Source organism: Schistocerca americana, chromosome 5 (genome assembly GCF_021461395.2).
Source record: "Schistocerca americana isolate TAMUIC-IGC-003095 chromosome 5, iqSchAmer2.1, whole genome shotgun sequence".
Classification (NCBI taxonomy): Eukaryota; Metazoa; Arthropoda; class Insecta; order Orthoptera; family Acrididae; genus Schistocerca; species Schistocerca americana.
This window is the reverse complement of record NC_060123.1, coordinates 712,269,924-712,558,281: the sequence shown is the minus strand read 5'-3', so window position 1 is coordinate 712,558,281 and position 288,358 is coordinate 712,269,924. Positions and strand designations below refer to the sequence as shown.

Sequence of the window (288,358 nt, the reverse complement as noted above, 5' to 3'; positions counted from 1 at the left end):
CCTTTAGCCGGCTTTTTCGTCGTTACAATGGTGTCACGCTCGTTTTCCATCTCTTGGGCGAGGTTACGTCCCTGGGTGCGATTACCACGCTGCACTCTGCAGTGTTGCTTTTAACTGTGACGACGACCTTGGACATTTTTGCACCAAAGATCCAGCACGGTAGCCAGTCCATTGTGGTGGGGCCTCCATGTACCCTGTTGGTTGTAGCCCCCTGACAACTCAGGGATCGCTCTACTGATGCCTTCGCCGTTAACTCCCCACGTATGCCAAGGAGTAGATGCCCATCTCCCTGGGGCATCGGGACTCCCAGCAATGGCCATCCTGCCAGGTGGCTATTGCTGTGGCTGGGTGGCGCCCATGGGGAGGGCCCTTGGTCGGAGTAGGTGGCATCAGGGTGGATGACCCGCAATTAAGCGTGGTACATCATCTCTCGCTAGCGGCCAGCCACCAGCAGTCTCTAAGCGTTCGAGGCCTCATTTTAAAGCTAACGTTTATGACCCCAAATCGTTCCCATCCCTGGCCACACCATGGGAGGAACGACAAGCAATGAATGACAGTGACGTGTATTCGCCAAGGTGTCTCGACTGTACCAGAGCTGATGGTGACTCGTTTCTATCCGTGAAGCCTCAGTTCTTTGTAGAGCATTTAGAGGAGAAGTTTGGGGAGGTGGAGGGCTTGTCCGAAATGCGCTCTGGGTCAGTTCTGATCAAAACGGCGTCCTCTGCCCAGTCACGCAGGTTACTTGCTTGTGACAAGTTGGGGAATGTTAACGTTACCATCACCCCACGTAAGATGGTTGGTTGTTTGAGGAAGGAGACCAGACAGCGCGGTCATCAGTCCCATCGGATTGGGGAAGGATGGGGAAGGAAGTCGGCCGTGCCCTTTCAGGGGAACCATCCCGGCATTTGCCTGGAATGATTTAGGGAAATCACGGAAAACCTAAATCAGGATGGCCGGAAGCGGGATTGAACCGTCGTCCTCCCCACATAAGAGTTTAAATATGGTCCAGGGTATTATTTTCCATCGGGACCTACTTTTGCAGTCTGATGACGAGCTGCACGCCAATTTAGAGCGCCGAGGTGTACATTTCGTCTGGCGCGTTCATTGGGGTCCGAGGGACAATCAGGTTGCTACCGGTGCCTTCATCTTGGCCTTCGAGGGTGATACATTACCAGAGAATGTCAAGGTGATGGTCTACCGATGTGACGTCAAACCCTATATCCCTCCCCCGATGCGGTGCTTTAAGTGCTGGAAGTTCGGTCACATGTCCTCTCGCTGTACTTCCAGCCTCACATGTCGAGATTGTGGACGCCCATCTCATCCCGATACTCCACGTGCTCCGCCTACCGTCTGTGTCAACTGTGGAGGGCCTCATTCCCCTTGCTCGCCGGACTGCAGTATCTTACAGAAAGAACGCAAAATCATGGAATATAAGACCCTGGACCGACTGACCTACACTGAGGCTAAGCGAAATTTTGAACGGCTACATCCAGTGCGCATGATATAATCTTATGCCTCCACTGTCACTCCTGCTCCAGCTCCTTCAGCTGCAAGACATACAGTCAGCTCTCAGAGTCAGAGGACCTCACCTGCCCCCTTGATGATGGGGGCCCCGTCTTTCGCTGTTGCTCCCACACCATCTACCTCGAGAGCAGCACCCACTAAACCACTGGGGACACCAGTCCCCACTTCTAAGCCAGAGAAGCGTAAGTCTTCTTCGGCTTCTCTCGCTCAGAAGGGATCCCTTGGGTCACTCCCTTCCCAGGTTCCTACCAGCGGCACAGCAGACACCAACCAGTGGCTGAAGAAGCCACAGGTCGCTGGTCGACGGGCTTCGCGATCCTCTTCGGTCCCAGAGACTGACTCCAATAAGCCCTCTCAACAACGGCAACCAAAGGCACAGGGAGAGAAAACGACTTTGAAGACCCGTAAGACCAAGACACCTGCGGTGGCACCTACTCCACCGCCACCTAAAAGCTCTGCGTCTGACGATGAGGTGGAGATCCTTGCGCCCGCTGAGGACCTCGATCTCGCTGGTCCCTCAGATGCAATGGATAGCACTTGCACGGGTGCTCCATTGGAGGCAGCCGGTGACCCAGCGGCGTAATCTGCCTTCCCAGTCCCGTCACGCCTTTCTCCGCCATGGACAATACCATCCTACAGTGGAACTGCAGCGGTTTCTTCCACCATCTGGCCGAGCACCGCTAACTTATCAGCCTTCACCCTTTCTTCTGCATTGCTCTTCAGAAAACTTGGTTTCCAGCAATGCGAACCCCCACCCTCCATGGATATTGGGGTTATTATAAGAACTGGGCAGCATATGAAAGGGTGTCTGGTGGAGTCTGCATCTATGTCCTTCACACTCTGCACAGCGAGTCTTTCCCTCTCCAAACACCTTTAGAGGCTGTCGCTGTTCGAGTGTGGACGCCACAGGCTATTACCGTCTGCAGTCTTTACCTTCCACCGGATGGTGATGTCTCGCAGCATGTCCTGGCTGCGCTGATAGCCCAATTCCCGCCAACTTTCTTGCTATTGGGCGACTTCAAAGCCCATAACCCTCTGTGGGGTGGGTCAGTGGCAACAGGTCGAGGCGCCACCATTGAGCATTTATTGTCGCAGCTCGATCTCTCGATTTTAAATGATGGTGCCTTCACACACTTCAGTGTGGCGCATGGCACATACTCCGCTATTGACCTTTCAATCTGTAGCCCTAGCCTCTTACCGTCTGTCCAATGGAGTGTGTATGACGACCTGTGTGGTAGTGACCACTTTCCGATCTTTCTGTCACTACCGCAGCGTCACTCTTCTGGGCGCCCTAGCAGATGGGCTATGAATAAGGCTGACTGGGACTTGTTCTCCTCCACTGTCGCTATTGAGCCTCTCTCTAATGATGACATTGATGTGGTGGTTCAATCTGTCACCACCGGCATCGTTCCTGCCGCCGAATATGCCATTCCCCGTTCCTCTGGGTCCCTTCGGCGGAGGGCTGTGCCTTGGTGGTCGCCTGAGATCGCTGAAGCGATTAAAGATCTCCGGCAGGCGCTCCAGCGTCACAAGCGACATCCCTCCATAGACCACCTTATCACCTTCAAACGCGCGGGCCCGCCTCCTTATCCGCCAAGGCAAGATGGAGTGCTGGGAGTGGTATGTGTCCACCATTGGCATCCATGTCACTCCATCGCAGGTCTGGGCCAAGATTCGACGCGTCTACGGCTATCGGACTCCTGTCAGCGTCCCTGCCCTCTCACTGAATGGAGCAGTGTGTACTGACTCCGACGTCATTGCAAACCGCTTAGCAGAGCATTTTGCTATGAGTTCCGCTTCTGCGAATTACCCCCACGCCTTCCGCTCCATTAAAGAGCGGATGGAACGTCGGAGCTTTTCTTTTCGCACACACACTTCTGAATCCTACAATGCTCCATTCAGTGAGTGGGAATTTCGCAGTGCCCTAGCCGCTTGCCCTGATACCGCTCCTGGGCCAGATGGCGTCCACTGTCAGATGCTGAAACACCTTTCAGTGGACTGCCAGCGGCGCCTCCTCGACTTTTACAACCGTCTCTGGGTCGAGGGTGAGTTTCCGTAGCAATGGCGGGAAAGCGTTGTCATCCCCGTTTTGAAACCTGGAAAGAGCCCGCTGGAGGTGGACAGCTACCGTCCCATTAGCCTCACCAACGTTCTTTGCAAGTTACTTGAACGGATGGTGAGCCAGCGCTTGAATTGGGTACTGGAGCCTCGGGGCCTTCTGGCTCTGTCTCAGGGTGGGTTCCGTAAAGGCCGCTCCGCCGCCGACAATCTAGTGAGCCTGGAGTCGGCCATCCGTACTGCCTTTGCCCGCCGTCAGCACCTGGTCGCTGTCTTTTTCGACATGCGGAAGGCGTACGATACGACATGGCGTCATCACATCCTTTCTACGCTTCATGGATGGGGTCTTCGGGGTCCTCTGCCGATCTTTATCAGAAATTTTCTGTCGTATCGTACCTTCCGCGTGCAAGTCGCGGCCTCATATAGTTCCTCCCACGTCCAGGAGACCGGTGTGCCACAGGGTTCTGTTTTAAGTGTCTGCCTGTTTTTAATAGCCATTAACGGGCTCGCTGCGGCCGTGGGCAATTCTGTCTCCGCTTCCCTGTATGCTGACGACTTCTGCCTTTACTACAGCTCTACTGGCATTGCAGCTGTTGAACGTCAGATACAGGGCACCATCCGCAAGGCGCAGTCTTGGGCTGTAGCTCATGGGTTCCAGTTTTCGGCAGCCAAGACCTGCGTTATGCATTTCTGCCGGCGATGTACTGTCCACCCAGAGCCGCGGCTTTATCTTGCCGGCGAACTTCTTTCAGTGGTGGAATCACACAGGTTTTTGGGGGTGGTTTCCGATGCCCGGTTGACTTGGCTGCCTCATATCCGGCAGCTTAAACAGGCGTGTTGGCGGCATCTAAACGCTCTGAGATGCTTGAGCCACACTCGCTGGGGCGCCGACTGATCTACCCTGTTGCGGCTCTACCAGGCGTTTATCCAGTCCCGTATGGATTATGGCAGCCTGGCTTATGGCTCAGCATCCCCATCTGCGTTGCGGGTGCTGGACCCAGTTTTCCACAGCAGGATACGACTTGCCACTGGTGCATTCCGCACCAGCCCTGTGGACAGCATACTAGTGGAGGCAGCTGTCCCTCCACTGCGGTTACGACGCTAAAATTACTGGCTGCTTACGCTGCCCATGTTTTTAGCTTGCCCGGGCATCCAAATTACCGTGTCCTGTTCCCACAGTCAGTCGTCCATCTGCCAGAACGTCGGCCCCGGTCGGGTAGTCCGATCGCCTCTCTGGGCTTGGGTTTTTCCCAGTTCCACCTCCTTTCCCGGCACCTCTGTGCACGCCCCCATGGTGTGTGCCTCGCCCTTGCCTTCGGCTCGATTTGGCACAGAGCCTGAAGGACTCAGTCCCTCTGGAGGCCTTCCGATGCCACTTTTATTTCATCCTGGCCACGTATCAGGGCTCTGGAGTTGTTTACACCGACGGCTCGATAGTCGCTGGTCGAGTCGGTTATGCACTAACTCTAGGGGACCATTCCGAACAACGTTCCTTGCTGGCTGACTCCAGTGTTTACATTGCTGAGCTGGTTGCCATCTTTCGTGCCCTAGAGTATATCCGCTCCTGCTCAGGTGAGTCCTTCGTTATCTGTAGCGTTTCCCTGAGCGGTTTCCGAGATCTCGACCAGTGTTTCCCTTGTTCTCGTCTGGTGATGGCTATCCATGAGTCCCTGCATGCTCTTGCCCGTTGAGGTCGTTCAGTGGTCTTTGTGTGGACCGCCGGTCATGTCGGTATCCTGGGCAATGAAGATGTTGACTGGCTGGCCAAACAGGCCACTGGTGAACCCATCCTGGACATTAGTCTCCCGGAGACTGATTTGCGGGCAGTCTTATGCCGCGAAGTTCTCTCGCTTTGGGACACTGAATGGCGCGATCGGATCACGCCCAATAAACTCCGTGCCATTAAGGAGACGACGACTGTGTGGCGGTCATTCATGCGAGCCAACCGCAGGGACTCAGTCGTCCTTTGTCGGCTCCGCATTGGCCACTCCCGGCTGACACACAGTTACTTACTGCGTCGGGAGGACCCTCCTCTGTGTCGCTGCGGGGTGGCTTTGACAGTGGCCCACTTTTTGTTGGCTTGCCCCCTTTTAGCTGTGGTCAGGCAGACATTTGCGCTGCCTGATACGCTCCCTGCCCTTTTATCTGATGACGCTGTTATGGTTGGTTTAGTTTTACGTTTTATTCGGGCAGGGGGTTTTTATCGTTTACTCTGAGTGTTTTTTATATTCTTTTGTGTTGATTCTGGCCATTGGCCTACGATTTTAATCTGAGTTTTTAATGCGTTTCTCGGTGGTTTGCTTTTCCTTTTTTGTTTCTATGGTCGGCCAACCACTGTCACACTCTGTGTGATTTTATTTTTTCTGGTCTGGTCTTTGTCTAAGTCTCTCTTGTTCTGTGTTGTCTGTGATCTATTCTGTTACTCGTTTTTATTCTCTGTGGGTGTTTTTAGTCTTTGGAAAAAGGGACCGATGACCATCGCAGTCTGGTCCCTTTAATCACACAAACCAACCAACCAACAAACCGTCGTTTTTTCGGATGTATCCAGGTTCTGTTTACAGCATCATGATGGTCGCATCCGTGTTTGGCGACATCGCGGTGAACGCACATTGGAAGCGTGCATTCATCATCGCCATACTGGCGTATCAACTGGCGTGATGGTATAGGGTGCCATTGGTTACACGTTTTGGTCACCTCTTGTTCGCATTGACGGCACTTTCAACGGTTGACGTTACATTTCAGTTGTGTTGCGAACCGTGGCTCTACCCCTCATTCATCCCTGCGAAGCCCCACATTTCAGCAGGATAATGCACGACCACATGTTGCAGGTCCTGTACGGGCCTTTCTGAATACAGAATATATTAGACTACTGCCCTGGCCACCACATTCTCCAGATCTCTCACCAATTGGAAACGTCTGGTCAATGGTGGCCGAGCCACTGGCTCGTCACAATACGCCAGTCACTACTCTTGATGAACTGTGGTATCGTGTTGAAGCTGCATGGGCAGCTGTACCTGTACACGCCATCCAAGCTCTGTTTGAGTCAATGCCCAGGCGTATCAGGGCCGTTATTACGGTCAGAGGTTGTTGTTCTGGGTACTGATTTCTCAGGATCTATGCACCCAAATTGCGTGGAAATGTAATCACATGTCACTTCTAGTATAATATATTTGTCCAATGAATACCCGTTTATCATCTGCATTTCTTCTTGGTGTAGCAATTTTAATGGGCAGTAGTGTACGAGGAAATTTATAGTGATAGAACCTGTTGGAGACAAATGTTGGACGCTGGTACATCACCTGATTTCCGTATTTAATATTTTTCTTTTAATCCAAGACAATGTTAACCACCATTACTTGGTCAAAGCACGAGGCGTACGTAATACGCCATAAATGCAACTAATGGAATAAGAGATCAAAAGTATGTGAGAGGAAGGTAGTGATGGTAATGTATACAAATAAAAAGACATTATAGCGACATGGTCTAGACTACTACCATGAACCCACGACCGGTTTAAGGCAAAAGCGTGACTAGTGGCCGTTTGGGGCGCCAAACTGAGAAGGGCGTTTGAGGAGTGCAAGTGTAGTTGTCGCACGCAGGGCGTATAATGAAAGCAGCGAAAACCGACCCGCGTGAATGTATACGGCAATAGAAGCAAAACATGAGCCCAAAGGAATCTCCTCATTATTCAGTCTTTATGGACTATCCTAGGAATTACGTACGGAAAACAACGGAAGTGACACATGGAAGACCCCAACACCACTGTTACGTTACCTTTCCTGAATCGTAATACGACTGACCAAATCGCTCCACAGGAATTTGGATCCCAATTCTGTCGTCAGCGAAATTTTGTTGTATGTAATTCTGGCGACCCGTCCCAACTTCACGTGGCTTGCACTAAGTATCGACGGCGAGACGACTTATTTATAGTGTGTACTAAAATATATAAACCATTCTCGTGGATAAGTCTGTTAGTGAAAACCGTATCCAAATTTCCATAGTAGTTCCTGAGGTTGGGATTCACATATAGACTGCAAAACGCGGCGGTGACCTTTAATTTAGAGTATTTTAGATAGATAGTTCAATTAGCCTACCAACGAGAGACACGCAGGTGGTGCCTTACTAATCGTAAGTGTGTGGAAAATTATTTTGGATAACCTCAAAGAGCTGTAGATTAATTGATTGTTTATTAGCAACAAGGTTATTAACAACATGCTACACTATGTAATGAAAAGTGTCCGAACGCCTGGCTGAAGTTCGTGGCACCCTCCATAGGTAATTCTGGAATTCAATACGATGTTGGCCCACCTTTAGCCTCGATGGCAGCTTCCGCTCTCTCAGGCATACGTTCAATCAGGTGCTGGAAGGTTTCTTGGGGAACGGCAGCACATTCTTTACGGAGTGCTGCACTGAGGAGAGGTGTCGATGTCGGTCGGTGAGGCCTGCCACGAAGTCAGCGTTCCAAAACATCTCAGAGGTGTTGTATAGGATTCAGGTCAGGACTCCGTGCACGCCAGTCCATTACAGGGATGTTACTGTCATGTCACCACTCCGCCACAGGCCATGCATTATGAACAGGTGCTCGATAGTGTTGAAACATGCCATTGTCATCCCCGAATTGCTGTTAAACAGTGGGAAACAAGAGGGTGCTTAAGACATCTACGTAGACAAGTGCTGTGATAGTGCCACGCAAAACAACAAGGCGTGTAAGCCCCTTCCATGAAAAACACGGCCACACCATAACACCACCGCCTCCGAATTTTACTGTTTGCACAACACACGCTGGCAAATGACGTTCACTGGGCATTCGCCATACCAACACCCTGACGTCGGGTCACCACATTGTGTACCGTGATTTCTCACTCCACTCAACGTTTCTCCACTGTTCAGTCGCCCAATGTTTACGCTCCTTTCTGTGCTTTTGTGCTGTACGTGCCCATTCACGTTTCAACTTCACGTCCATTCCGGAAAAAGTATACCTAGGGATGTTTAGGAGTGTGGAAACCTCGCGTATGACACAAGTGACACCCAATCACCTGTCGACGTTCTGAGCGCCCCATTCTACTCTTTCACTATGTCTAATGACTACTGAGGTCACTGATATGGAGTACCTCGCAACAGGTAGCAGCACAATGCACATAATATGAAAAACGTATGTTTTTGGGGCTGTCCGGATACTTTTGATCACATAGTGAATGTGTTATATACATTGAGTTCCTTACGACCTAGAAAGCCTGAGGAGTTATTCTACTGTTGTCAGAACGGTGCACCGTCACCATACCAAGCAGTTCCGGGTTTGAACAGCTATCATGGAGGACAAGACGCCGAAAAGTGAGGGCAACTCTGTATTAACCATAGGGCTTCAGTTACATTGTCGGAGGTGGGTAGGCGCCCCACGCCGTGAGGCCGGCCGGGTGTCGAGATGTCGCCGTGACTTGCAGCAGCGCGAGCGTCCGCAGTTGCGACCGTAGACCATGTTGCTGGCTTCAGAGATGAGACGGGGCTTGCAGGGCGCCGCCACAACCTGGACCAAGACGTGGGAGTGGCGGCTGGTGGAGAACTGTGGCCGCACAGGCGGGCGCAGGATCCAGGCACGTGCCTACAGTGCCTACAGTGGCCGCAGCCTCGATGCCCTGACAGATAAAAGGGCTGTGCTCCATGGTATGGCTGACGGAAAAGCGGCACGCCCTGAGGCGCCGAAGTTCTTATCAGAACACAGATTTTGTTAACCATAGAATCACCAAGAAAATTTCAGAGACATCATAAAATCTTCTAATAAAACGGCGGAAAAACTGTAAATAATAAGAAATGGATATAACAAATTGTTATTGAGAGAAACATGTGTCTAAGATAGAAGAACAGCGTACACTGGTGGGCCAAAACATTATGACACTGTCCGATGCTAGATTAAATGCTTTCTCGTAGTGTTACGGTCACGTGACGCTGTAAGGAAACAATATAAGCGGAAAAGAGACGAATAGGTAGTCGTTATAGCGAAAATACGAACAGAAAATGCGAAAACCCTCTGATATAAGCGACTTTGATAACCTGAGAAAGAGAATCTCTGAAACAGCGAAGCTAGTCTGCTGTCGGCATAGTAATGTCGTGAGCACCTATGGTATTTGAAGTACACGTCTCATCACAAAGCGTGGAGACTGGATAGCCAGCGATATGTGGTATGTTTGACGGCAGAGTACAATGCCGGTGCGCCGCCCGCGGTGGCCGAGCGATTCTAGGCACTTCAGTCTGGAACCGCGCGACTGCTACGGTCGCAGGTTCGAATCCTGCCTCGGGCACGGATGTGTGTGATGTCCTTAGGTTAGTTAGGTTTAAGTAATTCTAAGATCTAGGGGACTGATGACCCCAGATGTTAAGTCCCATAGTGCTCAGAGCCATTTTTGAACAATGCCGGTGCAGGCACAAGCCTTTCGGAGTTCACCGTTCAAAGGCCGTTGTTGAACATGGAACTCCATAGCAGATGACCCCTACTGGCTCCCGTGTTGACCCAATCACATCGTCAATTACGACTGCAAAATGGCTCTGAGCACTATGGAACTTAACATCTGTGGTCGTTAGTCCCCAAGAACTTAGAACTACTTAAACCTAACTAACCTAAGGATATCACACACATCCATGCCCGAGGCAGCATTCGAACCTGCGACCGTAGCAGTCGCGCGATACCGGACTGAGCGCCTAGATTTACGACTGCAATGGGGCAGGGCGTCACTGTGCTTTCGCCGTGCTTCTGCAGACACCGGTCACCTGATCAAACGAAACGTATTTATTTTTACAACAGGTCGATGTTTTTGTCTTACACGCCGTCATCCAGGCGAATGGCTGCTTGAACCGTGCACTGCGACACAGGTGCAGGCCGGTGAGAGCGGTGTTATGAGGCACCAAGACAGATGTGGACTACGTAAAGATTAGTGATCACCAACTGCATCGCTTCACGCTTGATGTCTTCCCCTACAGCGATGACATCTTCGAGCACGATAACGAGGTCAGAATCGTGCTGCGGTGTTTCAGGAGCATTATAGTGAGCTCAATTTGATGTCTTGGCCAGCAGACGCACCTGATCTGTACAGTGTAGAAGACATACCGGGCGTCAACTGAGCACACACAAAACATCGATCTGTAATTTACGGGAATTTCCTGATCAAAGCGGTGACGTATGGTGTCGCATACCTCCAGAAACCTACGAAGGACTTGTCGTATCCATGACAAGCAGAATCGCTGCTGTATTCTGTTTGAGAGGTGGACCAACACGCCACTAAACAAGCAGTCATAAACGTTTTGAGTCATCAGTGTATAGGGCTGACTGAATAAATGGAGAATAACTACGAGGGCGTGCTGGAAAGTAGCGCCTCAGAATTTTTTACTTGAAAACTCTTAACTCTTTTTATATTAAAAAAATTGTCCTTATTCTGCTTTTTTTTCATGTCTGCTATTTGCAGCACTCTACCGCTATAGGGCTTCAAATTATAGCATGTAACATACCGGTGTGTAACATAGCTATGTTGGTGTGTGAGAAACAGGGTGCTGTAACCAAGTTTCGAATTCGAACAGTTCGTCCGCATTTGGAGCACGGTCTCCTTCTGTATGACAGTGCGGCAGCACACACTAGCGTTGCGACACCTGCAATAATCCGAAGCATTAGGTTCTCTTTTGTCAGTCATCCTCCATAGAGTCCCGAGTTGGCTCCATCCAGTTTTCATGTGTTTAAAATCACGCCATTCCATGATTACCACAGTGGCGCTGGTACAGCAACCGTAATACACCTTTAGAACAGGAAATACTGTCTTAGTTACACAACACAGGTATACTTAATTTTCACGTGTGACTCGTTTCGGCCTGTTCTAGGCATCATCAGACAATCGATAAAATTCTTGCTAATCGTGACCAAGGAGTCGAACGTAATTAAGAGTCCAATATAACTGGGAGGTAACAGTCATATAGCCACTGTCAATGTTTCATAACATCACTGATAAAATTCTTCCCACTCGCAACCGAGGCGTCATATGTGATTAGAATCGCAAAGCACTGGGAGGTAACAGCCACTGCAAAGGAACAGAAAGTAGCAGAACAGCATTCAGGTACTGATGGATGTGAGGAGGATGAGGAGGAAAATGAGTTGTAATAATGATGCAGGAATACGAGAACACTGACATGCTCTGCGTTCACGAAAGGAACGAGTTGATATCGCGTTCGCCTGTTGAGTCAATATATCCAACACCGACACTGAGTTTACTGATGGACTATGACGATATAGAGGAATTTTTGGTACAGGAGGCAGAAGAGGAGGAGAGATGTGATCTCTGCCCGGTCGTGCAAATAACGACAGGAAAGGACAACAATTAGAAGGCAATATCTTTATCGTGCTAAATATGTCAATATGGGTGATCACAAACTCGGCTTTCCTAACCGAAAGAAAGACAATGATGGACATGGGTAGAGGACATGTAACGTTCGGTGACGTCTGCATTAAATTTGATGACGAAGCCATCAAAGCACAAATTCCTGGCAACTGCTTAAACGTGGAAAGATATGATGGATGAGAGGAGGTTCGAAATGAACATCCGAGGTATAGTAGAGAGCAACAGGGTGGTTAGCATTATAGAGAGACACTGGGAGAGGCTCAAGAACCTGTCACCTGCTGGGAGAGGTTCAAGAAGCTGTCACCTGCTGGGAGAGGTTCAAGAAGCTATCGCCCGCGGGTTAACGGAGTAGCAGACGTCCCTCAACAGGACAAGGGAATCTCGAAAACATACTGCGGGAAAATGCAGAAATGTTTTTGCCCAAAACAGAATAGATTTGTAGGTTGCAATACCAATTCTGGGTAAAATCCCATAAACCCTTTGTCTTATCGAGAAAATATCAGGATGGAGCTCAAGGAAATGTTCAACAAATGCGTTATAGAGCATGCACCTCCAACCTACAACAGTCCGTTAAGACTTGTGGAGAAGCGCGACGGCAGCATTCGCGTGATGCTTGATTCACAGCAGATTAACACGATTATTGACTAGGAGACAGGTTGCTCAGTAAAGCTCGATGAATTAATATAGAAATATCGAAGTGTCTCTGAAATCGCCTGAATTGACCTGAGGTCGATTTTCTGACAGGTCGAACTCGCGTGGAATGCCGCAAGTACATCGCTTTCGTAGCATTCGGTCGCTGTTATCAGATCAGAAGGCTGCCTTTCGGACTGAATATTTCACGCACAGCCTTTGTTCGCGGCTTAGGCACAATCCCAGACGAAGAATTAAAGGCTGGGCTCACGTGTTATGTTGATAATATATTGACAGGAGAAAGAATGTGGAGTGAGCACAACGGAGTACTAAATAAACTATTAAGAAAATTGAGAGACCATGCAGTAACTGTGAACCTAAAGAAATCTTGAGTGGGAACCAGACAGGTTCGTTTCCTAGGCCATGTCATTTCTGGAGAAGGCGTAAGTCCCGATGCTGGGAAACTTGAAGCTGTAGGAAATTCTCCGGTTCTTCAGTCACCAACAGAACTGATAGGATTTCTAGGACTCATAAATTTCTGTAAGCGTTTTTTGTATTTAAAGTATGTATCAGCGCCACGGTTGCGTGCTCCAACTGGGAAGAAGATACCATTTGTCTGGGATGCAGTAGCAGACCAAGAATTTACAGCGCTCAAGGAAGCCCTGTTGTCTGCACCCATCTTGTCACATCCGACAAGACTGGGCTGGAAACCATGATCTACCAAAAATGGGAAGAAAACGGACAAACCGAACACAAGACACATTGCACTTTCAAGTCGCGTTTTAACAAAAAGCAAACAAATATTATTCAGTGACGGTATTGGAAGATCTCGCACTTGTGTGGGGCTTTCAAACATTCAAGTATTTCCTGTTTGGACGCAGAACCCGTGTCCATACTGACCACAAGGCGCTAGAGTTCATAATGACGTCTTGAGAGCTGGAACTCTACAGGGTGAAAAGTATTTAAACCGACAAACTCTAGGAGGTTGTAGGGGGACATCAAAACAAATATTTTTCCCTAATGCCATTTTTTCCTATGAGGATCATTTAAACCGGTGGAGGCCGTATTACGCTCTTCAGTCGTAGAAAACTGCTCTCCACCAGTGTAGTAGTGCATTGTCTCTGTTTACTAATGGAGCGATAGACCTGGAGTGAGTACACTGATATAGTTGGTGCACACTACGTAGCGCATCACAACGGACGAGCTGCACAGCGGGTTTATCAACAACAATATCCTAATCGCCGTATTTCGCATTATACGACCTTTGCTGCTGTGTACCAACATCTGCGTGATACCGGGTCATTTAGCAGATTACCTGGACAGGAACGCCGTCGCACGGTAGGAAAGCTGCAAGTCTTGTAGCATGTGGAGCGGGATCCTTCAATCAGCACTCGTGCAATTGCACGTAACATGGGGACGAATCAGACGAATGTAAGAACAGTCCTTCGAGAGCAATTGTTACGTCCATTTCACATACAGCGTGTCCACAACCTGGAACCAGTTGATTATCCACCCAGAGCACAGTTTTCGCAGTGATACCTGGAACAGCGTGAAATGCATCCTACATTTCCATCCTCTGTGTTGTTTACCGAGGAAGCAACGTTCGTGCGTGATGGAGTATTCAACATGCACATTTCGCATGTTTGGAATGAAGGTAACCCACATGTCACAGTTACTAGCGCTCATCAAGTGTGGTTCTTCGTTAATGTGTGGGCCGGGGTTGTTGGGGAGTGTTTAATTGGGCCATATCTGCTACATAGGCCGTTAAATGGAAGGCACTATGGGAATTTTCTCGTCAGAGCATTGCCAAAATTGCTGGAAAACGTCCCGCTCCCTACAAGACAACGCGTGTGGTTCCAACACGACGGGGCGCCGGTACATTTCACTCATCGTGTGCGTCGATTCCTGCGCCGACGGTTCCCAAAAACGTGGATTGGCAGAGGCAGAGTGTTTGTTGGTTTAATTAATTTGCCACCAGAGAAATCTTCCTCTGCCGGTTTAAATACTCCTCATAGGAAAAAATGACATTAGGGAAAAATATTTGTTTTGATGTCCCCTACAACCTCCCAGAGTTTGTCGGTTTAAATACTTTTACCCCTGTATACTGCAGGAATACAGCTTCACCACTGTCTGTGTGCCAGGACCCACCAATATAATAACAGATGCATTGTCGCGATCTCCAGCGGGACTAGACAATGCGGGAAACGAGACAGATGAAGATGAACCTTTCTCGAATTACTACTCGTAAACAGTAGCTTTTGAAAATGTCATTATCGTGTCAATCAAAAACAGAACAAGATAAGGATAAGCACCTACAAAAGATAAAGGCAGAATGGAGGGAGGTCACAGAAGCTCAGATTAGAGTGCACTATGTAATAAGAAGGGAATTGCTGTTCTTTCGGTGACACGCAGTCAGTACGCTGTGGATTGTGTGTAGGCCGGAAGAGATGGTTAACAAATTATTATGGTACACACCTCTACTGCACGCACTTCGGCCACGAAAATGCTTCCTGCGATAGGAGATAACTTCTCGCTTCCGTTATATGAAATGTGGAAGAGTAAGGTTCTTTCAATCTCCAATAATTGTCAAAAGGTAAAGGCGTGCACAGTAAAAACACAGCCGCTGCTCCATCCAGTTGTCCCAAGAAACTGAGAGAGGCTGCGGCATCCGATTTAATGGGACCCTTCCCGAAACCACCACGTGGATTTAACTACGTCTTCATAGTAGTCGAACTAACATCTAAATTCGCAACACTGACGCCGTGAAGAAAGCGACTTGATTGACAGTGCTCAAGGCTCTCTGTAAAGATTTCCTGACACGGGTAGAAAGTGTCGAAAAAATATTAAAGGACAGTGGTCCGTAGTACAGATCGAATAGCTGAAAGGACACTTTGAAGGACAGGGACTTCAAAGTTCATAAGCAGGTACCATCCGAGCTCCAACACGAGTGAGCGCGTAATAAAGGTTCTCGGAATTATGTGTAGGTTATGGTATGCGAAGAGACATGAAACATGGGACGGGTATTTGTGAGACCTGCAAGACATCCTCAATGATCTTCTGCATGGGACCAGCGGATTATCGCCTTTCTCGGTACTCACGAAAATAGATCCGCCTCATCTTGTAAAGGGAACTGCTGATTTTCCGCCTGGAAGCGACTCAGCCACAGAGAGGTTATACAGCAAGCATTGTAGGATATAGCAATAGCAGGAGAGAAACGAAAAATCAATGCAGACAAACACGTGGTGAAGAGAGACTTTATGACTGGCGAGAAAGTCTTGGTGAAGCGGCTTTGACTCCCGAACAAGCAGAGAAATTTCTGGCACAAGTTATTTCCCACGCATTTCAGACTGGTGCGCATGCGTCGCGTGATTCACTCGAATGCCTTGGAATCGGAAAGCTTACTTACGTACAGGGATGTCGAGTGGCGTGCACCACATAAGCCATATAAAGAAATTCATAAAGTACATTATTTGTCAGTCCTCGGTGTAGGTTAATTTGTTTGTCCATCAAGTGCGTAAGTGTTATTTATTTTTGGTTTCAATTGAATGCTTCTGAAAGCTGCAAAAGAATAAGAAAGCGAAAACAAGGTTTGCGTAAGATATGGTGCGGAAGAATTTCTAGTGTTTAATGTTTAGGTAAAATCAGTGTTTGTGAACACGAGTACTGGCAATCACAAACTAACAAGACTGTTATGAGCGATGAAGTGTTCATTTGTAGTATCAATACCAACATAGAATATAGTTAGAAATCTCGATTAGTTATGGAGAGGAAGCAATGTAGCTCCTTGCAGATAACCGTGTGTCCTTTATTTTTCTACTGAGATTCAAGTCATTGCGTTTTATTCTCTTTCCCTGGTGTGTCTTTCTCACCGTCGAGGGCGACAAAGCTCATTTTTGGAGTTATGGTAGGCCAACTACGAATGTGGTGGCGATTTTATGTTAAATAGATGGACCTACTGCACTACGCGGTAGCGTTTTTTTATGGGAATTATGGGAGCTCCATTCAGGATACGTGAGCGTCATGAAGGATATCAGGACGAATTGGATCTCTCAATTATTTTAATGACTTTTAACCGTGGCGGACTGGCGCCAGCACCGGGTACTCTCGTTATATCGTTGCGATCGATGTTGGAGGTTATATCTGATATTTGGATGTCGTGTGGCTTTCTTCTGGGTTGGCCGTCAGCTTTCGAAAAGAAAAGATTGAGAGACTTTTGACGTCTCCGGAGAAAGGAGTGTCGACTGCGTGATACGCCGCGGAGTTGTATTGGTCGGTAAGTCTGTGTTTTGGAGAAGCTCAGAGATCCAAGTTTCGTGATTTCTATCAAGGGAAAGGTTCCTGAAGTAAAGTGGTTAAGCTGCTTGAGCCGCTGAGTTATGCAGTGTGCAAACATCAAGTAAATTGTCCTTTATTGTATGTGGCTGAGCGAAGTGTAAGAGGCGTTTCACTCGCTAGAAGATTGTGGGACTTACACAGCCGTTAATCGAAAAGTATGTGGATGAGCTCCGTGTGAGCTGGTTACATGTTGGCTTCGCAGTAAAGTCTTGGTTATAACTGTACCGGTTGTTCTCTAATTCACCATTAAGGGTATTAAGTAATTGAAAACTGCACCTAAGTGATATCACTATTATCGGTGAACCGTCCTTAAATGGTTTCAATTTAAAGGTCAGTGATTGCTGCTGTGGACGGAACATTTTGTAGACTGATGCACGTATGTATGGTGCAAGGATTCCGCCCTGTATTTTTGTGTGTGTTTCAGAGAGTTGCAATTGTCCTGTGTTTGTCGAAAGCTGCTGTAAGTGCGAACGCCTTGGCGGGGAGTGAGGTGTAAGCCGCAGCCGAGATCCTGCTGTGTTTACGTAACCCTTCCACGGCTGGATTCCTTTGGGCGAAGACGTCATACCAAAAGTTTAGTGTGTCTTTTCTTTCCGCCAAGTCGGGTAAAACGCGTTTTGTAATTTTATTATGATTTTGTGATGTTTAAACAAATGTTTTTTGGGTTACGTAAAGATAGACCTGGAACTAGGTGAAGGTTAGCAAATAGAGCAGGTGTAAGGTAATTAAATTCTCTCTCTCGATTGTCATGTAATTTTGGGCTAATTGCAGTGATCTGTCTCTGTAGTAATAGACAGTCCACAGTGATTGTTGAGTCGATGTCACAACTCTATGTAAGTACATTGTGTAAACACGTAAAGTGTAATCCGAGTTTGTTTCATGGCAATCTTTCTTGCTTCTGTTACATATCCATGTTCTAGTGAATTGTGGTTAACCATGCGAGTTTTACGTGTTGTTTGGGCTGTGTAGTAATGAAATGCAATTAAGTAGCTGGCTCACTCTGATAGGAACTGTACTGCCAGTTATAAGCTTTTGTTAAGTGTGGCGAGGCCACGGCAATACTGTGTTTGCTAGTTGTTTCTTAACTGATTTGATATACATTTTACGGTTATACTTGTTGGGTTCTGATAATTGTTTGAATAAGAACTTATACTAAGTAGCTGCTGCATTGTACTGAAGATTTTGGGGAAGGAACCTTACATTAATAAATTACGTATGTGTAAATCAAAGTATGACTACCAGCCATGATTCGCCATCCCATTTTCCGTCCTGATTATAGTGGTGGTATGGATTGTGCAAGGTCGTATTAAAGGGGCCACGTACCAGATTTTACAATACATGCTTGATTGTTTCTTTACATTTGGCAAGAAGATATGAACCGAAAGTAAACAGGAACGTATAATAACACTGCAGTGTAACCAACGTGACGAAAGGAAGAAGGGGAGAAAGAAAAGGAAAAAGCAGTATTATTGGTGAAACATCCCCATAATTGAACCCACCGTTACATACTAGTGGATTATAGCCTAACGGTTTAGAATAGTTTGACCGTGTGCAACTGATAAAGGCTGCAGGGTTGGTATTTGCACGGGAGTTGTTTCGTATCAAATCCAACTAAGATAATTAAGATGTCAGGTAGCAATAATCGGCACATACTTGTTGCTAATGTTCTTTATCTACTGTCTAAACAGCACGAATGAGGCACTTAGTCCCTTCGTCTGGCAAATTAATATCAGTTACCTCATCACAGGTCGCCTATTAATGTCGTGACACGCCAACATCCTTCATGTGGCACTGAATGTACAATCCTCATTGCAGTGCAAATCGTGGGTGTCCGGCGCGGTTGTCGTGTAATCACGGTACACAAAGGAACACTTAAACACATCAACAAATCACGCAGTTAATGCCATTTACGTATTTGTACAGCCCCATGGCGTTGGGTGAGACACGGAACTGTTTAGGAAATGTAAACGCGATTGGCCGTCCTGCCGAAAATCCGCCCTGCTCGCTAAGCAGCCCACAGTTTACTTACTCGGAGTCCCAAACTCACTACTCTGTGGCGCGCTGGGCGCTCGACTATCGGTAGTAGCCACTGCGACCTGCGTGAGACAAAGATATATTGTTCTCAATAAGCAAGGGGCGGTCGACACCTCACACTGGTAAAGGTACGACTGCAGGCGCGCTGTCGTAAGTCACTATGGATGAGTCAGAAATAAGTAATATAACTAACGGGCCCAACTAGCAGTACACAGCAGAACGGGCAAGCAGACGCGGAATGAGGACATTCATAAGACCCAAAAACAGAACTAACCAGTAGTTCAAAACCTACTAACTGCATAAGAATTAGGTGCAACATTTCAGCTCATGTATCTTAATCATGTTGCAGCTCTGGTCCTTAATCCCGTTTCCTTGCCATAGCATAATGGATGCAAGAATCAGTGAAAGGATGCTTTATTATACAATAATGATAGAATTATGATTCTTTTGATAACTTCTAATTTAGCGTAAGTTTATAAACGTAAGATTTTATAAAGTGGTATCTTGATGTGGACACTTGTCGGTTTAAGACGAGATTATCAGTTTGCACAGGGAGTGTGAAAGGGAGATGGACGCATAGAGGGGAGGGGAAGGTACCACTGTGCGGCGGGCTGCCGGAAGGAGGGAGTGACGAGAAGCGGGCGGCTCACAGCGGTCGGCGTGCGAGCTGAGAACGCGTACGCCTGGAGGCGAGGAAGGGCCTCGGACACCTGCCGGCGCACTTCCCTCTGTGAGCAGAGTCACCAGGGGATAGGGCAAAGCGGTTTGGGAAACGGGGGCGTACGTGCCTTGAAAACACTTGTAACGTGTTAGCGGACACACGTAACACACCAGGAACACGCAGGAAAAAGAAGTCGTCAAAGTCCCGCACGTTGACACACAGAAACTCCGTAACTACTTTCTCATCAATGCCTACACTTTGCAAGCACGAACAGACCCACTATCAGTTATGAATAGGAGCAGGATACATCCACTCTACCCTCACATCCGTAGGTGTCACTATGACACACTCGACAGAGATGAAACTCAGGAGGCAAGGGAGAAGAAAATAAAGGGCGGAAGAAGGGAAGTAGAGGATAGAAACCAGAAAAGACAGTAGGTGCGATACAACTTGGGCACAGAAACATAAACACAGAGATCACCCACCTACTTGAATGAAATCCACATTAGTCTGCAGACAGAATCAGTCCAATAGACAGGTATCTCAGAGACACACCGCTTACCGAGCTCCGTCCACTCTAAATCACCCTGACCAGTGCGTCGCGACGGCAGCCGCAGCCGAGCTGCTGAGCCGCGAGAGGCCGGAGCACCTGCCTGCCACGCACTGTACTCGCGGCCGGGCTGCTGACGCAGCGATGCCCCGCCGATGCCGAGAACGCGGCTTGGGGCTGCCGGCAGGCGGGCCAGCCCACGCACCGCCAGTGCTCACGACCGTCACACGCCGAGCACCACAAAGTGCCGCGGCTCCTCGTGTGAGGCGAGTGACGGCAGCGGCCACCGCCAGTCTGTCATATTCCTGGCTGTGACCGCCAGTATTTTATTCTGCTAGAAGCTCACCTTGATGCAAATTGATACACGTGAAGTAACACATAGTACAAAAGTGGAGTGAGGTACAAGTGACAGATCTTACAGTATGTACCAGTCCTGTGGGAGAGTCCTACATTGTTACTGAACTTATTCCTGATTGGTCGGCACGTTCCGGTACCAGGCGCCAAAATTTCTAAATTCTCTTATTAATCATTTATATATTTGTTCATAGTACGAGGGTTATTCCAAAAGTAAGGTCCGATCGGTCGCGAAATGGAAACGACTATGAAAATCCGATAAAGCTTTGCACAGATGTGTTGGGTAGTGTCTCTAGTATAACCCCAGTTAGCATCACGTCGCTCTTCTCATTTCTGAGCTCGCAGTGAGTGCGTAAAGATGTCTAGAAAATAGTGTCTGCCGCCAAGTACGAGGGCCTGGTGAGAAATTTCGCCTGAAGCTATGCAGCCAACATTACATAACTGTCGTGCTGTTTCGTCTTCACGACAATTCTCAGCCGCATTCTGCAGGGGCAATGAAGATGCTCCTGCATCGTTTTCAAATGGAAATGTGAGATTACCCACAATACAGTCCGCAATTGTCTCCCCCTGAGTTTCATCTCTGGTCACATGAACCGCTGTCTTTGAAGACAACATTTTGACACAGACAACGAGGTGTAGGCCAGCGTGGAGAATTGGCGGAAAGCACTGGCGGCTGCCTTCTATGATGAGGCTATTGAAAAGTTGGTACAACGCTATGACAAAAGTCTAAGTCAGAACGGCGACTACGTAGAGAAGTAGCTGAAAGGTGTAGCTAATTGTTACAAGTAAAACATTTCTGATGTTCACTGTGGTTTCAATTTGGCAATCAATCGGACCTTACTTTTGGAATAACCCTCGTATTTTACCCAGTTTTCAGTACGACAGTCTCTCTCGGTTACCCTCCGAGTCTACCGTTCTTGTTTATTAAATTTCACCCGTTTTGAGAAACATAAGAGTAACGATAATGTAACCTTCGCCTCGTCTTGGCGCCCCTAGGAGATGAAGTAATTCGGCTGGGCTAGTCAGACTGTTTCGGGCGTTCTACAAAGCCGGACGCGTAACTCCGTTTAGCGCATTCTGGAGGGACGGACATGTAACTATGCTTCGGGCGTCCTGGAGCGGCAGACCCGTAACTATGTTTCGGTCGTTCCGGAGGGCGGGCCATGTCGTACTCTACATCGGAAGTTGTCATGTAAGCTGCCACACAATTAAGAAAGCTGTGTCGAGTGGTACAAAAGACAGTATAAACTGTGTGAGTATTTAAAATATAACAAAACAGGATGGAGTAATGTGAAGTGCCGCCTACCGTCATTGTCAGTACCACAGATCTTGCCCTCTGTAGATACGGAGATAACCTGGGCAAGTGGCATCTCATAAAGAGCATAACCACAGGTACAAGTTGACAGCATAGCAGCTTCCGCCGAAGAAGATCCCACGACCGACGCGCTGCCTTCTGCTCTCGAAACACAACTTTAGAAGACGACAGGTTGGTGCAAAGAAGGGTTAGGGACTCTTACTCAATCTCTCCAGCTCCCAGATCTGACTTCCGAAGGACACACATAGTTTATAAGTCTCCAAGTGAAAGGGGTAACGTGAACTAATTTGGTTTGTCCTCCCAAAACTGCCCGCAGATACACATAACAGTCCGTCTCAAAAGACAGTAAAAGTACAACTGATGATAATGAAAGCCTTCTACTTATGTTTCAAGTCTAGAATTTAATAAGAAAATGGGAAGGTACTGTTACTCAAAACTCAGGGAGAAGTTGTGCTCCAAATGACAATAGATTCATTCATCCTTAACATCACAAGACAACAAAAATGACTAAAGAAACGTCACACAAATATTTTATTTGACAAACGCTTTCATTAACATGGGGTCTATGGTGGACAAAATGATCTGCTGGGGATCGACACACGACACTAAGCGGAACAATAATCGCTTTATCTGACTTCATACACACGAATCCGGGTTATGGCACAAAAACTACGCCACCATCAAACATCTACATTCCAAAAAGAAAAATCTGGTTCGAAAGAACAGGGTGCTGAGGAACATATATTGGAGCCCTATGCCATAGCAGCGAATACTTTACCCTCCTGCTGGTTAGAGGGGCACACTATGATGCGTTCGGCGACTGAAGTCATGGACGGCCGCGATCTGTTATTAACGGTGCGCGCCCGAAAAATGCAAGTACACGGATTCGCATTCAGTCAATTCAGAACGCAGGTACTTTCCTATGAGCCTCTGAAACCCCAGTGGACCCGTTTGCTGGTCTACCAAATCAATTTGACTCCGTGCCACGACTATGCATGACGGATTATGTCAATTGTTTAGACGGCCGACGCAAGACAAATAAGTACACCCATGCATCACTTGTTGCGTGCGTGTTGCCAGAAGCAGTACCTCTGATGGTTCAGAAGGTGACTGGCACAGACTCTAAGTGGCACACTATCAAAGGACACAAGTCTCACTGTTTAGGTAGAGACCTGCAGTTCTTTACTAGCAAAGCGCCAGTAGAAGAGTGAGATCTCATCTCTTTCTGTCCGCTTCCTCCTCAGTTCGGTAGCAAAGCACATTTATATCTTAGACCTCCCCCACTTTAGCATAAGCCAATCACGAGCTGGAGCCTGGCATTAGAAGCTATGCGTACACCGATTTGACCAAGCACAGACTTTCCAGTTAACTGGGAGAAAAGGAAAAACAGATTCAGCTTCGCGGTATGTTTTCCACACGTTTGCGCCATGTCTTTTGCTAACAACATGACCAGGATGCAACCACACCACTCCATAAAAAGCTTGTTATCTCTCGTGTCGCATCCATTTCAAAGTTTCCAAAGAACAGCCATAAACTGACTAAAAGCCTCATGCTTTCACAGTTATGTTTTGTAACAGAGTCTGGACGTCTGGGCGCCAGTGACCCGTCCCATGGAAATTCGCACAACACTGACAGTTGTCTTGTCGGCTTCCTGCCTAACAAGGGCCCATCCTCTATTGCCAGTCTACAATGCGCTGGCCATTGCAGCGGTGATTTCTCGGCGCCAGTCAGTCTACCTGGACGCGGCTGGCTCCCAACTGGCGCCAACCAATGTGCCTGCACAATGAGACCGCGGAATTCGGCTGTCCGGAAATGGTTCCACCCAGGTCCGTAGAAAAAACGCGCTTCCCTCAGCCCACCGTCGCTGTGCTCTTTTACTGCAGTCATTTAAATCGGCACCCTATTCCTTTGAACACACGTAAAGCTTACCGTTATTCCTTCCCTAGAGCAAGCAAGCAAGAGCATTAACTACTGCCCACCATTTAATCATGAGGTATGAAGTCAAATTTTAATGAATATCATCGTTCCTGAGAACATGAAGTGGCAAAACTCCACATTAGAAGTGATAGTGCCCTGCAATCTCTCAATATGTGTATAAATTTTCTAATGTTTTCATTTCAGTTTGGTGTATCTATCATTACGATCATTGCTTTGTGTTCATTTCAATTTGATGTTACTGGCAATACTCTTAATATAAACATACAGGTACACCAGCAAACTAAATATATGCCACCAGTTAAACTAATGTGACATTAATTTTAAATAAGCAGACCCTCAGTAAGAATAATCGATAATGCTTTGCTTTAATTACGAAATGAATGATGTAATGCAAACGTAAATAGCAGTGCACCTTAACTTTGCATTAAGAGATGTCCTGCTCTCGCTATTTCGTCTAACGAAATTAATCGTGATTGAGAAATTATCCTATGTGTGTTTTTGCTTAATTACATAAATTTGCTGTGGTGGTCGTGCTTGATACTGCTCCCAACACGTACACAATAATAAAATGTTTGTTTAGAATAAATTCTTTAAATTTTGATTTGGAAATGCAAAAGTGTAGGAAATTGCAGTATGACGTTAACTTCTTACATCTGTTTGGATATGAAATTATGTCACTGTTTTGTAATGAAGAAGTGTGCAGAACCATTGTCCACAAGATGATGCAAATGGCAAACAGAGAGGCCAGTTCCCACCAGAAGTTGTGAGAATCTGGTTGATATCGGCTGTTACATTTTTTTGGAAATTTCTGGTAAGTAGCTATGGGACCAAACTGCTTAGATCATCGGTCACTATTCTTACACACTACTTGTTGTTGTTGTGGTCTTCAGGCCTGAGACTGGTTTGATGCAGCTCTCCATGCTACTCTATCCTGTGCAAACTTCTTCATCTCCCAGTACCTTCTTCAACCTACATCCTTCTGAATCTGCTTAGTGTATTCATCTCTTGGTCTCCCTCTACGATTTTTACCCTCCACGCTGCCCTCCAATACTAAATTGGTGATCCCTTGATGCCTCAGAACATGTCCTACCAACCGATCTCTTCTTCTAGTCAAGTTGTGCCACGAACTCCTCCCCAATTCTATCCAATACCTTCTCATTAGTTATGTGATCTACCCATCTAATCTTCAGCATTATTCTGTAGCACCGCATTTCGAACACACTACTTAATCTAACTTACACTAACTTACACTAAGGACAACGCACACTCCCATGCTCGAGGGACGACTTGAACCTCCAATGGGGGCAGCCGCCCGAACCGTGGCAAGGCGCCACAGACTACGCGTTGCCAAGAAGGAGTTGTGAGACATAAACGACACTTGATAGGTATGTTTCTACATCTGAAAGAAGACGTCTACTCAAATTTTTCTGTCACTCGCGTTAGCATAGCCACTATGAGAATGCAAATCTGCGTTTTCTTCAAATACTCGTTATAGCGATTGTGAGCCCTTTAGTTATCATTGATATTGCTCGTGGTGAGTTGATGTTATTCAAGGCACGAAGACACCATTGTCATCACCTCGTCTAGTTTGAATGGGGTCGTGTAATAGGACTACGAAGAAGCTGGAGGTTCCTTCTGCGTTACTGCAGAAAGCCTTGGTAGGAATATAGCGACTGTACGTGACTGTAGACAGCGGTGGTCACGAGTACTTACTGTCGTAAGAAGCTTGGTCTCTGGACGGTCACGTGACATGATTGAGAGGGAAGGCCATCGTGTTGGGCTTATGGCTCTGGCGCAACCTACAGCATGTGCAACAGCAATCTGAGCAGCAGTTGGCATAACAAAGGACAGCTGCGAGCCAGACGCATTCCACTGACCCTAGTCACCGCCATTCGCGACTCAGTGGTGTCAAGCGAGAGCTCAGTGGAGGGCCCTGCCTCGGCGTCAGTGATGGCCGCGTGTTGGTTAGGAGGAGGCTAGCTGAGGGCTTGCAACCAACCTTTGTGATGAAGTTGGACCTCTACCTGGAATTATTATGTGGAGTGCGATTTCGTATGACAACAGAAGCATTCTCGTGCTATCCGGCGTCCCCTGACGGCAAACATAATTTCACTCTGGTGATTCGACCGGTTGTGCTGCCATTCATGAAAAGGGAAAGCTTTCCAACAGGATAAGCCCGTGCACATATCGCTGTTGCAATCCAATATGCCGAACAGAATGTCGACATGTTCCCTTGATCTGCTTGCTCACCAGAGCACGTATGGGAGATCAGTGCACAACAACTCCAGAGAAATCCAAAACCAGCGTTAACCGTGCCTGTATTGACTGTCCAAGAGCAACAACCGCAGAACCTATCTCACAAACTGACATCCTGCACCTGTACAACATAACGCGTGCATGTTTGCCTGCTTGCATTCAACATTCAGGCGGTTACAACGGTTATTAATGTGCAAGGACTTCACATTTGTAATGGGTTTGTCACGCTTAATTTACCTGCGGTTATGCAACGTTAATCTCTTAAATATGTTACTTAGCCATACGTATCCCCGAAACTTCAGACTCCTTGTCAATTGTTTTTATCTTCTTACTCTCTCTCGGTCGGGTGGTTCTGTTTCACCTCATCTTTGCGAAGTTCTCGGCACTTCACTCTTGGCTTGAGCACATAGAGGTAACTATTGACTCATTTCATTTGTATCCAAAGTATGTAAAGTTACGCACTAGCAAGTATAGTGATACATTCAGTAAGAAAAGTATTATAAGAGATGATAATGGCCCAGGGTATTCCTGCGAATGGATGTACAATGTCTGTTAACATTTTTTGAAGGATGACACTTGACACATTACTAGAAAATGTTCAGTTGTAGCAAGACGCAACGCCGCAGGTCATTAGGAAAGGAATTTAGTTGGGAACGTCTTGTTTGCGTTTGAATTACATAACTGATTCGTTTATCGTATCCGAAGCATTGACACCCGCATCACTGAATAATATGCAAAGTTCCTTCGTTTCCGAATGAAACTACTGTTCTGATGTCGCCACCTGCAGCTCGCAACAACCAAAACGCCAAACATTTCCTCACCTGTCTCATTCTGGCACCTCCAACACATCACGTGGCTGCTTCTGAAGTAACCGACATGCAAACATAACGGTTTGGTATACGTCAACGTGTTGCATATTTTGAGTGGCAGAGCGCAACTAAAAATTCATTTAAATTTATTGCATTTTCTAAACTCGTGTAGCATGTGTATGCGTTACAAGACTCAGCCTCAGTTTTCTTTCGTTCTGTTTTCATGTACTACTCTTAAAGGAACAGTGGTAACGTGATGGCAAGATATCTGCATTAATGGTTGTTTTACAAGCCATCACCGAAATACTCCCCTCCCCCCTCCCGATAAAAAGTTGATACTTCCCCAGGTACTGTTGATTGGATACGAGCTTTTTCTTTTGTTTAATTGACTTATGACCGTACTGGTTCTGTTGCTGGATGAGGAGGTATTTCTTGTCGATTACTCACACGATTTTCAAGTAACTTGATGACGATGATCGTGTGTGCTGTTTCATGTTCGTTCATTTGATTGCTCAACTTTATTACGAGATTTTCTTCTTGCCCACTATTAGCTGCACTGTGTTCCATGCTATTCACTTGTTTTCCTTGTTGTCTGCCTTTACTGTATGCCAAGAGTGTGTGTAGTATAACAGCTATGGATCAAGGAAATATAGCTCAATTTTTTACAAACAAAAAATGAACTGCGGAAATAAACCTGTTCATCAAGGAATAACCATGCCAATGCTGTCACTTTAGATCAGGTGCCTACTACCTGCATAATTCGGAACATTTAGGCTATAGCTTATATCAAGCCTGTGGACACATCTTTTGTGTCAGATAAGAAGCTTTCAAATATGCTCGAGCGTTTTCAGTATTCAGTTTGTAGCTGTTGGTAGTACTGGCAGGTAACACAAGAAAAATGTTCGTGAATTAAGCATAGAATCCAGAGCGAATCAGAATTTCTAGTTGCGAAGATAAAAACGATAAAGGGCGCCATCATTTCTCAATTTTTCAGGACGGGTGGCTCTGGGTGCACTTGTTGCTAGTCGGTATCCATTAAATATTGTGATTTTCTTCAAAGCTTATAGGCCGGTGTGGAGGAGCAGGTTGAGCTGTCAGTTTCAGAAGGTAATAACCTTCTTGTTGGTACTAGGGAGGGTGTAAGGAGCGCCTAGGGCACGTGATCTGTGTGGGTGGGCAACTGCGAGGTCGATCTCCGATCATAATTTCTAGGAAAGCGGAGAGAGGAAATGGCGATGCAGCGGCCTGCCCCCAGGATACTTGGAAGACAGGTTCGCTATTGTTCGACGTGTTTAATCTAGGTAGGAAGTACCTAAGTGTGCGTTCGTGTATAAGTTAGGGTGGTTTGACGTCTGGTGTAATGTTACATAACTTGTAGTGGGTTTGTGGTGTAAGTCAAATACTTTTTGAGTAGCATGAACCTGCACGACAATATCTATAACATTTTACTCTCTGTCTTCCCCATTGTAGGTTTAATATCCATATGTCTGTTTACATTGAATTGGTCGTTTTTCTGTCTCTTTCTTTTCTTAGGCGTATGATGTAATCTGTACATTAATTCAGTACAAGACTTGCATCAGTTCGACCCTTTTATGTCAAATATGAATTCTTCGTGAGGTTCATAAAAATACTTCCAAATATGAGGGGCCTCACTGGAATCCTTCACTCTGTAACAGAAGAAGATATATACTGTTAAAAATGGTTGCAACTTGACTGTTTCTGTGGTCTGTTGCTGTTAAAACGCACTGTGTGATTTTAAACTTTATTCTATCATGTGTATTCTTCCTTTTAGTTGTACATTCGAAATACTTGGTTCGCAAGTTAAATGAAACGAGGGAAATTGTTTGTATTCTGAAAATAACATAACATCTAGTTTTATATCAAAATATTCAAATATGCGCCTTTCAAGTGGATTGATGGTTCCTGGAATTCACTGGGACGTCTTATTTGTGAATCATGGTCCGCATCAGGGGAGGATGCGCTGGGATTTGTTCCCAACATTTTCTGTTCTTTTATCTTCCACTATGAATTCATAATTTTTCAGAGGCTATGTCTGGTGTTTATTAGGTGGAACTCAATCGACCATCTTCTTTTCTTGTTGCAAATTCTTGTGAATTGTTTTCGTTTATCTATGACTTACAAAGTGTTCCCTCTATACGCTTTTGAAATAATGATGTTCTTCTCCTGTAGTTACTATCAGATTCTTTTTAATGGTATGAAATCTGTTTCAACTGCGATATTACATTTTTATTTTTCTGTAAACTAGCTTCCATGTTATAACAAAATTTCCTTTTTTGATGTGTTCGCCAGTCAAGTATATTTTCTGACCTGATTATGATGTTTCTCGCTTAGACTTCCTCTATTTGTATATTTGTATTTTGGTTCTCTCTTTTTTCTAGGAATTTTAATTCTTCCTTATGTAATACAGCATGTATGATGCTTATCAGTCTTGGGTAATATAATGTGTCCCATACAATGAACGTTATTTTTGACTTTATATACTGTATACAGTGTTTGTTACGTTTTACTATATGTGTTTTTGCGGTTTCCCTTAATTCCTATTACGACGAAAAATGTGTGACTTACAGACTTTGTACTTCGGCAACTAGATAGTTAGTTCTGGGAACTCTCTGCACAAGTACCAGACGTGACACCCCCTATCGCCTCTCACTTCCAAACAGTTTTTATAATTCAGAAATTTTTGACTGCAATGAAGAGGCTATTAAGGACGAGAAGGATATTTTGAAAATCTTATGAGATCACAGTATATTTTGTCGATATGAGACATGTGTATGATTCACGATATGTACATTCATGTTATAAAGGATAATAATGTCACGAGCCTGAATGATATTTAATATTACCACTTACCTCTACCTTTTTCAGTGTTGTATAATCTCTGCCATATTTTCAATGTTATCAGAGCCTACAATAAATAAAAAAGTAAATGAATGAATATATGGCTACTACAATTAAACATTGAGTGTGAAAAGAGTGTGAGTACAATATAATTTGTGTGTACATAAGTTATCTGAAAGTTTATGAAATTAAAGTGAAGTACTGAATAACTAAATGAACTTAAACGGAAACGGAAAAAACGGAGCGTTACCAGCTGAAAGAGGCGAGTAGTGATAGTGAATTCGTGTTTTCGTTAATTTCATTCTCTGCTGTTAACCAGAGAAAAAGACAGTTGCCTTCCCACCAGGAAAAGACACTGTTACACACCGTAAATAAAGTGTTCAGTACATCAAAATCAGAAGCAAACATGTTTTTACCCTGTGGAACATAACTGCCAAAAAATTACAAATGTAAAATGTTCATCAACTGGCGATACTTTAATATAAATCCAAACTCCATGGAGGAAACTTTTTTAATTATCAGTACCGATAAATCAGAACAGCTAGTAGTTGTTAATTTGGATTCATATTCGTCCCATATTTTGCCCGCGATACAAAGTATGGCGCCCACATTTGAAACTATCAAGGTTCCTTGTTTCATTCGAGTACGATATATCGATATTGTTAATAACATGCTGGATCGTCTGGACAGTGTGTGTTCTGGAGCAAGTGCAGTCAAACCAATGGCGAATGGCAATTTCGATTATAAAGTATTCCAGGGGCAGTATCCTTCACTGTTGTGATTTTTCAATTAGAATGATCGAAACCTATCAAATTTCAGGTCTCGAATAACCGTCAGCCAAATATTCTGCCAGTAAACAGTTTTCCAAAATCGATCTTATTCATGTATTTCCGCAAATCCTGTTAGGGGAATAGCCAACCTAGAACGCAATGATTGACACTCCATTTGGACTCACTAAGGATGATGGCTGTTTGAGGGTTTCCTATGTTGTAACATTCATTTAACAACAGGGTCTACGGTGATCCACTCGTTCGTGTGTTACTCATCTAGGCCAGGGGTGGCGAAGATGAGTGTCAAAGCGTTCAGCCTCACTTCACATTTCCCCCTCCACCACGCCATGCTGTCTGAGTGTGAGGAGGTGAAGAGGGGAAAAGTGCGAACGCGCAGCATTTAAATGGCAGCGCGGACGCACTGCATAGGACTTGGTTTTATATTTCACATTTCTCAACAACGTAGGGCACAAACAAAACAAATTTTCAGTATGATTTAATTATTTCTGGCGCGCTGAAGGGACAATATAATTCTTATGTGGAGTAAAATGGCGGTATACGGACAGACGCAGACATTTTCGCGGAGATTCCAATTCAAATGGTCACGTAATCGTGACTTATTTAGTTTCATAATCGAAAAAAAGTCCTTCACACAAACATGTCGATCGAAATATTGTAGCATTTTTGCAGCCTCATTATATAGACTTGGGAACTCTATCTGAGGAAAGCAGTGAAGCCCTCCTGGGCAGTTTTAACGTGTCAGGATTTGTCGTTAAAACAAAATTATCTTGCAGGTCAATCAGTTATATCTGCAGATGCACGGTCTCGAAAACAGCGCGGAAACAGATGTAAGATTCACAGGGTCCCAAAACCTTTGTAAAGCCACCCTTGTAATTCTTTCAAGGCCCCAATGATTTCTTGTCTTCGTAGTTTTTTTAACGCCAGTGAGGTTTGGGCACTGGACTGTCTTTTTCACAGTGTCTCTCTCTTAAGATGCGATTTTCTTTTTAAATGCATTCCTGTAAATCAGGATGGAGTTACGTTGCATTGTCTTACTGTGGGCAGCGTGCAGTCAAGTCCACTTAAAATGCACTGCATCCCGGATATTCTAATTTTCATTCTTGCACTTCTTTTTCCTTCGCAAACTCAACAATAGCGAGTTTTAAATCGAAAAATCGTTCCGGACATGTTAGGTGACCTCTACGCACTTTGCAGTAACGTACGAATTCTCCATACCCTTCGTTCAGTTCCACCTAAAAGTGTTGCAACTAATAATGGAATAATGCGTGCGACTTCAGAAATTGTACTATTAATACAAGAAATTTCTTCACGTGCTCCAGGTCTACAAATTCAGAACAAAGTGCTTTTAGATGTACAGAACAATGAATCGCGTCGTTCGATCGATGTAATTTTTTTCTCTTTCATTGTCAACTAAATCTTAAAATTCTTTTTGCATGGTATTTGATGTTGTTTTATAGCAAATATGTGGTACCTGTCACCTATGCGAACTGAGAATTCTCGTGCCGTCTTCTGTCACTGCCAAACATTTTAAAGGATTGCGACGATAGATCGCTTGAGTGCCTTTTCTTGTGCAATCAGCCGGTGGAACAAACAGCGAAGGTTAAACAGCGCTGACAGCACGATTTGCTGACCGGAAGAGAGTTGGGCCGACCGAAAAATGTCACACCGCTATGCTAAATGAAATGTCTCGCTGTTTCGTGTGCTTAAGGACCGAGCACAGCCGATTCACACACCGGATCTTGACTGGCAAGCGCACCGCACATACTGAAGGCGTTAAGACTGGCGCGAAATGGCGGCCCTGATCTAGACGGTAAAATGAAAAGAGCGTTTGGCATCGTTTGCCGGGAGGCCCATATTCGGGCAAGTTCGGGCGCCAAGTGCAAGTCATTTCATTCGACGCCACCTTGGGCGACTTGCGCGCTGGTGATTAGGATGAAATGATGATGAGGACAACACAACACCCAGTCCCTGAGCGGAGAAGATGTCCAAACCAGCCGGGAATCAAACCTGGGCCCGCTTGCAAGGGAGGACGCACGTTACCACCCAGCTAAGTAGGAGGACCTTCTAGATGGTATCTTAATTGACACAGGAAAACAGGAACATCTAGTTAACCTGAAAGGATAAGTACAGTAACTCAAACCAGAAGCAATACATTGCAACCACAACAAAATCGAGGTCTTTGATCTGAAAACACTGTAGTCGGTTGTATACTAAACGACCTGGTCAAGTCTGGGTAGCTACGCCGCAGGATTGGTCAGATTAATGACTAGGAAGAGGACAGATGTACGCCGGGGCGTACAGTGGAACAGTGGTACTACTGACAGGTGTTTATTCAAGCGCCCTTATGCCGCAACCCGGTCATTCTCACGGACGCAGTGTGCTCCTGAAAACACAGCCGATCGCAGAGTGTTCTGGTGTTCAAAAATGGTTCAAATGGCTCTGAGCACTATGGGACTCAACTGCTGAGGTCATAAGTGCCCTAGAACTTAGAACTACATAAACCTAACTAACCTAAGGACAACACACACATCCATGCCCGAGGCAGGATTCGAACCTGCGACCGTAGCGGTCGCGCGGTTCCAGCCTGTAGCGCCAGAACCGCTCGGCCACCAGCGGCCGGCTGTTCTGGTGTCCAGGACCACAGATGACGTACGTCGTCGTGGGTCGCGCAGGGAACGCCGTGCTTGCCGCCAGTGGTGTCAAACGAGCGTGGCCCACGCAGGTACGCTGAAGTCTTGCTGGCTACACACTCCTGCAGTTGGTCGTGGTCCCCAAGTAATGCGCTTGGGTGCAGTAACAGACACTAGATGTCCGTTGAAGAGCAGCAGTGCCCTGGTGTACCCCGCCCCAGGGATCGAACCGGACGGTGCCGATGACACCCAGGTAGGTAGATGCCTGCAAGGGCGTGCCTTCCCCTTCCGCATCGTAGAAAGCTTGCAGTCTGTCGACTGCAGTCCCTGGCTCGGTGGGTGCTGGCCGCACACCGGCTACCCACATCCGTGAACGTTCCCGCGGCCGCTGCAGTAGAAGGAGGCGCGTCTCGCTGGAACTCGACGAGTCAATCAGCGGCAGGTAGTCAGCCGATCTTTATCATCAAGGGTGGGTGACAGTTTCCCTTATTCTCTGAAACCCATCACCCTTTCCAGTTCAACAAGCTGACGCCCATTGAATACTTGGAGCCCCTAAACTCGATTACGCTTCTGGTCTAGTCCTACTGGAGGGACGAGCATGTTTGTTTCCTGTTACTTGTGCTGTCGGCTTTTCCCAGCTCGCTCTGCCCTGAGCACGGGTTGCTAGGCCCAGCTAAATCTGCAGCGATGGCGTTTGGCGGCAGCGTACCAGTGCTACGTCGCTCTCGGTCACAATGTGTTAGCTGTCCCGTGCGCTCGATCGTTGACAGGTCTCAGAAACCTCCGTCTCGCTAGAGTACTTTGTTGTAATGTTAACAATATCGCCCAGTGGCTTACTTGATCAGCACATCCGGCGGCCAAGCCTTTACTACCCGACCGAAATAGCAGTTAAGCTTTAAGAACTCAAAATTCGCCGGCAGAATTTTTCCGGGGCGCAGTAATTCTACGAAAGATCTATTCCGAATGCATCTTTTATTGTTCACCCCTTGAACCAGCATTGACAGAAAGGCTTATGTGGACTACAACGCGTGGCAATAGCCGACTGAAAAACCATTTTGTGCAACACTCTTTCTGCATCACGTAATTGTCACCCAATTGGGACGCATAATTTTCAAATTGCGCTCAACGATGCCTGCAGCCTACCTCCGTAACGGTGGAAAAGTATGGCGCCCTCGACCGACACCCCCGGGGGTGTCGCCTCGACCTCACTCTCGGACTCGACTACGCTTCAAACAACAAGTTGTCGACACACGAGGAAAAACATCCAAAGCTCGGAAATTCATGTGAGGTGCAAGGTGGGTTAATAATATTGCATTAACACCAAATTTCACCACTGTTCTGCTCAAAGCCACTGTGGACGTGTCATACGATCGGGGGATCGTCACTCCCCCTTTTATCCACATTTAATATCTTCCTTCGACGGCTCTACGATGGAGGTCAGGACCATGAGACGCAGGGTTTAAATCACGCGGTCCTCTTATGGTTGACTGAGCAAAACATTTCAGACACGCTGCTGCTCAGAGCTGACACGTAAAGGCCTCAGAAGGTGTCAAAATGGCGGCAGTGGTACCACACATTCTCTCGGGGCACTGATTCCCACAGATTTTGAGCTTCAAAATGACAGTTCACAGTGTGACGACCAACAGAAAGTTCTCGTCAATGATCGCCACTGCCTACGTCCCCCAACGATTCAGTACATTATCGGGATACAAACATGTAGAATGTTGCGTAACAGCTTTAGAGTGTCGAGAGATCGCAATTTTTGCCCGTGTATACAGGTTCCGTTGAAAATCATTCGCCGAAATTCGAACTTAATCCGATGGCAGTATCCCCTCCGATTCCTCTGATATTCTGTAGGCCAGCAAGCAGTCCATGGAGCAGCAGCGGGGAACCACTTACCTGAATGGGTGTGAAGGTCTTTGTTCAACAATGTTGTTGATTTGGCCAACGAGGACGTGAGGTTGCAATAAAGGTATGTAAAACTGTTGGGGTGGGGGGCGAGGAATCTTAGGAATTTTTCTTGTCTTATTCACGCACTTGTCAAAGTTGCACCCCTCCCCCATCCCCACATCGCGCCACCATCATCACCCCCCCCCCCCCCGCCTGTGATGAGGATACAGAACAAAGGACTACTCGAGACAGTGGGATGTTTCATTTAGCACAGCTCGGGGCAACGATCGGGTCTCATCGAATAGTTGTAAAAGGTACCTAGTGGCTCCAGTCTGTAAATACTGCAATCGCACTACATTCCAAATGATTCAGATAACGTTCCATCCGTTGTAGCCCCCCTCCCCCCCCCCCTCCAAAAAAAAAGCCTCTGAACACTATGGGGCTTAACATCTGGGGTCATCAGGCCCCTAGAACTTAGAACTACTTAAACCTAACTAACGTAAGGACATCACACACATACATGCCCGAGGCAAAATTCGAACCTGCGACCGTAGCGGTCGCGCGGTTCCAGACTGAGGCGCCTAGAACCGCTCGGACACACCGGCCGGCGCTGAGAAATCAGTCGGGCTTCCATCCACTGCATGTAATGTATTGCGAATACATAGAAAGAAGGATCCTTTATTGTATGATTATATGATAGCGGAACAAACACTGGTAGCAGTTACTTCTGTAAAATATCTGGGAGTATGCGTACGGAACGATTTGAAGTGGAATGATCATATAAAACTAATTGTTGGTAAGGCGGGTACCAGGTTGAGATTCATTGGGAGAGTGCTTAGAAAATGTAGTCCATCAACAAAGGAGGTGGCTTACAAAACACTCGTTCGACCTATACTTGAGTATTGCTCATCAGTGTGGGATCCGTACCAGGTCGGGTTGACGGAGGAGATAGAGAAGATCCAAAGAAGAGCGGCGCGTTTCGTCACTGGGTTATTTGGTAACCGTGATAGCGTTACGGAGATGTTTAATAAACTCAAGTGGCAGACTCTGCAAGAGACGCGCTCTGCATCGCGGTGTAGCTTGCTCGCCAGGTTTCGAGAGGGTGCGTTTCTGGATGAGGTATCGAATATATTGCTTCTCCCTACTTATACTTCCCGAGGAGATCACGAATGTAAAATTAGAGAGATTAGAGCGCGCACGGCGGCTTTCAGACAGTCGTTCTTCCCGCGAACCATACGCGACTGGAACAGGAAAGGGAGGTAATGACAGTGGCACGTAAAGTGCCCTCCGCCACACACTGTTGGGTGGCTTGCGGAGTATCAATGTAGATGTAGATGCAGATGTAGATGACGGTCAGGAAGGGGTTTAGTTGGTGTGCAGACATGGCAGCCGCCATGGTGCCTTGCACGAGCTCCGCTGCACCCATGGTTGCCCTAGTGATTATTACCCAGAGCGTAATGGAGCCGAAGCGGGCTTGTCTCCATCCTGCAGTACACGTGTGAAGGACCTGTTGCCCTGAAGGGCGACGGCTTCTTACCCTCCCATCGGGATGATGCGGAAGGTATCGAGATTCAGACGATGCAACGCTCTGCCACTGTGCCAACGTCCATGTGCCCATTTCAGTTGTAGTTGCCGATGTCGTGGCGTAAACAACGGCACAGGCTTGGGTCGTCGGCTGTGGAGGCCCATCTTTAGGAGTGTTCCGTGTACTGTGTGTTCAGGCACACTGTAATTTGCCAGCATTAAAGTGTGATGTTGGTTCCGCCACAGTTCGCTGCGTGTCCCGTTTCAGCAGTCTGTCGAACCTGTGTCGTCCAACACCTGTAATGAGGGATGGCCGCCCCACCCCAAGACGTCTGGACATTGTTTCAACTTGGTTTCGCCACTTGTTGAAGACGGACACCACAGCACTCCTCAAACATCCGACAGGTCGTGCAGTTAACCAAATGCTCTGCCCGAGTCGGAGCCTTTACAATCTTCCGTCGGAGAAGCAGGCTGATCGCCCGCCTTCCCCATAATACACACAGAACATACGCTCACTGATATTACATGCCACATGCATGTGTCTGACTAGCGGTCATTCCTCGCCAGGTGACGCTGCTAACGTATATATATATAGAAGTTCCACACACAACAGAACATGGAGCGCATAATGAACGATATCAGGCTGTGGTAGCAGACCTGACTATCATGAGCGCTTGGACGTACACCACTTCACTGCCAAGGTTCTTAGCAGTTTCCTTCAGGGCAATAACATTCAGCGCTCTCTGTGAACGAGCTATTGAACGAGGATACAAAAAGTTGCCTGTCTGGTAACGATAAGTGGTCTCAGTTCAAAGCGCTCATATGCATCACATAATTAATTTTTGCATTTGAATTTGTACCTTTTTCATCTGCAGCAATGCAATATTCTAGCATCTTATTGAAACTTTTGCGCCTACAATTTCTAGATCTAGTGGTAACATATCCACAACAATAACAATGTATGGTTATATTAGTAGAACAGAAGCTGAAACGAGCCTAGGCAGTCTACAACTCCTACTGGCTACCCACAACAGCACACTGCATTTGGAGCAGCATATAGGATGACTAGTAGCAGTCCTGTTGACATGTTGTGCATTTACTACTACAACGTCGTCACATAGCGAAAGCCTCACATAACGTCGCAACTTATGTTGATTACAGTGAGTGAGAAAGATACATAAATGGTACAGTGTTTGTTGTAGCCTTGTGTTTCTGATACTTTACGTGATATTTTTCACTATCATTAACTGAAATTGTCCGATTACTGATGTAGTGACTGTACTCTACTCATTACTCGGTATAGTGATTGCATACGAAATTGAAATTTTAATGTACATTACAGATTGTGTTAGTGAAACTTTACAAATCTCACTATGCTATGATTTCATATTCTGCCCGTCTAATATACTAAGGTGCAACCTCTCCTACTGCAGTAATCAATAGAATCCATAATTTCGCATGGGGACATTGCAGCATTTGAAATCTTGGGGAAGCAGAGGAGTTGTTGAAGCTTCAGCCCTGCATCCTCACAGAATTAAGAGATTTTCCGGTCTTGCTCACAGGCTGTAAAATGGTTGCAAAGAACTGCAGATCGCACATTTACTTATCTGTGTATTACTGACACCAGAGGTGCATTAGACAATGGTGTATATCTCCCTTTGAACATCCATAACAGATTCTTACATAATTTGCTTTTCAGCTGCTCTGATGCCATATTCCAGCTGTCCCTGCCGTTTCATATGACCGTAACTGTTGCACCCTATCTAAGACTCCAGAGGCACGTACACTGATTCCCGTAATACTAACACCACCGACCTACAATCCATACAAACCCGCCCATGCGATAGCAGCATCAACTGACGAGGAATAACAGCCAGTCAGACCGTTACGTCTGCCACAGAAGGCCCCTGCCAGGCAGACTACACTCAAGACACCCCTGTGTACCATATAACATACACAAGCACTTGGAGGAGCAACCAAGAGGAAAACAATTCTTCCAAACCAACAGAACTTGCTAGAGACTAATGCGAACCTTTTTCTGCAGAGGTCGCCTCACAGACACTGGGAAAGTTGGAGTATTCCGCCGGCTTTATAAGGCCAGCGCAGCAGCAGTACAGTCAGTTCCTCGCCGAGCTAGGACGAGCTCTAACGGAACTCACCGATACTCTTGAGGAATGGTTGTCTAGAAGTTATTTGTTTTTGTGTGTATGTCGTGATTGTTCGAGAAGTGTAGTTCAGTTTCAATAAACGACATTATTCTGAATGTTCTACAGTACTGAGTATTCGCTACAGACAGACACACGGTGCACACAAGGAGTGGGATACAGCCAACATCACCCCACTCTGACGTATCTGGCCATCCAGATTTAGTTTTTCCGTAATTTCCCTAAATCGCTGCAGGCAAATGCTAGGATGGTTCCTCTGCAAGGGCACAGCTGATTTCCTTCCCCATTCTTCCCTCATCCGATGAGACCAATGAACTAGCTGTTTGGTCCCCCACCACAAATCAACCAACAAATAAATCCAGTCTGCATTGCTGCCAAATTTGTTCAAGATGGCGGATTCCAGATGGCGGCCATAGATGTGGCAACGTTCCAATGACGTCATCGTTGGCAGAGAAATAGGTCAATGGCTAACTCCACGAAACTAACTCCACCCACACACACACACACACACACACAACTGGAAATGGCAGGTAAATAAAAAAAAGGCAGGATATACGGTTTTATTGGTGGGCATATTATAGTTTATGTGCTCACCTTGAGATTCAGATACAGACTGACCTAGTTCTCAACACCACCAATGGAGGACGCTGTTGGTCCTCCCCCCAATCCGGTCAGAATGTGTCGAGCAGCTGCACTGGATGGAAATTGATTCTGGCCCCTCAACAGATCTGAACCCAATCGAACACTAGTGGTATGTGACTGAAAGTCGCTACGGATCTTATGGCCCCACACTAGAGAATTAACGGGAACAGGCGACTCCCGTGTGCACACGTGGTGCCAGTTCCCTCCGGTGACCTACCAAAGCCTCATTGATCCCAGGCCATGATGCGTCGGCGCTGTTATCCGTGCTAAACTCGACATACAGGCTATTAGGGAGGTGGTCGTAATGTCTGGCTGATTAGTGTAGACCACATACGTCCCTACCTCTGCCATATAAATGGAGGAAGATTAATTCTTAATATCCTGTCGATAGCTAGGCTATTATAGACGTGGGACAAGCTCGGATCGTTTTGAGGCCGGAGACAGAAATCGATCTTTCCGTTTCCACGGAACAAACCCGACATTTACCTGCAGCTATTCAGAGAAATTACGGAAAGCCTAAATCCGGATGGTCACAGATTAAACTGTCGTCCTCCAGAATGCGAGTCCACTGCGTTTACCTCTGCACCACCTCCTCCGGTCTGATTTAAAGTTTGAAACCAAAATATCAGTCATGTGACAGAGGGGAAAATGTTGAATTTTTCTCATTACAAACTGTGCGTAGTGGCTTCGGGACACACAGTTATTCTCATTTGTAGCTGAAATCAACATTAATTTTAACAGTTGAACATCTTCTTCTACTATTATTGCACATGTCATAGTACAGTTAATTTAATTTCTCCGGAGTTCATAATATTAATACAATGCTTTGAAAGATGGCGTTGCCTTCCTGGCAGGCCACTGCTATGGTAACACCCACCAGGCACGTCACCTTTCATTTTGTTTCGGTGATTATCATACAGATTCATTCACATTTGGTGTATCGAAAATTTTCCTGGTTGATAATGTGATGGACTATTAGGGTTAGTGTAAACCACTAACTGATCTCACAGTAATTGACTTGAGTAGCAGCAGTAGAACTAAACTCGTCTATAGAGACAGGCTTTTGGACTTTGGAGGTGGCCATTGCGTTAGGAGCAGCTTTAGAACTTTCCTCGAGCAACAAACCAGTTCACAGATTCCTTTGGAGCCAGTGAAACGGGCCCGTGGCCTGGCAGGGCAGTGGTTTATGGGCCACCAATCTGGCGTTCGGCCTTGTTCCACTAGCGGCCAAGCAAGAGGGTGGGAACACTGTGTCTGAATGCGAAATGACACTTCTTTAGAGACTGATGGCGCCGGGCATTCTTGCGCGGGCCTAGCTGCTTTCTTAGTGAGTGGACGTGGTGTGGGAGTCTGGTCCTTATTCCGTGTGCAGGTCCAGGCCGGCTAATGTGTTTATTACAAGGGCAGCGTACCTTCGGATGAAGAATGTCTCCGGATGTCGCGTTTCTCAGATGCCGCCATGCCCCTCCAAAACGGCGCCCACTGAGTCGTTTTATGGACGAGACAGAGCTTGTTTTCACCAGGAACCTTCCCTTGTCTTGTGAAATGCGGTGAGAGTTCGGCTGCAGGGCCTCCAGCCATTGTGTGCTGTTTTCTCGGAGACCGGAATGTGTACCGCACTGCAGTATTTGATTGAGGAAGACCGGATCTCCTCGCTATAAAATATGATTGGCATGGTAACCACTGATGGGCCATGGTAGGTTTATTCGAGAACATTGTGGGAACATCTGTTTTTCCGAAGGTTTTGAGCAAAACGGAGAAGAGGACTTACTTATCGACGGTCGCGGGGTGCAGTCGCTAGAGCTATTCCGTTTATATGGACAGAGCAGTTAGTTGTAAAGTCGTTCCAACACCCGGGCGAAACTTCAGATTTTTGCGGACGTGAGACAATCACTAGTGGACGTGAAGTCATCTCTCGGTGTACGACGTTTCAGCAGTGCCCGCTCGCAGACGACAGCATCTCGTCTTTCACCGGTTATATCGGTAACGTTGCACAGCTTCGGCAAATTCAGAAGCCTATGAATTGCTTTTATGGCCATCTTTCTTCATACCAGCCTTGTACTCACAGTATTCGCTCCCAGTGTCCCTTGCATGCTTAACTGTATCTTTTTAATTTCATCCGTATTATGTATCTTAACGTGAGAGACCAATCAGTGGAACGATGCAGCAGAACGTGCTTCCCTAGACTGGCATCCTTCCAGTCGCAGTAGCCAATCTCGTAGATTCCTGTGAGGTTCCACAAGTTATTGCCAACAACCTGAGTTCGTGTTAATGAAATGTTGCACAGTTAAAGTTACTGCTTATATGTTTTTTACCTCTCGATCTTAGTGATAGTTAATAAATCTCTTTATGATACCACAGGTCCTCGTTATTAATTTTTCAACGAGACCCATTCTCATTCCATACGATGTCATTTATTTTGTTGTGGATTTGAAGTAATTAAATTAATATTTTGTTCAGTTATCCAACTCAGGGGTGATCCATACATGGGGCAAGTCAGGTTTGCTTGCGATATTGATAAACGTGGCACCTCTTGGGTGTGGTGATCACGACTTGTCAGTCGTTTGGCAGACGGAGAATTGCCGCCACCATAGGCTACCTTGCAGCCTGTCGTTTTTACATTTATCACGGGAAAATAATGAGGAAAAGTTGAAATATTATTGTGACAGTTCTCCATTTTTACAAACGAGATCATCACAGTTCAGTAAATTCTTGTTTTTGTTGTATTGTGACTCACGTAGTTAACTGCGTCCATCAGAACAGGGGAAGAAATATCGGTTTGGTTTGGAGCGTTTAGTTTTCTCAGCATTCCCTCAAAAATGTAGGTAAAATTTTTTATCATGTTTCTACAAGAAACGACATCCATAATGTCCAGTTTTCACACAAAATAAGTGTTTACGTTTTGATATTTTCATTTAATCGACTGCAAATAATGAAATGCTATCAACGTAAGAAACATAACATATTATAAAACGTTTGTTACAGAGAACACTCGTGCGTAATGAGTATGATATCAACCCTCTGACCTTGCAAATCTTTCTCACTCATCGACTTTTAGATGTGAGAACGAACATACATGTTAATTTTCAGCTCATGGAAATATCTCTGCAAGGATTTTGAAAAACGTTTGCTGCATAGCTTTACGTAGTCTTTTGTTTTAAAACTCTCCCTTTTGTGAACAAGGAACCAGAAGTTCCATTGTACCTCCTCAATGGAACGTACGTAACTAGTTTTAATATCACGTAGAAACAAGTCATGAGGAAAAAAGAAAAAACACACACACACACACACACACACACACACACACACACAGAGAGAGAGAGAGAGAGAGAGAGAGAGAGAGAGTGAGAAGTGAATGGCCCTGTAATTAATATTTCGTAGATATCGCAGTATTATCGTAGGACAGATAGAGAATGGACATTACCAGTTACATCGTAGTATATAGACACATGTAATTATTCTCAAATAAGCCGCTAGGCGCGATATGACTCCCTAGCGTTGGCCTACACATGAATCGAAAAATGTGTTCGCAAATTCTTCGTATTTTTAATATGACTATCCGTGGAGTGAAGTATTATTTCTTTTCAGATTGATTTTCGTGCACCCAAACGCTGCACAAGAGTTCATTATTTTATTAGAAAGTCTTCACTAAAACCACCACAGTTAAGCTGAAATGCTGGGCTATATTCTAGAAGCGGCCTGCAAAGAATGCCGCCACTAGCCAGGTGATCAGGTCGTTCCTTCGACTACAATGCAGTCATGCGCGGCCCGTACCTTCTTTGGTCTCGGACGCCCAGCATCCTGGACTTTTCTCTAGTCTCTGTCTGCCCCTGCTGTTTTCACTGACTATTGCTCCTTCCAAGGTTGAGGTCTGACACCATTTTGTACCATCACGTGGTTAGTATATTCCATAGACTTACATCCCTCCCTATTTCCATCAGTACTTCTTCATCCGTGACTCAATTCCTTATTTTCTGCGTTAACTCCATATATTAGATGATACCACGTTCTTCTACTCTTCATTTACGATAGTCCAAGCTTCACTTCCGGGTCTATAATTTCAGGAGGTTTCACAGTTTCACTCCCTTGCAGTACCTTATTGTACTAAAGCTTTTATACTACAGAAAGCTCTCTTCGCCTCTACTATCCTATTACTAACGTCCTTGAATCTTCCAATAGTGGTATTCTTTCTTCTTGGATAGGATAATTCTGTCGCTCTTTCGCCTGGTGTATCGCTACTGATATCAATATCATATTCAGTTATACTTCCTTCTGTTTGAACTAAATTCATATTCACTTCTAAGTTCACTTTCAAACAAAAGAAGTGCGTAAGGAACGGTACGACCAAACGAATGGAAACATAACTTGGTTGAGAGGGTATGCCATGTTATTTCAATTATTCGAAATCGATCAAATTAACAAAGGACTTGGTTGTATGAGCCCACTTTTCAGTATGACTTTCCACCCTTCTGGCCTTGATGCACACATTTATTCGGTTGGGAAATGTATCATCAAGGCGTTGTCCCCTCATCTGAGGCAAGCTGGTTCGCAACCGTTATAGCTGGTCCTTGATATCCCGGATATCACTGGGAGTTGACGCCCTACTTGGAGCCAGACGAATATCGGGCTCTTGATGGCCAGGGGAGTACCTCACGAACAGTACATACAGACACACGCCATGTGTGGGAGAAATAGGGCACCACAATGTTGTCCCGTTCCAGGTGAAACGTGACGACGCAGGCTGTCAGTGACGTACAGTTGTGCCATTAGAGTTCCCACATACACTACCAGTCGTGAGCTGAAGTCACCCTCGATGCCACCCTGCACCGAGAGGCCTTTCCAAATAACTGGAAGACTTCCCCCAAGTTACCGCCATTCTCGCCAACGACGTTCACCCGGTGTAGCGCTAAACTGCCATTGACCACTGAAGACAGTGCGACGCCATTCATCAGCAAACTACGTTTCCCGAAGGTGGCACTGAACACACGCAGCAGGCTCTGCTGTGGTGTTAGCGGCAGCCTGCGCAGGGGACGGTAGTTACCTAGACCACCTGCTCCTCGTAAGCGACCGCTGGTGCAGTATGACACAGAGTATACGAGGCTTGGAATTTTAATAGCGGCAACTAGATAGGTCCATATTTCAAAGAAGTCACCAGCACAGAGTAGAACCCGTGAACATCAGAGAATTAGGTCCAGAATACGTTTACCAGCGAAAGTTGTGTTGAAAGTTCGACTAGAGTGGTCTATTGGCCGACGAATCCCTGTAACAGTTCTGAAGCGAATGCCGTGAAGCGCTTCCTTCATCTAAGGGAACGAGTTGAAGTCACACGGGCCTAAATCTGGGGAGTGTGGTGGGTGGTACAGCACTTCAGAGTCCCACGGACTGAACAAATCACTTACAACTTGCGCTATCTGGGCTAGCACATTGTCCTGCAGAATGATGGACGGGTCCTACAGGAAGTCTCGCCGCTTCTCGCTCGAAACTTGTCTTGCGCTGTGTTCCAAAACTGAACAGCTTAGGCGCGCGGCTAGAGGCACCATGTCAGGGATTGCGCGGCCCCTCCCGCCGGAGGTTCGAGTCCTCCCTCGGACATGGGTGTGTGTAATACTCGGACGCACATGGCTCAAGTAGTGACCGATTTTATCAGTCGATGGGGCTTGCTACAGCACCTACCGCACTTCCCAGTTTTGGGCCTTATTTCAATTAGATTCCTAAAGTGAAGGAAACACTTCATGGAAATCGCTTCAGAACTTTTACAAAAATTCGTTGGATAATAAATCACTCCACTAGAACTATCAAAACAACTCGCGGTGTTGTTAGGGTATCCTACGACTTCCTCATCGCTGCTAACGAGCTGTACACAATGCTGGTGACTACTTTCAAGGACGGTGAAGCTTTGAATCATACATCTACTTCGTACAAGTTGTAAATAAATAGTTGCCGCTCTTAGAGTTACAAATCTCATAATGGAGTCAAGTATTCTTTCTCATGTGTCAGGCGCATATATGAACGACTTATGATGGACTTGTTGCACTGTACTGCGAACCTCCACTGTCGTCGTCAGCGGTGGTCCATTGGAAGTTCACGATGAGTCTGCCTTGCCCTCACGTTTCCTAGCACCCCAGCATCGGTTTACTGTCATAGAAAATGGAGACCCCCAACGAGCTGCCTTTCAGAATGTCAGGGTCTGATAATGCTGTATCACATTAGTACGTTGCCTCTACGTGTCGTCATCTGAAGTCCGCTACGCTAACAGCCAGGCAACAACACTAAAGAGGAGTGATAGTACAGCTATCTGGTAGCCGTTCTACTTGTCACAGAAAATGGCATCTCTGATCGCTTACGTACCCGCAGATGGTGAGTGCGTGTACGAAGTTACGCTGCCATCCAACCGTGTCTTGCAGATACTTCACTCTATTTCACAGACTATGTCCATTTCTCTCAAATCTCCTCAAAAGCCTTCCTTACAATAGTCCGCAATGGCTGTTTCCTCTGCGAACCTGAGCACTGATACCTGTGTTTGTTGTAACTGCGACCAGGACGGTCGCTGTGTAGCAGTGACGGAAGGCGCGGCGAGATCCGCGGAGAGGCCCGCGAACAACAACACAACGGAAAAGGACGGACACGACCAACGGAGGACAGAACGAATACGACACGACAGAACAATAGTCACAAGGAAACAAACACGTCCACTCGTACACAGAACAAAGGAGAAAGCAGTCTACCGCAAGCGAGGTGTAAACCGACGTAAGCGACATAAGACTGACTGGATGAGCTTTTTTTTTTTTTTCTTTATTGATTGTCAATTCCTCCCGAAGGCGGCGGGCTGGCAGCAGCTTAGTACGCTGCTCTACAGCCTACAGACTTTGTTTTGAAAAACGGAAGAAGAAAAGAAAAAGAAAAACAGGCGTTAAAACGGTGACTTAAAGTGTAAAATGGCGGAAAAATGCGGAAAGTTGAAACAGAAAGCAAAAGGGGTTGGCAATGTTAATATAAGACACAGGAATCATACAAGTAACATAGTACACACACAATTAAAAAACATGGCGACAGTCTGGTTTCTGTTCGCAAGAGATAAAAAGCACACCCAGCGACAGTATGATGGCCGTTCGCAACACTTCTCAAAAAACACAACAAGGAACACTCACTGTAAACACTCACTGTAAAACACTGCACGAAAATGGCGGCACAAAGGCCGATGGGGGGGGGGGAGTTCTGGAGGAGGGGGAAGAACAAGGAGAGAGGGAGGAAAAAACAAAAAGGGTGGGGGGAACCTAGGAGGGAGAGGACTCATAAAGGGGGAGAGGGGCAGGGCAGACGCGAGAGGGAATGAGAGGAGGCAGAGGAGGGAAATGCAAAAGGACTCGGGGAGAGAAGGGGGCAGAGACAGGGGAGGTGGGGAAAAAAGAGGACGGTAGGAGGGGAGAGGGAGCCCGGGAAAAGGACAGAGGAAAGGAGGGAGAGTGAGGATCAGAGTTGATAGGAGGGATAAATGGAGGGAGAGAGGGCATCATCCGGGAGGGGGAGTTGATGGAAGCCACCTTGGGAAAGGAGATGAAGGGTGTAGAGATGGAGGGTAGGGGGGACGCAACAGTGAAGATGTGGCAGGGGGCGGGGATGGGAGAGGAGAGGAGCAACCAGGGGGTGAGGGGGCCCAAGGCGGCGGGAGGTGTAGAGGATGCGGATATGTTCGAGGAGTAGGAGCATATGGGGGAAAGGAATGAGATCGTAGAGGATCTGCGTGGGGGACGGGAGGTATATGCGGAAGGCGAGGCGGAGTGCATGACGCTCAACGATCTGGAGGGACTTATAGAATTTACGGGGGGGGGGGGGGGGGGGGGCGGCAGATATCCAGGCAGGACTGGCATAACAGAGGATGGGACGGATTAAAGATTTGTAGGTGTGGAGGATGGTAGAGGGGTGCAACCCCCATGTCCGGTCAGAGAGGAGTTTGAGGAGTCGGAGGCGGTTGTGGGCTTTGGATTGGATGGAGCTGAGGGATCCAGGTGAGGTGACGGTCAATGGTGAGGACTGGCTGAGCGAGTGGCCGGCGCTTAAGTACGCTATCGGGGGCGCCGCTATTGGCCGCTGGGACCACATGTTCCACTGTGGCGCCCTCACACTAAAAGCGGGCCAGGAGGCGCGCGCCGCCACAGCTTGCGGCGCGATGGTGCACAGACCTGTAGGGCTCTTCGACGTCCATGGCGTCTGGTGTGGATTCAAATTCCGCAGCGCGAGGTACCGGAGTGTTGACATATTCCGAAATTTTATTTCAAGTGTTTTATCTCTTCTTCTACGTACCTTCGAAGAACAGTGACACCAGGGATTTGTGGATGTTGTAGTTTATTCCCCTGTCTCTTTATTTTAGCTTCAGCGTTCTGAGAGTTGTGAACCGTTATTGAATTTTACGTTATCGAAAGCTGTTTCAAAGTTGCCAAGTGCTAAGGACGTGTCGTGATATTTTTTTTTTTTCATTTCCTAACCCGTTTCAGTACCATAACTCCTTGTGTAATACACTTTCCCTTGGGAAGCTGAACTAAACCTCCACTAGTACGACTTCATTTTTTAAACTTGCTCTGTAGGTTATTGCAGCCACCATCTTACAAGTGTTGCTGCACACACTAGTCGTCCATCGCCTTCACATTCAAGGTTTCTGTCGCTTGACATCATAACGGTCTCACTCGGAAACACGAAAACACAAGATTTGTATTTCTGTTGTATCGCCAGTGAAACTGAAGACGAATACCGGCGAAAGGGTTACAGAAATATTCAGCTCTTTATTTTCTACGTTCATTAAAATTAACAATGATACATTTATTTACAAAGCCATGTGTAATTCAAATAACTTCTCTTCGTCCCCAAAGTCACGTCTCCCACTTTCCGTTAAATGTAATTCCACGTATCACACTTTGATAGATCTGTACAGAAGGCTTCTCTTTCATTGGAGAGAACACCTCATTCACACAGTTCCAGTCTTTCCTGGCGTCCACTTGTCGAAGAACTACGTCCTCGGCTGCATCCTGGAGCAAATGCAGAACGCCTTGAAACAAGCTGTTCACTTCTCTGCAGGCAGCCCGTTGACACACCTGGAACAGAGCGGTTGCGTTACACTTTGTAATTTTCTAGGACATAGCGAGCGACGAGGAATTGAGGATTTGTACGAGCTATATGGGTATTTATTTAGAATACCAAATTGTTTATTTCTGGAGCGATAAAATCTCTGCGTTTAAATTCCGATAGTTTAAATCCCTCAGTTTTTGGTACAGTCTATACATTACTCTTCGCTGAAGTCACTTGCAAATGAGAAATTTCGACAATTTTAGCTACGTTGGAGGATTCCTCAACGCAACATAGCTGTAACAAAATTATTTTCTACATTATACCTCCTCGTCAACAGTTACTGACGAAAAGGAACAGTATGTCTCTCATGTCCAGTTAACACGTGTTCATCTATCGCTGTCTGCCCACAGTCTGAAGTATATTTACATAAAGCTACGTCGGATCAGTAATCATGGCCACTGCGACTATGCAGGGTGAGCTCGTATGTCTCCTTCCCAAATAATGCTTTATTTTAGAACAGGAATAATTTTTACCTCTCGCATACGCTCAGCCTAAGGGAAAACAAGTTCCCCTAAAGTTCCATACAGCCACACAGCTGTTCGTTATCCTACATTACTCACTTAAATCACGGAAAAGAGTTTCGCAATATAATTGCCAGCAGAAGAGATTGGTGTTTAATCTGAGTGTATCAGACGACAAATTAGTGGAGGTGATGATGCTGATTTTATCTAGAGTTAAATTTTCTCTCTGCAACTGAATTTGAGCTGATATGAACCTTCCTGGTGGGTGAAGTTGTGCGCCAGACCGATACCCGAAATTAGGACTTTGCCTCTCGCGAGCATGGGGCCTACCGACTAACGTACTCAAGGTACTATGATGCTCATAAATTAAGGATAATTGAAGAATGGGGTGCCAAACAACGTGGCACTACACAAAACTAGCGCTAACAGCATAGGCACATAGGGAACACACACGACGCAGATCTCTAAGTCCACATTATTGGTGATAAGTTGAGAAAACCGTCCCGAAACACATGTGCTACAAAACGACACTGTTTCCTGCGCATGTAGCCCCTCATTAATATGGGATATGATCACCATGCACACATAGACAGGCCGCACAACGGGTTTGCATACTCTGGATCAGGTGGTCGAGCAGCTGCAGGGATATAGGCTCCCATTCTTGAACCAGTGCCTGTCGGAGCTCCTGAAGTGTCCTAGAGGTTTGAAGACGTGTTGCGAAACGTCGACCGAGAGCATTCCAGACGTGATCGATTGGATTTAGGTCTGGAGAACAGGCTGGCCACTCCATTCGCCTGATATCTTCTGTTTCGAGGTACTCCTCCACGATGGCAGCTCCGTGGGGCCGTGCGTTATCATCCATCAAGAGGTAGGTGGGACCCACTGCACCTCTGAAAAGGCGGACATACTGGTGCAAAATGACGCCCAGATACACGTGACCTGTGACAGTGCCTCTGTGAAAGGCATGCAGGGGTGTACGTGGACCAATCATAATCCGACCGCGCACCATCAAACCACGACCTCCATACAGGTCCCTTTCAAGGACATTAAGGCGTTGGTAGTACCTGGTTCATGGTTCACGCCGGATGAAAACCCGGCGAGAATCACTGTTCAGACTATACCTCGACTCGTCCGTGAACATAACCTGGGACCACTGTTCCATAAACCATGTCTGTTCAGTCGTCGGTAGACTGTGTGTCTGGAGACAACTCTTCCAGTGGTTGCGGTAAGGCCCCGAGCAAGGCTACTTTCAGTACTCAGTACCCGTCTGCGGGCACTGGCAGTGAGATATCGGTCTTCTTGTGGTGCTGTAGACTGTGGACGTCCTGTACTGCAGCGCCTGGAAACGTTTCCTGTCTGCTGGAATCGTTGCCATAAATTTGAGATCACACTTTGTGGCACACGGAGGGCCCGTGCTACGACCTGCTGTGTTTGACCAGCCCCCAATCGCCTTAGTATTCTACCCCTCATAACGTCATCAATATGTCTTCTTTGAGCCATACTCAACACACAGTCACCATTAGCACGTCTGAAAACGTGTGCACACTTACTCGCTGCACCGTACTCTGACATGTACCAACACACCTCTGCGTATGTGGACTGCTGCCAGCGCCACCGTGCGACGACCACAAGTTAAATGCACCGCATGGTCATACCCCGCGGTGATTTAAAGCCGCAAACCGCCCACCAGTGCGTTGTTTCACCATGTATCAGCATTATCCTTAATTTATGAGCGTGAGTGTAGATTCAGAACCCGTCCTCACAGCTTTGCATCCGCCATTACCTCATCTCCTACCTTCCAAACTTCAAAGAAATTCTCATGCGAAACTTGCGGGACAAGCGCTGTTGAAAGAAAAAATACTGCGGAGTCATGTCTTGGCTGCGGACTGGGGAATTTTTCCAGAATGAACTTTTCACTCCACAGTGAAGTGTGAGCAGATATGAAATTTACTGGCAGATTAAAACTGTGTGCCGGACCGAACCACGATCTCGGGAGCCGAGGCAACGTTTCCGAGTTCAACTCTCCGTCCGGCACACAGCTTTAATTTGCCAGCAAACTTCTTGATTTTATCTCTTCATCGAGACTAGATATTGCACTGAAGTTAGCTGAGGAGGGTGGAAAAGTAATACAAAGACCCTGGCCACTTCAAGATACCGGGAGATCTGACTTGTGGACCACTACAGCTTGACCGATAAAGAACTCCTGTGAATGATAAGAAGTCCCGTTAGATTCGTAGTTTATAACATTATTTTAATTTTGATGTCATTTAAGGAGATCAGAATCCAATTCGAATACCTGTCTTTCCATTGGGTCGTCCAAGCAGCTTCGCAGAGAAGCTCAATATTTCAGTTTGCAACTCCGGAATTGCTCAGAACCCCACGAGGCTCGTGTTGCTAATGGGACAATCAGTTCTAGGGGTATAGTTAGGAGACCCTGACTAGTGTCCGTCACAGTAACTTATTCTGGCTAGAGATTAATCCACTGTTACATTTATCTGACAACTGAGAAATATGTAATCTCTTTGTTCCTTCTAAAATGAGATTTTGGGATAAACGCAGCGCTAGTCGCATTCTCTTCACTACGTCTGCCTCTGAACCAGAAAGCAGGAGCACCCACAGTGCGACGGGGGGACAGAAGACCGACCGTTATTAATCAGCAAAACATATGGAGGCGAATATCGTTTCGCTATGTACTGATTTCTCTCACCGCTGTCAGAAAAACGTCGGAAATGAGCAGAGTTTATTAACGTGTCACTACAAGCGGAAAAAGTTCTCATATCTAAGACTAATAAACGTTGCTATAGAGAAAGATAATGAGAACTTCGCGTTAAGAAAGTCTTCTTAATTCTTCAAGTAATAAATCTGCCTCTAAATTAATGTTACACAATGAGAGTCGCCATGCTGCGAGTTTTCTGTTGCTGACTGGGCTGGGAGACTGGAGGATGACGCTTAATCACGGCCGAGGTAGGTAGTGGCCAACACAGCAACCAGATGCGAGGGGAAGGCATGATCATATCGGCCGCTTTCATTTCTAAGGAACCTGCCCAGAACATGTCTTCAGAGTCTTACAAAAACCATAGCAAACCAATATCTGAATAGACGAGATTTCAATCGCAGTCGCTCCAAAAGTGAATCCAGTGTCATGGGACCACATTACCACTGTATTCCCCGGAAGACTTACTTCAGTTAGTTTGCACATAATTCGCAACCTTTTATCGCGTAATTTTGTGTTACACCTTCAGTGAACGCTCTTTCCCAAATGTTACCATTCTTGTTAGAGATAATTTTATCTTTCACTCCTCAGTATCGAACGTTTCCAGATTTTTCACATAGTATAGTCTTGCATTCTTCTTGATGTCATTCTAAAATTCCATCAGGAATTATTTTGCGTATATTTTTGATACTAGGATCCCGAAATCATTATCTTGAGTCATTTTCTCATCACTTTGTCATGTAATTTCTTTCACTCATGCCCGCATTAATTGTATAATTCTTTGTAAAATCTTTGAGTTCAATCTTTCTTTATAGCCATTAATTACATCTCTCATCTTCTATAGATATTCTCTATGTTACACCTCTCATTTCACATTGCGCAACCCAATTTCTCATTGATTTGCAGTTTTCAAAAGATAACTCTGTTTATCGGAACTGGGAACTGATATGGAATTTGCAATTTCCTTGACACATATGACTCTCAACTTTATCTTTGACAGTGAGAAAAGCTGAAGAAATGAATTGAAATTTGTGATACAGCCAGGATTCGAATCCACGTTTCGTGCTTACTAGGCAGATATGCTAACCATTACACCACCATAGCAGTGTAACTAACACACCCGCATAGACTATTGTACTCCAAAGCCCGCTCTAACAGAAATTTCAATTAATACCTTCAGCCGTTTTCCACCTTCTTAAATCATCACTACTGCCGAGTCTCTCCAGCGCTGGAATACGACCCCAGTTTGGCACGTGATGGGGAAACGCTCCCTGTACATCAGGACTATGTGATCTATTGATAAGATTGAATTACAATTTCCTTGACACATATGAATCTCAACTTTACTTTTAATAATGGCAGAAGCTGAAGAAATGAAGTAAATTTCGTGCCAAGGCCGGGACTTGAACTCGGCTCTCCTGCTTACTATGCAGATGTGCTAAGGATTAAATCATCGTAGCAATATAGCTAACACTGTTGCATGAATTACTCTCCTTTAATGCTGTGCCTAACAAAAATTTAAATGCATGCTGCCAGCCCATTTTCCCCTACTTATCGAAGATAAAGTTGAGAGTCATACGCCTCAGGGAAATTGTAATTCCATCATATCAATTGATCATCTACACCTGAGGTAGAGGCAGGGTTTCCCCATTTCGTACAAAGCTGTGGTGCTATTCCAATACCGGAGAATCTCGGCAGTACTAACGATTCGAGTAGGGAAAAATAGGCTGAAGGCGTGAATTGAAGTCTGTGTTATGGGTGGCACTGAAAGGGGGTAGTCTGTGTACCTATGTTAGCCATACTGCTATAGTCATGTAATGGACAGCATGTATTTCTAGCAAGCAAGATACCTGGGTTCAAGTCCCAGCAATGGCACAAATTTTGATTCATATCTTCAGCTTCTGTCACTATCGAAGAAGCTGTGTATATTTAATGGTTCCACACAGTCTTTTTTACTCACGTTTGGAATTTTCGTTTTATTAAGGGGTTATATTCCCTAAGTGTTCATATTGGTATTTTGTTTGATGGCCTCAGCATCCACATGATCAGCAGTTTCAGTTACCCACAAAGGATCCAACATAACTCATAACTTTCAAAGTCTTGCATTCACAAACGAAATAAACATAATTTTCTTCTCATTCGAGCTAATTTTCCGATGTAGTCAGAATTTTATTCTGTGGAATTCCTTCGTTTTTTGATAATGTTTACTTGCATTAGAAGCTAACTGGTAAATGACTCCATGCACAGGAGATGATCTGGCGCCATCCAGTGACGTGTACCGTGCCTTCATTTGGAATGTGTGACTTAAAAATAACTTCCAGATTGTCAGGCATACATTTTAGTCGAATGATCCTATTCTCTGCAAGCATTTTTCAATTTTAATTTCACACTTTTCTATTCAGTATAGTATCTCTTGCACTGTTTCGGGATGGCTACTCCGTTTATGGCCACAGCCAGATTCTTTGTGTTTCATCTGCACTGACTTTGGGATACCAGTTCAAAAAATGTCTTTGAATCAGTAGGCCTAATCTTCTGATTTAGAAGCATTTTCCTTCTGTAAACCCATTTATAGTTTCATACGGTCCATCATGAAATACTGACCTCTGACTGGGCTATCCCGACGCCTAGTTCAAACTGAGATTTGTTTGTTTGTTATCATTTAGTGAGAATATTTGTAATGAAGACTGTTATCTCCTCTGACAAACATACAGTTTTATGTCTTCCCTGTTGCTTTTCTGGTACACTGATGATTGCGTTGTTTCAAATTTTGTGAATAATTCTAAAAGTGGCTCCTCTCATATTTCAAATGTTAAGAATATCTTGTCGTTTCCTGTTCCTTTTTACCGTTTTCGTATCACCGTTGCAGAAAGCGTTATTTAATTCCTTTGTCATCAAACAAGGAACGCATTCGTCCTAGAAATTTCCTGTGTTCGTTCGAGTGAAGTGTATAAACATAGGAGAAACTTTCTAAAACCCTTAGCGCGGTATCCTTATGACTGTTATCGTAGCACCTGGGCTCTCGCAGGAGAGCTTCTGTAAAGTTTGGAAGGTAGGAGACGAGATACTGGCAGAAGTACAGCTGTGAGTAGCGGCCGTGAGTCGTGCTTCGGTAGCTCAGATGGTAGAGCACTTGCCCGCGAAAAGCAAATGTCCCGAGTTCGAGTCTCGGTCGGGCACACAGTTTTAATCTGCCAGGATGTTTCATATCAGCGCACACTCCGCTGCAGAGTGGAAATCTCATTCTGGACTTTATTTTCTGTTTGGAGCTATACAATACGTGTAGTTATTATTTACATTCGAAGCGTCATAATTTATTTCTATGTACCGATTTTCTTCGCAGTACACAGTCAAGATGTATACTTCCTTATAATCTGGAATAACACAGTAACTACCTACCAGTATATTAAATCCAAAATTCCTACCTCATTGTCGGTTTCCTACTCTATTCGCACTTTGTTCTTCGTCTTAATTACTCATATACTGATGTAATCCAATCAAACCTGGACACAGAATTCGAATACTCTGGAAAATAAAACTTTCAGTCTATCTCATCTATAGGAAAAATTAAAACATACCTGTTCCGGGAGGTGAGAGATATTAATATTGTTGATACTTTTCCAAGAGCAATGAAACAACTGGCGACAATAAATAAAAGCAGGAAAGTCATCTATCCCCACATTCGCCTTCACAGTGAGAAAAATAAGCAATTTCAATCACTAGTTGCTGAAAAATCCAGCACCTTGGTTCTTGTCAGGAACATTTTGAGTCACACGAGCAAGCTGTGACAGCCTATACGTGTAGTTTGCGCATCATCCACGATCTCGCTTCTGAGACACTGGATTGTGAAGGACACCAGTACTGCGCGGGCAGTCGGAGAGCTTTTCACGTTGTCCACTAGAGTGGGCACTTTTTTATTACTGCTGCAGAGGAGTGTCTGGGCCGCCACGGTAGTGTGAGCCCGCTTCCCTGGCCGAGGGGCGTCGGAGGCAGCCCGATGGAAGCCTGGAGCTGCAGGTGTCTGGGCAGCAAGAGGACTGCAGGTGGTGGCGTAAGATTCGTGATGACCAAACACTCCGTCACAGTCGTGGACTAAAGTGGGTAATGTGACAGCGTTATGGATGGCCTGTTCCTCACACGGGCATGTTAAGCTCAGGGTTGCTCCTCGATGCTATTCGACAACGGAGAGCTATATGCCAGAAACAGAATTCACGGTCTTTCATAGTTCAAGTGCCACAGATGGAACACCGCACTACACGCACAATGAGGCTTGTTAGCTACACATCTCTCAGTCATCGCGAAAGATAGGTGTCGTTTTGCGGGTAGGAACGAATCCCTTTCTGCTGTAGATCTCGAACTAACCGTTCGGTGTGCCCAACCTCCAATGTGAACAAAGAGGAACTATACATTGAGCTGACAAAAGTCATAGAATAGCGATATGCGCAAATACAGATGGCGGATGTATTATGGACACAAGGTATAAAAGGGCAGTGCATCGGCTGAACTGTCATCTGTACCCAGGTGATCCATGTGAAAAGGTTCAGGACGTCATTATGGCCGCGTGACGGGAATGGACAGACTTTGAACGCGAAAGGCTAGTTGGAGGTAGATACTTGCAACATACCATTTCTGAAATCGCTGGACAGTTCAGTGTCCCTAGATACACAGTGTCAAGAGTGTGCAGCGAATACCATACTCCCTCCAGAGACAACCCGATGACCGACGGCCTCCACTTAACTACCGAAAACAGTAGCGTTTGCGTGGAGTTGTCAACGCTAACGGATAAGCAACACTCAATGAAATAACCAAAGAAATAAGTGTGAAACGTACTACGAACTTAAGCATTAGGACGGATGGCGAAATTTTGCTTTAGTTGTCTGGCAGCAGACGACCGACGCGAGTGGCTCTCCTGGGCAGTTGGACCCTCGACTGCTGGAAAATTGGGGAATGTCAGACGAGTCGCGATTTCAGTTGGTAAGACCTGATGGTAGGGTTTGAGTATAGCACAGACCCCACGAAGACATGGACCCCAGTCGTGAAGGCATTGTGCAAGCTGGTGGTAGTTCTGTAATGGTGTCAACTGTGTTTACATGGAATGGTCCGGATCCTCTGTTCCAAATCAACCGATCATCGACCGAAAATGCTTATGGTTATGTTCGGCTACCCAGAGATGATCCTGATCCACGCATGGAGCTCATTTTATGGATCACAGTGCGCCATGTCACGGGGCTGCAATTGTTCTTGATTGGTGTGAAGAACATTCAGGACAATTCGAGCGAATGATGTGGGCACTCAGATCGCCTGTTTGAAACCTTTATCGGACATAGTCGAGAGGTCAATTCGTTCACAAAATTGTACACTGGTAACACTTTCGCAATTATGAACGGCTACGGAGGCAGTTGGCTGAATATTTCTGCAGGGGACTTCAGACGACTTCTTTAGTTTCGCCAGCTGCTACATAGTCGTGAATATGAACAGTGATCCAATACTATCAAATGTTTTTTATTGGAGTCTTATGACCGATTTCAGACAGTAATGACCATCTTCAGATCTGTTGTACACCATGTGCTAACGTGATGAGGCCGTAGTGGCATCGTCAAAACATATAAATATACTCAGCACAAAATCGTCACATAGATATAAAATAAGGTGTAGAATGGGCCACATCGTCCACACAGTCATTTTTGGAACTCACATTAGGACATGGTGCAGAACAGATGTGAAGACGGTCATTACTGGCTGAAACCGGTCATCCTCAAAGGAACTGATATTGTGATCAAAGACTGGAATAAAAAACATTTGACTTCTTTAGTCCATGCCACGCCTGACAATAGAAGATCCGACACTATATTAGGAGGGGTCTGGTGACTTTTGGCACCTTGGTGTACTTTAAGGTACGCCTACGAACAAGAACTGTATTTACGAATATAATGATAGTAGGTGAAGGTAAGTGCAGATACGCCATATGGAAAAGATTACCCGTCTGATGAAGCGAGCAGGTGACTGCGAGGCCCAAGCGAGCGGCCGGCGGCCGGCGGCGCCATCAGCTGCGTACGCGCGCCCGACCGGAGGCGGCAGCCGCGATGGCGAGGGCCGCCCCCAGCAGAGGGGCGGGGGGCGGCGGCCGGGGGGCGGACGCCGCCTGCCGCTGGATGGCCGCCGTGTTGTCCCCTGCAGCACACCGCGTCTCAGCGTCTGCCCACGCCTGCCGGGGCTCACCGCGAGCTGCAGCAACACGGCTCGCAGGTCCTTCCAAGTACATCCACAGTTTGCAAAACCACTGTGAGGTGCATGCGAGAGGCTACGTCCCATTATTCCAGATATTAGGTTTATTCTCGTTCATGTGCAGAGTGCACTAAGATGATTGTTTGAATGCCTCTGTGCATGTAGAAATTATTCTAATCCTTTCCTCACGATCCCTATGTGAGAGATATCTAACGTGTAGTAGCATATTCCTAGAGTCATCATTTAAAGCTGATCCTTGTTTGTTAACGAACTTACTTGGGATACTTTACGTTTATCTTCATGAGTCTTGCAATTCACTTTCTTCAGTATCTCTGTGACACCCTCCCAAACATTAGAGAAGCATGTGACTAATCCCGTTCCCCTTCTCTTTATACGATCAATATGTCCTGTTAGCTCTATTTGATGCAGTAAGGATCCCACTCACTTGAGCACTGGTCGCACGGATGCTTTGTAAACATCTCCGTTGTAGAATGGTTGCACTTCACCAGTATTCTACCAATAAACCGAAGTGTACGACGTGCTTTACGCACAGCTGAGCCTATGTGATCACTCCATTTCATGTCCCTACACAGCGTTACACCGAGTATTTGCATGAGTTGCCCAACAGACACTCATTGATATTATAGTCATAGGATACGACGTTTTCTTTGTTTGGTGGAGTGCATAGTTTTACATTTCTGAACATTTAAAGAAGGTTGCCAAACTTTGCACTACTTTGGAATCTTATCAACGTTTGACTGAATATTTATGTAGCTTCTTTCAGGCAGTACTTCATCATAGACAACTGCATCTCCTGCAAAAACTCTCGGGTTAATATCTATATTGTACGGAACGTTTTCACTATGCAACAACAATAGCAACAGCCCTAAAACACTTTCCTGCGGCACACCTGAAGTTACTCCTACATCTGATGATGACTCTCGATGAAAGATAACTTGCTGCGTCCGCCCTACCTAAAAGTCCTCAATGCAATCACAAATATCACTTCATACCCCTACGATCGAACTTTTGTCAATAAGCGTAGGTGTGGTACTGAGATAAATCCTTTTCGTAAATCAAGAAATACCACATTTACCTGACTGCCTTGATCCAAAGCTTTCAGTGTGTCATGTGAGAAACGTGCGACTTGGGTTTTACGCGATCGGTGCTTTCGGAATCCATGCTGGTTGCCATGGACATGGTCATTCTGTTAAAGATACGTCATTATGTTTGAGTTCAGAACATGTTCTAAGCTTTTACAGCGAATCTGTGCCAGAGATATGGGACGGTAGTTTTGTGGATCATTTCTACTACCCTTCCTGAAGGCGGTAGTGGCATTTGCTTTTTTCCTATAACTAGGAACAGTTTTTAGTTCGAGGGATGCACGATAGATTATAGAAGAGGGTCTAAATCAGCCGAAAATTCGGTATAGATAGAGAACTCCATTGGTCCTGATGCTTTGTTTAGATTTAACCATTTCATGTCTCTCAATAAACGGTCATTTAAAACTTTGGGGTCATACTACATATTTTCAGATGTGGATCTAATGACCCTAAATGAGTACTCAGATCATTAGACCTTATAGCAGCAAGTGCAGCTCATACCCTCTGTTCAAATTATAAAATTTAATCACACCGTCACAAGTGCTCTTTTGGACAATTAGACAGGTAGCTAAGATACCTATCAACCAATAGCACCTCAGGTTACACTGCGGTTTCGTGCATCAACTACTTCATGTTGCATTCTAGCGACAATTTAAATGAGTGCACATTCCTTTGCGTTCGGGCGCTACATTACACTTGTGCTACTTCATATAACGAGTAATGATTTGGCAGCCAGTATTGAAAGATAAACAGTGGTAAACTCTAGAGCACTGCATCAGCCTGGCTAAGGTGAGTGAGAATTAGTCGTTCCCCGTTGCTCGCTGTTCCCATAGTCCATCCTGACTCGCCATGACGCGGGCGCTTACTGGCCGACCGCGACTCAGCAGATGCGTGTCCTTCATTGGGGACATGTTGAAAATGTGTGCCCCGACCGGGACTCGAACCCGGGATCTCCTGCTTACATGGCAGACGCTCTATCCATCTGAGCGACCGAGGGCACAGAGGATAGTGCGTCTGCAGGGACTTACCCCTTGACGACCTCCAGTGAGACCCACAATCCCAATATGTCCACACCACTACATTCGTAGTGCGCCTAATAGATGTTTGCCATCATACTCATTACTCGTGGCAGATTAATCTACCAAGTCCCGTACGAGTTCGGGCATAGTGTGTGCGTTCGCACAAGGTCATGGCCTGGAAGCCATACTTTATCTATATATGACGGTAGCATCTGTTCCCGAAAGAACAGTTACCGTTGGTGAGCATGCAACATTGCTAGAATGAAATGATAATTAAAAGGGATAAGTCCCTGCAGGCGCACTATCCTCTGTGCCCTCTGTGGCTCACATGGATAGAGCATCTGCCATGTCAGCAGGCGATCCCGGGTTCGAGTCCCGCTCGGGGCACACATTTTCAACATGTCCCCAGTGAAGTATATCATCGCCTGGTTGCAGCTAGGGTGCCCATTTAATTATCATTTCATTCTAGCAAAGCTGCATGGTCATCAACGGTAACTGTTGTTTCGGGAACAGATACTACCGTCATATATAGATGCGTATCCACTTGGAAGCCGGCTGCCAGCCACGTCATAATGTAGAGGCCGCCTGAGATCCGGGCCGGCGTGGTTTCGGAGCCGCGTCGGCGGCCTCAGGCTGCCTGAGGAGGCTAACGTCGGTCGTCCGCAACAACTTCTGCTCAGATACACCAGGACTGTTCGTCCTGTCCCCCGCACACCGTAGGCGAATTGAGGCGTCGCCCATCTTCCCAGTTCCTGCAATAATCTTGTAGCAGCCACCGTTCACGCATCACAGACCACTCCGTACTGTTTCACAATGTAGCAGCACGTGTGTCGCTGTTGCCTGTTATGGAACGTGAGTGGTTTGCAAGCACGCAGCTACCTCGAGTTGTTAACAGAAGACTTGTACCACTGCAAATAATAATCTCCTAAAGGTGACTCCTAATATTAAGATACTCAATCTCTGATCGTGTATAATCCGTACGATTTAGGGCCTAGGGATTTGTGAATTGTGCGTACAGTGTACTTCACTTACCGCTCGACGAGGTGTTCCACAGTACCTGCTAAATAGATGTTGCAGAGGACAGACTGTCCCACGAACATTATTACCAGAGTTTATAATTTTAAATGTGAAAGCAAAGATAGTTAATAGGTTGTTCTCTGAGAAATGGCAGATGAAACGTCAAGTCGCTGTAGACTTAATGTTTACAAATAAAGAAATAATAGGGCACCAGAAACAACATTCCGCACCAAAGAATAAAATTGTACAGTATGTTACGCAAGGAGATTAATCAGATTATTGGCGAAAATGGATTTAAAAATGAAAATAGTAAGTGTCTCTCGAGTAAAACATTCTATGCTGCAAATGATTAGTCAGATAAGTAATGGATCTGTTAAGAAATGTAGCGCCAGAAAATAATAATGAAACAACTTACTTGAAAGAGAGCAAATATCATAAATGGAGAATACTGATACCGTACCATCTTACTGTGGTCCACGTAGCACTCGTTATGAAGAAATGTGACATTTTTCATGCAATTTACTGGGAAATTGTGATATACGAAATGGAAATCATGTTTCGTGCTTATGTCAGCTGAGAGTGTGTGCAGTGTTATGTTATGAGACAGTGTTTGTTACAGGCAGTCCCCAGCGTCCTGTGATCGCTACTGAGAGGTGAACTGACAGTGCAGCCCTGTCCTTTGACAGTACTAAATAACTTCCTTGCCACACTGTATACACACGAGATTATTATACACCAGGATAAGCTGAATATGGTTACGTTCTTTTTTTAAGAATATGCTCTCGTTTTTGGTAGGATTTAAGTTGCAGTTTCCATCTAGCCACGCTGATTTAGGTTTTCGATGGTTTCCCTCAATTTATTCACGCAAATACGATTCCTATTACAAGGTCACGGCCGAGAAACTGCTCCGGCTTCCTCAGAGTTTACCAGTAAGTGTAAAAATCCCTGAAAATATGAGTTATGCGTTTCTTCATTCATAAACTGTGACACCACAGCACGTTGAGTCTCGTTGTGAAATTGATCCACGCATAAGTAAAGCTGTCACCGCTGCTATAGAACCGATATGCAACTGTAACCCTCACTGTACAGGAGCATTGCCTTATTGCAACGCAGCGAATGTCTTCCAATATTTTTTACTCTCGATTTCAACTTCAGGGAATGACACCATTTTGGGGATCTAGAGCTGAAACGTATATACAGACCCTGAATTTCGACCCACACCAAACATGAAATCTGTAGCCGTACCCGAAGGCTAAAAAACAACAGGACTTTGGAAGAGGAGGGCATTACTACTAAATAATTGCAGGGTATAGGGAGAAAACACCCTCGAAGAGCTTGTACAAATCATCACAGATACTTGGCAGGCGGAACAACTGCCTGTCATGGGAAGTGCATAATCATTCAGCAACTCCGCAAGAGTGGATGTCGAGCTTTCGCGTCACGTACAAGACATACTCAGAATGTTTATCTCAAATGACACAAGCACAGCATACACATAACATCTGGCAAGGTCAAGTGGACTTCTGACAAGGGCAGTCAGGCGAAGAGCTGATCCTGAACCTGAAAAGAACGCTGAAACATAAGGCGAACCACAGCAACCAATCGTCCGCATCTTCACCCAATTCAAGGAGGAATATCTCTCTGTTGGCTGATACTCTCTTTTTGGCCACCTAGAAGGTACTTCATTAACAAAACACTGACGGAAATAAAGTCCTAATTGCAACTTAAGGGGTGAACATCAAAGCTGTTTGCAATTAAAACTCCTATTCGCCCAGAAGGTGGACTGTCGTCACATGTCTTCAACCTCACTCTAGATAAATTCATCAGAAAAAGTGAAAGGGGATTAAAAACCCAATAACTCTGAAAGCATCTTCAGCTTGGACGAAGGAAAACGACATTGCGATATGCTGCTTAGTTTTTGTAGACAGTGAATTTGCTTCAATCAAATAGAAAAGGTCAACAGAGCATGCACTGTTCTGATGTGAGTTAACCTGCATTGAATTTAACATTTAGAGATCGAACGTGAAGTACGGCCAAATGGAAAAGATTAGACGCTTCAAGTATTTTGGCGAGATCGTATAACTAACTTAGCTAGAAATGGAAGCACAGACACTTTGATTATGCAAGAGAGCGTACGGAATGAAGCATGACATCCGCTGCAAAAGCGCACGTCTTGGCACACAGAGGTTAGACACTACAACCTGGCAATAAAATCTCAAGCCCTGTACGCCAGCGAAACTGTTTTTGTAAACAACAGGGGAGAAATGTTATCAGGAAAATAGCCAGAACGAAGAAAAACTAGGAAAGTTCTTGGCGCAGAAAGAACTAAAAACTTATGCAGACCGAAATCATGCAAAGCAACAGACGAAGAATAAATTTTATAGTCATGTTCAGAGACTCCAACAATGAGGCTTACTGTGAAGAATACGACACGTATAGGAAATGACGAATAAGCGGTGTAAACAGTAACTGGTCACGACGTACCATGGAATGTAGTGAACGTAGAGACGAGAAATTTTATGTAAGATCCTTGTAGTTTATCAGGCCGAAAAAATCCTCAAACTAAAATCAAAAAAGCAACAGCGCATGTGCGAAGCGCAAAACTTTGTCTGAAATCTTCCTTGAATTCAAAATGCCGTGTTCTTTCACAAAATGAAAAGTAACACTTGTGTAAATTTTGAGTCAAAGTATTGTGATTTTAACAGCATGAAATTGACAGTTAAATCCTTTTATTTGTCTGGCCTCCTCCTACGAATCAGGCCAAGTAACTGTTCCTCCTCGACCAATCCATCTGGCAGGATACCTTCGGTTCAGAACACGACGTCCAGGCAAGGCATTATGTGAAACGGAGAATTCTACACGTAATTAGTTTTTGCATAACGTTTACAAAGTCTTTTTTCCTTTCATAATCCTCACGCTTTCGCTTAAATTAATGATGTTAGCAGAATAGCCTTCTAAGTCGATGTCATGCGTGAGCTACAAGGTATTGAAAATCTCCGCGACGAACATACGCTGCAGTTGCTGTGGCATTTATAGGCCAATTTGAGGCTGATTCCTGGATTGATAGGCCGCAAGTGATCAATTAAAAATTATTCGTATCTATGGCCCGTACTCTACTGACGTATGTTGTAAACGGTTGCTGTTTACGCTCTGTGTAATGGTCGACAGTATGGACCAAACAGGAATGTGTTTAATGACTACGACAGTTAGTGAACTAAGATGAGTGCAGGAAGAACACAGAACAAATTTAAAAATTGTAGTTTTTAGATATCAGCAACACTAAGGAAGAAAAGTTCGATGACACAAACAAAAGGGAATTAGAATACGTCAGATACACGTGTATAGAAAAAGAGATCGATGTAAAGGTAGAAAAATCACAAACGTAGGGAGATTTTAATATGTAACAGTGGCATTGTGAAGTTATGAGGAAAGAATGGCAGGAAACTTTGCAGAAGAGAGAAGGATGAAGTAACGAAACTTAAATGGTATCTTATAAGAAAAAAAAATACGATGTACATTACGAATTAGCTTAAAATGGAGAAAACTGGCAAGGAAAAAGGAGGCATCATAAAAAGGAGAAATCACTACCCGAAAAATTAACAAAGATTTAGGAAGAAATCCTAGTTCCGTGGAACAATACATTAAAGAACCATGAGGATAGTATCAAGTGGGTACAAGACCAAACTCCATAATAAGACTTGGTGACTAGAAGCATAAAGACAGGGTTAAACTACTGGCAAATTTAAGCATCGTAGAAAAGCGGTTAACAGTAATTCAAAAATAGAATATTCACCTCAGTAAATGGTTTCGAATGCGAAGAGAGCAGCTTCAAATGGAAGACATTAAGATGAAGGGAGCTAGCGAGGACGCTGTAGTATGTGTGAGTAAGTTTAACGAAGAAATTGGTGAGCCAAAAGTCGATGGGAAAGCAGATATTTGCATAGTGCGCTGGATGAAACTCTTATACAGCGTGTTCAGTTTATCATTACCACTATAAATAACTATTCGTCCAGATGCAAACTACAAAATTTTTCAAGCAAATGTTCTTTAGCAGTCAAGGGGACATCAATCAGTATGTAGCTCTGTTTTTTACAAAGATATGAACAGCGGTATGACTTTTTTAAATAGAACCCTGTATTTTTTGTCCAGTAATTCATTTCCTCTCCTAAAGACCGATTCAAAAATGTATCACAGTGTACCATTCACTGAAACGCAACGTTATTAGTTACATAACACAACACTGATTTTGAGCTCGGGATCACAAACTCGTCCACTTGTTGTAGTTGTCAGAAAACAAATGAAAATCAAGTAAAAACGTAACTCAAAATTGACTTTGACTCTCCTGTACCACTGCCCAGGAGCAGAACACTCAAAGGCGCTCAGAGTGGTGACCCTGGACACCGATACACTGCTGCTCTCGCTGAATGAAATAAGTATCTACTGCCTCCAGTGTTGCCTGCTGAAGAGAATTACAAGCAAGCACGATACGCTGCTGCATGACCTCTTCCGTTGTTGGAATATCACGATAGGCAACGTCTTAATGCATCCCCAAAGAAAAAAGTCCAGAGTATTTACATCAGGAGACCTAGCAGGCCAAGTAACTGTTCCTCCTCGACCAATCCATCTGGCAGGATACCTTCGGTTCAGAACACGACGTCCCGGCAAGGCATTATGTGCTGGACATCCATCGTGTTGACCATATTAGCATTCTGGTTCTCAGCGGCACAGAAAATAATTGGTCTGAGGAAGTTGGCATACACTGTGCCGTTTAGACTACCATTGATGAAATAAGGGCCAATAATTGTAGTACCAAGCATCCCACACCAGACGTTAACTCTCCATTGACACTGATGTTCCACCTGTCTAAGACATTGTGGATTGTCGCTGGACCAATGATGCACGTTCCTTGTATTTTCCTGGCCTTTGTTTGAGAAGGAACATTCATCGGTAAATAGAACATTGGAGAAGAAGTTCGCGTTAGAGAGGATTTGATGCTGTGCCCTCTGACAGAACTGTACACGATTCTGGAAATCAATCCCATGCAATTCTTGATGTAGGTGTACATGGTAAGGATGGAACCGGTGCAGTGTAAGAACACGATGTACACTGGTTTTAGGACTGCAAATCTCGTGTTCAAGCTGTCGTGTGGTCACGTCTGCATTCATGGCAACGGAGGTGAGAACAGTAACGTCAGCAGCTTCCTCGGTGCGAGTGCTACGATGATTTCGATGTCGTTGGTTGAAAGTTCCCGTTTCCTGAAGCGTCGCAACAAGACGAGAAAACACGCGTCGGGAAGGCGGGTCCTTGTCGGGATATCACTCTCTGTACAGTCCCGCTGCCTGCGTACCATTCCGCATTCCTTCAACAACAACAACAATAAAAGAAACGTTATGTCAATGCAGTTTGTTAGAAGGACAGCCTTTAATGTATGCTTACTGTACACAACAGTATTTAAAAGTACTAAACTACTGTACTAAACGTACCCGTACATAAGAAAACATAATTGCAATTATTGTTCTGCTAACTTACATTCCCCATTCGTTAGTGTACATTCTACTCACACAACTCTTCAACTGAAGATATATGAATCTCAAGTGTGCATTCTACTAATGTTTAGATTTGTCCTCTGTCAACGTCAGTCCGTCGATGTGTTCCATTACCACCAAGACCTGCACTATGCGCTGGGAGTGTCAACGTCAATGTTGTGCTATAATTAACAATAGTGTGTTTCAGTGAATGACTCCGATACGTTTTTGAACAGGTCTTTAGGAGAGGAAATAAATTAGTGAATAAAAAATACAGGGTGTCATTTAAAAAATCATACCGCTGTTCATATCTCCGTAAAAAGAAATCACACTGATTGATGTCCCCTGACGGCTAAAGAACATTTGCTTGAAACATTTTGTAATTTGCATGTGGGCAAACAGTTGTTTAGGGTGGTCAAAATAAATGGGACACCCTGTATAGTACGATAGTATATGAGGTGTGATTAAAAAAAGTGGTTCAAATGGCTCTGAGCACTATGGGACTTAATATCTGAGGTCATCAGCCCCTAGAACTTAGAACAACTAAACCTAACTAACCTAAGAACATCACACATCCATACCGGAGGCAGGATTCAAACCTGCGATCGTAGCGGTCGCGCGGATCCACACTGAAGCGCCTAGAACCGCTCAGTGACACCAGTCGGCGTGTGATTAAAGATGTTGTAAACATAGAAAAGTGAGACAGCACGACTGCTAGTAATTAGAACAGGCTGTATTTAAAGAAATCAATGTCACGTGGTCTGTAGGAAACGGACAGGTGTAAATGAAAGTTAATCGGCATTTAATGTTAACGGTATGAACAGTGAAACAAGTGAAATAACAGGTAACAGTTGATCTCAACAATGGATGTATTGTGAACACCACCTGTACAAGAAAATTTGAAAAGATACACTATGAATCCGAGAAGGACATCGTTGAATCCTAGTACAAGCAGTGGGAGTACTAGACAGAGATTCGTTCAGTCAAAAGGCAAACTGTTTGGTACGAGAGCCAGAAAAAATTGTTGAGTAAAACTCTGTTAAAACTGCTCAAAATAACCAGTTTCTGAAGTAACCGACTTTCGGTATTTTATTTCTGTTATTTCCTGTAATAAACTTAGAACAAAAATTGAAAAATTTTTACTCTCAGTTTCAAGATACTCAGCACCAAACTATTAAGTTAAATAGGCAAATAAAAGAAAACAGCCCGTCCACCGTTACCTGCTTTCCTCGAAAATTGATAAGTATTTGAATACAACAAAAAAATCACCAGCTTACTGCCATTGATTATAGTCTTTTGGAACTCTGCTCAAAAATCACGTAACTGGGAATCTTACAACTATTTGGGCATTACAAACAGTCAGTGTTAAAGGGTGAAAACGACGTCGAAGAACTCTGTTCTTCGTGTTAATTTGTCTGCTGTGAAGGCTACAAGGAGGTAAAGGCAAATTATGTAGACAAAGGCACCAGATCAGCTGCTTTCAATTTTTATTGTATAGTATTAATGAATTGTTGTTATCATAATTTCCTTCCTTTTTATTTCATAGAAACGACAGACAAACCTTTAATCTTTAAAAGCAAATAAAGCATTGTACTTCACTGCTACGTCACTTTGTAAAAACATTTCCAGACTAGTGTTGATGCCATTCTACAATACAACGGATGTCCGGCGACGACAGCAAGAGACTAACTTAAACTTGTACACTGCAGGTACACGCTATCCTAAGCTACGACACAGGGTGAGATGGACATTACCGTCTCAGCAATGTTGCACCAATTCCTTCGCCATGTGTTTGTTGCTCGTTTGTGTCGGCATTGTTACTAAAACAGCACTGATCGCTATTTCCCATAATAATGCAGTATTCCAAACCAACGCAAATTTTACATACATGAATTACTGCTCGTTAAAAAAAGGTGTATTTAAAAACGAAAAATTTTAGCACTGCTGCTATGACTAATTGATATTTCGGTTTTTTTAGTCGGTTATTAGTAAAGAAATATGAACATGTGTTATCATCGAGACCAAACTAATACCGAATAATATCAGTTATTTAGAACTAAAAAACCGTTATCGATTTTAACCGGTCGATTTTCCGAACGCTCTTAGGAATCAGGGAAAAACAATGAACTGAGAGAGAAAGGGAGTGATACAGAACGTCAGGAGAACGAATAGAGAAACAATGAGTAATTCATCAGGTTTCATGCACAGGTAAGTCTAATAATAATTTTTAGGGACTAAACTCGCCCGTTTGACAAAGAGCACAGTCCCTGATCACTCGTTGGAAAGCTAAGCCAATGAAGTAGGTGCTACACAGGGTGTTATCCCTATTTTTAAACAGTTATAATTTTTTTAAATTTATGAACCTACTTCTTTAGAACTACTTTTGTTAGATACAGCACTCCATGAGGTTGTGTTTGACATTATTTTTTTGTTTTGTTTGAATGGGAGACTGCCGCCTGTGTTGACTTTAGAAGAACGGGCAAAAATAGCAGCTCGTTGTGAGGTCTGGGGATCTGCGGCGCGAGTACAAGTGTGGTGTAGGACTGAACCAGGAATCCATGCACACCGGATGCAAAAACAGCTGAAAACTGCCATTCCAAATTACTAAGAACAGGGAGCGTCGCCAGTGCAAGTAGATCAGGAAGATCATCGACTTCGATGATACCAAAGGATGTTGACAGATTCGTGAAATGTTCACGAGGAACCCTAAAAAACCACTGCGTCAAGGATCTCGTGAAAGTAGTCTTTTAAGTTACGCAGTTGCAACGATTCTTAATAAAGATCTCACTTTAGCATCGTTGAAGCCACATTGACGACTGTGTTAGAAAAATGGAGTTTGGAGAAATTTTCTTGGGTTGGAATGATGATTGATCTGAACTTTTTGAGGACGTTCTGTGGACTGATGAAGCAGGTTTCCATATTGGAGGATTTGTAAGCAGATGTAACTTCCACTACTGAGCACCCGAAAAACGACCAAACGAATGTGTTAGAAAAGCACAGGGGCGTCCAGTTTAACAATGCAACAACCCACAGCTGCATTCATGCAGCACGGAGCACCTGCACATTTTGCAAATGATGTCCGCGAATGGCCGGACGATCATTTCCCAGGTCGTAAGATTGTGACACATGGCGCACACGAACGGCCTGCCTGCAGCACTGATTTAACCGCTTGAGATTTTTTTTTTTCTATGGTTGGCCTAAGGAGGTGGTTTTCAAGTGAAAGTCACGGAACTTGGATGAATTGGGAGCAGTAATACGTCATATTTGTTCTATATAGAATGAAGCGGCGAATGAAGATTTGTACCAAGGCCGGGAATCGAACCTGGGTCTTCTGTTTACTAGGCAGGGGCGCTAGCTACTTTTTTTTCTTTTTCTTTTTTTTCCTTTTTTTTTTTAGGCGTTGATATAAGTCAACGGGGACAGTTGAAAATGTGTGCTCCGACTGGTACCCGAACCCAGAATCTCCATCTGCTGCTTATAAAGCAGACGCTCTATCCATCGTCTTTTTTTTTTTTATGGAGTAAAGGTGGTTTGAAGCTCAGACTGAGACTTCAACGCTACTCTTTTATCTTATTTTTTTTTTTTTTTTTTTTTTTTTTTTAATGTCAGACTTACAACCTTTGCTGACACACATTTTGTTATACTACCGCGTAAATGTCCAAATATTGACAAATAGCGGCTAATTAGAAAATTAATTAAGTAAGTAAATGAATAAAACTGAAAATGTCCAAATGAAAAAGACATGAAGACATCGCGGATAGTACAAATACAAAAGAAACATGCTCCTCCAGCAATGAAATGAAATTCGTGTCGGGGCGACACGTGCTCACGATAGAGCAAGAGAGCCATCTATCGGCCCGTTCTCCAGACGATGGTGTAAGACTGGGTCGTCTTCTCGAAATTAACTAAGGGTCCGTAAGTGAGATCGCTGTCTGTCTCCGCTTCTTCGTCTATCTCATCTCCACCCACACCCCAACTGTCCGGCGCATCGGTAAATGTGTCGCAGGTAATTTGCGAAGTGTTGCCCATATTTCATATGCTGTTGCAGCTTCGTGTGTCCATCCAGGAGAAAATGTCAAAAATCAATTTTGTCCTTTTCCGATTCGTTAGAAACGTAGCCCAGAACCATTCCCCGTACCCATGTCACTGAATTGGTTTTTTGGACCGGAAAATAAGATTCTTGGGGGAAAAAAGGGTGTCTGAAGAAATTGTGTGAGGGGCGGAGCGTAACAGGAACGCCAATATCTGTTGTGCCAAGTGCCACACTGGAGCCGTCCCACTACATGCTAAACGATGTTCATCAGTGTCCACTGTTGCGCAGCCGAAACACAGTGGAGTGTCTGCCAAATGAATCGCGCGCCGCCGTTGATTCGTTGGGAGGTAAACGTTCCATATAACGCGCCATATCTGTCGCCAGTTCTTGTCTGGGTTCTTCTTCTCCAGGGTATTCCTGGGGCACCGGGGCAGTAAGAGTTGGTATACATCTCGCGTCGTCGGTAGTCGTGTTGTTGGGAAGGCTTCTCTGACATAGCTAAGCTCCAAAAAAAAAGAAATGTGATATCTTCGGTGAAATATGGCCCACATTGACTGGGGGCAGCATTGAAGTGAGCGCTAGTACATCGACCAACGCACCCGAGATGTTATGAAATTGACCGCGCCACTGTCGTAAAATCGTACTGACGAATAACGCCAGTGCCTTTTCATATACGTTCACCAGATCAAGTCCACCGTCTCCAGGTCGTAGCGTAAGCGTTGTGTGTTGGATCTTAAACAGGTGTCCCACACTCACGTAAGCGCCGAACGTTGCTTGTATCCGTGATGCCATTGTGCGCGTTAAAGGCAGGACATGCGTTACGTGAGTGAGTCTCGAGGCTAGGTATACGTTAACATAGGTCACCCTCTGAATCATATCCAACGCTTTTAATTTTTGTAACAGCACCATTGTCCGCATCAGCTTCAATATGCGTCGGTAGTTTTCCGCTGCTGTCCGCTGCACATCCGTGTGGAACGTAACACCTAGACATTTTATGGTGTTAACTAACATGAGCGGGCCTTCCTCCCCCGGTTGTAATCCTCGACCGACATTCATGCAGCGTGACTTCTGTAGATTAAGCACGCTTCCCGCCCCCATCCCGTATCGCTGTATCCATGCCAACGCCGTACGTACTTCGTCGCCTGTTATTGACATCAGCATCACATCGTCAGCATAAGCGCGGCAATGAAAGGTCAGTTGTGGCAACGGCACTCCCTCCAGCCGTCTTCGGAGGCCATATAGACAGGGTTCCAAAGCCATTGCATACAAAAATATCGAAAGGGGGCAACCTTGACGAACTGACCTTGAAATAACAATGTAGTCAGTGTCCCGCCCATTCACAGAGACCTTTGATCGCAAGCCGTGTGGCAGTCGCATGATCACTAGAATGAAGGCCTGTGGGATTCCCAATCTGCCCATCACTGTCGAACGCATGATCAAAGTCAATAGCGACTAGTGCCCCACGCACTCGGCATGCCGCTGCTAATGCGATGATATCCTGGTAGTCACCGAGCGCCGTATGTACGTTACTGTTACCACCGAGGCATGTTTGATCAATGAGAAGTCTATCAGTTAAAGAGAGTGTCTATAATCTCCTGGCCTTCTGCCACCGCGTGGTTTGGGTATTGGGATGATGATACCCTCCGTGAATTCGACAGGTATCTCAGTCTGCGGTGACAGGAGTTCGTCGTACACCTGAATCCAGGTCCGTCCCATGAGGTATGGAAAGGCGCGGTAAAATTCAATTGGGAAGCACTCCTGTCCTGGGGACTTGTTCGGAGCCCCCCTGGCGATTGCATCTGCCAGCTCGGCCTCCGTTATCGCTGTGATGAAAGTCTCTACATCCAGTGGTGGTCCTTTATTGGCATTTCCGATATGACATCATATAGTGTCTCGTGGTTCACTTGTACAGGTCCATATAACTGGCGCAAATAGTAAACACATACGCAATATCCCCGATCAATGTCCTTCCTCGTCGTTGGCGTTCACGTACTACGTGATGCATGGTGCATCGGCAGCAACTGTGTCCGCCAATCTAGCCCGGACCATTATCCTTTCTATTCTTAGTCTCGTCAGCTGTAATACTTTGTCTTTTATCCTGCGCATGGCCGCGTGCGTTTCCGGTGATGGTTGTTGTGTCATCAGCTCCCTCAGGGATGTAAAATAAAAATCAGCCGTCGTGCGGTTCCACTGCGGTTTATTCTGCCCGTATCGTATCAACGTTCTCCGTAACGTTGGTTTTGCGCATTTGATCCACCACTGGAGAACCGAGGTGTATGCTCGTTGGCTGCGAACGCAGTTCTCCCAGACCACCTCTATCGACCGGCGACATGCAGTGTCACGTAAAAGGGCACTATTCATTTTCCAGTGACCCTTACTCCGCCATATATTCTGACGCGTTAGTTTAAATCGTACAGACGTACGCCATATGATCCGTAAAAGCCGCTGGCCAGATTTCGGCATCCAGTATCGCCGTCCGTAGAGCTCGCGTCACATTCACTCTATGAAGTCTACTCGACGAATTTCCCGTTGCATACGTATAATCCGTTCTGTCGCCATGCTGCAGTTCCCAGGTGTACGGAAGCGCCATTTCGGTAATCAAACCACGCAATTCCATGCATGGCACATAATGAGGTACATGGTCCTTTTGGTCGACGACACAATTAATGTCGCCGCCTACTACATATTTATCATAGCGTCCAGCTATCTCTTCGGTGTAAAAGGTCTCCCTTTCTCTTCGTTTTGAGGAGCCAGATGGCGCGTATAAATTGATGAAACGAACGCCGTCGACAGTGATCGCTGTTCCACGAGCCGAAGGGAGAGACATGACTTCCTCCAATCCTAGTCCTTCCCTGGTGAGGATCGCCACACCGCATCCACTCTCATCGTGCACTGAATAATGTGCTTCGTAGCCGTAGAACTCCGGCGGCGATGTGAAACGCACTTCTTGTAGGAGTACAATATCCACGTCCGCAGCGTCTAACATATCTTTCAGCATTTGAATTTTAAGCGGTGTCCGAATGCCATTAATGTTCGTCGTTGCAGTGCGGTACGCCTGGCGTTTGTTCATCAGTTGTAAGGGGGTGTCATCAAGCGACGGTGTTGAAAACCGGACTGCTGTCGTCTATCTGCACACTCGGCGCTCCTCACCACACTAAGTTGTTCAACATTCCCCGGCCCCTCCCGGCGTCTGACAAGGACTATCCTCAATCATAGCGTTCGTATTTTCATTCTGTTCCTGTTGGTCCATTTCTTGCGCCCAGTCCCCCAACATATTTCCGGAACTGGCCGAAGGATGGTAGGCAACGTTGTCACCGCTCTGATGTTGGACAATTGTCATCTCCACTTCTGCCTTCCGGTCACCAGGATGAGAATTCAAGTTAACGTCGCTGTGCAATTCCTGCATCATCATCTCGGTATTCGTTGAATCGACTGGTCTCAGGTCGATACTGTCGCTGTCGTCCACTGTCCCCTCGGGCCTGTGGCAATCGTCAGCAGAAGTCAGTCGACGCTTCTTCCTTCTCTTCAGTGAACGCTGTTTCCGTTGCCTTGCTTCCGCTTCAGCTGTTTGGATTCCTTACCCTCCGTCTTGGGCCTGGCCTATCACGCTCTCGGTGGAAGCACTGGCAGCCACCACGGTTGAGCCTGGAGCGACCGTCAGCTGCATCTCTTGTGTGGTGTCCTGTGTCTGCTGTGGTGAAACCGGTGTGTACATGTTCTCTATAGGGCGCAGCTGCTGGTGCCCATTGGAAATCTCCCTCACGTCTCCACTCAGGGCTTTCACAAAGGTCAACGGTAATACAATCATCTGTTGTGGCGCCTGAACATCATCCCGTAGGGTTTGCACTAAACGTCGCTGGAGGCATTCCGAGCGGACGTGACCTTCTTTCCCGCGCCCCGAGCAAGTGCGAGGTGGTACATCATAGATTATAATCGCTCGACAACCTTCTATGTACAAATAGGAGGGGACGTGCTTTCGCAGTTCTATCCGTATTTGTCTCATCCCATGTAGGACGGGGTATGTGGTAAAACTCGTCCATTTTTCGGCCACATGGGATAGAACTGTACGGTATGGTCGAAAGGCGTCGGTCACAAGTTCAGACGGGGCCTCAAACGGAAGTTCGAAGAAGCATATAGTGCGTATCCCCATTCCCGCGTGATCGACCGTAACCGCACCAATATTCCCGTCGGCATAACAGAAACTGTACCCGTTCGGTGATCGTTGTAGAAGTCTTTCGCAAGTAGCCTCGTCAATAAGCCTAACATAGACGACGCTTGAAACGATCGATAAATGGATTCCCACGATATCCTGTGGATCGATTTTTACTTCTTCTCTTAAAAAACGTTCAATCTCGTGTGCCTTTGGTCATGTATAGTCGTTCGCAGAACTGAACTTCAAAGTGGTTTTTCTGTACGAGTGTGCCATCTCGTTCTAGACTCGTAACACCGCACACGCGAAGCTGCTCCGGCGTAAACAGGCGTGCGCACCACAGCGCGGCCGGCGGGCAACACGGTCCGCACGGTATCACTGCCGAAGGCAGACTGCACTGGTGTACCTGGCACACCTCGTTTCCCAATCCGGGTTCTCACTGCTGCTCCAATCCACCTTAAATTCCCCTTACACACGAAAGGATTGTCGAGGCTCTCCATGTTCTGAGGTGCTATTCCAGAACACGGGGAGCCTCGGCAATTCTGTTCGTGTGTAAGGGGGAATTTGAAGTAAACTGAGGCGGCAGTGAAAATTTTGATGGGGGTGGGAAACATACCAGGTAAATCAGTGCAGCTGCGCGAACAGCTGTGCCAAGGTGCGTTAGTGGCTAGCGCCCCTGCCTAGTAAACAGAAGACCCAGGCTCCATTCCCGGCCTTGGTACAAATTTTCGTTTTCCGAATCAGGCAGTATGCAAAAATCATATGTGTATGAGACCAGTAACGTCCCTGGAATTGTGTCATTTGTATAAATATCCGATGTGCAACCCAATGTTGCACCTATCATTTTGCAGACAGCAGTATCGCACGTATCAGTTAATTTGAAAAAAAAAAGAATAAATAAAAATAAAAGAATCGCGTACAGAAGACTAGAGCTTATGCGGAGGTTTAAAATGACGGTAAACCCAACTTCAAGGAGTCCTGTTTCTATCAAAAGTATTTTTAAGAAAAGTGGTTCAAAATACAGAAATTTTGTCTGTTTAAAAATAGGGAGTGAGTTATGTGAGACCGTGTACTTGTAGAAGTCCAACAGTGACGAGAAGCCATATAGAACGGATCGGGGAGTGTTGTGCTGGGCACGCAGGGTGTTGCAGAGGGCGGGAGCGCAGGCGGCAGCGACTCACCCTGCGAGACGTAGACGTTGATGGTGTCGGGCTGCGTGTCGGGCGCGCTGCACGTGTAGTTCCCCGAGTCGCGGCGCGTGGCGCGCGGGATGAGGAGGCGCGAGTGCGTGCGCGGGCCCGGCTCCGTGCTGACGGCGACGGCGCGCGACCCCTCGTAGTTGACGACGCGCTCGTTGTGGAACCAGAACACGTACTGCGGCGGCGTCGGGCTCTGCGGGCAAACACCGCCGCCAGCTGGCTGCGTGGCCCGCATCGCAAAGCGCTCCCACTCTGGCTGCCCGCCACTTGTCGCAGTCTCAGGCCACCTGCGGCTCTCTACATAATTCACGGTCCTTCGTATAGGAGAAAACATCACAGACAGGGGCAAACTGAAGCGCTGATACAGTGGTATTCGACAGAAAAGGAGCGTCCCGTCTACAACTTTCACCCACACATCGAGAAACGAAGGAGGCCAAAACACACAGATACCGCACGTGGCACTGTCCATTTCCTCAGGGACCATGGTCCATATCCAGAACAACTTCCTTACTTTGCTATCAGGCGAACACCCATGGGCACTTGCGGAGAACTTGGAACGCTTGAGCATATGACTTTACACTATGACAGAGACAGAGAGAGAGAGAGAGAGACAAGGAGGGAGAGATGCACACACACACACACACACACACACACACACACACACACATACGACCACGAACGGAATATGACAACATAGGGCAAATTTTAGGACACCCGGACGGTTGGAGCATACAGCATGACATAACCGAGAATGTCTTACCCTAGTTATAAAAGCAAGAAGAAACGCGTACACAAATAAGGGCAAACACACAATTAGGAAAACGGGACACTTGCAATGACACAGAAACAGACTGTGATGCTGAAACAGATGCAAACAGGGAGGTTAATAAACAGACCTAGATGTAAGGTACGACTAAATTAAGGAACGCAGGAATGGATCAACTGTAATTTCTCGCTTGCCGGGATACCGAGCCTGTTCGCTGACCTACAGTAACACCAGAAACACGATCCCGAGCTCAGGCTTATTAAAGGTCCTCTAAAATCTGGTTGTGATGTACCAGGGTATCAACTAATTCAGGGCAGCCTTTGTTTGTGAACTAAAAAGGACGGGCAGTTAAAAATTAGGCTGCAAGGGCGCTGGTCCCATTTATGTTCCGGTACTGTCGTGAGTCGGTTTTAGGGGGACTCTTAGGTATTCATAAAACAATACATAAGATCAAGAAACCATTAACGTGGCGGCCTCTCTATAAGGACGTGCAGAATATAGTGGGTTAGTGCCGGCGTTGTAAGACTGCTAAACCTAATTGTGACTGACAAATGGGGCTGGTCTGGTCTACCACAGCAGAGCAGCAGCCAAATGAGCGTTTATTTATTGCCCCGGACGCAAGCAGGTAACAGATACATATTTGTCGTAGTAGGTGCCTTGTCCCGATTTGTGTGGTTTCTGCCAGGTAGAGGAGTCATGGCGTCCTTATTAAGAACGTGTAAAACATATTTTCACTGCTTACTCCTTCCAAGGTTCAGGTGACCGATAATACTCCAGCATGTGTACTTTCAGGGACTTTCGGAAGTATTGTTTTCAACAAGGCATTAGCCATGCTACGACAAAACCTTACTGTCCCCAGACATTCTTTACAGAAGATGCTGAATATAAACCATGCTGAAGTCCATACTAAATGTAACAACGCCTTGCAATGGCTTATTTTGGCGTTCAATACAGCAAAACAAGAAACTCATCAAGCAACCCCAAGGTCGCCCATGTTCACGTATTCTTTGAACTCCTCTTTATCCAACCTGTTGCTAATTTCAGATTTGTTCCTGGAAGAAGTATCTCCAGAGTCTATCAAGGATAAGTGGCGCAGGGCTAGGAATAAAATACAAAGGGCCCATAAAAGGGAACCGGTGTGGTACAGCCGTCGTCGGTTGCCTGGAAAGCAATGTGGGAGATGTGGTTTTCATCACGAACTTTGGGAACCGACACGTTGAAAGCAAGGCTACAGGCAAGCTTGTGCCTCGTTTTACACGTCCATGACACGTCTGAGAGATGTCAATCAAGGTCTTTGCCAGGGGGTACACCTCATCCAAGTGAAGGCAATGACAATGATTAGTTTTGGTTTTGTGCATTTTGTAATCCCCAGGGATTGTGTTTATGGGGAAGAGGCTGATACGTGCTGTGAATCGATCTATTGTGCCAGACTGTTGTGTGCGCTTATCTTTGCCTAGAGGGCGTACCCGGACAGCTTCTAAGAGGTCTCTGGTTAGCTTACTTTCTCTCAGACAGTCAGATGTGGAAGCACGTTGTTCTTAGGTGGAAAAACTATGGGGTGTGCAGAGCACTGGGCGGTCCGGGGTTGTTAGCTACCCTTCCGACAGCGGCGGTGTGGGCCTCATTCTGCCGTAATTAGTGGTATTGCGGAAAGAGGAGCCTTTTCCACGGTGGTCTGAGGACTGGTGCTGCAGACCGTCATCTGCGCAAGAGTTCTACTCCGTGTGCCACCACACATCTCTCCATCAATACCCGGTGAGCAGCTTCGAGTTGTCGCTTGCAATTAGCGATGCAGCAGCGCTATTGTAGCTGCAATCAGTCCGGGCGTCTTGCAAGCTGCACTAATTTCTGTAATATTAACGGGCCTGAACTACGACAGAAGCTGATAACGGCTAATTATCATATTGTTGTTTAAATCATTTGATTTCTTTGATAAGATTCTGCCTCCTGTGGCAAAACGTCCTTTTGATTACGCACCTACTATTTATTGCTTGCTTTTTGTTGCGTTGGTGCTTTGTTAAAACAAACGAACATATTATGACATTCATTGAATTTCGCCGTTGTCAATAAAGTTTGGTGTGACTTCTAACGTTCAGCCATATGGAGTTGCCCTGGCTTTGCAATCAGAACAATTCTGTTTCTTCTAAATGAAGAAAAATTATACTAATCATTGTAGTACTCTGTTAAAATATCTGGTACGAGGAATTTATTTTGACTTGTTCTATCTTATATTGTAAAACAGAGTGGTACTGTAGCAAGAGGTGCATGTAATCCACAAATCTAATCCCCAGAGTGTGAGATTCAGCTATTAATTGCCAAGTATATATATTGCACATGTTACTTTTATAGTGTTTGTAATAACAGTCTTCTCTATGTTTTAGAGCCAGTTAATTTGAGCTACTGGGGCGCAATCTTGTTGAGTACCATCAGTTCTACTGCCCAGTGCGAACCGTTTCCAGTAGTTTACTGTGAACATTTTGTAAACATTTCACCTTCAAAGTTCTTATTACAGTTGATGTATAGCCAAGGTTTCACCTTCAAGTTTCTTATTACCATTGTTTCATACGTAAAAGTTTCACATTCAAATACTTTTATTGCGAGTGATTTATAAGTCTTTTCTTAAAACATTATTTAACCTGATTTATGTGTCTTCGGTTTGTTGCTTTGAGTCTGTGCATTTTATTTCAGGTAGTGCTATAACTTTTAAGAGTTGTTTGATTGTATTTAAAGATTGTACTGTTACGATAATACAATTTCACTCTCAAATGCTCATTGATGTAGAGAATATTTGGTGAATATCATCAAATCTATATTTTTGCCTTATGGTGTTCTTAATTTAGAAATTTATAACCGTGCGCTTTGGTTTTTGGGGCCATCATTTTGACTTTGCTGGTTTATGTGGAATTGTGTAATATTAATAAATTCTTATTCTAATGAGCACTAACGAATGATGTTCAGTACCTGTTTGTCCAGGCTTTGCTTTTCCTTCCCTGTAGATGCGTCTTGAGACATTGCACTTGCTACGCCATTAGCCAATGCTCTATAATAAACCAGCTTCTCAGTTCTCCAAACCAGCAGAACAACCTTTTTCATCTCTGTGTTTCTCTCACTCCTGGCTGCATAGACTACACTTCCAAAACATCTTTCCCTCCCCGTAGACTTCACGATTTGTACATACGCCCTCAGCAACTTGCGATTTGGCAACTTCCAAAACTACCACACGATCTGTATTAACACTCAAGCTTTTCAGCAAATCAACCTCAGTAGCACAATTCATGTACTTTCATTGGCAACTTCTTGTTCTCACGGAAAGCAGTTTTTGGAATAGATGTTGGTCCCGGCCTGGAGCCCTCTCACCACCATGGAAAAGCCGCTGGCCCTCCAGCACCCTCCATACACATACCGAGACTGAAGCTGAATTCAATCCACAACAGCAAAATGATGGACTAGGCCGCTGTCAGGGACAACATATGACATTATCAGACGAAGTTTGAGCTATACACGGAAACAGTGTCTGACGACTCACAGGAAGATGCTATGTATAGCGCGGACACCGTTGTACCGTCTGCGTACTCTTTCCTCGTATCGAGCAGCGACACTAGAAAGTTCCCTCCACATTTCTCCGTTATATAAAATCAAGTTGCGTCGCCGTTAACTGACATGTGAATAAGTGGAGAACAATTTTCTGTTCGTAACTTAAGTTTGTGACACTATCCTCGGATATTTTTCCTCAGATACTGCTGTCCCTGTATTTGGTAACATTCCGATGAGCACTTAAATGTCCTGTGCTGAAACCAGAGGTAATTTTCAGAAAAAAATTTTCCTGAATATTTCGGTTTGTGCTAAGGTTCAGTCCACATCGAACATATACGAGCCAAGTATGGAGTGAGTACATCTTTTACACACAGTAGTACAACACACTTTCGCTTTCGCTTTTAGGGGATTTTCAGAGTGATGTGCTTCATTTGGACGATGGAGGGTGGGCAGTTTTATATACTTTACTTAAATTTCAATTTATATAAAAATAATGACAGCTCCCTAAGTCTTGGCCTTCGTTAGACGGATGTTAAGCTTTTCGAGTCTTTTCAGCATTACCTTTAAATTACAGGGTTTTGGTCCACGCGAAAAATCAGCCGATATATGTAAGAAAAGGATCACTGAACAAATTACAGTGGAACACATAATTATGAATTTAAAGAACGTGAATGGACGCAATCCCCATACATAGTCAGAATTAAAGACATAAGAAGTATCTGAGGCCATGAGCTGATGAAATGTGGGTCGGTCACATTGGAAGATAAGCACGACCAGCACAGATGTGGATCCCAGAAAGCCACAGTGAGTGTGATAGTCGACATGCGTCTGTCTATAGGTAGCAGTTTATCTAAAACCGCGTTCTAGAATCTTTTGGTATCGCGTGCTAACCTGTTCATGTCTATGTATCTGCTACAACAAGATACTCAGTAATAAAGACATAATTCAGTTCAACTGGAAGGTTTGGTTGCTCACCGACTGAGCAGTTCAAGTTATGGACTCCATTCCTCATTTTAGACTACCTGGAAAACTGATTTTAACAGTTTTCGACAGCATCACATTTCAAATGCTTCCAGGTACTTCATCTTCGGATGTTCGCTGGTCTACAGCTACATTAGTCTCGATAACATACTGCAGCGAAGACTATATTGTCTGGCGTATCTTCCTCACTTCTGCATCAGAATCCATCCTATTTTTACTTAGGCTGTCGGACCTGAACGCTTCATGAGTATACAAGACGGAAACCTGACCCTGCATAGCGAGACGCAGACGGATCTGTGTTAGGATTTGCAAGAAAAATCAGGAGACATCAGCACAATTCCGGCGTGAAAGACGTCATCACGAGAAAAGCCACTATCAAATGTTAATGGACCTGCCATGTTGTCAGAAGAAATGATGGATGATCGAAGGACGAAGGTGGTGCCGGAATGAAGATCAAGAGATAGAAGCAGACAACGGAGATGACAGATAGAACGATGGGACAAAGGTCCCCGCAACATCGCTGCTGTCAGCTTCCTGGATACCGTCAAGTCCTTCCTTATGGAAGAAGATCTCGCAGATGTAACACAGCTGAGTGATTGGGTAGGCCACTTCATTTAATGACAGAAATGATTGATGATGATGATCTGATACCAGTAGAGTTCTTTTAATAACTAAAGGTCTTTTCGCTTACGCCAATGTACTGGTGACATCTACATACTTCGGTCGTGTGACACGTTTAGAGAAGAGACTGCCTGCGACGGTAACTTCCCGACGCACACTGAGTCGTAGCTGACAGTCTGTCGAGCGACTCCCTGGTTCTGCATGGGCGGTGCACGGCGCATGCGCGCGCCACGTTCTCTCGACGACTCTCACCGAGCAGCTCTGCCAGCCGAGACCAGAGCAGCTACGGTGTCCACCAAGTTGCGGCCGCCATTTGCTTGGACGGCTATTGAAACTTTTCGTGCATCTTGCGGTTAAAATGTTACCTCAGACGAAGCAACTCCACGAAATATCAGTAATTAGATCATTTAACAGATAAATAATCTAGTTTAATGTTCTCAAAATCTGTCGTTTCTGAGCTAAAGAAAAAGTAGTTCCAGCTGCGTAAATACTGATTTGGATGACGAATGGCAGAATTTTTTGTTCTGTTAAGTATTATTTCCACGTCATTTGTTTTTCTGTGTACGTGGAAAAGTCATCCCACACATGACGCAAGTCCCGACTTTCGCACTCAAACATCAGTAATTCACTATGGGACGCGCCACTCTTCTATTACAAACAATTTGTTATATTTGTGTACGGCGCAACGTTTGCAACACGATTTACGACGAAGGATGTGGTATGGGATCGCTGCAACTTGTAAAGTCAGGACGTACTGCGAAGGCAAATCGTTCAAAAAATTTGAACAAGTTCAATTAACCTTTATGTGTAGCACAAGGGTGCATTTTTAGCCTTATCAGTGCTTTTGAGGATAGGACATTGACCAGTCAGACACTGTGCTTGAGCAAGTATTAGTACGTATCAAGCTTGAAGGGATATTTAGTGGTACATGATAACCTGGGCAGGTCGATATTCGAATACAGATCTTATGGCCACCGCAAACGGTCGACTTAACTGTTTAGATCATCCAAGAACGATGCCTCCATGGAAGGCTACAGTTTTTGTTCCAGTCACGGTGACCAGAGGATCGCTCATATGGTGTTCGTGGACATCACCACCGGTGTGGCGGATTTGTCGAAGGACCGTGGCCCACCCTATCGTCGGAATATATGATACACCGACGAGTCAAAAGATGAACGGAGGATGCTTCTAGCCGACTACACAAGTCCAAAATGGGAAAATGCATTGACATAGGCGAGAGACTGTGACAGTGGACAGATTCGTTTCGCCAGGTGCCTGGAAACGGCTGTGGCGTAGAGCGCCATAAAATCGATATTTGTTCTGTGCGTAAGTGTGCTATCTTTAAGGAGAGGGCTTTGGAGAGCATGTTGGACGCTAACGGCAGTTAGCCTCCGGACTTGTATCTGTGTAGACGCTAAGTGTGAATAAATCTGTATATGAGAGAATTCCAGTTGTTTACCTACAACTGTACCATATTCCCTCACTGGTGACCCCGTTTTTGTGTAATACGCGTCCGAGTTACCGCCTGAAGGTTATTTACGCGCCTACCGCGTCGGGTTTCTCCGCGATCGCGAGGGCCTTTGTTCAGCTCCAAACAATGGCCTTTCAGCATTCACCGCCGCCCGGATTCCAGCAACATCTCTCCAGCACTCCTGCCGTCGTAGTGGACATGCCGCAAGAATCTTCGGAATCCTTCAGCCAGAACATGCGGTGGAATTCATCGAGTGCCGCCAGTTTCTTCCAACCACCAATGGTCGTGGACTCTGGCTTTGTTTGCCTGGACCTTCCCACGTGTTCTTCACAGAGTGTTGGTCGGAACATTTCTACTCCTGTGTCGAACACACAATTCAATATAGTTCGTGGCGTCGAGCGAGGTTTTGCTACTTTGGAAAATCCAGTAGTAAATTCAAACTCGAATCAGTTCCCGCCACGTGTGTATCCTTCCGCGCCGGCTAGTCAACAGGTGTTCAATGCTCGCCAAACAGCAAATATCACACCGAGTGTGCATCCTAGTGGACGTGTGTGGGATCCTTGTGTTGCTTCTAATCAGGTCAACAATTCTGTGCATGCTCTACTTCCATCCGAAGAAATAGGCGCACCTCCGCAGTGACTGCAGTGCCGAATCTGCCGAAATTATCAGACTTCAAACCCGCTAACCCGGAGTTCTGGTTTAACCTGGTTGATCAAACATTCAATGTCTGTGCTTTGGACGACGACGCACGCTTCGCCTGCCTCATGAACCATCTTCACGACCGTGTCGATTTAATTTATGATCTGGTCAAAGCACCCCCCCCTCCCCCCCCCCTAGCGGGGAAGTATGGTGTGGCGAAACAAACGATACTGGAGCGCGTCTCTAAAACCAGGAGAGAAAATGTGCGACAGCTCGTCTACGAAGAGCGTCTCGGCGACAGGTCTCTGTCCCAGCTGTGGCGGTGCATCCGTCTTCTCGTTGATGAGCAAGTTATGCCTGATGACACGCTCGCAGAAATCTGGACTGAAAAGCTGCCTTTGCCTGTCCAGACTGCAATCTCTGCGTATGAAGATAGGCCAGTAAATGAACGTTTACGCGCCGTCGACAGAGCATAAACCGCCAGGAAACGTGAGCTCCGTGCACTGCATTCTGGACGTGACCGCACTAAGACGCTTTCTGACGCCACGCCCTTGTCTAGTGCTGCTGATAACAAGTTTTTTAAACTAGCCGCCCTGCCTGCACCTTCAACTCCTCGCAACGACAGAAGACTCTGGGGCACATAGTCCGTCACCTAGCAACTACCCACAAGGGCACAGGCCCGCCCAACCTTACTGTTTCTTCCACCCGAGATTCGGGGAACAAGCTCGCAAATGCCAGTCACCGTGTTCTTACCCAAACTCCAACCGCAGGTAGGCTACGGTGCCACCTCCTGCGATGTAAACAACGGGCACCATCCCACGTTGCACTCCGTTTCGGACAATAACAGTAAGTGTGGTCGAGTCTATGTTCGCGATTTACGATCAGGTGTATGTTTTCTGGTAGACACTGGCGCAGACGTCTCTTTGCTGCCGGTTCGCCTAGCAACCAATAAAGTGCAACCACACAAAACAGTACTTCGTGCAGTGAACTTGTCTACCCTACAGTGTTCGGGTTCCACTTTGTATACAGCGAAACTTTCGCCCGAGTGCAAGCTGGAGTGGACGTTTCTAGTGTCAACAATTGAAGAACCTATTCTCGGAATTGATTTCCTCAAGCACTATCAGTTGTCACTAGATTTTGTGCAAAATACCCCTCCCTTAACAAACATATTCCTTTCGCTTCGCCGAGTGACAGTTCGGCTAACACCAAACATGTGTGCTGTGCTAAGAAGTGTGTAAACCTTTCCTTGGAGCTGCAATCTTGGACATACAAGTGGCTAGTGGAGTGCGCCAAGTCTTCTAAGCTGCGGACGGAACGTATGGAAATGCTGCTGCGTCTCCGTGACATACACCACGAGTTGGCCTCCACACAACAACGCCTCGCGGCACTACAAGCAGACGACTCGTCGGCTACAGACAAGGTCAGTCAGTGCCACTCTGGTGTTCCCGTGCCCGCGCACGTTAACGACAACTCTGTAAACTGTGTCAGCACCCCCTTTTGTAATGATAGGGTATGCCCGAGTGCTCATGCTCCTTGCGTTCCGAATGGAATATTAACTTTCCAAGCTTGTGGCAATGAACTACGGCCATCTGCTGTCTGGCCACGCCCACTCGTGCCTACAGCGCTCGTAGTGGCACGGCCCGCCACCAAGAACCAGTGTACCAACCTCGCCCATGTTAACATGTGTGAGGCCTTTACGCAGTCTACGAGTTGGTGGCACACCTGTACTTCCGTGCCCTCAGCGCCACAGCTTGGCCCGTCCGCCACAGCCTGCTCCGCTTCATGGACATCTGACTATCGTGCCGCGCCACGTATTGCAGTAGTCACTAATGGCACAGTTCATCGGTTACATCTAACCGATGGGCCGCCCATATCGCAACGTCCACGCCGCCTCAAGCCGGAATTTATGAAAATTGCAAAAGAACAATTGGACGATCTGTTACAAAAGGGAATAATTGAACCTTCTTCCGGTTGCTGGGCTAGTCCTATCCTGTTTGACCAAAAGAAAGACGGTACTTGGCGTATGGTTGGAGACTATAGGCGTTTAAATGCCTGCACCATCATTGATAAATATCCGGTCCCACACATCGCAGACTTCAATCATGCGCTCGCAGGTGCAAAGTACTTCTCTGTTTTCGACTGTAAGCACGCGTTTCATCAGATTCCTATGGCTCCGGAGGACATTGAAAAGACTGCCATAACCACTCCCTTCGGGCTGTTCCAATACAAATTTATGCCGTTTGGGTTGAAAAATGCACCCCAAACATGGCAGCGTTTCATCAATCAAACTTTATCCCATATAGACTTTTGTTTCCTATATATATGGACGACATATTGGTTTTTGCTTCTACTTTAGAACAGAGTGAGGAGCGTGTTCAAGTCGCGACAGATATTTTAGCAGCCGCTGGTATTGAACTGAACAATAAAAAGACTCAATTGCACCAGTCATCCATCACGTTCCTAAGTTATGTTGTGTCATCGGACGGTCTGACACCACCACAGGACAAGATCAAGCCTGTTCTCGAGATGCTACGCCCTCAGACCTACAGGGAATTACGCAGGTTCATCGGAACAGTTAATTATTACCGGAAACATTTGCCAGCCGCTTCTGCTGTGAAGGCTCCTCTCACAGATGCTCTCGCTGGCCCACAAACTTCTGGCAGCCCCCAGGTACCATGGACACCAGACATGGACAAGGCATTTAATGAACTCAAACAGCTGTTGGCCTCCGCTGTCACTATTGCTCATCCACGGGCGGACGCCACAATGTTTATCACTACTGACGCTGGTGACAATGCCATCGGCGCAGTACTGAGTCAGACATACAACGATGTTACGACCCCCCTTGCAGTTTTTCTCAAAAAAGCTAAACAACGCGCAGAAGAAATACCCAGCATTCGACAGAGAACTACTTGCAGTTTATGAGGCCATAAGGCACTTCAGAACTGATGTTGAGGGACAAGATTTCTATGTGCTCACTGATCACAAGCCGTTGGTTCCTGCCATAAAAAACCCTGCGGCTGATCCGCCCCCATGACGCTTTCGTCACATCAATTACATCTTGCAATTTACAAATGACATTCGCTACATCCGAGGAGCGGACAATGTGGTCGCTGATTTTCTCTCACGTGTTGGTGCTGTCACAACCTTCATTGACTTAACGGACCTACCTCGGTTGCAATCGGCAGACCCCGATACCATGCAGTTAATTTCAGACCACAGCTCCTCTCTCCAACCGGTACGCTCTACTTTCCCTGGCATATCTGACTTAGTGTGGTGTGACGAATCGACTGGTACGTTGCAGCCATTCATTCCTAAGCCCCTTCAACGCCAGGTCTCTGACAAACTACACACATTAGCACACCCCGGTGTCAAAGCCTCCACCCGTGCCCGCATCTCGTGGTCGTGCGGTAGCGTTCTTGCTTCCCACGCCCGGGTTCGATTCCCGGTGGGGTCTGGGATTTTCTCTGCCTCGTGATGGCCGGGTGTTGTGTGTTGTCCTTAGGTTAGTTAGGTTTAAGTGGTTCTAAGTTCTAGGGGACTGATGACCATAGATGTTAAGTCCCATAGTGCTCAGAGCCATTTGAGCCTCCATCCATCTGGTAGCTGAACGGTTTGTCTGGAGAAACATGCGCCGTGACTGTCAGTCTTGGGCAAGGGCATGCATGGTGTGTCAACAGAACAAAGTTTCCAGGCACACTTCTCCACCCCTTGGCTGTTTTGGCCAACCTCCAGGCCGGTTTCACCATGTTCATGTCGACCTCGTAGGCCCTGTGCCCCCCTCTGAGGCTTTCCGTTACTTGTTTACAGCTATTGACAGGATGACTCGGTGGGCTGAGGCTGTGCCTATTCCGAACATTACCTCTGAGACAGTAAGTCGAGCATTCTTAGATTTGTGGAACTCTAGATTTGGCTCACTTGTTTACCTCACCACTGACCAGGGGCGACAATTCGAGTCTTCAGTTTTCTCTGAATTATGTAAAATGTGTGGTATTGTCAAAATTCATACTTCTGCATACCACCCCCAAAGCAATGGGCTTGTCAAGCGATGGCATCGCACCCTGAAGTCTGCCCTGCATTGCCATGACTCACTATGGACAGAGGCACTGCCCTTCGTGCTTCTTGGCCTTCGTGCGACTTTCAAGGAAGACCTCAAGGGGTCCGTAGCCGAGTTTGTATATGGCCAACCTCTGGTTTTGCCTGGAGAATTAGTCATTCCGACCCCACTTCCACGGCCCTCTGAACTCTCTTCACTTTTCGAGAGGGTGCACTTGCACTGCAGCAAAATTCAGCCGCCACCTCCAGCTGCTCATACACCTCCACGCATGTACGTACTGCGCACGCTAGACTCTTGTGAGTACGTCTTTCTCAGAGACGACTCAGTCAAAGCCCCGCTTCAGTCGCCCTACACAGGTCCTCACAAGGTCGTCAAACGCTCTGAGAATAACATGGATCTCCTCATAAAAGGCTCTGTGACCACGGTCTCACTCAACCGAGTGAAACCAGCTTTCATTGAGCTTCAGGTGAACCTCCCTGATTCTGCTCCTATATCTCCCACTCCTGCTTCGAGTGGCCATCCATCTCCCACACCATGCATTTGGGTATTGATTTTCCACAGAGTGTTTCTCCGCTGAGCACTGCTCCTTCTCCGCGTTCATCTAATTCGAGTGGCCAATCTTTTCGGGGCTTCACTCCTCACAGCCCTCGCAGTCGAACTGCCAACCACTTGGATTCTACCATTGTGTTACCATCTTCGTGTGGCAGTTCTTTGTCACGCCGTTCAACCCACGCTGGCTCCTCGTTGCCTTCGGTCACGCTCCCTCGTCTGTCAGCTGATTGCCCGAGGTTGTCTCCTGCACAGTCTAGTGCACCTGCCACCCCCCTCTTAGCAGATGCTTCGCCCTGCCATGGCTTTCCCACACCTCCCTGCCTCCCTACCATTGCTCGTACAGGTCCCATCCAAGAATTCACAACATGTGTGCACCCTGATGACGTACATAAATCATCTGTTGTCGTAGATGGCGATACAGTGTGTGTGGTACTCGCATGTGACAATATTGAGGGAGGAAGTGCAGAATCTCGTGTGGTGCACCACTTTAAATTGAGCAGAAGTGCTGCGTGTGGCAATTTCCGAACCTTTGTTAGGCCTTCTGGCAAGGTGATTCTCTGCCTGCCGGCTGACGAAGTGCTACACCTTCACTCCAGGACGGGACGTCGTCTTCAGCCGCCGGCGTCGCTTGCTGACTTCACCGTCGATGTACCGGGCTTCACCCCCCAGTCTCCTACCAGTCGACCGCTTCCGCCTGACGCAGAAGAACTGTGCGTTACCTTCCTAACTTTTCACCTCCCCCCATTCACAGGGACGTACTCCATACTGCGCGGGGGGGGGGGGGGGAGGGGGGCTATGTGGCAGAGAGCGCCATAAAAATCGATATTTGTTCTGTGTGTAAGTGTGCTATCTTTGAGGAGAGAGCTTTGGAGAGCATGTTGGACGCTAACGGCAGTTAGCCTCCAGACTTGTATCTGTGTAGACGCTAAGTGTGAATAAATCTGTATATGAGAGAATTTTAGTTGTTTACCTACAACTATGCCATATGCCCTCACGGCCATCTTGGAAACGGCCATCTTGGAAACGGCGAAGTTCGTCGGCTGTTGAGCAGGCAACAAATTGTGGGACACCGAGATCATGAAGGACAGAGGATTGCGTGCTCTCTGAAGCAGGCCAGACGACGGTCTCTGGCAGACGGATAGTTCAATACTAATACAGGGTGGTTTTTTCGTGGCATGCTGTTCAATGCACGTTGTTCAACATGGGGCTCCACAGCAGACGAACCCCACATATTCTCACGTTATCGCAGTGACGTAGGCAATTGTGAGTGAAATAGGTACAGGATCTTCGATATTGGACCTTGGATCAGTGAAATGTGGCACCTCGCCGACTGAAGCCTGAATTACATTCCTTGCACACCAGGTCGATGGTCGTGTCCAGATACACCGTCATCCATGCGGATGGCTGGACTGCGCCACAGTTATAGGTTGATAGGGGCAGCAGTATCGTGTGTGGATGGGGGGGTGGGGGGGGGTCGGCATTGAACTTGACCTCGATACGACTTGGGCTGGTAACTGAACCGACCGTTGTGCGGCTAGTCACGGAGGAGGTTCGGAGGAGGTTCGGGCATAGGTGTATGTGTGTTTGTCCTTAGGATAACTTAGGTTAAGTAGTGTGTAAGCTTAGGGACTGATGATCTTAGCAGTCCCATCAGATTTCACACACATTTTTTTGAACAGGCCAAACGGCTGTAGGCTACATCAGCACAGGAGCCTGTTGCATCCCTTCATGCGAGATGTCTTCTTCCCCAACAGCGATAGCATCTTCCAGCAAAATAACTGTGTGACAAGGTCAGAATGGTGCCACAGCATTTTGAGGATCATGATAGTGGATTCACGATGATGTCATTTGCTACAAAATTTGCCTGATCTGAACCCAATGGAACAGTATTGGGCAGAGGCTCTGCATCCACAAATCATTGGACACAAATTCACCGGAATTGCGTAGCCTGTGGACACACATCTGGTGCCATATAGCTCTGGCGACTTACAGAGGACTTGCGCAAGCCACGACACGCCGAATGGCTGTTGTGTTGCGTTGCACAAGTGAATCACAACATTATTAAGTATGTGACAATAATACCCTGATGGGGAAAGAACCGCAACACCAAGAAGGAGTTGTACAACATAAACAAAAGTTGGTAGGCGTGTTTCTACATCTAAAAGATAACGTGTATTAAAATTTCGCGCCAATCTCATAAGAGTGGTGTTGGTAGCGCCACTATGGGGATGCAAATCAGATTTGCTTTAAGTACACTCTGTGACGGTCGTGATCTATAGCTAGCTTTGAGATTTGGTGTAGTGAGTTGATGTTACTGAAGAACGCTTCATTGAATGTGAACTAGGACGTGTAATAGGGCTGCGAGAAGCTGGATTCCTTCTGCGATATTGCAGGAAGATTACACAGGAAGTAGCTACTGTACATGACTGCTAGCAGCGGTGGTCATGGGAATGAATGGTTGCAAGAAGACAGGGCTCTGCACGGCAACGTGACACAATCGAGAGTGAAAATCATCATGTTCAGCGTATGACTCTGGCGTATCGTACTGCATCTGTAGCAGTTAGCATCACAGTTACACAACGAACTATTACAAATCCATTAGTTCAACGACAGCTCCGAGACGGACGCCATGTTGTGTCCATGCCACTGACCCCAAATCACCGCCATTTGCAACTTTAGTGGTGTCAAGTGAGAGTTCAGGGAATGCAGCAGGAAGGAGTTCTGTTGGGTTTTCTGATGAAATACGGTTGTGCGTCGGTGCCAGTGATGGCCGTGTCTTGTTTAGAAGGAAGCCAGCAACCAAACTATATGTGGCGTACTAGACACACTGGACCTACACCTCGAGCTATGCTCTGAGGTGCGATTTCGGTTGACAGCAGGAGCAATCTCGTGTTTATAATACACACTCTGACTGAAAATTTGTACGTGAATCTGGCGATTCGACCTGTTGTGCTACCAATCACGAACGGCATTCCTGGTGGTGTTTTCCAACAGGATAACGCTAGACCACGTACCGCTGTTGAAAGCCAACATACTCTACAAAGTGTTGACATGTTTCCTTTTCCTGGGCAGTGTTCTCCATTCGAACACATATGTTCCATCATCGCACGAAAACGACTGCGTCGTCCACAAACAGCATTAGTCGTTACTATATTGACCGACGAAGTGCAACAGGCATGAAACGCCATCCCACAAACTGACATGGGACACCTGTACAACAAAGTGCATGCACATTTGCATGCTTTCATTCAACATTCTGATGGCTAGACCAATTATTAATGTACCAGCATTTCACAAGCTTATCGCCGACCGGAGTGGCCGAGCGGTTAAAGGCGCTACAGTCTGGAACCGCACGACCGCTACGGTCGCAGGTTCGAATCCTGCCTCGGGCATGGATGTGTGTGATGTCCTCAGGTTAGTTACGTTTAAGTAGTTCTAAGTTCTAGGGGACTTATGACCACAGCAGTTGAGTCCCATAGTGCTCAGAGCCATTTGAACCTTAGCTTATCTCGTCCTTGCATTAACTTGCGATCTTGCAATGTTAATGACTTACATACGTTACCTAGAAAAATGTATTCCTGGAATTTCATTAATCTACATTCGTTAGTTTTTCGCGCTGCTATTTTTTTTTCTGTGAGTACATATTGTTTCATCGGTGTGCATACACTAAGTTACGTTTAGCAGCAAGAAACGAAGGGAACTATCCTGAACATACTCAATGATTTGGGAATAACGCGAGATGGTACACGCAGTGTAATGAATTTTGTGTTGTTCCGGATTTACGAATGGAATTTCTTGACAACATATCAGTTTATGTGAGTTTCGTTAGTTCCATTGGAAGTCCGCCCACCATTGCATTTCAATGAATTTCTTGTTGTTGTTGTATCCGGCTTTATTTTTTTTTTTTACGAGCTTTCCATTAACTATCTGGCCGAGTCAATAGACGAGTTACGTTGATCTTTGTTTTTGGAGTACGCATTACTTTCAAGCAACTCGGCGTTTGGAAGAGGTATGCTGACTGATAGGCCTAAAGTAAGTAAACCTTCAGACTCAAAACTCATGTTCATTGAAAGGGCATACAGTGACAGCTGTGCCCGTCTAGGGGAGAAACTGTGTGTATTTACTTGTGTGTCGTAGCTTACAGCATTTCGCAAAGGATGCCCGCCGTTGAACTTGTACTCACCATTGGTGGCGATTTACCCGTCTGGTATCAACTACCTTCTCTGTCTATGGTCGAGTTTTAAGTTTAAGGATTTGGTCGGACGTATTCAGAGCAGATTTTTAAGAAAGTTCGCATGATGCTTTGCGTCCTTTGCGACGAGCTCCACGAGCTCACATCCATTTATTTATTTTTTTATTTTTAATGCGCCACTGTGGTAGGAGCTGTTCAGCTACAGTTCAGCCATGTTCCAGAACTTAATTATGTTGCGCCACTTAGTTGATAACACAACATGTTCAGTCGTGTAAGTGGACATATATGAAAGTACGTAAGTCCAGTGAACATATGGGAAGGAACTACACTGCGCAACAGAATTAAACGATCACTTTTCGAAACACTGCAATTCCCACCCATTGCGACGCATAAGTTTGAAATTTGAGTGAAAGGTGTGCACAACCTTTGTCTGTAATGGTGCGACAGCGACGCCCCATGCGACATCACCCTCCGACTAGACGGCGCTTCAAACAACAAGCGAAAAGAAGACCGCAGCTCAGAAGTTCACGTGACGCCTAAAGACGGGTTGATGGCGTCACACTGGCACCGAACTCCACCACCGTTCTCTTTTGACGCCTTTGTGACGGAGGTTAGAAACCGCCCAGCGTTCAAATCACGCGGTTTTCTTATGAGCTGCCGTGGGGAACATTCGAGGCACAGGACCGCTCGGCACGGAAACGACGGTTCGCAGTGCAGTGGTCAACAGGAAAACTTCCTTGACAATCTTCGACGTTGCTGACACCATTGGACGTTTCCGCCTTTCTCTAAAGACATTTTGGGGCTGGATCTCCATTAAACGTGAAATGAACCTTTCGAAGCTCAGCGCGACTACGATTTTTGATCTCTTTTACAGGTTGGAACCGCTAGGGACCGGTCAGAATTTTTCGACGAAATTTGAGCGTGATTCAAAGCAGAGAAGGGCTCTTGTACATTTTCATCCCTCCCATTTCGCGTCATCCTACGGCGTTGTAAAGGGGGAGTGAAGGGGAGCGGTGCGACACTGACTCACACGTGAATAAAATGGCAAAGGGTCTCTCTAAGACTCATCCGTCCCATTTCCCGCCCTCCTATGGCGTGATAGAGGGGAGTGGTGCGACATAAACTCACACGTGAATAAAACGGATAAAGGTCCCTCTAAGACCAATAAGTTGCAAAACCCTGGAGGGTACCCGTCCGCCTTCATTGAGAATTTTAAAAAAGATCGCGTACAAAATAACATGTAAAATATTCCCAGGCGCCTACAGGTAGGCATCTCATTGACACTCCTGAAAACTCTGTTACTTGCCCGCAGGCACATCGGACTGCTTTACAAATTATTTCTTTACATGATAATTTCTGAAATTCTCAATAAAGGCCGGCCGATGACCTAGGGGGTTTTGCCGAATTCGGACGGATCTTTGCTATTCATTCACGGATGTGTCAACGCCCCCCCCCCCCCCCCCCCCTGTGATCACGCCAGAGGAGGAGGTGAAATAGAAGAGATGAAAACGCCTAAGAGTCCATTACTGCTTTCGATAACGTTCACATATCGTGCAGTGGTTTTGAACGGTCTCTAGTCGGTCTGTACACGGAATCAAAAATTGCTGTCGTGGTGCGCTGCAAAGGGGTCAGATCACGATTAAGGGACACGCAGCCACAAAAAGGTCGTTAGAGAAGGACGGAAATGTCCAAGGGTCCGAGCAGTGTCCAGGTTTGTCAAGAAGGTCTTACTGTAACTCACTCAACTGCGAACAATCGTTTCTGACCACGAAATGTGTGTGGATCAACGCCCCAGCGAAAGCGGTAGTTCCATTGACGCCCTTTATGCCACCCTCTGAGGACTTTTAGTGCGGTGGTGTGTCTGAAATGTTTTCCTGGGCCATTCATACGAAAACCGCGTCGCGGTCTTAACCTCCATCGCAAAGGTGTTAAAAGAAGGGTTGACATGTTGGTGAAAAGGCTGTGACGACCTTGCTATCATGTCACACGTCAAAGGCGACGAGGGGCAGAATTTTGGTGACATTTGGTGCAATGTAACATCATTAACCGACCTTACACGTCGTATGAACTTCTGACCTGTGGCTATTTTTTTTTTTTTTTTTTCGCATGCATTGACACATTGCATTTTGAAGCACTGTCGAGGCAAATAGTGACATCGGAGGGCGTCTAGCTTTATCGCCGTTAGAGAGGAAGGTTGTGCTTACCTTTGAGCCAAGTTTCAAACTTAACAGCGGGAGACAGTTACGGGGTTTGGAAAAAGTGAGCATTTAATTCTGTTGCTCTTTGTACTTTTCGAGACGCAGTTCCCTCGCTGTCCTCGTTACCTCAGACCCTCCCGCTCCCGGTGTCGCGCCGTGCCTCCACGTAGCTCTCAGAATCAGACGCTGTGTCGTAGCCACTGCTCCTTCTGCTTCCCGCAGACTCTTGCAGCTGAAACTGCAACAACGAGACCGCCTGATTATCCAGAGCTAAGGAGTATCCAGAGGCGCGGCGAGTCCTTTGCAGCCGCTCGCTTCGAATTATTCGAGAACAAAGCGGCTAACTAGGGAGGCAGCCGGAGAACGGCGCCGCTACTCACTTAATTGCTCGCTTGTTCCTGCCGGCCGGCGCTCTTTGTATTCCAGCGAACTCAAGAACCGTGTCCCTCGCCGAGTCGCTCTGCCTCGCTCTTTGATAAAATCGTCAAATCTCGTCACGGCTGCAGTACAAAGACGCAGACACTTTAGAACTGCAGAAGCGTGGAATTTTGTTCCGTTTGCTTAGGGCGACAAATATTGTTATTACCGCCATCCTTCAAATCAATTTATGAGTTGAAATACATAAAATGATTATATATGCTCTGTCTCAGTCTTTCACACATTGCCACAAAAAATCAATATCAAGCGTAGTATACAGAGTACTATTATTAACGTTGGCTACGTCTTAAGATGTACTGTCGAAATATGAATACAGGAATGGGAAAGATACAAAAGAGTGAGTCTGGAATTTCGGTTGGTTGTTCGCTTACGTAATAACGAGGTATCCCTACATATATCTTTGTGTAGAAAGTTGAGACACATTATTCTAAAACGTGCATCCCACCACTGACTAACCATAGACCAATCACAACGTTGTGTGATTCCAAAAATCCCAACAGGTTCATGGAAATTGTGTTCCAATAAACGAAAGTCAGTCGTGAAGGTCACTTTAATTTCCGCGAATATCCCACCTCTGCTGGTAGATCTCTGTAGGAGAATCCACAACAGAGTGTCACACAGGTGGAAGTACTAACTGCAGTGTCGGTAGACTTGCCAACACTACGCACACTAATTGAAAGAGGCGGCCAAGATGCACGCGCTAACTCACGAAGGATGGAGTGAGGTCTGAAACAGGATACGTAATGAATGCTATAAAGAAAAGTACGTAGCTTCTGGAATACTTAACTTTAATCCATCCTTGTGGTACATCTGGAGATCGTGGCGATAAAAGTGAGACTCTTTAGATACAAGCTATCTAAGGCTAATGGCGCCTTGCTAGGTCGTAGCGATGGACTTAGCTGAAGGCTATTCTAACTATCTGCTCTGCAAATGAGCGAGGCTTCGTCAGTGTGCATCGCTAGCTACGTCGTCCGTACAACTGGGGCGAGTGCTAGTACGTCTCTCTAGACCTGCCGTGTGGTGGCGCTCGGTCTGCTACCACTGAAAGTGGCGACACGCGGGTCCGACATGTACTAATGGACCGCGGCCGATATAAAGCTACCACCTAGCAAGTGTGGTGTCTGGCGGTGACACCACACTAACACCATGTATTTAGGTGGTGCTAGTTTTACTCTATGTAATCCAGTAGCCTCTAGCAGTTCGTCGCGCCCTATTTCACCCATACAGTTTCCTACATAAAGTTCCTACATGAATCCACTAGCCATTTTTTTCTCTCATGGACAGTTGGAGTTGTCTGTCTCTTATCTCTGAAATCACTCTGAAATCACTCAACAGAGGAAAGTCCACTGGACCTGACGGGATACCAATTCGATTATACACAGAGTACGCGAAAGAACTTGCCCCCTTCTAACAGCCGTGTACCGCAAGTCTCTAGAGGAACGGAAGGTTCCAAATGATTGGCAAGGAGCACAGGTAGTTCCAGTTTTCAAGATGGGTCGTCGAGCAGATGCGCAAAACTATAGGTCTATATCTCCGACATTGATCTGTGCAGACTTTCAGAACATGTTTTTTGCTCGCGTATCATGTCATTTCTGGAAACCCAGAATCTAATCTGTAGGAATAAACATGGATTCCGGAAACAGCGATCTTGTGAGATCCAACTCGCTTTATTTGTTCATGAGACCCAGAAAATATTAGATACAGGCTCCCCCAGGTAGATGCCATTTTCCTTGACTTCCGGAAAGCGTTCGATACAGTTCCGCACTGTCGCCTGATAAACAAACTAAGAGCCTACGGAATATCAGACCAGCTGTGTGGCTGGACTGAAGAGTTTTTAGCAAACAGAACACAGTATGTTGTTCTCAATGGAGAGACGTCTACAGACGGTAAAGTAACCTCTGGCGTGCCACAGGGGCTTGTTATGGGATCATTGCTTTTCACAATATATATAAATAACCTGGTGGATAGTGTCGGAAGTTCCATGCGACTTTTCGCGGATGATGCTGTAGTATACGGAGAAGTTGCAGCATTAGAATATTGCAGCGAAATGCAGCGGATAGGCACTTGGTGCAGGGAGTGGCAACTGACCCTTAACATAGACAAATGTAATGTATTGCGAATACACAGAAAGAAGGATCCTTTATTGTATGATTATATGATAGCGGAACAAACACTGGTAGCAGTTACTTCTGTTAAATATCTGGGAGTATGCGTACGGAACGATTTGAAGTGGAATGATCATATAAAATGAATTTTTTGTAAGGCGGGTGCCACGTTGAGATTCATTGGGAGAGTCCTCAGAAAATGTAGTCCATCAACAAAGGAGGTGGCTTACAAAACACTCGTTCGACCTATACCTGAGTATTGCTCATCAGTGTGGGATCCGTACCAGGTCGGGTTGACAGAGGAGGTAGAGAAGATCCAAAGAAGAGCGGCGCGTTTCGTCACAGGGTTATTTGGTAAGCGTGATAGCGTTACGGAGATGTTTAGCGAACTCAAGTGGCAGACTCTGCAAGAGAGGCGCTCTGCAAAGCGGTCTAGCTTGCTATCCAGGTTTCGAGAGGGTGCGTTTCTGGATGAGGTATCGAATATATTGCTTCCTCCTTATACCTCCCGAGGAGATCACGAATGTAAAATTAGAGAGATTCGAGAGCGCACGGAGGCTTTCCGCAGTCGTTCTTCCCGTGAACCACACGCGACTGGAACAGGAAAGGGAGGTAATGTCATTGGCACGCAAAGTGCCCTCCGCTACACATCGTTGGGTGGCTTGCGGAGTATAAATGTAGATGTAGATGTATACGCATAAACTTGTCACACACGAACTACAAGACACGACAGCTCATTACGAAACCCGTCAGCTGCAGCGAATGTCGGATACTGAAATAATCGTAGAAGTTCACGAAACAGCTGTCACATCGATACTGCGTAGTAGTAGTAGTAGAGGTGTTTTTTTTGGGCGCACGACAGCAAGGTCTTCAGCGCCCGTTCAGTAACATAGGGAGACAGGTGTCAAGAAAAATCCCAGAACAGGAATATAAAACGGAACATAAAACACGGGTAACAATAGTTGAAAAATATATGCTCATCCACACCGAAGCGTGGGATGAAGCAGGGTGTCAACAGTAAAACATGGACAACACAGGAAGAAAATGATAGAGGGAGCTAAAACAATGTAGCAGATGGAAGTGGCTGGCTGACCACAAGGAAAAAAGAGGAGGAGTCAGTCACACTGCAATACACTAAAACCTCCAGCCTAAAAGTTTAGGCCAGAGTCCAGACACGTCACAAAACTTAAAAACCCTAGACACACACGTCTCATCATTAGCTAAAACAGAAGGCAGATCCCCATCAACTTGTGCTTCTGCCCGTGCATCACGGTATAAAATGCAGTCTTTTAAAATGTGCCGGACAGAGATGTGCACATCACAAGCATCACAAAACGAAGGATCCTCCCGCCGTAATTAAAAAGCTATGTGTGAGAGGACAGTGCCCGATCCGAAGACGTGTGAGGGCCACCTCTTCCCGCCTGAGCAACCGGCAGGAGGAACGCCACGGCCGAGTGGTTGACTTTACCAATCGCAGTTTATTGGCCGTCACCGCCAGCCATTCGTCCTCCCACAACTCCATGCACTTCCTGTGGAGTGCAGCGATGACTGACTGCAAGGGGATAGGACACTGGACCACATCCCGCTCTCTGCAGGCCTCCTTGGCAGCCCGATCGGCCTGTTTATTGCCCCATATGCCGACATGACCAGGCACCCAGCAGAAGGATACCGCTGTACCCCGCTGTTGGAGCAAGTACAGTTGGTCATGTACCAGCTGGACCAACTCCTCAGTCGGGTATAGATTCTTCAGCGATTGTAAGGCACTAAGAGAATCGGAGCAGAGAAGAAATCGATCGCCCCGAACACGATGCATCTGCTCCAGTGCCTTCAGGATCGCGTGGAGCTCCGCTGCGAAAACGGTATATTCAGCAGGGAGGCGAATCCGGGTGACACGATCAGGGAACACCACAGAACAGCCAAGGAAAGTCTCCTGTTTCGAGCCATCAGTGTAAACGACAATGAAACCGTGATGCACATCTAAAATGTTAAAAAACAGAGATTGGAACGTAAAATGTGGTGTGCCATCTTTCTTAAAACGAGTCAAATCTAAAATAAGTTTGGGACGCCGGAGGAGCCAAGGTGGAGATCTGCTCCAACCGCGACGTAAAACACGAAGACCAGCCATAGACATCGCATCGAGGCAATCCTGTGCGCGAATCCCATAGGGCTGCGTCGCACGTTGCCGGTTATGAAATAACCGTGCCAGAGGAGGCTGAGCAACTGTATGGTACGCAGGTGTGTATGGCGTGGACAAAGTTTTATACGCCTGGCGTACCGTAAGTAGCCGTCGCCGCATATGAAGTGGCGGTTCACCTGCCTCTGCACAGAGGCTTGGTATGGGGCTAGTTCGGAATGCCCCAGTGGCCAACCGAAGCCCTTCATGGTTTACAACGTCCAACATCTTTAAGTAAGAAGGCCTCGCAGATCCATACACCGTGCACCCATAATCGAGCCGAGATCGCACAAACGCCCTGTAAAACTGGAGCAGACAAGTCCTGTCAGCTCCCCATGTACTGTGGCTAAGACATTTTAAAATACATAAAGCCTGAAGCAACCGCCGTTTCAGGTCTTTAAGATGAGGTAACCACGTGAGCCTCGAGTCAAAAATGAGCCCCAGAAATCTCACCGTGTTTTTGAAAGCAAGAATAGTGTCCCTCAACCGCAACTCAGGAAAGGTTAAAATCGAACGAGAACGGTTAAAAAGAACACATACAGACTTCTCGGTGGAAAACTTAAAACCACACTTCTGCGCCCAGCCATCCAAACGCCGAATCGTAAGTTGCAACTGGACAGGACTTTTCACTATGGTCGTAATGCTATTAATAGTGATGGCAAAGAGAGTCACACTTTAAACGCTACCCTGAGGGACACCATTCTCCTGCTCAAAGCGATCAGACAGGACGTCACCAATTCGGTATCTAAAATATCGTGGCGAGAGTAAAGACTGAATAAAAAGAGGAAGACAACCACGAAAACCCCATTCGTGAAGCTGCTCCAGGATGAGACGCCTCCAAGTGGTATCGTAGGCCTTCTCGATGTCGAAAAATACGCCTAGAAGGTGATGACGGCGGAGGAAAGCTTGTTGTATAGCCGCCTCCAGGAGGGCAAGGTTATCGAAGGTGGAACGAAACCTCCTGAACCCACACTGAAAGCGACTAAGGAGTTGCCGGGATTCTAACATCCAGACAAGGCGGCGGTTGACCATCCGCTCCAAGGTCTTCCCTATGCAACTAGTGTGGGCAATACTATGGTAGCTACTTGGGCTCGTGCGGTCTTTCCCAGGTTTTAAAAAAGGGATTAAAACTGCCTCACGCCACGAGTCAGGAAAGTGACCCGACGCCCAAATCTCATTAAAAAGTGCGAGGAGGAGTTCTCTGTTGCGCATTGTGAGGTGCCATAGCATACTGTAATGGATCCTGTCGTGACCAGGGGATGTGTCACGAGCTCCAGACAATGCAGAATCCAGCTCTCACATAGAAAATGGGCAGTTGTAAACTTCATGAGAGGTGGACTGGAAGTTCAGACTACATCTCTCAGCAACCGCTCTATTGTGCTGGAAACCTGGATCCTGACTGGTTGTTGCAGTAACTGTGGCAAAATACGCTGCCATAGTCTGGGCAATGTCTCGCGGTTCCGTGTGGAGAGTGCCGTTAGTCATTACAGCAGCTATGGGGCACCTCCCTCCTCTGCCAGAAATTCTCCTGATGGTCTCCCACACAATGGAACTTTTGGTGGAACGATTAATGGTGTTCAGGAACGTTTGCCACGACCTCTTCTTGCTCTCACGAATAATGCGGCGACATCTTGCCCTCGCCACCCGAAAGGCTGCAAGATTCTCAGCAGTCGGCCGACACTTGAACCGACGCAGAGCCGCACGCCTGGTCCTGATTGCAGAGCGGCATTCGGCACTCCACCAAGGCACAGGTGGCCTCTTCCGGTGGCCTGTGGACTGTGGAATGGATGCTGCAGCGGCGTGGTGGACCGTTTTGGTAATATGATCCACCCACACCTCAACATTCGCACAGTGTTCGAATTGGGCCAACTTGCTATAAAGTGTCCAGTCAGCTCCACTGAGCACCCATTGTGGTGGTCTCCCTTCGGGCCCCACGCCATCTGGCAGGTGAATCCAGATTTGGAAATGATCACTGCCGTGCAAGTCAGCAACCACTTCCCAGTGAGCACTGGCGGCAAGAGCTGGAGAGCAAAGCGAGAGATCAATGGCAGAGAACGACCCAGTCGCCATGCAGAAATGAGTACTCTGTCCTCCACTGAGCAAGTAGGCACAGGATGACAGGAGAAGCCTCTCAATCGCTCTACCCCTGGGGCAGGTAATTGCAAAGCACATTGTGGGCATTAAAATCACCACAAATAATGAAAGGCTGGGGGAGCTGTGTAAGAAGGTCGGTGAGGGCCGCTTCATCAAGAGGATCATGTGGGGGCAAGTAAAGTGAACATACAGTCAATGGATGACGCACGTGCACGGAAGCAGCGTAAGTGAGAGAGGCGAGGAGTGGTAGTCCGTCCTGACGAAAACACCTACGCCTCCTCTAGCTCTCTCTCCACGCAGGTCGTCCTTTTTGTGGAGTGTATAGCCTCGTATCTCAGGGGAGTATGATGGATGGAAATACGTCTCCTGGAGACAGAGATACAGTGGTGTACCCTGAGAGAGTAGACGAAGTTGCTCCACATGCGTCCTGAACTCTTGCAAGTTCCACTGGAATATGGGAGCCATCTATGTTGGGGGTAGCACCTTCATCCTGTCTCTCCGACGGAGCGGTGAGACCGCAGCAGGTGGAGGGGCAGGCGTGGGACGAGGTGATTGCCCCACACATGCATCGTACTCCATCAACTCTGGGGAAGAGTCAGATGAAGCCTCACGTAAAACAACATCCGCATGGTCAGATGGTTTACCACGGGATTTGACCCGCTGTTGCTGCTGTACAGTAGCTTTCTGTGGTTTGGTGGACTTTGGGGGAGCTGATGTGGGAGTGTTAATTGGCGCACTGGGCTTGGGAACAACCTCAGCTGTTGGAGGCGCGAGGGGCAGGACCAAGTTCGCCACTGTACCTTTGTCTGCCGTTCGAGTAGGGGCCACTGTCTCTGAAACACTATCTGCGTTGCAAGAGCACTGACAGCTGCAGGTGTTAGTGCCAGCACTCACCACCTCAGTCTGCGTTGAGGCATCGACTTTTGGAGTAGGCTTCTGTACCAGGGATGCAAAAGATGTAGCAAATGTGGGAGGTTGCATCGACTTATAAACAACCTTGGCCTCACCATAGGGGATACGCTTGGTTGTTTTTATTTCCTGGACCTTGCGTTCCTCTAAAAATATGCGGCAGTCCCTACTCCAAACAGGGTGCTTCCCAAAGCAATTAATACATTTAGCCGGAGACGAGCAACCAACACCTTCATGAGCAGCCTGACCACAGTTTCCACAAGTCGCTTCGCCTTTACAGCCTAAGGTGGTATGCCCAAAACGCTGGGATTTAAAACAGCGCATTGGGGTCGGGAAATAAGGCCTCACACTAAGGCGAAGGAAGCCAGCTTTAACATGTTCAGGAAGTTTTGTGCTACTGAAGGTCAGAATAAAGGAGTCGAATTTGACAAGAGTGCCATCAACCCTCTTCATGATGTGTTGGACATCAACGATACCTTCTGGAGCCCACTCACGTTGCAGTTCTTCCTTGGGAAGATCAACTAGATCCCGGCATGTCACAACACCTCTGCTGTAGTTCAAGGTGCTGTGCAGTTGAGTGTCTATGGCATACTCTCCAAGGCATTTAGCAGATTGGAGATTAGTTGCTTGCTGGGAAGTGAAAGTTTCCACTAGCAAGGTCCCATTACGTAAGCGCTTCACCGATTTTAAGGAGCCACACATTCCCTCCAATCCCTTTTGTATATAGAAGGGCGAAACATTCTCAAAACTACCCTCCTTCCGTTTCACAATGAGAAACACATTCGGATTACCAAAATGCATTCTGTTACCTAAGACTGGACTTTTTAAAGAAGCGCCGGAAGCAGGGGGACTGACTGCACGGGCCCTCTTAAGAGACTGGGTGTTAGAACCTTCCAGCGGCCCACCCTTTCCGCTGGGAGGAAGAAAAGAGGATTTCGACGGATCCATCTCGGTCCCACGAGCAGCTAGGGAACTACAAGTCCACCTAGACAGAGCCCCACGTGCCTAGGTAAGCCTTATACAACTCAGGTGCGGCAGGTTCCCCAGAGGTTGCCCGCTATCAACTGTTCCACCTCAACGACCATGCATCTCATCAGCGCGCAGCACACCTTGAGATTGAGGTTTTTTTTTTATAGAGGTTTATTCCATCCTCGCGATCCGGGCGGTCAAGCCAAGATCCCCATTCCCTGAGACACACAACGTTCCACGGCCGCGCCGCACGGTGGTCGCTGAAGTATGCCCAGAGGCTACGGTGACAGGGGACGGGCGGCGCTTACCAGTCCCCAGCTCAGGAACCCCTGGGTCGCCAAGCCCGTACCCAGCAAATGAATGCTGAGCCCCTGGGGGCACATCGATACTGAGCTGAATGTAAAACGTAATTTGCTATGGGGAAAAGTTCACCGCAGGTCAAATGCGGCAGTCTCTATCTTACAATTACGTGCCAATGGGTAGCAGGGTAATGCAGGCTGTGATAACTAAATACTCTGTGTTGGACTACCATTGAGAAGTTCTCATCTCTAACAAACATAAAAACAGCTGTGACTTAAAAATTATTTTGTTAAAAATTTATTACGATAGTTGTAGTCCCATTGATTGTTGTCACAGCTCCCAGAGGTTTGCTCTTAAACTGCTGTTTAAGTTGTGCAGAACAGTCGATGAAACGACAGGACTTTACAGCAGACTCTAAGCTGAGCACCGTTTCCTGATATATTAGTACTCACATATTTATTTTGTAACTCAGCGTATTTCTGTCAACGTGAAATTTAAGTGACTAACACAACCTCGGCCTTTTAAGATTTTATAAAAAGCAATGAAACAAACACAATTTGTTACAAATAGTTTCATTATTCCTCAGACTAACTGTCTTGACAATATATCCCCCTCTCCATGCCCCCAAACCAGCTGTGGAAACATTTTCTCCACTGTGCTGTTGGTTTAAACACATCACTTTGGCAGCGGTCCTCAGCTCCTGGACAGTACCAAAAGCTCACTTCACCCATCTAGGGTACTAAAATGCTGCCACGTTACCAGCCCGCGCCTGCCAGTCTAACTTTTCTCCTGGCAGTGTCAATATTTCCGTCGCACTGGTCCTTATGACAACCAAATTTTCAAATCTTGTGACGAAGTTTGTGTGGCTAATCATTATGGTTACACAATCTCAGCGACACGATATGTTTAGAATACTGCATGTACTAAGGTGTGGAAATGTTTCCATGGTGCATAAATTGATTTCTGATTCTGTGTTGTAAAATGGAAATATCTGTATATCAAGCAACCTCTGTACGCATACTTTAAGGTTTGCAGATGTTCATCATTGACTGAAAGGAACTATATTAAAATCGATGTTTCCTGGATCGCTGGAAAACTAAACGCTGTGACTGTGTCATGACTCATGACATTAAGTCTTTCAACATGTAGCAGAGACTTCTGCTTTTTTCTGAAGCTCAGATATACTCCATTGTTCTATGTGGGTTTGATTACGCTCCTCCATCCAAGGGGCGCCGCGTCTGCTTTTTGCTCGCTGGTCTTGCTCTAGCCCGCTGGCCACTGTCTTCTTCTGGAAGATGTGCCTATCACATGCTTTTTAAGGTTTTGATTTTTACGAGTCCGAAGCTTTCTTTGGTATTTCTTAACGTGGACATTGTAGTTTTAAGGTTAGAATTAAAGAAAGTGCAAGGTCTTTTAGGTCACACTGTTTCCATGCATTCATTTGAGGAGATCGTACACATCTTTTACGAATGAAGTCTGTAATTTTTTCCTGTTTCGTCACAGACATCCTTGGTGGATGCCATTCTGGTAATTGGATCCCCTGATTGCCCTAACACAGAGGCGGCAAGATTCCGGCTCATGGACCACGTCCGGGCACAAGTGCAGATGCGCTCTGCCTCACTGCACATTTCCCCCACCGCCACGTCACGCCGACTGAGAACGAGGAGGGGAGGGGAAAGAGGGAGAAACTGCGAACGCGCCGCATTTAACTTGCAGTGTAGACGCACTGCGTAAGATTTGGGTTTATATTTCACATTTTTCAACAACACAGTTTAAAAACGAAACAAATTTTCAGTATCATTTAATTATTTTTGGAGCACTGAAGACATAATATAAATTTTTTCTTGTATAAACTTTTACATACAGACAGGCGCAGACAATTTCACACAGTTCGGCCTCAAGTCACCCTGTAATAGTGACATTTAGTTGTATAATCGAAAAATGATCTTTCACAGCATTCTGTCGATCGAAATACAGTAACGCATTTACAACCCCATTATGGAGCGTTGGCAACTACCTGAGGAAAGCAATACAGATATTCTGGACAGTTTTAAAGTAAAAATATTTCTCATTACAGCTGGGATTACTGTGCAGGTGAATCAAATGCGTCTGTACGTGCACAGGATGCTTTCAAGTGAAACGGAAACGGTCTTCTAAAACAGATGTAAGATCGACAGTGTCCTCAAAACCTTTAAAAACTATCCTTTTAATTCTTTCAACGCCACAGTGAGTTCTTCAAACCTCACGTTTCTTTTAACGGCAGTGAGCTTACGGAATTGGACTGTCTTTGTCAGAATGTGTCCCTTCTACAACCCAAGTTTTCTAAATGCACCCCCCTCAAATTAGGAAGAAATTATTTTGCAATGACTTCTTGTCAGCAGTGTGTAGTGCAGTCCATTTACAATGCGGAACCTGTAATCCATTCCAAATATTCTCATTTTCGTTCCTGTACTCCTTTTTCCTTCATCAATTTGACGTCAGTGAAGTTTAAATCGAAAAATCGTTGCTACTTCAGAGATTTTACCATGCATACCACCAATTTCTTCACGTGCTCCAGCCCTGAATATTTAGCGCTAAGTATTTCTCGATTTATAGAACAATCAATCCGGTCTTCGACCTTTGTCATCTTTTTGTGTTTCATTGTTAATAAAATCTTTAAATACTTTCTGTATGGTACTGTAATGTTGTCCCATAGTAAATATGCAGTACCCGTAACATATGCGAACTGATAATTCTCATCCTTCTCTTCTGTCATACACATCGATTTTAAAGAATTCGATAGATCATTAGACTGCCCCTTCCTGTGCAAACAGATACTGGAGCTAAGAAGGTAATTCAGATCACAAAAAGGTGAAGAATGAATAGCGCTGACTCCACGATTCTGCTGAACAGAGAGAGTTGTCCCGGCCGGAAAATGAGGTGTTCCAGGTACTTCCGTGAGGGACCAAGGAAGCCGAGCGACAGGCCGGGCACTGGCCAGCACGCGGCCCACACTCGGTGCACGTGCGAAGTTTGGCACGCTGAGGCTGGCTCTGCTCTAATGCGTCTGAGCCCTCTTTCCTCAGTTCTTCGTACAGGCCTTTATTTGCATTGAATAATAGGGTTTCGCCTGCTACATGACAGCTGGCTTCAGAACCGGTTCGTGGTGATGTACACTGATGACTCAAAACGTAATGACAACCAACCACCGCGACGTTGGATACCGCCTCGTAGCGTTGCTGGCACGTAACGCGGTAGCAAAAGTACGTAAGCGGACCAGCTGCTGACGGGGGATCGTACAAGGTAAGATATGGGCTGCAGATGGGGGATTCCATTGGCATAAGTTTCACTGACATATGGCAGGTTATTATTACATAGAGCTTGTGTACGAGTTTCCCGGAAATGGCGAAGCTGGTCGAATGTTTCGTGCTACTGTCGTGAGGATCTATGGAAAGAGATACAAGCACAGTGTGACTACCACTAGGGGATAATGGTTGGACATCCACGACTCTTCACAGAAAGTGGGGTTCGGAGGCTTGTCTGCCCAGGCAGGACAGGTGGCATCTTTTCCGAAAGGGCACAGCGCTGGTGCACACACCAGTGTTCCAGAGCACACCGTTCATCGTACGTTGTAGAACATGTAGCTCCACAGCAGATCATCCTTCCGTGTTCACATGTTGACCCAACGACGTGGTGAAAGGCGGCTCTAAATGTGCAGCGCGCTACGGACGCAGAAGTATTATTCTGATGGGAGAAGTATCACGCTGTGGTAGACGTTAACCTGCGCTTGCGTCGGAGAAATCGAAGAAACGCTGATAACTGCGAATCACCTGCATTCCTTCACGCTTGATGGATTTCCCGTGGGCGACGTCATCTTTCACCAGGAAAACTGTACGTGATTGGGAGCCAGAACTTTGATTCAGTAATCTGTAGAGTAATATAGTGAACTCACGTTGATGTCTCGGCGACCAAAGCCCTCTGTGTCACTATTGCTGCTATCACCGCGCACGCGAATCAGCGGCCCGTTATTTACGCGAGTTACATGACCTGTGCGTAGACATCTAATGCCAAACTCTCCCACAAACCTACCAACAAATTGTCGGATGCCTTACACGCAGAATGAGGGATGCACTTCGTTCTAAACATGGATAAACAAGCTATTAAGCAGGTGATCATAATGTTTTGACTCATCAGTGTATCTTCGTTAGTCTTTAGGTAAGTTACTTTTTGCTATAGATCATGCGCGACGTTTGCTACGCTGTTTCAAGCTTAGGGGTACGTTCCTTATGTGTTTCCCTTTCCAGTCCATTTTACATAATGATCACACCATGCTGCTTAAATTTTCTGTGCGGCCTTTTTCCGGGTCGCTAGATATTTCTTTCTGTTTTCTCAAATGGTATATGGAGCCACATTGGTTGGCGGTTTCGTTTAACATCTCAATTTCAATCCCAGCCGTTTGAACGCTGTTTGACGGAATGGCAAAATCACTGGCGAAAGCTAAATAGTCTACCACGGTTCACTTGGATAAATTCCGATTTTTATCGGGCTATAGTCGGTTCAAGAACACGGTTGAAAAGCATCGGAGAAAGTCCACGACTTTCCCTGACTCCTACTTTGATCTCCAAAGAGTCTACGAGTGATAACAGGAACTTCGCCTTGCGATCTATATACGTCGTGGTGGCTGCAATTTCTGCGAGAAGTTAATGACCTATGCGGAATTCATTAGAGATCTTTATCAGGAATCTTTCCTACTGAATCGTATTCTTTCTTCAAGGCGACAAAGACTGACACATACTGCTTAGACCTTAGAGTATAATATCTGATGATTCTTTTAAGGCTGCGGGTCTGTTAGATAAGATGTCCGCCTGCTTAGCAGGGTGGTAACGTGTCCGCCTCCCATGGAATGACGTAAGACTCGCACTTGGCGGCCCAACTTCCCCGGGTGGGGCCTCCAGGCCAACGATTCCATACGCTCATTTCCATTTTTGTTAGATTAGATTATATCAGGTTCAGTTTTCATTCCACAGACCCACAATATCATCTATGTGGACTTTCCAATTTAAGTTGCTCGTAATTGTAATTCCTAGGTATTTAGTCGAATTGACAGCCCTTAGATTTGTGCGATTTATCGTATACCCAAAATTTTTCGGTTTTCTTTTAGTAACCATGGGGATGATCTCGCACGTTTCTTTGTTCAGTACCAATTGCCACTTTTCGCACCATACAGAAATTCTCCCTAGATCGTTTTGTAATTGGAATTGATTGTCTGATGATTTTGTTAGATGGTAAATTACTGCATCATCTGCAAAGAATCTCAAGGGGCTGCTCAGATTATCACCTATATCATTTATGTAAATCAGGAACAGCAGAGGGCCTATGACACTACCTTGCGGAACGCCAGATATCACTTCTACTCGTTGATTTACCGTCCATCACTACGAACTGTGACCTCTCCGAGAGGAAATCACGAATCTAGTCACACATCTGAGACGATGATCCATATGCACGCAATTTGGTTAATAGTCGCTTGTGAGGAACAGTATCGAAAGTCTTCTGCAAATCTAGGAATATGGAATCGATCTGAGATCCCTTGCCGACAGCACTCATTACTTCATGGGAATAAAGAGCACAAGAAGGATATTTTCTGAATCCGTGTTGGTTGTATATCAATAAGTCATTTTCTTCGAGGTGATTCATAACGTTACAGTACATGCTCCAGAATCCTACTGGAAATTGAGGTCAGTGTTATGCGTCTGTAATTCAATGGGTTACTAGTATTTCCTTTCTTGAATATTGGTGTGAACTGCGCTACTTTCCAGTCTTTAGGAACAGACCTTTCGTCAAGTCAGCGGTTGTATATGATTGCTAAGAAAGGTGCTATTGTGTCTGCATACAAGGTGCCTGGTTGGTATACCATCTGCACCGGAAGACTTGCCTTTCTTAAGCGATTTGAGTTGTTTCGCAACACCTAAGATACCTACTTTTATGTCACTCATGCTAATAACTGTTCTGGTTTCGAATTCTGAAATATTTACTTCGTCTTCTTTCGAGAAGGAATTACGGAAAAATGTATTTAGTAACTCCGCTTTAGTGGCACCATCAGCGGTAACATTTTTTTTTCTTTTTTTTTGCCACAGGTGTATTTTTAATACGACCAGAATCTCTTTGGGTCTACCATATTTTTGAGACAATATTACTTTGTGGGAACTATTAAAAGCATCTCGCATTGACCTCCGCATTAAATTTCGAGCTTCCCTGAAACTTAGCCAGTCTTGGGGATTTTGCGTTCATCTGAATTTGGCATGCTTTTTTTGTTGCTTCTGCAACAGTGCTCTGACGTGTTTTGTGTACCACTGTGGATCATTCCCGTCTCTTATTAACTTATGCGTTATGAATGTGTCTATTGCTGTCGAGACTGTATCTTTGAATTTGAGTCATATCTGGTCTACACTTACATAATTATCTTGGAAGCAAAGGAGACTCTCTCTTAGGAAGGCATCAAGCGGATTTTTATCTGCTGTTTTAAGTAGATATATTTTGCGTTTATTTTTGGTGGTTTTAGTTGATATGGTTTTGACCCTCGCTACAATGACCATGTGTTCACTAATCCCTGTATCCGTCATGACGCTCTCTATTAGATCAGGAGAGCTACCCAAACACGACACACTTCCACCAGTTTCCGAAGACACAAGCTCTCCATCGAAACTTGCAGGAATAGCACTCCAGGAAGGAAGGCTACTGCGGAGATCTGGCTTAGGCACAACCTTGTGGATACTTCGAGAGTGAAAGTTTCTGTCTGCAGCGGAGTGTACACTGATATGAAATTCCCTGGCGGATTAAAACTGTGTGCCAGACCACGACTCGAAGTCGGAACCTACACTTTTCTCGCGCAAGTCTTTTACCGACCTTTTGTTTCCGACTTTTTTCCGGTCGGTCGCCTTAGCATTTCGTTTTTCGAGTTTATTAAAATCCTTTATTAACAACTACACCAATTGTAACACAAAAACACTTCTAGAGCTCACCACATGCGACGTCGATACTTCATGAGCGCCGCAGCCTACTAATATTTTTTATTTTTTTATTTTTATTATTATTATTATTATTATTTCTGTGTGTGTGGAGGAGCACAGGCAGTGACAGGCTGGAGGTGCAAGGCGGGCAGGGGTCGAGTTCCGAGGCCTGGCGCGATGTGTTCCCCTCCCACCATCAGGATGGACCGTCACAATGTTTTCCATTTTTATTATTATTTATTATTTTTTAAAATATGAATTAAGGATCAGCGATACAATGGAGCCATATGCCAAAAATTATGACACCATGTGAACTAAAAAGTGCCATCTTGCCCGCTGGGAACACCTTATCGAAGCGGGGGAGAGTAAGACGCAGACGTCATTTCAACAGTCGTCAACAGGCGTCAACCGTCGGGGTGTCCGGGGATGCTGCACACAGTCAGAGACTGTTTCCGTTACCCAATGTGGATCGTGGAAACATCACGACTGCAAGTCAACTTCTTCTCACAGCCAGCACACCCCAGCTGGGCGGTGGGTCCACGAACAACGACCCCGAATTGTTAGCAAAAAGTTTCGAATATTTCGTTCTGCTTGTTAAGACCATGAACTCGTCCATCATGTATTGCCATAAATCGAAGACTTCCTTTTCGCCGTCGCGGTACATGTAATGTATCGCCATTCCCTTCACCCAATTGTACGCATTGATCCGGGTTATCGAGAAATAGACAGCCTCAAGATGAAAGAAGTCCATGGGCACAATAGAGAGAAAGGGATGTCGAGGCAGAAAAGCCACTGAAACTTCCTGGCAGATTAAAATTGTGTGCCGGACCGAGACTCGAACTCAGGACCTTTGCCTTTCACGGGAAAGTGCTCTACCAACCTTTTTTTATGTGGCTCGAACCCTGGATCTCCAGCTTACATTGCAGACACTCTATCCATCTTTTTTTAATTTTTTTTTACATAGTCCACGAGAGGAAAAAAAATCTCCAAACCGAGCTGGGAATCGAACCCAGGCCTGCTACATAGTAGGCAAACACGTTACCACTTTTTTTAGTAAAGTGCTCTACCAACTTTTTGTTTTTTGTGTTGTTATTTGTTTTTTATTTTTTGTTTTCTTTATTTTTTTAATTGTAAATTATTTCCTCTACCAATCTTTTTTTTATATATGGAAAAAGGCGCCTTTCAGTTACAACAAACAAAATTAGAATGTACATCCGTAGAAACAACAGAACAAGAGTTCCTTCTAAACTATGAAATAGAATTTGAAACCAATAGTGTGATGATAGATAATAAAGAAAGGAAAATGTAACCAAATCCGGCACGCCATTCCATGTGCATGGCCCATCTGCATACAGATTCCATGTTCCAAACTGGTACAACATTTCGCAGCGTGTGGAGCCCCATGAAGGCGGTCATCCTCTGCCCGGTACTCCCCAACTGTGACGGGGGTTATCGAAGACACTGCGCAAGTAGTTCGCAAACAGTTGTCGGTATCGGGGTGTACACTCGAGTGTGCTATGACTGTCCAGGAGAAATTGCCAGTATTCAAGCACCATCTTCTCATCATCTCGAAAGAGGTAGTATATGGACATTCCTTTAAACCATGTGAGAGCGTGAGTCTTTGCAGGTGGGAAATAAGTATCCTCTGGACAAAGGAGGAGCCGTGGCTCAGTTGTGCGAGGCGAGATACGTAGGTAGCAGGCGATGATCTTCTGCACCAGCAGCCATACCTCTAACGCCGATCCACATGTTAAGCGGTGTTCGTCAGTATCCACGAGGTGGCAACGCGGGCAAAGGGGAGAATCCGCCATCCCAATAGCGTGAAGCCTTTGTCGTGTTACAACCTTCCCGTTCACCACCTGGTACCACGCGGCTCGTACCCGCGTGGGGAGGAACGGCTTCTGGACCGCTCTCCACACTGCAGGCCATAGGGTCGTAGGGCTCTTCCTCTCGATCACATTGCGAGGGATGGACCTTAGCAGCAGTCTGTAAACGTCTCTCGCCTTGGGAGTGCGAGTGTTGGGAAGGTCTGGGTGCACGTAACTGTACTCAAGAATAAATGCCGAGAGGTGCGAGAGTGAGGGTGTAATGTGCGCAACCGTGACAGGTGGCAGAAGAGACGCCCGTAAGGGAAGCATCATTGTGGGTCCACAATTTCATCATTGTGCACAAGTATAACGCTGTAGCCCTCGCTCGTACATTTATAAGTCCCAATCCGCCATCAAGCGGAGGGACGGTGAGTGTTTCGTAGCGGACTTTGAATAGGTGTCCGGCGGTAAGGTAATATCCAAACGCTGCTTGCAGTCTGTGTGCCATCGCTGTCGATATCGGTAGGACGTGGGCCATGTGGATCATCTTAGTCGCAACGTGAAGGGTGAGGTATTCCACACGCTGTAGGAGGTCCATCCGTCGAAGTAAGTTATGGCGAACTTCTGTGCGTATTGCCTGTAGTAATCGTGCATAGTTCATGGCAGCCGTGCGGCGCACATCCTGTGTAAATGTTATGCACAAGAACCGCATCTTGTTAACTAGTGGGAGTGGGGCTAAAGCGTCCTCCTGTAGACCACTCCCAATGGGCATCGCTGCCGACTTGGCCACATTCATGAGGCTGCCCGCTGCCAATCCATAGCGATTGATCCATTGTATCACCGAGCGTACATCGTCACCAGAGCGGACAAGTAATAGAAGGTCATCTGCATATATCCTGCAGTGAAAGGTGTGATCCCTCAATGACATGCCTGAGAGCCTGTTTGTCAACCCTCCGACAAGTAGTTCGAGCGCGATCGCGTAAAGCTTCATGGAGGGTGGACACCCTTGGCGAACTGACCGTCGGATCGGAAAGGGACCCGCAATCCATCCATTCACCAGTACACGGGATGCAGCTCCACGGAAAAGGCGCTGAAAGATGTCGAGAAAGGCAGGTGGGAAGCCCATGTGGGCCATAACGGACAGAAGGAACTTGTGGTGACCTCTGTCGAATGCGTGGTCGAAATCAATTGAGATCAGAGCAGCTCGAAGGTGACAGGATGCGGGCTGCGATGGCGGGTCCGCGTCAGCCGGCGGCAGTTGAGTGATTTGACGTTACATTCTGATCTGAGGTGTCCCTCCTTCCCACAACCAGAGCAGGTCTTCGGTTGCCCATCGTAGATGACGATGGCACGGCAGCCACCGATATTCAGATATGACGGTACATGTCTTTTAAGTTCTATTCGGACCTGGCGGACTCCGTTTAGCATAGGATATGTCTGGAATTGCGTCCATTTTTCCGCAAGATGATCATGGACCATGCCGTAGGGGCGCAGCGCTGTCACGACGTCCTCGGCCGGTAGTTCGAAAGGAAGTTCGAAAATTCCGATCGTGCGAAGTCCCATGCCAGAATAATCGACGTGCACAGTCCCCACATTGCCATCAGGATGGCAGAAACGGAGCCCGTGTTTCGTGTCCCGAAGGATCCGTTCACATGTTGCGTCGTTGATGATCTTGACATACACGATACTACTCACAATGGGCAAGTGAATGCCGAGAATGTCGGTCGCCGGGATTTTAACTTTTTCTCGTAGAAATCGTTTGACTTCGAGTGCTTTGGGCCGTGAAAATTCGTTTCGGAACGTAAATTTGCGCGTCGATTTTCTGTATTGGTGCGCCATAGTGATCTATATGCTAGGTACGGCAAGCGCGAAACGGCCGAGTACGATGTAAACAACAGGAGCGCTCGTTCCGCGGCAGGAACACAAACAGCGCGTCCTCACCGCAGCACAGCCAAAGGCCAACTGCCAACTGAGCTACCGAAGCACGACTCACACCCCGTCCTCACAGCATTACTTCTGCCAGTACCTCGTCTCCTACCTTCCAAACTTTAGAGAAGCTCTCCTGCGAACCTTGCAGAACTAGCACCCCTGAAAGAAAGGATACTGAGGAGACATGGCTAACCCACAGCCTGGGGGATGTTTACAGAATGAGAATTTCTCTCTGCAGCGGAGTGTGCGCTGATATGAAACTTCCTGGCAGATTAAAACTGTATGCCGGACCGAGACTCGAACTCGGGACCTTTGCCTTTCGCGGGCAAGTGCTCTACCATCTGAGCTACCCAAGCACGACTCCCGCCTCGTCCTCATTCAGTAAAGCCACTATCTGGAGGAACAGTTTCCAGCACTCGCGTGAGGGCCTACAGTTCAATCTGTATTCGTTCATGTCTATCGTCGAGCACCGGGTTTACATGGGATGGTCAGCAAGGTGAACGACATGTAGACTTCGTCGCGTCGGAAATTTCTCGTTAGTGACCACATACGACGTCGACCGCACTAAAGTGGACAAGAAGGGCGCGTTGATGGCTCGCCAAACCCGCGTCCAGTCGACCGTGAGGTGGCGTCGTACAGTGTCATTAGCCGGACTCCAGCGTTGGAGGGCACAATAACGAATCTTTGCTGCCGGTTTCTGTGTCTCCGGTGTAACTCCCAATGAGAAAACGTCCTAATGTGAGACAACGGTGGCGAGAAATGTTCAACAGGTACCAGTGGGCACAAAGTGTTGTTAACACTTCTGCCATCAGGGTGCCAGCAAAATTGTCTGTTGGTGAAAGCCAGAGTGCTGCACTGGGCGAAGGTACAGTGCCAGATCTCTGTGCTTGACGTAACGAGTCCAACACGTTCTTTGTGTGTGTGTGTGTGTGTGTGTGTGTGTGTGTGTGGGTGGGTGGGTGGGTGGGAGGCCGGGAGGGGGGGAGGGGGGTATAGGGTAAGAGGAACAAAGCGGATTGTAGAAACTGCACCAGCATTTACCACATGTCAGAACACCGCCTGTATCCTGGAAGCCACCATGTCTGTCATGGGTAATACTTGGGTGTAATGTTTAAACTGAGAAGCCATGCACACATTGACATACCGAGCTAGTTGCAAAATACCCAACGATTCAAATTTGCTGAGGCGAGCCTGAGTGCGGGGTTGTCTAAGACCTGACGACACGTAGAGGCCGCCGTACGTTATATTTGTTGATGGAACTGTATCCCGGTACATTTTAGCAATGGGACCATGTCAGGGGTTCACGCAGTTCTGTCGGCGTGCCTCGTCTCACCTCCATGTAGCGTGATTTCCGTAAGTTGGTCACACTGCCTGCTATCGCCCCATGCTGCTGCAGCCAGGAAACCGCTGTCCGTATTTCGTCACCAGCCCGTGCCAAGAACATCACATTATGGGCAAACGCGCCACATCGAAAGGTCATGGAGCGCAGGTTAAGTCCTTCAAAGCGTCGCCGCAGTCCGTGAAGGGTGGGTTCGAGGGCAATGGCGAATAACACGGCCGAAAGAGGACAGGCCTGTCTCACGGAGCTGTTGACATGGAAGGGGGGTAACCGACAGCCATTTACCGCAATCCTCGCGACCGCCTGATGGATCAAACGAAGCACAACAGATGTCACTACGTGCGGATGCCGATATGTTCCGTAACTGCACGCAGGAATCCATAACCGACGCGATCGAAAGCACGGTCAAAATCCAGGGCAATAAGATCACCTCGCAGACGCCATGTTTGCATCAACGCCACTACGTCTCTATAGGTGCTCAAAGCCGTAAACGCATTAGTATTGCCTCCGAGGCAGGTCTGATCAGTGTGAATGGCCGCTATTACCGTAGATATTAGCCTCTCACAGAGGATGTTTGTCAACAGTTTTCAGTCTGTGTTTAGCACTGTCAGTGGGCGAAAATCAAGCGGGCGACGACATCTGCCGGGTTTGGGCACCAGAATGAAGATGACCTCACTGAATTCAGTTGATAGTTGGAAAGCGGGGTTCAGGAGTTATCTGTACATCCCGAAAGACGTTGGCCCCATAAGATGAAAAAACCGTTTGTAAAATTCAAGATGGAGCTTGTGAGGGGCTGGCGTCTTGTTAGTATCACCAGTAAATATAACCTCTCGTAGTTTTTCCAAAGTCACCTTCAACAAGGGCGCAGCATCATCTTGTGGATTCAGAGAGATTGGTAGGTTGGATAGGACCGCTCTGACTCCAAAATCCATGTTGTGAGAGGTTGTGGCATGTCAACATAGTATGTGTCTGCTCGTGTAACAACCGCTATGTGGTAGCTGACCACGTGATACTTGGCGAATATTTATATCCAAGTGACCTAGCAGACAACGTCGGAAGTTCAAATGTTGAAATGTGTGTGAAATCCTATGGGGATTAACTACTAAGGTCATCAGTCCCTAAGCTTACGCACTACTTAACCTAAAGTATCCTAAGGACAAACACGCACACCCATGCCCGAGGGAGGACTGGAACCTCCGCCGGGACCAGCCGCACAGTCCATGACTGCAGCGCCTCAGACTGCTCGGCTATTCAGTGAGGTTTTTCGCTGTTGTGTACAGAGAGGTCGCAACGGGAAATGTAGGAAGACTTGCAGAGGATCGACGCATCGTGGAAGGAGTGGTAATTTACCCTCAAAATAAACAAATATAACGTGCTGTATACGAGTAGACACAAAGACTCATTATTGTATGATTATACTATTGCAGAACCATCACTGGTAGCAGTGGATTAGTAGAGGAAGTAGAGAAAATGTAAAGCAGAGTAGCACGGATCGTTACGGATTCACTTAGTAAGGACGAAGCCCTCTCGGATACCCTGAGTCAACTCCAGTCGAAGATGCTGCAAGAGAGGCATTCTCCATCACAATGTAGTTTACTGTTAAAATTGCAAAAGCTGAAGTGCATCCTGGTATATCTCGCGACGAGAGCATGAATATAAAATTAGACTCGAGCCCCTGCGGGTGCTTACCAGCACCCGTTCCTCCCACCATCCATTCGCAGGTTGAACAGGAAAAGGGAGAGTGGTTCTGAAAGTACCCTCTGTCACACACCGCTAGGTAGCCTGCGGAGTATCGAACGTAGATCTAAAGTTAGCTATGGTCCATCACCTTAGTTGCAAATACAGGCTACAGGTCAAGACATGGCGAAGTATCATCCACTTGCTTCACGTATTGAAACGCTTCACTTCATTAACCGTGTCATTCGTCTCTTTGATCACACTTACAAAACGTTACTACAGAAGACAGTGCAAAAAAAAGAGATACGTGTGCAACGTTTAACAAGCGCTCTTCGTCTAGACCACTGCGAGTGAGGGTGGCCCGCGCTCGCCGCCGGCCGGACTTACGTTCTCGATGATGCAGACGAGCGAGATGGTGCTGCCCTCGCCGATGTGGTACTCGCCGCTGCCCAGGATGAAGGCGGCCGGCGCCACCACGTGCAGGTTGAAGTAGTGCGACATCGTGCCGCCCCCGGTCGCCACCTGCAGCACAGCACAGCAGAGCAGTGAACTAGTGCGTCGCTGCTGGGCCACCCGGGAGGACACACATCCATCACGGCCACTAAACGCAAAGACAATCCCGAATCCCTTGCCGGAAAAAATCAATACCGCCCCGCACGAATAATAGAAGGCAGATTTCAGGCTACCTAACAGATCAAAACGAAAATTTCTGTTCCAACACTGACAATGTTGAGTGTTTATGGACAAAGTTCAAGGCAATCGTAAAATGCGTTTTAGACAGGTACGTGCCGAGTAAAACTGTGAGGACGGGAAAAACCCGCCGTCAGGAAACTACTGCGAAAGCAAAGCGAGCTTCACTCCAAGTTTAAACGCAGCCAAAACCTCTCAGACAAACAGAAGCTAAACAATGTCAAAGTTAGCTAAGGAGGGCTATGCGTGAAGCGTTCAGTGAATTCGAAAGCAAAATTCTATGTACCGACTTGACAGAAAATCCTCGCAAGTTCTGGTGTTACGTTAAATCAGTAAGTGGCTCGAAACAGCATAGCCAGACACTCTGCGATGATGATGGCATTGAAACAGAGGATGACACGCGCAAAGATGAAATACTAAATACTTCTTTCCAAAGCTGTTTCGCAGAGGAAGACCGCACTGCAGCTCCGTCTCTAAATCCTTGCACAAACGAAAAAATGGCTGACATCGAAATACGTGTCGAAGAAATAGGAAAGCAACTGAAATCGCTCAACAGAGGAAAGTCCACTGGACCTGACGGGATACAAATTCGATTGTACACAGAGTACGCGAAAGAACTGGCCGCCCTTCTAACAGCCGTGTACCGCAAGTCTCTAGAGGAACGGAAGGATCCAAATGATTGGAAAAGAGCACAGGTACTCCCAGGTTACAAGAAGGGTCGTCGAGCAGATGCGCAAAACTGCAGGCCTGTATCTCTGACGTCGATCTGTTGTAGAATTTTAAAACTTGTTTCTTTGCTCGAGTATCATGTCATCTTTGGAAACCCAGAACTCTGTAGGAATCAACATGGATTCCGGAAACAGCGATCGTGTGAGACCCAACTCGCTTTATTTGTTCATGAGACCCAGAAAATATTAGATACAGGCTCCGAGGTAGATGCCATTTTCCTTGACTTCCGGAAGGCGTTCGATACAGTTTCGCAGCGTCGCCTGATAAACAAAGTAGGCGCCTACGGAATATCAGACCAGCTGTATGGCTCGATTGAAGAGTTTTTAGCAAACAGAACACAGCATGTTGTTCTCAATGGAGAGACGTCTACAGACGTTAAAGTAACCTCTAGCGTGCCACAGGGCAGTGTTATGGAACCACTGCTTTTCACAATATAAATAAATGACCTAGTAGATAGTGTCGGAAGTTCCATGCGGATTTTCGCGGATGATGCTGTAGTATACAGAGAAATTGCAGCACTATAAAACTGCAGCGAAATGCAGGAAGGTCGGCCGGCCGCGGTGGTCGTGCGGTTCTAGGCGCTCCAGTCCGGAGCCGCGCTGCTGCTACGGTCGCAGGTTCGAATCCTGCCTCGGGCATGGATGTCTGTGATGTCCTTAGGTTAGTTAGGTTTAATTAGTTCTAAGTTCTAGGGGACTGATGACCACAGAAGTTGAGTCCCATAGTGCTCAGAGCCATTTGCACCATTTTTTGCAGGAAGGTCTGCAGCGGATAGGCACTTGGTGCAGGGAGTGGCAACTGACCCTTAACATAGATAAATGTAATGTTTTGCGAGTACATAGAAAGGAGGATCCTTTATTGTATGATATATGATAGCGGAACAAACACTGGTAGCAGTTACTTCTGTTAAATATCTGGGAGTATGCGATCGGAACGATTTGAAGTGGAATGATCGTATAAAATTAATTGTGGGTAAAGTTGGTGCCCGGTTGAGATTCATTGGAAGAGTCCTTAGAAAATGTAGTCCATCAACAAAGGAGGTGGCTTACAAAACACTCGTTCGACCTATACCTGAATATTGCTCATCAGTGTGGGATCCGTATCAAGTCGGGTTGACGGAGGAGATAGAGAAGATCGAAAGAAGAGCGGCGCGTTTCGTCACAGGGTTATTTGGTAAGCGTGATAGCGTTACGGAGATGTTTAGCAAACTGAAGTGGCAGACTCCGCAAGAGAGGCGCTCTGCATCGCGGTGTAGCTTGCTGTCCAGGTTTCGAGAGGGTGCGTTTCCGGATGAGGTATCTAATATATTGCTTCCCCCTACTTATACCTCCAGAGGAGATCACGAATGTAAAATTAGAGATATTCGAGCGCGCACGGAGGCTTTCCGGGAGTCTTTCTTCCCGCGAACCATACGCGACTGGAATAGGAAAGGTAGGTAATGACAGTGGCACGTAAAGTGCCCTCCGCCACACACCGTTGTGTGTCTTGCGGAGTATAAATGTAGATGTAGATGTAGATGTGAATGTGGGACAAAATCTGCGCACACTAAACGTGAAAAATATTCACCATTCGCAGTGACGATGTACCACTGCAACAAAACAATCCCCTACGCTTGCCAACACCTGTAACATACACTTATGAGTCAAAACATGATGACTACCTCCTTAATACATCCTTTCTCCATATTTGGAACGAAATACGTAAATGATTCTGTAGGTTGGTAGGTTTGAGGAGTTGTGTGGCATAGGTTACGTAATTTGCGTAAATAACGAGCCGCTGATTTGTGTGCCTAGTTGTTTCGCACACGAGAAATCAACGTGAGTTCACTATGAAGCTTCTCAAACCACTGTAGCACGGTTCTGGCTCCGAGACACGAAGAATTATACTGCTGAAAGACGACATCGCCATCGGGGAAGACATCAAGCTTGAAGGGATGCAGGTGGTCCGCAGCTTTCAGCGTGTATTCGATTCCTACCACGTCTGCAATCCAAACGCAGGAGAATGTCTGCCGCATCGTAATACTGCTTCCACCACGCTGCGTCCGTGGCGTACTGCACGTTTGGAGCCGCCTTTCACCTCGATGACGGCATTTGCGCAGACGACCGTGGACCTTGCGTAGTAAAAATATGACTCACCCGAAAATGTGACACGTTTCTACTAATCGACGGTCGAATCCCGATTGTCCCTTGCCCACTGCAATCGCAATTGACTATGTTGCTGGCTCGACATGTAAACACATGGGGGTGGCCTGCTGTGGAGCTCCATGTTCAACAATGTACAATGAATGGTGTGCTCCGAAACACTTGTGCGGGCAGCAGCATGTGCTCTTTCGACAGAGATGCCATAGATCACCAGCTGTTGTACCTTACGAAGTAGACAAGCCTCCGCACCCCTCATTCTCTGAAGAGTCGTGGACGTAGATCCACTTTACGCCTAGTGGTAGTTCCACCGTACTCTCCCGTAGGCGCTCACGAGAGTAGCATGTGAATATTCGACCAGCTTCACCGTTTTCGAAATGCTCGTGAACAGGCTCTGCGTAATAGCAATCAGTCAAGGTCCCTTATCTCAATAGGTTTCTCCATTTCCACCCACATCTTCGCTTGTGTGATCCCCCGTCCGTGTCAGCTCCTCTTAGATCTTTTTGTTACTGCGTCACGTGTAAGCAGTGGTACCACGCGGCATCCGACGTTGGGGTGGACAGTGGTCATTCTGTTTTGGCTCATCAGCATATAAACCTCGATGTGCTCTCTGCTATTTCAACATTCACGTATCTCCTCATTCCATCTTCGATTCGAATGCCACCCCACAATTCCCAAAACCAATCCGCCTGGTCTAGTTCCCAGCCTGAACGCCTCCGTTCCTATGACACCCCAGTACAGCTCGAGCGCTGCCACAACTTCAGCCAATACCCACCGGTTATACGGCAAACCCCTCCGGCAACCAACACTGACTGCACACATCCACCTCATGTCCACCCTCCGAGCCACAATACCGTTCCGCCCTGCTGTTTTCCATATCTGGCTAGACAGTGTAAGCCACTCTGTTTCCAACAATAACATAGCAGCTCTGATACCCTCTGCAGCACATCAAGATCACAGTCGCCATCCGAATCGTTCACACGCTCCTCAAAATTACGGCTTTTAATTACTTACAAAATTACCAGTTTTGGCTTTTATATAAGTCAAAAGCAACGCTGGAGTGAAGCCTTTAAGAAAACTGTTCCCAGCCAGTCCCGACAAGGGAATGAAAAATCGTAATAAGGAAAAGGGTCGAAGAGTCTTAAAAGCACTAATAACACGATGAGTACCCCAGCTCTAACTGTTACGAAAACCGAATGGAGTTATGTCGGTCCTACCACTCACCAACATAATTAATTTTTACAACTCTGCATTTGTGTGTCTGTAAAGGTTAACGAAAGTAAGGCATCAGAAACACAATTCGCTGAACTAAGATCACCGCTGACCACACCGTTATGACCAACATCTTCACAAGAGTCACAAAATGGATATTGTTTGGCAAAGTATGCAATGTTTACGGAGCTATAATTGCAGAACTGTAATTTTCTGTGTCGTTATACGTTCTTCCCTTATTCGTCATAGAAACGCAAAGCTAGAGCGTAAGTGAAGTACATCAGAGAAAACGTACACGTATCCACGAACGTGGAGAGCTATCACTTGTATACTGGAATGACGACGATGAAAATTGGTTCCGGATCGGGACTCGATCCCGGATATCCCGCTTACCGCAAGTGGTGGACTGGCCTTTGGACTGTGCGAGCACACATGTCCGAAGGAACGAGGCATCGTAATTCTGAACAACACAGGAACTTCTGTATCGTATTTAAATGAAGTGATTAAAACACAGCAAAAAGAGCAGAATGGAAAGTCTGTGGCAAACGTCTGGATAGTGTCTTCACATTGATTTTTGATATTTGACTTGTTCAGTGGGGATACCGACAGTAGTGCTGCATGTTCACATGTTGGTCTTGTTTTGTGTGCATTCTGTCCTGTCCTGCAGTCTTTTAATTGCCTCATAAAACCGCCATTTGCACTTCAATGATGGTTGAGGGAAGGACGTACAACACAGCGACTTCTCTTTTTTGGAAATATGACTGTAATTTGCAAATATCGTTACTACAAATGGATACTTATGAAGAGAAATTGATTCAGAAAAACGGATGTATCCCCGCATTTACAGTCTGTTTTACTCTGGTTTTGTCGTTCGAACACTTCCCTTGTGACCTGTAAACCAATCAAATTCAGCTGAAATTATAACTTGAGACCCCTCGAACCTCTGTACTTTTCGACGAATATGTTACAAAACGCCAAAACGCCGCGCATAATAATATGATTATTCCTTGGATCATTTCTCCGGTTCTATTGGTGACAGCAAGTTGGGGTCACCTGTTTTGGGTGGCCATTGGGCTAGGAACCGTTTGCATACACAACACAAGGGTCGTATTACTCTAGCCCACAGTAAAGGGTAAAAGTTAGTGTATTACACACTTCCTCCAGCTTAGGCAAATGGAGCAAATTGGTTGGTTCTTTTGGCATCAGATGTGCACTATTGTGGTCCTCAAGGGGCTCATGGGCGTTTTCTCAGAAAACCCTAAAAAAGCTTTTTCATTATTTTTTCACGGTAAGAAGCCGATATATAAAGAACAAGGACAGCACATTATGCCATCTTCCCATCATCAAATAATTTTTACCCGTTATAGAGAAACAGCCCAAAAACATTTCTTTTCGGTACCAAAACCAAGTCGACGAGTCCAACACGGCTATGCACAGCGAACGCCTGTAATTTTTACGATATGCCCTTAAGATTCAGATTTAGGACAAATTTGAAAAGTTCTTTGATATCTTTATCTGGTTCAGAGGTATACTGGTTCAAAGTTACCCTACTTGTACACTTATAATACGAACGTAAAACACAGTATGAAGCGAAATCGTAGTTTAGAAAGAGACGTAGCACGGAGAAATATGCTGTGAAGTGTCTCCCTTATCACAATAATGGTTCTGGAAACTTCATGTTCTGGTAACCAAGCACACTGTCTGAGGTCCCAAATTAGTTTCGTGTTATTTCATTTTCGTATAAGTAAACTTTCAAATCTTTACTGATCCATAGAGTTTTTTCGTACGGGTGAGATGCTCTCCTGCAGCAGGCAAAGAAAGAGAAGCAGAGGAAAAATGCTGCTATGGTAGCACAAAAAGCGAATATGCTCCTGTTCTAAAGGCTCTGACTGAAAAGTGGGATACCAGTTTCCTTATTCTACTTTTCTCACTTTTCTCAGCACCGTTAAAAAAAAAAAATTCCCAATAATTCCAATATGCGAACGTATTCGCGTTTTAATGATGTGAGACAAGGAGACAGTGGAAATGCGAAAGAGACGGAAATGTAGTAAGTACAAGAAGATAGAAAGAGCGAAGAAGACAAGTGAACCGTATCATCTTCATCTTTGCCTAGGTGTGGTGTGTCGTCTTCCGGAGCCTTGGCTTTGCTCTGCCGCGATTGGTCCGTTTGCTTTTAAATTTCGGAGGCGCTGCGTTGTGTAGGGAGAGATTTGCCGGAGTGAGACGGGGAGTTTAGTTTCCGGTTGGGCGGCAGCGCAATGTTGCGGGAAAGGTGCTATAACTTTCTGTGAACGCACGTCATCGCTACGAGCGTGTGTACTCGGGACGGCGGCAGTCGTTCTGGATGGGATGTGTGATAAGGAAGCTCGGCGTGGCAACTGTTGACGCGGCGTGTCCGCGTTGCTATGGCGGAATTGGGGCGATTGACATAACTCGAGTTGGTGCTGGTTGCAACCTGTCGCCGAATGCTTGTCTGCCTTCTGGACTAACGGTGAGACTTTCTTGACTTGATGTGTCTCACTCAATTTCTGCCCGTGACGTCGGGTGTGTTTTGCTCTAAGGTCGTGTGCCATGGTGTTTCGCAATTTTAGTAGGCTCAGGCGTGCCCGAAATCCCGATTCAATGATCTGTTGTTATATTGTCAAGTGTAACTATCACTAGAAAAGATTGTTTACTCTCTGTGCCTTAATAACTGAACCTATACATTATCTGTGGTTGAAATTTTATTCTGACCCAAGTGCAATAACGATCTTATATTTTACAATTTGTGGAGTTGTATTATTATTGAGTACTGGCCGTCATATTTACTAAGTCGAAGATTTACGAAGGCCAGTGGGCGTCGTTAACAGTTCCCGCCTACATAGGCGTTATATTTTGAACCATGTGCTTCAACGTTTAATAATTTTTGTTTTATGTGTTATAGAGAGTTGCTGTCATGCCCTATGTGGACGATTGGTGAAGTTGGTGAAGTTTCTAGTTGTTCTGCTGGTTTGTGTCATATTGCTAAAGCAAGCAGTCTTAGCACAGCTCATTGTAAATTTTTCCTAGTGGTGAGGAGCACGGGCTGGTTTTAAGTGCTAACTCATTAACTTCAACCATTCTCAAATATTTATTACTACCGATATTCAGGCCCTTCGGGCCGAGTGGCGACGTCACTATCACTTTTTGGTTATTAATGTTACCTTGTTAGCCTGTTTCATTAAAAAACAACTTTGGTATATGAGTTTGTCTTTTGGTCTGTACTGCTCTTTTGGACGAAGTAAATTAACTGCTGGTTTTGAATTCTTGTAGCATTATCAAAACAGCATTTGTGGTTATATTTGATTGGCCCTTCTGGCCGAATGATTAAAGTCATTCCTTTCAGTAACTTATTGTATTGGTCAATAATTAATCAAAAGTGTTGGATCCTTCAGACCGTGATTATCTCCTTACGTAGAATCTTAAGAATGTCAGGCTGACATTACAGTTGTGAATGTTCAGCGGCCCTTCAGGGCTGGAGATAAAAAATTTTATTGTGTTTTGTAATACACTCCTGGAAATTGAAATAAGAACACCGTGAATTCATTGTCCCAGGAAGGGGAAACTTTATTGACACATTCCTGGGGTCAGATACATCACATGATCACACTGACAGAACCACAGGCACATAGACACAGGCAACAGAGCATGCACAATGTCGGCACTAGTACAGTGTATATCCACCTTTCGCAGCAATGCAGGCTGCTATTCTCCCATGCAGACGATCGTAGAGATGCTGGATGTAGTCCTGTGAAACGGCTTGCCATGCCATTTCCACCTGGCGCCTCAGTTGGACCAGCGTTCGTGCTGGACGTGCAGACCGCGTGAGACGACGCTTCATCCAGTCCCAAACATGCTCAATGGGGGACAGATCCGGAGATCTTGCTGGCCAGGGTAGTTGACTTACACCTTCTAGAGCACGTTGGGTGGCACGGGATACATGCGGACGTGCATTGTCCTGTTGGAACAGCAAGTTCCCTTGCCGGTCTAGGAATGGTAGAACGATGGGTTCGATGACGGTTTGGATGTACCGTGCACTATTCAGTGTCCCCTCGACGATCACCAGTGGTGTACGGCCAGTGTAGGAGATCGATCCCCACACCTTGATGCCGGGTGTTGGCGTTGTATGCCTCGGTCGTATGCAGTCCTGATTGTGGCGCTCACCTGCACGGCGCCAAACACGCATACGACCATCATTGGCACCAAGGCAGAAGCGACTCTCATCGCTGAAGACGACACGTCTCCATTCGTCCCTCCATTCACGCCTGTCGCGACACCACTGGAGGCGGGCTGCACGATGTTGGGGCGTGAGCGGAAGACGGCCTAACGGTGTGCGGGACCGTAGCCCAGCTTCATGGAGACGGTTGTGAATGGTCCTCGCCGATACCCCAGGAGCTGGGAAGTGGCGGTGCGGTCCACTACGGCACTGCGTAGGATCCTACGGTCTTGGCGTGCATCCGTGCGTCGCTGCGGTCCGGTCCCAGGTCGACGGGCACGTGCACCTTCCGCTGACCACTGGCGACAACATCGATGTAATGTGGAGACCTCACGCCCCACGTGTTGAGCAATTCGGCGATACGTCCACCCGGCCTTCCGCATGCCCACTATACGCCCTAGCTCAAAGTCCGTCAACTGCACATACGGTTTACGTCCACGCTGTCGCGGTGTGCTACCAGTGTTAAAGACTGCGATGGAGCTCCGTATGCAACGGCGAACTGGCTGACACTGACGGCGGCGGTGCACAAATGCTGCGCAGCTAGCGCCATTCGACGGCCAACACCGCGGTTCCTGGTGTGTCCGCTGTGCCGTGCGTGTGATCATTGCTTGTACAGCCCTCTCGCAGTGTCCGGAGCAAGTATGGTGGGTCTGACACACCGGTGTCAATGTGTTCTTTTTTCCATTTCCAGGAGTGTATGTGGCTAAGTAATAATTTGAGTAAAACGCATATGGAGTGGGGATGATAAAACAAAATTCTACTTGACACTGAAGTAGCATCCCAGTGAGTATGACGAAGCTGGATAGGCCTGTACCAGTCATCCCAACAAGAAAGACAACTGTCAACAACAGGAATATAACTGGAGTCCTCAGGATGATCATCAGACAAGGTGGCCACTCAGATACAGAGAACATTATTATGGCCAGAAATAATAGTATTGCTTAATGAATCTTGCAAACAGCGCAATTAATTGTAAAAATGATTTTATCATTTGCATGTTTTTCAGTATTAATGCAACAGTTCTCTACAGATTGTGTCAACAAATTAGGGGAAGGTATTCGGGTAAATTTTGAAATAAATTGACGAAAAGCAACGCAATAGCGTGAGATTTAATAATCATATGAATAAAACATCTTTAGAGTGAGGATAACAGCACAAGAAATTGTTTAATATTTTGGCTGTAAACCACTGAAAGAATCCAAGTCATGAATGTTTGGCTGCATTCTCACCTGACATTCGTAGGTGCCGTTGTCACGCTTCTGGACGTACTTGATCTGGAGGCTCCAGTCCTCGTCAGTGGAGTGGGCCACCTGGAACCGCTCGTCGTTGGTGTAGGTGAAGAGGCCCGAGGTGAGGATGTGCCAGTCGCGGCGTCGCACCCACGACACCTGCAGCCGGGGATGCCCCTCACACACACAGGCACACAGTACAGACAGAGTTAATAACAGACGCCTGAGGGCGGCTAGATCGCGTCTACACGAGTAATTCAGGTAGATGAATCTGGTGGCTGTGATCTATTTTGTCTGTGGCAAGCAAAAAGCAGTCAGCGTACCTGTAAGACGTATCTTTTAATACACAGAAGCGACAAAGAAACTGGTATAAGCATGCGTATTCAGATACAGAGGTATGTAAACAGGCTGTATACGGCGCTGCGGTCGGCAACGCCTATATGAAACCAAAAGGGTCTGTCGCAGTTGTTGGATCAGTTACTGCTGCTACAAAAAAATTGCTCTGAGCACTATGGGACTTAACTGCTGAGGTCATCAGTCCCCTAGAACTTAGAACTACTTAAACCTAACTAACCTAAGGACATAACACACATCCATGCCCAAGGTAGGATTCGAACCTGCGACCTTAGAGGTCGCGCAGTTCCAGACTGTAGCGCCTAGAACCGCTCGGCCACCCCGGCCGGCACTGCTGCTGCAGTGACAGGTTGTCAACATTTAAGTGAGTTTGAATGTGGTGTTATAATCGGCGCACGAGCGGTGGGACACAGAATCTCCGAGGTAGCGATGAAGTGGGGATTTTCCCGTATGACCATTTCACGAGTGTACCGTGAATATCATGAATCCGGTAAAACATCAGATCTCCGACACTGCTGTGGCCGTAAAAAGATCCAGCAAGATCGGGACCAACAACGACTGAAGAGAATCATTGAATATGACAGAACTGCAACTCTTCTGCAAATTGCTGCAGATCTGAATGCTGGGCCATCAACAAGCGTCAGCATGCGAACCGTTCAACGAAACATCATCTATATGGGTTTTCGGTACAGAAGGCCAGTCGTGTACCCTTGCTGACTGCACAACACAAACCTTTACGCCTCACCTGGGCCCGTCAAACCCGAAATTGGACTGCTGATGACTGGAAGCATGTTGCCTGGTCGGACGAGTCCCGTTTCAAATTGTATCGAGTGGATGGACGTGTACCGGTGTGGAGACAACGTCATGAATCCATGGACACTGCATGTCAGCGGCAGACTCTTAAAGGTGGTGGAGGCTCTGTAGTGGTGTGGGATGTATGCAGTTGGAGTGATATGGGACCCCTGATACGTCTAGATACGTCTCTGACAGGTGAAACGTACGTAGACATCCTGTCTGATCACCTGCATGCATTCATGTCCATTGTGCATTTCGACGGCAATTCCAGCATGACAATGCGACACCCCAAACGTCCAGAATTGCTACAGAGTGGCGCTAGAAACACTCTTCTGAGTTCTGCTGTTCAGAAGACATTTCCAACGCCTCATATCCCCATGGATTTATGGATAGTCCTGCAGGATTCATGGTGTGAATTCCGTACAGCACTACTTCAGATATCATTTGAGTCCATGCCACGTCGTATTGTGGTACTTCTGCTCGTTCGTGGTGGCTCTACACGATATTTGGCAGGTGTATCAGTTTATCAGTTTCTTTGGCTTTTCAGTGTATATTCATAATGTATTTTACACCAGAAATGCTCAATGTTTGTGCGGAAATCACGTGACAACACAAACAAAGCAGTGTATCGACAATTTGTGAACGACACATGTTCCTTGTTGTTGACGACTTAGCTTCTTTTTAAATTTTATCTTAGGTCTGTACTCATCACAGATCACACTTTTCAATGCTTTGGAAGGACAGCTTTAAAAGACACATCAGTATTCACCTGCTGGTTAAAACTTAAATGTGCTAATTGTGTCTTGAGACTAGCAGTTGGCCATACTTCACTGGACGCCTCAGTGAAGCAGTGATTGGGCGGTTGGCGTTCTCCTCCACGCCGCTATGAGGTCGGGGTGGTTCAGTCTATGGCAGACGATGAAGGTTCTTAAGTATTCCGCGATAGGGTAAGGCGGCACACTGTCACGAGAAACTGCCTGTGAGTCACAGATTACCGTTACTGTGAAATGTTTGGCACAGTTTCGCGTGGTGTCGTCCGTTACACTTATAAGAGAGACGCAGTCTGCTGTTAGAGATGTCTATGGTTTGCCGCAGCACATGCTGGATCAGAACAACATTTATTGGTCGTAGAGCACACAGTCCCCTTTGCAGGAGTGTCCTACAACTCCCCAGTGGGCCCTCAACCACAGGGGAGACTGTTACTGTGCAGTGACGACAGAATCACGTGTCCTCCTTAGAGCTCGATGCAAGCACGAAAGTCGACAGCGGTCGACAAATGAAGAACTTTGTAGACGCCATATTGGATTCACGTATTACGTTGTTGCCATATCATAAATTCTGTGTTACGACAGTATTCCGTTTTAAGGCGACAGCGCATTGCAGATCTGACACAGACCTGTCACTCTTGGTACGATTTTTTTATAATCAAATGACAATTAATCACACAAAGGCAGTGTTAGCCTTCAAAACAAAGTAAGGAAAATGGAAATTCTTCCAATCTGTATGTGGCATACAACAAACCAATACTAAGGAAAGTGCCAGTGTCCCCTTTAGTTTGTGTTCACCGTCAGTCCGTGTTTGGACGGCGTGGAGACCAGACGCAGACCGTGGCTGCGTGCAGCAGAGCGCCTCACCACTTCTGAGTGTCTTCTGTGGTGTAGGGAAACGTCAATATGTCTTCCTCAACGACAGAGACCTTGAAATTTAGTTTACAATAGAGCACCGGAAGGCCTACCGCTCTCGCTGTTCGGAAATACATGACTGATGACGTCCAGTTGTTGGTGAGGAAGTGGTTAAGTATTCTAGTTAACAGTGCAGTGAATAGTCTACATACAAAATACGTACATTACGAAGTATTTGAGCAAAAATTTTAATTAAAAGGAGGCAAAACGACTGACAACATAAAATTGTAAGAGAACAAAGCTGTAATATCGCACTTTGTTTTTGCCTTTATATACACGTAACCATCACTGTTAATCTATTACTATTGCGATTCCTGGTCCGGTTTCTGTTATTAAAGTTGTTGTGATTGCTTCTATTGCATGTTGTTTAGAGAGAAAACTGAAAATATACCAAATTATTGTTAAAGGTGTACCACTCATTTTACAAAAGTCATCATTTAAAGACATAGTTTCAGAGATTTGAATTTATTTAAAACAGAAATTACAACTGAAAATTTGTGATGTTTGACGTTAATGAGAAGTAAAAGGTGAAATTAACTGCATTCTAGAGTGAACATTCGCAAAGATTAACAGTATCGATATCGACAATCAAGTGTTAGTAGAAAGTTTCAATACTGTAGACAGAATGACTGGTCGAACCTAAACTTTGAACTAGCTGGAATATTTTGATAAATTGTTAGTGAATATTTATTGGCCTACCTAAAGAACAAAAAAGGAAAGATTGTAAACTTTGCTCACCCGTAATTAAAAATCAGAATCCGTAGTGCAGGGCAGATAACTACGTCGACCCAGCATGTTCTGAAGCGTGTGTGATAAACAGATCTAGTATCACACGCAGTGACTATAAACTACACACATCAAAAAAAGTTTTGCATCACCCCGGTTACCAGAACTCCTGTAGGCAGACGTTTACTGCGGATGTTGTATCACAGACACAGTTCCTTTGACCAGAGACGTCACCAAACCCGCCCAATGATGTAAACAACCATGCATGAGCAGCGCCTATTAGACTGAGGGGGTCCGAGAGCTGACCAGTTCCAGTCATTCCACCAGGAAGGAGGTACACGGCTCGTGTTGTCTGTAGTTCAACCGTACCTAGACGGTCAATACCGCGGTTCGATCGCGTCCGCATCGTTACTTTGTGCCAGGAACGGCTCTGAACAAGAGAGGTGTCCAGGCGTGTCGAAGTGAACCACACCAACGTTGTTCGGACATGGAGGAGATACAGAGAGAGACAGGAACTGTCGATGACATACCTCGCTAGGCCGCCCAAGGCCTACTTCTGCAGTGGATGACCGCTACCTACGGATTATGGCTCGGAGGAACCCTGACAGCAACGCCACCATATTGAATAATGTTTTTCGCGAAGCCACAGGATGTCGTGTCACGACTCAAACAGTGCGCAATAGGCTGCATGATGCGCAACTTCACTCCCGACATTAATGATGCGGTCCATCTTTGCAACCACAACACCATGCAGCGCGATACAGATGGGTCCAACAACATGCCGAATGGGCCGCTCAGAACTGGCATCACGTTCTGTTCAGCGATGAGTATGCCTTCAACCAGATAATCGTCGGACACTTGTTTGGAGGCAGCCCGGTCAGGCTGTCCAGTGAGTGTAGCAGTTTTGGAGTGGCATTATGTGGGGCCGACGTATGCCGCTGGTAGTCATAGAAGAAGTCGTAACGGCTGTACCATACGTGAATGCCATCCTCCGACCCATAGTGCAACCATATCGGCAGCATATTGGCGGGACATTCGTCTTCATGGACGACAATTCGCGCCCCCTTCGTGCACATCTTGTCAATGACGTCCTTCAGGATAACGACATCGCTCGACTAGAGCGACCAGCATGTTCTCCAGACATGAACCCTATCGCACAGGATTGGGATAGATTGAAAAGGGCTGCATATGGACGACGTGACCCACCAAACACTCTGAGGGATCTACGCAGAATCGTCGATGAGGAGTCGGACAATCTGGACCAATAGTGCCTTGATGAACTTGTGGAGAGTGTGCCACTACGAATACAGACATGCATCAATGCGGGAGGACATGGTTCAAATGGTTCAAATGGTTCTGAGCACTATGGAACTTAACAGCTGTGGTCATCAGTCCCCTAGAACTTAGAACTACTTAAACCTAACTAACCTAAGGACATCACACACATCCATGCCCGAGGCAGGATTCGAACCTGCGACCGTAGCAGTCGCGCGGTTCCGGACTGCGCGCCTAGAACCGCGAGACCACCGCGGCCAGCCGGGAGGACATGCTATTGGGTATTAGAGGTATCGGACTGTACAGCAATCTGGACTGCCACCTCTTAAGGTCTCGCTGAGTGGTGCTACAACATGTAATGTGTTGATTTCATAAGTAGTGAAAAGGTCGAAACTGATTTTTGTGTTGATCTCTGCTCCAATTTTCTGTACAATTGTTGGAACTCTGGGAACCGAGGTGATGAAAAACTTTTTTTGATGTGTGTATTGAAATCAGATTTAAACGAGCTGTGTCTGTTTAAAGCGAGGTGTTGGTTCTTAATATGTGTTCTTATAAGTTAACAGAGTATAATAACTGAATTGAAGCTTCGTCGCCCTGTAATTCGAGTAAAACAAAATAATTGCTAGTATACTCCGGCAACACTACGTACGGTTTAGGTCGAGAGCTGTACACACGACGACGCCACAGCCCAAGAGAACCACAAATTAAAATGTCTACGATCAGGAGAAGACCACGATAACCCTGCACCAGCTTCAACACACGATAGTTTACAGTATCAGAAAATTATGGGTGTTATGGCAAGTTCAACTGCGATCGAACTGCTAAAGTAAAACTACGAAAGCACACATCCTTTTATGTGACTGTACGCAGTCTTGGGCGTATGTCGTGTATGACAAGTAACCTCGCTCACGCTCCATATGCAATTCAACTGGATATCTGGGGGGGAATTGTGGCCGTAGATGCCCTGCATGGAAGCCAATTGAAAAACTTGAGCCATGAGTAGTGGCATACGCAGCTGTACTGTTAGGCCGGATTGACTCAAGTATGGGTACAACAGGGCCTGGAAGAAATGTGGATGAGGAATTCTCAGATTCCGTCCCCTAATGGAGAACAGTGAAACTGACAATAAAAGTAAACCAAACGACGACGATTCTATCTGCATGCCTGATGGCACACTTAACTAGGAACATCAAAATGTTTCTATGGAAGAGTTAGAGCATAAGGAGAAAGTAGCAAGAGTTAGTGAAAGGTAATAGAAATGAGTGAGTCATTGCAAACAATAAAAGTTGGTCAAGCGACTAGTGCCCTGTCAGTGACACGGGCAAGTCACAAAAGGAAGATAAAAGGAGTGACCGGTGACATTACTCCCTTTTTTCCTGAAAACTCTTACTTACTGTCTAAGAAACTCTCATAATGGACTGATACTAGGAGGTGACTTTAACTGTGCACTTCGTGTCACGGATATGAAGATTAACCTTTCCGATGCGTGGGCCACTGCGAGATGTAACAAATGTTGTCAGTGCAAAAGATAAGTCGAAAACCCTAACACCCAGAAGACTCGTTACGATAACGTAAGTTAAACTAAGGCATTCCGACTGGACAGGTTTTATGTTTCGGAATATATCAACGTAGAAGGACGCGAAGTTATACCACTCAGCATGAACGATCACCACGCGGTTTGTATTGAAGTCAGAGAATCCCCGAGACCTGTTCCGCGTGACAAGAGCCACTGGAAACCAAACAATAGTTTCCTTGATGACAAACATGCTCGAGAAAACTTCACCGTTGAACTGACTAACTGGGAAATAAGAAACGATGTTATAGAAATCACAGTGAATAGTGTAAGGAGACAGCTGAACTACTTCTTTTTAAAAATGTTCTCCATCAGGTGTACAGACAAGGACAACAGAACGTGTAACTTTGTTACAGCTACTTACCTGAGATTTATTACATTGGCCGGAGGAGTCACTTATCATTTACAGTTTCCTTCCTTTATAACCTATTCATCACTGGCACTACTATGGCTATCAAATCCAGCTCATCGAGAATGCATCAATTTTACATTTTGTTTCCTGTAAAAATTTTTTCGGATTAATGAGACGTCATTTGTCAAAAAAAAAAAAATGTTGAAATTTGTGTGCAATGTTATTGGACTTAACTGATAAGGCCGTCAGTCCCTAAACTTACACACTATTTAACCTAAATAACACACACACCCATGCCCGAGGGAGGACTCGAACCTCCGCCGGGACCATTCGCACAGTCCATGACTGCAGCGCCTAAGACCGCTCGGTTAATCTCGCGCGGCGGTCGTTTGCCCTGGTGGAAGATAAAATCGCATGATTTATGCGCTTACGAAGAAGTAATCCTTGTCTTAAAAAATTATGATGGCACAGTATTAACGGAGTATAACGTTTTTTTTTTTTTTTTTTTTTTTTTTTTTTTTTTTTTTTTTTTTTTTTTTTTTTTTTTTTAGTATAGCAGACGTGGTCGCCATTGGAGGTTTGGTCTGTATTCCAATATGAAGTGACGAAATACGTCAGTACATTCAACTTGTAACTAGGACCTGTCCAGGGAAGACGGAGAAAGCGATGGTGCAATCGGTTATTCAAACAGCGACAGGGCGTCGACGGCGGTGCACATGGAGACAGTACGGTCAGCCAGCCCGAGACCCAGGTCCTGTACATCAGCGCGTCACAGTGACGTAAGTGCCTCACGAGTTGCCCAAATACGCTAATGTACACTACCTTGCCGGCGATGTGAGTCAGAGGGAATGTTCCAGAAACTTGCTGAGCGCTATAAGGAGGGGACTCACACCTGACGAAAGGACATCACAGTAGGCAGCCGTCTGGGCCGCTGCCCTCGTGACGGGCGGCGTCAGGCTGAGGTCTTACGATATTCAGAGCCGTGTCGGGAACGAGACGGTACTGAGAAGATAGTCACAGGACCGCGAGATAGGAAGCAGCTGATTGTTACAGCTAAGTGAGCAGCATGCAGTGGTGTCGTGCACTGAACACGTGAGTTAACGTCAGAAGAACCAGAAGTGAACTCTCATTGAACTTTGCTATCCGGAGTTTAATTCAACCTGAGGTTCCCTGGGATTTACACAGAGTTCTGTGTCTCTGAACACCCCCTTAGCTTATATGTTCTTTAAAGGGTGGAGTCCAACCAGCTGCCCACGTAAAACTCGCCATAGATCGAGGTAAGCCCTTGTAATTAAAACGTGTCCCTCTCGGGACACAACACTTTGTGGCAAGCTATAGGAATTTCTTCTGAATTTAATAACAGTATGTACTGCTACATGGACATAACAGCGTCCTCTGTCACGAAAGAGTTTCTTCGCTTCTGTGACACCAGTCTAATTAAAAGAACACAGTTAAATTTCCGCGAGTGAAACGAGCAGCAATTATATTAATATTATAGCTTGTCAGAATTTTTTTAATATTTTACAATTTCAGAGGGTGTAACTGGGGAGGAACCTGAGATTATGCATTAAAATGCTTGCTGTACTGTTGCTTTTTAGAAATAATACCACGGGGATTTATCCGAATCTCGATGTGACATACGACCACGAAGCTTGATAGCAGGCGAGAAATTTGCACCGGTTTTCTGACGTCGCTGAGCACCAAAAGTCGAGTAGAGCGGACGTCTCCCTTAAAATTCACAACAACGTTACTTTTAGCACGAAATTATAACTCCGCCGATTACACATATGACTTGTGCCCTCTGCAGCGGCCCTTTACGTTTACTCACAAATAGATGAGTCATGCATCATGCGATGGGTTTATTTTGTCTAAGTTAACATGTCCGGCATTGTCACTCCCACTTCAAGTTTGTGCAGTGAATTTTCTCACTTTGAGAGATGGTTCATCTTGCTAAAAGTACTGGTGTTGCCCGCTTTGATACAGAACATCTTCGTCTGTAGCTGAAAATAACTATCAGAGAGACACGATGGCCGATAGTCGTTTAGAGGTGGAAGAATAACTCCAAATGTGTCGTGAATCACTGCAGCCCAGACATTTAGGCCGGTTTTGGAAGTTACAAACAACCATAGCTCTAAGATTTTGTTGAATTCATGCAGTGTTGTTGAAAAGAATCCAATTAAATGAGAGCAAGGGTCAATGACAATTAATTGATAGCCTTGACGATTTAATACAGCACATTTGCTACAAGCAGAAATAGAATTTGGCAGAAATCCGGAGAACTCAGTTTGTAAGAATGAGGATTACTATCGTGGGCCGTTCTCGATTTACCAGTGCGAATAGCAGTAAGATATTAAAAGCACTTGTTGGCGACTCTTTCTACTTCGTTGCAATGAAAATAACTTCCGGCATAAGAGTTTCGTATGTCGATAACGTAATAAAGGGCGGCTTCCACGGTTCCCCTATCTGTCACCGTGCGCGAATATTTCTTATCATATTTTCACTGAACGAGAAACTCTATATAGTTCCTACTAGAAGGTTGAGGGTATATGTTTGCAAGAATCACTTCTCTTAGTCTTCACATGAACAAATTAGTTATCCGGGAGGTTAGGCAAAGAGCATCCGCTAAAACAACCATTAAAAATGGTTGAAATGGCTCTGAGCACTATGGGACTCAACAGCTGTGGTCATAAGTCCCCTAGAACTTAGAACTACTTAAACCTAACTAACCTAAGGACATCACACACATCCATGCCCGAGGCAGGATTCGAACCTGCGACCGTAGCAGTCGCGCGGTTCCTGACTGAGCGCCTAGAACCGCTAGACCACCGCGGCCGGCAAAACAACCATTAAAAAAAATCGTTGGGCCTATTAACTGTACGAGCTGGATTACATAGTTGGAGCGCAGCATGACCACAGAAAGGAGTGACACAGTTAAGGATGAAGAGCGGATCTTTATATGAACGTAATGGCAAAGGCAAACGACTGTCTGGTAATATTGCATGCATAGTTTACTTATCTGGAGTCATCTTACTCACGACGCTGTATGTGGATGGCGCTTTTCGGCCAGTACAGGTGTTTGCAGAAATCTGATTGCAGCTGCCTCTTCAGGATGTAGAGTCTTCGATCCCATGTTCGAAGTTACACAGTACTCCAATGAGGCAGCTGCTACTCACCTTCATATACGAGTTATTCACACAACTTCTAGGGACCGATAAAGCGATACAGTTGCGCCTTCTCTGCTGTTATTCAGCAGTTACTTACACGACCTCAGTTTCCACCACATCTAATCTACCATTGTTGACTCGCATGTTTGTAGGGAAGCGCATTTATTTTTTCGTTTTAGCAACATATGTCGTCTTCTGGTCTCGGGATATACGGTTACCATGGACTTCATTATATGACAAATGACTTTGAAGCATGTGTTTAATAATATTTGCATCTTAACACTCTCATTTGTCGGAAACATTCTTCTGACTCTGGACTGTGTGTAGCTTGCATTATTGATATAACTTCTTAGCAAAATCCATTTCATTTTCATTTCTGACAGTAAAAGGTGTTTTCGTTTCCTCAGTTATTTCCTTTCGTTTCGCTTGTGCCACGCGTTATTTAAATCACGAAGCAGTATGTCACATATATACGAGAGTAATTTAGGCTAAACCCATGTGCGGTAGGCAGGTTTATATGTGTCAGTACAGGTGAAATATGTGATCCGAAGCGGATTCGCTGCGTCTACAAAGATTTACTGACGAGATTCTGGGTGCCGAGCTAGTAAAAACTGGCTGAGGCAGGTTTAATCGAGTACGTTAATCGATTTAGACGGTTTCATCAGACTTTGGCTATCTCTTCTACAGCCGCAGCAGTGGTACGCATAGCTGGGGCTAAAGGCGAAACTGATCGAGACGGGATCAGGGGGGGGGGGGGGGGGGGAGATTGTATTGAGTTCCTGACTCCGCCGCAGCCACTGCTGGAAACTTGAGCCGGGCGCGACTCGCCGTGTGTGTGGACTTGCCGGGGTCACGTGACTCTGCGGAAAGTTGCCTGGAGCGGCCGCAGCCCCGAGCTCCTTTGCGAAATACATTCACCGCTCCCCCAAGTTAGGCTCCATTTCATCGCCACTTTCCGACCCAGCAGGCCGTGTTCGGTGGTCGCTTTGCGTGTCAGGCTCCGTGTATCTCCAGTCTCCGTTACTTGTACCAACCACCGAACAGCGGCTGTGCAGTGTTTGTGTTCGGGGGTATTCGTAGAAAAATGTTGATGGACTCTTTCGTTACTGCTTTGTTGAACTATTGCATATTGATTGATCAAAATTACTGCTTGCAAAATATTTATTTTTCTCATTATCATACTAACAGTGTCTAAGTTTATCGTCGCCCAGCAACTAGTCACTTCCGCAGAAGGCCTCGTTGTTTTACATGACATCCCCCATCCTGTCAAATGCCAGATCGAATCCTAGTTTCTCGAGATCATTTCGCCACCATAAATAACTATCTAGGGGGTGGGAGTAACGGTGAACGGTAGCCATCGTCCTACCTAGCACCAACGTTGGAGGTTAAGTCCCACACCTCCTTCATTTACGACATGAAGTGGAGCTGTTGGACACTGATGATAGAGTCTGGCGCATCAAATGAGGTCATCGAGCTCGGCGGTCCACGATGCGCTGAGTGAGCTATTCCGTGATACTACCCTTCAACAACAGAAATACATCATCTATTCGCGTTCCACACAGTCACGTCCAGTTGACCACCCAGCAGTTGAAGCAACACTGACGATTCACAGTGCTGCGGTGTCCAACGAGTGCTACTCAAAGAAATCGCTGAAATCCTAAAATGCACGTCAGTCAACCAAATCATTGCATCATGAAACTAGAAATACATTGACTGAAAGCGTGTTGATCCGCATTTCGAATGAAATACAAGACCGGCAACCCGTGTCAGGAATTCGACAAGCCCCCGGCACAGTTCTAGGGGTCTGCAGCTCACGTTCGTGCACGGGTCACGCAATTCCCCCGAATTACAAAAAAATGGTTCAAATGGCTCTGAGCACTATGGGACTCAACTGCTGAGGTCATCAGTCCCCTAGAACTTAGAACTAGTTAAACCTAACTAACCTAAGGACATCACAAACATCCATGCCCGAGGCAGGATTCGAACCTGCGACCGTAACGGTCCTGCGGTTCCAGACTGCAGCGCCTTTAACCGCACGGCCACTTCGGCCGGCCCCCGAATTACATCCCGCTGATTTATTAGGGAGGACCTACAGCCAGACAGTGCCCCAAACGTGTTCTACATCTACATTTATACTCCGCAAGCCACCCAACGGTGTGTGGCGGAGGGCACTTTACGTGCCACTGTCATTACCTCCCTTTCCTGTTCCAGTCGCGTATGGTTCGCGGGAGGAACGACTGTCTGAAAGCCTCCGTACGCGCTCTAATCTCTCTAATTATACATTCGTGATCTCCTCGGGAGGTATAAGTAGGGGGAAGCAATATATTCGATACCTCATCCAGAAACGCACCCTCTCGAAACCTGGCGAGCAAGCTACACCGCGATGCAGAGCGCCTCTCTTGCAGAGTCTGCCACTTAAGTATGTTAAACATCTCCGTAACGCTATCACGGTTACCAAATAACCCTGTGAAGAAACGCGCCGCTCTTCTTTGGATCTTCTCTATCTCCTCCGTCAACCCGATCTGGTACGGATCCCACACTGATGAGCAATACTCAAGTATTGGTCGAACGAGTGTTTTGTAATCCACCTCCTTTGTTGATGGACTACATTTTCTAAGGACTCTCCCAATGAATCTCAACCTGGTACCCGCCTTACCAACAATTAATTTTATATGATCATTCCACTTCAAATCGTTCCGCACGCATACTCCCAGATATTTTACAGAAGTAACTGCTACCAGTGTTTGTTCCACTATCATATAATCATACAATAAAGGATCCATGTATTCGCAATACATTACATTTGTCTATGCTAAGGGTCAGTTGCCACTCCCTGCACCAAGTGCCTATCCGCTGCAGATCTTCCTGCATTTCGCTACAATTTTCTAATGCTGCAACTTCTCTGTATACTACAGCATCATCCGCGAAAAGCCGCATGGGACTTCCGACACTATCTACGCGGTCATTTATATACATTGTGAAAAGCAATGGTCCCATAACACTCCCCTGTGGCACGCCAGAGGTTACTTTAACGTCTGTAGACGTCTCTCCATTGATAACAACATGCTGTGTTCTGTTTGCTAAAAACTCTTCAATCCAGCCACACAGCTGGTCTGATATTCCGTAGGCTCTTACTTTGTTTATCAGGCGACAGTGCGGAACTGTATCGCACGCCTTCCGGAAGTCAAGAAAAATAGCATCTACCTGGGAGCCTGTATCTAATATTTTCTGGGTCTCATGAACAAATAAAGCGAGTTGGGTCTCACACGATCGCTGTTTCCGGAATCCATGTTGATTCCTACATAGTAGATTCTGGGTTTCCAAAAACGACATGATACTAGAGCAAAAAACATGTTCTAAAATTCTATCGGCTTCAGAACAGGCAAACTTTGTATCAAGACATAACTTGTTTACTACCATGCTCCTCAACACACTGCAGCTAGTTTTCTCGTGACACGATCAATTATACAGTTGGGATAGGCCATCACCGACGTGAAGGACATATGGCATGAGGGGATTAAGATGGCGCGTATTAATATGCACGTAATCAATATTTATCACTATGTCTTCGATTGCTTCCTTAGGTCCCATGGGAACACAGTTGAAGGTCTTCCATTACACAATAATCCTCCAGCGGCCTGTGTCTTGGTACGGTGCATACATTGAGCAGTCATTCGCCTGGATGACGGCGTCTTCGGATACGACCATCGACCTAATGTAGCAATAAATTTGATTCGTCCAACCAGGAGATACGATGTCGCCGGGTCAACAGGCGAAAACGTAGAGATCGTCTGTTGCGGAACCACGCGTTCAGCAAGGTGCGCTGAACGGTGTGTTCCGACACTGTTGTGCTTCCAGCACTGTCCCGCTCTGTCACCAGCTTTGCGGCAGCTCGCAGCTTAATATGCTTCAGAGTGTGGTCAATCCTCCGACTTATACGCTATGTGATGAGACGTGGACATCAGTCACTTGATTTCGTATTCAACCAGTTCCCACAAACTGTTTCCACAGCAGCACGCGAGCAGGAGACGAAATTAGTCGTTTCCGAGATGCTCGTTTCCAGGTGACGGGTGATGTCAGTCTGACCTTTGCGGAAGTCACTTGTTGTCACTGTATTTACCCATTTGTGCCTCCTGTCATCTATGGAAGGACTCTTGTTTTCTCTACGCACATACACCGTTGTCACCGTGTCAGGTATTGTTTTAGCGCGTTAGTGTAAGTACAGCAGAACAACTGTCAACAACTTTCGAATATACGCTTATTGTATTCGAAAAGTATGTAGCAACGTACACCGATGAGCGGAAACATCGTGATAACCTGATTAGTAACACGTTTGTCCGTCTTTGGAACGAAATACATCACTGGTTGTGTGTATCACGGGTCGGACAGTTAGTTGGTAGGTTTGTGGACGTGTGTGGCATTAGATGCATACCAACATGTCATGTAACTCGGGTAAATGACGGGACACTGATTTGCGACTCTGATCGGATCCATGGGATTTACATCAGGCGAATCTGGCCGCCGAGACCAACGTGAGTTCGCTTCAATGCTCCTCAGACCACTGTAGCACGATTCTGCCTGCGAAACACGGACGCTTATACTGCCGAAAGATGGCATCGCAACGCTAAAGAGATCAAGCATGAAGAGATGCAGGTGGTTCGCTCCAGTAAGCGGCTCCTTGATTACTACCACAGGCCCCATGAAAGCGCAGGAAAATTTCTCCCACTGGATGACATTGCTCCCACCAGCCTGCGTCCGTGGCGAGCCACACGTTTCGAGTCGCCGTTAACCTCGATGACAGCGTTTGTGCAGACGACCATCGCCCTAGTTCGGTAAAAATGTATTTCAACCAAAGAGCCGACACGTTTCCATTGATCGACGGTTAAATCCTGATGGCCCAAAGCCCGCTGCGATCGTAATTGATGATATTGCGTCAACATTTGACCACGTAGGGTTCGTCGGCTCCGGAGCTCCCCGTTCAACTATGTATGACAAATGGTGTGCTCCAAAATACTTCTTCTTGCCCCATCATTGTGCTCTTTCCACAGTTCTGCCAGCGATCACCATCTACCCTACTTTACAGAGGAAACAAGCCTCCAAACTCCACTTTCTGTAGAGAGTCTTGGACATCTAACACTTAGCACCTAGCAGTAGTTTTACTGTCCCTCCACCTCTCTCCGTCGATGCCTATGGTAGTACGTTAAAACCTGTTCTGGAACACTTTTGACATCAAATTAAATAGATTACTTAATTAAATACCCCACCCCATGGCCGGCCGAAGTGGCCGTGCGGTTAAAGGCGCTGCAGTCTGGAACCGCAAGACCGCTACGGTCGCAGGTTCGAATCCTGCCTCGGGCATGGATGTTTGTGATGTCCTTAGGTTAGTTAGGTTTAACTAGTTCTTAGTTCTAGGGGACTAATGACCTCAGCAGTTGAGTCCCATAGTGCTCAGACCCATTTTGTCCTCCACACGGGAATCTGTACGAGACTCAAACGGCGGTATATTTGTACGATCCTCCTGCGTGAAAGATTTCTCAAATGCTAAATTTAAAATTTCAGCTTTCGTTTTGCTGTGTTCCGTTGCCAGGCCAGACTGATCAGTGAGTGACTGGATGGAAGCCTTCGACCCGCTTACCGATTTTACGTAAGACCAGAATTTCCTTGGGTTTTCAGCAAGATCTTTCGCTAAGGTATGACGGTTGTAGTGGTTGAATGCTTCGCGCATCGCCCTTTTTACAGCAGTACGAATCTCTACTAACTTTTGCCTGTCCTCATTCTCCCGATCTTTCTTGTACCGCGAGTGCAACTGTCTTTGCTTCCTGAGCATTCTCCGAATTGCGCTGTTAAACGACGGTGGGTCTTTTCTGTAGGTAAGCCACTTTTTCGGCACATACTTGTCCAATGAGTGATTTACAATGTGTTTAAAATTTGCCCATAATTCTTCCACGTCCATCGTACCGGAAGTAAATGAAGTCGATTCATTTACTAAGTGGGATGCTAACAACTTCTTATCTGCTCTTTCTAATAAGAATACCCTCCTAGCCTTCTTGACCGACTTTTTAACTTTCGTAACCATAGTCGTAATGACAACATCGTGATCACTAATCCCTGTCTCAACACTGACACCGTCGATGAGGTCTGGTCTGTTCGTGGCTACCAGGTTTAAAATATTTCCATTACGCGTTGGCTGTCGATTTAGCTGCTCAAGACAGTTTTCGCTTAATGTGTTCAAAAGTAATTCACACGACGGCTTGTCTGTACCGCCTGTAATGAATCCATAGACATCCCAGTCTATACTAGGTAGATTGAAGTCGCCTCCGGCTAATATAGCATAATACTGGTACTTCTACGATACAGAATGTAGACTCTCTTTGAATGATTCTAGAACTGTCACGGTGGAACCTGGTGGCCGGTAATAACACCCCACAATTAACTTTATTTCCCCTAGCCCTGTTAAATGTGTCCAGATAACTTTACAATCACACTCTACTTCGACCTCAGTGGACAAAATATTTTTGTCAACTGCAATGAAGACACCACCTCCTACGGCGTATAATCTGTCTTTCCGATACACGTTCCAACCCTCGCTGAATATTTCAGAGCTTCCTACCTCAGGGTTCAGCCAGGTCTCAGTCCCGAGAATAATTTGCGCGCCAAACGTTCCTGAAGGCAGTAAATTCAGGAACTTTATTCCGATCACTCTGAAAATTTACTGCTAATATCTTGATAGCTGAAGCGTCTTTATACTGAGCGCGTCCTGATTTCCCTGCCTGCACGTCGACTGGTGAGTGTTCATCAGGACACCTCGCACTACTGCCTAGCCTAAAAAAACCCCATGTGCACGCCACAAGGACTCTGCTACCCGAGTAGCCGCTTCCTTTGTGTAGTGCACCCCTGACTTATCTAGGGGCGTCCTACAATTCCCCACCCAATAGCGCAAGTCTAGAAATCTGCAACCAAGACCGTCACAGAGACGACGAAGCCTCTGATTGAGACCCTCCACTTCAAACAAAAGGACCCCGATCCACTCTGGGAACGATGCTGCAAATAGAGAGCTCTGCTTGCACACCGCGTGTGAGGCCAGCGGTCTTTACTAAATCCGCTAGCCGCCTGTACGAATTGAGGATCGCCTCAGAACTCAAGCGACAGGCGTAATTGGTGCCGACGTGAGCAACTACCTACAGACGACTGCACCCCGTACGCTCGATAGCCGCAGGCAAGGCCGCCTCCACATCTCGGATGAGGCCCCCCGAGTGCACGTTGGATTTCTTTCCAGCCCTGTACGCTATTTCCCTAAGGAGGTCCCAAAAACCAGCAAGCCTTTGCCCCCGTATGGCTGCTCGGGCCGTGCTGAAGAAGTGGCCACCTGCCCACTGACAGGATGAACGGGCGAGGCCAGCCGGCCAGCCTCCACATTGGCTCTCCGCCTCGAGCGACGCGAACGCGTTGCAGTCCGCCACTCACCCTGAGGTGAGGGCGGCCCCAACGCGCCGGGTACACTAGAAGTTGCCTCGGCGGCTGAGTCAGCGGACGCAGCAAGCGACACCTGGGGTGTCCCAAGCGACGCGCCAGACCCTCCGCCGCCGCTGCACCTCGAGGCAGCAGCCTGAAGGCGGCTGACCGTGGCCAACAGCACGCTCAGCTACTCGCGAACCGCGTCCAGTTCCTACTGCGCCCGCACACAACAAGCACACACCCTATCCATCCTACTGCTAATAGCTAACGACTCCGCGAATTTATACTCTACGGCTATCAATAAGCAATATTACTCCTCTCAAATACGAGAATACGCAAGGATTTTATGTAATTAAATATGCAAGCGCACAAACACTCGGAAAGAAATTAAGAATCAAACTACAAAACAAATATGAAAGCTAAATATGCGACTCGCTACTGCACTGCTGCTGCACCAATTTTGAGAGAATTAGCATGAGTCTGTGACTTGACTTGAGGTATCAGTTCTCCCTGCTCTGGCAAACGCCAGCTATCACGCAAGAACGTAGGTAACATAAAAGTAGCGAGGGCTTTTTGATTGTAACTATGCCCTTTGTTCCTCTTCATATATGTGATAACGACGATGTAGCAGGAGGGTTTTGGTATTGGGAAGCTCGGGTAGGCCGTGAGAAACGACACCCAGCTGGTGTGGGTGTGGACCTAGTATATTTTTTCGGACGCTCTACATTATAAGTGATAATCACGCTGCTTGTCAGGAATGTTATGCTGCTGGAACTTAATATTACTGTGATCAGTGTTCCAGCAAGAGGAAAGAAAGGAGATTAGATTTGATGTGAGAAAATACGATTAAATTGCGTCGAAACCTGTAAGGGGCATGAAAGATTTATGTGCAAAATTATGTCCAGTCATTAGGACGATACAGATTTTTGTGGGAAATTGGTATTTCCAGAGCCACAATCGTCAGGGGGAGGTATTTCCGATACTTGGCCAATGTCGAATATCACCAGATTGGCGCTACGATCGTAATATTTAACTCTGTAACTGGTTAATATGTGGTTGGTTTCCATAGACAACTGTGCCTGGCGTGTGGGTTTATGGCGAAAGTACCCAGTGACCGTAACGAATGGGCATTTCTGCTTAAGGCACGAGTCCTGCTGAGCGTTCAGACTTGGACAGGCAGGGCACAAGCAAGCAGCTGACCTAACAGTGTCATCCTCTTGGTGGGTGAATAGCGAACTAATACTAAGTATGTGTTGGGCAGCCTTTGCAATCGCATGTGTTGCAAGCTTCTCTGATTTTTATGTTGAAATTTGGGAATATTGAATGTGGCGAATGTTTGCACTGACAAATTATTCTCCCCCCCCCCTCCCCCAACTATAACGGCCAGGTTGACGGCTTAGACTGCCGTTCTCCACATTTCCCCACATTATTCGCTTGAGACAACTTCGGCTGTGATGTGTTTTTTGCATCTAGTTGGAAGAGTCACTTTCCCCCGCCCCCCTCCCCCACCCTATGTAAATGGAAAGGTTGGCGGCTTAGACTGCTATTCTGCACGTTTCACTGTGTGTCTTTGGTTAAGAGAACATCGATTGTGATTTGTAGTTTGCAGGTAGATGGTGAAAAACTGGGGAAAGAGAAACCTTCTGGCTCTCTAGACATGAGAAACACATATGATTGTGAGTATTAAAAACCTTAGGAGACTTTGTAAAGTACAAAGGGTGATATAAAATCTGTTATATCATTGATATCATTATTTGTTAAAAAGTATAAATGTAACTCCTAGGTTCCTCTATTTCTGGGTTATCATGTAAGAATCCTCGCAGATGGGATTCGTTTCAGGTTATTCGTCGGTTTCCACCACGTTCCACAAAATATCTCTGTAAAGTCTCGGCTCTCTAGAGATATAATTTCTACTCTTTATCTCCAGAATTATACTGTGCAAGTGATCAGTAACATACAGCTGTGTGTTTAATATCAAGAAAAGTTGCGTAAATCGTATGGTATTCTAGCAAACAATGTGAAAATGCAGTAAAATTTTGAAATTTTCATCTGATACTCGTGATTTCAGGATAAAGGTGTATCTAAATGCAGTTTTTTAGTGTGTATTATCGGATAATGCATTGATATCGATTTCGACATTAATGAATTAATTCAGAAAGTAAATGTTCTTGTAATCGCAGAGACTCTAGATGGACGCTACTTGTTGCAGAAACCATGTAAAAAGATTCTTAGATAGAAACTTGAAAACAGAGGAAACGGGTAGTTCTATTCATATTTTATAAAGAATAATGATATCAGTACAGAAGAATGCTGAAGATAAGGTGGGTAGATCACGTAACTAATGAAGAGGTATTGAATAGTATTGGGGGGAAGAGAAGTTTGTAGCACAACTTGACTAGAAGAAGGGATCGGTTGGTAGGACATGTTTTGAGGCATCAAGGGATCACAAATTTAGCATTGGAGGGCAGCGTGGAGGGTAAAAATCGTAGAGGGAGACCAAGAGATCAATACGCTAAGCAGATTCAGAAGGATGTAGGTTGCAGTAGGTACTGGGAGATGAAGAAGTTTGCACAGGATAGAGAAACATGGAGAGCTGCATCAAACCAGTCTTAGGACTGAAGACCACAACAACAACAACAACAACAATCATATCAGTGACGTAACAGACAGGAGTCAGCACAGCTAGCGGACGCCTTTGTGCTGGGTTAACCAGGCCAGCCTTTGTACACCCATCAGGAGAGTGGGCAGCGTCCACAGAGGAAGCTCTGAACGCGCATCAGGCCAGTGTGTATGGTGGCAGTTGCCTCGTAAGCCTTGGCTGCAGTGCATGACTAAACGATCTCATGGGGAATATCTAGTGTTGTGACTATATACAGTGCATGTGATTATGTTATTGTATGGATTTGCGGTGTATGTGTGAGTGTCTGGTGGTCGATAGCTATATGCAGGATGCAGAAGTGATGATTTTATATGGTGCACGTTATGAACTGTGTCTACTACAATGATATGGCATGGTGGTGGAACCACTTGTGGTGATATAGGACCGTTGGAGATCGGTTTCACGCCGAAAATGTCAATATTTCGTCGACAGTAGCAGAGAAGTCTGACGAAATGTTTGATAGTTTCCGTATTTAACTGTCAGTGCAATATTACTACTGTGCGTTTTTTTTTATGAGTACAAAATGGTTTTCCATTGAGAGTACTGTGCTTTGTCCTTCTGTAGAAATTTGCTTGCACAGCAGCAATAGCAATTTGGAGGGTACATTGAGTAAGAAACAATGAGAATGCTCCACTCACAGGAAGTTCCATGACGTCATACAGTCCCAAGACATCCTTTGTGGGGGCGGGAGGGGGTGGGGGCATAGGAGTCTCTGCAGACTGGTGAGAAAAAGACAGGGGCAGAACAGGGTATCTACGGAAAGTTCCGTGACGTCACAGAGTCACATGATGTCTTCTTTGTTTGAGTGTTCAGGCAAATCAGTTTCTTCTGGTTCGGGCAGGGGGATTCTATCCGCCAGCTGCCACTGTGGCTTTAGAGCACCTCCATACCAGCAGCTGTAGGACATCGAAAGTCCATCCAGTTGTCTCGTCTGTTGGACAGTGCTTCGAATTCTAGGACAATCTTTTAGGCATCCAATTCTGCTATGTGCGCGTGCGTATTTTTCTTTTTTTTACGAGCTGTTGTGGCTTTCGAAACATGCCATGTACTTTTAGACGTGTAATTGACCTCATTTTCCCATCTGCACTTAGACACCAGTGTGTTTCGAAAAGTGAGGAAAATAAGGAATAAGAGCCTGATCGTCCCATACACCAGCAGCAAATATAAACTAAGCCTACTCAGCGTTTCACTAAAGCGATGAACACCACAGCAGCAGTGCTACATAGAAATTTTTCTCTCTGACAGTGGCTTCACACAAGCAGCTGAAACTCCAAAAAGTAGTGCGCGTCCTACTTAGAGTTACACAGATATGTATCTATTTCTTCGCAGTTGTAGTTGAAGGGAGCGCTCTAAGAAGAGTTGGAGTCTATCTGTTACTAGTTTCGAGTGGTACTGTGAATTTTTTTCAGCAGGATAACAACTGTGGTGTAACACCGTCAGTTTCGGCCTATATTGTGAATTTGGAAATAAATAAACTGCATGAAATTCATACTCGCATATTGTTTAAATTAATTATATTCTGCACTGCTTTGGCTCCCACAGATTGTTTAAGTAAACAGTAATCCTGAAAATTGTATAAACAATATTCCAATGTAATAATTGTTTAATGCTACGTGATTGACGATGTAGTAGAGATCTTGAGGTCCTCCCAGCCCAGCAGCTTGAGTGACCGATTTTTCAACCAATTTCCAGAGGTGGGAGGGTGGTGGTGGGTGGGTAAAGTCATTAGAGTGAGGGGGGGGGCTACGTTAATGGAGGCAACACAACTGCCTTATTTTCTCCCTAAAATTTGAATTTCCTGCCACTTTTTGTGGGTGGTGGTGAAGGGGCAGGGGTTAGGTAAACGGTGGGGCAGGGAAGGTATTTCTCAGTGAGGTGGTGGAGGAAGGGCGAATATGGCAAATGGAGAAAACCCTAGACGTGCGTTCGTTAATTGATCAGTTTAGTTAATTTGATATCAAAGTGTCCCAGTATGCCCTACTACTGCTCATGGCAGTAGCACGTGTACATTGAACCAGCTTCGCTGTTTTCGAGATAATCGTTCACAGCCTCAGCGTAATAATAATCTGCCCTGTGTCAAAGTCGCTTATATCAACAGTTCGCCATTCACAGCCAGTATCTTTGCTGGGTTCATACTCTGTCCGTGTTTGCTCCGCTTACGTACGTGTGCTGCTCTGTACGTGTTTGCTCCTCTTGCATATTACTACTACCGCGTCACTTGCCCGCAACGCCACCAGGCAGAGCATCCAAAGTCGCGGTGGGCAGTGATCATAATATTTTGGTTTATCACTGTACTTTATGTAGTGGGTAAGCTGTGTGAATTTGTGTTTGAGCTTATAAAATGCGTGAAGAGTATGCGCAAACAGTGCTTTCAATTTCAACGACTTTCACCAGGTCGAGGCTCCATCCTACATCTACATCTACATCTACATTTATGTTCCACAAGCCACCCAACGATGTGTGGCGGAGGGCACTTTACGTGCCACTGTCATTACATCCCTTTCCTGTTCCAGTCGCGTATGGTTCGCGGGAACAACGACTGCCGGAAAGCCTCCGTGCGCGCTCGAATCTCTCTAATTTTACATTCGTGATCTCCTCTCGAAAACTGGACAGCAAGCTACACCGCGATGCAGAGCGCCTCTCTTGCAGAGTATGCCACTTGAGTATGCCAAACATCTCCGTAACGCTATCACGCTTACCAAATAACAGTGTGACGAAACGCGCCGCTCTTCTTTGGATCTTCTCTATCTCCTCTGTCAACCCGACTTGATACGGATCCCACACTGATGAGCAATACTCAAGTATAGGTCGAACGAGTGTTTTGTAAGCCACCTCCTTTGTTGATGGCTACATTTTTTAAGGACTCACCCAATGAATCTCAACCTGGCAGCCACTTTACCAACAATTAATTTCATATGATCATTCCACTTCAAATCGTTCCGCACGCATACTCGCAGATATTTTACAGAAGTAACTGCTACCAGTGTTTGTTCCGCTATCATATACTCATACAATAAATGATCCTTCTTTCTATGTATTTGCAATACATTACATTTGTATATGTTAAGGGTCAGTTGCCACTCCCTGCACCAAGTGCCTATCCGCTGCATTTCGCTGAGATTTTCTAATGCTGTAACTTCTCTGTATACTACAGCATCATCCGCAAAAAGCCGCATGGAACTTCCGACACTATCTACTAGGTCATTTATATATATTGTGAAAAACAATAGTCCCATAACACTCCCCTGTGGCACGCCAGAGGTTACTTTAACGTCTGTAGACGTCTCTCCATTGAGAACAACATGCTGCGTTGTATTTGCTAAAAACTCTTCAATCCAGTCACACAGCTGGTCTGATATTCTGTAGGCTCTTACTCTGTTTATCAGGTGACAGTGCGCAACTGTATCGAGCGCCTTCCGAAAGTGAAGGAAAATGGCATCTACCTGGGAGCCTGTATCTAATATTTTCTCGGTCTCTTGAACAAATAAAGCGAGTTGGGCCTCACACGATCGCTGTTCCCGGAATCCATGCTGATTCCTACAGAGTAGATTCTGGGTTTCCAGAAACATGTTCTAAAATTCTAGAACAGATCGATGTCAGAGATATAGGTCTGTAGTTTTGAGCATTTGCTGGACGACTACCTGTGCTCTTTTCCAATCATTTGGAACGTTCCGTTCCTCTAGAGGCTTGCGGTAAACGGCTGTTAGAAGGGATGCAAGTTCTTTCGCCTACTCTGCGTAAAATCGAATTGGTATCCCGTCAGGTCCAGTGGACTTTTGTTGATTTCAGTTGCTTTCTATTCCTTGGACACTTATTTCGATGGCAGCCATTTTTTTGTTCTTGTGAGGATTTAGAGAAGGAACTGCAGTGCAGTGTGCAGTGTGAAACAGCTTTGGAGAAAGGTGTTTAGTATTTCAGCTTTACGAGTGTCATCCTCTGTTTCAGTGCCATCATCATCCCGGAGTGTCTGGATATGCTGTTTCGAGCCACTTACTGATTTAACGTAAGACCAGAACTTGCTAGGATTTTCTGTCAAGTCGGTACAGAGAATTTTACTTTCGAATTCACTGAACGCTTCACGCATAGCCCTCCTAACGCTAACTTTGACATCCTATGTCTGCTAAGGACAAGGGACTCTGAGAGTGAGTGCGATGATACCAGAGGCCGATGTCTGGCCCTGCTGCTGAACACCAGCGTTCTAAACTCGGGGGCCGGACCCGCGACGCGCTGGCCGCCAGCCAGGCCCCGCCAGCTCGCGCACACAACGCTGCAGCTTCTCTGCGTCCGCCGCGTTCACAGTGTCCGCTGGCTTGTGTTATTCATTGCTCTGTGAGGATAACTCGTATGAATGAAACAACTTTCTGGTGTATTCTTCCCATGTGTTCCGAAAACTACGTACCCTGTTCCGCAGACACATTTCACTCTGAAACCCCAGATATTGCGAGGGAGTCCGTGTTTCTAATACTTTGATATTATTCCGACTCTTCTAATGTCATTGCACTGATTCGAACAGTTACTTGGCCACAGCACGTCGTACATGGACCGCTGCAGCCTCACTGGCTTCGTGCAGTGCAGCCTCAGCTGTCAGTACCGGATCTCACCACCTGCCCTGGTGTTCGTGCTTGACTCGTGACGTGCAGTTCACGCAGCGTCCACGCTGAAGCGTCTTGACCACTTCATCCACTCCAATAGAGATCTCGTGGTTTCTCATACTTTCAGAATTTGAAGCTTGACAAGTCCGTCTGCTATCAGACCCCGGTGCCCGCATTTACTGTATTATATACTGTATGTGCTCTGCGCACAATAGCCTCACCGCTTTAACTCCTCACGCTGCAGGAAGGATGCTGTCGATGTCGGAGCGACACTGCACACGGCTCATGGTCCCAAATGCAATGGGGGCCTTCATTCAATATTTTTTTATCTGCAGTTGCTTCCGATCAGTACAGTTACCATGCTTACACTTTTTAAATGCGTACTGAAGTAATACGATGACGGTAAGATATCCGGCAGAGAATTAAAAAATGTATATTATATCAGTATAAAATTTATGTATTTTCTCAATTCTATATTGTGAAAGAAAATGCTGACGAGGAGAACATGGGAAGTGCCATAAACCGATTTCCCAGAAACTTCGCTCAGTGGAAGAGGAACCAAAATAAGCCAACAAGTGTCTCGGCTTCTTCGCAGACACTCGCCCATTTCCCACAAAAAGACGGTCAACTGCTTCAGTGCTTAATGTGCGCCATTTATCGCAAGATGAGCTCAGCACTAGTGACGAGTGTCGCCTTGTGCGTCGAGCGAGCAGGTCGTAGTCAACTTCCGCCTGTGCCGCGGCGCCGCTTGTGTCGAAGCTACTCAGCCTTGTTGGTGTATCGGCCGGAGTCACATCGTAGTTGCGTAGCGGACTTTGTTGTCGTTTTCCTCTTGGCGGCGGTGTTTTCCGCCCGCGCCATGGTGTCTGTCGCGTCTCGTAAATCTGTTCCTCGTCGAGCTACTGTCCGTTTCATTTTTGACAAGAGTACGCGTCGTGTTGAACATGGCTCCTTAGAAATTCACGATTGTTTGGCTGATGTTATCCGTGTTACACCTGATCAGATGGATACTGCTTACTTTAATTCTGATTTGTATGCATTTTTTGTGAAGTTTTATGATTCCGTTCAAGTAGAAAGACTTCTCTCCCGGGTTGGTTCTAAAGTGTTGTTTACACATCGCGATGGCTTTGTTAGTCAAGTGCTCCTTGAAAATGCGGCACTCGAGTATACTCCGGCTAGAATTTATAACCTTCCTCTTGAAGTGGACGATTCACTTCTTAAAACAGCGAAGCTTCCGTTTGGAGTCATACGCCATATCCGATGGGAACGCTGGTCAGCACAACATCGCTTCCAGTGTTATAATGTTATCCGGACTGTGGACATGTGCGTTAAGAAGAACGTTCCTTCCCACTTAACTGTTTGTGGTTACCGCATCCATGTTACGTGTACAGGGCAAGAAGGAACTTGTTTTCTCTGTAACGAAAGCCCTCATCTCAGATCTAATTGCCCGCGCCGTACTACAGTTCCGACGTCGTCTTGTCAAAAACGTCCTCCTTTAACGTTAGCAGACACAGTAACTTCGCAGTCAGCTGTCAGTCTGTCTCCAGCTTCAAGCGATGAAGGGGCAACATTACCCCCTACTCCTTGCGGATTTCTACCGTTACCGACGCGCACCAGTGCGGCCTCTGTCCACGAGGGGACGACGGTTCCTGCAGCGGAAGTCAGACACCGGCGTACTGAGGACGGTACAGACTTCGAGGACGCCCAACTCCAGTCTCGTGCCTTTGGCACGGCGTTGACAGAGGGTGCACCTTCTGGCGTTAATGCGTTGTCTACTGATGTTAATTATGATTCCAGTATTACCAGAGAGGCTGTAGCTGCTTCTGTTGATATTGAAATGTGCGTTCAATCTGCGTCCCCCACTTCACCCGTCGACGTGACGGTTCCCGTGGGTTCCTTCGTTCCCGCAGAGACGCCACCTGCTGGCCAGCCTTTACAGTGTTCCAGTGCAGTACCACCCCTCCTCCACGCTGAGACGGTCGAGCAACAGGATTCTACGGGTTCTTTTCCTGATGATACCATCCGACACCGGCACTGTCTCTTCTGTACCTGATGTTGCTGTTGGTCGTTCTGAGTTGTGTTCCGCTATTTCCGATAATTGCGGTGACGACGGCTCCTCTGTCAAATCGGAGTTTGACGTGCCCCCAACCCTTCCACATCAAGAGTGTATGTTTTCACGGAGTGGTGTGAAACAGCGTTTTCAACCTGCACGTGCAGCTTCGCGTCGTAAAAAGAAAAACGTGGATTCCTCGGCGTCCGGTGGCAAGGACTAGAATTATAAATTCTTTCCCTCGCCTCCGGACATTGAGGAGAGACGGACCTGATAGTGCTTTTACTTAATGTTGTTTTTTTCACTTTACATGTGTTAACGGATGCAGGATTTTTCATTTCTAACCCTCAATGTTAATAGGATACGTTCCCTTTTAAGGCTTGCTGCGTTACGCAAGTGTATTTACGATTCCCAAACTGATATTGTGTGTCTACAAGAGGTATTGTTTGACGTGTTTTGTCTTCCTGGATATTCTATATTTTTCAATGTAGCGCCTGAAAATTCTACCAGAATGGCTTTGCTTTATCGAGGTGGAATCCCGCTGACGGATGATGGTCATGGTATGGGCTGTAGCTTTTATGACCTCACCTTAATTTTTCTTTATGCTCCGTCTGGATCCGGTTGTTCATCCGATCGCGCACGGTTTTTTAAAGGAAGAAGTTGTTTCTTTACTCCGGCGGAACCCGTGCAAGGTTTTGTTCGGTGGCGATTTTAACTGCGTCTTACGCCGTGTTGATCAGAGCCCCAGTTATACAGTTTGTCGTGAACTTAATGATATGGTGACGTCCTTGCATCTCCAGGATGCTGGGGTTTGTAGATATCCTACATTGGTGTGGTTTACGTTTTTTACAGCTACTTCAAGTAGCCGACTGGACCGCTTTTATTTATCTGCCCCCATATGTAATCAGCTTCCATCGACTGATGTAATTCCTGCCAGTTTCAATGATCACTGCGCCGTTTCCATGACTTTTAACCACGTCCCGCAGCGGGTCCATCTTTCGCGCCTACAACTCGCAGATCCCTCTCTGGAAGGCATCATCGCACACGTATAGCGGCGGACAGCCCAGTCCCAGACGCCTTATTCCTCACTTCTAGAATGGCGGATTCTAAACACGCTCAAGAATTTTAGCGCTGAAAGAATGGCTGAAATAAGGCGCACTAGGGAATTTTACTATCCAGTCCTTCCTGATCTTTACGATAGTGCTCGTGATTCCTCTTGTGTGTCGTCGACGTCCACCGTGTGAAGGAAAAACTTCTCCAACTGAAAAGTAGGCGAATGGATGGCGGCCGACTGCGTTCCCAGCCTAGTTCAATCGTACAGGATGAGTTGACCTCTCTCTGTCATCTTCTCCGGCTTCACAACCGATCTCAAAGGACGTGTCTTTCTACCATTCGTTCTCTAGATGGGTGTGAGTGGTCGTGACAATCTGATATCATGCGTGAACTTTACCAGTACTATTCCGAACTTTATACTGCAGTGGATTCAGACATCCACCGTCTGTTGATTTCAACTCCGTCCTTGATAGTGTTGTTACACCAACTGACCTGGAAGAGTTTTCTCTGTATTCCATCGCGATGATATACTTGAGATTGTGGCTTGTTCTCCCTCCCACAAATCACCTGGCCCCGATGGCCTTCCCAAAGAATTTTGTATTCGATTTTGGACCTTAATAGGAGATACGATAACTTCCGTGGTGGATGAAGTGTTCCACGGAGACCTTCTCCCGCCCAGCTTTAAGGTTGCTAAAATTGTCCTGATCCCCAAAAAGCCGGGACGTTTTCGTGAGGATCAGGTCCGCCCGATAACACTCTTCAACTATAATTATAAAATAGGGGCGCTAGAGGTCAGTAGCCGACTATCGCTATTGTTGACTTCCATCATCGCGAGCTATCAAAGTTGTCTTCCGGGCCGTACTCTCCTGACTCCCGTTGCTGAATGTCGAGACTTAATTTCGATTGCTTCCACCATTCCCGGACAAGCGCTTTGGTTTTCATTGATTTTCACCAAGCGTTCGACCGCATTAATCATGGATTCCTTATGCGAGTATTGACGCCTGTTGGTTTCAACGATGCTGCACGACGGCTGTTTGGCTCTCTAATCACTGGTATTCGGGCGTCCATTGACGTAAATGGCCGTCTAACTTCCCCCATCGCGGTGTGTTAGGGCGTCCTTCAAGGGAGTCCATTATCTGTGTCGCTCTATGTGTTGTTTCTGGAACCCTTACTGCGAACTATAGCTGCTACTTTGGGTGGCTGGTCGCTGCTGGGAGAAAGATTTACCATTCACGTATATGCTGATGACGTTATGGTTCTTCGCCGTACCCGTGATGATATACCACGACTGAAGGAAGTTTTTGATGCCTTTTGTCGTCTTACGGGAGCGCGGGCTGATGACCAGAAATGTCGCTTACTCAGTTTGCGAGGATTTGATGCTGTTGAAATTCTATGGGCTTTGAAGGTCACCCGATATCGATCGTTGAGTGTTATAATTGACAGTTTTCCGCTAAAGATGGCTACGATAAACTGGAAGTCTGTCACGGATAAGATTCAGAGAGCAATCACTGAACACGAGTGCCGCTCCCTCTCATTTCTTCATAAGGTTCGGGCCATGGAAACGCATGTGTTAAATTAGACAAATCTTTCCACTTCCTGCGACGATGTACCGGAAGTTGCAAAGTTTAACTGGCAGGTTTATCTGGAGCCACTATGTATTTCGCGTGCGTTATGGGGTCATGGCGCGGCCACGTTTGCAGGGAGGTTTGGGCCTCCCTGATATTCGGGTTAAGGCTTCTGCCTTATTCATCCATTGCACCGTGGTAACGTGTCAACGCCCCCCCCCCTGCCCCCCCCCCCAGTCACTTACAGCTCGCCTTTATGTCTGCATCCGACCGGCGAATTTAATACCTCTAGTAGATATTGGTACGATTAGTTATAAACTACGGTACGTTAAGGAATTTTTTCTTGAGGTCAGTTATTTAGGAGTAAATATCCATTCCCAAGCGAATCTCTCCCTGAAAATGCTGTTAAGCCGCTGGCCAGTTCCTCATAGTCTTCCCTCTGTGGAAGCCCTGTCGCCAGAAACGAATTGGAAGATTGTTTGGTCTAACATCAGCCTCCCGATTTTCCCGATGGAAGTGGCGTCCTCGTGGTACCAAGTTGTTCATGATATTGTACCTATCAAAGTGCGACTTTTTCGTATTCGTCTCAGTGTAACGGGTTGCTGCAATCGTTACCTTGAAACTGATACATTATCTCGTCGGTTGATTTCCTGCGGTCCTCACCACTGGAGATGGCTTCGCCGACAACTGGCTTTTCTCCTCAGGACGTCGGAGGCGGCTGTCTCGGGTGAGATTCTCGTGCGTCCCGATCGAAGAACAATACCATCATGTGGCCTGTTGGACATTACGTCCAATACGTGATGGTGGATGGATATGACGCAGATCCGTGTGCCATTTCCCAATATATGGCTACCGCCCACTGAACGTGGCCAGGATGCCCCGTTATTGTGAATTCTTTTCTAATATGTTGTATCTTGTTTTTCATCGACAAAGAGTTCGATGAGTTGCCATTCCCCCCCCCCCCCCCCTTTTTTCTATTTTTGTGGACTCACTTCTATGGATTTAGATGTTCCACGATGTGTAAGTGACGGAGGAAAGAATGTGTGGGCACGTTAAAATTAACACCCCATTCCTCCATATACGTTTTTCTGATTTCGCCCTTTTGTTTTAGTCGTAATGACTTCTTTTGTTTTATTTTAATTGATTGCCTTCAATAACTGCTTTGGAAAAAAAGAGTTAACATTTTCGTTCTTTGAAGGGATACACTGCCATTTGAGTGTATATTTCGGTGTGTTTCCTGTGTGCACAAAAAAAGGACGGATAGAGCGTCTGCCATGTAAGCGAGATATGCCGGGTTCGAGTCCCGGTCGGAAAAAGAATTGAAGTTGGTATAAACACGCTGGACACGCTAGATACACGGCATTTCCTCCTTCCGCGACCGGGGCCTTGAAAAAAAAAAAAAAAAAAGGCTAGTTTTCCGGCCTGCGGATGACGGGGACCCGGGTTCGATTTCCTGCCGGGTTGGTGATTTTGTCTTCCCTAGGAACAAAAAAATGTGGTGCAGTGACTAGCGTCGAGGCCTCTCATTTATGCGTCCCGTGTTCGAAACCAGAATATTTCAACATTTTCTTTTCATTTACCTGCCCATGTCCGTAAAAAGTTATTACACGAATGTTTTACAGTGTATACCGAAATAACGTGGTGCTTGTTGACGTACTTACACTAGGCCTAGTGTTCGACTTTAAAAAAAAGGAAAACAGCAATGAATGAAAAATTTATTTGAAATTGTTTTTGGTGAAATTCCTATAGTGTATATTGATTTATAATAAGTTGCATTGCCAGTTTTCCAAGAGGTGATCGGTTATGCGTGATTTGCCGCGAAATTATTGCCAACACGTGAAATCTTCAGCATAGTTAATGACGTGTCTTTCACGAGTCAGGGCCACTGAAGGAAATGTCGCTGTGGCAAACCTGCCTCTGTACCATGCTCGTGGTGTTCGGAATTTCTGTGTTTCTAATATTCCTGCCATAGGGATCATGGAATGGATTGTGCCAAATCTTCCCGAAGAATATACGTAAAAATGAAATATACGATCTAAGAATTGACAACAGAATGAAATACACTGATGACACAAAACATTTTGGCTACCTTCTTAATAGCTTGTTTATCCGTCCTTGGAAAGAAATACATCACTGATTCTGCTATCACGAATCCGACAGTTCGTTGGTAGGTATATAGGTCCGTGCCATTAGATTCCTACGCACAGGTCATGTATTTCATGTAAACAACGGGCCACTGATTTGCGTACGAGGTGATGGTGCGTGATAGCAACTAGGTAGGTTCCATAGGATTCACATCAAGCGAATTTGGTAGCCGAGACATCAGAGTGAGTTTACTATAATGGCTGGCCGGAGTGGCCGTGCGGTTCGAGGCGCTACAGTCTGGAACTGAGCGACTGCTACTGTCGCAGGTTCGAATCCTGCCTCGGGCATGGTGTGTGTGATGTCCTTAGGTTAGTTAGGTTTAATTAGTTCTAAGTTCTAGGCGACTAATGACCTCAGAAGTTGTCGCTTAGTGCTCAGAGCCATTTGAACCATGTACTATAATGTTCCTGAAACCACTGTAGCACTGGTGTGGATCCGAGTCATGGACAATTATACTGCTGAAACATGACATCGTTGTCGGGGAAGACATCAAGCATGAAGAGAAGCAAGTGGTTCGCAGTAGTCAGCCTGTCTTCCATTTCTACCACATGTCCCACGCAAGTGCAGGAGAATGTCTCCCACAGCATGGCACTGCTCCCACCAGCGTGCGTCCGAGGTGCGCTGCACGCTTCGAGTCGTCGTTCACCTCGATGTAGGCGTCTGTGAAGACGACAATGGACATAGTGTAGTGAAAAAGGTGATTTACCCTAAGAGTCTGTACGTTTCAATTGATCGACGGTAGGACCCCGATGGTTCCGTGCCCAGTGTAATCGTAACTGACGATGTCGTTGGGTCAACATGTAAACACGTACAGGTAGTCCGCTGCTGAGCTCATGTTCAACAATGTACAGGGTTATTACAAATGATTGAAGCGATTTCACAGCTCCACAATAACTTTATTATTTGGGATATTTTCACAATGCTTTGCACACACATACAAAAGCTCAAAAAGTTTTTTTAGGCATTCACAAATGTTCGATATGTGCCCCTTTAGTGATTCGGCAGACATCAAGCCGATAATCAAGTTCCTCCCACACTCGGCGCAGCATGTCCCCATCAATGAGTTCGAAAGCATCGTTGATGCGAGCTCGCAGTTCTGGCACGTTTCTTGGTAGAGGAGGTTTAAACACTGAATCTTTCACATAACCCCACAGAAAGAAATGGCATGGGGTTAAGTCGGCAGAGCGTGGATGCCATGACATGAATTTCTGAACAAGATCTCCACCACGACTGATCCATCGGTTTTCCAATCTCCTGTTTAAGAAATGCGGAACATCATGATGGAAGTGCGGTGGAGCACCATCCTGTTGAAAGATAAAGTCGGCGCTGTCGGTCTCCAGTTGTGGCATGAGCCAATTTTCCAGCATGTCCAGATACACGTGTCCTGTAACGTTTTTTTCGCAGAAGAAAAAGGGGTCGTAAACTTTAAACCGTGAGATTGCACAAAACACGTTAACTTTTCGTGAATTGCGAATTTGCTGCAGGAATGCGTGAGGATTCTCTACCGCCCAGATTCGCACATTGTGTCTGTTCACTTCACCATTAAGAAAAAATGTTGCTTCATCACTGAAAACAAGTTTCGCACTGAACGCATCCTCTTCCGAGAGCTGTTGCAACCGCGCCGAAAATTCAAAGCGTTTGTCTTTGTCATCGGGTGTCAGGGCTTGTAGCAATTGTAAACGGTAAGGCTTCTGCTTTAGCTTTTTCCATAAGATCTTCCAAACCGTCGGCTGTGGTACGTTTAGCTCCCTGCTTGCTTTATTCGTCGACTTCCGCGGGCAACGCGTGAAACTTGCCCGCACGCGTTCAACCGTTCTTTCGCTCACTGCAGGCCGACCCGTTGATTTCCCCTTACAGAGGCATCCAGAAGCTTTAAACTGCGCATACCATCGCCGAATGCAGTTAGCAGTTGGTGGATCTTTGTTGAACTTCGTCCTGAAGTGTCGTTGCACTGTTATGACTAACTGATGTGAGTGCATTTCAAGCACGACATACGCTCTCTCGGCTCCTGTCGCTATTTTGTCTCACTGCGCTCTCGAGCGCTCTGGCGGCAGAAACCTGAAGTGCGGCTTCAGCCGAACAAAACTTTGTGAGTTTTTCTACGTATCTGTAGTGTGTCGTGACCATATGCCAATGAATGGAGCTACAGTGAATTTATGAAATCGCTTCAATCATTTGTAATAGCCCTGTACAATGACTCGTGCGCTCCGAAATACTTACGCGTGCACCAGCATTATGCTATTTCGACAGAGATGCCACAGGTCACCCTCTATCCTACTTTACAGAGCAGACAAACCTCCCAACCCCAAGCTCTGTCAAGAATCGTGAACGTCCAACCATTTAGCGCCTAGCGGTAGTTTCACTGTCCCTTTACCTCTTTCCGAAGATGCTCACAACAGCAGCACGCAAACATTCGACCAGCTTCACCCTTTTCGAGATACCCGCTCATAGGCTCTGCTCCGCTTACACCTTTTGTTACCGCGTCCAACGTCGCGTAGGGCAGTGGCCAGTGTACATAATGAATGTATGACACTTAATGTGACACCTCATTGCTATTTTACAATTGATACAACAGCTTTTCAGTTCGTAACTTGAAAGGAAGCATTCGTCTAGTTACCTTCTACGAACGTGGGCACATAAATTTAAAAAAATAAAATAAAAAAGTGTAATCGGGTTTCAAAAATGGCACGCAGAAAGTGATTGGCAGTGGGTCTAGCCACAAGGCCACAAGTTACGCGCTAGCAGGCACATAAAGTACCTCTAAAACCGTGACCGTCGTTTTCTCAGAAACGGTCGAGTGTCAACGGATAAGCCGAGGCACATTTTCCCTTATTTTGTCTCCTCTTCTACTACACCAAGTTTCTGGGAAATCGGGTTACGGCACTTGCCGTGTTCTCTTCATCAATAAAGTAAATAAGCCAGCACAGAAACTCAGCTACTTTCTCATCGACTAATTCCGTAGCATTTTTGCACGCATCTTAGAGCACTTGGCTTACCTAGTTTGCAACTGGGACTATTAGGAATAATTTATACATTAAGCCAGTCTTAACGTATCAAAAATAGCTGGCTTTCCATATTTATCTCTGTGGACATGGATAATTTCATCACATGTAGCATGAAAGCTCAGTTTATACATAATGACATTACGAGTACTCGTAGTAAACACCATCAAAAGCACCACGCCGCTTGTAACTCTGCCGACGTGCTGCCTCCGAGAAGCAGCGGACTGAGCTTGCCGTGCACCGGACGCGGATTAACGGCGCGGGCTGCTGAGCCGGCCTGCATCTGATCGTTACGTGGTTTTCCACATCGCAATGGGCAAATACGTGCTTCATTCACATGCTACGCAAACATTTACAAAACATTCTCATACCTGCACGAGGGAAATACAGTCGGGTGCTCAGATACAGTTTTGGGTTTAGATCGAGACTGATGGCCGTCGATTTAGTTTCCTAAAACATATAAGCGTCATCATGTATTACGGAACGACCAATACTAGCTACGGTGGACAGGATAATGAGTTGCCATCTAGTCACAACAGCGTCTCTCGTGGAATTTGAAGTATTACTTTACATACAAGCTTTATCTTGCTTCTAATGCTCAGTTGGAGCTTGTTTCTCGTGCGTACGTCTGCTTTGTTTGAAAGTTTTACGTAAGTTTTGTTAGTTAAGAATCTTCGAATGTAAAAGAAATCCCAAGAGCATGTTCCATAAAATCAGTGAACAAAATCAGCCTGTGGCTGAAACGAAATATATGTGTAAAGTCGTTTTTCTTTGCCTTTGATAAGACTGTAGCTGTGCATATCGGTCATACGTCTTCTTACTCGGTTTGCCGTCGTGCCCACACGCATGCAGCAAAGGTATAGATGCCTGTTGCTTTTGTTCTTACAATTAAATACGAAAAAAAATGTAAAAATTCTCCTGGTATTATTCTGAACATAAGTTCTGCTAGTGTGGATGTTTACATGTTTGTGTACTAATTACGATTCAGGTTGCTTTGGCTGAGATAGCGAAGTCGGAAGGTCACTGTGAAGAGACGTAACGGCGGTATGCGCATTGCGTTGAGTCATTAATTTCTCACGGCTCATAGCAAATCGCGTCCATTAGATGCCGATCATTTTAACGTGCCTTGCGCTTATTACGAGCAAGGAATTATTGCGGATGTTTCGGTCATTCAGTGATGCTGTCGGGTTTGGGTCCCGTCAGAAACAGGCCTCACTGAATTGTACTGACTGATGGTAGTTGACGAAAACTAGCTCAGGTATTTGCTAATAACGTATCTGTCCTTTTCCTGAGCATACTACGTGTTCACACCAGGCACAACAGCAATGCGTTATTAAAACCATATTCCCACCATCTAAATGTTGAGTTGGTTTCTCTGGCGATGATTACCTTTTTGATGAAGCCTTTGAGTACCGTCAATTTCCATGAAATTAGACTGTTCGCCTCACCTGAGGAACAAGCAAAGCTATAATTAATTTATATCGAGGGATAGTGAAGTAATGAGTCACGTCTAGTGGGACTACAGCTGAAGGGGTACCACCGGACGATCCTGTATATTAAATTCTACAGCTGTATTCTTTAAGGTTTGACTACTCGCTGGGTGCTTCAACTGCGACCAACTTCTTCATCCACGATGGACACGGTGTCTAGCCGGTAGTGATGTGCTCCACAGTGAGACTACAGGAAGCAACCTTCTCCTGCTTCTATCTAGTTTCCTATGAGGTATTAATACCTTTTACATAGCGATTCACGCTTTCGTCAAAGATCCATGACTCCATTTAAATCTGGCTTACACATTACACGTAGCTGTTCTCATTTTCCTAATTTATCACTTTGTACTCACCGAACAACAATAATAAGATGATTATGTAAGACAAAACATTACGCCGATGAAGGCGTTCTTTGGATTAAAATCATGCTGTCGGTAATACATATGTGGTAAAGAGCTCTGTACTCAGCTGTGGAATGCACCGTCAAAGACCGCCATCTCAGTGTGTTATAATAACTTCACTGATCATTTCTGGAAGAGTGAAGGAGATTACAGTACTCGTCACTGTAACGCACAAGCCCTGATGGCAGGGCGAACCGGCAGAAATGTGACAGATCTTACGCTGTCGCAGGAGTGCCCTGCTGGGATTGTGACGTCAACAAATGACCAAAAAATGTTCAAATGTGTGCGAAATCTTATCGGACTTAACTCCTAAGGTATCAGTCTCTAAGCTTACTCACTACTTAACCTAAATTATCCTAAGGACAAACACACACACCCATGCCCGAGGGAGGGCTCGAACCTCCGCCGGGATCAGCCGCTCAGACCATGACTGCAGCGCCTAAGACCGCTCGGCTAATGCCACGCGGCAACAAATGACAGTAGCGTCCTTTCCAAACCACAAGCCGCGGTCGAGTAACTGCAGCTAAAAGGCAACATCATCTTCTGAAAACAGTCTCTTGCATGAATAGATGTATGACTGCAATAAAGGTATACCTGTTCTTAAACAATTAAGAGGTGGACAGCTTGTACCCTGTCTCAGGGTGGTTGCTTTCCTACGAACGCCATTTACGGCCATACAATGGAAATGAAAACACCTGCGTCACGTCTGGGTTACGGTTAGGTCTCACTGAGACACGAGTCGCTTTAAGCCTCGTATCACTGACGCGTTAACGTGTCTGTCATGTCGGTGGCACTCTCTCCCCTGTTTCGTGACAATACAGAACGAACTGACCTTCTTTGAATTTGTTCGATGTCCTCCGTCAATCCTATGCGGTGTTAATGTCACATTGAATAGCAATCCTCCAGAAGAGGGCAGACAAGGGTAGTGTAAGCAGTCTCTTTAGTACACCTGTTGCATTTTCTAAGTGTTTTTCGTATAAATCGCAGTCCTTGGTTTGTTTTCCTGACATTAGCTACGTGAAAGTTCTAATTTACGTTATTCGTAATTGTAATTCCCTTCTACGTAGTTGAATTTTCAGCCTTTAGATTTCTGTGTTTTATCCTGTAACCAAAATATATAGCGGATTCCTTTTACGAGGGTTGGAACATTAGTAGTGGTAACTATTTATTTACAGCTCGTACAAAATAGATATGTGTTTCAAAGTTTTACTGACCTTCAAAGTAGCCACCAGCATTGTGTATAACCCGTTATCAGCGATGTGGAAGTCGTAGGATACTCTTAGCAGTGCCAGTTGTATTGACAGTTCGAGAGGCGAATGCCGTGAAGTATTTCATTCAGTATTCAGCACCCCTTACTTCGTGAGAGTAAAGAGCTAGCGGTATCTCAGAAGAACAATATTTTCCGAATCCGTGTTGGCTGTTTGTCAATAAATCGTTTTCTTCGACGTAAGTCGTAATTTTAGAACGTAGTATATATTCCAAAATCCTACTACAAGTCAACGTTAGCGATACGGGTCTGCAATTCGGCTGTTGCTCCTGTTTTCCTTCTCGGGTACTGGTATGGCTTGTGCAACTTTCCTTTTTCCAGGTACGAATCTTTCGACGAGCGAGAGGTGCATATGATTGCTAAGTATGGAGCTACTGTATCAGTAAACTCTGAAAGGAACATGACTGGTATACAGTCGGGACTGGAGGAGAGAAACTAGATAGGTTGAGGAGGGTGAAAGTTGGTGGGGAATGGGAACTGGCAGTTGGCAAGAAGGCAGCTAGGAGGAGAAGGTATTCAGACAGTCAGCGTATATGCAATACATTTGACCAGCTGTGAGAGTGGAGAGGAGGCTCTTGTAACTGTAGATGTAGGGAACGTGCAGCAGCCCTCAGCAGTTAGAAGGCCTAGGTCAGTTGCAAAGTCTAACAGAAAGAAGAAGGTCCTGCTGCTAGGTAGTTCGCACAGTAGAGGTGTAGGCCAACAGTTGCAGGAAGTGTTGGGGAGTGAGCACCAGGTCAGTAGCATTGTCAGGCCTAGTGCAGGGTTGGATCAGGTGACCGACAGCATAGGGGAGTTACGTAGGAATTTTACGAAGGAGGATCCGGTAGTGATAGTGAGTGGAGCAGAGAACAGTTTTGATAGGGACGGGGAATATGATGCAGGTGGTGACCTGGTAGAGATAGCTACTCAAACTGGTGGCACCAATGTGCATTTCGTGCAACTGTTTCAGCGTCATGATCGACCTCATCTTAATGTGGCTGTTAGACGCGTTGACATGGGGCTGGAGAGGGCGCTGATGGCAGAGGGCATGGGTCACATTTCATTTGAGTCTATCAGTAGATAGGATTTCACTAGGCATGGCCTGCACCTCAATGGGTATGGGAAGGGGAGACTGGCAAAGCCTACAGGTAACGGTGTAGTGGGTGGTGGTGTGACCCCTCATGGAAAAATTCCTGTAATAGTTGCTATTAGAGTTGCACCTTTTGTAGACTGAAGTCAGCTGATGGGTATATTTGCTTAAAGGAAGTCCCTGTAACTAACGGCCCATATTCAGAGGACTCTCTTTTCTTGTTAACGATATTAGGTTATTCCCAAAAAGAAGAAACTTTCACTCAGTTAATACTCGGCAGAGATAAAACCTGCATTTGGATCCGACTTCCCCAACTGTTGTAGAGAAAGGTGTGCAGTATAATGCTGCATCCATTTTCAGTAAGTTACCACTGGTATTCAAAAATCTTAGCAGTAATCCAAGCCCTTTCAAGCACTCAAAAATGCAAGAAATTTAACAATACCTAAACTAATAGCCACATAGATGTCTGAAAATAAGTTGATCCTGTACGAAGCTCGTAAATATAATTCGCAAAGAAACGCACGCGCCTTATCTGCAGCAACAAAAAATTCACACGCATATATACTTACATGTATCGATTCTATCTGGTAGCCAGATGAGTGACACATCTCACAGAAGGCTCTTTGGCTGTGCTGTGTTCCTGAACATTAACATGACACTACCCAGTTTAATTCAGTAAGGCATGCATGTATATAGTGGACTATAGGCTTTACATGTATGTTTTCACGTTTCGTCGTATAGAAACAGATTCACGTCTGCACTTGCGAGTCGCTGTCGCTGCTACAAAATTTACTACCATCAGCCAACAATAGTCCTTAGTAAATTAAGATATGTACGTGACCTCGTTTGGCGCTCAATGCCTGTCCCCCACGGAGAGTGGTTCATCTTTTTCTGCTTCCTGCACAGATCTTATCTCTTCTAAAGGCCATACCTTCAGCTCCTCGCGGCCTGAAAGTTTACAGTGTGCTGGAATGTCTGTCTCAGTCTGCCGCTTCCGCGATGACTGCGTGGCGTTTTCGCGTCTGTCGAAAAGCTCAGCTCTGTTTCTTCCAGCAAACACGTGTCTGAATCCTGACTTTCAACAGAAACATTTTTATTGTCTGTGTCGCATGTTCCCCTTCATTCTCATACGTGCCAAGCATCTCAGGTTGCAGAAAAACATAACAAGGAAGTGTCACTGTACTGTGCTTGCGTAGCTCAGTCGGTAGAGCACTTGCCCGCGAAAGGCAAAGGTCCCGAGTTCGAGTCTCGGTCCGGCACATAGTTTTAATCTGCTAGGAAGTTTCATATCAGCGCATACTCCGCTGCAGATTGAAAATCCCCATTGAGAAGCTACCTGTCTGAGAGGGGCCGGCATCAAGGTCAGAACGTCGAGAATGACTGGCTGTTTGGTGCGTTTACACTATGCCCCCCACGCTGCATGTGTTGGTGAGTGACCCAGCATAACAAGGCGATTAGTGCCCTGTCACGTGAGCTTCAAGCGCTGATCAAGGGGTTTCCTTGTTTGTTTATAGCTGCTATCTGGTCAACATTCGTTGATGTTGGATATAACTGTGTCGATACTTTTATGCAGTGTTAATAATTTATATGGATTGGTTGTCCTCATCAGAAAATGGTTTATTAATATGGTTAAAAATAGTTTTTGAAAAACTGTCCCGTAACACTTGTGTTAGTGATGCTGAATCTTGAAGTGGTGATTAGTTAGCTTTCAAACAGCTTATCCTTCCATGAACAGCTGCACTAGAACTTTCTGATTGTTTATATGCATACTGTAAAACTTCATTGGTTTCTTTGATAAACATATCATTTAATTCTGGCAAATAAGAAGAGGAAAATCTGAAACAGGATTGGACTGTGTGACAAACGCCGACACTATTGTACAGTGGAGAGTTACCATAATTAACATATCGAGTGTATTTTTACGTTATTTATGTGCTTCTTTTCGTTCTTATCTGGAGAAGAGTAATTCAGGTGCGAAAATTTTTGTGTGGTTATTTACTTATAAAATCGTGACATATATTGTGGGGCTAAAATTTTCAGATGTGTGACGTTCTTTGACATCAAGTGATCTTTCAAAATGCCTCTGCTGTGCGTTTGAAAGTTTATTCATTATTTCTCTTTCATTGGAAATTCCGGTGTTTCCATTTCCATGTTGTACCAGTGCTTATCTAAACTGTTGCTGCTGGTATTAGACAACTGCATACATTATAGATGGGTAATATTTACTACGTGAAAATAGCTCTGTATCTTTTAGGGATGCAATCAGCTTTATTTTTTCTTACACAGTTAAAGGTTCACTCTTTCAAATCCCGGTAACTCTCTTTGTTGCCCCGCAGAAGTTTGAAATTTTGCATCAAAGTGCTCTACAGCCTTCCTCTCTGATGGTGCACCAAATTTCTCCACAATTCTAACCAAAGCCACGGTTGGCGTGTCATACGACTGGAATGTCGTCACACGCCATTTACCCACACTTCACCTCAAGTCTGGACCGCTCTGAGATGTTCAAAACCACAACGCTAAGTGTTGAAATCATTCGGTTTTCTTATAGGTTGCCGAGGAAAACATATCGGACGCAACGCCGGTCAGAATCGTCAGGAAAAGGCCACAGGGGGTTGTATAAACGGCGTCGATGAAGCCTGCCACTGTGGCCGAGCGGTTCTAGGCGCTTCAGTCCGAAACCGCGCTGTTGCTACGGTCGCAGGTTCGAATTCTGCCTCGGGCATGGATGTGTGTGATGTCCTTAGGTTAGTTAGGTTTAAGTAGATCTAAGTCTCGGGGACTAATGACCTCAGATGTTAAGTCCCATAGTGCTTAGAGCTATTTGAACCATTTGAGCGTCGATGAAAATATCCATTCCCTTCTGATGTTGATTCACACATTTGGCCGCCAGAAGGTAGTTCACAGTGCAATGAGCATGAGGATGACGTTCTTGATGACCTTTGACACTGTTCACACTCCTGGACAAATCCACCTTTTTATAAAACGGTCGTGGGCCTGCAGAACCATGGTATGTGATAGCATCCCTTTGGAGTGCACTGCGACTGCAATTTTTGTTTGATGCACAGGGCGGAATCACTGGGTCGACGTAACGAAGGATGTTTATGATTTTCTTTTTCAGCCATTCTGATCCGCTCCATCATGTGACCTGAACACGGGGTAACGCAACACTGACATGTGCGTCAAAGGCTACCTGTAAGAACCCTATCCCCACCCTCTTCCCCCGCTAGTTTGGCAACATCCTCGGTGCTCCTGCTCAACTTTCTTGAGTACTTTCAAAATGTTCCTGACCAGAGACAGCCATCGACACCGCATACCTAGCTGAAGCTATATCTCTGAACTACAGCCTGCTGACCAGATGTGAAATTTAAGGGTGCCAAAGGGGATATCTGTAACGCTGGTGCCTAGGAACTAGTGACTAACTGTCTCCGTACAGGAAGATTTTTAAAGTGCCCAACAAAGGTGATCCGATGATACAGAGGATTTCGTAGAACTGGAGGGTATTGAGGTACCCTTGCACTTTTATTCAGCCATGCGTCAACGTGCGGCCCCCATGACTCTGTAAGATAGAGCGAAGTAGGAGAGCTGCCAAAGTACGGACACTCTTTGCTGCTTCAGATCACTTTCAAATGTCGTCGAATGGTTTTGAAAGGTTCCTAGTAGTTCCACTCTGTACACCAGAGCAAGAATTGCAGTGGCGCTACTCTACAAAGGGATGCTATCGTGATCAATGGGGTTAGGGCCCACGCTGTCCTCAGAGAAGTGTTGAAGCGTCCGGAGGAGGACTTCAGTATAAAAGGTTGTCAAGAAAGTTGTCCTGTTCCTCATTATAATACCACCGTTATCTTCGAAAACAGCCCCGAGCTTGATTTCTTCTGCATCCAGTAACGGTCAGCTGGACGTAAAATAGTTTGTCGGTGCGATTTGGAAGGCGACCATGCAACATCTATGCGGCATCTTGCTCGAAGTTGTTACTGCTATGAGAACTTCGGGTACGTGTTCTTGTCTGTCTACTGGCTGAGGCAGTGCGAGATAAAAATATATATATATAGGACAATCGTGATTCAAATTTCCAATAAATGTATTTCACAAACTCACTTAGTACCATTGAGGACACGGCGCTAAATAACCAGTCTCTGCATCGTCCTTAATGCCTAGCTGCTCGTTATAAACTTGATGCAGAAGGCTTCAAAAATTTTGTATGAATCCGTAGTGTCTGTTCTTTCGATGGGGTGGTGGTGGGGGGGGGGGGGGGGGAGAAATAAAAGGGATCAGACGATGAGTGAAAACGGGATTCGAACCGGGCATCTCCCACTTAGTATTATGCAGCTGCGTTGACCACTGTGCTACCCGCAACTGCGGGGACTATCTCGGGACGCCTCTCGGCCAGCCGATACTTTCATCTTCCGCCGCCTGTCCACACTCCTGTCCACGTCCTCCACGCCCGCTGCTCTGAGATTCCCCCAGGCAGGTTGCTAGATTGACAAATTGCAGCTGGAAGGAAAAAGCTTGAGTAAGAATTAAAATAATACAATAGATGGCTGATCGTTGGGAGCCAGCCACTGTGCAACAAAATAAAATCTCCATCCTACATGCTTAGAATGGAGTCAAGACGCTTCACAAAATTTAAAAATCTTTACCACACTCAGCTCGTCATCAGCTAAAATAGAGGGCACATCCCCACCGAAATTCGCTACCCCCCGTTCATCATAATATAAGCATGCACTCTCTCAAAATGCTGTGCACGGTGATTTGTACAGCACAGGCGTCACTGGGTGGGGTATCCTACCACTTCTGTATCAAGAAGCCAGGTGTCAGCTGATAGTCGCCAGTTCGAAGCCGGGGGCAGGCCACGTCTCCCCGCCCGAATGTCCGGCGTCAGAAATGCAGAGGCCGGATAACTGGCGTCAGCAACCGTCACCGCCAGTCTCTCCACTGCCACAGCAGCATGCATGTCTGACACGACAGAGAAATGAGAGCCTGCGGTGGACTGGCACACAGTGTCACGTCATGTTCGCTGCAGGCCTCCTTGGTGGCTTGGTCCACTGGTTCATTTCCCCAAATTCCCACATGCCCCTGTATCCACCAGAACGATACCTGTAGGAGAAGGACAGTTTACCATTTCCTCTGCAGGATATAAGTGGTGAAGTGATTGTAGGGCACTTAGTGAATCGGACAGATGACAAAATATTTTCCATGAATACGCCTTATCTGCTCAAGTGGCTTCAGGAAGGAAGGGAGAGTAGAATTTAAGTTCTCAAAGACACTGCGGTCATTACAGACGGAGCACTAACTTGGATTATGAAAGGATGAGGGAAATCGACTGTTAAGCTGTGCAGGGGAACCCTCCCGTCATTCACCTAAAACAGATTAGAGAAATCACGGAAAGCCTAAATCGGCATGGCCGGAGAGGGATTTGAACCGTCGCCCTCCAGAGTCCACTGTGCTAAGTACTGCGGCACCTCCCTCGGTCGAGCGCCTTCAGAATGGCGGGGAGCTGAGCAACCACCTGCGGCGAAACGAGCGCTGGCAGGAAAGAGTCTCACCTGATGCTTTGAAAAACACGAGAGCAGACAGCCCACCTCCTAGGCTGTCACTGCCAGCGGCTGAATCCACAGTTGTAAGGAGTTAGGTGAAGAAGTGGAGCATGTAAATTTATTAGATGTTGAAGTCATGAGGGAAATTTAGTTGGAAGGGAATCACGATGCTGTCCAAATTATTTCACAGCTCGTTCTCTCTATTAATGTTGATTGTGTTGTTTTATGACGCATTCTGGCTTGTGGAGCTCGGGTGTCAGCGTTGAGTGAAGGAATGGGTTACGTTCCAATTTTACCCTTGCAACACGTGAAAATGGGGTAATTCCCTGAAAACGTGTGGAACTGAAAAGGCAAGCTATAGTTGAATTTCATGTTGGGGATGTACGTTTAGTACAAGTTCCTTTATTGAGCCGATGGTGGCCACAGAAGCGATATTGGATGTTGACATTTTGGTATCACACCAGCTGAACATGAGATGTGGTGAGGTAAGGCTGAATGTTGAAGGTGTTTCGCTAAGGTTAAATTTTATTAACTCTTCACTGACAGAAGTAAGGTCGACCCAGTGTCCTAAGTTCCTTGCACAATCCGAATTGCCACCTTAGCCGAAATCTTTTGTTACTGATGGGAATGTTTAGGCAATGTTGCGGATGCAAGGCAAATGGTTGTGTTGTACCGAGTGGTATTCTGTTGTGCATTTTATGTCTGATAAGTCAGTCTCCGTTTTATATTGTGTTTGGCATACTAGGTGTGTTTTGTGGACTGTAATTACGGAATAAGAGGTAAGAATGCTCTCCGCAAAGTCAGCGAGGAAGTGTGAAACCAGTCACGTTGTCAACGCTACAGTCACGTCGCTCTCCACATACGTTTAGCGCCTGGTGTCATTCCCAGAGATGATCCTGGGCCGCTGTGTACTGCGCTCTTTGAGTCGACGTGCGGGGCAGGCGACAACGGCATCTTCAAGCGGTTTTTACGGTTCCTCAGGGGAAGTGTGGAGCTCAGAAACTTGGGGAGTTCCGTTCCAGTGTGTGGGGAAGAATGACGCAGATCTTGATGTCTGTGGTTTTCTCCTCTGAGATCTAGTCATGCTATTTCTATGCAATGCTTTGCGGATTGAGGGCTTGTATATTCTTTCAATGGCTTTTTACATGAGGCGACCATTCGATATTTGAACAAATGCATTTCTATAGAGTCTAGCTAGCCTTTTTCAAATGTAAATTCTCGCTTGCAGACTATCTTTTGTGAAGACGTTCTTTCGACTAATCGAGAGGACGTTGCATGAGATTGCTTTGTGAGGGAGTTTATAGATCGCGTTACTTAAAAGTTTTTTTTTTCTACATGTATACTACACCACTTTTTTGTTTAGCTGTGTTCGTAGGAACAAATTACCGTTGGTAAATTGCTCTTTCTTTTTAATTTCGCTGTATGACCTTGAATTTTTATAGTATTGTCGGTTCTGAGCTGGGATTCCTGTGCAGTTGACATCATATCTTTTGCTCAACATCGAGAGTACCATCGGCGCCCACATGTTAAGAGCTTTCTTAAAAAATACATGTGTGGAAATTACTTTCGGCCGAACGACAGATTTTCACGGTATCGTAGTAATATGTTCTAACTTTTCAACACCAGAGACCATATGAATCTCTTCTCTGCCCTGAGTATTCTAAGAACATCAATTTATTACCCAATCATCCCCTTTGTTACATCCTTCCTTAGTAACAAAGCGAAGTTCCTTTTGTGTTTTCTTTTTGTAATTTTCTCCTCTGTTAAGATGAGTTGAGCGAGCTGGGACCACGTGCACTACAAACCCTTACGTGTAAGACAGAAGACGAATGCAGGTGGGACAGTGTGAAGGCAGTCAAAAAACACATCAGTGCTTCAAGTTTCTGTGAGCCATATACAAATCAGTGACAACACTGATGACCCAAAACGTTATACCACATGTTTAATAGCTTGTTTGTTACATCCTTCCTTAGTAACAAAGCGAAGTTCCTTTTGTGTTTTCTTTTTGTAATTTTCTCCTCTGTTAAGATGAGTTGAGCGGGCTGGGACCACGTGCACTACAAACCCTTACGTGTAAGACAGAAGACGAATACAGGTGGGACAGTGTGAAGGCAGTCAAAAAACACATCAGTGCTTCAAGTTTCTGTGAGCCATATACAAATCAGTGACAATACTGATGACCCAAAACGTTATACCACATGTTTAATAGCTTGTTTGTCCAACGATATAACGTTGCTGATTCAAAGTATAAGTGATCCGACAATTTACTGTTAGGTTTGTGGACATACGTGACGTTACATGCATACGTACAGATCATGTAATTCGGGTAAATAACGGGCCGCTCATTTGCATACGGCATGATGGCACCCAACAGCGATCCAGATGGGTTCAATAGGATTTACATCAGGTGAATTTCGTCTCCGAGATATCAACATGATTTCACTATAATGTTCCTCAAACCGCCGTAGCACGGTTCTGGTTCCGAGACACGGACAATTATACTGCCAAAAGATGACATCGCCGTCGGGGAAGATATCAAGCATGAAGGGATGCAGGTGGTTCGCACCTATCAGCATGTCTTCGATTACTACCACAGGCTACATGCAGGCGCAGGAGAATGTCCGCCATAGCAAAATACTGCTCCCACCAGGCTGCGCCGTTGGTGCGCTGCACGTTTGGAGGCACCGTTCACATCTATGACGGCGTTTGTGGAGACGACGGTCGACCTAGGGTAGCAAAAATGTGATTTACATGTTCCACTGATCGACAGTCGAATCCCAATGGTCCCATGTGCACTGCAATCGTAGCTGACGCTTTAGTTAGGTCAACATGTGAACAGGTAGGGGTAGTCTGGTGCGGAGCTCCATGTTCAACAATGTACATTGTGCTCCGAAACACTTGTACGTGCACCAGCATTGTACTCTATCGGCAGAGATCACATAGATAAACATCTATACTACTTTACTGGGCAGACAAACCTCCGAGCTCTGAAGACTTGTGGACGTCCTACCATTTACCGCCCAGTGGTAGCTTCACTGACCTACTTCTTTCTGTACGACAGTAGGAAGTGACCATTCCACCAGCTTTGCCGTTTTCGTGATACTCGTTCACGGCTCTGCGTAATAATAACTTTCCCTTTGCCAAAGTTGCTTATCTCAATGGATTTCGCCATTTGGAGCCCAGAGCTTCGCTAGGGCGATCTTCCGTCCGTGAGTGCGTCCCTTACATATTTTTGCTACCGCGTCACATGCCTGCGGCTTCCAAGGACGCGGTGGGCAGTGCTCATTATGTTTCGGCTTATCATTGTTCGCTGTTACCGTCATCGTATGCGCATGTTTTTTTGAATTATTCGTTTATGTGGTTTGTGACATAATACACACATGTCTGTACAAAAAGTCACCTATTTGCAATAGGCTACAGTCATGCATTGCGCACATACAAGGCTTGAAACTTTAAATAAGTTATTTTGTTCAGAGTCCACTCTGTCTAGAACAAGGTCAGTTCAGTTACTGAATCGTACAGTAAAAGAAGCAACTGAGATTATTTTCGCTGCTTCTGCTATGATTTTAAACTAACTCTTTACAAATCATTTGACTACAACAGCCAGGACAGTTGAGTTACTACACTGATCAGTCAGAACATTACGACCACATACCTAACAGCCGGTTTGTCCACATTTAGCACGGATAACACTGGCGACGCGGCATGGCATGGAAACAACAAGGACCCGCTTGGTCGCTGGACGGAGTTGGTATTACATCTGCACAGACAAGTCACCTAATTCCAGTAAATTGCTGGGAGCGGTGCTGAGTTCGGACGCCACGTTCAACCACATTCCTGATGTGTCGATAGGACTCGGATATGGTGAGCTGAGGGTTGGGGGGCGGTGGGGGGGGGGGGGGGCAGCACATCAATTAAAAGTCACCACTGTGTTCCTCGAATCTCAGCATCACAATCCTAGTCTTGTGATACGGGACATGATCTTGCTGAAGAATGCCACTGCCTTGGTCTTCATCCTGCCTTGTAGGACCTCCACTGGACCCATGGATGCCCACGTTTATGTTCCTCAGAGCAAAACTAAACCGCCACCGATTTGCTCCATCCCGCAGTACAGGTGTCAGGGAGCTGTTCCCCTAGAAGACAACGGCATTCCTGCTCTCCCCTTGGCATGATAAGGAAGGTATCAGAATTCAACAGACCATGTAAAGCTCTGTCAATGCGCCAGTATCCAGTGCCAATAGTCGCATGCCCATTTCAGTCACAGTTGCCGATGTCTTAGTGTTATCATCTTCAAACGCGTGGGTTGCCGACTCTGGAGGCCTATCGTTAGGAGTGTTCGGTGCACTGTGTGTTCAGACACACTTGTATTCTGCCCACCATTAAAGTCTGATGTTCGTTCCTCCACAGATAGCCGCGCCGCCTGTTCTGTTTTACTAACCAGCCTAGCTACGACGTCCGACAAACGCAGCGAGGAGTGGCCTGCCAACTACACAATGTCAGGACTTGATTTCACCTTGGTTACGTCACGTGTTGAAGACACTCACCACGGCACTCCTCGAACATGCGACAACTCAAGCAACTTCCGAAATGCTCGCGCCGAGTCTCCGGCCATCATAGTATGCCCTCGGTCAAACTCAGATATATCGCACGCCTTCCTTCCCCATTCTACGCAGGGTAAGGACGCTCACTTATAGTGCGTGCAAAGCGTGTGTGTCTGACAAGCAGTCATCTCTCGTCAGGACACGCTGCTATCTCCTGGACGGGTTCATATCGATTGTAGGACGGTGGTCATAATGTTCTGGTTGATCAGTATAATTCGCAAGTTTAAGGAGGTCTGTCTTAAAAAGAACATGTCGAAAACATTGGCAAGAACAAGAGACAGACTGGTAGGACATGAGGTAATAAAATAATTATGAAAAAACCGCCTCGACTGTACAAACTACCTGGTGTTTATCTAGGTTTCAGCGTGGGTAACCACCCCTTCTTCAGAACAAATATAAAACAGCTTGCCTAAATAGGCATAGTCAAATGCTGAAATCAACACCTACAGCGGCAAGACCCCATAAAAAAAATTACAAATACGCGGTACATATGTACCAAGTCGATGACATTACTTATCTCAGCCCTGTGTTTGCTGCCTCGCCCCAGCCAACGTACGATGGTCACGCTGTAGGTGTTTATTTTAGCCTTTGACTATGCCTATTTAGGCAAGCTGTTTTGTATTTGTTCTGAAGAAGGCATGGATACCCACGCTGAAACCTAGGTAAACATCATGTATTTTGTGCAATCGAGGCAGATTTTTTATAATTATTTCCATACTTACGATTGCTGACGCGCTACAATGCTGAAAGTTCTTAGATCAGGTATTGGTGACGAGTCGTGTCGAATGAGAAAAGAAAAAGCTGTACATGCAGTGAGTACACCGTATCGTGGCTTGACTACTGTGCGGGGATGCGAGGCAGAGTGTCGTGTGCTGTTGCCGCCGCCGCCGCTGCCTCACCGTGTGCTCGCCCAGGTTGCGGACGCGGCAGTGCAGGAAGGCGGTGCCGCCCAGCTGTGCCGTTACGTTGGTCACCAGGTTGGAGTCGAACTCAGGGTCCGGCGGGCCCGGGGGCGGCCGCGCGGCCGGCGCAGCCGTGCTCTGCGCCTCCGGGAAGAAGTCGCCTGCGGGCACACGGGGGTGGCGTCCACAGTGGCATGTTGGAGCATCTCGCAGATCGACTTCAATCATTACGCCTCTCGCGTACTTTTAACTTTTGAGTAAAATATATTTGTCTCTGACCTGAAATATTTTTATGGCATGACTGAGTCTCGCCTGCGACACACAACTCACACCTTTCAAGGTAACAGGAAACGCACACTTCATGTAAGTAACTCAATGGTACTCATACCTGCCAACTTTCAAAAACAGAAATCGAGAAGATCCCAAATCGGAAAAAAATTAACGAGTGGATGCGTCGCAAGGTGTTCAAGCACAGCGAGAAAAGACTACACAGAAAGATATTACAGATAATGCAACACATAATGTAGGTTACATGTTAAGATCACTATTTTCGAACTCTGAATTAGGTGCTTAGCAAGTTACTTGCTGACGAGTATTCATTTTTTGTCACTTAACATTGGGAACAGTTTACACACTACACAAAAATGAGCTTTTCTGCTCTTGATCTTGCAAGTCACAATATGAACGACACTGTCAAAACTACTAAACTGAACATTTATTTACACTTATTTACACAATTTTCTCAAGTTCACAGAACACTGGCTATATTCCGTCACAGGTTGCAGAGGAGAAATGAAGATGATTACCTTTCTTCGCTGTCTTCAGAATTTCTCAAGGAAAACTATTCATGCAACATGGACCGCTGATACTCGTTTTCAAAACAGAAAACGATCCCAGAGTTTCATTCGACATGAAGGACCTAAATTGATTCCGATTCTTCTTCACTAAGCTGAACACACGCTCACACTCAGCATTGATGTGCGGTAGAGTAAAAAAAGACAGCATTAGCCTGGATAAACTATCGTACTTAGGAACACCATCAGCTCTAGGAATGCTCATCAAGCGAGTCCACTTGGTATCATCTGTCACGTTCTCGCTCTCAACAGTAGCAGAGTCATCAACCAGCAAAATGAATCGATTTTTCTACTGCTATCCTTCATTTTCGTACTGGTGATGTGTTTAAGGGTCTTCATATTCTTTATTAATTCAGTTCTTCCGCTGTAAGAAATGTTTATATCAGACGAACACATGGAACAGAATGCGAATGTTTCATATTTCCGTGATTGCATAACTCACGGAAATTCAGCACGATATGCATCCCTGACAGACTGAAAATAACGTTTCTTAGTTGAACTCCTCACGAAATTACTAAATCGCAAAAAATTCGTCACACAATTGCACGAATACCAGAACATTCAGCAAACACCGCATAAAACCAAGCACAAAAAAGTCTTTCCCGCTAACATGCAGTCGAAGCAAAAAGAGAATGCAGCAATAAACTGTGAGATGTGATTGTCGGTAGAATGTTTGATCGACTTTCGTCGGCGATGCTTCAGCACTTTGAGTTAATGACAAAATCGCAGTGATATTCTGGGAGAAGGGATTATCGATAACGTCATCCGTCTACTTTCCGTCGAATTTCAAACATTCACATCTCAGAATAACAGCTATTATCGAAAGTCAAAACTGAAATGCGATATGAATGCAGTGGCAGGCAAAAGCCCGGAATTTGAAAATCCGGAAAAAAAACTATGTTCATCCCGAAAACCGGGAGACTACCCCAAAATCCGGAAAACTTAGGGGAAAACCGGAAAACTTGGCAGGTATGGTTACCATTCCACCACAGTTTCCTGTTCCCAATTATTACCACGCGGCGGAAAACGTGGTTTCTGCACAGGTCCAATATTCAGCTTTATGCCACACATGTATCACGATGCCACACACGTACCACACTTGCTCACGGAACTGCGAAGGAATGCCAGTAGTGTCAATATCAGTACCCATGAGGTTCCAGAAAATCATTGTGAAATATTTTAGATGATCTGAAAACTAATAGGGTCGTACGCTGGGAAGTAGGATGATTGCGTTGAAACATTCATTGAAGCAGAAATGTGAAATTTGAAATTTTCACCATTGGAGTTAAGACATTAGTCGTAACAAAGGACTGGACCTTTGTGTAATACAGATGACCTCAAGTTGGGCATGAAACAATTCGGTGTCAGCCATATGTCTCCTTTAGTAATTTTGAAAGCGATAACTATGCTGCTATGCAGAACATTTCCAAGTTTAGAAGAAAAGTGAAATATTTTGGATCGAAATAAGGAGAAGCTGCACAGACTGAAGCCTGCGTATCACACGGCGACCAGAGTCACGAGTGGAGAAGCGTTCCTGAATGCTCAGCATGCCTGCACAGGGCACCCAGTGCCTAGTTTTCAGAATGCTCTGCTGCAGTTGCTGTGGTCACAGCATTTGCAACACTTTATTGATTCCATCTGTTCTAGGGTGGTTGTTTTTCATATCGTGTTCTAACAGCTGCCTGACATGGAAGGGTGATACTTGTGGCTCGCCTCAGCACTTTTCGTGTTCGACATTTCGAAGATCTTCTCTAAGTTAAAAGGTGTCAATAGCGAACGGCCCCCTTTGTCATCTCGTTAAAAATGTCGCTAGGAGTGTAGAGAGAATGTCGGGACCTGTAGCTGCTACCACTGATCCAAGGTCATCAGCACGAGGAGAGGATGTGTCACGGTTCAGCGCAAGAACCACCAGGAACCCAGAGGGGGCGCTGTAATGGCGGAGTCTGACGGTCTGTGCGTGCTGCTGTCTTCCAGCGAGTCTTCCAGCAGTAGTCTGTGTCAAACGATCAAACATAGGACATCCAATTACAATACTGTTTCTATATCGTTCATCTACATTTTTTTAATAATTTTTTGCTTTAAAATTTTGTCTTATTGGTACTATATTTTCTGTATATGTAGAGAGTTATATACTGGAGGCTGAAGTTCTTTTCATTGTATGTGACTAATGTATGTAAAATACTACGTAAATTGTTTATTACGTAAAATAATTTTCTGATGACATTTTGCATTTAAAAATAAATATGTGTACAAACTGTTCATGTTGATGTAATTTTGACTATTGTAAGAAATGGTCACGATTAGGAACAATGTAAGAAATAGGTGTTACGTAAACGCCAGTGTGCTTTTCTTTGAAACGAAAGTGGCTCTAGGGAGTGGAAAAGGTGGCAAGGGCGAACTGGCGCGCCACCTAGAGCAGGCGCGGGAAGTGAGTCACACAGTCTGTAGGCAGCAGTGACTGAGGCAACACCCTTGTGGAGCAGGAGAAGCTTTACCTGCAAATTTCCACAAAAATGCCTCGGATGAAGACTGCAAACGGTTTACGGCATACCTGCGAGTTGTTGGGCTACTGAATGTAAAATTGAACGACGCCAAGAAGAGCCCATACCACAAGATATATGCAGGCTGTACCGTGGGTAGTGTGGCCGCCCTAATTGTTCGCCACACCCAAGCCTACAGCCACCAGATAAGACTTTTTTGCTATTTTACTTTTGTACAGCGTGAACCATTAATTTAAATTGCGTTTTATTAATAATCATTCTTGAAGTTTAATGAAACTGGTTCACTCTGTTAATTCATATTAATCATACACCGATATAGGGTTCCTTCCTGGTGCTGATTAATCCGAGTATCCTGTTTTACAGAGTTATGAAGGGACAACTTAATATAAAGAAGCACCATTTAAATTGTTTTTTGTGTAAAAGGTTGTCTTAGTTGTTTCACTGAAAGGCTAATGAGAATTTTAGAATAATAACACGTCAATACTTTAGTACATTACAGAGAAATAAAGTGAAACTATTCTTGTTTTATAAGTTTTGTTGATAATTGTAAAGGGTTATAGCAAAAGTTTGATTGCATAAAATTCAGTCAGAATGAAGCCAAGTTATTACACTCTGTTAAATGACTATACAGAGATAGTTCAAACAGTAATAGCTTTTGAAAGTAAATTCATGCAAGTAAGAGGTTTTCTTGAAGTGAAATGTTCAGTATAAAAAGCGTGTGCTTTAGCATCTACGTATTTTAATATTTAAGATTTTTACTTATGAAAAATGCTTTTCTGAAGGTCTCCACCGGCCAAATTTTTTTTACCTTTCTTATCTACTGCTCTTCTTCTCTTTTAAAAACGTAATGTATAAGGGTGTAGCAGTAAAAAATTACAGTGACTGCAGCAGCATTGTTTACGTGAAGTAATATTTATTTGTGGAAGAAACTTAAACAGTAGCAAGTAAGTAGGCAAAACTTATATTTCTGCTTTTCCAATACTTCACTATTTCATTGCCTGAATAGGCTGGCGACCGTTAGTACTTATTTTAAACCACTGAATGAACTTGCAACTGAGTTGTCCTAGGTTCAGTATAATATTCTTCATACCGCATTTCATTCTAACCGCTGGGTAAGATCGTAGGAAAAGAACTGAATACTCTGATTTAATTATCCATTAGACACAACACACGGTCAAATCCTCTAAAAGGGTAACTCTATTGATTAACTTTTCCTATTAACAGGACTATCCTACCATAGCGCACTTCATTTGGAAACCAAACTAAATTTAGTGAGAGGGTTATACGTGGCAACACAGACACAAGGTTTTCTGTTATTTGGGAAAAAGCATATAAAATTACAACAGTAATGAAAGGGTAATACATTCTGCTGGTTTCATTGGTGAATACTTCTGATACACATGAACTGAGTTCCTACCACTCATCAATTTATCTACGCAGTTCTGCACCCTTTCGCACAACTGTCTTCTAGAGTGACATAGATGTACTTTAATGCAGGTCTACATAACATGAATTTCTTAGAACTGATCTCCAATCAGAGGATGCCAATTTATTTTGGCTTCCAGGCGCAGCTGATGTGGTTGCGACAGCAGATATGTGGACTAAAAACGACGCTGGGCTTGTATAGCAGCAGCATTCTCAGTCCTGTTGATTTGGTGTCACAGCTCTCCCTGTCCATCGACATCTTATTATATGGGGAAAGTACATTCGATTCCCGTGGAGTGTCTACTTTTCTGACATGATACAATCTGTACACACCTAAGATGTTTAATGTGGATGTCTCCCGTCTTGTATCGATCCATGACTGATCCTTAGCCGAGAGAGTGCACTTATCACGTCTGTAACCGAGGACCGAAAGTGCAGCTGTCTTATAACATTCATTAGCGTCACACTGCCCGTTTCATTGTTGAAATGTCAGTAGACGGTTGCACATATTTTTTGGAACCTACTGAGTTGTTTTCCTTGACCCTTCTTCACGCTGATGGTTGATATGGACCACAGGATATCAGTAATGTGACGGGATAATGGATCTTGCCATTCACAAATACTTTCCATTTGCTGGTTCTCTTCCTTTCGCAGTCTGTGTCTACAGGTAGTGAGTGTATTTACTACACAACTCCTGCACAACGAACACTGACTTATAATTTTATCTTCATTGTGCTACCAGCCAAGAAAAACAACTTCATGTGCCATCATGGTTTAGAATGAAATATAATTTTTCACTTTCTTACAATACTGTCCAAAGTAATGGTTGAGTTACATGATAAAATCCTACCACACTCATGTGCTCGTCTGGATAGACTCTTCGGACAATATTTACAATCACTCATATGCTGGTAAAAGAGTTAGTGCAACGCTGACGACAAACAGGGTATTTTCTGTCACCTTCGGAGAATTTCATAACGATTCTCTGTGAGTCATTTAGAAAGATTTTTCCATTGCTTAAAAATCCAAAACAGGATTATAACTCCTACGAATCAATTTCCTCTCTTTCTCGTTTAATTTGTTAACACATTTTCTAAGGAAAAGTGTGTTTTCTTGATATCGCTAATGCCCTTATAGAGGTGGTTATAACCGTTATTTACAGATACCGATTGTTGCCTGACAACATTCTAAGAATCTCGAACTGCTGGATGTGAGCGTGGTGGTGGGGGGCGGGAATGTGGAGTGCTGAACTATTACTATCCATTTTTCATGTCTTTCTAGAATAATTCGAAAATCGCTGCTTCTAGTGAAATTATTTTGTTCTGTGAGTAGTAGTTGCCACACTGCCGGGGACAGAATAACAGCAGATATTAAAAACAGTGTTTTAATGGTATAAAATTAATGTTCTTGTTAAATGAAGTGGGTGAGGAACAAATATTAAATGTGTGTACCACATGTAAGTACAACAGAACGCTATTATGGGACAAATGATATTGTGGGTGTATGATAGGGTAGAGAACTTGGGGGGGGAGGGGGGGAGGGGGGGAGGAGTGACTGAGGGCAGCCCACCCGGCTGCTGTCGTGCGCTTCACTCCTTCAGAGGTCTCCAAACTGAAGAGCGATCAGGCGATTCTCCACCCTCTCTATCGCACTACGTCAAAACAAACAACTACAGGGTACTTCACCAAGTTATACGGACACTTCGACGCTTAGTCTTATGATTCACTGGCGACGTACTGCACAGACACGCCTAGGAGATGTTTATTTGCCACGAAGTGCGTTAACGCTACATGGAATACAGTTATGGCTTACTAATAACACTATCGCAAAATACTGAAATGTAGACTCTCACGGCCGGAAATGTCATGTCCATTATCATTATCCGGGCTGTTACGCCGTGGACGGTTGATGAATTCTGTGTCAATTCCCAACGTTTCGTCCCCGTCTGCGGGGGACATCTTCAAGGGGGTCTGCAGCTCGATGGAAGGTCCAACACACCCACTGGCTCGCTACTGACGCTAAATTCCGTGTGCGCACGCTCCCGCGCCGAGGCGTGACGTCACGTGTTTTGTAAACGTCAGTGCAATTGGCCGCTGTCCGTCGCCGTCGATCGTCGTTGCCATCACCCAGTAGTGGACGGGTGGTACACATCTTCCTTAACACCGGCATCCATATACCGTTTAATTTCACTCCGTCCTCCTTTCGATAGAAATTATTGGGGTGTTTTGCGATTTCGATTGCCTCCCTGTAGAGCTTTTCGTAATATCCGCTTGTGGCCGCTAGTACTTGCGTCTCCTCGAAACGAATATGGTGGGTATCTGGCTGGAAAGCATGCTCCGCAACAGCTGATCGTTCCGTTTCTCCTCTTCTGCGAGTGCCCTTGTGCTCTTCCAAACGTTTTGAAACAGTTCTTTTAGTGGTACCCACATAAACATCTCCACAGCTGCATGGGATTCTATACACTCCAGATTTTTTCAATGGTTTGCGAGCGTCCTTGGCAGGCTTAAGGTATTCCTGTATCTTCCTGGTGGGCTTGTAAATTACGGTAATGTTCCGCTTCGTCAAGATCCTCCCTATTATTTCCGTTACATTTTTAACAAACGGCAGGAAAACCTTTGATTTTGCAGTAGCCTGTACGTCATTATGGTTTCTGCGTGGCTGTCTCAACACACGTTTTATTTCGGCGGACGAATATCCGTTCTTCAATAGTGCATTGTGGAGATGTTCCATCTTAGCGTCGAGCAACAGGTTCACAAATATTTCTAGCTCTGTCCGCTGACGTCTTGATAACACCACGCTTCTGTTATGGGTGGTGGTTCGAATCCCGGTGCAAATAACGGTCCGTGTTCGTGGGTTTGCGGTATACTGAGTGGCCCAAACTACCATTTTCGTTTCTAAAAACAAGCACATCGAGGAAATGTAGTTTGCCGTCTACCTCCACGTCCATTGTAAACTGAATTCTCAAATTTATACTATTCAGATGTTCGTGGAACCGGCTCAGCTCCTCCCTGCCATGTCTCCACAGCAGAAACGTGTCATCCACCTACCGCAACCATACATTTGGTTTTTTGCTGGCAGTACCTAAGGCCTGTTCTTCGAATTTCTCCATAAAGAAGTTTGCAATTACGGGACTTAGAAGGCTTCCCATAGCCACGCCATCCGTTTTCTCATAAAACTGTTCATTCCACTTGAAGTATGTGGTCGTTAAACAACACAAAACAGTTCTGAAATATCGTCAGGAAAAATTCGATCCAGCTGTTCCAATACATCATTAAGTGGTACCATGGTAAACAGCGATACCACATAGAAGCTGACCAATATGTTCTCCGGCTGGACCACTATGCCATTCAATCTGCTGATGAAATGAGTCGAATTCTTTATATAAGAGCCCGAACTGCCCACATGTGGCTTTAACAGTGTAGTCAAAATCTTGGCTAACGAGTAGGTGGGCGAACCAATGGCACTTAGTATCGGTGTTAACGGCACATTTTCTTTATGAATTTTGGGCGATCCATAAAGCCTCGGTGGTAGCGGAACCGAACTGCAAAGACCTTTCTGTACACTCTCTGCAGTGGAGGAGTTTTTTATTAACCGCGTCACAGTTCCAAGAAGGTTGTTAGTAGGGTCCTTATTCAGCTTCCCATATGGTTGCGGATCCAGTAGATCAGTAATTTACTCTGATAGTCGCCTACATCCATTACCATCGTTGCGCTTCCTTTGTCAGCTGGTAGGATCAAAATACTATCGTCGTTATTCAGGGGTTTTAAAGCTCTTCTCTCACCCACAGTTATATTACTCTTCGGCGGTTTTGCATTGGCTAATATTCTCACTGTTTCTATACGGATTTCTTCAGCTGTTACAGAATCCACACTGCGAAATCCTGCTTCTACACTGTCTATACTTTCTTCCGTGGGCACAAAATGTGGACTAACAGCAACATTTCCTCCCTTGGCAAGCGCAGATGTCTCATCGTCAGATAACGAAAGTTTGGGTAAATTGATAATGATCCGGGAAACGTCTAAATGTCGAACAGTCTGATTAGGTAGCAAATTATCAAACTTCTTCTTCTGTCTACCAGACGTTGTCAACATACGCTTCCCCATGGTATCATGCATTAGTCTATCAATTTTATCCCAGTCACCACTACACAGTTTATTACTGATAATACAGTTACAGTTTGTGCTTTCCAAGTCCCGTTAGCATTTAGACGGTTGCGCTACCACCGAGACTTTAAGGATTGCCCAAACTTCATAAAGAAAATGTGCCGTTAAGACCGATACTAAGTGCAATTGGTTCGCCCACCTACTCGTTAGTTTTTGACTACGCTGTTAAAACCACATGTTTCATTTGCGTGATGTTGTAAGTGGGCTGCACAGTGTTGGTGGTAAGGGGACTTGGAGTTAAAGGTGGCGCGTTGCTGTTGTGCAGCGTAACCATGTTGTAGTCACCTGTTAAAGGGTGAACAGAAAGCTGCCACACTTGTAATATGCATTAGTTGTGTTGCTGGTAGAGCACATAAATCCCTTCCATTTAGGAACTTGTAGAGTGGGAAGCACTGAGTGGAGGCACATCTTATAGGGCGAGCGTGATTATATCTGATGGAACAGGACTGATTATGGTCAAGTATAGAACAGTAATTTGCTGTAATGCATTGATCGACTTACGTTGAAATATCTGAAGGTCCATAACGCCTTAGGTAACCTATTACTGTTGCAAAGGGAGCGAATTTACGCATCTTAATCTCTTAATATGTCGGGAGAGGTGAAGTTGGGTTGCATTTGATACCCTCATGCTGTGAAAAGCATTCCATTTACTGATAATGGAGACAGCGTCAAATACCAACCGAGAGCATGTCACACTCGGGCAAGCCCTTCACTGTGCTAGACAGCTGTCAGCTCCAGCTGTTGAGCTGTCTTACACAACATCTGACTTAAAAACTGCAATAAAGGAAAAAAGGCATAAACAAGAGGTCAGTACAGTTATTTTCTCTGCTCGCAGAAGAGAAGTGGACAGGAAATCCTGGGCAGCTATAGTCTGTCTCCAAACCCAAACTGGAGCAGCGGTCGTGATGAGGGAAGATGTCTTTCCTGGAAGAACACTAAAGCTGCAGTGCAGGATGACTAAGAATCAGTTTCTTCTCTATCAGTGTAGAACAGTGTGCAGAGATTTGTGTGGATTCTGTTAATATGCGTTTGATGCGTGAGTATTATTAGTAACTTGTATTCCATATAATATTAACGCACATTATGGAAAACAAAACACCTCAGGGGCACATCTGCTTACTGCGTCACCAGTCATTTACAATACGTCTTGCGTAAGTATCGGAATTACTTAGGGAAACACCCTGTAGCAACGTCTTGCGACTCACTTGCCCGCCCTTCAGTTTGCTGGCCTACGAGGAGGGAGCCTGCGGGACCGCAGTCCTGGCCGTGGCTCCCCCCACGCGTCTACCCTCCACCCACCCCCATCCGTCCATTCCGTCACACCCCAAGAACACAGTTTACCCATTAATAAGTTTGTACTGTACTAAGATGTGGTAGACACGTTACATACTTGTTCGTAACCGTCTCCGTTTCACAGCGGTAATTAATTTTACACCACCAAAACACACTTTTCAATAATTGCATTTTTCATCCTGTGCAAAGCGGAAACTATTAACCATAGAGAAAAATGAATGGGAGCAATTTTGTAGGAAATTGAGTGTGTTTTAATTCAACACTTGGTAAATTTCTCGCTAAAAGCCGGGCTCTGCGGATTTTTCAAGAACCACATGAAAATGTAACGTTTGGAAGTGCCCACCAACACACCCACGCTCACACTGTGCCACTATAATGTAGACGCGAGACCTGACATTTTTATGTTTAATTGTAAATATGATGTGCTTGTTTTATTTTGTAAAACTTGAGTTACTATGTATTAATTAGAACTGCGATATATGCTGTCACCTGTATAAATTAATGTTTATTACGATTTATTTATGCTGCGTTGATGCCGGTAGGGAAAGCAGGAAAAGCAACATCGCTGGTTGGATGTAAAGATTTGTGTAGAAGCGCTGTCTCTGGGCGTGAGTGTGACGTCAGAGTAGAGCACGCCGGAGACTGAGAGGTTAGAGTGACCGCGAGCAAGTGGCGTGCGCTGTCGCGGCTGTGTGAGGCACAGCTGTCCCTAGCGGTTCACCGAGATCGTGACCACTGTGGCAAATGTGAGAGGCTCCAATAATATCGCGATCCTGCCCCATAACCGGCCATTGCGAATAAAACGTGCCCGCAGTATTACATGGAGCAGTGGGAGCGACAACGAAGACGGCGGCTTCACGCCAGCAACGAACTGTAAAGCTGTTTTGTTTTCCTTCACGTTAGGAACTTTGTGAGGCGTCACCCAGTGATATTCTCAGTGAATTTTATTCTAATAATAGGTATTGTAAGTAGGGACCTGGTCTTGCCATTAACCTGACTCATTGTCACCTACTTAGGGTCCCAATGCTTCCTGGTTATTGAATATACGGGTGTTGTTAGTTTGATAGTTAAAAGAAAATTGTTAATAGAATATCATTGCCAGTTCTATTTGTTTGATAAAAGCTATTTGAAAGTAATTAGCTATCACGCCTCAGTAAGTTACCAGTTTTGTTCAATACTATTTAGCGCCAAGTTCATTCTTTGTGACTGAGTGAAGACAACGTAATGTTCATTCTTGAAAAACGAGTGAAGTTATCGTAAATTGAAGTAACTTAAATTATAAGTAATTTTGACAGCTGCAAATTAACGAAAAGTATAAATTCACGTATTTCATGTCTGTGTACATCGCAATAATGCTGTCGTGTTCTGTCTTGGATCGCAATCTCATTAGATTTTACTGTTGTTGTTGTTGTTGTTGTTGTTGTTGCTGTTGTGGTCTTCAGTCCTGGGACTGGTTTGATGCAGCTCTCCATGCTAATCTATCCTGTGCAAGCTTCTTCATCTCCCAGTACTTACTGCAGCCTACAGCCTTCTGAATTTGCTTATTGTATTCATCTCTTGGTCTCCCTCTACGGTTTTTACCCTTCACACTTCCCTCCAATACTAAATTGGCGATGCCTTGAAGACTCAGAACATGTTCTACCCACGGATCCCCTCTTCTAGTCAAGTTGTGCCACAAGCTCCTCTTCTCCCCAATTCTATTCAATAACTCCTCATTAGTTATGTGATCTACCCATCTAATCTTCAGCATTCTTCTGTAGTTCCACATTTCGAAAGCTTCTATTCTCTTCTTCTCTAAACTATTTATCGTCAACGTTTCACTTCCATACATGGCTACACTCCATACAAATACTTTCAGAAACGACTTCCTGACATTTAAATCTATACTCGATGTTAACAAATTTCTCCTCTTCAGAAACGCTTTCCTTGCCATTGACAGTCTACATTTTATACCCTCTCTACTCCGACAATCATCAGTTATTTTGCTCCCGAAATAGCAAAACTCCTTTACTACTTTAAGTGTCTCATTTCCTAATCTAATTCCCTCAGCATCATTCGACTTCATTCGACTACATTCCATTATCCTCGTTTTGTTTTTGTTGATGTTCATCTTATACCCTCCTCTCAAGACACCGTCCATTCCGTTCAACTGCTCTTCCAAGTCCTTTGCTGTCTCAGACAGAATTACAAGGTCATCGGCGAACCTCAAAGTTTTTATTTCTTCTCCATGTATTTAAATAACTACTCCGAACTTTTCTTGTGTTTCCTTTATTGCTTGCTCAATACACAGAGTGAATAACATCAGGGATAGGCTACAACCCTGTCTCACTCCCTTCCCAACCATTGCTTCCCTTTCATACCCCTCGACTATTGTAACTGCAATATGCTTCCTGTGCAAATTGTAAATAGCCTTTCGCTCCTTGTATTTTACCCCTGCCACCTTCATAATTTGAAAGAGAGTATTCCAATCAACATTGTCAAAAGCTTTCTATAAGTCTACAAATGCTAGAAATGTAGGTTTGCCTTTCCTTAATCTATTTTCCAAGATAAGCCGTAAGGTCAGTATTGCCTCACGCGTTCCAACTTTTCTACGCAATCCAGACTGATCTTCCCCGAGGTCGGCTTCTATTAGTTTTTCCATTCGTCTGTAAAGAATTCACATTGGTATTTTGCAGCTGTGAACTGATAGTTCGGTAATTTTCACATCTGCCAACATCTGCTTTCTTTGGGATTGGAATTAATATATTCTTCTTGAAGTCTGTGAGTATTTCCCCTGTCTCATACATCCTGCTCACCAGATGGTAGAGTTTTGTCAGGACTGGCTCTCCCAAGGCTGTCAGTAGTTCTAATGGAATGTTGTCTACTTTGGGGACCTTGTTTCTACTCAGGTCTTTCAGTGCTCTTTCAAACTCTTCATGCAGTATCATATCTCTCATTTCGTCTTCATCTACTTCCTCTTCCATTTCCGTAATATTGTCCTCAAGTACATCGCCCTTGTATAGACCATCTATATACTCCTTCCACCTGTCTGCTTTCCCTTCTTTGCTTAGAACTGGGTTTCCTTCAATGCTCCTGATATACATGCAAGTGGTTCTCCTTTCTCCAAAGGTCTCTTTAATTTTCCTGTAGGCGGTATCTGTCTTACCCCTAGTGAGATAAGCCTCTACATCCTTACATTTGTCCTCTAGCCATCCCTGCTTAGCCATTTTGAACTTCCTGTCGATATCATTTTTGAGACATTTGTGTTCCTTTTTGCCTGTTTCATTTACTGCATTTTTATATTTTCTCCTTTCATCGATGCAATTCAATATTTCTTCTGTTACCCAAGGGTTTCTACTAGCCCTCGTCTTTTTACCTATTTGATCCTCTGCTGCCTTCACTATATCATCCCTCAATGCTACCCATTCTTCTTCTACTGTATTTCTTTTCCCCATTCCTGTCAATTGTTCCCTTTTCCTCTCCCTGAAACTCTGTACAACCTCTGGTTCTTTCAGTTTATCCAGGTCCCATCTCCTTAAATTCCTACTTTATTGCAGTTTCTTCAGTTTTAATCTACAGTTCATAAACAATAAATTGGGTCAGAGTCCACATCTGCCCCTGGAAATATCTTACAATTGAAAACCTTGTTCCTAAATCTCCGTTTTACCATTATATAATCTATCTGATACGTTTTAGTATCTCCAGGGTTCTTCCATGTATACAACCTTCTTTCATGATTCTTAAACCAAGTGTTAGCTATGATTAAGTTATGCTCTGCGCTAAATTGTACCAGGCGGCTTCCTCTTTCATTTCTTAGTCCCAATCCATATTCACCTACTATGTTTCCTTCTCTGCCTTTTCCTACTCTTGAATTCCAGACACCCATGACAATTAAATTTTCATCTCCCTTCACTACCTGAATAATTTATTTTACCTCATCATACATTTCATTAATTTCTTCGTCATCTGCAGAGCTAGTTGGGATATAAACTTGTACTACTGTAGTAGGCATGGGCTTCGTGTCTATCTTGGCTACAATAATTCGTTCACTATGCTGTTTGTAGTAGCTTACCCGTACTCCTATTTTTTAGTTATTATTAAACCTACTGCTGCGTTACCCCTATTTGATTTTGTATGTATAACCCTGTATTCACCTGACCAAAAGTCTTGTTCCTCCTGCCACCGAACTTCACCAATTCCCACTATATCAAACTTTAACCTATCCATTTCCCTTTTTAAATTTTCTAACCTACCTGCCCGATTAAGGGGTCTGACATTCCACGCTCCGATCCGTAGAACACCAGTTTTCTTTCTCCTGATAACGACATCTTCTTGAGTAGTCCCCGCCCGGAGATCCGAATGGGGGACTATCTTACCTCCGGAATATTTTACCCAAGAGGACGCCATCGTCATTTAATCATACAGTAAAGCTGCATGCCCTCGGGAAAAATTATGGCTGTAGTTTCCCCTTGCTTTAGATTTTACTAGTCTTTCATATGTGGATTTCGGCTATAAATAGCTATCTTCAGTGCTAAAATACAAGGAAATTACAGGATCAGAATTAATTTGCTTTACACAAAACGATAAATAAAACGCCGTGTTATCCAAGAGCAGCTATCCATTCTGTCAGTCCGTTGAAAACCAACAGTTGCTTACTTCATTCCATAAATTTTCATAGTAATTACATACCCCACGTCCGTAACTTACCACGTCCAGTAATCTAGCGCACGTAAATTATTGTCGTAACAAATAAGTCACCTCCAGTAAACCTTTCCAAATTAACATATATGAGTATCAAGGAAATAAAACTTTCTTTACTCCTCGTTATTTCGTAACGTACCGCGTTGTCATCATCACGTGGGAATCTTCTGTTGCCTCACGAACACCCAAACGGTTACGTAGTCATTGCCCTCCGCGTTATCGGTCATATAATGGACAGACAGTACGCATTGGGCAGGCGACCGTATTAATTGGAACGACAGGCACACAGACAGCACTCAGTCGCAATGCCATTAAATTTTATTGCTCTGTCAAATCTAGATTTCGGCTATAAATAGACATTTTAAATGCTAAAACACAAGTAGACTACAGAATCAGAATTAATTTACTTTACATAGGACGAGAAGTAAAACAACATGTTATCCGACAGCAACCACCCATTCTAGTCAACTTACCATTTGAGTTACAATCCAACAAACTCGCGGCAGTAGGTGTCAGCTGTCAGCAGGTGATCTTACTGGCGTGTGGGCACAAGGAGGCTGTGGCGGTAGTTTACAGCAAGTACAGCAACCTCAGATTACGCCATGTAATGCAAGTAACGCTCTGTATGTTACAAATTAACTAACGGAGTTTCATTTCTATACAGTAGCTTAAAACCCTTTTTTTTAATATCTAAAATCAGCAAACTTACTTGCATTTCACTTTAAATATTCAACTTACAACGTGTTTGCTCATATTTTAGTGGTGAAATGATCAAGCAAAACCTATGCGAAGTACTATTAAGAGGTTAATACAACTGCCTCACCCAAAACTGTTACATCACTTCAGAAGTAAAAAATAAAAAATTAAGAAGATTTTGTTGAAGATCGTCTTCCAAAACAAAGTTACATATCACTTTTAAATCCACCAAAGGCTAAAACCTAGCGTTTTCACTCATATCATAGTCGTTAAGCGATACGCTACATATTTAATATAAACGAAATACGAAAGACCTTCTTTGATTTTTATTTCTGAAGTAATGTAACAAATTTCTGTAAGACAGTTGTGTGAACCTGTTAATGACACTTTGCATAGATTTTGGTGGATGTTTTCAGCACTAAGGTATGATGAGCAAGCACGTTGTAAGTTGATGTTTCTTGAATATTTCAGAGTGATATGCAAATATGTTTGTTGATTTTAGATATTGAGAAAAGGGCTCTAAACTAGTGTATTGAAATGAAACTCTGTTAGTAAATTTGTAACTAGGTGGCGTAAACTAAGCCTGGTGTACTTGCTGTAAACTATCGCCTCAGTCCCTTTGTGCCTGTACACCAGTAAGATCGCATGCTGACACGTGTTGCCGCGAGTTTGTTGGACTATAACTCAAATGGCATATTGACGAGAACGAACAGCTGGTGTTGGATAGAACAGTATTTTAGATACTGCTATGTGTAAAGTGAATTAATTATGATGCTGTAATTTCCTTGTATTTTAGCACTGAAGATGGTTATGTAAGGCCGAAATCTAGATTTGAAAGAATAAAAAAATCTAATGGGATTGCGACTGATGGCTGTGTGCCTGTCCTTCCCTATAGTCTACGGTCGCTGTGCACGAGAGTTCCTTACGGAGTTAAATCTGGTTAAACGTGTTAATTAATTTTTCTATTATTTCAATTAGTTTTGTTATGCCCTCTTTGAGCTGAGCAAATTCGAAATAACTATAAAATACAGGATTACTACTTGTTTTACACTTCTCTCCAGTAATGGGTCAAATTTCTTCGGAGACGACAGCCTCATCGAAAATTACATTCACTAGGCATACGCTATGACGCTCATATTACGCTATTAACTGATTAGTAACGGGGGAAAATTTTAACACGTCAGCGGTATGGGTTTTTACGATGTTGCTACCACCATTCCCTCCCAACACCCCACAAAAGTTTTCGACTACACATAATTTTTCCATTAACCGAACTTTTATGGTCTTCGTTGACTGAATTACAAGAGGAAAATTTAAAATGGTGTACACTGTATGTTATCATTGAGCTGTACATAATTTCTGATTTTTCAGTCTCTGAACTTCTAGGTGACAGTGGCTACTTACGTACTAGGTACATTTATTTTGGAAAATTGAGGGGGAATTAATGGTTGTATTTCAACAAGTGGTTTCACGTGAAAGACAATCTCAAGTGACCAGAACAATTACAGATCCATACGGCACCTTGTAATAATTCCAGTTCCGCAGGAAGCAGTTGCTGACAGATGTGAAAATTATCAAAATACCCGTTTAATAAGTAATGGTTGCGAAATACTAACACAATTTTTTAAGAAAAGAATAGAAAAACTGGTAGCCGACCTCGGGCGAGATCGGATTCTGGACAAATGTAGAAAGACGCGAGGCGATACTGAACTTACTACTTACCTTAGACGATAGGTTAAGGAAAAGCAAACCTACGTTTATAGAGTTAGAGAAAGCTTTTGAAAATCTTCACTAGAATACTCTATTTGAAATTCTGAAGGCAGAAGGGGTAAAATACAGGGAGCAAAAGGCTATTCACAATTTGTGCAGAAACCAGGAGCAGCAGATTACTGTTTAATGTCCCGTCGACAACGAGGTCATTAGAGACGAAGCACAAGCTCGGATTAGCGAAGGATTGGGGAGGAAGTCGGCCGTGCCGTTTCAAAGGAACCACCCCGGCATTTGCCTGAAACGATTTAGGAAAATCACAGAAACCAGACGGCAGTAACGAGATTCGAGGGGCATGAAAGGGAAGCAGTGGTTGAGAAGGGGGTGAGATAGGTTTGTAGCCTGTCCCCAATCTTATCCAGTCTGTATACTGAGCAAGCAAGAGTGAAGAAAACAAAAGAAAAATTTGGAGCAGGAATTGAAGTCCAGAGAGAAGAAATAAAATCTTTCAGATTTTCGGATGACGTTGTAATTCTGTCAGAGACAGAAAAGGAGTTGGAAGAGTAGTTAAGGGAATTGATATTGACTTGAAAGAAGGATATAAGATCATCAACAAAAGAAAAACAAGGATAATGCATTGTAGTAGAATTAAATTAGGTGACGCTGAGGAAATCAGATTAGGAAACGAGATACCTAAAGTAGTAAATGAGTTTCTCTATTTTGGCAGCAAAATAACTGATGATGGTCGAAGCATGGAGTCGACTGGCAATGGCAATGAAAGCATTTCTGAAGAACAGGAATTTGTTAACATCGAACATAGATTTATGGGCCAGGAAATCGTTTCTAAATGTTTTCGTCTGGAGTGCATCCATGTATGGATGTGATACATAAACGTTAAATAGTTTAGACAAGAAGGGAATACAGACTTCTGAAATATTGCATTACAGAAGAATATTGAAGATTAGATGGGGAGATTAACTAATGGGAAAGTACCGAATGAAATCAGGGAGACAAGAAATTAGCGGCACAACTTGACCAAAAGAAGGAGTCCGTTGATAGCACACGTTCTGAAATGTCAATGGGGGAGAAGGGGGGGGGGTGGAGGTAAAAATCGTAGAGGAAGACCGAGAGATGAATACAGTAAACAGATTTAGAGGGATGCAGGTAGCAGTATAGACGCGAGGGCTAGGGTAGCACGGAGAGCTGCAACCAACCAGTCTTCAGACTGAAGAGCACAACAAAAACAACGGCACCTCTATGGTAGAGAGAGCACAGCGCCTGCGGCAGGTAGCGTGCGTGTACTGACCGGCGTTCTCAAAGTGGTCGTGGTCGAAGTCGTCGAAGCCGTCGAGCAGCCAGGAGTCGTTGAGCGGCCAGAAGAGGTCCCGCAGGTCGGACAGCCCGTCGTCGAGCGCCGCGGCCACCAGCAGCGCCGCCGCCCCGGAGCTCGCGTTCTGCCCGCCGCCGCCGCCGCCGCCATCCTCCTCTGCAACACGCCGCGCACCGGCCGCTCACTGTCACTGCAGAAGTCCTCTCACAGAGTTACTGCTCCGGTAACTAGTGTCACCAGTTTCATCTATATCTTCGTCTACATTTCTACTCCGTGAGCTACATCATGGCACGAAGCGGGGGGGTTCTTTGAGTACCACTGCCATATTCGCCCTTTCCTCTTACAGGCACCAATGCTTCACGAGAAGAACGAATTTTGTGCGTAGACTCGTATTTACGCAGTTTCACCTCCGTGGTATTTTCTTGAGCTGTAATCAGGAGGAAGCAGTACACTTATAAGCCAAAACATTATGACCACTGCCCACTGCGATTCTGGATATCCCTGGTGGCATCAGACGGAAACGAAAGTATGTCTGCGGAGCAGGCACGGACGGTGGATCACCCTGGAGCAGATATGGGCTGCAAGTGGGGAAGACCTTTGAGGTAAGTGACTTTGACAAAAGGCAGGTTGTTAATACGTGCTGACCGGTGTGACCGAGCGGTTCTGGGCGTTACAGTCTGGATCCGCGCCACCGGCACGGTCGCAGGTTCGAATCCTGCCTCGGGCATTGGTGTGTGTGATGTCCTTAGGTTAGTTAGGTTTAAGTAGTTCTAAGTTCTAGGGGACTGATGATCTCAGAAGTTAAGTCCCATAGTGTTCAGAGCCATTTGAACCATTTTTTTTTTTTTTTTTTTTTTATTACGCAGAGCCTGTGAACGAGTATGTCGAAAACGGAGAAGCTGGTGGAATGCTCACGTGCTACTGTCGTGAGGGTCTACGGAACCAGGTACGACGGCGAAACTACCACTAGGCGCTAAATGATCAGACGCCCACATCTCTTCACAGAACGTCGGGTTAGGAGGCTTGTACGCTCTGTAAAGTAGGAGACATGATGATATATGGCATCTCTGCCGAGAGAGCACAATGCTGGTGCACGCACATGTGTTTCAGAGTAGACCGTTCATCGTACATTGTTTAACATGCAAGTCCACAGGAGACCACCCCAACGTGTTCACATGTCGACGCAACGACATCGCCGGTTACGACTGCAGTGGGCACAGGATCATCCGGATTCGACCTTCGATCAATGGAAACTGTCGACTCTTTGCGTTAATCACATTTTTGCTGCACTAGGTTGCTGCTCGTCTCCACAAAAGCCGTCATCGAGGTGAACGGCGGCTGAAGCGTGCAGCACGCCACGGACACAACCTGATGGCAGCAGTGTTGTGCTATGGGAGACATTCTCCTGCGCTTGCATCGGACCTGTGGTAGAAGTCGAAGACACGCTGGGAGCTGCGAAACCATCTTCAACTCTACGTGCTTGACCCCTTCCCCAACGGCGATGTCATCTTTCTCTGTGTGCGTCTCGGGGCAGAAGCGTGCTACAGCGGATTAAGGAGCATTATACTGAACTCACTTCGGCCTCTTGGCGACCAATCGACGGCGACCCACATGAGTTCCGTCTGCGTCGCTATCGGGAGCCATCAAATCAGTGGCCAGTTATCTACGTGTATTCCATGACCTATGTGTAAACATCTAATGCCACATACCTCCAAAACGCTACCATCGAACTGTCGGATCCATGATACCCAGAATAACTGATTTATTTCATTGTAAAGCCGAAAAAACAAGATCTATATCTACATCTACACTCCTGGAAATTGAAATAAGAACACCGTGAATTCATTGTCCCAGGAAGGGGAAACTTTATTGACACATTCCTGGGGTCAGATACATCACATGATCACACTGACAGAACCAAAGGCACATAGACACAGGCAACAGAGCATGCACAATGTCGGCATTAGTACAGTGTATATCCACCTTTCGCAGATATGCAAGCTGCTATTCTCCCATGGAGACGATCGTAGAGATGCTGGATGTAGTCCTGTGGAACGGCTTGCCATGCCATTTCCACCTGGCGCCTCAGTTGGACCAGCGTTCGTGCTGGACGTCCAAACCGCGTGAGACGACGCTTCATCCAGTCCCAAACATGCTCAATGGAGGACAGATCCGGAGGTCTTGCTGGCCAGGGTAGTTGACTTACACCTTCTAGAGCACGTTGGGTGGCAAGGGTTACATGCGGACGTGCATTGTCCTGTTGGAACAGCAAGTTCCCTTGCCGGTCTAGGAATGGTAGGACGATGGGTTCGATGACGGCGATGACGGTTTGGATGTACCGTGCACTATTCAGTGTCCCCTCGACGATCACCAGTGGTGTACGGCCAGTGTAGGAGATCGCTCCCCACACCATGATGCCGGGTGTTGGCCCTGTGTGCCTCGGTTGTATGCAGTCCTGATTGTGGCGCTCACCTGCACGGCGCCAAACACGCATACGACCATCATTGGCACCAAGGCAGAAGCGACTCTCATCGCTGAAGACGACACGTCTCCATTCGTCCCCCCATTCACGCCTGTCGCGGCACCACTGGAGGTGGACTGTACGATGTTGGGGCGTGAGCGGAAGACGGCCTAACGGTGTGCGGGACCGTAGCCCAGCTTCATGGAGACGGTTGCGAATGGTCCTCGCCGATACCCCAGGACCAACAGTGTCCCTAATTTGCTGGGAAGTGGCGGTGCGGTCCCCTACGGCACTGCGTAGGATCCTATGGTCTTGGCGTGCATCCGTGCGTCGCTGCGGTCCGGTCCCAGGTCGATGGGCACGTGCACCTTCCGCCGACCACTGGCGACAACATCGATGTACTGTGGAGACCTCTTGCCCCACGTGTTGAGCAATTCGGCGGTATGTCCACCCGGCCTCCCGCATGCCCACTATACGCCCTCGCTCAAAGTCCGTCAACTGCACATACGGTTCACGTCCACGCTGTCGCGGCATGCTACCAGTTTTAAAGACTGCGATGGAGCTCCGTATGCCACGGCAAACTGGCTGACACTGACGGCGGCGGTGCACAAATGCTGCGCAGCTAGCGCCATTCGACGGCCAACACCGCGGTTCCTGGTGTGTCCGCTGTGCCGTGCGTGTGATCATTGCTTGTACAGCCCTCTCGCAGTGTCCGGAGCAAGTATGGTGGGTCTGACACACCGGTGTCAATGTGTTCTTTTTTCCATTTCCAGGAGTGTACATTTATACTCCGCAAGCCACCCAAAGGTGTGTGGCGGAGGGCATTTTACGTGCCACTGTCATTACCTCCCCTGTTACGGAGGGTGGTCATAACGCTTTAGCTCTTCACCGTACATTTTTTGACTCTTTCTAAGAACTCCAACAGTAAACCACACCGTGATGCAGAGTAAATCTCTTGCAGCGTCTGCCACTTCAGTTGCCTGTCTATCTTCGTGACGGTTCTACGATTACTTATTCGTAGATGGAGAAATTGCGAAGGATATACTACGTTCGAGTTCTGCCTTCGGACTCAAGACCACAACAACAACACTAATGAACGTGGAAATAAACACGCTACTCTTTAGATTTTCGCTATTTCTTCTATCAGTCCTATCTAACATGGATCTCAGTTTGACGAACAACATTCGAATATCGGCGAAACAATTGTTTTGCAAGCAGCCCGTTTTGAAGATAGACCACACTTCCTAAGGATGTTCTAGTGAATCTCAGTCCGACATCTGCTTATTTGTGATTAGATTCACGTGGTCGATGCACTTCCAGTCACTCCATAGACATACGCCTAGATAATTTATGTAAGTGACTGCTTGTTAAGATTGTTCTTCAATCGAATAATTATTCAATATTTAAAACAACCCTCATTTACTCTTCAGTCTCTTTCGAACATTTTGAAATACATCACATGTTTCGATTTCTCTGGAGGATATTACGATCTCTGTTCTTGCGTCAGCAACCCGTAGTGTCTGTGTTCAGAACGTCATGTCAGTTTACAATCGTACATTAAAAATTAGTCTTTCTGTTCCTTTGCTGGGAGTACGTCACATCTGCATAGGTTCAGGGCCAACTTTCAATCCCTGCTTCAGGTGTCGATCCTCTCGACGCCTTCCTGCATTTGCTGCTACTCCTCTGTAAGTAACTCCATCGCACGCGTTTTCCATTTTTACATAAAAGTCTCAGGAAGCTACTTCATTCTCCAAATTCAAATATTAATTTTCAGTTAATGTAGCCCCATTTGTTTCTCAGTATCGTTCTAAAGACTTTACGACGTCGTCCTTCCTGTGAAAAAAACACAGTAATAGGGGATTGCTTGCAATGACTACTTAAAAGCTCCCCCATGCCCATATACACACACACAAGAATGCACAAAGAAACGATTTAGGATATATTGTATCAAGAGGCTGTACCGTTTAGAAAATGTATTCACCGAAAATTAAAGCCATGATTCCAGTGATTTAGTAATAATAATTACTATTACAATTAATATTATTAATGTTGTGTGTTGGAAAATCTGCTATTCGTATTTGCTGTTACTGATTTTAACAATACAGGTGCAATGATAGTACTGGAAGAGAATTATGTCAACACTATTCCATAACAAACGGAATGAGGCTCGTTTTTCATTCTTATTTTAAGAGACCACTGTATTCATAAGAAATTGTTGTACACTCCGACAGAGATCTTAGTCACAGCACTAATTCCCAAAAAATAAATTATACCTCATTTCTTTCTTAACCAACACTTGCAGCCAATTGAGCAATTTGTGACGTAAAAATCCAATACTATCCGTAAATTTAGAATCACGACTCCCCGTAAAACAACACAAAACTATTTAAACTGTGGGAGGTCATATCAAGATCAAGTTGAATTAACTTCTTAATAAAGTAGATGTTTACTAGATGGGGATCTTGGGATTTTGAATAACTTACTGTTGGTTCAATTCGAAATTGAACACGTATATAGATTGTAGTTCTTCAGCATGTGAATTATTTATAGTATATTTTTGCCACTACATTCATTTAGTGATTAGAGTAGCATGTAAGTAAGCATGAATGTATTAGGAAAATCGTTGCAGGAAACTCTGTTCCGTGCTCTTACAATAACAAAAATGCATCTTTTTCACTAGCAACGAATATTTTATTGGTCCTCACGGTACAGCCGTCATCACTACACGTTAACAGATGTGCAACTTCACCGTTCAGACTTCTAAATGGAGATCACACGAACTTTCATTATTTTCTAGATGATAAATCCATGTGTCGACCACCATATTCCATGACTAATATTATATTTACGAATTACCATTTGAGTTGGACCAAGGACATACTTAATTCACGCTCTTGAAAGCTATACTGTAGCGCGTGAGGAAGACGCAGATGCTGAGTCTAAGAGGAGCTTCTACTGGGAAGAGAGGGCTTACTCCTTCCATACAGGACGCAAGTAACCTCACAGTCAGAGATACCTTGCAGCATGTAGATACTGCTTCAGTAAGTATAGGTTCCCAGTAAACGCTGTGCCACAGAGTGCCAACATTCTGTTTGGAGACAAGGACATACAAAGCTGGGAGTTCTCCAGAGTAGGTAGGCAACTGGCATTCTGGATCAATGTTCACTTTGACCGTTGGGTTGCCTACATGGAGGACCAGGGGCAGACTCAGCTACAGTTCAGGCGACCTCCACTTGTCAGTGCTGCATCTGGAAACCACCTTGCACTCTTATTAGGTATCAGACACCAAAAACACCCAATTTTAACCTCTGACCAACTTCCCTTCTTAGCCTCCACCCTGTTCTCACCACTTAGCCATGCTCCTCTCCCCTCTATTCCACCTTCTAGCCCTTCCCTCTCAACAAGTAATAGAATCGTAATTTACCGGCGATTAAAATGAAACAGCCACTCAAGAACTACCCAAAAGTCACCATCTTGTTCTATGTAACCAGCATGGCACCAAATCGTGACTGTGTTTCGATCTTTGTACCACAGGAGCATAGCTTTTAAAAGTTGTCTGCATTATATATCAAAATGCGTAGATATTTGTATATTCGGTATACTATCACCCATTAAAATTAAACAAACGGGTTATGTTTCGCAGCTGATAGAAATACAAACTAATGAGGAAGGCAGTAGCGTTTACCAGTATGGTAGAAAAGCTCTGTAAATACGTTTACCTTTTCATAGGTGATATATATCAATATTTTCAGCATTTTTAATACAGCAAAAGCATATTAATAATGGAGTGATTGGCGAAATCTTCAACGTGCTGTGTCACTTTCAAAAATCACCTAAAACATTCTTTTAGCTTCGTAAACACTGTGATAAACATGGCGACTGCCTAGAGAAAGTTCTACTTACAGGAAAGTTTGATCTCTGATCACAATTGAAAATTTGGACTTAATACCAAAGTAAGTTACCACTTAAAATTGTCTCTATTACCTGTCAAAACAACTTAAGTTTTCCTCTGTAACAATACGAACCACAGTTGGCTCGCTCATTCGCACCTCATTGATCTGACTTACAGGTTATATTTATTAAGAGCAATAATTCGATCTTTGTACACAACTATCAAGAAACGAAATATTGTATGTATTACTTACCAAAATTTGTACAGATTCGTTCTATAACAGTGCAATATACACACAGATTAAAATTGTGTGCCGGACCGACACTCGAACTCGGGACCTTTGCCTCTCGAGGAAAAGTGCTCTACCAAATTCATTTTAATTCTTCGTTGTTTCCTTTTGTAAATTATATTTGTTATTTTGTATTTCCTTTATATCACATCGAAAATAAATGTACCTAGCGCCGGATCGTGCACTAAGTAAACAAAACAAATATGTCGGTACTTTCCTACACCGAGGTAATATATATTAGAAACGAAAAATGTGCTTCGTACACGATGCAGAAGGGTGTGTCGCTACTCTCCTTACGCTTCATCACCCAGGTATGTCTTCACTCATGTCGTATGTTAGTCCACTGATAATCGGACACGTTCTTCTCAGCTCAAAAATGGGTATCTTCTCCTACCGGTTGATGATCCAGCTGCGTGGAAGTTCTCGTAGGGCACTCCCTAAGTAATTAGAAAAACATATTTTCTATATTTTGTGTTTCGTACAATCTTGCGATGACTTTCTTGTAGATAGTCCCAAACGTCCAGTACATTTTTAGGTCCATCGTGAAATAAATATTTTACGGCAAGCCCACGGATCCACGTGACTGTGTAGGTTTTTGTGTGCGGGAAATATTGTTCATCCGGAAATAGTAGAAGCCGAGGTGTTATGTTTTCCGGAATCAGTCGTAGAAGCCGGCCGCTGTGACCGAGCGGTTCTAGGCGCTTCAGTCCGGAACCACGCTACAGCTACGGTCGCCAGGTACGAATCCTGCCTCGCGCATGGACATGTGTGATGTCCTTTGGTTAGTTAGGTTTAAGTAGTTCTAAGTCTAGCGGACTGATGACCTCAGATGTTAAGTTCCATAGTGCTTAGAGCCTTTTGAACCATTCAGTCGTAGAAAACAAGACATAATTTGTAGCACCAAGCTGCCAGTATGTAAGTGCTACAAGCTCAAAGAGGATATCAACTACTGGGTAGTAATTTATACTAATTTTTAAAGCTGAAAGAAGGCAGAACTGAGATAGTATTTTAACACCACATACTGACATTGTGGGTACGTGCCATAACATGATAGACAGTATCAGCTACCGAGTATTAATTTTATACTAATTTTACTAGCTTTCCAGTGACTGACATGGTGAAAATCTGTACACATAATACTGCAGCCCCTCACATCCGCTGATGAGGGAGGGGAGGGGTGGGAGGAAGCTACATGTGTGATCTTAGGGGGCAGTGCTAAGATGTGTAACTGTGGTGTTTGAACACCATTTGAATTCTGTATCGTTTCAGCTATCTGGAAACTAATATTACTTACTACTCGGTAACAGGTACTCCCTAGCAAGTTATGACACACGCACGTGGTGGAATACTGTCTTTGTGGTATACCATGTTAGCTAATATAAAATTGGAATACAGTAGCTGATGTATTCTATAAAATTATGATTAACAAATACTGCCAGATTCTGGTGTTAACATGCTTATATCTGCACTTGCATGTGGATGCATTCTGCAGAGCGTCATAATTTTCCCAAGTTAATGTAATGGTTCAAATGGCTCTGAGCACTATGGGACTTAGCATCTATGGTCATCAGTCCCCTAGAACTTAGAACTACTTAAACCTAACTAGCCTAAGGACATCACACAACACCCAGCCATCACGAGGCAGAGAAAATCCCTGACCCCGCCGGGAATCGAACCCGGGAACCCGGGCGTGGGAAGCGAGAACGCTACCGCACGACCACGAGATGCGGGCAAGTTAACGTAAATGCACCTTGTTTTCTTACACAGGGTGTTACAAAAAGGTACGGCCAAACTTTCAGGAAACATTCCTCACGCACAAATAAAGAAAAGATGTTATGTGGACATGTGTCCGGAAACGCTTTATTTCCATGTTAGAGCTCATTTTAGTTTCGTCAGTATGTACTGTACTTCCTCGATTCACCGCCCGTTGGCCCAATTGAAGGAAGGTAATGTTGACTTCGGTGCTTGTGTTGACATGCGACTCATTGCTCTACAATACTAGCATCAAACACATCGGTGCGTAGCATCAACAGGTCAGTGTCCATCACGAACGTGGTTTTGCAGTCAGTGCAATGTTTTCAAATGCGGAGTTGGCAGATGCCCATTTGATGTATGGATTAGCACGGGGCAATAGCCGTGGCGCGGTACGTCTGTATCGAGACAGATTTCCAGAACGAAGGTGTCCCTACAGGAAGACGTTCGAAGCAATTGATCGGCGTCTTAGGGAGCACGGAAGATTCCAGCCTATGACTCGCGACTGGGGAAGTCCTAGAACGACGAGGACACCTGCAATGGTCGAGGCAATTCTTCGTGCAGTTGACGATAGCCCTAATGTCAGCGTCAGAGAAGTTGCTTCGGTACTAGGTAACGTTGACCACGTCACTGTATGGAGAGTGCTACAGGAGAACCAGTTGTTTCCATACCATGTACAGTGTGTGCAGGCACTATCAGCAGCTGATTGGCCTCCACGGGTACACTTCTGCGAATGGTTCATCCAACAATGTGTCAATCCTCATTTCAGTGCAAATGTTCTCTTTACGGATGAGGCTTCAACAACAGATTCGGTGACCGATGGATTGGTAGAGGCGGAACAATTCCATGGCCTCCACGCTCTACTGACCTCAACCCTCTTGACTATCATTTATGGGGGCATTTGAAAGCTCTTGTCTGCGCAACCCCGGTACCAAATGTAGAGACTCTTCGTGCTCGTATTGTGGACGGCTGTGATACAATACGCCAGTCTCCAGGGCTGCATCAGCACATCAGGGATTCCATGCGACAGAGGGTGGATGCATGTATCCTCGCTAACGAAGGACATTTTGAACATTTCCTGTAACAAAGTGTTTGAAGTCACGCTAGTACGTTCTGTTGCTGTGTGTTTCCATTCCATGATTAATGTGATTTGAAGAGAAGTAATAAAATGAGCTCTAACATGGAAAGTAAGCGTTTCCGGACACATGTCCACATAACATATTTTCTTTCTTTGTGTGTGAGGAATGTTTCCTGAAAGTTTGGCCGTACCTTTCTGTAACACCCTGTAGAGGTCGAGGACTATACAACCTCTTATCATGCTACATTCTTCCGACTCAACACAAATGCATGTGTAATCCATTTCCTGCTTTCTCAGTCCAGGACACTCTTCGTGAAATATAGACATTGCTGAGTTGTAACTCATTCCTACGAATAATGTTAGTCTGCAGGTCTTAAGAAAAGAAACAACGCACTGGTAGTCACTGAAACCTCTGAAAGCTCGAAAATAGAAACGAAAGCTATATAAGTCAATAAAATCAATTATATTTTTGTAGTATACAACATATTGCATAATCTCCTTACCCCACCAAGCGTTCCCCGGTCAGGTGATGAAGTTCGGTTTTGTATCACCAATAATAGAGCCTCGGTCAGGCCAAGGAATAACTAATTCTCAACTACTGCTGCCTTGCGTGCTTAACATGTTATTGTAGCCTTGGGTTTTTAAACTGTTATAGAACAATACAAAGGCAATGCAGACCTAGATAACGTACTGTGTCACTTAGTTTGAGAGTCCACAGTCGTTGTTTGGGTGGCTCTTAATTTGTAAGTATCGTCAATATCTTTACGTATTTTAATATATACTATATACAATTTACGTGTTGGAATAACAACGAGGCACTTAATTTAAGGGTCTGTAGTGCCTTGCACCAGGTCGGGCACCAAGATTGAACTCTTCTCACTGTCAGGTGTACTTTAACCTTCATGTTAGATCGATAGTGCCAATAAGGGAGCCATTTGTATAGAACAACTTAGACATGGAGCCAGGACGATGATATTTAATTTTGGCAGTCGATTGCGCCTTGCGTGAAGTGGGGTATGAAGATCGCTATTAACTTTTTATCAAGTTGGAGTTTCAGATAACAAGGTACAAATCTCTCAAATCTCTCTCTCTCTCTCTCTCTCTCTCTGTGTGTGTGTGTGTGTGTGTGTGTGTGTGTGTGTGTGTGTGTGTGTGTGTGTTGTGTGTGCGCGCGCGTGCGTGTGCACTCTGCTGAAGAAACTGTGTCATGTGTCTATGAATGCTGACAAGATATCGAACTCTGGGGTACATAGTGACTGGCTGTTTCGTTCCAATATGTGGTAAAATACTCGTTGCAAGTGGGAGATGTAAATGTGTATGTTCAGGCTTAGAAGCCCTCGGCCTATTTCAAAGAAAGTGGTGCGCATTAAGAAGAAGTAATGCTTTTTTTTTTTTTGTTCCGTTATAGAACAAATCCTGAAATATTTTAATAGATAGTGTGGACAATACTACGTGCTACATTTCTTCGGAACAGATATCTAAACATATTCATATTTTGGTGCTACGCAGGATGCAGGATACACATGAGAAGGTCATGGCTCTGGGCTACATCATGGTTGGCAGTTTCATTTTAATGGCTGGTTAAATACTATTCTACGATGGTAGAAGGGGGTAGGGGTATGACGGAAGGTAGGGGGAGGCGTATGGCTTATGACAGCTTGTGGGGGAGGGGAAGGGTGGTGACTGGAGATCGGCCTTCCACGGTTTTGGCGCCAGACATCGAATTGGTAGAGCAAGATGGCCACAGACTGCAGCACCACCAAGCGGAGGCTGCCGCACCTCGTCGTAATTGAGACCGACACTGCTGCTGCATGCAGGCAACCTGATTGTCAAATGTCGAAATTTTCCCAGAATGCACTTTCCATCACCCTCTAATTCAACTGCGAAAACAATTATGGTGCGCCAAGAAGCACTTAACGGCATTTACATGTGGACAGACTGAAAAAAGGTATTATCAACAAGTCTCTAGAAACTAATTGGTTTAAGGATATTTCAAACTCCTCCACAAATAATTTAGAAATTACGGATGATATTTGCTACCTGTAGCAACCTCGCCAGTTTTTCCCTAAAACTTTTTATCCAGTAAATGCAAGTTGCAAGAAGCACGTAACGACACAATTCCAAAAGTATTCATGTCCACTATTTCATTAATCAAAATCTACGATTTTTCAAATGGACATGCGTGAACTGTAAGACAGCATCAAAGCTTGCAAGCAGATCCAAGGGAAGACACGTTTAAAGTATTTAAACGCTGAATAGATTCCCTGAGCTGGAGATTTAACTATCACATTTGCCGACAAAGAACATCCCCAAGATATTTCGACAAGAGGTAGACTAGTGCACTAAATTATTAACAATGGGACGTAATGGCATACCTTCCCCTTGAGTTTGAACTAACCACGAAATCTCAGGAGGAACAGCAGAACCAGGCCACAGTTCCTTTACTTCATCTTTAAGACACTGAGCTCTTTTGCAAGAGTGAATGTGGTGTCCATTTTATCATTTCAATATGTTTGTTTTCACCCTTCACTAAGCCTAATCACTACGTAAAGGATCCATTTTACCAGCGTAGGAAGTTTGTGTAATCAGTGCTTGGTCTGCAGGGCCTGTGATACTGTTCGTTACGTAAACCCATCCACCACGGCAAGGTGATATCACATCGGATGGGAAAAATAGGTTTTGGGAATGAAATTTTCCCTCTACAGCGGAGTGTGCGCTGATATGAAACTTCCTGGCAGATTAAAACAGTGTGCCAGACCGAGACTGCTTGGGTAGCTCAGTTAGTGGAGCACTTGCCCGCGAAAGGCAAAGGTCCCGAGTTCGAGTCTCGGTCCGGCACACACGCTTGCACGCTTGCACACCACCACTCTTCTCCTCCTACATTGCTGTGACTACTGCCTCCACTGACGTCGAATCAATTCGTTTCCTGCCTCAACGAGGTTGCACACAAAAAGAACCCGTCTTCTCGAATTTCCGAATCATTTTCTCCAGACTCATGGCAGTCATCGAACCAACGCCTTTTCACAAACCCTTCAATGTCCGGAACTTCTGCAGAGCGACGAGTGCACAGTCATCATTCTTGTAATACAGCTTTACAAGCAGAGCGCGATCCTGCATTGAGATAGTCATGGCGAAGGTCACAGACGCGAAAGGAGGAAAAGCCGTGTACCCTGTGTGTTTGTACCAACTTCAATGGGTCGTGAGCATGGCAGGTGTTTTCAATTATGTATTCTGACACATACGGAGCCATCTTTTGCTCAGTTTTCACACTATTTTTCTTCATCTCCCATAAGTTTCCCCCCTTCTCCGATAATATTCCGTTGAAATTTGACATCATGTTATTTCTAGAGCGTTTTGAAATTTTAATTACAATCACCATATATATATATATATATATATATATATATATATATATATATATATATATATATATAACTCAAAAAATGGTTCAAGGCACTGAATTGTCATCAAGCGTAGTTTAATACTCACAGAACTCGTGGAGGGATAAAAGTACACCGCTCAAAAGACAAATTTTTGAGAGTATTAAGATATCAGAACTTTATTGTAAACAGTTAGTGAGACGGATTCGTTCAGCTGCATTTGAAATCTGCATTACTGCTTGAAGTTTACATATGATGGAACTAGTCCACTTAGCATGAGTATTAAAGAGATGACTTGTTCTGCAACGTAGATTACAGACTTTGTGTTTTCACAAGATGGTAGAGTGTTACGAGAGTGATATTTGGTGTCACTTATAAAATGTGTCACTAGTAATTTCTTAAAATGCTTTGCATTTACGCGGCTGATATGTACAGCCATCATTTCCTTTTCACAATTATTTCTGTGTTATCAAAAGATACTGCAATGCATTAACGTAAACTAGGGCAAAAATACCTTTACAAAGAATTCGAAGACTTAACATCCGTACACAAACATACAGATACATGGATAACAGCGGTTAAAAACTGACAAAGTGTGGTGTGTTGTGGGGTAGAGCTGAAGGGTGATGTAAGAATGTTTCTGATAGGAGATGCCTTCTACTCGACTAAATCCACAAGGACGGAAAAAGCATGGCATCACCAAGAAGGAATTGTGCGACATAAACCAAAGTTGGTAGGGGTGATTCTAATTTGAAAGATAATGTTTATTTCAATTTCACGTTGTTGGTTACCTCTGAGACTGGACGTCGTGTGTTGGTGTTAACCAAGAATGCCTTTAAAGCGACAAAGACGCCTTTATCAACGCTCCATTGAGTTTGAGCGAGGTCGTGTAACACGGCAACGTGAAGCTGGATGTTTCTTTAGCGACTTTGCAGAACGACCTGACAAGGATGTAGGTACTGTAGATGACTGCTGCCAGCAGTGGTCGCGAGAATGTACAGTCGCAAGAAGAGCAGCTACCGGACGTGAACGTGACACTACCGGCAGTGAAGACCATCGTATTAGGTGTATGGGTCTGGCGAATCGTACTGCATTTGCAACAGTAACTCGAGCAGTAGCTGGCATCACTGTGGGGTTCCGGATGGGGGTTTGTCGGGGACGGCCAGCTCGTCCCACGCATCCACCGATCGGACTACGACTGTGGTTGCCCGGGATACTGCCCGCATTGAGGCTGATCCCTCACCTGTGGTAGCGTGGGAGGTCGTCTCAAGGTGTGGCAGGGGGCGAAAGACATTCCGGAGGGCTGAACGGAAGGCCTCTCCAGTTTGTCTGACGAACCGGTTTCAGGCTCTGTCTCGGGCTGATACTGATCTTCGGCCTGACATGGCTGCTTGTCCTGTTCCAGAGGTTGCCCCTCAGTCTGCAAGATCCGGGCGGTCGCAGAGGGTGGGCTTACTGGTAGTTGGGAGCTCCAACGTCAGGCGCGTAATGAGGCCCCTTAGGGATATGGCAGCAAGAGAGGGGAAGAAAACCAATGTGCACTCCGTGTGCATACCGAGGGGAGTCATTCCAGATGTGGAAAGGGTCCTTCCGGATGCCATGAAGGGTACAGGGTGCACCGATCTGCAGGTGGTCGCTCATGTCGGCACCAATGATGTGTGTCGCTATGGATCGGAGGAAATCCTCTCTGGCTTCCGGCGGCTATCTGATTTGGTGAAGACTGCCAGTCTCGCTAGCCGGATGAAAGCAGAGCTCACCATCTGCAGCATCGTAGACAGGACTGACTGCGGACCTTTGATACAGAGCCGAGTGGAGGCTCTGAATCAGAGGCTGAGACGGTTCTGCGACCATGTGGGCTGCAGATTCCTCGACTTGCGCCATAGGGTGGTGGGGTTTCGGGTTCCGCTGGATAGGTCAGGAGTCCACTACACGCAACAAGCGGCTACACGGGTAGCAGGGGTTGTGTGGCGTGGGCTGGGTGGTTCTTTAGGTTAGATGGCCTTGGGCAAGTACAGAAAGGGCAACAGCTTCAACGGGTGCAGGGCAAAGTCAGGACATGCGGGGACCAAGCAGCCATCGGTATTGTAATTGTAAACTGTCGAAGCTGCGTTGGTAAAGTACCGGAACGTCAAGCGCTGATAGAAAGCACCGAAGCCGAAATCGTTATAGGTACAGAAAGCTGGTTGAAGCCAGAGATAAATTCTGCCGAAATTTTTACAAAGGTGCAGACGGTGTTTAGAAAGGATAGATTGCATGCAACCGGTGGTGGAGTGTTCGTCGCTGTTAGTAGTAGTTTATCCTGTAGTGAAGTAGAAGTGGATAGTTCCTGTGAATTGTTATGGGTGGAGGTTACACTCAACAGCTGAGCTAGGTTAATAATTGGCTCCTTTTACCGACCTCCCGACTCAGCAGCATTAGTGGCAGAACAACTGAGAGAAAATTTGGAATACATTTCACATAAATTTTCTCAGCATGTTATAGTCATAGGTGGAGATTTCAATTTACCAGATATAGAATGGGACACTCAGATGTTTAGGACGGGTGGTAGGGACAGAGCATCGAGTGACATTATACTGAGTGCACTATCCGAAAATTACCTCGAGCAATTAAACAGAGAACCGACTCGTGGAGATAACATCTTGGAACTACTGATAACAAACTGACCCGAACTTTTCGACTCTGTATGTACAGAACAGGGAATCAGTGATCATAAGGCCGTTGCAGCATCCCTGAATATGGAAGTTAATAGGAATATAAAAAAAGGGAGGAAGGTTTATCTGTTTAGTAAGAGTAATAGAAGGCAGATTTCAGACTACCTGACAGATCAGAACGAAAATTTCTGTTCCGACACTGACAATGTTGAGTGTTTATGGAAAAAGTTCAAGGCAATCGTAAAATGCGTTTTAGACAGGTACGTGCCGAGTAAAACTGTGAGGGACGGGAAAAACCCACCATGGTACAACAACAAAGTTAGGAAACTACTGCGAAAGCAAAGAGAGCTTCACTCTAAGTTTAAACGCAGCCAAAACCTCTCAGACAAACAGAAGCTAAACGATGTCAAAGTTAGCGTAAGGAGGTCTATGCGTGAAGCGTTCAGTGAATTCGAAAGTAAAATTCTATGTACCGACTTGACAGAAAATCCTAGGAAGTTCTGGACTTACGTTAAATCAGTAAGTGGCTCGAAACAGCATATCCAGACACTCCGGGATGATGACGGCATTGAAAGCTGAAATACTAAACACCGTTTTCCAAAGCTGTTTCAGAGAGGAAGACCGCACTGCAGTTCCTTCTCTAAATCCTCGCACAAACGAAAAAATGGCTGACATCGAAATAAGTGTCCAAGGAATAGAAAAGCAACTGGAATCACTCAACAGAGGAAAGTCCACTGGACCTGACGGGATACCAATTCGATTCTACACAGAGTACGTTAAAGAACTTGCCCCCTTCTAACAGCTGTGTACCGCAAGTCTCTAGAGGAAAGTTCCAAATGATTGGAAAAGAGCACAGGTAGTCCCAGTCCTCAAGAAGGGTCGTCGAGCAGATGCGCAAAACTATAGACCTATATCTCTGACGTCGATCTGTTGTAGAATTTTAGAACATGTTTTTTGCTCGAGTATCATGTCGTTTTTGGAAACCCAGAATCTACTATGTAGGAATCAACATGGATTCCGAAACAGCGATCGTGTGAGATCCAACTCGCTTTATTTGTTCATGAGACCCAGAAAATATTAGATACAGGCTCCCAGGTAGATGCTATTTTTCTTGACTTCCGGAAGGCGTTCGATACAGTTCCGCACTGTCGCCTGATAAACAAAGTAAGAGGCTATGGAATATCAGACCAGCTGTGTGGCTAGATTAAAGAGTTTTCAGCAAACAATGGAGAGACGTCTACAGACGTTAAAGTAACCTCTGGCGTGCCACAGGGGGCTGTTATGGGACCATTGCTTTTCATAATATATATACATGACCTAGTAGATAGTGTCGGAAGTCCCATGCGGCTTTTCGCGGATGATGCTGTAGTATACAGAGAAGTTGCAGCATAAGAAAATTGTAGCGAAATGCAGGAAGATCTGCAGCGGATAGGCACTTGGTGCAGGGAGTGGCAACTGACCCTTAACATAGACAAATGTAATGTATTGCGAATACATAGAAAGAAGAATCCTTTATTGTATGATTATATGATAGCGGAACAAACACTGGTAGCAGTTACTTCTGTAAAATATCTGGAAGTATGCGTGCGGAACGATTTGAAGTGGAATGATCATATAAAATTAATTGTTGGTAAGGCGGGTACCAGATTGAGATTCATTGGGAGAGTCCTTACAAAATGTAGTCCATCAACAAAGGAGGTGTTTTACAAAACACTCGTTCGACCTATACTTGAGTATTGCTCATCAGTGTGGGATCCGTACCAGATCGGGTTGACGGAGGAGATAGAGAAGATCCAAAGAAGAGCGGCGCGTTTCGTCACAGGGTTATTTGGTAACCGTGATAGCGTTACGGAGATGTTTAACGAACTCAAGTGGCAGACTCTGCAAGAGAGGCGCTCTGCATCGCGGTGTAGCTTGCTCGCCATGTTTCGAGAGGGTGCGTTTCTGGATGAGGTATCGAATATATTGCTTCCCCCTATTTATACCTCCCGAGGAGATCACGAATGTAAAATTAGGGAGATTAGAGCGCGCACGGAGGCTTTCAGACAGTCGTTCTTCCCGCAAACCATACGCGACTGGAAAAGGAAAGGGAGGTGATGACAGTGGCACGTAAAGTGCCTTCCGCCACACACCGTTGGGTGGCTTGCGGAGTATAAATGTAGATGTAGATGTAGATGTAGACATCACAGTGACACACCCAACTGTAAAAGAATCAGTTACTTCAAGGACAGCTCCTAACCCGACGCCTTGTAGCGCGCTTTCCGCTGACCCAAAAACACCGCCGTTTGCGTCTTCACCGGTGTCAAGTGAGAGTCATTATGACTCATCATTTCTGATGAGTTTTGGTTCTGCCTCTGTGGCAGTTATAGCCGTGTGTTCGTTACATGAAGGCCAATTGAGGACCTGCAACCAATCAGTCTGTGTGCTAAACACACTTTACCTTACTTGGAGTTAAGGTCTGGACTGCAATTTCGTATAACAGCAGTATCCTGACTGCAGATCTGTACGTGAACCTAATGATTCGGCCTGTTGTGCTGCCATTCATGAACAGCATTCCAGGTGATGTTCCAACTGGTTAACGCTGACCGACATCTTCTGTTGTAACTCAAAATACTCCACAGAGTGTCGACATGTTGCCATAATGTGCTCGACAGCCAGATTTATCTCCGATCGAGAACGTATGGGACATCATGAGACGATAACCCGAACGGATTCACAAACAGCAATAACCATCCCTGCATTGACTGAACAAGTGAAACAGCCGTGGACGTCCATCTCACAAAGTGACATCTGACACCTGTATACTGGTTAGAGGTCTGCATGCTTACATTTAACATTCTGGCCGTTACACTGGTTATTAATGTATCAGCATTTCAAATTTGCAGTGACTTATCTTTCTGTTGCATTAACCTGTGGTCTTGCAATGTTAATCACATAAATATGTTACCTAGACAAATTAATTTCCAAATTTCGTTACACTACATCAATTTTTTTGTGTTGCTATTCTTCTTCGTCGGTGTATTTCACACAGATCATTGTATTTTAGATATTAGTTTCAAGTAAAATTTGGAACACCACTATAATACAGTCATATTTCATCAAATTATGTAATTGAGTAGCATTGTTTTGATAGAAAATTAGTTTCATTGATCGCACTTGGAACCTGAGGTACCTTCATCCACAGGATCCACGAAATATAATTTATTGTAAGAAAAGTAATGGAAGTACTGCGCTTGATTTTGCACATGTCAGGCTTTCCATCATCAAGGATTATATAAACTATCATTGTAGCTATTTGTTGACCCGTATCATCTAAGAATGTTAAAGAGAAAGCATTGTGGGTCTAATTAGTGGTCATGGTTCTATGGCAAACGGCTTTGGGACAGCATTTATCTGATTCTGGTCATTCCATAGGAAACATTGAGAATTGAATGCGTATTCTTCACAGAGTGGAAAATGGCCGTGCTCTGTTAGAGGAGCTTGCGATTTATAAAACAAAAAAAATAGAGAACCAACTAAACTGCTTCACTGGCAAAATGACTTTGTGCCCAATGCCTACTTTGCTTTATTTGACCATGTTTTACTGTAATCACTGCACGCCTCTGTTATGTATAGTGTGTTGATAAGTTCACTTAGTAATGAGTGCATCACATATTTCATACGTTTTACGCATGACTCTAGTATGTTCTCGTTCCTTCTCTATTCATTTCATAGACTGCTTTAATCAGATAATGTGGATCATCCACTGTTACGGAGTTTTATCGTTCTTTTCTTGCAACGGAGTGCCGCAGGGTGCGAGGGGCCGTCTGCCGGTCACGCTCCTCCAACCACTTCCTGCCTGTGCGGAATTCTGGCGTTAGCGCTGATTATGTGCAGCACTATGTTTTCTTTCATTTGTGGCTCCTTTGGCGATTTGTTTTATAGTTGTTTAATATTACCCGGTGCAGTGTGAACGGTGTTTAATATTTACGTCACTATCTAGAATACTGGCACTTGGGCACGTGTCAACCACTGTTTCTTACTTCTTCCTCTTTTTAACAATCTTACTTTTGTCGTGTTCTTCTTTTTATTGTTTTTTATTACTATAATGCCTTTTATATGTTATAAGCTCATTACAGACTTCAACTATTGTATCCCCCTTTTATTTTCGCTGTTTCAATTAATTATTGAAAAATACTGTATGCCGACATTAGCGACATCCAGTGAACTTACAACACAAACATCTTGTTGCTACTGTATGGCAGCTTGTTTTAAACAGTAGTACTACTGACAACATGACTCGTGCATGTGATGTTATTTATATGTATTTGACGATGCTGGTGCTGATTCTGCATTTAACATTTGACGATGCCACTATGGCTGCAGTACATTAGGACTTTGTTTTTATGAAACAAGTATGCCTCTTCATATTTTAAGCCCACAAATGTAAATTTTGTCAGTACCACTTTTTATTATAGTCTATTTATTGTGCTTAAGCTGTATACAGTTTGCGAGTGTATTTATGTTTTTTCCCATTTCTGCTGGAGATCTGATGATGGTCATTAAAGACCGAAACCGGTAATCTGTTAACAAAAAGTTTGTGACCATAGACGTAAATTAAAGGAAACTTATTCTGGTTATGTTTTGAATCTCTGTTTGTTATTGTTTTAGTGGCTAACATGATCATAGAGTTGTTGTTTATATGGATTTGGTCATTGAATACCGTCTTTTCCACTGCAATGACCCTTTGTATGTGAAAGTTCTCTTGCAATATCAGGTGATTTTTGTTGTGTTTATTCACTCTAATAACTGTCACGCTATGTTCCATGTCGGATGATTCAAGTTCATGTTTTATCAGGTGTTCAGAGATGGTGGAACGGCTATTTTCATATTTCCAACTTCTTATATGTTCTTTACATCTAGTTTTGAAGTTCCCACTTGTCATTCCCAGATATGCTGATTTACATTCTTGGCAACTGGTATCTACTTGCTCCTTGGTACTTATCTGGTTTGTCTGTCGTTCGTAAATGTGACTCGATTGTGTTTCGTGTGCTATACACAACATGTAATCCCTGTTTGTATAATATATATTTCCTGCCTTGGGTGTTTCTTTGTGTTTATATGTTAAAGTGTACCACTTTTTCTGTTGGTCACGTCATTGGTATTATTGTTTTGTGTTTCTCTGTGTGTTGTAGTATCTGGGGGCGGTTCTTTGTTGTTTGAATTCTCTGCTTGTTCTCATTTTTTCTAATTATGTTATTATTTTTGGGTGTGTTTTTTTATTATATGGGTGTTCTAACAATTGTTTGTGGCTATGATGTGTACTGTTTGTAATTATTTTTCATAGTTTTCTTTGCTGAGTGAGATGTTGTTTAGTCTATATAATATATTTCATAGGGCTGCCAGTTTTTTATTTTTTTATTTTGCAGGTGTTTGTATAAAGCATTTATAACTGTCTGTGGCTGTTGGTTTTCTGAAGATGTCAAATGTGTGTTTATTATTGTCTCTCTTTATTATTATATCCAAGAAATGTATTTGCTTTTGTGTTTCTTTTCCATAGCGAATTGAATATTTTTATGTATAATGTTTATGTCTGTATGAAGTTTATCAGTTTTCTCTGTTGCTTTGTCTACTGTACAGATTATGTAATCCACATATTTGTACCAGTACAAAATTTTGTATCCTTTCTTTGTGATAACTGTATCAAAGATAGTGTTTTCTAGGTTGTTGATGAATATGTTTGCCAGTGTTCCTGATATTGAGGATCCCATTGGATGCCCATCTTTTTGTAATTAAATTCCTTTTTAAATTGGAAGTAAATTTTGGAAGTGATTGCTTTGAGAGTTATAGTTATTTCATTAATATTGTATGCAGATTGTGTGATGTATGTCAGTAAGTTTTGTTCAGTCAGTTTTAATGTGTCTGCATTGATTTTAAATACAGGATTTAAACAAGATGTAGAAAATGTTTTAACTTTTTGCCGTTTCCATTTATTGTTGAAGATTTCCTATTGTTTGTTCATAATGAGTTGTTCAAAGTTGCTTGTATCCACTCCTCACTCTTGGAAGATTCCATTTGTGAAGCAATGTATCACGTATGTGAGTGTTCTTGTATATAATGCTGGAAATATTTCATGTCCATCAACGCTACTTTCTACCTGTTTGTTTCGTTGACAGTCATGGATAGCAAACTCACTTCTTTAAATGTAATCAATTTTCACACACCTGTAGTACTGGAGCAAACTACTTAACACTGTATAGCAATGTCATCCAGTCTAAAGTACCGCCAGTACAGATGGTCATTTACTTTTATTCTACACCATCACTCAGTTGTTGGGATTAAATCTATTGTTGTGTCTAGACAAGACAGCCTAGACACAATGAGAGGAAGCCGAAAGGCACGCGCAAAGCTAAAGCTGGATGGCGTGATGTCTGAAACAGGATACGTAATGAATGCTATAAAGAAAAGTACGTAGCTTCTGGAATATTTAACTTTAATTCATCCTTTTTGGTACATCTGGAGATTGTGGCGATACAAGTGAGACCCTTTAGATACATGCAATGTTACTAATGGTGCCTTGCTAGGTCGTAGCCATTGACTTAGCTGAAGGCTATTCTAACTATCTGCTCTGCAAATGAGCGAGGCTTCGTCAGTGTGCATCGCTAGCTACGTCGTCCGTACAACTGGGGCGAGTGCTAGTCCGTATCTCGAGACCTGCCTTGTGGTGGCGCTCGGTCTGCGATCACACAGTGGCGACACGCGGGTCCGACATGTACTAATGGACCGCGGCCGATTTAAAGCTACCACCTTGCAAGTGTGGTGTCTGGCGGTGACACCACATCTATATTCAAAAACCGGGATGTATTTGTGTACAGATATATGTATACAAGAATGTTCAACTTTCCCTTCTAAATCTATCCACTGATTTCAGCCAACTGCAAGTATCACTTACTGTCCTAGACAGGGGCGTAGGCGAAACTGATGCGCAACACACAGTGGACAAGTACCCAGACTATATACAACCAGTCTTTGAGATGACAGTACTTAGCGATTTGCAACAAAATTTGCACATAATTCCAAAAGTTTAAAAACTTTTTTTCACTGATATGGCCCCCCATAAAAACAGAGGAAAAGAAAAAAAGTTTGTCGCCCTACATAACATCGCTGCTCATGAACTAAAACTGCCGCATCAGGCAAGACGTTTTCATTTATTTCTTCTTTACTAAAAACTCTATTTGCAACAAATTTTGCAGACAGAATTGACATATAGCGCTGATATCCATCTTTTAAATTACACACATCAAAAACAGATTTGCATCACCCCAGTTCCAAGAACTCCTGAACATAGATGTTGACTCTAGGTATTCTGTGACAGACATAGTTCCTTTGACTGTTCAGAGATGTCACTAAACCCGCCGAAAGATTTAAACAACAATGAATAAGCAGCGCCTATTAGACGTAGGGGGTAGGACAGCCGATCAATTCCAGTCATTCCAACAGAAAGGCGGTATAATGTGTTGTACACGACTCATGTTGTCTGTAGTTCAACCATGCCTAGATGGTCAATACCGCAGTTAGATCGCGTACGCATTGTTACTTTGTGCCAGGAAGGTCTCTCAACAAGGCAAGTGTCCAGGTTTCTCGGAGTGAACCAAAGCGATTTTGTTCGGAAATGGAGGAGATACAGAGAGACAGGAACTGTCGATGACATGCCTCGCTCACGCCGCCCAAGGGCTAGTACTGTAGTGGATGACCGCTACCTACCGATTATGGTTCGGAGCAACCCTGACAACAACGCCACCATGTTGAATAATGCTTTTCTTGCAAGCACAGGACGTCGTGTTACGACTAAAACTGTTCGCAATAGGCCGCATGATGCGCAACTTCACTTCCGACGTCCATGGTGAGGTCCACCTCTGCAGCCACGACACCATGCAGCGCGGTACAGATGGGCCCAACGACATGCCGAATGGATCGCTCAGGTCTGCCATCACGTTCTCTTCAGCGATGAGTGTCGCATATGCCTTCAGCCAGACAATCGTCGGAGACGTTTCCAGAATGAGATTTTCACTCTGCAGCGGAGTGTGCGCTGATATGAAACTTCCTGGCAGATTAAAACTGTGTGCCGGACCGAGACTCGAAATCGGGACCTTTGCCTTTCGCGGGCAAGTGCTCTACCAACTGAGCTACCCAAGTACGACTCACGCCCCGTCCTCACAGCTTTAGGCTCCGAGTTCGAGTCTCGGCCCGGCACACAGTTTTAATCTGCCAGGAAGTTCCATACCAGCGCACACTCGGCTGCAGAGTAAAAATCGCATTCTGGAAACATCCCCCAGGCTGTGGCTAAGCCATGTCTCCGCAATATCCTTTCTTTCACGAGTGCCAGTTCTGCAAGGTTCGCAGGAGAGCTTCTGTGAAGTTCGGAAGGTAGGAGACGAGGTACTGGCAGAAGTAAAGCTGTGAGGACGGGGCGTGAGTCGTGCTTGGGGAGCTCCGTCGGAGACGTGTTTGAAGACAGCCCGGTCAGGCTTAACGCCTAGACACTCTGTGCAGCGAGTGCAGCAAGGTGGAGGTTCCCTGCTGTTTTGGGGTCGCATTATGTGTGGTGGAAGTATGCCGCTGGTGGTCAGGAAGGCGTCGTAACGGCTTCAAGAAACGTGAATGACATTCTACGACCAATAGTGCAACCATATCGGCAGCATATTGGCGAGCCATTCTTCTTCATGGACGACAATTCGCGACCCCATCATCCACATGTTCTGGTTGACTTTCTTCAGGATAACGACATCGCTCGACTAGAGTGGCTAGCATGTTCTCCATACATGAATCGTCTCAAACATGCCTGGGAGAAACTGAAAAGGTCTATTTATGGACGACGTGACCCACCAACCACTCTGAGGGATCCACGCCGAAACACCGTTGAGAAGTGGGGCAATCTGGACCAACAGTGCCTTGATGAACTTGTGGATAGTATGCCATGACGAATAAAGGGATGCATCAATGCAAGAGGACGTGGCACTGGGTATGAGAGGTACTAGCGTATAGAGCAGTCTGGACCACCACCTCTGAAGGTCTCGCTGTATGGTGGTACAACATGCAATGTGTGGTTTTCATTAACAATCAGAAGGGCAGGTTCCGGAACTCTCGGAACCGAGATGATGCAAACACTTTTTTGATGTGTGCATATGATTGTCCAATACATAGTTCAGAGTATGACGTCAATAACACTGAGATGCGCGAAAAATTAGCGCATCCTACAGGACGTTTTAATTTATTGCTTGTCTACTGCTAATGCTATACGCAACATATTTTGCAGGCGGTATCCAGACATTGCACTTGATATACTTACGAAATTTTAACATCGTAAATCAAGCACATAGTTCTGGAGTAATGATATCATAAACACTGAGATGTGTGGAAAGCTGGGTTTTCTTAAAACAATCATGCACATTCGATAATGAGCGCACTTATAGACTTGGAGTGAACTTTAAACAAAATTTCAAAATTTTTGTAAACTTTATTTAGGTTAGGTACTTAATGTCAAATATTTAATACATTAATTCAGTTTTAAAGTGCCGTAAACAGAAGCTTGAGGTTGTTTCGTGCAGGAAAGTTCGGCTCTGTAAAGAATCGGTGGTTTGCTGCTTACTAACTATCTGAAAAGGACTGTGGGGTCAAGAACTACCTATATCCCACAGGAGGGGGAATGAAGAGAGGACGACATTAAAGCGTAACTCAGGACCATTCAGAGCAACTTCAGGTAAATTGTCAGATACGTGGCTTATTAGTACAGACACACAGGGAAAGTAAGATTCCGCACTACTGCTAAGGGTGGTTGTTTGGATAATGTCGGCTGAGGAAGAAGTGCTGGAATACGTCCTGATGGTATTTATTTCCTTTATTAAATTGACACACGTTAGTTTTAAAAGTATTAAGTGCAATTTCTCTCTTATATTTGCTGTTCAGTGTGTAATGTGTAGCGAGAATGAGCAATGCAGTGAACAAATAATCCTGTCAACCAGTTTTGGGACGTAAGATAAGTCACACAGATTATTACCACTGATAGACTTAACATCCTCCATAGGGTTGTACAGCGTAAAACCGCAGAGAATTTTATATATTTACATATGCAATGTATGTCACATACACAGATGTTGAACATCTCCTCTCAAGCTCACCGCGAGGCAGGCGGGCCGGACAGTAACTGGCCCATCCCTTGCACGCTGCACGCTGCACGCTACAGGCTGCTCACTCACCGTGCTGAGGCGGCTCCACCACCACAGCGAGCGCCGCGCAGAGGCAGGCGGCGAACGCGCATGCGCAGACCCCCAGCGGCCACGGACTGGCTGGCGAGGCCGGCCACCTCCTGCGAGCCGCGGGGAGTCCCCGTTCTGGTGATCTGCTCCACATGGCTCCACGCAGCCCAGTCTGCACACAAAGACCGCAGTACTCTTAGACACACCACTCCACTTCGCAGTCTACAAGCTCGTGTTCTTTCAGGCATGTGTTTGTCATGTTGATGACTCACTACTTCTTTTATATTACACTACTGGCCATTAAAATTGCTACACCACGAAGATGACCTACTACAGACGCGAAATTTAACCGACAGGAAGGAGATGCTGTGATATGCAAATGATTAGCTTTTCAGAGCATACACACAAGGTTGGCGCCGGTGGCGACACCTACAACGTACTGACATGAGGAAAGTTTCCAACCGATTCCTCATACTCAAACAGCAGTTGAGAGGCGTTGCCTGGTGAAACGTTGTTGTAATTCCTCGTGCAAGGAGGAGAAAAGCGTACCATCACGTTTCCGACGTTGATAAAGGTCGGATTGTAGCCTATCGCGATTGCGGTTTATCTTATCGCGATATTGCTGCTCGCGTTGGTCAAGATCCAATGACAGTTAGCAGAATATGGAATCGGTGCGTTCAGGAAGGTAATACGGAACGCCGTGCTAGGTCCCAACGGCATAGCATCACTAGCAGTCGAGATGACAGGCATCTTATCCGCATGGTTGTAACGGATCGTGCAGCCACGTCTCGATCCCTGAGTCAACAGATGGGGAGGTTTGCAAGATAACAACCATCTGTACGAACAGTTCGATGACGTTTGCAGCAGCATGGACTATCAGCCCGCAGACCAGGACTGCGCCTACCCTTGACGCTGCGTCACAGACAGAAGTGCCAGCGATGGTGTACTCAACGACGAACCTGGGGGCACGAATGGCAAAACGTCATTTTTTCCGATGAATCCAGGATCTGTTTACAGCATCATGATGGTTGCATCCGTGTTTCGCGACATCGCGGTGAACGCACACTGGACGCGTGTATTCGTCATCGCCATACTGGCGTATCACCCGGCATGATGGTATGGGGTGCCATTGGTTACACGTGTCGGTCACCTCTTGTTCGCATTGACGGCACTTTGAACAGTGGGCGTTACATTTCAGATGTGTTAGGATCCGTGACTCTACCCTTCATTCGATCCCTGCGAAACCCTACATTTCAGCAGTATAATGCACGATCGCATGTTGCAGGTCCTGTACGGGCATTTCTGGATACATAAAATGTTCGACTGCTGCCCTGGCCAGCACATTCTCCAGATCTCTCTCCAATTGAAAACGTCTTGCCAATGCTGGCCGAGCAACTGGCTCGTCACAATACGCCATTCACTACTCTTGATGAACTGTGGTATCGTGTTGAAGCTGCATGGGCAGCTGTACCTGTACCCGCCATCCAAGCTCTCTTTGACTCAATTACCAGACGTATCAAGGCCGTTATTACGGCCAGAGGTGGTTGTTCTGCGTACTCATTTCTCAGGATCTATGCCCCCAAATTGCGTGAAAATGCAATCACATGTCAGTTCTAGTATAATATATTTCTCTAATGAATACCCGTTTATCATCTGCATTTCTTCTCGGTGTAGCAATTTTAATGGACAGTAGTGTATTTGCCGAAAGAGTTATAACCTCATAGAACTATCTTTTTGCGTCTCATTTTCTCCAGTAATACTTTATGTCTTGCTGTCTCTGTATAATGGTCATTTCGTAGCCATAGAGGTTGAATTAATAGAGAAATCAATCAATGATGCCACCTGGCGAGGTAGGCACCTTACAAAAAAATTATTTCCTTGTTCGACATTCTTTATACTTGCACATGAAATATCGTACTTTTTGGTATGCTCTGACTTCTGGTGTAGGCTAAAATAGTTATATATTTTTATGCAAAGTACTCGAAAGTGAATTTGCGATGGATGGGAGATGATAGTGTTTTAACATTGTATTAGGGATATTTGTCTGTTGTTTATATGTGCCAAACTATATCAGTGTGTCGAAGTATTTAAATAAACTGTCAAAACTTTACTGACTTCTGAATTCGTTTTGTACAGATATCAAAAAAAGTTTAGCATCACCCCGGTTCCCAGAACTTCTGAAGATATACTCTGACTGTGGATATTGTATCACAGACACAGTTCCTTTGACTGTTCAGAGATGTCGATAAACTTGCCCAAGTATGTAAACAACCATGCATGAGCAGGGCCTATTTGACGGAGGGGGTCCGACAGCGGATCAGTTACAGTCTTTCCACAACGAAGGAAGTACACGACTCATGTTGTCTGTAGTTCAACCATGCATAGACGGTAATACACCCGTTCGATCGCGTCCGCATTGTTCCTTTGTGCCAGGAAGGGCTCTCAACAAGGGGAGTGTCCAGGCGTCTCCGAGTGAACCAAAGCGATAATGTTTGGAGATGCAGGAGATAAAGAGAGACAGGATCTGTCGATGACATGTCTCACTCAGGCCGCTACCTACTAATTATGGTTCGGACAAACTCTGACAGCAACGCCACCATGTCGAATAATGCATTTCTTGCAGCCACGGGACGTCGTGCTACGACTCAAACTGTTCACAATAGGCTGAGTGATACGCGACTTCACTCCCGACGTTCATGGCGAGGTCAATCTTTGCAACCACGACACCATGCAGCGCGGTACAGATGGGCTCAACGACATGCCGAACGGACCGCTCAGGATTCGCATCGCGTTCTCTTACCGATGAGTGTCACATATGCCTTCAACCAGACAGTCGTCGGAGACGTGTTTGTAGGCAGCCCGGTCAGGCTGAAGCCTTAGACACACTGTTCAGCAAGTGCAGCAAGCTGGAAGTTCAATGCTGTTTTGGGGTCGTATTTTGTGGGGCGACGTTCGTCGCTGGTGGTCATGGAAGGCGCCGTAATAGCTGCTACATACGTGATTGCCGTTCTCCGAACGATAGCGCAACCATATCGGCAGCATTTTGGCGAGGCATTCGTCTTCATGGACGACAATTCGCCCCCCCCCCCCCCCCCCCGTCGTGCACATCTTGTGAATGACTTCCTTCGGGATAACGACATCGCTTGAATAGAGTGGACATCGTGTTCTCCAAACATTAACTCTATCGAACGTACCTGCGATAGATTGGAAAGGGCTGTTTATGGACGATGTGACCCACCAGCCATTCGCAGGTATCTACGCCGAATCACCGTTGAGGAGTGGGACAATTTGGACTAACAGGCCTTGATGAACTTGTGGATAGTATGGCACGACGAATACAGTGATGCATCAAGGCAAGAGGACGTGCTACTGGGTGTTAGAGGTACCGGTGTGTACAGCAGTCTGAACCATCACCTCTGAAGGTCTGGCTGTATTGTGGTACATGAAATGTGTATTTTTCGTGCACAATGAAAAGGACGGAAACGTGGTTTATGTTAATCCCTGTTGCAATTTTCTGTACAGATTCCGGAACTCTCGGAACCGAGGAGATGAAAAACTTTTTTTGATGTTTGTATAAGCAGCACTCCCTTCTGTCACAGTGCAAGGAATGGGACCAGCTGAAAAATGAACGTAAGGGAGCACAAAAAAGGTCGATCTGCTCCTGTTATAACGACCCTAACAGGAAAGTAGAGAACCATCTGCCTTAATTCTCGTCCCCGCCCTTCTCACCAAAACTTCTGGCATGAGAACATCTCGAGCGTTTTTTGCTGAAAGACAGTAGTGGAGAGACAGTGACGGTAGAAGATGCAGTGCCAGAGGGAGAGAATGAGATACTGACGGTGGAAGAGGGAAAGTGGCAGTGAAAGAGAAAGACAAATGGATGAAAACAATAGCAATGGGCGCCATAGAGAGAGGAGATACTGATGGCAAGTGAGAGACAGGGAAAATGGAAAGAGAGTTGTGTGGAGATACTATCAATGGGAGCAAATGAGAGAGTAGACAGTAGAAATGAAAAAGAGAGATGGCTAAATGGTGGTTCTGGTCCTTTACATACCGCCGAATTTTCACACGAAAAAATTTACTCACTTTCCCCCATCCTCAAGTTATAGTTTCTAGGTCAAGGGGTTAAGCCCCTTGCAAATCATCTGCAGGGACATGTGTGGAGATGAGAACGACAATCGACTGTAAGCGAGAAAGAAAAGGACGCATGCGAAGGGAGGGAGAAGAAATAGACAAAGACAGTGGCAGTGGAACAAAGAGACAACGAAAGTGACAAAAAAGGAAACGGTGGTGAGGAAGCGTGAATGAGAAGGATAAAGACAGTGACATTGGGAGCGACAAACATGAGAAAGTGCCAATGGTAAAAAAAAGAGAGGCATATATAAACAGTGGCAGTGACAGGGAGATGCTGAGCATGATGACCACGTTGCAAAGAGAGACGGGGTACAAGGAGTTAGAATGTCCTGTATTAAAAGAGCGCGAATATATTCGCATGCCAAAATTTTTGGTGGGGACTACGGAATGAGGAGTGAGACAGCTGGTTCCCCTGTTCCCGTCACTGTCTTTTAAGTAGGAGCATACTCGCCATTTTTGTGTTCCGACAGGCGTATTTTTCAACTGTTTAATTTACAACTGAGTACGTTTTCCGCTGGTGGACGATAAGTTAACGCTCCCATAAACGCAAGACAATCGCACACCCGGCGAGAGCGTCGAATGCCTGGTCTCAGCGTCTTTGGCCAGCTGCAGCTCTCAACAGCTGCATGCAGCCCCACCGCCGGGTTTCGTCCTCAAAGCCGCCACCTCCCCCTCCGCCCCCCCCCCCTCCCTCCGGCTATGGTAGCTGGCTAGCACCCAAAAGCTACTATCTTCATTTTGGACATAACGATTAACAAGGAGACATTACGACAGTGCGAGAAGGTGTTGTTTATAATAGCCGCCTCACATCACACGTATGTCTGTGATATCTAGGTTTTCCCTTCACCAATGAGTTTCGTAACAAATGTCTTCCACCATTCTTTCTGTCCGCCAGCTGCAGACTGAGCCAGTCTTCTTTTGAAGAGAAAGAGGTGGCAATTTTGGTGTATTTTTCAATAAATATCTCATGTTCCTAACCAGTAACAGATGTCATTTAAGACAACATACCATGACTGGAAATGACTAGCAGTTTGAATGTTGGATATATCTATTCTATTATAGTTTAAATGGTCACATTTTTGATGTCATTAGCATTCGAATGTACGCCGTATTTTTCAATACATTATCTCATGATAATTTTCTTTTCTTTAATAGTATCTGATCTCACTCAAGATGAATGCGTTGATGAGATGTTGAGTGGGTTTCTACAACAAAACACTGAGCTCTAGCACTGTACGTGGAATATTTTGTAAATAATACGTATAATATAGGTAATAAATTATATAAAGTAGTATCTCGTGTTGTTATTGATAAACGAAATTCATTGCATGGTGGACTGAAATAAAATACTGGATATATTATCTAGATACTTCTGTGAATTATAATGAAAGCAATGCAGAGGATATATTTATGCATCTGTTTTAAGACCACCAGAGGCTGTGTTTAAATTCGTCCTACAGTAACTCATGTATGTTTAGTATGTCCCGCTTAACTTTGCCATCTCATATATTTCCGAAGTGAAACAAAATGTGAAAAACGCAGTTGGGCAGGGATGCACCTTTGTCAGAGGCTCACACAATGGGCAACGATGCGCAGTTCCTATTGGTAAACAAACACCACATTCAACACACAGTTACCTTTTCTTAATTGGATCATGTATGACATTTTTCTACTAAAATGAAAACTAGAGGTACTGTTAATGATGGCAGGCTTGGTTTCACTGCTCTAAACGCTAAACTTTCTGGAATAATTGGACCAAGTGTGCCCAGTCTTTAACCATACCTGGGCGAGAGTGGCATCAGACGAATTTTTCTGTGCCACACATAATATACTTAACACTAACGACAACTCCAGAAGAAGAAAGGAAAAAAAAAGGGATGGACCAAAAGCAGAATAGCATCGAGTGGCGGGTGTTTCAGTTAGCTGGTTGTTTATAGGAAGTTTACATAAACAGAATTGCATGGAAGTTTTCTTAGCGATCGTGTGATAGATGCTGTCTTCGTGGGCCGCATTGATACTTGCTTTGGGCCGTACGCGGCCCGCGGGCTGCGGGTTGGACACCCATGACTTACGCTTTAAATAATTGGAACGGTGTCACAGTCTCTGTGGTAATGCTGTAATGCCGTAATGCTGGTTGCATGTACTGTCCAGAAGCCTACTATCGGCAACACTTCTTCCGCGAATTACGGCAGAGGCTGCAGGTCTGTTATCAATCATTGAAGTCTGTATAGTCCATAAGTATGAGGTTTAGAACAAGGAAAACAAATCTGCTGCCACTAACTGTACCTCTAGTTTTCAATTTAGTAGAAAAAAATAATTGAGTGATTAAAAAGTTCTTTTAACAGTAACTTTTCATGAAAGTGATGTTTGTTTACAATTACGGATTGTAGATTCCTGCTCATTGTGTGAGCTCCTGACATAGGTGCATCCCTGGGCCGTTGCATTTTTTACCCACTTCTTTTCGTTTCGGACAATATATGAGGTGGCAGAGTAAGGTGGGACTCCCCGTATGTTATGAACCGAAGTGGTCACGTAACAGTCCTCAGGGACATGTCTGATGCTACTTTTACTCCTGAATCTTCTTCTTCTTTTGCTCTTCTTTATCGTCACCTTGCCCCACGTCACGTAGGGTCGGCGTTGCTCTTCTGGATCCTTCTCCATAGTGCTCTATCCATTGTCTCTTCCTTCTTCCATCCTTTCTCCCTTAGGTCCCCGGATATCTTATCCTTTCGCCTCATCTTCGGTCTTCCTCTTCTTCTCGCTCCTTCAATCTTTAGGTCTTCAATTCTGTTTCCGATATACTCTTCCCCTTTTCTCTGTAAGTGTCCTTCCCACCTTAGTCTTTCTCTTGTATCTTTTCCCCCATGGGCCCCACTTTCACAGCTCCTCTAACAAATTCATTTCTAATCCTGTCCTTCCTTGTTACCCCACACATCCACCTCATTTCCGCCACATCCATCTTCCTTTCCTGGGCTACTGTGATTGGCCATGTGTCCGCCCCTTATATCTTAGCAGGCCTTACCACCGACTCGTACACTTTCCCTAACCTTCTTGTCCACTCATTTTTCTCCAGTTGTTCCAACCGCAATTTCTTCGATGTTGTATCTCGCTTTCCAGTCCTCCGTCCCTCTGTATGTACCACCCCAGGTATTTAAATTTGGAGACCGATTTCAGCTCATCATCCTGGATCTTGCAAGACATCTGCACATCCTTCAGTGCTAAATATTCTGACTTTGTCCGGCTAACTTTCATCCCTCTTTCTTCTAGTGCCTTTCTCCAATCCTCCAGCTTTTCCTCAAGTCCGTCGATGCTCTGCTCACGAAGAACCACATCATCCGCAAACATCATATTCCACGGCGCTTCCTTCTTCACATCTTTCACCAGCACATCCATAATCAGGTCAAACAGGTAGGGACTAAGCGCAGACCCTTGATGTAACCCCACTTTTACTGGAAACTCCTTTGTCTTGCCCACACTACTTCTCACCTGTGTCATTGCTCCTCTATACATTTCCTTCACTAACCTCACACACTTCTCTGGCACGCACTGCTCTCTCATGCTTCTCCATATTTCGTCCCTTGGTACTCTGTCATATGCTTTCTCCAAATCAATGAGAGCCATATGTAGATCGGCTTGTAGCTCCCCTGTCTCTCCACTATCCGCCTTAAAGCATGTGTTGCATCTGTCGCTCCTCTTCCAGGCATGAACCCAAACTGTTCTTCACACACCACAGTCTCCTTGCGTAATCTTGCTTCTATAACCCTTTCCCAAATTTACATTGTGTGTTCCATCAGTATAATTTATCTATAGTTACTGCAGTCCTGCACATCACCTTTCCCCTTAAATATTGGCATCAGTACACTAGTTCTCCACTCGTCTGGCATCTCCTCCTGTCGCCAAATCTTCTTCATTAAATCCCAAAGGAGCTCAATTCCCTTTATACAGAGACACTTCCATACCTCAACGGGGATCTGGTCTGGGCTAGCTGCCTTCGCATTTTTCATCTTTTCAACTGCCCATTCGACTTCATCTCTACTTATACCCATCGTTAATCTTTCGTTTGCCCCTTCTTCCTCAGTTTTCACTCTTACATTTTCTTCATTCAACAATTTATGAAAATAATTCAACCATCTTTTCATTATTTTTCCATGGTCATGCAGAATTATTCTTGTTTCATATTTCATTTGTTTTATTGCTGTTAGATCCTCAGAAGCTGTATCTCATGATTTGCCTATCCGTATCAGTTGCCTCATATGCAGATTTTTCTGTAGTTGTTCGTATGCCTCCCTTACTGATTCAGCTTTAGCTTTAGCCACGGCTCGTTTTCCCTCCTTCTTTGTACTTTTGTATGCTTGCCCATCTTCAGCACTTCCGGACATATCCCACTTCCTCGTAGCGTCTTTCATTTCCTTCACAACCTTCTATACCTCTTCATTGCACCACAATGCTTCCTTATCTTTTGGCACCCCTCTTCCAGATGTTAACCCAAACACTTTCTCCCCGGTCTTCCTTACTTTACTTTACCCACGGAATTTTACTCCTCAATGTTTCCCTCAATTATAGGTGCTCTTTCCCAATTGATAGAAGCTCCCTAATCCCACCGCAAAGCCGATTTCATTTTGTTGAGTGGAGCTGAATGCCGTACGAAGCCGTCAAACTGAATACTGCTTTGTCTGTCTCGGAGGCCAGTAGTGCAAACTGGATCCCACAAAATCACTATTTTCGTAATCTATGTCGATTCAGACACAGAAGAATTTTAGTCACCAGGATGGCCGCAATACGGGAGAACGAAATTAATTCCAAGAGTCTACAACATATTGTTCTCAGTGACATACGCGAAGCCTCCGCCTGTGTCTGTTCTACGGTTGCCTTCCAAATGGGGACCATCCGAGTATTGTTCCAATCATTTGGATAGCTATTAGGAAACGTGGACGAACGGTATAATGTTAAGTCTTCCAAAGGACACTCTGCCATGAGAGGTACACAGAAGGAGTGGTACTTTCGTAGGCGTTAAGTACCTAGCTAACAGGACGGTGTTGCCAATACCGTGCCACAGAGTAGAAGATCCAGGGAAACCCGTCCAGGAGTCCCCGATGTTAGTGATATATAAGAGTAAAGTTAATGCATTCCTAAAATGTGTGTAACTGTTACAATAGATTTAAATTCCAACCACCACTCGTTTCTTAAACCTTTCTCTGCTGGAGTGACTTCCCTCAACACATTTCGTAAACTATAACTTCGACGACGCTTTGTATTTGGTGAATACAGAACTTAAGCAAATACAGTTTTTCTACCTCATGTGAACAGCAGATGATGGGTAGCAGCTCGCACTAGTCTCTATGAATGAGTGGATCGCTGACTGTACGATTTGCGATTCTGAGGGTTCAAATTGATCTGAGCACTATGGGACTTAACATCTGAGGTCATCAGTCCCCAAGAAATTAGAACTACTTAAACCTAACTAACGTAAGGACATCACACACATTCATGCCCGAGGCAGGATTCGAACCTGCGGCCGTAGCAGTTGCGCGGTTCCTGACTGAAGCGCCTAGAGCCGCTCAGCCACCACTGCCGGCATATTCCGAGGGACTGAGTTTATCAAAACACATTCTGTTGTTAGCTACGCGTATTTCCACAAATTCGGTTACGTTTAAGAAGACCTAGTGCACAACGGTTTCAGAGATAAACCTGTTGCTCGGAGGCTTTGCTAAGTCACATGAACTACGCTGCGTTTGTGCTGATTTAGACTTCCAGTTCAGATCACAGAATATATATACTTTTTGATCCACCCCTTTCATAACGTACACATGCCTATTAACAGCTTTCAGTGAATCATTCCTAAACCGCAAAAAGTCTTCAGACAGAGTCTATTCGTTTTCAAAATGAAAAGGTGCGATGGTAACAATTTAATTTATTTTGACCTTTAAAATGTCAGTGCATTGTAATGGTATCATGTGTTGAGAATCAAGTGCATAGAAGGTAGCCGCGATGTTCAAATTACAGAAGACTTACAATGTCGAGCGACAGTAATGTGACCACCTGCCAAAAGCCAGAATAACCACCCTTTGCAACGCGAGCAGCTACGAGACGTATTGGAGGAGAGTGGGTGAGGTTCTGGGAGGAACCGACGGGGATGTGGAGTCTTGCAGACCCAGTGCAGCGGCCAGCTGCGCCGGGTTTCTCGGTTGAGGATCCGTGGCGCGAACGGCCCGATCGAGGGAGTCCCACAGATTCTCGATCGTTTTAAATCTGAGGAGTCTGCTGGCCAGAGCAGTACGGTAAAGTCATCCTGCTGCTCTTCGAACTTCACAAGTGTGCTGCGGTCTGGATGACACGCTGCATTGTCCTGCTGGTAGATGACACTGTCCCAAGTAAAAACAAGCTCCATATAGAGATGGACGTAGTCCCAAGGATAGAGGCATATTTTTGTTGATCAATTTTGGCTTCCAGAAACGACGAGATCACCCAGAGAATGCCACGAAGACATTTCCCAGACCACATTCCTCCCTTCTCTGGCCTGTACCATTCCGGATGTTTGCTTACAGGCGTGTCACGTCGTACACGCCAATGGCCGTCCGTCCGTCCGATAGAGCATAAAATGTGATTCATCTGTGGCCACTACGTGGACATCCAGTTGCAGTAATGCCGTGCAAATTCCAACTTTCGTCCCCGATGAACAGTAGTCAGCGTGGGTGCGCGAACGAGGCGCCTGCTGCAGAGATCCTTACGCAGCAGTGGTCATTGAAAGGGTCGTTGCGGAGATGCTATCGGTAGCTTCTTCGTTCATGTAGTTGATGAGATGCTCAACAGTTGTTGTCTGTTCGACCGTACACAACTCCACAGCCATCATTCATTCCTGTCAGTTGTGGCCCGCAATGTACCAAAGCTGCTTCAACAGCGGTTTTGGAGGTCGTATTCGTCACGTAGTGATGGTCGAAGTAGAGAGGATATAAAATGTAGACTGGCAATGGCTAGGAAAGCATTTCTGAAGAAGAGAAATTTGTTAACATCGAGTATAGATTTAAGTGTAAGGAAGTCGTTTCTGAAAGTACTTGTATGGAGTGTAGCCATGTATGGAATTGAAACATGGACGATAAATAGTTTGGACAAGAAGAGAATAGAAGCTTTCGAAATGTGGTGCTACAGAAGAATGCTGAAGATTAGATGGGTGGATCACATAACTAATGAGGAGGTATTGAATAGAATTGGGGAGAAGAGGAGCTTGTGGCATAACTTGACTAGAAGAAGGGATCGGTTGGTAGGACATGTTCTGAGGCATCAAGGGATCACCAATTTAGTATCGGAGGGCAGCGTGGAGGGTAAAAATTGTAGAGGGATACCAAGAGATGAATACACTAAGCAGATTCAGAAGGATGTAGGCTGCAGTACGTATTGGGAGATGAAGAAGCTTGCACAGGATAGAGTAGCATGGAGAACTGCATCAAACCAGTCTAAGGACTGAAGACCACAACAACAACAAATTCGTCACGCACCGTGTACTTTAATCACCGCGACCTGCGAAGAGCTAGAAATTTACCCTTTTCGGAAATGCTTCTACCCTTGGCCCTAAAGCGGTGATCATCCCCTTTTAATGTCAGATAACTCGCTCCGTTTTCGGATAACGAAAACGAATGCACTGTTTTCCACACTCTCCAGAGATCCGCTTTGTATACAGTCCACTTCCATGCTGCCACGTGCCATCTGTCAGCGGTTATAGCACACTGATGTCGTACGTAGAGCAGTAGGTACATATGGCAGCATGAGAACAATTTCGACACCAAATTGATATGAAAATAAAATAAACTGATCAATTAATCTCCCACCCACCCCCACCAGTGTATGATGTCACGAGTTTTCCCTAGCTGTCACGTGTATCCCAGCTCCCTCCCCACCTCTTCCCCTCCACCACTACCCTGTCGGTGGGGATTTCGATTTCCGCTCTAAAATTAAATTTTCAGTTCAGAGGTCGTCACATTATCGGAAATTGTTAAAAGATATTGTTTATAAAACGAGGACAGGTGGCAGAAATCGAAAAAAATTCAGAGGATGGAAAATCAGCGAATTATGCACTGCAGAGGACATAATTTGCATTTCGTGCGAGAGGGATACTCTTATTTACCTTTCCGATGGCTTGGTATATGCTGCTCGCATATTTAACACACAGCACTGTTGTGAGTGTCCGGCGAGGTGCCTCGCTCCTACAGTGGTCTGTCGTTACCGGGCCCACCGTCCGCTGCCGAGCAACGCCACAGGAATGGCCTGCAGTGGCCAGCAACCAGGCAAAGAGAAATCGGCAGATGACGGTAATGTGAGCCACCATTTCGTAGGCGTGTGGAAGTGGGCATTACCATGAACAATAGTCTTGTTTTTTGAGGTTAGAGTATTTCTCTCCCACCTGTGCCATAAAAAAAAAGAAAATATGTATTTCGAGGCATGCAGCTGACGTTGTAAGTTCCATGCTATCTTTCTGTCTCAGAATGAACAAAGTATGTTTTTCTAAAGCTAGCAACTGAGTCCACTCAAATGCAACCACTTCCCAGCAAACAAAGGATGCTTTCGATAGTTCCCTCTGTCTGTTTGCCCCAGAAATTTATTCTCCCTCAAAGCAGCGTTATGTTTTTCAGCCACCTGCATCAAGCCCACTTCAGCCGGCTTGAAAAAAAAGAATGCCAGTTATAACGTGCTGACGTGGAATTCTGAGTTCGTATTAGTCCTTTTCAAAATGGAGGGTGGAATCTGAAAGGATATAAACCCCAATCCCTACCACAAGCATGATCAATCTTTGACAGTACCTACTTGCGTCCACGTGATTCTGGCGATATGAAACGGTCATCCATTGGTGATGCCAACAGCAGTGGTGATGGGAAACGGCCAAACTTGGGCAACTGCCATGTAAGTCACTATAAAAAAAATATGAGTTCAAATTGCGACAGCTATAAAATTTCTGACTCAGCCGGGAATCGAACCTAGGCCGCTAGGTATGACATTCCTTCGCACTGACCACTCAGCTACTAGGGGCGGACTCTCAAGGTGATAATCAACATTATGTTTGGATCAAAGACATGTCCCGCCCGCTTTACAGCCAATTGTCGAAACATGAACATAAAAAACACATTTTCTTCACGTGTTTAAAGGACTTTTCGCGAGAAGAGTATTTGAAAAGGCAGCTGAAGGACTGTAATCAAAGGCACGTGTACGTGTTGTTATGTCTACAGAAGAGAATAATGCTCACCGCCGGGAATGATGTCTGTTTGTTGTATACGCAGACTTCTAATGTCTCCTTGCCCCTATCACCCGCTGTGAAGGGAACCCCTTACACTCACATACTACTTTCACGTAAAAACACGTACCGTAAGCGACAGTGTACCAAACTCCAAGCTCATACGATTCAATTCTTAATCACTAGGAATCTTATGGTGGGGTTAATCCTGCAGTTTTGATGCTCAATGAGCTTGAAAAACTGTCATGAGATGTTGATAGGGTTTACAGCAGCAACACACCATGACCAAATTGGATGAGGATAAAAAATTGTACAGCGATGTAGTTGTCATATTTGTGAGCTGCCGTGAGACAGAAAACCTCAAACTGTCATCTTACGGGGAAGTTCCGCGGTACGGCTCACAATGCATTCAATTTGAAGTATCAGTTACCACGAAACACACCCATCTTTCTCCATAATTTAACCGGGTATAACATTCACTTCCTTGTTGACCAATTGGTTAATTTCAGCTGGGAGAAAAATCAGGCCAGTGTCCTGCCTGAGAGTGATTAAAAATATATTTCACTCTCCAAATGAATGAAGTCAAAAATTACGCTACCGTTTCCTTCACACGCTACATTTTATGCAGGTGCTACTTCAGAGATTCGTTGAAACCCCACCTCGGAAAAATGTGCATATCACCCGATTTGCATACCTCGATGAGTAAAAGTTTCAGCTTGTGATTAGGAGTTTTCCCTTATGAGTCTCCGGATAGTAAGGGAAAACTACAAAACCAGAATACCTGACACATCTGCATTTACCAGTACTGTCACAGATGAGGCCATATCTAGTGCAGATTATGAGCTCATATGGCACACAAGTAAAGAACTATTTATAAGACACAACACTATTTTCACACATCTTCTTCTTCTTCTTGAGCTGATGCAAAGGCGAGCACTTACAGAATTACAGATCTTAAACAGATGCAAACTTGGAGATTAACTGCATCCATGTGATCTTCACCTTGCCTTTCACATACATGATGATATCAGGAAGACCGATTCGAAGTGACATCATCGTATATTTGTACAGTATACCAGGATCGTCCCAGTGGAGCCCATGGAAGAAATGTGTAAGCCACTTTGCAGTCCTCCGTGTTTTAGCACAATTCACATCCATGAAAGGCCTCGGTGATGCAATTATTGCTGAGAATATCTCTATTATACCGGCATCTTTTGTGTGTGCTATGAATGGAGTGTCATTAAATATGAATTATCTGCACTCATCGTAGGAACCACGAATGTCAACAACGACGTCCACACTCCAAGTTGTGACTGTGAAACGCTCTGGGTCACTTATACACCATGCTTCACAACACCAGTTAGTGAGCAATAGTTAATCGTACGATCAAGTAGAACTAGAATATATGCTGCAGTGTGTTCTGGGAAACTGGAGGGGATTCAGATTCAATTCGTACATCTATTGGTCCTGATTTAAATATCCTATTTTCCTTATAATGTTGTATTACGATGGTTGGTGTCAGCTAGTTGAATTTTCATGGACTGAAGAGGCATCCTCCCTCTTTGATACCCGTATAGTAAGAAGCATGGAACCTTGCATGTATGTCAAACGATAGACTGTACATTCTGGTGCCACTGTAGCAGTAAATTCTCATACAGATATTATTCTGAATGCAAGTAGATTCTGGCATTAGTTAATTTGCAGTTGTCAAATACGATGGAATCATTTACTGAGTTTGCCTATTAGTATAAAATGGAAGTATGATGAACGGCGGTGTTTCCATCTGTACAGACGTTAATAGGCCATGTTTTTCTGCTCTCTGTCGATAGCACAGGATACACAAAAACCTCTGATGAGCGGAAAGTTAATGGCACAACTTTTAAAAGTTTCAAACACTCCTCGTCTGCCCGAGTGATGTATGGCATTTTCCAATAATTTTATTGATAATGATCTAATTCTCCTCTTGAGCTCCTACAGTGTGTAAGATGCCATATGTTGTACGACATTCCGGAATAAGTTTTTGCTTGGACATTCATAATAGTTCGCTGCATATCCTCAAAGTACCCTAGAAGTATTTTTAGAGGTACTGTTATGCATGTAGCAAATCGGCGGTACTCTCCTGCCGTTCTGCCCACATGCTTGTCTATGAACCATCGTGGATTTTCTAAACCATTCAGATACGAGGAGGATGATGAGACATATGTTTTAAAGGGTGATGCTATGCCAACATTAGGTGTACAATCAGTCTCTGCCCCATTAAGTCCATATCGTATTTCCTGGAACAGGAATGCCAAAGCATTACGTGTAGGCTTTGATCTCACTGTATGACTACCATCCTCTTTCTTAAATGATCCACCCAAATATATGAGACTCTTGCATGGAAGATTTAAAGCGTCTAGGTGCTGGATGACTATCCTACAGCATAAGGTTTATGCGAGAAGTATTCCTGGCATATGATTCGCTCGTCATATACCACTGAGTGACGTATATTGAGCGACAACGTCATTGCGAGGTTTCAAGGCTACTGCTTTAAGAAACTCGTAGTTTGCATTGTTATCACCTTGCGGTTCTGTTGCGAAGTGCTGTGCTGTGAGCTGTGTGCGCTGTTTTTATACCTCACGTCCGTCATGTTTTAGATTTAATGGTACAATGATTTCCTCACCACGAAAGTCAACAAGTTGGCTGTTCTGGTACACAATGCGCGTCTCCAGGCAGTCCAATATCTGAAGTGTCACTGGAAGGTGTATAGGGATCGTAGGAGTCCCAACAATCTTATACCCTGTTCCAACTTAAGGAAAGAATCTCTAAATTGAACGAATCAGTCTAACGTTGAGATATGAGTTCGCCGCAGTGTTACACAAAAGACGGATTGCACTGACAGGGAGAATAGCCGCCGTTGGATCAGACTTGTAAGATTTACTAATATCCGATCTTCACAATTCCGAATTCTCATGATTTCCATATAGTCTTCATTAAGGTATTCAGCATAAACACACCTCCGAATCTCGGAATATGAATTTCTTCTCAACAAACTTAAGGAGATCTGTAATTGTAAGCGCCCTGTTTGGAGGGACTGCTAGGGGGCTCCATTTTGTTTATGAAGATACCCGGTCCTTTCTTGTATTGCTTCAGCCCTTTCTCGATTGCTGCTGCCTTCATCATGCAGGTATGTCTTCATGTCTCCTGCAGTTGCTCCTGAGAGTTTTGTACATTCTTGATTGTCCTGGCAAAAGCCGCAATACCCCCAGAAAGAGTACTCACCGCCGAACGACCAGCTAGAGCAGGAGTGAGGAAGGGAGTAATGCCACCTGATGTCTTGGGTATTGGTATAACCCTGCGTGGTTTAATTGATCTTCCTTTTCTCACTCCTTTCTGCTTCTGGGGCGCCTTTAGCTACATACACCTTTGTCAGGATGCAATTTTTCATGCACCCTTTGGTTGTCATCTTCTTCCTTAGCGCCCTACGTGCAATGCTCATAACTTGGCTGAACTTCTTAACATCCTAGCGCAACTTAACAATTTCAACTGCAAATGCTACAATGCGTTGCCCTGTACCAATATCCCTTCTCGAACGTATTGCCTAAGCTATATCAGTTGAAACTCGATGGCTCATGTGACGATATTTATTTGCTGCGTAGGCGATGTAGTGTTCCATACACGCGCCGTCGAGTAAATTTATCCCCTTATCCACGTGTCCGAACAGGTTTTTAAGTTTTGTTCTAGGTCTACAGTAGCTATATCTAGGAATGTGTAATAAGACCGGCAGTTTGTCGAGAATAGCGCCTCCTCCTCTAATGTATCTCCTATCACACGTATTATGCTGAGGTGGTTGTGGTCTGCACACCCTATTATACAGGAACTCGTCAGCGTCGACCCAGATGTTTTGTGATGCGGAGAAAACCAAGCCATTTAACTAGTATTCTGTTCCTTCGAAGCCGAATGACCCTCTCTACGAGGTACACATCCGGTTTCGAGCTCTTCGCTAGCTCTTCTATGTAAAAGAATCCTCCAATTCCAGCACTATTGCTGTCTTTTAAGAGGCAGGTTTTCGGATTTGTTCTGCAAAATTTGGAAACTGTGAATATATCAGTTGACCAGTTTGACAAGTGTGACTTCTCAAAAGCTGTCTTATGTTTTGAAATACGTACTAAATCACCTACACTAATTTGCTGTTTGTGTGGATCTAACATTTTAATACGACTGTATACAGATATAGAAGTCTGTTACCATGAACAACGATTGGTCGAATTTTTATTGAGTGGTGTTTGGTTCGATTCTTCTTCCCAATTGTGTGCTGGAGGATATCAGTCCATTTATGTAGTCTTCGAAGATTGAATCACATCCACATTTAGGCTTTCAGTTTTCTGTTCGGACGTGCCACGATACTTACCTTCAGGTGGGTGAACTTCGAGTAGTGATGTGTGCCATACCGCTCCACCACAGTCTTGAAATATCTATTGTCAAACTCGCCGCTATGATCAGTTTGAGAGTTGTCTGGGCTTCAATTCATCCCTGTCTGCAGCAATCGCTGAAATACAAGTGCGACATCCCTCCCTGTTTTCGCTTTCACAGGTTATGCCCAAGCAAATTTAGAATAAGTATAAATTGAAAAGTCTCTGTTGGATTCCTTTCATGTTAATTTCTTAAATCTGTTGTCATTTATGGCATAAATTCCTCTTCTAAATTTACCGTGGCGTTTCTGACTATCTGGGAGGAGACTGAGTAGTGGAACGTATTACTTTTACACATAAAAAAGAACGAGCTGTCACACTACTATACTTTAAAACACAGTTTATATGTAATTCATGTCACACAGTCTCATACGGAACCTACATCCGCTTTCTTTTATATACTGTATATGATAAGATACTGTCATCCCCCTTCTGTGTGAGAGGATGAATGAGCAAATGTATTTCTAGTTGCATGCTTGAGGGTAGCAGACAAGCCTGTCTGCTAGAGAACAGTAGAACCAACGTCGGAACAGGTAGCTACGATTTCTAAAAGCAGAGAGGTTTCTATTCTTAGTATGGTCCTTTCCATCCCTTGTCATGTTGGTGTAGCAAGCTGCCTCTCTGGTCACTTCCGTTTGTATTTGTGAGGCACCCTCAGGAAGGGACCAGGTCAGTCTGTCCGTGGCGAGCGTCTGAAGTGGTAAGATCTCTGGCTAAGCGCGTCTCTGCTAAGTCCGTAGGACAATGGATTTCTTAAGTTCAGCCTAACTGAAAATTTAATCACCTTTGTTTCAGGTTTAGCTCTAAAATATATAATGTTATCTTAAATTGCAACGCAGTGTATTTCGAGTGTGAAGTTCAGAATATCTTCCAGTAGTTGCTTTGTCACTACTTTGTGAGTAAAGTGGAACCACGTGTTGATCAGTAACTCTAACTAACATCATCAATCTTAAATGCGAATGTGCGTCAGATTATAACGTCTCGTCTTGACAATATTTTTCAATATAGCAACTTTTCCTTATGTTCAACCCACGTGGGGTGTACTTTGTGAGACCAGTACCACGTGCTTATACAATTGTTTGACCCATCAGGTTAATAGTAAGACGATAGTAACGAGTTCGAGGTTTTCCTTTGGTAAATTGCTTTTCGATCTAATTTATTTTAATTATCAAAATTATTGTGGAGTTACACTCTTTGTGTAAACCAAGTTGACCACGTGAAGCATGTGGTGTAAGCATCAAAGTAGCCCTCACCTATTCTTTTCGGGAAGATTTCACAGAGAGTTAGTATGAATTAAGTATACCAGTGTGTGGTAATTACATGACGGACAGGATTGCGCTACGAACGTAACTTGTTTGGGTGAAAATTGAATCGGTTGGTTGTGGTTAATTTCCTCTTGCATATGTTTCAACGTTCTTCGTGTTTTATTTTATAGATGCAGTGTAGTATGCAGTCTCCCAATCTTGGCTCCCTATTTGATGAGCTCCATGAGATTACAAACTCACTTTTTCACAATCCTAAATAAGGCATCATTTTAGTTATGAATCAAGTTTAATATGCTGAAATTTCAATGATCAATGTTAAAATAAATTTCCAAATATAAACTGATTTATTTCTTTTTATTTAAATTCTCTCTTTATATATACATATATATCACCGGTTGTCGTATGACTATTAAAAGATTATAATTAATGTTAGTCTGGTTGGGAATTTGGTAAGCTAGACTAGATACCTGGTAAAACAGTTGCGCAGTAATGCAAGGTTAACTTCTTCAGATAGTTCACAGCTTTTAACCCACTTTTATCATCTTTAATAGCGGCATCGCTTGCAGAACAAATTACAGCAACAACCTTACACATGGCGACCCTGTTCTGTGATTCCGCCAGACTCTGGAATCTCTGAAACGTTAGATTGCGAGCGTTGTATAATTTTAATTTTCTTTCCCTGCAGCGCTCAAACAACTTCTGCGTTGTTTCTGAGCAGACTTTCAAATGATTCACGGCCTTGTTGAGCGGCGTTGTGTTGTTTGTCTTCTTGTTTTGTTTTCTTTTTCTATATTTGTGTGTTTTATATGTGTGTGTGTTTTTTTTCTCGCTTGTAAATTGCACTGCTTCGATCAAAGATAAAATTTGTTTTGCTTGTGAAAAAGTGCGTACTAGGTTGGGTACCTTTCGTGTAACTGTCGTAATTTTTGGGAAATACATTTATTGTGATTAGTGTGTTGCGTACCGGGTATTAATTGAACTAATGCAGACACGTAACCAAGCTAAAAGTAGGTGGTCCAACAACTTAAGCAACATGGACCAAGGGGATAATTTGATTTCGAATATTAACGCGTCGGGCAGTTCCAAAAATGCAATGGGGAATACTTCAGATGAAATGCAAAACAGGACGAATGGGCTCACAGCAGAGCCTGAAATTAATTTGCCTCCTACTAACCAAATTGATTTGGCAGCACTCATGAAAGCCTTATTGCAACAAAATAAATAAAATGCAGAGAAATCAGAAAAATCGTCCCGAGATCAAAAAGAAACATCTAAAAAATCGATCTGAGAGCTAGGCGAACAAATGACGCAGAAATCTGGAAAATCGATTCGAGAGCTAGGCGAACAAATAGACGATAAACTAATCCAGCAGACAAATAAAGTCGACAAGTCGATGCAGAGAGTGTCCGATGATATCTCACAAAGAATAAACAATCTGGCAAGTGAAATAAAAAGTGATATTATGAAAGAATTAGGCCGTACATTTGAACAAATCGATGACCGTCTCCAAGCCCTAGAACAGGGCAAGCGGAGTCGCGATGCGGAATCGAAAGAGAGCGAAGAACAGCAACTTAGGAATTTCCAAGCGCTGAGAGAAGAATGCCAAAGGGAACGCCAGCTGGTACTCTCGAGGGTCCAGGAGGCGGAAACGCATTGTCCCACGTCCGTTAGCAACACATTAGCGGACAAGTCATGCGATTCACGCACTCGAACAGAAAGTAGAACAATTGAAGCAGACTGGGGCGGAGGCCAAAGACAAATACATGATAAGATTGCGGCATTAGCGGACATCGTAGGCATGATGAAGGTGAGGGAGAGCAATAACAATACTACACTGGTAGCGGTCGCAGAGACCGAAGAAGTGCCTTCGCTTCTTAAATTTCAGAAGGGACAGTTCGAAGTAAACAGGCGGCACAAAGCTGTAACAGGCGAATTACAAGAACGCGTGGCGCATCTGGAAAGCCACATTGGGTGTGATTCCGAACTCGCCAATAGCACTCAAAATAGCTGTACGCACAGTGCAGAGAGGGACTCCGGCCACAAGGGAGATTTTGACGACAGGGGAGAATGTATTTTGATGGGCAAACATGAGAAAAATAGAAACATTCAAGGGCCTCGCCGGGAGGAAATGCAGGGATTTGATTTCAAACATTTCCTTACGGTGAGAAAGTTTGAGATATTTCGAAATTCGCAAATATGTCCACGAGCATGGCTCGAGCAATTTGAGTTCTGCCTTCCCCCCGACTGGGCAAGTTCACATAAGATAGAATATATGTGTGGCTATTTGGAAGGCGAACCGGCGATTCGCATGAGGTCGGCAGCACGTCACTGCAACTCCACTCAGGAGTTTCGACAAGCCTTTCTGTCCGCCTATTGGTCGGAAGCGGCGCAAGATAGGGTCAAGCATGGCATAATTATGCTGCCAAATTTGAACCAGTCTGGTTTCGGCAGCCCAGCACGCCTATTCGACCACATGCTGCAGGCGAATCAATTTCTATACGATCCATACGGACCTGCGGAACTAATTAGGACATGCATCACCAAATTGCCGATGCACTTGCGCCACGTCATTCTTGCGGGACGATGCAAAGAGGACGTGGAAACCTTTAAGACACTTCTCCAAGAGTTGGAATATAATACAGCAGAATGCCCACCTAATCAGGCGCAAAGTTATTACGGGACACAGCAGTGCGATCGCAGTCGTGGCCGTAGTACTAATCAACGGCGTGACTGGTCGTCGCGACGCGAACGGAACTATAATCGGAACCGGCCGTGTAGAAACTGGGGTAACAGTCGCGAACACAGGTGGAACAACGGAAATGATCGAGGACGTGGACAGGATCGTGAACGCAACAGTTACGGCAACCAGAATCGATACTACGGTGAACACGGTGGGAATAGGACTGTAGGCGGAGCACCTCATGATGTTGAAATTCGGCCGGCTAACCCTAGACATAACCCAGCAAATGGAAATGAACAAAACCGGCAATGACAAACGATCAGCGCAGAAGGCGCCCAATCGGAACAAATGAGCGACATGGCAAATGAGTGCATACGGTATATTGAAAGGGAAGATATTAGAGAGGATTTGTTGCAAGAAACTACGAGTGCTAAAATTTCGGGAATAAATCCAGTCGTGACAGTTGCAGTAAAAGAAATATGTTTTAAGTGTGTCATTGACACTGGAAGCCCTTTCTCCATAGTGAGCGAGGCAGCATTTCAAAAATGCGAAGGGACTGGGACGTGGCCCGTTTTTCAAGTGCGAGGAATAAAGGTGAAGGGCGCAATCTACGGTAAGAGCGTAGAAATCCGGAGGCCGACACGGCTTAATTTTACCTGCCAGGGAAGAGAGTTTGAGTTCAACTTCTTTGTGCTCCCAATGCTGAATGTGGCAATGATTTTAGGCAATGACTTCATGAATGCCCACCATACAGTAATTGACATGGGTGGAGGAGTAATGACAGTTCAAGTTGGGGATCAGCCAATGAATTTAGTATTTGATGAATGCATATTACGTGCCGAGTCAGAAATTAGTTGCCTAAAATTTCAAGCTCAAACCGAGTCGCAACCCAGACTGGAGCTACTCGTGAACTACGTAAGTGAGTCGTGCTCTACGTCTTGTGAGCAGGGGAAAGATGTTGTTTTTGCTGATGCACTGAGAAAGAGCATCGCGGGTGTCAGAACCACGGACAGGGTAGGAATCATGAACGGGTATTTTCTGAGACTGTGGGGGCGATTAAGGGTTTTCCTTACCAATTCAGAGTACGTGACCATCAGAAGTTTTCTGTTAGACCATACCCCATTCCCGTGGCGTATAAAGCCCAGGTGGAGAAGGAAATAAACAAGATGTTAGAACAAGGAATAATTGAGCGAGCAGTAAGCTCGAACAACTCACCCTTGCTTGTCGTACCAAAACGCGACAACTCGGTCCGTTTGGTACTAGACTCGAGACAGATAAACACAATTATAATGTCGGAAACGGACAGGCCTGAGAGCCTTGAGGAACTCTTACAACGTTTCCACGGGGTAAAGGTACTATCATCTGTCGACCTCCGTTCGAGTTTTTGGGAAATCGTGCTACACCCATCTTGCAGATTATATACAGCGTTCCTGTGTTATGGAAATTGTTTCCAATTCCGGCGTCTCTCGTTCGGACTAAACGTCTCATCAGCTGCTTTTATAAGGGGATTAAATAGCATTTTGCCTGATGATTTGAAACAGCGAGTGACAATTGACGTGGATGACATATTAATTGCGGAAAAGTCGTTGGAGGATCATAATGACGTTCTGAACAGACTACTGGATGTTTCTGAGAAGGCAGGTGTAACAGTCAACTTAGATAAGTCACAGTTCGGACGAGAGAACATAAAGTTCTTAGGTCATATTGTCTCAGCAAATGGAATACAACCTGACCCGGAGCAAATTGCGGCGATAGCGGAGTGTGCTGTGCCGACAAATAAAAAACAGTTGCGAGCATTCTTAGGCCTGTGTAATTTTTATAAGCGATTTATACATTTTAGTGTACTTGGTACAGCCCGTCTATGTGGACTAACAGGGAAGAACGCTTTGTGGGTCTGGGATCAAGAGGCATAGGATGAATTTTATAAACTGAAAAATGCATTGGTAAAGGCTCCAATCCTCGTGCATCCCGACCTGACACAAGAATTCTGTTTAATGACGGACAGTTCCTTGTCAGGATTAGGTGCGGTACTGTTTCAAACGGAAGGAAATGATGATATTACTACTTGGAAAACAATCTCGTTTGGGAGCAGGGTGCTCTCTCGATGTGAAAAAAATTATTCAGTGACAGAACTCGAAGCACTCGCGATAGTTTGGGCATTCTCAAAATTTAGGTATTTCTTATTTGGGAGGACCACCAGGGTATACACTGACCATCGTGCACTCCAATTTCTTATGAGCACAAAAATCACGCATGGGAGACTAGGACGCTGGGCACTATACCTACAGGAATATAATTTCACTGTAGAATACATTCCGGGACAGAAAAATGTAATTGCTGACGCTTTATCGTGCATTCCTGTAAGTTTGGTTCACACAGATAAAGGGGAAACCGGTGAAAATAATTTTAGCATCCTGTACTTACAGAATGTTGCGTTTGAGAACTTTGTTACCACCTCTTTAGGGAGTATAGCGGACGAACAGGATAAGGACGCAGTATTGAAAGATATAAAGAAGAAGCGGGATGACAAGGAGAATGTAGGAATACGCCAGTACTACTTAGTGCGCAATAGAATACTATTCAAGAAACGAGCCCCGGACGACTCCAGATGGGTGTTGGTGAGTCCGGAGGAACTCGTAAACAAAATTATATGGTACATACATTTGAGTTATGGTCACTTCGGAGCACAGAAATGTTGTGGAAAACTAAAGGAGACATGCTCTTTTAATAACATGCTACGGCGTATTCGTTGTGTACTTAGAGTGTGCGGACCTTGTCAGCGAGCAAAGGCGGCCACAGTGACGTATGCTGCATCATTGCAACCGATAATACCAAGCAAACTTTGTGACCTCGCGGCCGTGGATCTATTTGGGCCACTAATACGATCTAAAGCAGGTTTTGCATATGTTTTCGTAGCGGTGGAGCTAACCTCCAAGTTGGTGTGTCTGACTCCGTTGAGGCGAGCCACAGGAAGGGCAGTGGCAACTGCATTTGCAAAGCAGTTTCTGCATGAAGTTGGGCGTGTGAAAAGGGTTATCTCGGATAATGGACCACAATTTAGATCGCAATACTGGCAGCGGATGCTTCGAAAGAGAAGAATTAAACCTATATATATATATATCTCTATTTCACCCCAGCTCGAACCCCAGTGGTGTATTATGCATGAATTAGGAAAATTATGTAAGTTATACTGCAGTCGTGATCACCGATCTTGGGACATACACCTAAAAGGATTTCAGAACATAATTAATGAGTTGCCTAATACGTCAACAAAGCTTCCGCCAATCACTGTGCTAAAAAACAAGGATCCCCCGAGCAAAATCAAAGAGGTGGTGCCTTGGCCTCTAGAGCCGAGACTACGCCGGAACGCAATTGTTGACTTAGCTTTACGCATCATCAAGCGTGCAGTAGAAGCCAGAGTCAAGGCGTATAATAAAAACGTGAGAAAAACAGTGTTTCGAGTAGGACAAAAAGTTCTTATCAGATCACACAAGCTGTCTAACAAATGGTCAGGTGTCTGCAAGAAATTTTTTAATCTCTTTAACGGCCCGTATCGGATAAGGAAGATTCCCCATGAAAACGTCATAGAAGTTGGAACTCTTCGATCGAAGATATCAAAAGGGCTACACCATGTGTCAAACGTAAAACCATACATTGAGTAGAAAGGACAGTGAGGAGTAGAGAGGACAGTGAAGAGAAACAATTTAATAGTTTACATTTGTGATAAATGCATATTGAATAATATGTTGGTAAAAATAACGATAAAGATGTTTCTATGTGATTGATTGATGTTTTTAGTTTTTTTTTTCCTTGTGCAATAAAGATTTACGTTGGTTCAAATGTGAAGATAAAAGGTTTCTTTGTGAACGAGTGAAATGCTGTTTATGGTTTTTTGGTGTAAATTGAAAAGAGTCGCTCCTGAGAGAAGCAAGATCTGTGTTGAATTAATGCAAAACTCACGGGAATATCCGATCTGTGGGTATTATGGGTCTGGCAAACCCAGGTCCCCAGCTGTTAGAAGCCTTGTTTCCGATTTTCTGCTTTCAGTGCCACTATCTATCTATTACTAATATATGTCTGTCAGTATAAATGAGGATCTCTTACTATAGTATGCATGCTGCACGAATATTTTAAGATAGGAGAACTCTGAGAAAGGAATGAGTAAGTTTCGAATCTTGAAAACAGGATGCGATAATACGATTGTTTAACCAATGGCTTCCCAATATACGCTAATATGTTAATATTGATGATATATGTCTTTTTGATATATGTTTGATGTATGATATATATACGGAATGGACAGTGTCTTGAAAGGAGGATATAAGATGAACATCAACAAAAGCAAAACGAGGATAATGGAATGTAGTCAAATTAAATCGGGTGATGCTGAGGGAATTAGATTAGGAAATGAGACACTTAAAGTAGTAAAGCAGTTTTGCTATTTAGGGAGTAAAATAACTGATGATGGTCGAAGTAGAGAGCATATAAAATGTAGACTGGCAATGGCAAGGAAATCGTTTCTGAAGAAGAGAAATTTGTTAACATCGAGTATAGATTTAAGTGTCAGGAAGTCGTTTCTGAAAGTATTTGTATGGAGTGTAGCCATGTATGGAAGTGAAACATGGACGATAACTAGTTTGGACAAGAAGAGAATAGAAGCTTTCGAAATGTGGTGCTACAGAAGAATGCTGAATGTAAGGTGGGTAGATCACGTAACTAATGAGGAGGTATTGAATAGGATTGGGGAGAAGAGATGTTTGTGGCACAACTTGACTAGAAGAAGGGATCGGTTGGTAGGACATGTTTTGAGGCATCAAGGGATCACAAATTTAGCATTGGAGGGCAGCATGGAGGGTAAAAATCGTAGAGGGAGACCAAGAGATGAATACACTAAGCAGATTCAGAAGGATGTAGGTTGCAGTAGGTACTGGGAGATGAAGAAGCTTGCACAGGATAGAGTAGCATGGAGAGCTGCATCAAACCAGTCTCAGGACTGAAGACCACAACAACAACAATGTCTTTTTTGTTCTTTATAACTGAGTAGGTAAAGTGCTGTCTGTGGATTTCGTAAGTAGATTGATTCCCTTCAAGGTGAAAGAAGAGTTGTGGTTTGTGTAATTTACGTGGCCCTGAAATATTAATATGGCAGTCAAATGAGGAGCGGTTTTCCAGCAAATGGAGAATGGAACGGAAATATGGATCCTTTTTGTAGTCTTGACTGATGTTGAGACAGAGCCTGAAAAATTATTCTGCTTTAATACTTGTCCTAGAAAAGCGACGTTTATGTGTTTTGCTGATGCTTTGAGCGTTACAGCTTACTGTTTTCGCTGGTGCGGGATGCACTGCAGCCTAAATGATTTATACTGAGGAAATTTCCCTCTTGAAGGTAGAGGAAGATTAAACAATTTTGATTATGGGACCGAAGGAAAGCTTGGTTTAAGGCAATAAGGATGAAGCAAAACATTTGTCATTTAAACTACAGGAGGATTCGGATCTTTTGTGTCTGTTGTAAGTTCAATATGTTAAGATGAAACTGTTTTACAGAATAGAGGAGACCACAATTTTGCCATGCATGAGAAATGAATCTAGAATAACAACCACAGGCGAAATAACTGATTTGGAAGCGAAAGGTAACATATAGAAGCAACGAAATTCGAGCAAAATGGGTAAGAAAATGTAATATAACCTGTAGGATGAAAATATTTTTACCCTTCTCAGAGTCATCTGTGTGATTAATTCTTATGATAACGTAATCTTAGATGAAATTTTCTTACTGTTTTATGTGTGAATATATGGGTATGATAAATGTATAAGTGCGAGTCTCTTATCAGGTGTGTCAACTGGTATAAATGTTTTGGCGTATAAATAACCATTGTTCTTTTTACTGTGTATGTTTAAGGAAAGTTTCTCCATATTTATCATGTGACAAGACATATGAGGCGAGCGTCAGGAAGAGGACGAATTAGAACAATGTTGTAGTGGTGTAAACACTTTGTTGAAGTAGCATTGTAGTAGCTTGTTGGATCAACTAGTAGTGGATAGAAGTAGAATTTTGAGTAATACATGTTTATGGGTAGTTAGTTTGTAGTATAGACAACAGGTGTGCATGTGTATGTGTGTGTAAATAACATGTGAACCCCATGCTGCCCTGACCTATTGACCTATACTTGCACAAGGCATAATCCTATTTTAGTGAGTTAATAAGTAGCATTTGATTTATTAAAACGCAAGTGAACCACATTAGTGATGTGGATTTAGATATAATATTGTCAGTTCATTTAATTTTTTTTTTTTATACTGTCAAGTCATTTCACTTTTATTTTTTTATATTGTCAAGTCACTTAACTTTTATTTTTATATTGTCGATTCATCTAACTTAAAAAAAAATTAAGTCTCACTTTTGTTCTTAAAAATTGTGAAAGACAATACTTAGTGGTATTATGTATGACATTTTGTAATCACATAACTACGATGAACAATTTCTGTGAATGCAGTTGAGAACGTGAAAGCGAACCGGCTAAACTCTTACGAGACAGCTGGAGCAGCGAGGAGTAGGGCTAGTTGTAAACTGGCGGGTTTCCCAGCAGGACACACTGTCAACCAGGCCACTTCGGGAGTGCGGTCGACCACAAAAGAAGGGTACGCGGCAAACACTTTCCCTTGCACCCGGAGCTAATGGCCGGCCGCACCAGTGCGACCCTCCGTGGAGGCGATGACCTGAGATGGCCGAGCGGTCCACCACGCGGAAATCATCTGCTGGCAACGCACCACACGCACGCGACCGTGACGAGGCGGCCGCGGTGAAACGACAGAAGACAGGGGATAAAGGCGCATGGAGCCCTTTGACAGGTACTGTCCAGAGAAACTTGCAGACTTCAATGACGCCTATCAACATTTCCTGACGGATAACCACTGTCAAGCGACAGTAAATCATGGTTCGATGTTCTCTGGTAGCTAAGGGTGGCACAAAGGAGAGCCATTAAGTATCATCCTTGCCCAGGAATATCAACCTGGCGTGTCACACGAGGATACCGCATGAATTTGACAACACAAACATAGAACCGAATCGAGATGTACGTGACACGGGCCACCAAGAGAAACTTCATGAGAGGGCAGAGCGTCAGGATTGCACGCAACAGATGGATAAAAATCCCTACTGACAGCTGCGGCGACGCACCCCCTTCCCCTCCCCTTATATTGTGCGTCGGAACAGTGGAACTACTGAGTGTGTCACTGAACAGTGATTATACGGATCTTAGTTCAATGCATATACGTGTGTATCTGTCAGAGAAGGTTTGACTCGCGTGTTTTGCAGGGGTTCGATTTATTGGTGTTTACTAGACTGACTCTTGTATTTTGCAGGTGTTCTATTTATTGTTTTTTTTTAGACTTTGACTCTTTAATTTTGCAGATGTTTTATTTATTGGTGTTTTTTTTTAGACATTGACTACTGTACTTTCAGAGCTGTTTTATTGATCAATGTTTGTTCTTGTGAGATGTATTAGATTTGTGATATTTTGTTTCGTAAATTCATTCCTGTGGCATTGCTTCATTTATCAGTCAGATAGCTATTCATTCTCATTCGACTGTGATCGATTAGCCTTTGGAAGGGGCATATTAATAGTGAGGAATCCCATAAGGGTAACAATCATATAATTAATAGTAGTTTCAGTATAATGACACAGTGCCCATTGTTTGCTAACTAACTGAAATATAGTAGAGTGATTAAATTAGTGCCACAAAGTTATTTTAATTCTACAAATTATTAGTTTTATAAGATATAGAATTTTTTGCGATAACCACTTTGTAAAACATGTTTTTTCTCTTATCTTTTTTTTGCTTTTGCGGATCGTGCATTGTAATGTTCTGCTTTATAATACTGATGTTATTTTCATGTTTCATTTAATTGCTGCGGCACCTTTGCTATTTTCATAAATTTTACTTGTTAATAAACAGTCATAAATTTTCCTGTGATCAGTTGGGCCTTGCAATGATCAAATACTGGTGAACTCCATAAGGGTAACAACCAGAAATTGTTTTCATATTAATGACACAGGAACCATTGTTTTTACTTGCTGACCAAATTAGGTCTATACTATCTTTTAAATAGGTGTCACAGATTGTTTTTTTTCTTCTTCTTTGAAATAAGTTGATTCTAAAGATGTGTTGAAATTATTGTGTTTTAGCAAGTAGCTGGTGACCTTTTGCCTTTTCTTTACATTTTTGGTTTAAGTTGGGTGTGAGAAGCCTGCTTGGGAATGTCCTAGCATGGCCAGAAACTTCCCTGCACAGTTTCTTCCCGGAGCGTAATAGGAATCCCTGATATGGGAAGCCACTGGGGGAGATGGATCGCCATGATAGGAAAAATGAGGTGGCAATTTGGACGTTGAGGTGAACTATGAATGTGGGCGGTATAATTTGCCAGTTGTTGCTGCCTGATCCGCAACGGAGGAACCCCAGATTCCATGAGGAGGCTGTCCACTGGGCTTGTTCGGAAATCTCCTATCGCAAGTCGAACTCCACAGTGGTGTATAGGGTCCAGCAGCTGCAATGCTGAGGGTGAGGCTGAACCATGCACCAGGCCCCAGAGTCAAGAGAGGACTACACAAGGGTCTTGTACAGCTGCAGCACTGTAGGACGATCTGCACCCCCATCAATGTGGCTTAGACATTGAAGAATATTAAGATGCAGCCAGCACTTTTCCTTAAGCTGACGAAGAAGAGGAAGCCAAGTTAAGCAGGTGCCGAAAACCAGTCCTAAAAACCAGTTCAAATGGCTCTGAGCACTATGGGACATAACATCTCTGGTCATCGTTCCTCTAGAACTTAGAACTACTTAAATCTAACTAACCTAAGGACATCACACACATCCATGCCCATGACAGCATTCGAATCTGCGACCGTAGCGGTCACGCGGTTCCAGACTGAAGCGCCTAGAACCGCACGGCCACACCGACCGGCAAAAACCAGTAAGTCTCGACAAAATTAAGCAATTGTGAATCGTGCTACTGCTCCAGATGTGAGCGCATAATACGACGATGGCAGAAGTGTATGACGCAAGTCTTGGCAATGAAAATTGAAAGCCTTGAGTGAAGGCCCGTGACAGCACCTTTCATATGGCTCCCTGCAGTCGGCGTTCAATCACACCAACGGTGAATGAGCAAAAGGGAATACAAAAATCGTCAGCACATAAGAATGGTGATACTGAGACCACACGGCTGCTGTGAGACTACTAATGCCACTTAAAATGAGTAGGACGTTCAGGACAGAACCCTGTGAGACCCCATGCTCTTGGAACTGTGTGCAGCAATGACTCACTGTCAAGGTGCAGAGCACAAGACCATCTGTATAAAACTCGGGAGCAGGCCGCGAACACCCCACCTATACAAATTAGCAGAGATGTAGAGCGCCAGGTGGTGTCAAAGGCTTTGGTTATTTCAAAAAAAGACAGCAATAACGTGTTGATGGCGGGAAAAGGCCGTTCGAACAGAGGGCTCCAGGTACACTGGGATGCAGCCAAAAGGCCTCAGGTCTCAAGGAGCCAACACAACAGCTAGCTTACCATCCATTCGACCAGTTTGCTCAGAATGTTGGTGACGCTGATAGGACGACAGCTATCCACTTCTGGTGGGTTCTTACCAGATTTGAGTACCAGAAAGACGAAACATTTTCGCCTCTGCGATGGGAATTCACCACCGCTCCAGATACAGTTGAAGAGGGCAAGGAGGTGGCGCTGGTAATCCACTGACAGATGTTTATTCATTTGGGAATGGATACAGCCTGGTAGAGGGTATGTGCTTGGACAATCTGCAACGCCACTGAGAAATTCCCACTCACTGAAAGGAGCATTATGTGGCTTAGGGTGGCATGTAGCAAAAGATATGTGTTGTCGTTCCACCTGCTGTTTTAGGGTATGAAAGGTGGGGTGGTAATTTTCAGATGCAGAGGTACGAGCATAATACTCAGCAAGATGCTCTGAAGTTGTGTCTGGCTTTGTATATACAGCGCCATGCGTGAAAAGTCCAGATATACCAGCAGGGGCTTCATATCTGCAAAGGCTTCCAAATCTGGTAGGGTGAGGTCCATGTTCCAATGATGGAGACATATCGTTCCCAACACTCCTTCTTCCGGCGTTTGATGAGTTTACGACCCAGACACATAGCTGTTTGAAGGCAATGAGGTGCTCCACGGACAGCTGTTGCTTAAAATGCTGGAGGGCCTACCTACAGCCTGTAATGGGATCTGCAATTTCCGGTGACCACCAAGGCTCTGTCTTCCACTGTGGACAAACTAAGGAACAAAGGATTGCCAAAGCAGCTGCTGCAACAATAGTAGTAGTGATGGTCTGGATCACCTCATCGACGTTACCATGCAATGGAGATTCAATGGTGGTAGTGGAGGTGAAAGCATACCAGTCTGCCTCGGTAAGATTCCACCTGAGCAAGTGTCCAGATGATTGATGCTGGGAGAGGGGCAGGAAGAATGGAAAGTAGTTACTACCACCAAGTCGTCGTGAGCACTCCAGTGTATAGGTGGTAGAAGACCAGGGCTGCAAATGGAGAGATAAATGGCTAAGTATGTGCCATGCACGACACACTGACATGAGTACTCTGGTGCCAAATGTCGGATTAGTTAGTAGATGATCGACATCTTTCCCATGGCCTGTGATCTTGGTTGCATCCTACAAAGGGTTATGGGTGTTAAAATAACCCAGGAGTAGGAAAGTTGAGGGTAGTTGGGAAATAAGAGCATCTAGTACATGGTAAGGTACATCACCATCTGGAGGGAGGCAGACATTACAGATGGTAATTTCCCACATTTTCTCACTCTGACAGCCACAGCTTCTAAAAGTAAGGACACAGATACAGACTGCACCTGACATCCTCTTACAGTCAGTACGATTTTTGTAAATCCCTGATAACTACCAAGGGTGGGGCTCCACATCGCTGGGAACCAGCTATACTGAATGTCAATCCAGAAAGCACATGTAATGCATAAGAGTTGTCGTAACTCAGCCCAGTGGGAGGAAAACTGCCCCAATTAAACTGCAGGATGACGCTATCTGTGGCCTGCGAATGTCACCTTGAGCCACCGGTTGAGTAGTTGTAGCCACTTCTATTGCAGGTGAGGTGTCAGCGAGATCTAGGTCCTTGGGGTGTGCTAAAATCACCACCTTGTCTTCAGACACAGAACTGATACGGAGTGGTGGGGCAGGGACCACCAGAGTCTCACGTTTCTTAACAGTCTTCTTCTTGGACTGTTTGCCCTCTCCCTTCTCGTTAGAAGATTGTCGCAAGGGCTTCTCAGAAGTAGTTTCAGATACAAATGAAACCACAAAGCCATTCAACCAGAAGCTTGTGGCTCCTTCAGCCACTGGCTGGTGTCCACGCTTGCCCAGGTAGAGATTTTGGAAGGTGGAGTCCAAAGGGACACCTTCCATGCGAAAGGAACTGGACAAGGCTGTTACTTTTCTGGCTAGGGTAAAGGGACCGATGTTCCTGGCGTTGAAGAACTTGATGCGCCCAAAGGGTAAGCTTTGGGAGCAACAGAAGGAAATGTGTCCCCAACCACTAGGAAGGGGAATGGAGACAGGTAGCCCTGAGGGCCAACTGTGTGGGGTTTAGACAAGGACTGTACCATCGCTAATGTGGGGGATGTCATCGTTGCGGCAACATAATACCATAGAAGTCAAATGGATTGCAATCATTCATATTTCAGTTTAACCTCTCTGTAAGTCATCCTGTCCAGGATCTTGTATTCCATCATTTTACTCTCCTTTCAGAGTACTGAGCAGTCCAGTGAGCAGGGGGTTGGTGCTCTCCACAACTGACACAGGTGGGAGAAGGTGCACAGGAAATAATCAGATGCAATGAATGTCTGCAGTCTTGACATGTCGCACTGGTGTGGCACCAGAAGACATGTGCCCTAACTTCTAGCACTTCATGCAGCGCATACAGGGAGGGACGTATGGTTAGATGTCACATCGGTAGACCATGACCTTGACCTTTTCAGGTAATGAATCACCCTCAAAAGTCGAAGGTATTGGTAGCAAACCTGTTGTCGTTAGGTCCCCTATAGACGCGCTGGACAAAGTGAACACACCACCATTCTAAATTGGCGCGTAGCTCGTCGTCCGAGGTTGAGAAGAAAAATAATCTCATCGACAATGTTGATGCTTGTATGGGGCTAACCAAAACAGGAATATCACCCAGCATCTCACATGTGAGTAACTCCTGTGACTGGGCTGGGAATGCTGTCTAAATCAGGACTGACACATTGCGCATTTGGGACAGCGCAGCGTCTTTCTCAAATTTACCCTCCAGGTGCACTATGAAAAAGATTGGCTTGGTAGTAAGAAAGGCGTCTCCATCGGTTCTGCTGCATGCTATATAACGAGGAAACGTTCCTCCCATGGTATACTTAGGGACTGGAACAACTAGGTGTCATATGTCTCAGCATTGCATTGAACCTCCCCTTCCTTAAAGGCTGCTGGGGCTCTTTGGACCCCAGCAAAAGATGAATTGGTTCACTTCATTGTGGGTCATCCACCCTGATGATTTCCACTCCGATCAGGGCCTCTCCCCACAGCAAAGGGCACCTGGCATTATGGCGCAATGGCATCAAGTCCTTGGCATACACAGGGGTTTCGCAGCTCAGGCATCAGCACTGTGATCCCTGTGCTATCAGGGGTCAACGGCCAAGAGGGTACTTGATGGCCGCACCATAAGAGATTGGCTACCGTACTGGATAAATGGTGTGAAGAAATCGATTATTGTCATGTGGGCAAAAGAGGATGGTGGACAACAGAAGTAGATGATGTACACCATAAGGTGTCCTCGCCAAAAGAGCTTGATTGTGGGTGGTGATTCAGAGCCATGATGATAAGAGGTAAGGAACGTCTAATCGCACAGTAGATATATGGTGCACCACATAGAGATGTCTTTCCCCGGATGACCCCCACTGCGGAAAAATTTTGGACTGCCAAGGTCAAACTCTAGAGGATACCATGATCCTAAAGGACGAAAGCAGGAAACTCCCTTTGGTCGCCTCTTACTACAAGCAGGAATACTGTGGCCCTATTCTAACCCCCGAACCTGCAGGGGAAGAAAGTGCTGTGTAATATATTGAAGCGTTCTGGAATATACTATTAATTCTTCAAGTACAGAATTTTAAGGTGAGTAAAATGCTATATATTTTCGGAAATATTCTTTTAAAATGTAGCATTTGAGCAGTAATTCGTCGGTTGTGAACAATCTCCTTCGCTGTGAGGGGATAGTAGCTCAGGTTTTCACACAGAGAAATAGGAAAGGACGCAGAGTGTAAACGAAGGGTAATGATTTCAACTGGGTCGTGAGATGAGCCAGAATGATGTGTGTGTGTGTGTAGCTCAGTGTGTGCGGTAACTCGTGGTGACCCACTGGTTTTGGAATTAAACACAGGAGAGCTATTATTTCCTAGTATATTTGAAATCTATTGACTATTAACTGTGTTTTATTACTGTTGTAACATGACACGTCTAATGTATTTGTAGAAGGATCTGTGGATGAATACAAAACTGACAGCCGTCAATGTTGGAAAACGCCCACCGTGTGCCTTTTTTTAACCACTTTGCTGCAGACAAGACGGAAGTTGTCAAAGGAATAACGTATCGTGAAACACAACATGCTGAATTCGCACATAATCAGAAATGTGGAAACTGTGACATGACAAATTCCTATGTATGTGGGGCATAGCCAATAGCTCATGCTAGTCCTGAAACTCGGACACTGGTAACAGTGATAACTGAGCACCAGAGGGAGCTTGACCGTCTCTGACAAGAATGGAACCAATACGCCGTACTCGGACCAGTATGCGGTACTCTTCTGTTCCGGTCGCCGGAGTAAAGTTATTTCGGAAAATTATGGGTTGCACAGATCCACGATTGTGGACTTACCGCCAGAGTTGAACAAATTCACTCGACTAATAAAATATGGCACCCTTCGCAAAAAAGAGGAACAGTCATTTTCAAGAAAGTACGAACAAATGGCTACCAAAGGCAGTGACCATATAAATGGCAGAATGAATAGTGGGGCGACCACACAAGAGGTAGTGTGAAATTAGAGCCAGAACACGATACTGTATTACACATTTGAGACAGAAATAAAAGAATAACTTTCATTCCGATTTTTTTAGTTTTAAATTTTGCTAAAGCATGAATCCGATGAAACAAAAAAGTTTTACCTGAGATATTCTAGCTCCCTACGAAGTTTCTTGAGAAATTTATAAAGAAAGCAGGCCTCACACATTTAGAGAGAATATTACAGAAATAGTTTATGTATATCAGTTGAAGTCGTTTCACAAGCGTTTGATGCTCAATGCTTAAATAGTATTCCACACGACAGTCACACAGATCGGAGATATGATCACTCTTGGAAAAACTGCGCAACAATTAAGTAACAAGTTGCGCAACTTTATGATTGTTCAATAGAAAGTGGAAGAAACTGCAATGCCTAGACATACTCTTCTCGTAGTTTACGTCCGTCTGACTGATGAGATTAATCTCCGTGATTAACCTCTTTTCAACAACCAGAATTCCTGAAAACATGGTGATACTGCCACATGTGATGACAGCGCTTAATTACAGCAAAAGGTCGAAGACAACACTCCACAATGTTTGCATAATCACTGCAGGATCTAAGGGGACTTCGGGAAATACACTCCTGGAAATGGAAAAAAGAACACATTGACACCGGTGTGTCAGACCCACCATACTTGCTCCGGACACTGCGAGAGGGCTGTACAAGCAATGATCACACGCACGGCACAGCGGACACACCAGGAACCGCGGTGTTGGCCGTCGAATGGCGCTAGCTGCGCAGCATTTGTGCACCGCCGCCGTCAGTGTCAGCTAGTTTGCCGTGGCATACGGAGCTCCATCGCAGTCTTTAACACTGGTAGCATGCCGCGACAGCGTGGACGTGAACCGTATGTGCAGTTGACGGACTTTGAGCGAGGGCGTATGGTGGGCATGCGGGAGGCCGGGTGGACGTACCGCCGAATTGCTCAACACGTGGGGCGTGAGGTCTCCACAGTACATCGATGTTGTCGCCAGTGGTCGGCGGAAGGTGCACGTGCCCGTCGACCTGGGACCGGACCGCAGCGACGCACGGATGCACGCCAAGACCGTAGGATCCTACGCAGTGCCGTAGGGGACCGCACCGCCACTTCCCAGCAAATTAGGGACACTGTTGCTCCTGGGGTATCGGCGAGGACCATTCGCAACCGTCTCCATGAAGCTGGGCTACGGTCCCGCACACCGTTAGGCCGTCTTCCGCTCACGCCCCAACATCGTGCAGCCCGCCTCCAGTGCTGTCGCGACAGGCGTGAATGGAGGGACGCATAGAGACGTGTCGTCTTCAGCGATGAGAGTCGCTTCTGCCTTGGTGCCAATGATGGTCGTATTCGTGTTTGGCGCCGTGCAGGTGAGCACCACAATCAGGACTGCATACGACCGAGGCACACAGGGCCAACACCCGGCATCATGGTGTGGGGAGCGATCTCCTACACTGGCCGTACACCACTGGTGATCGTCGAGGGGACACTGAATAGTGCACGGTACATCCAAACCGTCATCGAACCCATCGTTCTACCATTCCTAGACCGGCAAGGGAACTCGCTGTTCCAACAGGACAATGCACGTCCGCATGTATCCCGTGCCACCCAACGTGCTCTAGAAGGTGTAAGTCAACCACCCTGGCCAGCAAGATCTCCGGATCTGTCCCCCATCGAGCATGTTTGGGACTGGATGAAGCGTCGTCTCACGCGGTCTGCACGTCCAGCACGAACGCTGGTCCAACTGAGGCGCCAGGTGGAAATGGCATGGCAAGCCGTTCCACAGGACTACAACCAGCATCTCTACGATCGTCTCCATGGGAGAATAGCAGCCTGCATTGCAACGAAAGGTGGATATACACTGTACTAGTGCCGACATTGTGCATGCTCTGTTGCCTGTGTCTATGTGCCTGTGGTTCTGTCAGTGTGATCATGTGATGTATCTGACCCCAGGAATGTGTCAATAAAGTTTCCCCTTCCTGGGACAATGAATTCACGGTGTTCTTATTTCAATTTCCAGGAGTGTATATGAGCTGAAGCGGGTCCTCCCTTGCGTGTTGCAGACTCTAACGAAACAGAGGACGCGTTCCAAACAAATACTACGCTCACAAGAATTTGCACTACCCTACACCAGAAACTTGGGCCACATTCACACTTCCGCGTTATTTCACGCTGCTGCCGGTTAGTATTCATAAGGTGACGCACAATACAGATTACTTCACTTTTGGGAGGATGGGGTCTTTTCCTGGCAGAACTATATAAAAACTAATACCTTCAACACTTCGCTGTAAAGAAGCAAACCGGTAGAACTTCTCTGGAAATAAGAACTGTACACATAAAAATAGAAATTACAGTTATGGAAAGATAGCAGAAATAATAGCTACTATTTGACACATGATTCATTTTCTAGTTTGAATCATACGGGCTACTGACAACTCATTGGTTATAATAGTTTTGAGTATCTGATTTGTTGATCATCTAGTCTTATGAAAAACTGATAACGACGCAGATGAGTAAAAATAGGGAGTTTGTCCACTTCCGTATTTGGACACGGAGTAAGCATACAGTGCAATCATCTGAATATAGAGCGCCAAATAGATCCCTAGTGTACTTACTGTATTTCAACTACCATCGCAAATTAATGACACATACGATTGCGTGGTTTCGTGACGATATGCGCTGACAAAATTCCCCCGAGCTGTGAAAAACACGTAGGAGTAAGCCTACATAAAATACCATGTGGATGAGGACAGTTTTATGTCGGACAGGTGGCGCGTACTACTTAAGAGCGCTGTGTGTAACACGACAGAAGCTTTCGCCTTCTATACCCTGCGAAATCAGCGGTAGAAGAGCACACTCTAGAAAATGGACATTGTACTGCATTCGACGAGACATCTGTTACTACATAGACTAATAATGTCTGTGATCGGGATAATTAGTGACAACACCGTCCATAAAATGGCGATCTGCAGCTAATCACGGCTTAGGAACCGGCCATCGGAAGGTTGAAAGGGTACGACGGGCGCGCGACGAAAACATTACCTTATATGTCGCTCGGGCGAGCACCAGTGACGTGGAGAGGGCAGCGCGGCTATGTTAGTACGGTCGTAGCAACCAAAAGACAGTCCCAACTTGACAATGGCCGAGGAGTACTCGGTCGTAAGCTCGTGGATTTTAAAGCGTTTGATGCTGCTGGAAGCCCGATAGAATTTTATCACAAATTAATGAAGCTTTGAAGCAGTGACTGGCTCTATTTGGGAGCTATATGGCTTTCACGACGTGTCCAGGAATGGCGATTGAAACGACACGCATTAAGATATTTCTTACGATCGGTTGAAGGGCTCTGAGAGGAAAGGTATGTCGCTGGCCCATACCTGTGCGTGCCATGGCTCTAGCCGCAGTCGCCGCGGTGCGTGGCCGCGGGCTCACGCATCTCGCAGCTGTCGCGTCCACCTGACAGTCTCACGGCGCTCGTCGCTGTCTGCGTCATCTCCACCTGACAGGAAATGTAAAAGAGAGTGTGAGTGCACCGTACGCACTACGGCACGAAGTTGTAGGTGATATCACCGAATAGTCAAGCCCTAAGTTTATTCTGAACAATCCAGTGAGCAAGTACCTAATGACAGAAGTTCTTAAAATGTAAGTTTTGTATCGTGACTGTGAAATAATATCTTACAAAATTTTGTACGTGGCTGCACGTTCAGTGACCGTGAATAGTTACAATTGAAAGAAAAACAGCCCTCGGTCACTATTTTTAACAAATTAAGAACGGCGTGAGCGAGACATGTGATTTACAAAGTGTTTCCTTAGACTAACCGCTTAGATGGGTAATCGTCCGTAAAGTAAAATTGTCGACGCGTCTGATTTGTTGTTGTGATTGGAGAACTGATGATTGATGTAGGATATAACGGAAGACAGTTTATTACCTATACCTCCAATGGAATTAGAAGTGCTTTAAGAACAAGAACCTCATCATCTGGAAAGTATTTTAACAGCAAGAGCCTCGTCGTCTAGCAAGTAATCCTTTAAAAAGCTGCCTCGGCAGCGGTGAGCGAAAATTGTAAAAATGTACTACTCAAGTGCAGGGCACCGTACTCTACACAACATGAATTGCGCTCCAAAAGCATTCATTGGCCAGACCGATATCCCTGTATACAGTACATCGACACTGGCATCCTATACCGAGGATGAACAGAAAATTTATGCAGTTATGGTTACTTATCTCGATAATACACCAAAACAGAAAAAAGAAAAATCTAGTCAGATAACGACGTGCTTCTCAGGATTAAAGTTTCTCAAATGAATATTAATAACGGCGATCTAAAAACGTATACACGACGTGAATACTTAAAAACATATGTTTCTTCTTTATCTTGTGTAGCACTTGTAAGTGACAATGCATTGTAGGCCAGAATATTGGGATAATCTGTAGAGCACCCAGAGTACAAGAATGTTCTAATCACTATAATACGAAAACGGAAAAAAGTGATCCATCTGTCTAGACGCAGATACGTTCTGTTGCGCAGAGAACCTTGTTTCGAACACTCCACTTCGTTATGTTGCGGCCACATGTAGCAAGCGTTGCTTCACGCAGTGGAGAATGGCGAAACAGTGGCAGCCGGCGATCGCGGCATTACGAAGTAGGAGCGGCACAGATAGCCTTGCTGACAGTTGCAGTCTATCAGCAGGCTGACGCAAGGACGCACGCAGACCGAGCGCCGGGCGAAGCCTGGAGAGTACTGAGTAAGGAAAGTGAGGCCAGCACGCTAAGTTACGCTGCAATATACTGCAGGAGTAATAACAAGAAGCTGCCACCGAGGGTATAAAAAGGGCCTCTTGCCGGATATAAATAGTGGGGCGCAGACAGCAACGGACAGAAGCCGTTAGGAAGCAGTTCGGATCTGCGGACGGACGTGGTCCGTGTCCGAACGTTCAATCTTCGTAGGTGACGATTCCGGAAGTCTGTTCCAACTCGCAGGAGTCATCCGTTCGCCGCCAGATGTCAGCTTCAGCTCTGGGGGTCGACCCGAGTCCGGTCGGCACCACGGATCACTAACTACAGCGAGAACTTGCAGCAGGACCGGTCTCGGGCACAGGCGCCACTGGGGACTGACGCCCGGACTTCACGGCAACCCGGCCCTACGCCGCGTGGTCCGTCCACGACGGAGCCTCGCGGACATCGCGACTGACGGCTTCCCAGCCGCCGGTGCAGCAGGCGGCGGCAGCTGCCCTCACGGCCACGGCCAACATGGCTGCATTGCGGTGCCATATTGGGCTGCCGAGCGGCGACGAGTTCATCTCAACCACAGGGCATCCGGACTTCAGCGGAGCACTGGTGGCGCGCGTTGCGCGCTTTGTCGGAGAATCTACACAGCAGCAGCCAGGCGGAGACACCTGCAGAGCTGGGCAGCGACGACGAGGGAGAAATTGTAAAGAAGCTCAATAAATAATTGTAAAACTCCACGCTGTCTCTGTCTTTGGCGCAGCCACTGTGTCTGCTGCTAACAAGTACTTAAGGAGTCGTAGCAAGTAGCAATCGGCCATAACAAGTACTGCAGAAGTCGTAACAAGTGGCCATCTGACAGTACTTGTTAGCAGCAGACACAGTGGCTGCGCCAAAGACTGAGACGGCGTGGAGTTTTACAATTATTAATTGAGCTTTGTTTACAATTTCTCCCTCGTCGTCGCTGCCCAGCCCTGCAGATCCTTCCACCTAGCTGCTGCTGTGTAGTTTCTCCGACAATGCACGCAACGCGCGCCACCAGCGGTCTGCTGAAGTTAGGATGCCCTGTGGTTGAGATGAACTCGACCCACGCTCCCTCTCGGGAACCAGAACGAACGGATGACTCCTGCGAGTTGGAACAGACTTCCGGGATCGTCACCTACGAAGACTGAACATTCGGACACGGACCACGTCCGTCCGCAGATCCGAACTGCTTCCTAATGGCTTCTGTCCGTTGCTGCTTGCGCCTCACTATTTACATCCGGCAGGAGGCCTTTTTTATACCCTCGGTGGCAGCTTCTTGTTATTACTCCTGCAGTATATTGCAGCGTAACTTAGCGTACTGGCCTCACTTCCCTTACTCAGCACTCTCCAGGCTTCGCTCGGCGCTCGGTCTGCATGCGTCCTTGCGTCCGCCGGTTGTTAGACTGCAAATGACAGCAAGGCTATGTGTGCCGCTCTTACTTCGCAATGCAGGTGGGTCCAACGACATGCCGAATGGACCGCTCAAGATTCGCATCTCGTTCTCTTCACCGATGTGTGTCGCATATGCCTTCAAACAGACAGTCGTCGGAGACGTGTTTGGAGGCAGCCCGATCAGGCTGAAACCTTAGACACACTGTCCAGCGAGTGCAGCAAGCTGAAGGTTCAATGCTGTTTTGGCGTCGTATTATGTGGGGCCGACGTTTGCCGCTGGTGGTCATGGAAAGCGCCGTAATAGCTGCTACATACGTGATTGCCGTCCTCCGAACGATAGTGCAACCATATCGGCAGCATATTGGCGAGGCAGTCGTCTTCATTAACGACAATTCACGCCCCCATCGAGCTCATCTTGTGAATTTGCTTCAGGATAACGACACCGCTCGATAGAGTGGCCAGCATGTCCTCCAGACATGAACTCTATCGAACGTCCCTTCGATAGATTGGAAAGGGCTGTTTATGGACGATGTGACTCACCAGCCACTCTCAGGGATCTAGGCCGAATCACCGTTGAGGAGTGGGGCAATTTGGACTAACAGTGCCTTGATGAACTTGTGGATAGTATGGCACGACGAATACAGGCATGCATCAATGCAAGAGAACGTGCTACTCGGTATTATAGGTACCGGTGTGTACAGCAATCTGGACCACCACCTTTGAAGCTCTCGCTGTATGGCGGTAAAACGTGTAATGTGTGGTTTTCATGAGCAATAAAGAGGGCGGAAAAGATGTTTATGTTTCTCTCTATTCCAATTTTCTGTACAGGTTCCGGAACTCTCGGAACAGAGGTGATGCAATATTTTTTAGATGTGTGTGGATACCGTAATGTGGTAGCGATGCTTTTGAGTTGTCCACCAACCTGTCTCGTGGGTCAACCACGCCTTTACCATTTCCATGATTACTGCGACATCTCTGTGTGCACTTCTCTGATTTCTTACCTGCTGTCTTACTGCGTGTGTTCTTGATAACGGCATTACCTCGAGTGTACTCTAGAGGGCATTTCTTGGCGGTTATACCGAGATATCTGCATATTTTAGTTTTTTCATGGTGTAAAGCAAATATTTGATGTCACGTAGTGCCAGCACATGAACAATTTTTAAAAAGTATTTTGTTCTATTGCTTACCAGCTGGCAACTATCAAGGATGACTTCTTTGTAACTCGTAAGAATGGCATTAGGTGGCACTTAATCTTCTTTTAATCTGCATGCTCCCTCATTGTAACATTAGAAAGACGACTTGTCTGACGATCTGTAACTACTTATATATCCATATGTAGTTTACGATAAATTATTTTGTAAATTCAGTATAACATCAATATGTTGAATGCTGTGAAGCGTTTACCATTAGGTGGGACTGATACAATCCGTTTGCTGCTAGAAATTGTCGCGCCACTTAATCCTCGACTCTGCAGCCACCAGTCAGCAGTCTACGGCCGTGCTGTGCTGTGGCGTGGGCGGCCGAGGGGTCTCCAGCGACAGCCAGGTGGCTGTTTCATTACACTTTCATCTGACTCCGTGCTCATCGGTTCCTCTGCATGTCTTCTTTATACATTGTTCGTTTTCTAAATAAGTCTTCTACATGAAGTCGAAACTGATCTTTAATAAAATACACTCCTGGAAATTGAAATAAGAACACCGTGAATTCATTGTCCCAGGAAGGGGAAACTTTATTGACACGTTCCTGGGGTCAAATACATCACATGATCACACTGACAGAACCACAGGCACATAGACACAGGCAACAGAGCATGCACAATGTCGGCACTAGTACAGTGTATATCCACCTTTCTCAGCAATGCTGGCTGCTATTCTCCCATGGAGACGATCGTAGAGATGCTGGATGTAGTCCTGTGGAACGGCTTGCCATGCCATTTCCACCTGGCGCCTCAGTTGGACCAGCGTTCGTGCTGGACGTGCAGACCGCGTGAGACGACGCTTCATCCAGTCCCAAACATGCTCAATGGGGGACAGATCCGGAGATCTTGCTGGCCAGGGTAGTTGACTTACACCTGCTAGAGCACGTTGGGTGGCACGGGATACATGCGGACGTGCATTGTCCTGTTGGAACAGCAAGTTCCCTTGCCGATCTAGGAATGGTAGAACGATGGGTTCGATGACAGTTTGGATGTACCGTGCACTATTCAGTGTCCCCTCGACGATCACCAGTGGTGTACGGCCAGTGTAGGAGATCGCTCCCCACACCATGATGCCGGGTGTTGGCCCTGTGTGCCTCGGTCGTATGCAGTCCTGATTGTGGCGCTCACCTGCACGGCGCCAAACACGCATACGACCATCATTGGCACCAAGGCAGAAGCGACTCTCATCGCTGAAGACGACACGTCTCCATTCGTACCTCCATTCACGCCTGTCGCGACACCACTGGAGGCGGGCTGCACGATGTTGGGGCGTGAGCGGAAGACGGCCTAACGGTGTGCGGGACCGTAGCCCAGCTTCATGGAGACGGTTGCGAATGGTCCTCGCCGATACCCCAGGAGCAACAGTGTCCCTAATTTGCTGGGAAGTGGCGGTGCGGTCCCCTACGGCACTGCGTAGGATCCTACGGTCTTGGCGTGCATCCGTGCGTCGCTGCGGTCCGGTCCCAGGTCGACGGGCACGTGCACCTTCCGCCGACCACTGGCGACAACATCGATGTACTGTGGAGACCTCACGCCCCACGTGTTGAGCAATTCGGCGGTACGTCCACCCGGCCTCCCGCATGCCCACTATACGTCCTCGCTCAAAGTCCGTCAACTGCACATACGGTTCACGTCCACGCTGTCGCGGCATGCTACCAGTGTTAAAGACTGCGATGGAGCTCCGTATGCCACGGCAATCTGGCTGACACTGACGGCGGCGGTGCACAAATGCTGCGCAGCTAGCGCCATTCGACGGCCAACACCGCGGTTCCTGGTTTGTCCGCTGTGCCGTGCGTGTGATCATTGCTTGTACAGCCCTCTCGCAGTGTCCGGAGCAAGTATGGTGGGTCTGACACACCGGTGTCAATGTGTTCTTTTTTCCATTTCCAGGAGTGTATTATTGCGGTGCTGACTGTTGTTTAAACTGAAGTTACAGATAACCAGATGATGGCAATAAGATGAAAAAGACCTAGTGTAAAAATAAAATCAATCAGTGTACTTAGAATAGTAACTATACAGTGTCCTTAAGAGACATGTACTACGCAGCAGGTCCAGAAGAACATGAATTTTCGAAAAAGATTCAGGGCCGCACCCACTCGACTGGAACATGTTCCCTACTATCAGTTCATTACACAGACTCCCGCTCGCTGCTAAGATTGCCCACCGATAATCACAACAGAACAGGGATACGATTAATAGTTTATCGGGCAAATGTCACACCTAAACATGACACATAATCGTAAAGCAAAGAAACTTATTCCTGAAAATTAACCGAAGCCAAGTCCGTAAATCTTAACCAACAGAACCTCCAGCTAACTAATGGATCCATAGAGGGGATGTGAAATTAAATACCTTTCAGCCGTATAGTTTACAACCTTATTTTATTTGGCAATCAGTTTCAGCGTTTTATTGCGCCATCTTCAGATCCCTGACCGACGTGTAGGAAGAACGTACTTCGGTTGTGATCAAAACAGGGGCCGGCAATACTAGTCTTAGCAAATTCTTGCTATAGTGATCACTTGCACCATCATCGACCAGGTTATGCGAATTACATAACTTGTATATAGAGATGTAACGCCACGTACGTCTACATACCTACCAACAAATTGCCGGATCTCTGAAATGCAGAATTTCGCTCCAAGGACGGACAAACAAGCTATTAAGCAGATTGTAATAAAGTTTTGGCTAATCCTGATACACGAAACACAATGTGACTCGTAGCAGTCAGTACATGAAACGTGGAAGGGAACTCTGCATGCTGCCGTTTTCCGAGGCAACTAGAAGGTCTGACTGTATGTAACCATCTCCACACGGTCGATTTAATGTCTAGGAGTCCATTGTGAATAACAGTTCGAAGCCTTCCACACCGAGATTCGCGGGGGAATTGACGGACAGAACCTTTGGAATGGCGAAGTGGAGGATTTGTCTGCTGCTTGATGGTCTTGCTGGAACGGCACGGACCTGTCTAAGTACCAATGCACAGCTCAAGAAATCAGTAGCACGAGGGTACGGTAGCAGGGCACTGCACCAGCCATGTCTCAGGCCCGAATTTGGACGGACCATCGGATGCGTTGCATAGCTGTCGAGGAGAACACGACTTCTGTACAGATCCTCGAACCTACTTGTACTACAGTGAACACTGAAAAGCTGTGCTGGCATCAGCCCGGTGAGCACGGTTACGATCAGTTAAGGTTTGCATTGTGTACTCGCAAGAGCCATGCTCGTGCACAGGACGAGTTCAAGAGCTCCACCGTCTAGCGCGGAACAGGCTTGAGGAGCAACATCCCCGCCACCTTGTGGACTGACACCACGCCTAGCAGTATACGATAAACGAGATGGAGCAACAGCGCCCTGTGAGCATATTTGGCCTTCACAGATATGGAAGGAAAACCACTTGAGAACCGTCACTGTTATTTTGGTTATCGTGTCACCTTTCTTTCAAGTGAAACAGTTTAGGCGCATTATAGCGCTGATTCTTCCACTGTATCGCCCCACTCCCCTTACCCCAACCCATCTTGGATCTGAGCCCTCAGACGTTCGCAGACACGTAACCGGCTTAAACCTCGTTTCGGCCACTTCAGTACTAAACGTTATGGCACAGTGTCTCGTGTCTCTCGGCCTACCGTATCAACGCGGGAATTAAGCGTGTGCCCTCGGCGCGTGCTGCAGTGACCCGGGCCGATAGATCGTGCACCGCAGTGCGCCGCTGGCGCGTGCGGCCCTCCAGAGTGGCGTGTAGTGGCGGCCGCCCTCCGCCACGCACCTCTGGCCCGCTCTCTGCCCACTACATGATTAATGCGGCCGCCGTTCTAGCTGAGCGCGCACGCCGCACTCTGCGAGCGCTGCTGATAATTCCGCTAGTGATGAAACGCTCTGCACGCCACTAAATCTCTAGCTGTCACACACACACACACACACACATACACACACACATGGCAGGTATAGGGCGGCGCTTGTAGCAAATGGAGACAGGCGACGACCAACAATTCCACTGGCGTTTTGCGAAATGAGGAAATTGCTTCACTGTCATCGCCAGGTGCGACACGGGACTGGGGGACTGGGATTAGCCCATTGAGCTGGCAAGTTTTCAAATGGCTCTGTAGTCCACACGTGCACTTTTAATGGCCCAGACGCCTCCTGCAGATCCTGCAATACATCCGTAGCACTTCTCCCGCATTTCCAGTACCACTCACGAACCTGCCGGTACTATATGCTCTCGGAGAGCAAATACTGTCGGATAGACCGTCAGATACAGAGCACCTCGTGTTCCTGCTGCTAATAAGGTACACCGTTCGTTTGTTGCACATTTTTACGAGCTTCCAACAGGAGCGACTTACTTACAGTTACCTGTGTAGTTACTAGATTATTTTTGTAATTTCCTGCATGTTCGAGTGCTTACTAGGCACAAGCTTTGATTTTAATAACAGCGTATCGACCCTGGTATTGTATAGGCTTTTGTTTGTTTTGGTTAGTGTAGATCAGTGTCGGTTAGATCATTATTGAGAGAGCACTCCGAATTCCAGCTGATAATAAGCCAAGTACATCGTTGATATGTTACATATTTTTACGAGCTTCGAACAGGAGCGACTGTAGTAGTGGATAGGAACTGTGATTACTGTCTACAGATGCGAGCTGAGTTTGCGACCCTTCGCTCACAGCTCCAGGCTGTGTTGGCTTCCTTCCCGCAGCTTGAGGCTGCTGCCAAGGGGCATCACTGTGGGGGTTCGGTCACGGGGATGCGAAGGACGTCGAGCACGTCCCAAGTGTCCGCTGATCGGTCCACTGCTGTGGAAATCCCGGGACTGCCTGCACTGAGGTTGCCCCTCTCCTCTGGTCGAGTGAGAGATCATTCCAAAGTCAGGCAGGCAGCAAAAACTTTCCGAGGGGCCGATCGTAGGGCCTCTCCAGTTCATTTGACGAACTGGTTTCGGGCGTTACATATGGCTCACGATGTCTCTGAGTCGTATGCAGTCGTCCAACCTGTTACAGAGGAAGCTTCTGAGGCCACAAGGTCTGGGCATTCACAGATGGTGGGTTTGCTAATAATTAGGCCCGTAATGGGGCCTCTTAGAGACATGGCTGCCAAGGAGGGGAAGGAAGCCTTTGTGCACGCCGTGTGCATATCAGGGAGAGTCATTCTGAAAGTGGAAACGGTGCTTCCGGGTGCCATGAAGAGTACAGGTTGCAGCCAACTGCAGGTGATGGCTCATGTCGGTACAATGGCGTGTGTCACTTTGGATCGCAGGAGATTCTCTCTGGTTACGGGCGGCTAGCGGAAATGGTAAAGACTGCCAGTCTTGCTTACGAGATTAAGGCGGAGCTCACCATCTGCAGCATCGTCGATAGAACCGATTGCGGTCCTTTGGTGCAGAGCCGAGTGGAGGGTCTGAATCAGAGGCTCAGGTGGTTCTGTGACTGTGTAGGCTGCAGATTACTCGACTTGCTCCATCGGGTGTTGGGTTTCCGGTTCTGCTTAATATTTCAGGAGTCCGCTACACGCAGGAAGCGGCTACACAGGTAGAGGGGGCTGTGTGGAAGCGATTGGGCAGTTTTTTAGGTTAGACAGCCTCAGGGACCCACAGAATGCGCGTCTGTTTAAAAGGGGGAAAGGTAAAGCATAGTAAGTTAGTTGTAGATACGACCGGTACTGTAGTTGTAAATTGTAGTAGCTGTGTTGGAAAAGAACCAGAGCTACAAGCCCTAATAGAAAGCACTGAAGTTCAAATAATAATAGGCACAGAAAGCTGGCTAAAGCCTGAAATAAGTTCAGCCGAAATTTTTTCAAACGATCTAACAGTATTGCTGCCAGAAGTAGTTTTCCTTGTAGTGAAATTGAAGTAGATAGTTCCTGCGAAATAGTATGGGTAGAGGTTATACTTGACAATCGGACAAAACTATTAATTGGATCGTATTACCGACCACCGACTCAGAAAATATAGTTGCAGTTCAAAGAAAATTTGAGTCTCATTTCAAATAGGTACCCCACTCATACATTTAATACAGTTATAGTCGGTGGTGACTTCAATTTACTCTCGATATGCTGGAAAAATTATACGTTTAAAGCCGGCGGCAGGCATAAAACGTCATCCGAAATTGTACTGAATGCTTTCTCAGGAAATTATTTTGAACAATTAGTTCATGAGTTCACTCGAAGCGTAAATGGTTGCGAAAGAATACTTGACCTTTTAGCGACAAAATATTTCTGGACAAATAGTGAGTATTGTGACGAATGCATGGATTAGAGACCACAAGGCAGTTGCTGCTAGGCTGAATACCGTAACACCTACAACCATAAAAAAGAAACGCAAACAATATCTATTTTAAAAAAGTTAATAAAAATGTTCTTAACGCCGTTTTAAGAGACAATGTTCATTCGTACCGATCTGATCATGTGAGCGTAGAAAAGTTGTGGAATGATTTCAAAGAGATAGCATCAATAGCAATTGAGAGATATATACCACATAAATTAATAAGTGATGGTACTGATCCCCCATGGCACACACAACGGTTCAGATAGCTGTTGCAGAAGCAGCAAAAAAAGCATGCCAAATTTAAAAGAACGCAAAATCCCCAAGACTGGCAAAATATTACAGAAGTTCGAAATATAGCGCGAACTTCAATGTGAGAGGCTTTTAATAATTTCCATAACGAAACTCTGTCTCGGAATCTGGCAGAAAACAGAAAGAGATCCTGGTCATACATAAAGCACGCCATTGGCAAGACGCAATCAGTACCTTCACTGCACGATAACAACGGTGAAGTCACTGATGACACTGCCACTAAAGGAAAGTTATTAAGCCCGGTGTTCCGAAACTCCTTCACCAAAGAAGACGAAGTAAATATTCCTCAACTCCAATCAAGAACAACTGCCAACATGAGAAACATAGAAGTACATATGCTCGGTGTCGCAAAGCAGCTAAAAGCACTTAATAAATGCAAGGCTTCTGGTCCAGATTGTATACCAGTCGGGTTCCTCTCAGAGTATGCTGATACAATAGCACCATATTTATCAATTATATACTACCGCTCCCTCACTGAAAGTTCCGTACCCAAAGACTGGAAAATTGCTCAAGTAACCCCAATACCTAAAAAGGGAAGTAGGAGTAATTCGCTGAATGACAGGCTCATCGATTTGCAGTAGGATTTTGGAACATATATTGTATTCGGACATTATGAAGTACCTCGAAGAAAACGATTTATTGACACACTATCTGCAGGGATTCAGAAAATACTTGCGAAACACTACTATCTCTTTTTACTGATGACGTAGTGAGTGCTATCGAAATGGGATGTCAAATGATTCCATATTTTTAGATTTCCAGAAGGCTTTCGACACCGATCCTCACAAGTGTCTTCTAACCAAACTGCGTGCCTGTGGAATATCACCTCATTTGTGCGACAGGATGCGTGATTTCCTGTCAGAAAGGTCACAGATCGCACTAATAGACGGAGTGTCATCGAGTCAAACAGAAGTACACTACTGGCCATTAAAACTGTTACACCACGAAGATGACGTGCTACAGACGCGAAATTTAACCGACGGGAAGAAAATGCTATGATATGCAAATGATTAGCTTTTCAGAGCATTCACACAAGGTTGACGCCGGTGGCGACACCTACAACGTGCTGACATGAGGAAGGTTTCCAACCGATTTCTCATAAACAAACAGCAATTGACCGGCGTTGCCTGGTGAAAAGGTTGTTGTTATGTCTCGTGTAAGGAGGATAAATGCGTACCATCACGTTTCCGACTTTCATAAAGGTTGGATTGCAGCCTGTCGCGATTGCGGTTAATCGTATCGCAACATTGCTGCTCGCGTTGGTCGAGATCCAATGACTGTTAGCGGAATATGGAATCGGTGGGTTCAGGTGGGTAATACGGATCGCCGTGATGGATCCCAACGGCCTCGAATCACTAGCAGTCGAGATGACAGGCATCTTATCTGTATGGCTGTAACGGATCGTGCAGCCACGTTTCAATCCCTTAGTCAGGCGATGGGGACGTTTGCAAGACAACAACCATCTGCACGAACAGTTCGACGACGTTTGCAGCAGCATGGACTATCAGCTCGGAGACCTTGACTGCGGTTACCCTTGACGCTGCATCACAGTCAGGAGCGCCTGCGATGGTGTATTCTACGACGAACCTCGGTGCACGAATGGCAAAACGTCATTTTTTCGGATGAATCTAGGTTCTGTTTACAGCATTCACATGAATACTAAAAGAAATCCACAAAGTTTCCATTACGCGATAAGTCACACAAATCTGAAGGCGGTAAATTCACCTAAATACTTAGAGATTACAGTTACAAATGACATTAATTGGAAGGATCACATAGATGAAATTGTGAGTAGAGAAAATCAAAGACTGCGATTCAATGGCGGAACACTTAGAAAATGCAACAGGTCTACTAAAGAGACTACTTACACCACGTTTGTCCGCCCTATTCTGCACTACTGCTGTGCTGTGTGGGATCTGCATCAGGTGGGACTGACGGATGACATCGATAAAGTACAAAAAAAGGGAGGCTCGTTTTGTGCCAGAGACATGATACGTGAATTGGAGTGCCAGTCATTAAAACAAAGGCGTTTTTCGTTGCGACGGGATCTTCTCATCAAATTTCAGCCACCAGTTTTCTCCTCTGATAGCGAAAACATTCTGTTGGCACCCACCTACACGGAGAGAAATTATCTTCACGATCAAATAAGAGAAATCAGGGCTCGCACAGATAAATGGAAGTGCTCGTTTTCCCCACGCGCCGTTCGAGAGTGGAATGGTAGAGAGACAGCTTGAAGGTGGTTCGTTGAACCCTCTGCCAAGCACTTTATTGTGAATGGCAGAGTAATCACGTTGGTATAGATGTAGAATACTTTCAGTCTACCACGCAATAAAGTGGTGTCAAAATGCAGAAGCTCTAATCCTGACGGCACGGGAAGGTAGGTTGTAACACTGTCATATGATCCTGTTCAACACGTCACTCTTATGAGATATTCGAGGTTGGTTGCGACGCTCGATCTATTCCAAATCGATTGCTTCACGTGAAACTGATTTGTTCATCCCAACATAAATTCTACGTAATAAATGTTGATTACGAAGTAACATTACACCTTCCTCACTACGTAAAATTGCTTGAATTTATCAGTCCCTTTCCACGTGAACTCTCTACTCTTACTTGTTTTATTAGCTTCCAAATGTAGTTCCAGTTATCATATATGCTTTTGTCTTGTAGACATTATCCCCAGCCCAACTAACTTTACTAAAGGGTGAAAATTATTGAACTATATGAGAAAAAACGTAAATTACTAACTACGGGGTGCACACACGTTATTCAACACGTAAACGTCACAACAGTTATTCGGATTTGCGTTATGACATGTTCGATATGCCTCCCATCATGGGGCGATGGTGTGGCGTAGATGAAAAACGAAACTCTGCATGATCCCCTGAAGTGTAGGAACATGATGCTGTCGATGACCTCCTGAATGGCTATTTTCATCTCAGCAATGATTTTATGGTTAATGCTGTAAACTCTGTCTTAAAAATAGCCCCACAAAATGGAGTCGCGTCTATGCAGATCTGGTGAATATGGCGGCCAATCGAGGCCCATGACAGTGGCCCCTGCGTTTCTCCCAGCCAGAATGCGGTCCTCAAACTGCTCCTTCAGGCCAACAAACACTCTCCTGCACTGATGGGCACGAATTTCGTGTTGCATGAACCACATCTTGTCGAAATCAGTGTCACTTTGGATAATGGGGATGAACCTTCTTATACCGTTCGGTAGTCACTGTGTCATCAAGGAATGTAGCACTGCTTATTCCGTGACTGCAGATTGCATACCACACATTCACCTGTTGAGGGTGAAAAGATTTTGTAACCTCCCGCTCCCTAATCGGCCTACTTGATAGTGATATAACTGACTGTCATCGTACATGCCTTATGAAATTTTACAGTGAATAAGGCTGTCTTTAGTGAAAGGGAATAACACTGATTAGTTGGAGGAAATTAGATGTCAGCTAAAATTACTCAGCAAAGTAAAGGCAACTGCAGATGGTGAGATAATCATATCCTTCTTTGTAGATTACACGAATGGACTTCCTATCCTACCAGCAGTTTGTCATAATTCGCTGAAACAACGTAAGATTTTCAGGCGTTGGAAGAAACTGCAGGCAATACTCATTCTGGCAAGTGACGTAATCGTCGGTCGGATGCACATAAAACGGGCCTACATCGCTGGTGCCAACCTGATAAAGAATTATGGAGGATGTTACGCTCTTATTGGTAAATGTAAAACATCTCTGTAGCAACTGACATGGAAAAGAAAAGAACGCAAGTCTGAAGATTAACGTTCCTGAGATGACGGGTTGTCATCACAGAATCTAACAAGGATTAGAAATCAGCGGTGCTCTTTCAAAGGAGTCATGACGGCATTCGTTCTGATATGTGGAAATCTCTGAGCCACTAAACCTGTACGGCCGAACAGAGATTTGAACCGCCAACGTCCCGCATACCAGTTCACTGGGTAACCTTTCTTGATTACTGAAACACATTATCGCAACGAGGAATCTTGTGAAACTTTTTTCTACTTGTCCGGGATATGACATGCTAGCAGACAACCCATTGTGCGTTTCTGAACGGATGGAGGGAAATCGACCGCACGAAAGTAATTTGTCGATTATGTCAAGAATATGTTAGAGGGGTGCTACTGGTTGCAATGAACGTGTAAATAATCTGGTATAGTGGTCACAAGGTCTGTGCTGCTTTTTGCGACAGTTTCTACAGTCTATGGGAAGGTCAGGTGTGCAGAAAAGTGTGGCGAAAAATAGAAAGGAAGACCTGCAGGCGATAGGAAACTGGCGCTAGGAGTGCCAGTTTATCACAGACACGTGTAAATGTGGTGGACTGCGAAAAATTAACCGGAAATGCCCATTATTGTTCCATTATACTATTGGCTATGCATCACTGAAAAGAATAGCAAAAGTAAAATACATACAAGAACTGTCCAGAACAATACAAAGTGAGGAGATCACGAAAGTGGCCCGTAGTACGCAGGAACTCATTCTTAGGTACATGAAGGACAACATGTTTATTAATAAGTATATAAAACGCAATGGTCAGATTCGAAGCACATGAGTTTCATACACCAAGAATACTCATTATCTGATGGGTTGGTTGAGATATTGGTCACAGGTCGATCTGTAAAACAGTCCAAAACCATTTGATATTGTTTCTTGAAACAGGCGAGTTCCCCGGCCGTAAATGACAATGTTCTACATCCGGAAGGGCCACAGCTTAGGACGGTTGTCCCAGAACACAACACAGCAGCAAGCCGTGATATGCAACAGTGTGGGCTACCAGGGCCAAGTCTGGGGAAGTCGGAACGAGGCACGGCGAGCGACTCGTGCATGGCTCAGTTGGCGACGTTCCCAGGCGGCGGCCGGCTTCGAAGGGCGGGACAGCGGACACGTGCAGGATCTGCCGTGGACTGTTTCCGAACGTGTGGCAGCGTGGGAAGAAATCAGGCTAGCGCTTGCCGTGCCTCCCAGGGTTGACTCGGCGGCTGTCCGTCGGCGAGACGAGTGTTCCGGGTCGCCCGTGTTTGTCAGGCCCACACATAAGGTGAACGGGAGGGGGGGGGGGGGGGGGGTGAGATAGCGAACCGGGGTATCTGTCTCTGGAGGCAGGTTCAGGAGCCACCAAATTCATATTCTCGAAGCAGGAAACCTGGTTTTACAAAGCGCTTAGCATCCAGCGCAAGATGATCTATCGATTATTCACATGATTTTGAAAAGTATCGCTGCTGGTTTTCGAATATTTTTGAATACATTCTAAGTTGATTTCTAAACGAATCATAAGTTGATTTTTGAATGCGTGCGTAGTATCCGTCATGCCTCTGCCAGGGGAATCCCCGTCACATCAAGAAATTAAATAAATACTTTCCCACAGACAGAGGGGGAGGGGCTGTACGAGCTGACCCGAATAAAGCCCAACGGGTGAATACGAATCGCTGTTTGTTTATGTGGCTGAGTGAGTGTACGAATGCTCAGTGTTGTTATAATTACTAGCGAAATCCATAGATTCAAATTACCAGAGTGGAAATAAACGATTAACAGTATTAACCTGTAAGAAAGATTACGTGTTATCTTCTCGGTGTATCCGAGGAAATGAAATTCAGACAGAAAATTTTTGCGAGAACGCTACACTGCTAAGAGCTAGTCGTACAGTACGTGGTTGGCAGCCGCTTGAGCTCTGTTCTTGGAACAGCGCGGAAAACGCGTTGTACGAACACCTAACCGGAGGATAAACGCGGGATAACTGAACTGGTGATTCTGGCAGGGTTACTGAAGTTAGCCGGAGAGTATGTTTTTACAGTGGCAAGAATAGTTACAGGATTGATAATGATATGACTGTTAGAACGACGAACGAGAAGAAACGAGGACATCACACAAATTGTATGAAAGAATGTGATGATTCCGGAGTTACGTAAACATATCGTACACTTATTGCTTTTCGATCTCATGCCTCTGAAACTGGAGCATGTGAATGAAATGTGATACTATTCCCTCACAAAACTATTTTGCTTACCGAAGGTCTAATAGGCATTTGATGTTGGTACTTCATGAGTTCTGTTCTGTTGTGTTACTTATGTAAATGAGGTATGTAAAAATGATCATTTGTGCAAAAACAACTCGATTATTTGGCGTGCATTACAATTGCTGCAATATTAGAAAGGCCAGTTTCGTTTTAACTAGCAGACAGTGACAAAATAGTTGTAATCAAATCGAGAAACCACACCACTGGTGGTACACCGCGCCGCGGAATTTGAATCCCCGCCAGACTTCATGGACGTCAAAGACCCCTAGAGGTCTCTGCACCATCGCGCCGTAAGCTGTGGCGGCGCGCGCCTCCTGGCCCGCATTTAGCGTGAGGGCGCCACAGGGGAACACGTGGTCCCAGCGGCCAATAGCGGCGCCCCCGATAGAGTACTTAAGCGCCTGTTGTGGCCGACTTTTAACGTGTGCTTGTCCATTGAAGATAAGGTGGGTAGATCACGTAACTAATGAGGAGGTATTGAATAGGATTGGGGAGAAGAGAAGTTTGTGGCACAACTTGACTAGAAGAAGGGATCGGTTGGTAGGACATGTTTTGAGGAATCAAGGGATCATAAATTTAGCACTGGAGGGCAGCGTGGAGGGTAAAAATCGTAGAGGGAGACCAAGAGATCAATACACTAAGCAGATTCAGAAGGATGTAGGTTGCAGTAGGTACTGGGAGATGAAGAAGCTTGCACAGGATAGAGTAGCATGGAGAGCTGCATCAAACCAGTCTCAGGACTGAAGACCACAACAACAACAAATAACATGTCCATTGAGCGTCTTCTCTGAGTTTTGAAGAATCGCCAACTGTGTTTTTTAACTTTCTGGTGACTTTTTTTTGACTGTCCTCCATGAACGTCTCCGTGTTAGTCTATATTTTTACCTCCATTTTCCCACATTATTCTGTTTTAAGTTCCCCTTTATCGCCTTATGTATGTACTATTTTTTCTTATTATAAGTTCGTGTCACTCGGCTGAAGAGCGGCGGATTGTGCCGCTGACAGCCCTCCCCCGGCCCATATGGGGCAGGGGAATGAAATCACAAGGGAAAAAAAAAAGAATAATCTTGACACATGCCTCGACAACAGACAGTGTGTTTATCGTTCTTTGTTTTCAATACGAGTGGATGTCTTGGATTAGTTAGGTTGTCTCTGTCACTCCATCGCTTCTTTCATGTTGTCTCGTAAGGCCTCTCTCCATTGTCCGTCGTTGTTTAGTGTCCCTCCTTTATGTTCGTTTGTTTGTTCACGGGCAGCTCTCCGTTTAGCCCCGCCGCGCTTTCTCTGCCACCCTGCGACCGTTCCGGTCGCGGTCACAACGGGTTACAACACCACTCTGGGGTGTTACACAACGTCATTTTGATTTTTCATGTAGCAAAACGTTTGACGAACTTTCATGAGGTAACAGATTCTTTCGCAAAAAGAAAAGCACGCCGAGTAAAGCTCAAGCAAGATACAGAGAAAAAAAATGCTGGGGTCTAAAAACTGATGAAATGTGTCTCGTCTTGTGTCTTTATTGGTTTTATGTTTCCTACATTTAATTTTAGGTCATATTAAAAGAAAGTTGTTAGCTAAAAGACAATAAATAGTGCAAATTTTCTGAAGAGTTCTTATTCTCCCAGTCACAAATAAATCCACGGAGTATTAATTATGCTGTGTGAAGAGCCGTGCCACTGCACTTTGGTACACTTAATATCAAATAACATGTCTTACACTTCCGCGAGCACTTCTACACGAAAGTGCATACTGCAAAATGAATGTATCTTAGGAAAATCGATTCCTTTTTTTAAATTTCGGAGTAGGGGGTGGGGGGAACGGTGCCACTATCACGTCTTTGCCCTGGTTCGGAAGTAACGTCGATCCGGCGCTGCTGCTTGTTGCTCTCGTGCTGAACCGGCATTGTCTCAGTCCCCCTGTCCTCGGCCCCTACGAGCTCGTGCCCCGGTAGTCTGCGGCACCACAGCTGCGGGAACCGCAGGGCCAGGCCGACGAGTGCGCCTCACGCCGAACGGTTCGGAGATGACGATCGTTCCGACATGCCACTGCATGGCCTGCCCCCACCCGAACCCAATGAAACAGGAGTTATAGCGTCGACTTCGACTTCGTTCCAGACGAGACCTTCGATCTGGTTTCTCCTTTTGAGAAAGAATGGACTGCGTTTTCTTCACAGACACTCTGACAGCTGACTGAAAGTAAACTTCGCAGAGTTCAAGACACTACGAAGGGGAAGGGTTCTAACGTCTGCTAATATGTGTCTGGATACTTTTCATCATATAGGGTGCATACGTAACAGCGTGTTAACCAACAAATTATAATTGTACTTTATCCATCAGCAGAATACAGGTACTTGTGATCTGTACATTTTACGGTCGGACACCTTCTCCTTCTCGTTGCTCTGTTTGCATTCAGCACAGAGACGTATCAGGACCTGAGTCCTCTTCCGACCTTACCTTCTCTTCCCCTTCACAAATCCATCCAAAACTACCGGGTGATTAAAAAGTCGGTATAAATTTTAAAACTTAATAAACCACGAAATAATGTAGATAGAGAGTTAAAAATTGACATACATGCTTAGAATAACATGGGGTTTTATTAGAACCGAAAAATACACCCCATATTGCTAGACGCGTGAAAGATCTTTGGCGTGCGTCGTTTTGTGATGATCGTGTGCTCAAACGCCACTTTCGTCATGCTTGGCCTCTCAGGTCCCCAGACCCGTGCGATTATTGGCTTTGGTGTTACCTGAAGTCACAAGTGTATGGCAATCGACCGAGAGCTCTTGGGATACTGAAAGACAACATCCGACGCCAATGCCTCACCATAACTCCGAACATGCTTTTCAGTGCTGTTCACAACATTATTCCTCGACTACAGCTATTGTTGAGGATTAATGGTGAACATATTGAGCATTTCCTGTAAAGAACATCATCTTTGCTTTGTCGTACTTTGTTATGCTAATTATTGCTATTCTGATCAGATGAAGCACCATCTGCCGGACATTTATTGAACGTTTGTATTTTTTTGGTTCTAATAAAACCCCATGCCATTCCAAGCATGTGCGTCAATTTGTACCTCTCTATCTACATTATTCCGTGTTTAATTCAGTTTTCAAATTTATACTGACTTTTTGATCACCCAGTATTTATAGAACCCTACCGCAATTTTTCAGCACATGCTCAATGCATTTTCTTTCCCGGCTCTGAGTTACGTCCAATAGTTGCCTCTTCACTAGCACTTTCTTCAGCACTTCATTTTCTCACGGTGTATATTCACATCATTTTTTTCCACTCTCCAGTACTTACTCTGTTTCTCCTCTTCAAACCGCAAAACACAAGTTTCGGCACCACACAGACGAACTGTCCAGACGTAATTATCAACCAGTCGTCTCCTTAGTCATATTTTCCTATAGCTGCACTAAATTTTTCAACACTAATTTACAGTAACAGTTATGGACCTAACGTCGTGCTGCTTCTATCACAGATCACAAAAATCGTGGGACACCTCCTAATATCGTGTCGGACCTTCTTTTCCCCGGCGTAGTCCAGCAACTTGACGTGCTATGGACTCAACAAGTCATTGTAAGTCCCAAACAAAAATATTGAACCACGCTGCCTCTATATCCGTCCATAAATGCGAAAGTGCAGCTGGTGCAGGATTTTCTTCACGAAATGCCTTCTCGATCATGTTCCATAACCGTCGTCTGTCGGGTGATCTGGATGGCCAAATCATGCGCACGACTTGTCCAGAACGTTCTTCAAACCGATTGCGAACAAATGAGGCCTGGTGGGATGGATTAAGATCCAAAATTTCATCGTTAATTGTGTACATAAAGTCCGTGAATAGGTGCAGATGGTCTCCAAGTAGTTGGATGACAGGGGAAGTCTTTCCATGTAAACTAGCCCATACCGTTATGGAGCCACCAGCAACTTTTACAGTACCTTGTTGACAACTTGGGTCCACGGTTTGGTGGGGTCTGCGATATAATCGAACTCTACCAGCAGTTCTTACCAACTGAAATCGGGACTCACCTGACCAGATCTCGGTTTTGCAGTCCTCTAGGGTTCAACCAATATGGTCACGAGCCCAAGAGAGACGTTGCAGGCGATCTCGTGCTGCCACATTTCTTCATGCTGTCCTAATTGATACGTTCGCCGTATATCTCATATTCATTTCTGCCGTTATTTCAAGTAGTTCTGCTTGTCTGTTAGCACTGATAACTCAATGCAAAAGCCATTCCTGTCGGTCGTTGTATGAAGGCCGTCAGCCACTGTATCGTCCATGGTGAGAAATAATCTCAGAAATTTGGTATTCTCGGCACACTCTTGAGACTGGGGATCTCGTATTATTGACTTCTTTAACGATTTTCAAAACGGAACATCCCATGCGTCTAACACCAACTACCATTCCGCGTTCAGAGTCTGTTAATTACCCTGGTGCGGACGTAATCAATAAGAGCAAGTGGTTTATCCATGCGATGCGACGTTTGTGTAAGAGTTATTGGACGATGGCGTCACGGTAGCCTAACGACAACGTCCGGGACAGATTCTTGACAAACTCTCGATGTAGTTACTAGTATCATGACAGTCTGTTTGGCAGTTTCGCCACGAGCAGACCCCGTTTTCCTCACACTGCCGCTTGGCATTTCGCAGGTGGAGACCACTGTCGACAGCGATGTTGTATGTTGCCTTGTGGCGGGAGGTGACGCGGTAAGAGAAGTATGTGAGTGGAGCAGAAACAAATGGTAAATAACTCTACTGACGATAAATGGTGCAAATACGGAACTACGCGGATTTAAGCGAATCTGACAGAAGCCAGATGTTGTGGCCCTGTGCCTAGTAGCGAGTATCTCAGAATCGTCGAAGCTGACCGGCTGTTCACGAGCTATTGTCGTGAACGTCTGTGGAAAGTGGTTGAAGAATGCTGGAACCACGAGCAGGAGACAAGAAGGTTGACGTCCATATTTAATCAGACAACACAGGAATCGGAGCCCCGCTCGCTCTCTAAAGCAAGATAAGCGGTGATCTGCGGCACATCTGACAACAGAGCACAGTGCTGGGTCAGGCACAAGTGTTTTGGAGCACACCGACCAGCGCACAGTGACGAAAATGGTGTTCGGGACCAGAGGACCCCTACGTGTTCACACGTAGAAATTCCGCTTACTGTTAAACCAGGTCGATGGTCGTATCCAGATATGCTGTCATCCAGGCGAACTGGTGCTTGAAATGTACAGTATGCCACAGACGCAAGCCGGTTGGAGAAGTATTATTTCATGGATGACATTCACTTGGGCTTCCATTCGACCTGCGGTAGTAATCAAAGACACCGTGACAGGTGTTTTCCGGGACACCTGTAGGCCCTTATGCTCGATGTCTTCCCCGAAAGTCTTGGCATCTTAGAGCAGGTTAACTGTCCATGTCCCAAGGACAATATCGTGTTGGAATGGTCTGAGGAGCGTGACAGTGAAGTCTCGTTGACGGCTTGGCCATCAAACTCGGCTTATCTGAATCCAATGAAACTCAACTGGGACGCTATCGCGCGCCAGCTCCGCGCCCACAAACCAACCATCCGTAAATTACGGAAAGTGTGTGACCTGTGCTTTGGCATCTGGTGCCACAAAGCTCCGGAAACCTATCGAGTACTTGTCGAATCCGTGCACCGAGCGAGGTGGCGCAGTGGTTAGCAAACTGGACTCGCATTCGGGAGGACGACTGTTCAATTCCGTCTCCGGCCATCCTGATTTAGGTTTTCCGTGATTTCCCTAAATCACTTCAGGCAAATGCCGGGATGGTTCCTTTGAAAGGGCACGGCCGATTTCCTTCACCATCCTTCCCTCACCCGAGCTTGCGCTCCGTCTTTAATGACGTCGTTGTCGACGGGACGTTAAACACTAATCCCCTCCTCCTCCTCCTCGAATCCGTGGCAAGCACAGTCACAATAGAACTGCGTTCCAGGTGAGGACCAGCACGCTTTTAAGTAGATTGCCATAATATTTTTTGGCTCATCAGTGTATATGAAGTGCTATAATTCGCATCGAGGTCAGTGTTTCTGGTTGGCGGCGCGTACTTTCCGAACGACTCGCGCTCCTGCCACATCGTAAGCGACTCGTTAGTTACCGCCTGGTGACGTCACGCAACACTGCGGAGACGCACGTTCGGCTGATTAATCGCGGCGTGACGCGATATGGCGCGGCGTCGCGTGTGGCGGGCGGCGTGCGGTGCGCACGCAGGGGCCGCTGTGGCCGCCAGCCCGCGCAGATAAGCCAGCAGCTCTCACTGCCAGGTCGCGACAAAAGCGAAACTCGCACGATGCTTAGTAAAGGGAACTCTCATTGAAGATTTTCTCTCTTCATGCGGATAACGTTGAGACTCAAAATGGTTGTGCAGTGAGAGACCAGACTTCGTGTTCTAGATCTCGTACATCAAAACCTTGGAACTGTCTCCCATTAAGAGAAATAAATTTAAAATTTGGCTTAAAGGTGCCTAGAGCCATCTTCTGAAATAGCGTCACTCTCGGGCTCTGCGACTCTTCAACACATGCGGAAAGAGGTCACCGCTCAGAAGCTGATGTGAGCTCTAAGCTATGTTGATGATGTCACATGGTACCTAATGTCACCACAATCCTGCCCAACGCCATCGTGCGCGTGTCGCACTATAACCACATTTCGCTTCCTGCTTGACACCTTTGCAATAGAAGTCGTAAACGCCACATTCCCGTGGTTTTCTTGTGGTTGGCCAGGAAAAACATTCAGTCATATCGGCGCTCAGAATCGACACGAAGAACCCTCAGGAACTGTCACAAAGAGCGTCAGTGGAACCACGCCTTCTGTTGTGGCGCTGATTGCCGCACATTTTGCTCGTTGATAGAGAGGATTACGTTATTGACAACATTCGAAACTGCTGATGGCTCTCGGAAGATTCAACGCTATTCTATGGCTGCAAACCCCAATGAATGTGATCTGATCCACTTTGAGTGCAGTGCGATGTGCGAGGGCAATCTCTGTTCTGGTACACATGATGGAACCACTAGAGTCCTTTAAAAAGAATTCGTTGAAATTTGAACGCGGCGCGAAAGAGCTTTTTCAGCCCCCATGTTTCGCGCCTTCCAGTGGCGTGACAGTCGCGTCAATAAAACGGCAAAAGGTCTGTCTCAGATCCCCCGTCTGAATAGACGCTCGGTGCCACCCACTTACATTTGTTGAGCATTCAAAAAACTTACTTGTCTGGGACATCAACTGAGTGATGGCGCGCTGCTGCCTTATTGTCTGAGGACTGGCAGTCCCTTACACCATAAGTTTTACAGGTACACTGCGTTTGTGCATTATATTAATTTTCAGAGGATATTCTCTAATTTTGCCAACGGCGCTACTACGCCACGCAGATCTGCATATGTGTAGACACTGTACAACACGACTCACACTCACCAAGCCTATCAAAGAGGATCCAAGGAGGCAGATACTGTGTCTACAACATGGGGCTTCATGTGTGCAAATTGTGGAGGTAGCAGTCAGAACAGTAGTTCGTGATATTGCTTCATCTCAGGGACTGTAACTACCTCATTAGGATCAAATCTTTAACAACTTTCAATGTAATTTTACAACAAACCCAAAGCACCGACACCGTTCATTCGTTGTTTATCATTCAAACTCGGAAGGCGATCGCGAATATTTTACTTTTGCTACAAATTTGTCCCTTGAGACTGGCAGGTGGAATTCGGCCATTCGTAACTGATCTATACCAGTCTTTTATGCTGTATTATAACTGATTATTTCCGTCTCCGGGCTTCGGCACAGAAGCTCCCTCACACTGTTAGCAGCAACACAAGCAAGTTGCCAAAACGCTGTACTCACTCCCGTCACCATCATGTAACAAACACTCTCACTCTTCACGAAGGAAAGGTTTCATTATGGGGGAAAAAGGAAACTGCCTCTAATTAGGCGGCTTAAACTCTCGTTTAGCAACGTCACGTATATCATTCCTGTTTCAAAACTGATTATCATCAGTTTTTCGAACAATTTGGTGATATGACTAACCTGATCCAACGACATAGTCACATCAGATCCTTGATAGAAAAAGGAGCAGGAGCGCCAACAGCTTGTAGCCCCTGTCAGGTTGAATCTATATGTACATCAACTAACGGCACGAACATTACATTTACCTGCATATTTCAAAGCGTTAACCATTGTATTACCAAATTTTGTAGTTAGTTATTACATGTAACAGACGTAATCTAAAGAACCCATTGCTTTGGAATGTTAGGTTTCATCCAATCACTTCTCCTCTCCTTCCCTCTCTTTGTATCTTCTTTCTCTTTCTTTTTCTCTTCAAATGGCTCTAAGCACCCTGGGACTTAACATCTAAGCTCATCAGTCCCCTAGACTTAGAAATTACTTAAACCTAACTAACTTAAGGACATCAGACACATCCATGCCGGAGGCAGGATTCGAACCTGCGACCGTAGCAAGCGGGCGGTTCCGGACTGAAGCGCCTAGAACCGCTCGACCACAACGCCTGGCGGATGTCTCATGTGGTGGCACTCTCGCTGGCATACATTCAATCAGGTGCTGGAAGCTTTCTTGAGGAATAGCAGCCCATTCTTCACGGAGTGCTGCACTGAGGAGAGGTATCGATGTAGGTCGGCTAGGCCTGGGACGAAGTCGGCGTTCCAAAACATACCAAAGGTGCTATGTAGGATTCACATCAGAACTCTCTGCGGCCAGGCCATAACAGGGATGTTATTGTCGTGTAACCCCTCCGCCACAGGCCGTGCATTATAAACAGATGCTCGATCGTGTTGAAAGATGCAATCGCCATCCCCGAATTGCTCTTCAGCAGCGGGAAGCAAGAAGGTGCTTAAAACACCAATGTAGCCTTGTGCTGTGATTGTGCCACACAAAACAACATAATAAACACGACCACACTGAGCCGTGGCTGTTTTGAGTCTTAAGTTATTGGCTTTCAGCCGATTTTTAAACAAAGTTTTTTCCCCTTAAGGCCTGAGATTGTTTGGGCCTTCAACCTAATTTAGAGAAATGTTTTAAGATGAGGCCTTCTGTCTTTTGAAATTCAAATTCTTTTGTTTGACTCATAAGTGACTGGCATTAAGCCGGTTTTAAATTAAAGTTGTTTTGCCCTTGAGGGGTGAGATTGAATGGTGCATTTAGCCGGGAATCGAGTTCTAAAATTAATGTTTGGCTTGCTCTGTTTTTAATTTTTTCTTTACTCTTGTAATGTTTTTCAAATGAACAAAGTAGTATGTTCGAGTGCAACTGACAGCCACTCATTTTGGCCCCTTTCCACAAATTAAAGTATCTGACCTGTCCTACGGGTATAGCAGGGGGACTCACACACCATAAGACCACCGCCTCCGAATTTTACTATTGGCACTACACACACTGGCAGATTACGTTCACCGGGCATTCGCTATACCCACACCCTGCCATAGGAGCGCCACACAACGTTTTTCTCCTGTTCAATCGTCCAATATTTACGCTCCTTACACCGAATAAGGCGTCGTTTGGCATTTAACAGCGTGATATGTAGCTTATGAGCAGCAGCTTGACCACGAAATCCAAGTTTTTTCACCTCCCGCCTATCTGTCACAGTTCTTGCAGTGGACCATGATGCAGTTTGGAATTCCTGTGTGATGGTCTGGATAGATGTCTGCCTATTACACATTACGACCCTCTTCAACTGTCGGCGGTCTCTGTCAGTTAACACACGAGATCGGCCTGTACGGTTTTGTGCTGTACGTGTTCCTTCACGTTTCCACTTAACTAGCGCATCGCAAACAGTGGACACAGGGGTGCTCAGGATTGTGGAAATCTCGAGTACAGACGTAGGACACAAGTGACACCCACGTTCGAAGGCCGTGAGATTCGCGGAGCACCCCATTTTGCTCTCTCACGGTGTCTGATGACTACTGAGGTCGCTGATAAGGAGTATTTTGCAGCAGGTGGCGGCAAAATGCACTTAATATGAAAAACGTGTGTCCTTTTTTTTGGGGCGGTGGGGGTGTCCGGATGGTTTTGATCACATAGTGTACATCATACTCTGTGACGTAAATATCACTTCCTGGCTGTTGGTGTCTCGTTTTTCCACATGAGCGGCAGAGATGGTGTTTCGAGACGTTTACACACGCCTCGCACCGTTTTGAGACTGTGACATAACATTCGTCGAAGCGCCGCATAACTTAATCGCTGTGACCAGGCTGGACAGTCGATACGCTGCGGCTTGACCTGGACACTTGGGATGCCACCTTACAAAAGCTAAGCGTAACCAACCAAAAGGGAAAATGAAATGAGTAGATGTGTCGGTCACTATAAAAGCCAAAGAGGCATCCCCACAACACACAACGTAGATAGGCCATCTGTTTAAGAAAAATCTATCGCATGCCGTGAATATGTGGGTAGGCGAAACGTGACAGAAATCTTAGCAGCCGCGCGGGAATAGCCGAGCGGTCAAACGCGCTGCAGTCATGGACTGTGCGGCTGGTCCCGGCGGAGGTTCGAGTCCTCCCTCGGGCATGTGTGTGTGTGTTTATCCTTAGGATAATTCAGATTAAGTAGTAGGTAAGCTTAGGGACTGATGACCTTAGCAGTTAAGCCCCCATAACATTTCAC

General features: G+C 45.4%; 1 protein-coding gene and 1 non-coding gene across 2 annotated transcripts; both read right to left on the bottom strand.

The window, feature by feature from the left end:
- Nucleotides 1-48,133: 48,133 nt before the first annotated feature.
- On the bottom strand, nt 48,134-206,032 carry LOC124616653. The gene is made up of 9 exons (XM_047144982.1): nt 205,897-206,032; nt 196,210-196,353; nt 177,582-177,745; nt 127,876-128,034; nt 118,031-118,165; nt 75,777-76,095; nt 74,135-74,244; nt 57,611-57,856; nt 48,134-48,426 (listed from the first exon to the last, which is right to left on the bottom strand). The coding sequence occupies exons 1-9, from the start codon at nt 206,030-206,032 to the stop codon at nt 48,205-48,207; spliced, it is 1,635 nt and encodes a 544-aa protein (XP_047000938.1). The 3' UTR covers nt 48,134-48,204.
- Nucleotides 59,883-59,957, bottom strand: Trnat-ugu. Its single transcript has one exon. It is a non-coding gene; the product is annotated as a tRNA-Thr (tRNA).
- Nucleotides 206,033-288,358: the final 82,326 nt, after the last annotated feature.

Excerpts from the sequence above, each read along its gene's own strand:
- LOC124616653 (XM_047144982.1), bottom strand. The coding sequence starts at position 206,032 with ATGTCTATATTTCACGAAGAGTGTCCTGGACTGAGAAAGCAGGAAATG. Across the intron at positions 196,354-205,896 it reads CTACAGGGTGTTACAGAAAG|CGAGCTCCGGGGCGGCGGCG; the intron begins GTACGGCCAAAC and ends GCGGGCAGAACG. Across the intron at positions 177,746-196,209 it reads CGACCACTTTGAGAACGCCG|GCGACTTCTTCCCGGAGGCG; the intron begins GTCAGTACACGC and ends GTGTGCCCGCAG.